General features: G+C 38.6%; 2 protein-coding genes across 5 annotated transcripts; one reads left to right on the top strand and one right to left on the bottom strand.

Annotated features, from left to right (window-relative positions):
- Positions 1-105266: 105266 nt before the first annotated feature.
- On the bottom strand, positions 105267-220023 carry FAM120B (family with sequence similarity 120 member B). Of its 4 annotated transcripts, none has more exons than XM_072643951.1 (11): positions 219022-219127; positions 206355-207389; positions 198858-199038; positions 182194-182295; positions 165329-165501; positions 159971-160063; positions 127293-127499; positions 125370-125478; positions 123604-123738; positions 114231-114291; positions 105267-107134 (listed from the first exon to the last, which is right to left on the bottom strand). In XM_072643951.1, exons 2-11 carry the CDS (start codon positions 207366-207368, stop codon positions 107131-107133), a joined length of 2079 nt encoding a protein of 692 aa, XP_072500052.1. In that variant the 5' UTR covers positions 207369-207389; positions 219022-219127; the 3' UTR covers positions 105267-107130. The 4 variants fall into 4 exon arrangements, with proteins under 4 accessions (XP_072500052.1, XP_072500055.1, XP_072500054.1 ...); XM_072643952.1 differs by lacking the exon at positions 105267-107134 and adding an exon at positions 112847-112858; XM_072643954.1 differs by lacking the exons at positions 206355-207389; positions 219022-219127 and adding an exon at positions 201167-202337.
- Positions 220024-234288: 14265 nt separating this feature from the next.
- DLL1 (delta like canonical Notch ligand 1) lies at positions 234289-244088 on the top strand. Its single transcript, XM_072643950.1, has 11 exons — positions 234289-235293; positions 235876-236208; positions 237124-237184; positions 237385-237642; positions 240072-240132; positions 240615-240745; positions 240874-241043; positions 241165-241381; positions 242199-242991; positions 243146-243263; positions 243383-244088. Exons 1-11 carry the CDS (start codon positions 235240-235242, stop codon positions 243386-243388), a joined length of 2202 nt encoding a protein of 733 aa, XP_072500051.1. The 5' UTR covers positions 234289-235239; the 3' UTR covers positions 243389-244088.
- The last annotated feature ends 44270 nt before the right edge of the window (positions 244089-288358 follow it).

The following is a 288358-nucleotide window of genomic DNA, read 5'->3' as shown; positions in this document are numbered from 1 at the left end:
ATCTTTCTTGGACTTTATCCAAAAAGCTTAAGTTACTAAAATACCAGAAAGACCTTGAGTAAGCAAGTTTACTGACCTAAAATTCAGTCTCCCTCCCCATCCAGTGACCCTAAGAGGTCAAAGACTAATTATAGGAAGACAAACCAAAACTCTTTTTAGAAAATTATGAGGCTTCTCATAGGATCATAGAGTTAGAGGTGGAAGGGACGTTAGAGGTCATCTAATCTAACCTCTTCCTTTTTTTATTTTTATTTTTTTGAAGGCAACTGGGGTTAAGAGACTTGCCCAGGGTCACATAGCTAGTAAGGCCAGATTTGAACTCAGATCCTCCTGACTCCAGGGCTGGTGCTCTATCCACTGAACCACCTAGTTGCTCCCTAATCCAACCCTTTTAAATGTACAAATAAGGAAACTGAAACCTGAAAATGTTAAGTGGCTTGCCTAAGTCCACTTAGGATATTTCTGAGGAGGGATTCAATTCCAGGTGATGTCAACTCCATGTCAGTCCAGCACTTTGGAATTTTCCTTCTTTTTGACTGCTGAATAAAAGTGACTTAATTCTCATCCTTAATCTATCCTTAGAGCTGTGAGCTCTGGAAATCCCTGCTACTGGGGGTTCTCATGAAATCAAAAGAAAAAGATTAGCAGGGCTAACTTTTCCCACATAGAGAGCTGAATCCTAAGTCCTGTCAACTAAAGATGAATAAAAACCACCACCTACCACAAAATTTCTTACCAGCCCTCTCCTTCAACCTTTAAATCTCCACCATTGCAGTCATTATTGACTTAGCCTATGGAAGTAGATCAATTCAATTCAATTTAATAAACATTTATCAAATACCTACTATGTGCCAGGCACTGTACTAAGTACTAGATCAAGGTCAAGAAGGCTGTCTTGCCAGTTTAGGTATTTTTTTAAATACAAATTTTTGTTTTAAAATAATTAAGTAAATAAATAAACAAATGAATAAATGAAATAAAGATATTTTATGAAATAAAAACTACTTTTAAGAGTTCCTGCTATGTGTATAGATCTATGTAAGGCTGTGAGTGAAATGAAAAGTTTATATAAGGTTCAGTCCCTAAATTTATGGAAGTTGGGTACAAAATACACACACAAAACTATGGTGCAAAACAATATAAAAAAGGGGTACAAAACAAAAACCAAGGCAGTTAAGATTATTACTGACTGGAAGATAGGTGAGGATGGCATTTAAAGGTTTCTTGGAGGAGGTGGTATTTTACTTGAGTTTTTAAAATTATGGAAGAATTCAAACAAGCTGGGATTGAGAATTTCCAGCAAAGGGAAAGAGTATGAACACATACCCATTGCTATTTGAGATGTGCATCAGTGATATTGATGAAGATGTCTTCATCGTACCTTTGACCGTGTAATTTGTCCGTCAAATAGCTGACAGTAGGCTTGGAGGAACATTGTCTGAATAATAGATCAGGACCCCCAAAGATCTAATTAGAATGTTGGATCACATTTAATAAGACAAAATTAAATGAAGATAGATTTACAGGGTTACATTTAGGTTAAAAAAATTAACTTCCCAAGTGCCAGACAGGGGAAGTAGGGCTAGAAAGGAGTTCATGTAAAATTATGGGGATTAAGTTGACCTGCTAATTTCATACGAGCCAATGCTTCTTGATGGCACCCCAAACAGCCGATGACTGATCATTCAGAGAAGTGTTCCGGGAGGTCCAAACTGAGGGACCTCCAATAATCTCGTTGTCCTCTTACTTTGTCAGACTACTTCTGGTGTTCAGTTTAAGGGACCACACTTTAGGAAGATCTTGAATAAAGTGGAGAGTGCCCAAGGTCAGGGGACTGGGATGTCACAGGGCCTCAATCTTATGCCATAGAAGCATGGTAGAAAGCACTGGGAATGTTTAGGCTGGAGAAGAGAAGACTAGGGCCTGACTTCAAATATTCAAAAGTTTGTTATATGGAAGAGAGACTAGATTTGTTCTGTTTGCCTCTGGATGGTAGAACTAGGAATGATGGGTAGAAGTTCTAGTGAGGAAGATTTCAGTTCAATGAAAGGAAAAATTCCCTTAACAATTAAGAAGGTAAAAAAAATTAAAAAATAACAGGAAAGTCAAGACAATTAGAGCTCTGGGAGGTGGAGACCTTTTAGTGAAGGGAATAAAGCATTTATACAGGACCTACTATGTGTAAGGCATGATGCTAAGCAGTTTTTACAAATATCTCATTTGATCCTCACAACAACCCTCAAGGTAGGTGCTATTATTAACCTGTTTTGCAGGTGGGGAAACTGAGGCAACCAGAGTGACTTGCCCAGTGTTCCACAGCTAGTAAGCATCTAAGGTCAGATTTGAGCCTAGGTCTTCCTAACTCTAGGCCAAGTACTCTATCCCCTGAACCATCCAGTTTCTTATAGTCACCTAGCTCAATTCCTTGATGATATAGATTTCGAAATTTTCTGTGTGGAGGTGATAGTTGAAGCTATGCGAGTAAGAATGCAAAAAATTTGGGTAGAAGAGACATACAGCGTAAAATGCACCTCTCTGTTTTATACACAGGTATGGGCAGCTTTATACCTATGTATTATGAACTGAAGGACACTGAAAGATTAACTGCCCCAAGAATAATTCCAACCTCATCTCCTTCCAAAACTGAAATTCTTTGTGTCAAAGCATGAGAAAGAAAACTTGTGAAAATGCACACATGCTACATGAGAGAATTAGCATGAGAATAATGTTTTAACTCTTTAGCTGGCAGCAGCCCCAGGACACCAAGAGAGGCATGGCTTAGTGGTGGTTGGGAGTGGTAGTGATTGAAGAAGTTTCCAAGCTTGGGGACTAATTGGGGAATACTGGTATGGGGTAGGGTCCTATGCAAGGGGATGTTGGTACTGAAGGATGAGGGGTGAAAGTGGGGGACTGTTAGGTTGAGTTTGCTGGAAACTGAAGATAAATCTTCCCTTCACAGTTTTGTCTGTGACTTGTCCTGCTCAAAAACAGGGAGAAGAAATGGACCCATGATTTTACTGATAATGGAATATTTGGATAATGAAACTTCTTCCACCAGTGTAGACCTTTTCTGCAACTTACAGGCATAGAGAAGTTACCTAGGTCACCATAAAGTTAGGTGACTTGCCCAGGGTACACTGTCAGTATGTGTCAGAGTTAGAACTTGAACCCAGACTTCCAGGAGTCAAGGACCTGCTCTCTATCTATTACCTTTCCATGTTTTAATTGACATCGTCTTTAGGCAAAACCCTAGAGTGGACAAAGCCAGGTGTGTGAAGCTGGGCATGTCACTCAACCTTTCTCAGCCCGTAACGGGGGAGGGATAATAATTGTATCTACCTCACAAGGTTGTTGTAATGATACTGTGGATATTTGTGTGTGTGCATTTGTGTATATGTATAGATATATACATACATATATAATGGCAGATTGCATTTACATGTCACCTTAAGATCTGCAAAGTTTTATATACATATAAAACTTATATAATACATATGTATATACAAGTTATACGTGTAGCATATATCCGTATATAGATATAACACTGCAAAACCTTAAAGTGCCATGTAAATGTTAGCTGTTATATATAATGTAGAAAATTACATATGTCATTTGATCATCATGACAACCTTATGAGGTAGGTGCAACTATTTTATAATTATATAATTTTATAAACCTTAAAATGGCATAAAAATGCTATATTATTATAGCTAAGGAAACTTACATTAAATATAATTATACTACATATACATTTATATTTCTTTTCAAAACTCAAAGTGTTATATAAACGATAGCTGTTAGAATTATTATTACAGATGGATAAACAAGTCCAGAGAGATGAATTAGACTGTGAGTTTCTTAGTGAAGGTACAGATTGTTTTGCTTTTGTCTTTTTCTATGTGCCCAGTGCTTAACACAGTGCCTGGCACATAGCAGGCACTTATCAAATGCTTACTGACTGATTGACTTGATGTTTTATTTGCCAAAAGCAGCTGTGGGTGGGTGCTCTTGCTCCTGATTTTACCTTGGGCTTAGTGTTTCTCTTTATGGACGCAGGGATCAATGTGATGACTTAGTTTCCCAGAATCACAGAGTAGGGAGGTCACCTCATTTGACTGAGGAAACTGAGGTTCAAAGAATTGATAGTCATTTAGTAGCAGGAAGCAGCTAGATAGTGAAGTGAGTAGAATGTTGGGCCTGGTTCAAATCTGGCTTTACTGGCTGTGTGACCCTGTGCGAGTCACTTGACCAGTTTGCTTCAGTTTCCTTTTCTGTAAAACGGGGATAATAACAGCACCTGCCTCCCAGGGTTGTTGTGAGGAACAAATGAGACAATTTTAAAGGGTGAGCACAGTGCCAAGCAATTCCCTCATTTCTGTGCTGTAGAATTGTGAAAGCAATATTTTATTTTGTTCTTGGTTTTTGTCAATTTAGCCATCACTATATACCATTTGTGATCAACCAATTGCCCCTTAGAATGTCTTTTCATAAATTTGGCTTCAGATTCCTTTAAAAAATGATGATAATTGAATAACTCTCTTAGTCCTCCTAAACCAGCTGTAAGCACATACATGTGCACACGTAAAGAACCTGATTTAGGAGTTCACCTAAAACTGAGAAGAATGAGATATTCCTTGCTTAATGTTTCTATGAGGAATATGGACATGAAAGAAGCTGCAAGAAACATTGAACTATAGATTCCAGACCGCCAAGTAAAACTTTTCCAAAGGGACCTCCTAAGCCTCCAGAGACTACTTTGCTGTATCCCTCGAGGAACACTACATCGGGAAGGGAGCCTACAGGTCATATGGTCCACCTCCCTTCTGTATTTGAACACACTCCTATCCAACAGGCATACTACTTACCTGTCCTATTCTCACATTGAAGTGTGAGCTTTTTGAGGGCAAGAATTATTATCATTATTATTTTTATATTCCAATTCCAAGTCCTTAGCATAGAGCTTGGTACTTCGTAGGTACTTGATTAAGTGCTTCTTGATTGATTGATTGATTATATACATTTTTTTGGTATTTGTTCCTGGGTTTTGCGAGTTCTTTTCATGCTCTGCATTTTCTGTGTGATGAAATAAAAGCTGTCTCTACTCAGAAATTTCCTTTGCATTGTCCTGGTTTCTTTTAGGGCTGCCTCTTGTTGTGTAAAATATTGCTGTCTCAGCAGTCAGTTCAGAAGTTCAGAGACCCAGGGAGCCAACTAAGGGGGGGTGAAAAAGAGGTGGTCATGAACCTAGAGCAAGATGGCACAGAGGGGAAAGTCTGCCCCCTTCAAGTAGACAGAATGATTCTATATGAAGCCACCAGCCAAGTATAATCCCTGACACAAAGCCCTAAGGGAAATAAATAATTTCTTAGGGAGACTTGTAAGGTGCTGTTAAGTGTCAAGTTTAGCAACCACTTAGCAATCTTATTGACGTTTCTTCCTCTGACCTAGAGTGTAGGGAAGCAAAGATAGGGCACTCTCCTCCAAGGAGAATAATAATTCATATTTATGTGGCACCTTGAAGTTTGTAGAGTACTCTACATACATTATCCCCAAGGGTTTAGTATCTAACATATATTTTGTATATAGACAACTAACAGAAATACATGACTCAAAGCCATTCTCCGATAGTTAAGTGGTGAAGGAACATAAATAAACAGCCCTCAAGTGAAGAACTGCAAATGAATGACTGTCATATGAAAGAATACTTCAGAGCATGTCATATGAGAAATGCAAATCAAAACAACCCTGAGATTTTACCTCATACCCAGCAAACTGGCAAAAATGACAGATGACAGGAACAGTTAATGTTGTAGAAAGATAGGCACTGATGCATTGTCGGTGGAGCTGTAAGTTATAGAACTCTTCTGAAAAGCCATTTGGAATTATGCAAATAAAGTAGCTAAAATACCTTACCTTTGACTCAGAGATTCCACTGCTAGAAATATGCTGGGATGGAAGTCACTCTCAAAAAGAAAGGCTCTTTATACATAAAAATATTTATAGCAGCATTTTTTTAATGGAAACAAAAAATTGGAAACCAATGAATAACCATTGACTGGAAAATGATTGTGGTACATGAATATAATAGAATATTATTATGCTGTGAAAAATGAAGAATATATTGAATACAGAGAAACTTGGAAAGACATGAATTGAAGCAAGGTAAATAGGGCTAAGAAAATAACATGCACAATGACTACAGCAGTCAAATAGAAATTACAACCACGAAACAGGGCAGAACATGAATACGGTAGACATTCTAAAGAACAAGTTTGCCCCCAAAGAAGAGATACTAGGAAGCATCTCATTTATTCCTTTCAGAGGAAGAAGGAGAAAGAGAGTACATGGGTACAGAAGATTGAATATTTACATCATTAGTTTTTTAAAAAGTGTATCGATCAGTTTTGTCAAATTTTTTTCTTCTCTTCATCCTCTTTTTTTTTTTTTGTAAATAAGGGAATGGGGAAGAAGAGGAGAGAAAAAGGATATCTATGGTGTGGATTGATAAGAATCTATTTTAAATTAAAAAAATATTATTCAAGCCTTGCATGAACCCCATAGGGTAGGTGCTGTCATTATCCCTATTTTCTATGTGAGGAAATTGAGGCTTAGAGTTTAGATAACGTGTCCAGAATCACATGCCTGATAAGTAGGAAAACTGAGACAGGAACCAAGTCTCCCTGACTATTGTATGATGTAATGTAGCTTCTAGAGCATTTAGGAAGAATTAAAAGGGGCAAGCTATGATGGAAAGAGTCTTCAAAACCATAACCAAGAGATAAGTTTGTCTCAGTTCTGTTATTTACTAGCAGTTTGAACCTAAGTAAGCCACTTAACATCGTTGGGCCTCACTTTCCTCATCTGTCCAAATGGTCAGATTGTACAAGACAAGTGGATCCTTTATGGTTCCGACCATCTGTGCATCTATGAAGAAGGAAAGTGACCTGAAACTTTCTTTCTTGGGCAAAGTGTGACATTAAAGGAAAGACCACTGGCCTGGGGAGTCATGAGATCTCTGTCCAAGCCTTGGCACTGCCACTAACTTTTACTGTGACAAGGTAACATTGGGAAAATCCCTAAAGATTTTAGGGCCTCCTTCTAGCTGAATGGGGCTCAGTGTTGTCATGGGCCTTCTCTGATTGGTGCATTTTGGTGCTGCTTCCTTGAATGCCTTTGGCCCTACTGGGTATTACCACTTTGCAGTTACTATCACAATCAATATTGTAATTGTAGAGTGCCAGCAATTTAATAATTACAGTATTTGTGTCAAATAGAAACATATCTCATAAGTTAATCTTAAAATCTGTTTATGTGATCCTTAGGGTTATTATTTCTGACAATCCTCCTTATCACAACACATCTTACAGTGGTATTTACCTATGTGCTTCCACTAAAGATCCTAATAGATCTGCTGTGACTATGAAGAATTGTAGCAATTACCTTCATTATAGAGAGAATATGTAATTAGTAAATTGAATAGATTTTAACACTATTTTGGGAAATTGTTGATGGCGGCAATTGCAACATTGCTGTATCTGGGTGCCATTGCTTTTGTGTGTCTGTATTTGTATATTAATTATATACCTCAACAGCTGCCACTAAGTGTAAGACAAACCAGTTTTTCTTTTCTTCTTATTCTTTCCTCCCAAGAGATCCAGGCTCACCCACTGTCACAAAGAAACAACATTTCCCAGTTCTGCAGAAGTTCATCCAGTGTCCATTTGAAGCTTTCCATGGCTATCTGAGGGGTCACAGAGATGGCAGCCCCCTTCCCCACAGGTCAATTCATTTCCCCCAACACACACACACACACACACACACACACACACACACACACACACACACACACACACACACACACACACACCCCTTGGCGAATTCCTGGTGATAACTGTCCATCAGAAACATTTTGTTCCTCACCCACCCAGGAGTGTTTATTACTATCTTGTGAGGGATCCTGGATGTTATCAATTACGCTCCCCTCTTCCATCCAAGTCAGGGAACTGGCCACTGAATCAATAAATAAAGCACCCAGGAGAAAGTGGTGGGAAGGAAGCTGGGCAGGGAGAGAAAAATCTGCTTAGACCAGACCCACTAGGGATGCCATCTCTGATACTAGACGAGCCACTGGTATTTCATACAGTTCCTGTCTAGTCTTCATCCATTACTATGCATGTCATATAGCCAGAAATTAGAGATACAATTAAGTCCCTGCCTTTCGTCCTCCCTCTCTCCAGCCGCTGCCAGTGAAAGGCCAGTGCCTCCACCCAGCACTCACCAACGTGCCTTCCAGTCCCTGCTCAGATAATCACTGGGGAGTTGCCAGTCTTTTTACCCGTATTCCCTAATCCTCTAGGCCACAGATGTTCTTCATCTGTCTGTGTGTGTACATGGGGAGTGGTGGTGGGAAGGAGGGCAGAGAAAGAAGGGAAGAGGAGAGGGGAAGGAGAATATTCTCCCAGGGAGGCAGGGTAGCACAGTGTTTGGATTGCAGGTCAAGTCCTGACTTTACTAATAAGAACAGCTACCATTTATGGATGTGCTATGCTAAATTAGCTAAAGTACACTAAGTACATTACAAATGTTCTCTCATTTGATCCTCACAAACAATCCTGGAAGGCAGCTGTTATTATCCCCACTTTACAGATGAGGAAAATGAGGCAAACACTGGGTAAGTGACTTACCCGGGGCTGCACAATTTTTGAGATTCAAGAAAAATCATCCTTAGTAGGAGAGCTAAGATCCTGGTCCCAGGTCTACTGACAGGCTTCGGGCCATTTCCAATGGGAGCATATTCCCCCAGAGCTGTAGGAAATCTGGCTTCAGGCCTACCACTGATCCCACAGGTATCAACACTAACAGCTAGAATGTGGCTTGAATTGTGCAGTACTCTTGAACCACTTCATAATTCTAATCCCTGGGTTCTTGACTCTTTTTTTTTGTACTATGCACCTGTTGACTTGACTTTTGTGACATTTTGTGGTACTTCAGCAGCTGGGTAAAGCCTATGGAAACCTCAGAATAATATGGTCGTACATATATGTATATGTATACACACACTCATATACATACATATGTATAATGTGTGTATATGTATATATGTAATGCATATATGTTTACACACACATAGCATTACAAAGGAAACCAATTCTATTGAAATACAGGTGTCAACATATATATTTTTTAAAAACAAGTTCACAGACCCCAGGTTAAGAGCCCGTGTAAACCCTCTCCCAGACCTTGTTGCATCTTTTCTAGAAAGGAAACTGGCACAAAAGCTAAAAGGGCTGGGGCGAGGCTTTGGGTGTGGAGAATGGAAAAGAAAGAATTAGTGAGAATTTTCCCAGCCTCTGTGGGAGGCTGGAAATGTAAAGGCACACTGTTGTAGGTGTAAACAAAACCAGAAGTGATTTTTTAAAAACATCTCTCTTCTGATGCTTCCTAAACTAATTTAGAGAACTGAAAAAGGAATTAGGCATCATTAAGGGCTAACTGGACAAATCACATCTTAAAGAATATGAATGAGTTTTGAGTTACCATACAATTATTGTATAATATTATATGAGGCAAGATAAAGAAGTCAGAGGAGTTGGCATGTAACAGCTGGAGGGCCCTGGACACATATTCACACTCAGGAGTGGTTGGCAAACCCCTAGGCCTTATCTTAGCTCTCCCCAAAATGAGAATTTTTTTTTAAACAAGAAGTTCTCAAGAACTCCTGATTTATTTGGTTTCGATATTGTAGAACTGTGAGGTGTTTGTGTGTGTGTGTGTGTGTGTGTGTATTTATGTGTGACCTCTACCACATCCATGTACATTTTCATTTTCAGTGGACATCACTCCCCCAACATAGTGGAAGAAGAGGTTCAAGCCCTACCTTGAACACATTCTAAGTATGTAACCTTGGGCCAGTCAAAAAACTTAGCTTAAAAAGTCTCCCACTGCATCTGAGGCCATCTCCAGTCGTCCTGATCTGTATCTCGCCACTGGCCCCAGATAGCTCCAGAGGAATGAATGAAACTGGTAACTTGGCATAACCCCGCCTCACTTAAATCCAATTCATTTGCATGTCATGATATCACCTCCCTGATAATATGGTTCTCTTTGAGAATGAAGAACTAGCAATAACGAACAACACGAACCAGGCAACTGTCTGAGACTGCTGAGTGCAGGAAGATTGCCACTTTGTGTGGCTAGATGGAGTTTTCTCATTGGAACTTCCTTATCTCACTAAAATCACAGGTTAGGAGTGAAAAGGGAGATTACTACACAGTTACTCCATTGCTTGAACTTACTTCAAATCCACAGCCAGTTTTTGAGATCCTAGTTCTCAGATAAGAGACAATTTTTTAGGAAAGTTCTAAATAAGACTGAGTGGAATAGTGAAAAGAGCCCTGGGCTTTGGGTCAGGAAGACCTGCACTTGCTAGTTATGGGATCCTGGGCAAGTCAAATGACCCCATTTGTAACGTGGAGTCACAATTGTACCTACCTTACTATATTGTGATGCTCATTAAAAGTTAATGCAGGTAAACCACTTTGTAAGCCTTCAAACATGATTAAATATTAGCTATTATTATTATCCAGTTTCTGGGGGGTTTTGTTCTCAAGTCTGTAATGCATGAAAGTAGTATTTTCCAGCTTTTCCCAAGGCCCAAATGTCAATACTAATAACCTTTAACTCACCTCTCTGAGGTCATAGTCCTCCTCAATGAAGGACAAAAGTACCAACAACTCTTCTTCCAAGGTTGTGCTTAGCTGTTTTAGTTTCTTCCTTTTCTTCTCTGATTTCCCTCAAGAAGTCCTCTAACTTCTATCAATTGGATTTATTGGAGGTACATGTTTTTTGGAAAGATGGAGACAGAAGTTGTGTGGGGCAGAGAACCAGAGGGAGGCTCCTGAAAGCCAAATGAAACCCACCTTGAGTCAACGCTACTCAGACAGGGGAGGACTTGAGACCACCGTTTGAAACATAGAGTTGGGCAAATCTATGCCCTTTGCCCTTGAGAGCCACCATTATGTGAATAGCTTCCTTGAACCCATTTCTCTGAATTGCAAGATGGTGAAAAATTGGTCCATCTTTGGAAGAGGGTGCTCAAAGCTAGATGCCTAGTCCTTTCTGCTCCCTTTCTTGTAAGAAGAGGCAACAATCAACTTGTTCAATGGGCTGTGAGAGGAATGCAGGGCAGAACACAGAAGTACATGCAACTGGCCCATTCTCGGTTAGCTATAAGCCCAGAAAGATGTCACCAAGGGTGACAGCCACCCTTGTTCCCCAAGGCTTGGCTATGTCATTTCTTTAACAAAGGGAGTTTAACCCAAACCAAACTAAAACATAACAACAATCAAATAAAGTCTTTCCTCTTTCTCTTCCCCAACTCCAACCATTGCTTTCCATCCTCTCCCCTCCCTTTTATTCAAAACTAGGGCAGACCTTGAATCGTTTCATGGTTAAACAAGGACCAGAAATGTTCTTTCTGTTTTGTTTCAGTACAGGCTTGTGATTTTCCTAGGGGTAAAGACCTCCTCATTGCAGAAACTCTACCAATGCAGATTCATATGTAATGCACACACAGTCAGTCAAAAAAGCTATTAAGCACCTACTATGTGCTGGGCCCTGCACTACATGCTAGAAACACAGAGAAGGGGAAACCCCCCACAAAAACCCCTGCCCCTCCTCTTAAGGAGCTCATAGCCTAATGGTAGCATATAGCAAACCTTTTAGCATTATATAAATATTAAATCTTATTTTCATTAGAGTTACCTATAAGTATACAGGGGTTAAGTGACTTGCCTAGCGTCTCATAGTTAGTATGTATGTGTATGTACATATACACATAATATGTGTGTACATGTGTGTACATATATACACACATATGTACACATGTATGTGTATATGTCATCGATGGGATTTGAACTCACACCTTCCTCATTCTCTATCCTCTATGTCACACTGCTTAATCAGAACCAGGAATGAACTATGGATCGAGTCTACTTTCTCTTTCCCTACCCTCCCGCTGTATCAAAGGCCCTGACTATATTTTTGATGCCCAGGACCCTTGGATCATTATGACTACATCTGTCTTTCCCAAACTCGGCTGTATTCTCCACCACTGTAGACATTTACAGTCACGTTGAGGATTATCCAAATGTGTTTACCAAAGAAGTTTATTGAGAAGCATCTGTTTCATTTAGCCTAGAATTAAAAATAATAATCATAATCATAATCCTACAGTCAAAACAGAATATCTACCCCCTGGGGGTGATACTAAAATTAGGTTGGGCAATTAGGTCCTGGCTTCACTGCATCGACTGTATTTTAATGAATAATTGAAAAAAAAAGGAGAAAAAAATCTTGCTGGTTGCCTTGTCTATACCAAATCTCATAATGAGATTTGCTGAGCCTTACTGCCAGCAGCGGAGGGAACCTGTGCCAGCCATGTATCCAAACGAGCATGATTTAATTCCCCAGCACAAAACAGACCGTGCTTTTCTCGAGCCACATTTAGCAGTCGCTTCTAATGGAGCACATTAAACAGGGTTTCTCATCAAAACATAACTGGCTCCCAGGCATTCTGGACACAATCTGAACACTCCCATAGGCCCGAGGACACCATATTTGATAGTTTCCTGTACCAAAAAGAAAAAAAGAAAATATCCTACCCCCAAGAAAACAGAATTCTCAGGGGGAGAAATGGAGTGGGGAGTGAGGAAGAAAATTCACATACCATCTCCCCACCCCTCTCCTTGTTTATTTTGAGAGACTGTGGTTTTCAGCTTGTTATAGATAAACTAAAACTAGAACAAAAAATTAGGGTCTATGAATTTCCTTTGTCTGCTTTATAAAAGACCTTGGTTTCTTTTCAATTAAGATGAAGGTTTCAAGTATGAAAACCGCTGAATCTTTAAGAATTCATAATAAGGCCTCTGAGCTGGGCTTTTAGAGGAAGATAATTGAAGGGGATGGGGAATTGAACAGTAGAAGGTCAGAAGGGTGAAGGGATAAAGCATCCAGCAGACTCCTACTGGACTGATACCCTTCGTCATTGGGCCATGATATATTTTTGGAGCTGGTGACCATCTTATATATGAGGTCTTTTTTTCCTGATTCACCTGAGTTGTTAATGCTTCCCGCCCCCCCCCAAAAAAAAATTACTTCATTTTTGATACAGGCCATAAAGCACCAACTCCAGAGTCCAAGGCCTTGGTTTCAAATCCTGATTTTGGCATACTACCTGTGTTACCTTGGACAAGTCAATTAACTTCCCTGGGCCTGTTCCTTTATCTGTAAAATGAAGAGGTTGGACCAGTTGGCCTCTGCCATTCCTTCCAACTCTGGATCTATAATTTATAATCCCATATATTTTTATTTAACTGTATACATTTCTCACTAGTACAAATATAAGCTCTCTATGACCAAGAATGGTTTTATTTTTGTCTCTGTATGCAGAGGGTGTTGTGGTAAACTCTTAATAACGGTCTCTCTGAAAATAAAAAGCAAACACAGTGGTCTTTTAAAATTTAGTCTGTATTAACTTCCCTGTCCCTGCCCCCTGTCCATCACTTTCTTAAATTGAAACAATTGATGAAACAGTTGCTCAAACTGTGATTTAGAGCATTTACTGAGTTCCAAGGTATAAATGCTCACACTGAAAATTTAACAATTAACTTTCTTGAGCTGTCTGTAGCCTTAGCACTTAGTACAGCTCCTGGAACATAGTAGGTGTTAAACAAGTGCTTTTTCAATGGAATCAAATTGGTAACCCTTTAGACACGATACTGAGGCCTGAAGTCGCAGAGCTGGTTAGATATTGGGCTAGGGCTAGAATATCAATCTCCTGATTTCTAATCCAGTGTTGGTTTTTTTTCCAAGATACTGTCTTTGTGCTTCCTTAATGTGTAAAGTAATATATTGATTCAGATTTCCTTCTGCAGCTCCTGGTAACAACCCATGACTTATGTTTAAATTCTGCTTGTTGACTCCATTTGGGATTTTATTGGCAGTTACTGGAATGGTTTTGTCTTTTCCTTCTCCAGCTCAATTTACAGATGAGGAAACTAAGACAAACAGAGTTCCATGAGTTGCTCAGCGTCACACAACTAATAAGGGTCTGAGGCTGGGTTTGAACTCGGGTCTTCTTGATTCTAGGTCCAGCACTCTATCCGCCCTGCAACCTAACATTCCACTAAATTCTGTGGTTCCACGAAAAGTTTTTAGGGAGTTCCTCCCTCCTCCCTTTGCAGACACTAGCATGCTTGTCATCATAATAGGAGGTTCTCCATAATTTTCGATTTGAAAATTGAACATTCATTTGAATGACAGTTTCATTCATCTATGCTGTTACCATTACTAGCATAGCATAACTGTTACTTACCGTTAGCTGGAAATAACAGTGACATAGAGCATAGAAAACCGGGCTTGGAGTCAGGAAGACCTTACTTAGTTCACATCTAGCCCAAGATACTTACTACAGTTTGCCTCAGTTTCCTTTTCTGTAAAACGAGGCTATTAAGAGCAGGGTTATTGTGAGGATCTAATGAGATAACATGTAAAGCATTTTGCACACCTTAAAACCTCATACAAATGGTAGCTAGCTACAATGGCTAGGGGCCAATAGCAATCAAGTGTCAGCAGTCAGAAAGATAGGGAGTTTGGAGGAACAATGGACTTTAGATCTTGTTTGAAATCAACCTCTAAAACCTACGTTGATGATGTGACTGAGGTGGTTGAGTAACCTCAGTTTCTTCAACTCTAATATGAGAAAGTTTGACTAGATGAACTCTGATGCCTTGCAGTTCTCTATCCCATGACCGATGACTTAGGGATGGAGAGGATGGGGATCAAGAAAAGCCATGATGATTTCAACCAAATTTGTGTTAAGTGGGTTTCATACTTTGGAGGTGGGGGTAGGGAGAAGGTACAGAATCTAAACTTGTGACCCTCGTTACACAATATTTAAATCTCATTACATTCAGTCTAGTGCAGGCCATGCAGATTGCACATGTCTGTACTCCATGGCATTTCTCCTCTCTGTCCCCACTGATTCCTTTTGCAATTTCTTTTCTGAAGCTGAATTATATTAAGGGGGAGGCCAGTTTACTATCAGGCCAAAGTTAATGTATTCCCCAATGAGAAAACCATCAAGCATTCAGCCAGTCCTTTCCAGATTTACATTTTAAATGCAAAGCTCTAGGATAATTCCTTTTATTAGGAAAAAAAAATCTCCACAGTATGTGTTGAAATCTAAATAAATGGCATGTGCTTGGATGTTACACACAAACACATGGGCACACAGGAACACGCATACACACACAAAGCAACTATCAAGAGCCCTTTGGTTTGACACTTTGTCAGTGGCCACCAGCGAGAAGCCAAGTAAATGCATTTCCAACTACAAATTATCCAACAGTTGGGGATACACCAATTATGTTCTTTAAATAAATTAGTCAGGAAATTCAGATTGGGGGTTCTGGGGAGGTATTTGAGAATATGCATGTATCTTTTAAAGGTGGGGTGAGTGCTCATAATAAGTATTTGTTTCTCTATTACATTTTGTTTTCCCTAGTTGCTAATTCATGGGGAAAGAAGTCTTCCACCCAGATAGATGCTGAAATGTAAATAAGGAAGGAGAGGCTTCAAATTCTGTGTCAAAGACTTCAAAACACTTCTCATAATTTAACTTAATAGACTTTAACAATGGGGAAGCCAAATAAAGTGCCCCGGCCTGGAGTTCTCACTCGTTTAGGCAAAGAAGTGGCTTTTGCAGCTGACTCTCGCTTCATTATTTCTACTAATTGCATATTCATCTGCTGTAAGGAGCAGATTTCTACTGGTTGAGCTGAAAATTGTTTGTACAAAATCAAATATAAAAAGCATTACAGTTGAACCCAATTTTTAAGTGCAAATCCACACAATCTTACATTCATATCAGGCTCCAATCAGTAACCTGGGGGTACATGCAGGTTCAAGAAGGGATAAATGAACAGCATGAATACTAGGAGCTATAGACAAAGCTACTGGCATTTTTTTTTAATGTGCTTCAAAAGTGAGTTTAATGAAGGGGCCGAGTCATTTCTTTTGCCTTTGACAATTAAACCTACTTCATGTGAGGGGTCAGAGTGGATAATTGGAGAGTTGAAAGCTGGAGAGGTGACTTTATCACAAATTATGGTTTTTGCAAAGATACCCATGTGTTTCCTTTCCCATCATCCAAGCACTGGTTGGAAGGATTCTTTGGTAAAGTACCCCATAGCCCTGAGTTTGCTTCAGCAAGCTTCCGCAGGTAGTTTAAGCAGTCTGCTCTCTTCCTTAACAGGGTGCTGATATAAAAAGAGGACAGGCATCTTTGGAACAAATAAACAGATCGTTCCTGGCACTTCAGCAAATAGGAAACACCAGTGGTCTCAAGATGGGTCCTGGGAGAAAGGCAAAGGGTGTATATATGGAGCAGGTGGGCTAGAGAATGGGAGGGCTTTATAAATACTGCCCACTTAGTATTTGAGCCTTCTTTCACAGTTCAGTGTTCAAGCCAGACTAAATTAGCAGCTCCTCTCCCTCCTTCCCTCCCTCCCTCTCTTCTCTTTTGCTCCCTCCCTCCCTCCCCTCCCATCACTCAAGTCATGTCTGTTTACCCTCAGTAAATGACTAAATGTAGACAACTGTGTGCTTGGACTGTGGTGGCATTGGCACACACATACCAGACAAGCAGATTGTTGTGGGAAACTGTGACTGAAGCATCCTGATATACGAGAACCAGTTATCATGGGAATTGTTGTTTCTCAAGCTATAATAAATAGTTGCCATATGCTAAGCACAGATGCTGTCTTGAAAGGCAGCCCTGGATTGGTAGAACCTAGTTTCTCCAGAGTCTAGGACCTTTATTCTATGCATGACTCTTTGCAATCTTGGGCTGAACTTTGTCTGACTCATTGTATGGAAAGGTAGCTCACTCTCTATTTTGGAAGATCAGGTTAGAAGCTAAGGTACACAAGGTAGCGTCGTTTTGAATATACTGTACACAAAAAAATATGCAGAAGGAGAAATCAGAAGATTCCTACAGAATTTTTATGTTGTTCCTTGTGGATGGGGTCCAACCCTTTGCAGAGGTAGGTGGGAAATCCTGAAGGCTTTATTAGAAACAATTCCCATAGTCTTTTGGGGCATTTTCAGATATGCTATGGCATAATCCAAAGAGGCATGGGACAGAATTATAAATTATTCTTTTTATCACTGCCAGGACAGACAAGGAGTCAGTAAGACCCAAGTTCAAATCCGGTTTCTGACACATAAACTTGCAGTGTGAACATGATGGTTCCTTAATCACCTAGATAACTGTCTAAGGCTGAAAGTTACAGACATTTTGTTAAGGGACATTCCAGAACACGTGAAATCACAGATCTGTACACTCGGACACAGAAAAAGAATTTGGGGGCACTTCAGGACCCTGTCTCTTCATATGATCTCTGAGGTCCTTCAGCAGAGAGATTAAAGAGAAACAGATGACACTTGAGATTTTTTGGAATAGTATTATTTGAAAATACTTTAAAATCATTGACTAAAAATAAAGACTGATGATGAACATGAATTGAGAAAATTGGCCCAATCCCTTTTTCCCTAGGAGTAGGTACAAAGATGGCACCCACTTTCTAGTACCGATTACTAACGATACTCAACTCTTTTCAGATTGACTTGCTCAGCTTTCTATTTTATAAAATTTCTGAAGAATCTTCTTCACAGTTTAGGATATATATATCTGTACTGTATATACTGCCCGTGTGAATTTTATTGCAAAGATTCAATACTTTCCATCAGAGCTTTAGAGAATGTTGTACTGAATTCTATTAGAAAACCGGATGCAACTCTATTATTGCTATACTAGACAATACAATATGTTTATCAAAGTTCACATTTTGACAAATGATTGAATCTACAAAGGAATGCATTTCACTCAAGCAGCCACGTTGTAGATTTTAATTTTTTCTGAAAAATATACAAAATAAAAATGATTTTTCTGATTACTAAAAAAAGTTGACTTGCAAATTTCTTGTTGAAAAAGACAAAGTGAGAAAAAATTCAGAAAATTTTTTGCTGTTGCTAGTATCTAAACATTGCTTTCCTCAAATCAGACCAAAATTTGAAAAGAGTCTTCTTAGAGGAAGAGAAACTCATCTATTCTCTTTCTCTTCCCCGTCCCCTCCCTAATGATGGGTCCTTGTTGACTCTGAAGATGTCCTTCCATTCATAATCAGATTTAAGAAATATTTTTGTCCACAGAAACTGAAAGTGTTCAAGCAGGCACTCCAGGCTTTCTTTCTACCCAGGCCTCAAATTCCTTCCAAGTACATTCTGTCACCTGAGGTGATACATTTGCTACTGGTATTGTCACGTCCATTTTTGCAGCCATGGAAACTAAGTGATGTGTCCAAAGTTAGGAGAGGACACAGCTAGGGAGGGGTAAAGCTGCGGTTTGAACTCTGAACCCTTACTTTTGCTTTTACCTATTCAGAAAGTTTGAATTTACATGCTTTTACCAGCACACATTCCTTTAAAAACCTCCCCAAACCAACCTCAAGTAACAAATTTACTGCAGGATTCTAAACATCAATTTAGCATTTGGGTCTTGGGCAAGTTTCTGTAAGAAAATGATAATTAAACCCCTTTAAAAAATGACATTTTCCTATAAATCTGCTGCAGCGATAAAGTTTTGTCTGTGTACTAAGCCTCCTGCATGGTCATTTCACAGTTAATCTGCTGAATAATTTTAAAAGATTTTCAAATTGAATCTAGCAGAAATACTTCTTCAAAAACATCAAGGACAACCTACTGGTGTTAGTGGCCTACTATTCTTAGAATAGACCTACTATTCTCAATTGCCTTAATTCTCTGAATTCTCTCTACCTTAGCTGACAAGAACCACTGAATCCTTAGGAAAGTTACTTAATTTCTTTTAGCCTCAGTTTCTTTATCTGTAATAGAACAAGGATTGGACTTAGGTCTAAGGTTCCTTATAATTTAAAATTCTATTATGCTGTGATTATATACTTAAGAGTTGTGTAACCACAGGCAAATCCCTTTATCTCTCAGCCTCAGTTTCCGTATCTGTAAAATGATAACGTCTGAACTACTACTCTTATATGGTTTCTATGAAGAAAGCTCCATGGAAACTTGAAAAATGCTCTATTAAAGTGAATTTATAGTAATGGTAGTAGTACTGTTGAGGAGTAGTAAGACTTTGTAGTGGAAGCTGTCATCTTCAGCAAGTGTTTGGGAGTTTGAGTACTAGTATTTCTCTCCAAAGTCCTGCTCCAGTCATGGCATGGTGATGACTCTGACTTCATCCAGTCTATGCTATGGACTATCAGCTTTTATTAGTTCTTCAATGCTAGACAGGCTTTTAGCAGTATTGGCAATGGATTGAGTCATGTAGAAAGGGCAGGGTTCAAATACCACACTACCTAGGTGACCTTGGGGAGGTTGCTTAACTTCTCTTGATCTCCATTTACTCATCTGTAAAATGAGGGAGTTGAAGATAGTCAGTGAGGTCCTTTCCAGCTCTAAATCTATGATTCAATGATTGTAAGCAGTAGGGTGAGCACTAGGTGACAGATTCTTTGGCCATGGTGCTCCGTAAATTGTGATAGTAATAATGATGCCTTACAGAGGCCAGTACTCTAGTGGCTCACTGAACTCAGTGATGTTGGCTTACCCTTCAGAAATATAATGTTGTATCTGTGCCTGCTCAATTTGTGTATCTCTTGAGTGTGTGCATCTGTGTCTGTCTGTGTGTGTTGGGGAAGGGGAGAGTCCCAGCAATCAAGGGCTACAGTCTTGCATGTAGTAGATGCTCAATATTCATTGAATTAATATGAATAAAAATAATCATCTATCTATCTGAGAAGTAATTTTTCTAGAAGAAAGTTATTTTTTGTCTGATTCTTCATTTGCCTATTTTTTTGGGTAACACAGTTACATAAGCCAAGTGATACTACTCATGAACACACACACACACACACACACACACACACACACACACAGGGCTATTTTTAGAGAAAGGAGTAATACTAGTCCTCCTTCTATTCCATACTTTTCACAGTGTGACCAAAGGTAATGCATTTTATAAAGGTGACATATGCCTAATTGATTGAAAGATAATATTGAAAGAGTCACAGGCCTCTGAGCTCAGGAACTACATTAGAGGAGTGCTAAATCAGCTGACAGGTGGGCCCATTTCTGTGCCTCTGTTGCAGAAGCTTGGGCAGTGAGGCTAATGGGAGGGCATCTCAAAGCCTCTGGAAAGGAAGCAGGCCCCAAACCCATGGCATGAACAGTTGGACAGACCATAGGACTTGTTCGTTGTGCTAAAACTGCCCCTCATCTTCTTAATTTCTTTCCTTCCTTCCTTCCTTCCTTCCTTCCTTCCTTCCTTCCTTCCTTCCTTCCTTCCTTCCTTCCTTCCTTTCCTTCCTTCCTTCCTCATCCTCTGTGGAAGCAGTCCTTAACCTGAAATCTATAGACAGGTCCAAGGAGAGATTGTTTTTAGTGGCTCCCCAATAGAAAATGAATATAGAAAATACTTAGCCTGACCTTGGAAACCCTTTATAATCATAACCTTCATAACCTCTCTTGTCTTCTCTCTCCATACCTCCTTCACCATGCACCCAGTGTGGACTATAACTGTACCATTTGATTTACCCTTATCTTGGAACCTCTATCCTCCAAGTCATTGTTTAAGCCTCTTAAAAGTCCTTACCTTTCTTCAAGGTCCTAGTTAAATGCTGCTTCTCTTATGAAGCCTTCCCTGAATCGATTAGGTAGAATTCTCCCTCTTAAATTCATAACAATGCCTGGAGCTATCTTTTGCACTAATTGGAGTTCACTTTGTGTTCAAGTGCCCAAGATGATGGTTTCAGAACTTCAGGGGTACTCTGAGGCCATTTAGTCCAATCTCCTCATTTTATAGAAACTGAGGCCCATAGAGGTTTAGTGACTTTGGCCATACAGGTAGTTAGAATCAGAGATGGGATTTGAACCCAGGAGGACCTCAGAATCCAGGACCAGCACCCCTTTTACTTTACTGTAGCTGCCTCCTTATTTGTTTCTTGTATATCTATCTGTCTGTCTATCTATCTATCTATCTATCTATCTATCTATCTATCTATCTATCTATCTATCTGTCTGTCTGTCTGTCTATATCTTATCTCCCCTATTCCATTGCAAATACCTTGAAGAAAGAGACTGTGATTTTTCTTTACTTTTTGGGGGGCTATCTCTAGTACCTAAAAATAAGGCCTCTATAAGGTGTTTTTCCCAGATGGTTTTAGAAATGAGTTCAGTTGCGTTGAAGTGTCAGCCATATTGAACTGGGACAACTACAAGGTGGGAATTAAACAATGAACTAGGAAAAACTAGGATTTGTTAGTTTCTCCAAGGCACCAATCCATCTAACCTTTATTCGGTTAACTGTAAGTCCCACAGGCTTACATACAGACTTTCAGAGCTCAGGTCACAAAAACATAAACAGAAGTCCTGCTTCGAGGTTTAGGCTAGTATGGTCTGTGGTGTCTTCTGCTTTTCACCAAGAATAAAACTTTAAAGAAACTTATTTTCTGACATGACAACCTAAGCTGTGTAACATCTCCCGGGTGGGCAAGGGTCTCTCAGCTCTACTGTGTTCAGAACCACCCGCCAGGTTCATTAATGCTTTGTCATCACTTCTTTTTCCTTTTTAAAAAAATATATTTTTATGGAAATCTTTTGTGTTTAAATCACCTCCATTTCTCCCTACGTCCCTCACTCCAAAATGTCATCCGTCCATATCAAAAAACAAAAAAAGAAAAAGTTTAGCACAACCAGTCAAACATCCAAAAAGTCTAATATGATATGTGGTGTTCCACCTGCATGAACCTCTGTTTCTTCAAAGGAGCAGAGGGAAACATCTTCTTATATCTTTTCCTTCAAGTAAAGCTTGTGTATTGTAATTTCTTTCCACTTACATTGTTGAAGTCATTTTGCATGTTGTTTTCCTGGTTTTGCTTCATTTTACATTATTTTGCACAAATCTTTTTCGTGATTCTGTCCATTCATCATTTCTTACAGCATGGTAATAATCCATTACATTCCTGTGCCGTATTTTGTTTGGCCAATCCCTAGTCAACAGGCAACTTTTGTTTCCAGTTTTTTTGTTACCACCAAAGGAGCTGCCATAAACATTAGTGTGCATTCACTATCATTTTTTGACCTGTGCCTAATGTGTGTGTGTGTGTGTGTGTGTGTGTGTGTGTGTGTGTGTGTGTGTGTGTGTGTGTGTAAGAAGGTAGAAATGGGTGGGAGAGCACAGCAGTCTTTTGTGGACTGAGGTGGCTTGTTATTTTGAAATCATTTGTGTCTGTAAAGTCTTTGCCCTCCAAATCATTGTTCCACTCAAATGCCTGGGGTTCCCCCACCACCTTAAACAAGAGGAAAGCGTCCACCTGTTTGTTTTCCCACCATCGTTAGGCTGCTTACCCCAGGTCAGTTGGTTGTGGGGGAGGGGCGTCAGGGGGTACTGATGGAGGGGCAGCTGCACGACAATGCCATTTCAGAACTGAGTAGCCATGCAGAATGTAACTGTTTCCAAGGGGGTGGGCAATATCTGAGAGCAGGTTTTCCACTCCAATAGTAAGCATACTGTGTAGATGGAGAGCCACTCATCATGCCAACTAGGGCCACAGCTGCACTCCTGTGGTTGCCCGTGGCATGTAGTTTGGGGAAATGGTGCCTCAAGTGATCAGGTGGCAGGGTTGATCATGGCAGAAATACAAACAGGTGGGGAAATATTCCTAGCATGTCCCCAGCTATGACAGTTCACCACTGAAGCAGGGATTTGCATTAGCTCAAAGCTCTTCCTTTCTGTATCCTTTGGAAGGCTTGGGGGGTGGGTTCCAGCCCAGGATGATCTGTGTCTGGGAGAAAACAGGAAAGTCATGTTTCAGAGCTGATGTGCTCAGTTCACTGACATGAACCAGCTTTTAAAAAAATGAATCAGTTTTGCTCTATAGTGCCTGGAACATAGTAGCATTTAATAAATTATCTATCTATCTATCCATCTATCTATCTATCTATCTATCTATCTATCTATCTATCTATCATCTATGTATTTATCTTCTTGTCTACATGATTCTCTCTCTCTCTCTCTCTCTCTCTCTCTCTTGCAACTGAGTGCACTACCAGCTTTGTACTGGTAAATGTTTAACTGGATCTCCCCAAAATGCAGACACTTACATAAAGAGGGCTACTGCCTGCATGTAGCATGGGGGTGTCATTGTGTGGCTCAAAAGAAGGGAGAATAGACATCTTTAGCTTCTTTTCCCCCACCCTTCTCCACAAGAGACTTTATTTCCCGTCAGGAGGGAAAGCAGGAGGTTGGCCCTGGAGGCCTCTCTGCTCTCCTCCGAGAGAAGGGAGTACTGGACTAGAATTATATCTGCTCCCTTAAATATTATTAGTCTAAGGAATACAATTTTCAGGTTTAAGCTAATTTCTGATGTTTATTATTGGGAGGAAGCAGGAGCCCAGGCTTTATATCCAAGGTTCAACTCCCTTCTCATCAAAAACCAGTTTTGTAATGAACACACATAGCAATTATCAAAGAAGCCCATTTATCCAATTTGATAGCAAAACAAATTCGGAGAAAGTATATATAAGAGAATATATACCAGACAATACAGAGTGGAGGAGCTCTCCCATTGGGAATGATGTGAGAAAGAGAGAGAGAGAGACAGACAGACAGACAGAGAGAGAGACAGACAGACAGACAGAGAGACAGAGAGAGAGAGAGAGAGACAGAGAGAGAGACAGAGAGACAGAGAGAGAGACAGACAGACAGAGAGAGAGACAGAGAGAGAGACAGAGACAGACAGAGAGACAGAGACAGACAGAGACAGACAGAGACAGAGACAGAGACAGAGAGAGAGTTTTGTATTTTATCCAAGGGGAAGTTCCCCAAAGTCTAGTATCACAAGTTGGGGATAAAGACATGATAGAGACTATCAGCTCCTCTCAAGTCTTTCGAGAGTCTTTTCCTTCACCTACCCAAAGTGGGCATCTTCCATCTTCTCTTTGGAAGCCAGAAACCCCTGAAACCCAAAAAGACTTAATAGCAACTTGAACAGAACAGAAAGAAGACTGAAGAGCAATTCTCTCCTGTGTTTTCACCAACTCTGCCTCACCCTTCACACAGGTACATTGACATACACTGAACTCCACCCAAAAGGAGAGAGTCTCATACTTTCTTTGGGACTGGGGTTACACACACACACACACACACACACACACACACACACACACACACACACGCATACACAAACATATATGTTAATAATGTAAATAAAACATTAAAAGTGTGTTGTGTACTATATCTATACTCAACACACTAAAGTTTTATTATATATACTCAACTTTATATCTGTAACACATTTGTCACATATATATACTACATATACATACTCAACACACTTAAATTTTATTGTATATTATATATACTCATTATATATGTAACACACTTTCAAGTTTTATTATATATATTATGTACTCTATATAGCACTTTTAATTTTAATGTTTTATACACTCACCTCATATATGTGTAACACACATAAGTTTTATTATGTTATATATTCATTTTATATACATAACACATTTTATTATATATGCTATAAACTCTCTCCCAAATGTAACATATAAGTTTTATTATACGTTATACATTCACTTTATATATATAACATACATAAGTTTTATTATATATGCTATATACTCACTTTATATATAACATACTTAAATATTATATTATGTATATTCACTTTATATATGTAACATAATTTTAAGTTTTATTATGTATAATATACTCACTTTATATATAACACACTTCCAAGTAATATATGTACATATATTTTTTCCATCACTTTCTGAAGCCTAGGCAATTAACAAAACTAATAAATCAAGCTCTGATTTCTAAGGTGTAAATGCTCACACTGAAAATTTAACAACTGGCTCCCTGAACTCCTCTGGGTCAGTTTCCTCATCTGCAAAGTAGAGTTGGGCTAGATGATCCCTAAAATCCCTTTCAGTTCTAAATCTCAAGATTCCACTGCAGATTCAATTGTTCCTTGGACTTCCCCCAGCCCCTAGTTCATCCTTTATTAAACTCCTTGAGGGCAGGAACACCTTCCTGTATAATTTGTATGTCTTCATTAACCACATTAAATCATATGCACTAAAAAACAGCCAACTGCCAAAAGAAGAGAATTACATTAGGATGTGGTATAATTAATCACACTGGAGCTGCCTGCCATGGTTCAGCATCTGGCAAGCAGTGGGTGCTTAAGAAATGCTTGTTAAATGAATGTGTAGCACCATCTACAAGATTCTAGATGAATGAAATAGGTAAGGAAAAGTCTGAGGCTGGATTACACTGACTTTGATGAGGTCTTACTGGGAAACAAGGAAGTTTAGTAGAGGGGGAAGCAATCACTCTCCTCCTGGGGTCATCTCAGAGAGCAGAATGGACTGAGCCCAGTTGGAAGAAGAGCCCATTTGATGGTGGATTCTCTACCCTCTACCCTCTGGCTGAAGAGACATTTTTTTTCTCTTGATTTATTTGAAAAACAAAACAACAAAACTATGTTCTATGTTTCTGCCCACCACTGCTGGTGGTATTTTGCAACCTTATTTTCTTTTTCATAAATTAGTTCATTCCCAGTATCTGTGGAGATGTTGAGATCAGAGCATGCACCAAGGAATGTCCCTGAGATTTGTTTTTCACAATAGGACTCTGCAATTCTAGCATGACAGGGTGAGGTAAGACCTCCTTAGGGTCTGAGTCACAGTTAGTTTTATGAATGGTCCAACTCTTCCAAGCAGAACCCTAAAACTGGAACTCACTTAGATTTCCCCATTGGAACATGGTGCTGTTGAGGATGTGAGCGCAGGTCCAAGAGGCTAAACTCCACTCAGAGAGAATTCAGACCTCTGAGTTTCACAGCGACACCTAGTGTTTCAAACGGATGGAGTTGTGAATTCCAGCAAAGCAATGACCCCAGCGCCTGTTTAGTAATGAAAAAGGATGTTCTTTGGATTATCTTGGATTAATTTCCTTTCCCTTTCCCCCTCCTCGCATATAAAATCATACTGTTGGAATTGGAGATGGAATGTCTAGTCACTTCCCCTCCACACCATCCTGTTACCTCTGCCTTTGCCCAGGAGGATCTTTCCCAAAGCATTGAGTGGTAGAGGAAATCTAGGGGAATCGAGGGAATTTCCCAGCAGAAAGATGCCAACATTAGAGTCCCAGCCTTGCCCACCTCTCCTCCATCTCAGCAGCAGCCAGCATTTTTACTTGGCACACGCACACCTTATAGATCTCTTTCCTTTTTAGCACTTAAAGACCAAAAGATGGATCTTCTCAAATGTTCTTGAAATTGGTGGTCAAAGAAGAGGGGTGAAGGTTTAAGGTGGAAAGGAAAGGTGAGATTCTAAGATATCTAATTAAAACTGTAGCCAGTAATTGTTCAGAATGATAGAATTTCTACTTTTGACTAAGATTTGAAATATGCTTATTAGATTACAAGGATTTAAATCCATACGGAGTTCAATTCACCTTTATTACCTAGTCTGAAGATTTTCAAGACTAATTTAGTAAACACTTAAAAATGTTTTTTCATTTATTTTAATTCCATTGAAATAATGTTTTCCCTTAAAACAATAAAATCTTATGTAAGTTGTGTTCTTAATTTGTTTAATACATTCATCCCTACCAAAAAAAACTCTAAGGAAGTCACAAAATTTATATTCTATAAACAAAATTTGTCACATTTGGAAATAAAAAATTAGTTTCCAGTTAGTCTTGTGTCCTCCTGGGGCATTTAGGCAAATTTCAATAATTCTTCTTACATCAATTTTGTAACATACTCTTTTACTTCATTTTTTCTATTTTATTTATTGGTAAGACAATTGACTATATCAAGTGTTTTCCATTAACTGTATTAATTAATAGTGGCTGCTAAAAAGAGACTCCACCAGAAGAAGAAAATTACATTTGGCTGTAATAGAATGAACCACATTTGGGTTGCTTGCCCTAATTCACAAGTTTTAAGAGCATAAGCATTCTCTCATTTGTTCATAACATGAAGTTGCCACTAATATTGGTGCAGTAAAACAACTAGACCATTAAACACAAGATGCAATGGTTGGAGAATAGGACAAAGCAATATAATACGATAAAAGGCGTGGTCCCTGCCCTTACACAGATTCCACTTGATGTCAAATAAGGTACATGCACAGACAATATGAACACTATCTTGCTAAACATATGCAAGTCAGGAGGCAACTGTAATGCCACACAACGAGGAGGTCCATGGGGCCAGTGAAGTCTTCTGTGGGAGGTTTGGTTTTTTGGAGAAGCTTGGGTTTTGAAGGATGGGAATGAAGTTAGCCTAGTATGAGAGAAAGCCAGGTCTTCCCACAAAAGATGGAGTGGGTTTCACAAAGAGCTAGGGGCAGTCTGGAGAGTGTGGGGAGCGGCGAACCAGTCTGTCTAGGAAGGAGTTGATGGTTGATGCAGTAATAGAAAAGCAATGGGATACAGCTGAAAGGGTGGACTGTGTTTTCTTAAACTAAACAAAGCCCAGTCATGATCAGAACAATACTGTTCATATTTGTATGTATGCACAGATATAATTTCTTCATTTCTTGCCTGGTGGGGTTGTTTGGCATTTTTATTTAATGCCAGGAATTAACTCCTTAAGCAGATTTAGTATAATACTCAGGGCTCTTGCCACCCCCTAGCAGACAAAGGGATGCTCTCTCTTTTCCTTCCAGACGTAGAGAGTTGGGCTAAGAGGGCCATCTTTTCTGTGCTGGGCAAGGCAAATTTGGAAAAGGCTTACAGCAGACATTGTGTGTTTTGGCAAATAAGGTGAACTGAGTCTATTGAAAGAGGCCAGCTTGTCATTTTCTTCTGTGGCTGTTTTTCAGGGACATTTGCTTTCCAACGAATTTGTTAAATTAGATTATCTGCACCCCATGTACTCCGTATTACTCACACTTCTGCAAACGACACTCCTCCCTTTGCCCTGACATCCATGAGGCTTTGGCCTGAAGAAGGACCTGACAGAGGTTATGATGATTATCTGAACAGATCCCACAATTAGCCTTCAGTATCTGGTTCTGACTCTGCAGAAGGTCTCTGTAATTTGGCCTGTTTTAGCAAATGAGATCAGATAACCAGATGCATTCTTTCCTTGTCAAGTATAATAAAAATATGCTTTACCCTTTCATAATGCAAAATTTGAACCTTTGGCACATTGAAGTATTCCCAGATGCTTTATAGTTTATGCTGTTATGGAACCACATAGGACCCAACGCAATGCTCAGCACTTTAAGAGATCATAGACGTGAAGGGACATTCTCCTCCTTTCTCTCCCTCAGTTTCAGAGAGGAGAAGGATTCTGGAGAGGTTAAGGCTCAGTCACTCAGGTACACAGGTAGTAAGTGTCAAAGATGAGATCTGAACCCAGTCTTTTGACCCCAAATCTGCCTTCCTTCTAGACACCACAATATGGCTATCAGAAATGATGGCAAATCTCTTTAAGGCCTATCACTTTAAAATCTAGGAATTTTGAAAAGCTATTTCTATACCAAATTATAAGTAAAGAAATTATGATTACTTCCATAAACTGAAGTATAGATAGATGAAATAATCCTTTCCTACTTCTACAACTAGACTGAATTCATGGAATGAACAGAACCTAAGATTTCTGAATACCAGTTCCCAATTTGAAAACAGAGGAGAGAGACAGAGAGAGGAGAGAGAGAGAGAGAGAGAGAGAGAGAGAGAGAGAGAGAGAGAGAGAGAGAGAGAGAGAGAGAGAGAGAGAGAGAGAGAGAGGTTGGGTTACATACATTTCACTCCATCCTTATGCCTAGAACTCCTGTTAATACGATGAGTGGGGACAGAGGCTGAAGTAGTTTTAATCTTCTGCCTTTTTCCAAGTCACTGAGTCAGTCAGCAACCATTTATTAAGTGCCTACTATGAGCCATGCACTGTGATAAGCATAAGGCACCGGGCTAACAATGTTTTTAGTCATATAACAGATGATTACCCCCTGCTTTGGGGCCGGTAGCTTATTGCTCCCTAATATGCCCATGGGCTGTGTCTGAGCTTCTCTCAAGTGCTCTCCGCCCTCAAGTTAAAGATACTGGAATTAACTCCGTGGGCCTATGGGAATGGTATTGCACACCTCCCAGCTGCAAACATATCCAGGGGACCTTATGGTGCCTTAGAGCAAAGGGTTTTCCCAGGATTACAGTCAATGTAACAGCTCCTGTTAATAGTTAATAATAGCCTATTTGTTCCCATCAAACTAGCTCTCCAAAAAAGCATCAGGAGTGGACAGATGTTCCATCCGCCACGCCACGGAGCCTGCATCTTGGCCAGTTGGTAATCTGGACTTGGAGCTCCCTTGGAAAGGCTGAGCGCCCTCAGATCTTAGGAACCAGCCTGCAGTTTTGGAAAGGTTTCATTCTGGAGTCACGCGCCGGGCGCCAGGCGGACATAAATAAGCTCCAACCCCCCTTTGGCCCTCGACTTGTCAGTAGAGCTTAGGCAAAAGTGCTTCAGCCCTGGTGGGGACGGGGCTACGATTGAAGGGAGGGGTGTGTGTGTGTGTGTGTGTGTGTGTGTGTGTGTGTGTGTGTGTGTGTGCGTGAGTGTGTGTGTGTGTGTGTGTGTGTGTGTGTGTGTGTGTGTGTGTGTTTTGGAGATAGAGAGAAACAGGAGAAAAAGAAGGTGACGGAGGGGGCAGCAAGAAAAGGTTGAGCCTACCCCACCCCACCCTACCCCACCCCTGAGCTGCCATTCCAGAGCACAGATAAAAGTGAAACCTGAGCGGAGAATGTTTTCAGTGCCACCGGCAATCAAGGGTTCGGTTGCCACAGTAACGGGAACACTTCATCAGCTCCGCGAACAGATGGTCAGTGAGCAACAGGCAGCATATGTTCCAATAAGCCCTGACATCAGCACAGATGGAGGGTGGGCAGGAGGCTGGCTCTGAAACATAACCTGACATTTCCTTCTCATTTGGTGCTGCATTGTTAGAGCTCGCACAGGAAGATTAGCAGGGAAAAGTGAAGAGCGTGAATGGGAATCTGCTCAAGCCCCGATTACTAACACTTCAGTGCAGTCTTAGAGTTTTACTTAACCAGAGTGCAACATTGTTAACAACGCCCGGCGACACAAAGGGTCCGGACGGTGGGGGCTTTATTTTCCTCGCGGGCAGGTTTTCCCCGAGACCGCTAATTAGCAGGCAGGCATTGCCACCTTCTAGGTATGCACCGGCTCCGACCTGTGCCACCGATGGCTATGCCTTCTTACGGCGGGCACCCGAACCTCCACATGGGATGGAGAGCGGACTAGATCTCACTAACACATTTCAGGCTCTTTCGCGGGGGAGGGTGAAAGAAGAATGGGGAAGGGGATTGTGCTGAAATTATCTTAGAACGCTAAGAAAGTTTAAAGGGTTAGTTACCAACTACAGCCTTGGAGAAGTGGACTGACCAGTCACTAAGCATTTATTAAGCACCTACTATGTGTCAGGCCTTGACCTAAGGACTGGAGGTGCAAAAAAAGAGAGCAAAAGACAACCTTTGCTCTTAAGGAGTTCACAAGTCTGAGAGGGACAATATGTAAAAAGTGGGTACAAAAATATACAGACATATATACACAAACACATCATTGTTTATCTTTTGTTTAGAAGTCCAGTGACATCACAGGTGATGACTTGAGTATGAATTGAATTTAAGTGACGCAAAATTGCACAAAGTCCTCTGTCACTCTTCCCATCATCAAAGTTTAGGGACAAATTAGAACTCAAGATGACTGGCGATGGCCAGGGACGAAAGTGGATGACTTCGACATCTTTGATGTGTAACCAAGCTCTAATTGTTCCATACTGACTGCTTTATGGCTGTTGGAATATATTTTTTTTCTGATCCACCTATTCTGGGGGAAATCTTCACATGTCTGGGGGAGGCATCCTCAGCTCTCCCTCCTCCTCACATGTACACACTTACATGTACACACACACACACACATATACCTGTATAGCACTAAGGGGAATCAGGAATGGCTGCTTGTTGAAGGTAGGATTTTGGCTGAGACTTGAGCATTATGAGTTTGGCAGAGACAAACACAGGTCCCAAGCCAGGGACTGAGGCAGAGCCTGGAATGGTAAGGCATTCTTTCAAAGACAGACCTTTGTTAGTTCTCAGAGAATCACTTCCTTCCAGTTGGTGGAACTTTGGTTGATTTGGGTGCGGAACACAGACAGAAGACTCCATGGTATAAGCAAGTCGATGGAGAGAGATGGAAGGGTGTTGGATATGCAGTTGTAGAGTCAGGATTTAAAATCCCATTCTGCTACTTGCTGCCTGTGTGAACATGAGTAAATCACTTAAATACGTTTTCACATCTGTAAAACGAAGGCTTTGGACTAGATGACTTCAAATGTTTCCTTCCAATTCTGATGATCTATGACTTATCAGAGGTATATTCCATGGTGCAGTGGAAGGGCCAATGGATTCCAATTCTAGCCTTGCCACTTGCTACCTTTGTGACTTTGCGCAAATCACTTAACCCGTGTGACTTAGTTCCTTATTTGTAAAATAAGAAGAGTGGTGTGTATATCTTGTAGATGTGTTATTCATATGTGGTCTCTCCCATTAGAATGTAATCTCTTTGAGGGCAAGGAATATTTTGGGGGGAACCTTTCTTTGTACCTCTAGTGCCTGGCATGTAGTAAGGTCTTAAATGCTTGCTGACTGACTGGACTAGGCGACCTCTCAGGTTCCTGCCAACTCTAAATCTATGATATTCCGACTCATAGATAGTATTTGGGCTCATCATCTGCCTTTGGATAAAATCTGAAAGCACAGGGTGTCCCTTCAGTGCAGTTTTTACCCTAAGACTTTTGGGACACCTGTATTGGTTTTCCTGCAATATGATGACAGAATTTTACATTTATACAGACTTTTGTGGTTGATTTCAAAACACTTTGCTTAGGACAGCTCTCAGGTAGGTGGTGCAAGTATTAATTATTATTTTCAACTTGCAAATTATTCCCTTTCATGTACTCTTTGAGCCAGCCAACCTGGCCAACTTAGAACAGACATTCCACATATAGGATAGACATTCCCTACTCCCAACCCCATTCACATCAGTTATCTTCTAGGACTGTAATGTTCTACCTCTTCCCCTCAGCCTCTGGGAACCCCTAGTTGACTTCAAGACTCAAGCTCAAGTTCCATCTCTTTTGAGAGATATTTCCTAAGTACCCCAGGTATTAATGCCCCACCCTCAACCTACTATGTATTTATTTGGTACATCCTATATTTGTTTCTCTGTGACCCTGAATACCCTCAGTAGACTAAGCTCCTTGAGGGTTGACACTGTCTTACTTTTATATATCCCTTTTGAGACTCAGTATAGTACCTGGCACATAGTAGGTACTTAGGAAATTCTCATTGATTGATTGATTAGTGGTTAAACTGAGATTCAAGTCCAGATTTGTCTCCTCTGAGCTAGAGTTCCTGTTACTCTGCCACAACTGGATAATGTCACTCCTTTTAGTTTGCACCTAACACTTTCAATGCCTCCTGGTAGAGATTCTCAAGTTGCTTAAAGACAACAAAACAGGCTTTAAAAAACAACACCCAAACTATCTTGAGGGCTAGGGGAAGATAAAGAAATGGATAGGATCTTTGCTGGGAACAGCAAAATGTGAACAGATAATAAAGAAAAGACAGAACCATTTCATTCCCACTTTATTTTTGTTTTCTCCACCACAGACTGTAATCTTCAGACTGGAAAGGATTGGATAAATCAAAGAAACATTTATTAATGACCTACTGTATACAAGGCATTGTACTCTGTATACTGGTATATTTTGGTAATATAAAAGCTGAACCATAACACAGTCCATGTCCTCAAGCAACTTAAAATGTAATCTCTTCATTACATCAAGAGTCTGGTACTTTATTATTTATATAGACCCTAACGCAAGTCCCTCTTCCCCCTACTGACCATTATCCTCATTAGCTGAGAATATGATCTTACATTCTAGACACGAAATCTAACCAATCCCTTTTGAAATGAAGACGTCGAGGAATTATGTAAGTTTTATCCAATCATTGAGATCCTAATACACTACACAGTTTTATATCCTTATATGGAACTATTCTATTCTAAAAATATTGTAACCTTGAGCCTCTAGGTCTTACCTCACCCCTGGGAGAAGAATTACAATCTGAGAAGTCTTCACTAAACCTATCCCACTCATTATCCATTAAGTAAGGGTACTTGGTTTTAGTTCTCTTTCCTTTTCCCTAATGATCTTATCTATTCCGTGACTTCAGGGTAGATGGTAGGGATTTTAAAAATCCCTATTTCTATATCCTCCCCTATTCCCCTACCTCTCAATCTCTGCCTCCTTGATAACTATACCTGATATGTTGCTTGTACCTCAGACTCAACATATCCTTAACCAAGATCATCTTTTCTTCAAAATCCCTCCCAAACTTCTCAATTGCTACGATTGCTTCCATCTTCCCAGATAAAGCAATTTGAAATAGGAAGGTTCCTAGTGCAGTGATGTATGGCTCTGTCTTTGGTTGTATTCTGTTCAGTTTTTTAGTGACATATAAAGATACACATGACATACCTATCAAATTTGTAGCTGGCACAAAGATATAGTTAAAGATTAGATAAACAAACTTGAAAATCCAAAATGATCTTAAAAGTTTGGAATGGTGTGTGAATATGTGTGTGTGCCTGAAGCTAATGACGAAACTTGATAATAATAAATATAAATCCCTAGGTGGATTAAAACATCACCTATATGTTTTAATATATTAAATATATATAATATATATTATATTTATAACATGTAATATGTATTATATCATATGTGATATAATACATATTACATGTTATAAATATATATTATAATTATAAATATATATATATATACACTTGTATGTAGATGTGCATAGAAAGCAGTTCATATGAAAAAGACCTGAGATTTTAAATGACCACAAGTTCCATATGTCAGTAGCATGAAGAGGAGACCAAAAAAACTGATGTAATCTTGATTTTCATAAATAAAAGCCAAATGTTTAGATTTGTTAACGATTTCACTTTACCACTCTGGGCCTCAATGCCCTTATCTGTAAAATAGGGATAATAAGTATCACATTACCTGTTCGAAGTGTTTTTATGAGGAAGATTCTTTGTAAACCTGAAGATGTTTTATAAATATGAGCGGTTTTAGCTCTACTCTTTCATATAAGACAGTCTGTATCCAGGATATTGTTTATATCATTCTCAGGATGATATTGACTCAATAGAAAGAAAAATTTCTTCACGATTAGAGCCATCAAAAAATGAAATGGGCTCTTTGTGGAGTAGGGAGTTCTTCATTACTGGAGGTCTTTGAGAAGAACCAATCAGCCAATAAAGAAGCATTTATTAAGCTACTAGAATGTGCCAGGCTCTATGTTAGGTGATGAGGCTACAAATATACAAAAAAAATAGACATCTCTCTTTTAGAGTTAACATTTTTTTGGGGTGGGGAGAATAAAATGTACGAATATATCTAAATAGAATACGAGCACATACACACACAGTCTCCAGATCTTATTTGTACCTGCACAACATCTCTTGTACATCTCCTGTTCACTGACATAGTCACCACCCTTAGTTTATTTCCTCTTACCTGGACTACTACAATTGCCTCCTAATTGGTCTCCTCGATTCAGATTTCTCCCCACTCCAATTTATCCTCTACCCAGCTGCCAAGGGGTGTTTCCTATGATGCAGTTCTGCCTGTGGCACTTGGCAATTCAATAAACTCCACTGACTCTAGGATCAAATTGGTAGAGTATCCATTTGGCACAGTTGTGTAACTTCCTCCAGGCCCATTCAGCATCATGTGAATAGTAGAGGAGGCTGATAGGGAGGATAATTTAGGTCTGGGGTCTTGTAAGGGATGAGCAAGGGATTGGAGAAGGCGGAGAGGGATTCTGTGGTCAGATAGAATGTCAAGAGTTTTTGATCAAAGAAGTGGAACACAGAAACTGGATAACCACTTGTTGGGAGTATTGCAGAGGAGCTCACCCTGCTCAGGTGTGAGTTAGACCACATGCCACTGCCATCCTTTCTATCCCTCCGGTTCTATGATTAAAATACCTGTCAATCAGTGTGTAGTGGCTGCAACCGGTGTCAAACAGACCTGCTCAGCACTCAAAGACCATTCCATTGTATCTTATGGGCATCTTGGTCTTCCCACACTCACCCTAACCTGGGTGTTTTTAGAATGTAATTTGCCTTGTTTAGCTCGCTGTTTATTAGCTCAACAATAACAAGGATGACCCTGACCTGAGCATGATCTTTTTTTAGTCAATAAACTATAGCCCGGGTATAGACTGTCATGTGAAAGAGCAGAGGTTTCATAGGATTTACAGCTAAAACAACTCACATTTATAAAGCATTTTCAGGTTTGTAAAGAGTCTTCCTCATAAAAACACTTCAAGCAGGTATCCCTATTTTACAGACAAGGGCATTGAAGCTCAGAGTGGAAAAGTGAATTTTTTACCAAATTCATATCACCTGACTTTAAAGCCTCTTTCTAGAACACGCACTGTATCCCATGAGAGATTTCAGTGATCATCTAGTCCAGGAATGGGGAACCTGTGGCCTTGAGGCCACATGTGGCTTTCTAGGTCCTTGGGTGCTCTAAACTCTGACTGAGTTCAAGTTTTACAGAACAAATTCTTTTATTAGGGGGATTTGTTCTGTGAAGTTTACATTCAGTCAAAGGACCGCTCTTGAGGACCTTGCGGGCCATATGTGGACTTAAGGCTGAAGCTTTCCACCTCTGATGGATTCTCACCCCCTCATTTTATTTTTTCTTCTCATTGCTGTTTTTACTCAGTGCATCTGAATCCTGTCCTCACTCACTCTCCCAAGCCTTCGGGAAAGGGAAGATAACCCTTTCTGCTTCTATCACTTCTTTGGTAAAAAACTGACCTATCTGATCATAATTTTCTACCATTCCATTCCTCCTTGCTTCACCCCTCCTAAACCTACTCTTTGTGCTTGTCTTTCCGTTCAGTTCCTCCACTCAGCACTTTCTCAGGCCATCATCCCTGCTCTGACATCATTTCCCATCTGCAGCCCCATAGTTAATGAAATGAATTCCACACCATCCTCTTCTCTAGAATTCCTTATCCCCTTACAAAACCCCAGTCCTAGATTACTTTCACCATCTGCCTCCTCTGCTCCTACACACAGGCTGCTGAATGGACCTGGAAAAAATCACACAACTGTACCTATCTAATTTAAAATTAGGCTCTCACTGCTGCTAGGTAATCCTTGCATTCCTCTTTAGTTGATTCTGTATCAGTCCTTGCTTTCTGACCTCCCCACTGGATGGAAACTGCTCTCTTCAAGATACCAATAATCTCTTAATAGTTATATCTGATAGTCCTTTCTCACTTCTCATCCTTCTCTACCTATGTGCTACATTTGACCCTGTGGATTCCCTGTCCTCAAAGAATCTGTCTCCTCTTTGGATTTCATGACACTGCTTTCTCTTGATTCTCCTCTTGTCGGACCACCCCTTCTAAGTTGGCTTTGATGATTTATCATCCCTCTCAAGCCCCTAGCTGTGGATATTCCTCAAGCTAATTCACACATTTTATAAATAAGGAAACTGAATCCTATGGATAAAGTAGCTTGCTTAATATCATAGTAAATGGTAGAATTGGAATTTGAACATGAGTTTCCTGACTCCAAATCTTGTACTCTTTTATATTTTATCCTACCATGTTGGGTTTCCCCCCGCAAAAATGTCACCAGCAGATTTCTGCTTTGGCGGGACTTGTTTTAGTGTACATCTTCCTATTTTGCCCAGAATTGCCCTTGGAGCCACTTTGAGATACGTTCAAAGGCTGCCTCTGGGTCAAACATGAGGGAAATCAATCTGAAGATCAAAAATTATTATGGAAGAGGCCTACGCAGCCACTGCAGGCAGTGTTCATAGCTCTCCTTTCCATAACAAATCAGGTTAAAAATCCATCCAGCAGTCTTGAATGGCCAGAGGGAAAAACTCAATTTGTTTAGAAACAAATTTCCTAGGTTGTCTGGGGGTGTGCCTCCTGGGCAAACACCATCTTTGCATGTACTACATGATGCCAAGGACACCACTGGTGCTCAGTGAATAATAACCACAAACATTTATAGCTTTAGGAAGAGAAGCTGCTCCAAGTAGATGAGGCATCATCATTATAATTTTGAAAAGAACCTTTGGCTTGTTTTGTGGGTTTACTGGTGGTGAACATAAAAAAGCCTGCCCCAGTGCCACTCATAGGTCATCTGGGGAATGTTCTCTTTTCAATCAGTTCTTTAAAAAAGGCCTTCTGAGGTGCCTGGGAGCTTATCTTGGGCAAATCCAGGAAGCAGGTTTAAGTAGGTATACTCAGACAAATCCAGAACTAGCCCCAAGCACATCACCCATTGATTTGTCACCAGCAAGGAAGAGATTGTTTCACAAAGAGGATTTTCTAAATAGTTTCCTTGCTAAGTGCTCAAACTATTACTATTTTTACTATTTTCATTGAAAATTTTCTGTTACTCACTTCCTTGACTTCCTAAAGGAAGTACATGGAACATAATTTAATCTTTTCTTGATCAGGTCAGGGTTATTGTTTTAGGTCACAGTTTTAGACCAGGTATTGGACTGTAAGATTGCTCTCTGGGGATGCTGAAGTGATTTGTTTCCACCCTAGATGGCTGCCATGTGGAGGTCCCATGTCTCCTTTTTATTCCCTCCATATCATACTGTCAATGGTTCTGGCAGCCTGCTGGTCTCTAATTGTAGGACTTCCTTCCATCCTGGGTGCTCATTTGTTGTTTCTAATCTGATGTCAGTTGAGAAAATAAATAACCAACCTTGTCAGAATTGTACTAGAATTAAGAGCAAATAGATTTTAACTGAAAGCATGAGCTCTTCTATAAGGAGAGGAGGTACCTCTGAGAGGAGATACCACTGTAGCGTATCTCCCAAATTTGTTTCTTGCAGGACCAAATTTCCAGATGGAGTTGGGGGATGTAAGGGGGTCTGGAAAGGAGAGGGGAGGTCATTGTTTTTAGGCTTAAAAGTACTGTATATGTCTATACTCCCAAAACAAGCCCCAAATTGGTGACCTTACTTTAATAGCCAATAGACACAATTAGCTCAAAGCAAAGACATTTATTAAAGTGATGTAAGAAGGGTAACTATAATATACTGCCCCTCATAAACCTGGGATGTACTCTCCCACAAAAACAGCATTTGTGGGAAGAATGGGCAAAAACTTAAAGCAGTGGTCAAACTTAAATAGAAACAGATCCCTGTGGTGGCATGTTGATTTAGAAAACCACAAATCAACATTGTCTATATAATATTGCATTTTTACATATTTTTATTAAAGGTTTCCCAATTACATTTTAATCTGATTCTGGCCACACTTGGAAGTTTTTCAGGGAGTTTGACACTGGTAGTGAGGTGTACCAGAGAGAACGCAGGTAGCCAAGGTAACTCATGTTCAGTATATCAGAGCCCTGATATTTTTTCTCTTCTTGTGATGTCCTCACACTGTTCCCCCCAGGTGCTAGGAGGGTCACTTAGCTTGGCTTCTCAGCTCTGAGCTTCTCTGCAGTTTGACTCTTGATTGAAAAAAGATTAGCTTTCTCTTCAATCCATAGTTGGCTCTCTTCTCTGCTGCCAGAGGTCATGCTATCTGAAGCCACATTCTTCCTACCTGACTTTAATCTGTATTTTTTACACTTAGTTTAACATATTGACACTTTGTTACCATGACTATTTTACATCTTACTCTCGTGATTAATTACATCAATTGGACTGGAGAAATGGGCAGGGAAGGGTTCAAAGGAATCAACTCCTTCCCACTCACACTATTAAAATGAATGGGTTGGTTTTTTTGGGGGGGGGGGAACCCAAAGGTTAAGTGTGTGAAACTCTGCTTATGAAGATTAGCCACTCATCTATAACTTTAAATTTATAGTCTTGGAGATCTGCCTAGAGTACAGGGTGGTTAAGTGACTTGCCTACGGTCCCATAGCCAGTGTGTGGTAGAGGCAGGGCTTGAGTCAAGTCTTCTGGACTCTAACGCTAGCCATCTCACTTCGCTAAGCCATACTGCCCCTCATGCATGGGCTTTAGTGTATGGACTTTGTGTCTCCTTGGGCAGCTAAAAGGTCTTTTAAAATAATGATAACACTAATAATAATTGTAATTATGATTACTTTATGGTTCTTAGCTATTTTCTAGATATCTGAAATTGCCAAATAAGTGGCTTCCTGATAATGTGAGCATTAAAAATAAATGTATCAGCATCACTTCATCTAGGTTTAAGGAAACAACAAATTATACAGAATTGTTTCATTTGTACCAAATCACTTTTTAGAAAAGATAGCCTTTCCCATTTAAAGGATAGGAATTTTATAAAACTGCTTACCCCAGGTTTGGGCAAAGGTAGCAAATTTTGCAGAGTTTTAAAGAAATTTTGTACAAATTTTAATTGTGATAAAAAAGCAAATATATTTACCCAGACATTTTTACATTTAATGAATGAAATATATAAATTAGCAACTGAACATATTTAGGTTTGCTCCAGATGAGGTGATTTGTGAAAAATAAAGATGTTTATATTTTTACTTATCCAATACAGTAAGGTACCTGGTCAAATCCATATGATTGGGACACCGTGTGGAAGGAAATCTTTTGGAATTTAGGCATATCTGCCTCTGTCTGAACCAAGGCTACAAATGGTCAAAACTATGGATTATAGTTGTTTTAACTGGTTGTTTTTCCTAGTATGACACATGAAGATCTTCCCCAAATGAGGAATCACAGTTGGATGTGTACTAATTGAAGGGACTTTTAGTTGACTTTCTCCTTTCATGTAGTTATTTTGTAGGATTCAGAGGCCTTTTCGGTAGGGAATAGGAGTCTGTTTACAGAGATGTTTCTGAATCAGAACTGAATATGTAAGGAGTGCCTAGAATGCCTTAAACATCTCACTTTTCTCCATAAGATGGGGTTGAAATTCTTGACAAAAGTCCATGGATGTTCCTAAAGCATGGCATTAATGTTCAGACCTGATAAGCCTAAGCTGATTCTAGGAACCACCTGGGGATGCTAGTCCAGAAGTAGATAAAGAAGAAACAGCCCAAGAGAGGTTAAATAATATGCTACTATTTAAGTAATTATATTTTTTCTAAAAAGGAATGAGAATATCATGGGTTATGCCATATGTATGCTGCGGAAAGGGAATCTTATAAGGGCCAGGAAAAGCACCAAAGACTAGAAAATGTCTAGTATTAGGGACATTTCTTTTCACTTTTTACTCTATTGAACTATTGACTTAAAATAACCTTTGTCACATTGCCATCCATTCTGGTGGATGAAGTTAGTGTTGCCCTTCTCTTTAGATTTACTGGGATGAGATTTAGTAGGAGGTTGGAAATACATGGGAGTCATTGTGGCCTGGGGGATAGAGAGAGAACTTGGAAGTGAAGAGCCAGCTTCAGGCTCTATGTCTTACACAGACTGGCTGTGTCATCCTGGGAAAGTCACCAGACCTCTCAGGTATGAGCTCAACTGGAAGACTGTGGGTACCAATGGAATTATAGATTCAACCCTAGAAATGGGAGAGTGAAATTCCTCTGAAGTGTGTTGTGTGTGTGTGTGTGTGTGTGTGTGTGTGTGTGTGTGTGTAAATCAAGTAGGGAAGATGGGTCTAGTCCTTGACTATGGAATTTATTTCTCTATTAAACTTATTGAGACTTCTAAAAGTGCTACACATTTTTCCCACTATGGATGAAAAAGCACCTACTAAGTGTCTACTCTGGGAAGCATGGGGAATACAAGTACAGAAGTGACATAGTGCCTGCTTTCAAGGAGTTTATGTCCTAATAGGGAGATAGTACATGTAGGGGAAAGGGGATTTTAGTCTGGGGAGGGTCACAAGGATGGTGAGTTGATGTACAGGGCAGTCCATTATCGTACTCTTTCCACAAAAAATGGCAATATTCAGTTGATGACTATTGTCAGACCCAGAGATGGAAAGTGCATGTGTGTGTTTGGGGCAGGGGGGAGGGATTAAGGGAAGAGGGAGGTATGTGTGTTGGCAGGACAAATGAGATGTCTCAGCTGCTTGTGAAGTATGGTTTGGGTCCATCTAGGTATCAGGAGTTAGGTGAATTTGCTTTCACTCCCTAACACTAGTCAGAACAACTCAGGTCCAGCATTTAAATAAACAAACTAATAAATAAATGAATATAAAAGTAAATTAAAAGTACTTAAAATTTGAACTAATTTTTCCCTCTTCCTCCCCCAACCTCACTCTTTTTACATGGGATTAGTGGAAAATTATTTCCCTACTGAATTAAGCTTTCCTATAACCTAGTTATCCTCTCTTTCTTTGACTTCTGATCGTTCCAAAAACAATACCAAAAAAAAAAAAATAGGTCCCCTGAAACATCTTGGATCATTGCATTCTCTTTCCTGCTACTTCTCTCCCTTTTCCCCAACTCTCTCATACTCTTGTCCAACTATACTATTATCTTTAATTCTACACGTTGTTCCTACCGCCCTGAAGATGGCAACATGTTACATCACCTTAGAGGACAAATCTTCCACCTTTGTCTCTGTGTGGGTTCCCAGTACAAATCTCCCGTAGCCCTGGCTTCACTGAACTGTGCAAGGGGCATAAAATCAGGGGAACAGACACCTTCTGTCCTGGTATCGGTGGTTATAATCATGTTGTGTTATGTGTACAGACCTGCCTATCTGTGTTGGACTCTGGGACACTGCTTCTGGCCAGCCGTCCTTGGAACCTATCTGTTCTCTCTTGCCTGTGCTAAATTTGTCAGTACCAGCTGATACTCATCAGCCCTAGATAAGTGAGGCAGGCTTGAAAAGCAGATGGCTACAGCAGTTCTGGAGCAAGCTGAAGTCAACTCTGCTGCTTCTCCTCTCCATGGAATCTGCTCTGGCCACATCGAATGTCTTCTGTTTCCCAACTCCTGGGGGCTAATTGGTTGAACCTGCTACTGTCCTGATCTCTCCTGACTATGCTGAACCATTGCTGTTTACTTAGAAACAGTTCTCTGTTTCTAGCCTGTGAATTTCTTAGCTTGGTTTTGGCTTCTGAACCTTGGATCCTCCTATGCCCTTTCCTATGGTAGCTGATCCTCTGGCCAAGACTTCTTGACAGTATAGAACCCCAGTATCTGCTAGACCCCTCTGTATCAAGCTGTATTCTTGCTTCAAGCTTCTTCTAGCCTTCCCCACTGTACTGCTGCCCAAGACCCAGTGTGACATGAGCCTACACATGCTGATTTAATGAACACCTGCCCAACACCATCTGGATTACTATAGGACTCACTTTATATAAGGATGGGGCTCAAAGGCCATGGACTAAACATGCAAGTCAGGGCAATACTGCAGGGTTAAATAATTGTGTGTTGGTCCTTTCAGCCACAATCATGCACATGGGAAATGAGAAGTTAAGTGTATTGTGTTTGAAATTTATTCTGATGAATCTGTGATTTATTTCATTGATGTGTATACTCCCTCCACTGGGGCTGATCAACTTCTCTGCACATTTGAAAAATATGTTTTTGAATTTAACAAAGAACAAATAAAATGGGCATTTGGTATATATGTATATATATTATTTATATATATTAAAACTGAAAGAGAGTTGGAACTGCAGGTATGTGTTTGGTATAGCTTTTCTTCTTAAATATATAATAAATTCAACCTGTAGCTTTCAAAGCTCTCCTCATCTGTGATTTTTATTTTGGCCTTCTTTCTCTTTTACCAATTTAAAAAAGATGCCTCAGTCATCTTTTTTTCCTTTCTTTTATTGCTACTTTCTTACCTACTCCCTTCTTCCCAACTCCTCCTGATTGGGGAAAAAAAGGGAAAAATCTTTCTATATGTTTTTGTTCTCTGAGTCTCTTGTCTGTGTCTCTCTGTAAATCTAGCTAGGAATAGGAAATCTACCTAATGCATTGGAAGTCTCTATTTCATGGTTTCCAGTGCCTCACTCAGATGGTCAGTCTGTTATCCCTTGTTCTTACCACATGACAGAGGAAGGATGGGTGATATATGGAGAAAGGATGTGGTACCCAGGAGAGATGTGCTCAAAACTTGCCTCTGATCCTCACTAGCTGCATGACCATGTCACTGTAGCTCTTTGACTCTCAGTTCATTATGTCTGAAATTAAATTTTTTTCAGTGAACAAAAATTGACTTATTTTCCTCTCCTTTACCACCACTGTGGGAAAAATAGAAAATCAAAACCCTTGTAGTGAATATATATAGTCACACAAAACAAATTCAGTCATTTGAGACTCAGTTTCTTTATCTGTAAAATGGGGATGGAGTGCCTATCTCACAGGGTTATTATGGGGATCAAATGAAGGAACAGATGAAGAGTACTGTTTGTTTTAATATCATAATGCTATATGAATGTTGGTGACTATTATGATATAACTGAAAGCTTTTCTGGTCATGGCACCAGAATGCTTAGAGATGCTACAAGTTTTCTTTTGGACACAGAATCAGCACTTCAGTCACTGGATTCACACACTAAGCAGCCTACCACACATTACTAAGGAGGCCTTTCAAGCACTTTGCTAGCCACTCACATACTTTTTAATGGAATATACTGAAAGAAGGAAGACCTACCCCCAAAGAGGCGCGGGGTATTGTATGGTGAAGAATGGAGTCCTAACATTAGGATTCTGGTAGCTGTGGGGAAGGAAGTTTCTATTTGAAGACTGAAGAATTTCAGACTAGAAGTTCAGCAAGAAAACAGTGGATAGAGCACCTGGAGTCAAATCCAGCCTTAGACACTTCCTAGCTGTGTGACCCTGGGCAAGTCACTTAACCCTGCTTGCCTCAATTTCCTCATCTGTAAAATGAGCTGGAGAAGGAAGTGGTAAACCACTGAAGTATCTTTGCTGAGGAAACCTCAAATGGGATCACAGAATTGGACACGATTAAAACAACTCAACCACAAAACCAGCAAGGAAGGAGCTAGTAGGAAGCAACTAAGTGGCACCATGGATAGAACACAGGATTTGGAATCTAGGAGACTAGGATACAAATTCAGCCTCACATACTTTCTAGCTGTCTGACCCTGGACAAATCATTTACCTTCTGTCTGCCTCAGTTTCTTCACCTGTATGATAGGGTTAACAATAGCTCCTACCTCCCAGGATGGTTGTGAAAATAAAATAATAATTGTAAAGTGCTTAGCAAACTTTGAAGCATAACATAAATGTTAGCTACTATTAGAATTGTTATTATAGTGGAAAAAAACATGGGTCTTGGCTACGAGACCTGAGTTAAATCTTCCTGATCCTGAGTTTCTTATTAAATTGTGAGCTTCTTCAGGGCAGGGATTGCTTGAGTCTTTCTCTGCATCCCCAGAGTTTGGCACAGGGTCTGGCATGCAGCAAGCACTTAATAAAAGTCTATCATCACTTCCTCATCAGTAAAGTGAGAAGGTTGGATTGGTAGTTTCTGGAGTCCCTTCCTTCCCTAGAGCAAAGACATGATGACCTATTTGTATGATGCTGGCCAAGCCGCAGCTTACTGTATGTTTTAGTTTCTTTGTCTACGAGATAGAGATGCTAACTATACTCTCCCTAATTTATCTCATTGAGTTGCTGTGAAAGAAACACCTTGTAAGTTTTTTTACATCTCTGCTACCTGTTGCATTCAATCGTATCTCTTTCCACTATACTTTAGGGTCCACAAAAGCCAGGATTAAGAGTGAGCTGTCCAGCCTGGGGGTGAAACAAAGATGTAATTGTAAAACCCAGATCATGATATTATGTTGGTTTAGATTGTTTGCCTGAAACTTAACTGATTATAGTCTTCCCCGAGGTCCTGTGCTATATGGTAGTTTTGCAACCTTACTTCATTACTGATCATAAGTAGTTCTGAAGACCTTTTATATTGAAGGGATACTGGAGTCATGTGATCAGGAAAGGTCCTAGCCTCAAAAGTTTGTTCATTCATTGGTTTAATATACATTTAAAATCTTTGGAATAAAATAAACATTTCCATAACATAGTATAATAAAAAAGATGATTGCATATGAAACAGCACATCTATTATGTAGAACTTTCTATTCCTTTTAAATATATAATGAAGTTATGTGTATTTCTTTTTTTAACCTCTCCCTCTAGAGATGGCTACCATCAGACACAAATAGGTATGTGTACATATATATATACATATATATATACATATATATGTATATATATGTAAATATAGATACTTCTATTTATCAGTTCTTTCTCTGGATGCAGATAGTGTCTCTCACCATATGTCCTTTATAATTATTTTGGGTAAAAAGCCAAACTCATGTTGATTTGGTTAATAAGCATTAATTAAGTGTGTAAGACACTGAGACACAGAGACAAAAATAGAATAAAAAGGTACTTTCGAAGAGTCCTGCAGTGCCTTCTGTTGGCACTGCAATAAAGTTGCCTGTTTATTGCAGCCACCATACCTCAAAGAGAAGGGAGAGGTCATGAAGTATGATCATCACTTGGTACCAGGAGCTTTTCTTAGACAATTTCAGTCTTCATGTGCATATATTTGGATTAGTGTGCAGGCACACACCCGGGTCCCTATCAATACTTAATTCATTTTGTGGAACATGACTCAGGCTTCACCTTCCAGCAGTAAAATGATAGGTACCGAGAGATTGAAAACCAAATTTAAATATTAGCTGAGGCAAAGCATAATTATAGCAAGATAAATCTGCTTGCAGAAAAAAGCCTAAAGTCAATTTCAGTTGAATAAACAGTGACTGAACACACTGTGCACACAAGGTGCTGTTCCAACATTACAAAGGTAAAATTTGGATATTGGCTGATTTGGATTCTCTCTCACCAAGCAACCCCATGTTGGCATTAATAATTGAAAGCAGACTCTGTGCATTTTGGAAAGTTTAGTAGACCAAGTGAAAGATGGGGTGTAAGAAGCTTTCAGTTTATGTGTCCTGCTTTCTGATTGACTCTATTTTCTCCCTAACAAGATGGATGTGGGTAATATAATGGTTAGTCATAGGCTACCAAACAAACCTAGCTCACTAGATGGACTGGCCAAATAAAGATGGCTAGGTCCTTACTTAAGCAGGGGACTAAAGGACAGGTTGCAGCTGGGATAATTGCTATGCCCTTCTCTTGCTAATAGTATCTGCTCTCTATCTAGGGGCACATTTTGTGAAGGACATTGCTAAGTTATAGCTTGGGAGGTGTTCCTGCATGATTTCAGACAGAAACTGGAGAAGAACTGGAACTCCACATACCATCTAGTGCAATAAGTATTTGAATAAGAATTCGTTTTGCAGCACCCTTAACAAATGGATGCCTAGATTCTGCTCAAAGACTTTCAGTGAGGAGAAGGAAGCTAATATTCATTTATTATGGCCCTACTATGTGTCAGGTACTGTGCTAAGCACTTTACCAATATTATCTCTCCCCCCTCAACTCTAGGAGGCAAGTGCTATTATTATCTTCATTTTACAGTTGAGGAAATGGAGGCAAACAGAGGTTAAGTGACTTATGCAGGGTCATACAGCTAGTAAGTGTCTGAGGCCAGATTTGAACTCAGATCTTTCTGACTCTAGGTCAGGGGTCTATCCACTATTTCACCTAACTGCTTCCTAGGGGGATCCTATTATCTTCCAAGGTGACCCACTCCACTCTTGGATGGCTATAACTTAAGGTTTTTCCTTTACATCAAACCTAAATCAGCTTCTCTGTCACCACATCCATTACTCCTAATTTGACCCTCTACACCCAAACAAAGCAGGTCTAACTTCTTTCACATGATCTCAAAACTTCAAAACCATCCATGTAACAGACTTGAAAATATTTGAAGATCAGTATTATGTTCCCTCTCAGTCATCATGTTTCTACTTTAAATATGTCCCATTCCTTCAACCAATTCTTCTATTTCACACTCTCTAATCTCCTCATTACCCTGGATGTCTTCTTCTGGACATATCACAGCTTATCCAAGTCTTACTAAAATTTGGTACCCAGACCTGAACAGGATATGGCCTGGTTGGGCAAGCATAGAGCCAAACTATCTACTTCCTCATTCCTGACACCATGACTACATAAGGTGGCCTAACAAAGTGTTAGCTTTTGGGTTGCCATATTGCACTAACTCATGTTAAGATTGCAATCTACTAAAATCTCCAAGCTTTTTTTTCACAGAAATAGTTGCCTACCCAAACACTCTCATACTTTCTTTGTGAAATTAATTTTTAGAACTTAAGTGTTTTAGATTTATCCCTACTAAATTTCATCTGATTTGATTCCTCAGCTCCTTGTTTTAGCTTGTCAAGATTTTTTTTTGTATTAGACTCGGTCCCCCCAAGCACCATGCAGTCTGCAAATATGACAAGCACATCATCTATGCTTTCATCTAAGTCATCAACAAAACATGTTGAACAGCAAAAGGGCAAGAAGAGATCCCTGAGACACTCCACCAGTCATCCTTCCCAGTTGACCTTGAATCACTAAATGACTATTATCTGGGTCTTGTCCTCATCCAATTTCAAATCTCCCTAATTGCATAGTCATCTAACCCACATCTCTCCATCTTCTCTAAAGACTTAGCATGAGAGAGGGTTTTTTCAAATATGTTGCTGATATTTAAGTCTGTGAAGCCTATAGCAGGCAGCTAGTTGGCACAGTGGGTGGAGTGCTAGACTTGGAGTCAGGAAGACCTGAGCTAAAATTTGACTTACTAGCTGTGTTACTTTGGGCAAGTCACTTAACCTCTGTCTGCCTCATTTATAAAATAGGGATAATAATAAGTACCTATCTCCCAAGGTTGTTGTGAGGATAAAATAAGATTCTCCTTCTCTACTTCTCTCTGTATGTATGTATTTGCTCTTCCAAATATTTTAATAAGAATTCTTTGCAAGGCATTTAAATCATCATTTTGTGAGGATAAACTCCATTGGAGAGAGAGAATACAGAATTCTGGTAGCCATGGAACTGAGGAATTTTCTTGATTTGGGGCAGGATCTGAGATTCTGCTGTTTTCTGACCAGTCTGACACTGCTTTGTAATGTCATATTTCTTTTTTTCTGTGTCAAAAATTTCTCCATCTAGGTTTATGTAGTCTCTTTTTCTGTCTATGTATCTAGGTTTATGTAGTCTTTTCTTGAAGCATCAGTAAGATGGTTTGGAATTTTTATGTTCAAAAGGTTAACCTTGGTGGAGGTTGATTTCTGATGAGTCCTTCAAAGAGGAACATGGCTGATGGTCTGAGGTCCAGTTACTAGTAGCAAGTCACTGCTGCTTTAGGGAAACCACTTGTTTACCCCCAGGGCAGCCAATGGGAACAGAACTCTGCCCAGGGTGACTCTAGCTCAGTCTCGTTATATGCTGCGTGAAGGGCTCTTTGCCATGACAACAGCTTTCTAGGCACATCCTCAACAGGATAATATCTAGGCCATTTGTGAATCTTGACCACTTGGATTCCTTCATTGTTATCAACAGCAGCTGGTTTTGAGATAGTAGCAGGTATCTCCTGCTGGTATCTGGGCTTTTGGGTGCAGCATGTTTCCACATGTTATTTCTGGCTCACCAGGAAGACATCACAGACCACAAGTACCTACTGATCCCTTGGGGCAGGGTGGGGTTCCAGTTGCAATACATTCAAGGCTTTTCTACCACATTTTCAGCTACATCTTCCTTTTTGCTCTTTTCCTTTATTTTCTTTTGGACCTTTAGTTTTCCTTTTGGTCCTTGGGCTTTTTTTGGTCAACCATCTGGAAAGAAGGGAAAGAGCTGAGAAAATATTTATAAAGTGTTTTACAAACTTCAAATCATAATATAAATGCTAACTATTATTATCATAGTATTCCTCTGTTTTATCAATCTAGTTACCTTGTGCGGAAAAAAGTTATTCTAGAATAATCTTTTCTTGATGAAGCCATGCTGGCTCTTAGTAATTGCTACTTCCCTTTCCAAATGCTCAAAAAGCAACCCCCAATAATGTGTTCTAGACCTTTGATGGGAACAGTATATAGCTCAGGGGTCTAGAGTTTCCAGACTCCCATCCACTTTTCTGGTTTAAAGCCTGGAACACATTCCCTTCTCTGCTCTCAGCTCTACAGGAAGATCCTGATACCTATTACAGAACTTAGCATTTTCAATGATCTTTCTCCTCTGTCACATTCTTCCACCCGCCAACCTCTGAACACAAAAGTGACTCCCCTCTGCTTTATCACATTATCAATGCTTCTTTCGAATGACCTCCATTTTCCCTGCTAACCTGGAGAATAGACACACATCCTGTACATCTTTCACTTTCTCTTCACACCAGATAGACCTTTCATTTTGTACATCTACATTTAGCTTTGCCTGGGCTGAGGCTCAGAGAGGCTAATAACTAGCTTAAAATAGACTTTGGACTAGAATCCAGGTCTGGTCATTGACGCACTGGCCAGTGCACATTTTACTCCACGATCTGCCTTTCTAGACATCTTTGAGTAGCTTGGCAAAAGCTATGGAAGTCCCAGCTTGTGGATTGTGGCTAGAGGTGTGCACCTACCATTGTGGCTAGAACAAAACAGGTTTCCAGTTGCATAGACTGCTTTATTAGGGCATGATGAAACCACAGGTTTCTACACTTGCTTTAGATTTTGTGTTTTAGTGATGGTTTTCCCCCATGGATTCTCCTCCTGAGGGGTATAGTGATAGCTACAAATTCTAAGTGTGCTAAGTAAGTTACAGAAGGCAACCAAATGAAGATGAATTACAATTCATCGAGGCAAACAGACCAGAGTATCTCCCGTTCTTAAACAACACAGTCCTTGACATGTCTTATCTTTCTCTCGGACTCACCCTTGCTCCATCATGGTGGGAGGGAGGGAGAGGAGAAAAGCCCAGGGAGAGGGGAAGGAGAAAGCGGGTGCTTTATAATGAAGGCATATTGTAACGTTTCTCTCCAGGTGGTACTTTGTTACCAGCAATTAGCTCTTCATTGATCTTTGAAGGGCTAATTCTTATGTGGTTGCAAGGGCCCTAGAAGGTCCGAGTGTTGAGTGGGTGCACTTTAAAAGTATTTGTGGAAAAAAAAAAGAGTGGAGTTGTAAGAAATTTACAATACAATGAGGTAATCTCCTCTGCACCCCAGTTAGCGGGCATTAGCCATAGCGGTAATTTGTTTTTATTCCTGTTATTATCCCCTTGGGGCACTAATGGTCACTTTATTAATTAGTTCAAAATTGCATTGTAGGTCAAATGGCAGCTCTTTCCATTGTGGCAAATTATTCCTGGGACAGACAGCCCAGTAAATGGAAATGTTTCTGCAAAATAGGGCCTGAGGTTTTGCTTTTGAGTTCACGAGCCCAGGAGGCCAGCTGCACTTTCAAGGGACACAGAAGGGATTTGAGATGGGAGCTTTTCTCCAAATCCACTTTTAGGCAGTCAGAGATCCATAGAACTATATTTCCACATTAAAATGTCTAATCCTGGGCTGAATGTATTTTTGTGGTGCTTTGCTATCTGAGGTTTTGCTGAAAGAAGCTAATGATTTCATGCAGAGTGAGTTGAGTATTTATTATTTATTTTGGTCTTTCACTGTTTCCCCCTTTCTTTAAATGCAAGCCTGCTTTCCCCTCCCTTCTCAAAGGCTCTATCCTCTTTCCTCCAAAGCTCCCCTCTTCTCTAGCCCCATCAAATTGCTTCTCTTTATTTATTTGTGTGGTCTTAAAGATAAGGTTGTTGGCTTTGGTCTCCACCTGCTATAGACTCACTGTGTGGCCTTGGGAAAGTCACCCCAATGGTCTGATTCTTGCCTGAAAGGCGTTGATGTACATACTAAGCATTACACTTGTGTGTTTAGGTGCTACTAAACATTGGGTATACCAATGCAATCCGTATAATGCATTCATCCATTTGACAAACATTTATCAGAGAGCCTATCTCAAGTCATCCAACTCTGGGCTTCAATTTCCTGTGTGGAAATCTATTGATGAGGAAGTAGAACTAGATCAGGGATTCTTAACCTGGGGCCCATGAATTTTTTTTTTTTTTTAGCAGTTTGTTAACAGTATTCCAGCACAACTGGTTTCTTTTGGAATCTTATTTATTTTATTTCATGTATTTAAAAACATTTGGAGGAGGGATCTGTAGGTTTCATCAGACTGCCAAAGGAATCTGTGACAGACAAAAACCCATTAAAAACCCATAGTATGATCTCTAAGTCTTTGATCTTACAATTGATTCTACTCCATTCCCATCTAATCTAATCCAATTCAGTCCAATCCATCAAGCACTGATTAAGCACCTACTGTGTTGGAGGCTCTGTGCTAGGTCTGGGAATACAAATTGAAAAACAATTCCTGTCCTCAAAGAATTAATATTTTATTGGAGAGATAAACATGTAAAACATGTAAAAATATGTAAACAGTAATATGTATCTGCACCTATTTATTTATGAATATAAATATAGGCACACAATATAATATATATGAATATATAGGATGTGTGTGTATTCACACAAACATCTATCTATAATTTGAGGACAAGGGGAGAGATTAGGCAAGGTGATGATGTAGGTACTAAGGGGGAATGCAAAGATAAATGAAATGAGCCCCTACTCCCTCTTTGTTAAACTAAAGTACAACACAGCAAACGTGGTTTGAGGCCACATTATCATTCAGTAGAATAAAGACTATTTTGGACCAGTCTAACTTTTACTGCAAAAGCAGTAAAATTGGCACCTGCCAATGGAAGACCTCATTCTGTCTAGATCTCTAGGAAATCTGGGGGAACAATGTGTCCTATTTCCTCAAACCATTAGTATGTTCAGAGTAGTGAGCAGAGATACTGGGAAGCAGATTGCATGGAGTAACCATAAATTGGTCTTTTTACAATCCTAAAGAATCTCAAAGTCTAAACTTTTTCCTTGATGGGAGCAGTGAAAAGCTTTTGGATGTTTCCCTAAACCAAGAACCAAGCAGATGAAGATTTCAGGCTCTTTGATTTTCAGTCAAGTCTAGAACAAAGTCTATTAAAAGCCTTGGAGTTGCTCTAAGCTCCATACTAACTTATCTACCATCTTTCCAATGTTATTTCTGCTTTCTTCAGACCTAGTGCACAGTTTCTCAAAGTCAGTGTAGTGGAAGCCATTTATGGTTTTGGTGATGTCAGTCAAACTATGCTTCACAAACAATACTATTTAGAAACAATGTGCCATGATGGATCAAGTCAAGAAGGCTTGGGTTCAGATCCTGCGCCTGACACATACTAGCTGGACCTGGACAAGTCAATTAACCTCTAAGGGCTCCCAGAGATCTCTCTAAGACTGTAAAGTATAAGAGCTTCCACTGCTAATGTGCACTCTATAGAGCTTCCATACTAGAAAGTCTTTAAATTGATGAAATCACAGGTGAAGACAAAAAATTAAAAAAAAATCTTACAAGAAAGATCATACAGGTAGTGTAGCTTACATTCAGTAGGGTAAGGCTTGGGTTTAAATCCTACTTCTCTGATATACTAGCAGTGACCATGGGTAAATAAACAACTTAACTTTTAAATGTCATATGGAATCTTCTAAGACCATAATTTACAGATGAGTCATTGATATGCATCGATAGATTGAGTTTTTACCCAGAGTTCCCCCATACTTATGAAATCACAAGTCCAGACCAAACAAGCAAGGAAACAAGTAAACAAACACAAACAATATGGAGATCTTTGATTAGTCTCCTGACACCAATGATATAATTGAATTTTCTTTCTCATGACACTTTGCTAAATATTTTCCAATGTAAAGAATTTTCATTTAGTGAGAAAAACAACTCAAACTCAACACTGAACTTAAGAAGAAGAAAAAGAAAAATGTGAGCAGGCAATTGGAGAGGCAGCTTGGGTTACTGCATGGAGTGTTGAGCTGGGAGTCAGATGACTGGGGTTCATATCTGGTGTCAGATACTTGCTAGAAATATGATCAATCTCAAATGGTCTGAGCCTCTGTTTCCTCATCTACATGGATACTTGTATCCCCTATCTCATGGGGCTGTTATGAGAAGAGGACTTTGCAAACTTTAAAGTGTTACATACATATGGGTTATTTTTAATGTCTTAGGAGCTTTTCCAGTAAGACAGGCTCCAGGAATAGTTTTGGCTCAAACTGTTTTGATTTTGAAAACAAGGGACCAGAGCAGAATCTGTATAGCCAATCTAGTGGGAAAAAAATGAAGTCATACGCAAGCATATAACCTCCTAAACAAAGTAAGGAACTGGTTTTTCAAGTTTAATAGAGGTTTGTGGAAAATATATGAAACTTATTAGAAGGAACTGAGGTTTTTTTTGTTTATTTTTTACCCTTCTCACTAATATGACTGTCTGCAAAATGGCATAGCTACTCCATTTAGTAAGTTAGCAGTTTGGATTTCTCTTTAAGGGAGCTCTTCTTTTGTTCCTTCTAGTAGGATTTTTCAAGAAAAGATTTCTATACACAGACCAACTAATTTAACAAAACGATCTTTTTTAAAGGACCCTACTATGTACAAAGTACCATGGCAGGCACAGAGGATATAAAGACAAAAATGAAAAACACTATTTTCCTTGGATGTGACTTATAAACAGGTTAAGGAAATGATAATTTGAGGAGGGGGAGAGCATTGAAAACTAGGTGGGTGAGGAAAGGCTTCCTCTAAGACAAACCACCTGTGACTTAAGGAGTTAGGGATTCTAAGAGGCATAGGTTAGGAGATACATTCTAGGCACAGGGGACTATGCAAAGGCATGGAGGTGAGAGATTTAATGCTGAGTTTGGGTAAGAGTAAGTACATTAATTTGGCTGTGAAGCACATTGATGTGAATTAAATCTGGAAATGTAGTCTGTACCTAAATTGTGAAGGGCTTTGCAGGCCAAATCTTAGGAGTGTGTATTTCATTTTAAAGGCAATAGGGACCCACTAAAGAGTCTTATGCAGGAGAGTGGCATGATCAGATCTGTGCTTTAGAAGATATTTTGGGCAGCTGTGTGGGGTATGAATTAGAGAGGGGAAAGATTAGAAACTGGGTGACCAGTGAGGATGCTCTTACAAAAGTTCAGGGGGGAGACACCTCTGGGTGAGGGTGTTGTCTGTGTGAGTAGAGAGAAGGAGGAAGAATGTGGGAAACATTGTGGCAGTAGAAGCAACAAAATGACAACTTAATTGGATGTGTGCGATGAGGGAAGGGGAAGACTAAAGGATCACTCCAGGATCGAGAACCTGGGTGAATGGAAGGCTTGTGGTGATTGTCCCCCAACAGAAATATAAAAGAGATGCACCAATCAAAACTCAGTCAATCTGGGATTTCTTTAACATGGTTGATTGGTTGGTTGTTGTCCTTAGTTCTTAAAGAGGACCAAAATGACATCACTATGATAAAGTCAAGTTTCAATGTGTCTGACTGGCTTATCAGACCAATATGAGCTTGGAATGTTCTACCACAGGTCGGGCACAGACAGTTCAGATGAACATTTGGGGTGAATACTCTAAATTTACACATCCTATGTTTCCTTTGAGCTGTCTCAATTCTGCCTTGCTCATAGAACACAGTGCCTTCTCTTATATGGGCACCTTGTGCTGAGTGGTCCTGTGTCAGTGTCTCCCATGTCACACAATCAATTCCAAAGTTCTTTAACATAGTAATCCCAAACTTGCTCATCCTGTGTTGATATCTTCTCACCAATATTCTGGGTGCCTGCCTCAATTTCTCTTCCTTTTATGAGACTGTCCAGTGGGCATCCTTCACTCATCATATGGCCAGCTCACTTTCTTTTTCTATCATGTAATCCTTTAATGAAATTCTTGACACTTCTTATCCTGCCTAATTCCTTGCCTGCAATGTGTTGCTGCCTAACCACACCCACCACAAATCTTTCTGATACTCTTTGGGAGATCCTCAATTCTAATTTTTCAGACACTGTACTATTTCTACATCACCAGAAGAATACTGATATAAAAATATGGGCCTTTGTTTTGGGGAGAAGTTTGAGGTCATTAAGAAAACCTCAGTTTCCAAAAGGCTGCCCTCCTCTTCCATTTGGCAAAAACTCATGTACATTTGTATTATCTGACCAAGACACACATGGTTGAGCTCTACAGGTTGTCCAGATGGGCTGTATGTCATTCTCTGGAAAATAGCTAATTAGTTAATCTTCATCCATCAATTTGACTTTTCTTATGTATTTTTTTTTTTGCACGTTGCAAGCTGGACCCCTCATGTTTTTCCATTTCTTTTATTTTATTTTCCATATATCACAACTCCTGTCCTCCCGGCCCCTGCTGTGATCCAGTAAAGTTGGTCTTTTTGTTGTTTCTCATCCACAACACTCCATTCTCTGACTGTGAATCTACACTGGCTGTCCCTGGGACTTGGAATGCTGTTCCTCATCACCTCTGCCCCCAGGCTTCCCTGGCTTCTCTCAGGGTTCAGCTAAAAGACTCACCTTCTACAAAAGTCCCTCATCTCTTTACTCCCTCTCAATACCTTCCTTTCCCTATGGGATTTTCTCCCATTCACAACATAAAATGTCTTTATATGCACATGGTTGTTTGCATGTTGTCTCCCCTATCAAAGTGAAGTTTTTTTTTGAGGGCAGGATCATTTATTGCCAGCATTTAGCACAGAACATAGTAAAGATTTAATAAATGCTAGTTCATTGATTGGATACTCAAGTCAAACTCTTCTGAGTGACTATGGATTTCATTTAGAAAATTCTGTAAGGTCTGAGGACTTGATGAATGAAGTACAATGCCACTCACAAAAGCAGCCTTTGGAGAACCTTATCATCTAGAAACAATCCCACTTTGACTTGGACTTGTACTGGATCTCATCCACATCTGTAGGTGAGAATACAAAAGTCTTAGTGCACTAAAATTAAAACAAAATTGCTTTGAACTTAAATACGTAAAAGACAAAAAAAGAGAGAACTTTCCATATACATGGCACAACATAAAAAAAGATTCAATATAAAATCATAAGTTCCATTTAACATTGTTTACTTTTTTTTCGAAAAACTATATAATAAGAACTACATGTTGTTTTAAAGTTATCCTGTTTTTCTGTGTTTTCCTTCTAAATTTTCTTTTGTTCTCTTCTGTGTACTTTTTATGATTTTTCTCCCTCCCTCCTCACCCTACCCTAGAAATGACTACCATTAGAAACAAATGTGTATGTATATGTAAAACCATACTATACACACTTTGGTTTATCAGATTTTTCTCTGGAAGTGGATAACATCTTCCTTCACAGGTCCTTTGTAAATTGATTCGGCTATTTATAATACTCAAAATGACTTAGTCATTCAAAGTTGTTTTCAGAACAATATTGCTATCACTGTGTACAACATTCTTTTGGTTCTGCTAATTTTACTCTTCATTATTTCATGCAAGCCTTTCCACGTTTTTCTAAAATCAGCCAGCTCATCATTTCATATAGCACAGTAGCATTCCGTCACAATCATATTCCACAGCTTGTTTAGTCATTTCCCAACTGACGGGCATCCCCTAAATTTCTAGTTCTTTGCCACCACAAAGATTGTTGCTATAAATATTTCAGGATATATAAGTTCTTTTCCTTTTCCCCTAATCTTGGGAAGCAGACCTAATGGTGGTATTGCTGGGTCACAGTTTTACAACTCTTTGGGCATAATTCCAGATTGCTTTAAAAAATGGTTGGATCAGTTCACAGTTCCTTTTTCCACATTCCCCTCTAACATTTGCCACTTTAACCTTTTATCATTTTAGCCAATTTAATAGATATAAAATGATATCTCAAAGTTGTCTTAATTTGCATTTCTATAGTCAATAATGAATTAGAGCATTTTTATATGACTGTATAATTTTGATTTCTTCATCAAAAACTGTCTGTTCATACCCTTTGGTCATTTACCAATTGGGGAATGACTTCTATTCTTATAAATATTACAAAGTTCTTTACATATTTGAGATATGAGACCTATATTTGAGAATTTTTCTATAAAAATTCCCCCCACTCCCCAATTTCTGCTTTCTTTTAGGATCTTTACTACATTGGTTTTATTTGTATCCCCAAAGCTTAAATCTTTACATTTGTCAAACACAAAGTTACTATAATTATTTGCTACGGTGTCTGTTCTGTTCCAGGGACCTACCTTTCCATTTCTTAGCCAGTACTAGTTTTGATAATTATTGCCTTATAATATATTTTAAGATCTGGTACTGCTAAACCTCCTTTCTTTACATTTTCCCATTAGTTTGTTTTGATATTCTTGATGTTTTGTTTTTACAAACAAATTTTGTTATTATTTTCTCTTAGTGTAATAATTTTTTGGCAATTTAACTGGGATGACATTGAATAAATAGATTAGGTAAAACTATCTTTTTGTGGGGGGGAAGGCAGAGCCAAGATGGAGGAGTAGAAGGATGGACCTTCTCTAGCTCTCCCCTCATAGCCAATAAAATATCTGTAAAATGACCCTAAACAAATTCTAGAGCAGCATAAACCACAAAACAACAGAGTGAAAGAGATTTCCAGTCCAAGACAGCTTGGAAGGCCAACAGGAAAGGTTTATCACACCAGGCTCAGAGCAGAGCATAGCCCAGCCTTGGCCGCGTGGCAGAGCACAGACAGGACTGGAGGAGGCTTCAGGGAGTGGACTCACGGGAAACAGCTGCAGTTCCCAGATTTCTCAACCCACAAATGCCAAAGATAGCTTCAAAGGTCAGTAAGAAAGCTCTTTCACCTGGGAGAGAGGGCAGTGTGGGTCTAGCCCAAGCCCTGGCCCCAGGGCTGTGGCATTCACTGCAGCAGAGTCCACTTTTGGAGCCCTCTGACTAAAGACCCTGGAAGAATCGAGTGACTGATCTGGATCTCAGCCCTGAATGGTGGTTCTGGGGTGAGGAGGAATGCTAGTGTCAGGGAGCTGGTGGTGATGGTGGAGAGGGAACCCTACTGGCAGTTTCTGGGCAGAAAAGAGTGCTTGTGGTTGCTCACAGATCAGAGCATAGACCAAGAGAGGAATAAACTCCTCTCCCTTGACTGTGCCACCTTGGAAAAACTGAGAACTTACAGGTCTCTAGAGCATACCCTCCACTTGACAAAGAACTCAAAAGTCAAGTAACTGACTGGGAAAATGCCCAAAAAGGGGGAAAAAATTAAGACTAGAGAAAGTTACTTTCTTGGTGAAAAGGTATTCTCTTCCATCCTTTCAGATGAGAAAGAACAATGTATACCATCAGAGGAAGACCTAAAAGTCAAGGTGTCGGCATCCAAAACCTTCAAAATAAATATGCAATGGTCTCAAGACATGGAGGAACTCAAAAAGGATTTTGAAAATCAAGTAAGAGAGGTGGAGGAAAAATTGAGAAGAGACATGAGAGGGATGCAAGAAAATCATGAAAAGTGAGTCGATAGCTTGCTAAAAGAGATACAAAATATACTGAAGAAAATACCCTTAAAAACAGACTAACTCAAATGGCAAAAGAGGTCCAAAAAGCCAATGAGGAGAAGAATGCTTTAAAAAGTAGAATTGACCAAATGGAAAAGGAGGTTCAAAAACTCCCTGAAGAAAATAGTTCATTAAAAATTAGAATGGAGCAGATGGAAGCTAATGACTTTATGAGAAACCAAGAAATTACAAAACAAAACCAAAAGAATGAAAAAATAGAAGGCAATGTGAAATATCTCATTGGAAACATAACTGACCTGGAAAATAGATCCAGGAGAGGTACTTTAAAAATTACTGGTCTACCTGAAAACCACAATCAAAAAAAGAGCCTAGACATCATCTTCTAAGAAATTATCAAGGAAAACTACCCTGATATTATAGAACCAGAGAGCAATATAGAAATGGAAAGAATTCTCTGATTACCTCTTGAAAGATCCCAAAAGAAAAACTGAGGAATATTGTAGCCAAATTTCAGAGTTCCCAGGTTAAGGAGAAAATATTACAAGCAGTCAGAAAGAAACAATTCAATTATTGTGGAAATACAATCAAGATAACACAGGATTTAGCAGCTTCTACACTAAGGGATCAAAGAGCTTGGAATATGATATTCCAGAAGTCAAAAGAGGTAAGATTAAAACCAAGAATCACCTACCCAGCAAAACTGAATATAATACTTCAGAGGGAAAAATGGAATTTCAATGAAATAGAGGACTTCCAGGCATTCTTGTTGAAAAGACCATAGCTGAATAGAAAAGTTGACTTTCAAATACAAGAATCAAGGGAAACATGAAAAAGTAAACAGGAAAGAAAAGCCTTAAGGAACTCATTAGAGTTGAACTATTTACATTCCTACATGGAAAGATGTTATTTGAAACTCATGAGACTTTCTTCAGTATTAGGGTAGTTAGAGGGAATATATATATACATACATATATATATACACACACATATATATGTATATATATGTATATATATATGTAGATGTGTATGGGTACGTATGCATGTTTATATTATATATGTGTAGGTATGTATATGTACGTGTGTGTGTGTGTGTGTGTGTATGTATAATGTACAGAGGGCACAGGGTGAGCTGAATATGAAGGGAGAATACCTAAAAAAATAAAATTTACTGTGGAATGGAATATACTAGGAGTAAGAGAAAGGGAGAGGTAGAATGTAGCAAATCTCACATAAATCTCACATAAAAGAGGGGAGAAAGAGCTTTTACAATGGATGGGAAGAGGAGGGAGATGGAAGAAAATAAGTGAGCCTTACTCTCATGGGATTTGGCTTAAGGAGGGAATAACATACACTCAATTGGATATGGAAATCTATTTTACCCTGCAGGAAGGCAAGGGGGAAGAGCATAGGAGAGGGAAGATAATAGAAGGGACAGCAAATTGGGGAAAGGGATAATCAGAAACAAACACTATTGTGGGAGGACAGGTCAAGGGAGAGAATGGAATAAATGAAGGGCAGGATAGGACAGAGGAAAACGTGGTTAGTCTTTTACAACATAAATATTATGGAAGTGCTTTGCATTGTTACACATGCAAAGCTTTAAGAATGAATGTTAAAATTTTTTTAGCATGTAACTGAAAATTAAGCTATACAGGCAATGGAGTATAGAAATCTATTTTGCCTTACAGGAAAATAGAGGGGAAGGGGGATGGAAGAAGGGTGGACAATAGAAGGAAGGACAGACTGGAGGAAGGAGTGGATGAGGTGCATGCTATCCTGGGGTAGGGGGTGGGGAGAGATGGGGAAAAAATTTTGAATTCAAATTCCCTTGGAAGTGAATGTTAAGAACTGAAAATAAATAAATTATATATTAAAAAAATAACCGTCATTTTTATTATATTGGCTCTGCCTACTCATGAACAATTATTCCTCTATTATTTAAATCTGTTTTATTACATAAAAATATTTTATAATTATGTTCATGTAGTTCCTGAGTTTGTTTTGGCAGATATACTTCCAGATATCTTATACAGTCTATAGTTATTTTAAATGGAGTATCTCTTACTATTTCTTCTTGCAGAGTTTTATTGGTGATCTATAGAAATGCTTATGATTTATGCGAGTTTATTTTATAGCCTGATAATTTGCTAAAATTATTATTGTTTCAACTAACTTTTTAACTGAATCTTTAGTTTCAAGTATATCATCATATCATCTGCAAAACAGATAGTTTTATTACCTCATTGTCCGTTCTGATTCCATGAATTTCTTTTTCTTCTCTTATTGTCATTGCTAGGATTTTAACTGTGTGTATCTCTCATTTTGAAATGTTTCTTGTAAACAAACAATGGATTTTTAATCCATTGTGCTATCCATTTCCATTTTAGTTCATCTCATTCATATTCAAAGTTATAATTACTATTTGTGTATTTTACTCCATCATATTTTTCCTATTATCCTTTCAGACTTTCTTTTTACCCTATCCCTCTTCACAATCTTTTTGATGAATGCGAATATTTAGCTTGGAAAGGATAAGTCCATGATCAGTCCAGCACTCTGCACCACACATTGCCTGAGTCGCTCTCACATCTTGTCTGTCTCTTCTTCTTACAATCACATAATCTATTAGATGGCAGTGTTTGCTGCGAGGGTGCAGCCATGAAGTTTATTGTGTTTAGGTAAATGGAAGACAGTGTTGGTGACGAGAAGGTCATGAGATGCACAAGTCTTCAGCAGTAAGTGACCATTGCTGTTGCTGTTTCCAACTCCATTCTTCCCTAGGACTCCCTGCCAAGTTTGGTATTCTGAGCCTACTCTAGCATTAAAGTCACCCAGAATTATAAGCTTGTCCTATTTTGGCACGTTGATGATAAGGGTCTCTAGGTCTTCATAAAATTTTTCTTTTATCTCATCAGGGTTTGTCATGGTGGGAGCATAGGCACTGATGATAGTCACGTGGTGTTTTCCCGCTAGTGGCAATCACATTGTCATTGTCATTCACTCCTTTTGACAGGCATACCAGCTTGCTGACTATATTAGTTTTGATTGCAAAACCCATGCCACCTTCACGGTGCTCCCCCTCCCTGCACCCACTTCAGAAAAAGGTGTATCCAGCTCCAACTTCAGTATGCTGGCCTTCATTTATCAACCTTGTTTCACTCAGGGCTGCTATTTGGATGCTATACATGTTGAGTTCTCTTTCAACAAGAGCAGTTCGTCTTTCAGGTCTACTGGATTTTGTGTAGTCTATAAGTGTGGACACATTCCATGTGCAGATGGTGAGTGGAATCATCTTTGCAGATGTTTTTGTACATTTTGTACAATTTTTTTTTGTGTTGCAACCGCATAGTGGTATTCCCTGCATGCCACAGTAATCAGGCCAGTATTGGATAAGCAAACAATATTTAGGGTACCTTTTCTAGCCCCTTCCTCACACCAGGAGGTGAGCAGTGCAATGCTTAAAAGGCTGTTCAGACACTCAGGGGGCTGCCGAGTACCCCTGCTGCTTCCAGTGAGAAACGACCCTATGGCCTGGGCTGCCTGTGTGGAGGGGTTGTGACTACAACTCCCAGTGTATCCGCACCTGCTTCTTCATGACTTACCTGTCACCACAGGACTTTGAGGCATAATAGTGAAATAGTATGGGTGATGTCTTTTGATTTGTGCTTAAATTGGATTTAAGTGAGGCAGAGTTGCACAAAGTTGTTAGCCTCACTCTCTCCTCCCAAGTCATCATAGTCCAATGGGCAGGGTATAGTCAAGACAGCTGGTGATGGCTCAGGCTGCAGTGCATGACCTTGGTGTCTTCAGTGTCTAACCAAGCTCTAAGTGCTCCACATCGCCTGCTTCATCTGCCTTCATGGCCATTGGAACAAATTGTTCTCATCTGCCCATTCCACCACAGGAGGTTTTCATATGCTTGGGGTTGACACCCTCCTAACTCACCAATGGATTTGAGACCCCTTGGTTACCCTCAACCTGATTTGGCCCATCTGCCAAAGTGGTTTACCAGGGTGTGGCTGCTGAGCATACTGCAGCTTCTTGGAGCCACAAGTGAGAGTTGGGTGGAACAGGTGAACACCACAGGTGGAAAGAGCCCCAAAAAGGGCTCAGCAGCCATCACACCATCCTCCCTGAACACACTCTACACCTGAATACACCTTTCAATGAGGATGAACATGCATCAAATTCAACTACCATACTGATGGTAAGTTCTTCAATTTAAAAAGGCTACAAGTCAAGACCAAAGTAGAGGGAGTGTTGGTGAATGATTTTCTGTTTGCAGATGATTGTGCACTCAATGCAGCCTCTGAAGCTGAGATGCAGCAAAGTATGGATCAGTTCTCTGCTGCCTGTGCTAATTTGGGCTAATAATTAACACCAAGAAAACAGAGGTGCTCCATCAGCCACTACCACACCATCCATACATGGAACCACCAATTACAACAAATGGATCAGTTTTGAACGCTGTGTGTAAGTTCACTTACCTTGGTAGTGTACTTTCTAGGGATGTACACATTGACAATGAGGTTGATGCACTCATTGCCAGAGCCAGCTCAGTGTTTGGGAAGCTCTGAAGAAACATTTGGGAGAGATGAGGTATTAGATTGACTACCAAACTGAAGGTCTACAGAGCCATTGTGTTGATCTCATTGTTATATACCCATGAAACATGGACAGTATACCAGCACCATGCCAAGAAACTGAATCGCTTCCATTTGAACTGTTTTAGGAAGATTCTGAGGATCACCTGGCAGGATAAAGTACCAGACACCGAAGTCCTTGCTCAAGCTGAACTGCCAAGCATTCAAACTATGCTTTAGAGAGTGCAGCTCTGATGGGCTCGCCATGTTGTTCAAATGCACAATGTATGCTTGCCAAAAAGACTATTTTATGGAGAACTTGCATGGGGCAGGGGATCACATGGTGGCCAGAAGAAGCGATACAAGGACACTTTCAAGGTCTCTCTCAAAAACTTTGGATTTGATTGTGCAACATGGGAGATACTGGCACAGGACTGCTCAGCATGGCATGCCCACATCAGAAAGGGTGATGTGCTATATGAGCAAAGCAGATTTGAAACAACACAAAGTAAACATAGGATGTGCAAATTTGGAGTATCCACCCCCAAAATTCATAAGGATTATCTGTGCCCAACCTGTGGTAGAGCATTCCAAGCTCATCTTGTTCTGATCAGCCACAGTCGGACACACTGAAATTTCACTTTATCATGGTGATGTCATTTTGGTCCTCTTTGAAAACGAAGGACAATAACCAACCAATCTCACAATCTAATTTACTTCTAACCATTATTCTGTATACTATTAAAGAATATCTACCTTATCTTCTCTCCTTACTCTCCTTTTCTTTAATCTACCCAATCCTGTGAGTCCCTCCTTTATCCTCTCCTCCTACCTCCTCCAACTTGAGCTACACGCTCTTCTAAAAGTCCTGTCCTTATCCTGTCCCATGACTCTCCTATTTCTTTATTAATTTAGAAGATTTTTATACCCTTCCAGTTATATTATTCTCTCTTTAACCCAGTTCCAATGAGAATAAAATTTCAGCACTACCAGCCCTCCTTCCTTACCTGCTTTCTCTGTAACAGTTCTTCCTTTCATGCTTTGTTTGTCTGAGATAATTGCTCCATTCTACTTCTTTCTACCCAATTTTATTTTTTAGAATATTCCCATCATATTCAGTTCAACTCCAAGCCTTCTATCTATGGACACTCTTTCAAACTACCCAAGTAATGTTAACATTCTTAAGATTACAGATAACATTTTCCCAGATAAGAAGTAAATAGTTTGACCTTATTGAGTCCCTTGTAATTTGGTCTTTATTGTTTACCTTTTGTTTCTCCTGGATCTTATATGTCAAAATGAGTTTTGGTCTTTTTGTCATAACTACCTAAAAGTCTTTCAATTCATTAAATATCCATTTTTCCCTCTTCAGGATTATACACAGCTTTGCTGGGTAAGTTATTCTTGGTTGTAAATCCAACTTCTTTGCTCTTCAAAATATAACATTCTAAGCTCCTTGATCTTTTAATGTAGAAGCTGCTAAATCTTGTGTTATTCTGACTGTAGCCCCACAGAATGTAATTTTTTTCTTGTTGCTTGTAGTATTTTCTCCTTGACCTGGGAGCTTCAACATTTGGCTATAATATTCCTGTGAGTTTTCATCTTAGGATCTCTTTCAGGTGGTAATCAGTGGATTTTTCCCTATTTTTACTTTACTCTCTCATTCTAGAATGTCAGGGCAATTTTCCTTAATAATTTTGTAATATTGTACCTAGACTCTATTAAAAATTATAACTTTCAGGTAGTTCAACAATTCTTATACTGTGTCTTCTCAATCTGTTCTCCAGATCAGCTGTTTTTCTAATGAGATTTTTCACATTCTCTTCTATTTTTTCAATCTCATGATTTTGTTTTATTATTTCTTGTCATCTTATAATGTCATTAGCTTCTCCTTGTTCAATTCCAGTTTTTAAAGAGTTAGTTTCTTCCTTAAGTTTTTAGAGTTAATTTTTCAATTAATTGACTTTCTTTTCATAATTTTCTTGGATTGATCTTACTTTTTTTCCTCTAATTTTTTCTCAACCTCTCTTATTTAATTTTTAAAGTCCTTTTTAAGCTATTCCAAGAACAAAGAGTTTGTGCTTGTGACCATTTGACATTTTTCCTTGAAGGAGGAGTGAACTTTTTAACTTCACCTTCTTTTGAATATGAACACAGATCTCCTCTATTCCCTTGGAGCTATCTATGGTTGGGTTCTTTCTCCTTTATTCACCGTTTTTTTTTTTTTTGTTTAATGCCATATTATAGTCAGATTCTAGTCTTGAATTGTGGGGTAGTTATGCCTTAGCCTTCAGGTTTTTCTTACTATTGTTTTCTGTGCTCTATCTGGGGGCCCTACCCTGAGTACTCCTCTGTACCTTTAAACCATGGCTAGGGTCCCCAGCCATGCTGCCCCTTGTGATCCCTCCTGTGCCTGCTAACTTCAGCTCTCCCCTCTCCTGAAGGGACTCCACTCTTCTTCAAGTGCCCCCAGTCAGCAGAGTCCCTCCCGTTTATGTGCATGTTCACTCCTCCTCACTCATAGCTGCAGGTTGGGACCATGTCTGGTCAGCCCAACTTAGCCTGGTGTCCCGTGACAGTGAAGCATCCTTTAATCTTCCCCAAGTCAGCTGTTCTACCCTCACACTGTCCATGAAGTAAACATTCCTGAATCTGAGGCTGCTGCTTGTCCTTTGTTAATTCAGTGGAGTCTGCTTGGAGGTGTTTGTACTTCAATGGGTCAGGCTTCTACTCCTGGAGGTCAGGTCTTTCCTGGGGTCCTCTCAGTTTGTCTTAGGAGGACAGTTACTTTACCCCAACTTTGATTATTTCTGCTTCTCTAAGTTCTCTTTGAGGCAATGTTTTGTCTTGTTCATGGGAGAATTTTTGGATGCAGAATAAAACCATCTTCCCAGAATCCTTTCTCTTAGTGCATTTTTAAGCTTCTTTGTGCCTTAGTTACTTATGTGGCACAATACAGGACCAGTCAGAAAGACTCATCTTTACAAATTCAAACCTGCCCTCAGACACTTAATAGCTGTAGGAGCCTGGGCAAGTCACTTAACCCTGGTTGCCTCAGTTTCCTCATCTGTAAAATGAGCTGGAGGAGGAAATGGAAGCATCTTTGACAAGAAAACCATAAATGGGATCACAAAGAGTCTACATGACTTAAGTGACTAAACAACAAAATGCCTCATATTACCATTCTGATTAATAACCAAAGAGGGCCATCAATCAAAGACATCTATGTTGTGAAATCTTTCCAAAGGACAAACAAGGCAACCAAGAGAAAATCAATAACTACTTGACCATACTTTCCCATGTACATAAAGTTTTTATGAGAACATATCCGTAGACTGAGGGCAGTCTTGATGAGAATATTAGAAGGAAACAATCAGGCTCTCACAAGGGACATTTTGGAATGGGTAGTCTATACATCTTTATCATCATACAAATGAGTGAAGGATAGAGGCCAAGATCACTTGGTACTTACTAATGGTTGATTATTAAAAAAGTCTTTAATTCTGCAGAACAAACTTTCTCCTTGAGGTATCTTTTCCAATATGGGAAACAAAGAAGTTCTGTTTCCACAGTTTTGGGTAATCAAGGTTGTGACCTAGGATGGTCAGGTAAAGGTCAGAAGCTTGTGTACAGGCTCGATGAGTTGTTTGAGGGAAAGTCTATCAGAGAGGAGAACATGAAGTCACATGGCCAGGGGACAGTAGCACAGGAAATCCAAAAGTCAGAAAGGTATAAGAAGCTTCCATTATTCTGAACTTATTGTGTGTGTGTGTGTGTGTGTGTGTGTGTGTGTGTGTGTGTTCGTCCTTCATTTCTGAAGAAGACCATGCCTTGTTCGTTCAAGGGAATGAATGTAGAAGGCCCTCCCTCCTCTGCACTCCATTTTAATAAGTTTTCCTTAATATCTTTTTGCGTGTCAAGTGGGTCTCTAACATCCAACAAAGTGCATCCCATCTGTATGTTAAGACTGTATAAGATGCACCAATGAATAGAAGAAAAGAAAAACCCAACCAAAAAACCTGTCCCTGCCAATCTTTAATAAAGCCTTCCTGATTCTTCTCTCTGATTCTCCATAGATTTCCTAGTGTTTTGATTCAATCACAGTCTGGCTGGTGCTACAGAAGACTATGAAAATTTACTTAAATAATTCATCTATGTAATAAAACAGGCATTAAGATGGTGTAGTGGACACAATGCTAGACCTGGAGTCAGGAAGATTCATCTTCCTGAATTCAAATCTGGCCTTAGACACTTATTAACTGTGTGTCCCTGGGCAAGTTTCATAATTCTGTTTCCTTTAGTTTCCTCATCTGTAAAATGAACTGGAGAAGGAAATGGCAAACCACTCCAGTATCTTTACCAAGAAAACCCCAAAAGAGGTCACAAAGAGTCAGACGTGACATTTTCCCACACTGTCTCTGTTACAGAGTTACTGTCTCATGGTACAGAACTCTGGAAGAGTTTACCAAATTGCTTAGGCCAACTCAGTTGTGTGGTCTTCTGAGAGATAAGCTGAAGGAATGACTGAATTATCCTTGCCCACAGGACCCTGAATGCTTGGAGGGAGAAAAAACCCCAAGCCTAAACTATTAGTGTTGCTCTTAGGAAATGGCTTTGGGGTGATGACTGTTCTTAGAATGGGCACAAGTTTCTACTTGTGCGAGGGAAGCAGCTGCTGGAGCAGGGTCTAGCCTGACAGGAGAGCTCAAATGATGAGATGCAGAACACCTCAGCCTAAGCTATGGGTTACCTCCGGGCACAGTTCCTGCCTCAGTGAGATAAAAATTTCTTGGATTCACTCGGCTGCTCAAGGTGGGAGTGGGAGGAGAAGGGACAGGAGTGAGGAAAAGAGCTTTAGTCAGGTGCCTGAGGCAACTAGCTAGGAAAAGTAAACTGAGACTTTGAGTGCAGATAAGGCTGAGCTCTGCAAAGAGGTTCTGGCCTCCTAAGTGAGACTATTTTTAAGAATAGAGGCTCTACAATCAAATCTACCTTGAACCAACTAACATTTTGTCCCAGAAGCTTTCACTAGAAATGGAAATGTGTTTCAAAGAGACAGTGACCATATTTTAAGATACTATGTATTTTAGGAAATTAAGATTTCAAAAAGGAATTTCAAAGGAAATATTGGTAGAATTTAGAGATCATTTAGTACCAATTCAGTTCAATTTTGAATCATTAAAAATGTATTAAACACCTTGAAAAGTGCTGGGGATAAAATTACAACAACGAATCAGTTCTTACCCTCACCAGGTTTACAATCTATTAGTTCAGTCTCCTCAGTTTTATAGATGAGCACTCAGGCTCAGAAAGACTACCTAAATTTCCTAAGGTCCCTGAGGAAGTAAATAGCAGGGCTTAGATTTAAATGTTGATGATCTAATTACAGATCCTGGGCTCTTCCCACTGTCTCCCAAATGGAAATGTTGATACCAAAGTGTTTTGAACCTACACCCTTCTCATCTGGAACGACTACTGGACTGCCATTGTATCACAAGGTCACATCCTTGATCTATTTTTAGGTAGCGTGGTTTAGTCCTTGGCACAACGGTTATAGTTAAAGAATAGTACACAATTACTGACCAAAGTTAATTTGTTGAAAATGAACATTTCCCAACAGAATTCTCAAATGACAGTAAAGGCTTCAAAAAGTATGTATTTTTACAATTGCTTTTTGATATACCTCATTCCTAGTGAAAGAATAGCTTTAAATTTCATCAAGACATTCAAGAAGATACATATTTACAGTCTCTATTTTCCAAGAAACCCAAATCATTTAGCTGTGGCTTTTTACCAAGAGGTAGCTTGTTTAACATGTATTCTTAAATATGTATAGTAGGGCCTTAACACCTCACTCACCTTGTGGGCCTGGTAGTTCAGAGGGAAAAGCATTTCCCTCTCAGCCCTCTGAGTAATTGGGGACTATCTCAATCTTAGAGCTAGAAGGCTGATTTGAGTCATGGCCAAGAGACCTTAAAAGGACACACACACACACACACACACACACACACACACACAATTTGTTTTGTGTAGACTTGAAGGAACAAGTGAGGACTTCATGGGCTGAGCTGTAGCAGTGGGAGAGAGAACTCACAGCCCTGCCTAATACTTAAGCTGAGACAGCAAAGGGACAACAGGTGAAAGGAGAAAGTAAAAGGCAAGACTGAAGGGAGGGTCATTTCCTCCCCACCTCAAGGGATATCAAAACAGAAGACTTGGGTTGATGTCACTAGCTGTGCCCATCTCTTCAAAGGCGAGGAAAGTTCCAGAATCAAGTCTACTCTTCCCCCAACTTCCCCTCCCTGTACTTGGCCACAGGGAGAACAACAGATACTCTTACTTCTTTTATCTAAATGCCTCTTAAATCCTGATTTAGAGATGAACATAGATTTAAACTAGGACGGAGAGCTAAACTGCTGGCTGAATGGTAACAATTTTCCTAACTGAGGACTCTGAGCAATTTCAATTGTACTACTAACTTTTTATCCAATATAACCATAAAACAGAAGAGAAAGAGACAGCATAGACCTGAAAGACCATTACACTGCCTCTAACTGCAGTAGATAGAGCAAACTCAGGGCCTGGAATCAAGAAGACTCATCTTCCTGAGTTCAAGTCTGGTCTCAGCCACGTACTAGTTGTATGAACCATGGCAAGTCCCTTAATCCTGTTTGTCTCAGTTTCTTCATTTGTAAAATGATCTGGAGAAGGAAATGACAAACCACTCCAATGTCTTTGCCAAGAAAACCACAAATGGGAACATGAAGAGTAGGACATGACTGAAACTATTGAACAACAAGAAGACCAAAAAAGCAAGCTAAGTGTTCTGACAAGGTATGACTGATTAAATCTCCATAGAGAAAGGGAGTAGGGAGGTGTGGTAACCAGAAGAAAAAACAAAATTACATCCTAAACCACCCTCAAGGTGGAGACTGGGAAGGATTCACCTCTGCCTCTTGCAGCAGAAAGGAGGAACCAGAAAGGATTGAGCACAACCAGGCATCTGAATCATCTACAGCTATACCCACAGGTTACACAGGAAGTGGCTAGAAAATTGTTTGCTAAAGCAGCTTCAAATATTTCAGGGGATGAAATGAATTCTCTGTTAATTGGGGACTGATTATGCAGTGTGTGGATTATCCAGGATTTCATTTCTTTTCTCTTTTTCTCCCTGCCTTTATTTAATAAGAGAGGGTATTTAAGCCAGTTTAGCTATTTTTAGCAGCTCTTAAAAGATAAAGAACTTAAAAATTCTATCAATATAAATGGCAAAATGGAATGCAAACTATTTCTGAAGGTTTAGATGTGAATGTTATACAGAAGACAATGGAGAAATGTGTGTTCAGGGTGAGCGAGCTACAACGTAGTTTGCTCTACCCACTGCATAGAGGAACTTGGGAATAGGACAGGAGTAACAGATGTCATCAAGGAATTGTATGATAGAGATAGGATAGAGACAAATGCTGATCCTGTGGTAGGAGCCAAGGCACTCTACTGACACCCTCTAAATAACAGGGTAAATTGAGGAAAGCCTCTGGAACATTGGGCGGTCCCTTCCTATGGGGAGGTTAGGAGAGGACATGGGCAAGAAGCAGAAAATATGGGCAGGTATGGATGTGTCAGGATCTGCACTGTTGGAAGGAATATCCACAGTGATGAAGGCACAGAGACACTTGAGGAATGGAGTATGAGTTGTAAACATGGTGAAAAATTAAAGTCCACCTTATATCTCACAGTGTTCTCCATCTGTTTATTCATAAATTGTTCTATCCATAATTCTGATATGTTCCATGTCCTTCTGATTTCTTGTGATATCTCCCCTTATATCTAGGTCATGTATCCATTTTTACCTTATCTTGCTAAGTGGTGCAAGATATTGTTCTATATCCAATTTCTACCAAACTGCTTTCTAGCTTTCCCAACATTTTTTAAACCAAATAATGAATTCTTATCCCCAAAGCTTAAATTTTTACATTTGTCAAACACATGGTTACTATAATCTTTTGCTACAATATATTGAATATCTACTCTGTTCCACTGACCTACCTTTCTGTTTCTTAGCCAGTATCAGATCATTTTGATAATTGCTGTCTTATGATATAGTTTAAGATCTGGTATTGTTAAATTTTCTTTCTTTCTTTCTTCCTTTCTTTCTTTCTTTCTTTCTTTCTTTCTTTCTTTCTTTCTTTCTTTCTTTCTTTCTTTCTTTCTTTCTTTCTTTCTTTCTTTCTTTCTTTCTTCCTTCCTTCCTTTCTTTCTCTTCCTTCCTTCCTTCCTTCCTTCCTTCCTTCCTTCCTTCCTTCCTTCCTTCCTTCCTTCCTTCTTTCATTCCTTCCTTTCTCTCTTTCCATTAGTTCCTTTGATACTTTTGATTTCCTCTGGTAGCATGGGCAGATGAGAACAATTTGTTCCAATGACCATGAAGGTGGCTGAAGCAGGAACTGTTGAGCACTTAGAGCTTGGTTGGATATTAAAGACACTAAGACTATCCATTGTATCCCAGGCAATTGCCCATTGTACTGATATAGTCCTTTTGTCTTGCCACTACACTTTGATGACTCTAGAAGAGAGAATGAGGCTGATGACTTTGTGCAATTCTGCCTCACTCAAATTCAGTTCATGATGTCACTGATTCTCTTAGAAAATGAAAGTGAACAACAAGTGACTTCTAAATGCTAAATAAAATAAAAGATAATTCCTCCTTTCTGGGATTAACATTGTGTGGGATGGCTCAGGTCCCTACATAAATCAATTACTCAGAGGCCTCTCAAGTGATGACAGAAAAGTGATTTATTCGATTCTCGAGAAGCGGGGCTTACCTGTAGGAGTAGGAAAGCCGAAGACAAAGAACAGGACAGTGATTTATATAGACCCTAACGCAAGTCCCTCCTCCCCCCACTGACAATTATCCTCATTAGCTGAGAATATGGTCTTACATTCTAGACACGAAATCTAACCAATCCCTTTTGAAATGAAGACATCGAGGAATTATGTAAGTTTTGTCCAATCATTGAGACCCTAATACACTACACAGTTTTATATCCTTATATGGAACTATTCTATTCTAAAAATATTGTAACCTTGAGCCTTTAGGCCTTACCTCACCCCTGGGAGAAAAATTACAATCTGAGGAGTCTTCACTAAGTCTATCCCACTCAATCCCTCCTCTTATTTTATCAGCCTGAAGACTTCTCACAGATGTTTCAACCAAAGTTCTGTAACATAATCTCACACTGTCTATTAATCTCCCCATCCCAATCAGGATCATTCCTGTCTTTTGTCTCCACAGGTGCCCATCCTTCCTTCTTTAGTATCATCAACTGAATGGCTCCTTCGGTCCTCTCTTCTACTCTAGCAAGTTTTAGTAGAGAATTTCTAACTATTTTAGTAATTAGTGAAATCAAACAAGGTAAACAAATAGGAAGTAATACAATACCACTAATTGCTATAAGGCCAAACCACAGTAATCTCTTCCACCAGCTCCCCTCAAACCAGGACCACCAGGATGTATTGAAAGTGGAGCCCCAAGTTTGTATGAGAACATGAGCAACTTTCCTGATATTCTTGGTGATCTCTTTCACTATCCTTCCATTATCATCAATTTTTAAGCAACATGTAGATAAATTGAGTTTCCCACAAACTCCTCCTTCTTCTGCAAGTCCATTGCAGTACTGCTTCCCTAGTTTGTGTGGCTTGATCAGCCAATAAGTCCAAAGCCTTTGCTGTTTGGAGTCTGATTAGTCTGTTTAATAGATATATATAGGGGTTCTATAACCCCAGCTCCCATCTTGAGCCTAAGTTGCAGGCCCATACTCTCTGATTATCCTCTCAGGAGGCCAAGTATCACCCCACCCATTTGCATTTCCAGTCTGAGTGAGGGAGGTGTCGATGTTCCTCTTTCTTTTTGCTAGATCATCATATAGAGGGACCCCTAGATTCTGTTTCCCTGATTCAGGCAAAAAAAAGAATTTAGGTCTCACCAATCCAATGTAACAAACACCTCTCCAGTTTAGCGGAAGGTGAGTATAGGCTGTCTGTCCACATATCCAATAATGCCCTCTCAAAGCAAGGATTTTCCTCTAGAAACAGTCTTACTGTCTAATCCACAGCCGGAAAGTACTTCACATCATCCGGGCCTAGTGGTCCCCCTTTCATGATCTCTGACTTACCCTTCCATAGCTGTTGTTTCCTCTTCCATATACAATGTTGATAATTCTCCCCAGTTCTATTGATTACACTCCAGAAAGTATCAAACATCATCCTATGTGTTCCATTCTCCCACTTCCATACCCATTCTTTATATTCTGTGTTATTCTTTGTACTCTTCATATATATACAACTCCACAAATAGTCATGGTCGTGACCCCCTTCACATGGTTCTCTGGGATCAGAGGGGTTGTAAAACTTATACCCACAACTTTCATGATATTCTCCTTTTGTTCTCTCTTCGCATGAAGAGGGTGGGAAAAATGAATGGGTACAGGGAATCACCCTACCATCTGAACAGGTAATACCATTCTGATCCCATCTGTTTGCATACTGGGCACAATCAATACGAGCCAGGGTTTCTGGCCTTTGTGTGAATGTCCATTTACAATTACTTTCTCGCAGCCATGTCTCCTGCAATTTAGGTCCTGTTTGGTTTAAACAATGTTCACCTGGAACTGATTCGGACAAAGACCATTGGTGTTTCTCTTGGCTTGTCCAGAATCTTGTTCCATCATGTACTACAGATTTATTACTTAAGATCCAGACTGGACTAAGCGGTACTGTTACCCATGGCCATTGGCTTAACCGCTGAGGTCCCCCCACAAATCCAACAGTCAGATACCTCAAAGGTGTCCACAATGGTCTGAATTAGGGCCAGGAAACTATTTTCAAGAGGGGGGTTGATAACTGGGGCCTGGTGTCCCAGCAGTGGGAACAGGATCATGCCTAAAAGGGACATTCCCAGGGTATTACATTTTGGTTGCATTGTTCCCACGGTTTGTACAATTGCTGAACAGAGAATCCTGTCAAGAACAAATAACAAAACTTATAATGAATATATATATACCTCATTGGCTATTCCTTTCCAAATTCTGCGTGTTCTCACACATGCTTCAAATGGAGCTTTTAATACTGACAAAGTATGTCTCCAAGCATGAAGCTTGAGAGTTTAATAACTAATAGCAATAATTATAAATGACAGTAAACAACTCTAAATTTTTAAATGCAATAGCCTTCCATAACTTTGTCTACTGGCTTCCCAATCATGCTAAACATTTTCTGAATTGGTATGGGGGAATAGATAGTTCAAGGTTCAACTTACCCATATTCCTCCCCTCCTCTTATTTTTCCTTTTTCCATACCTAAATCCAATCAATAAATACCTCTTCACATTCTTTCCCTTATGAATCCTTCCCTTCATCTATCTTCCTTATATATATGAATATGGGAAGAAAGCAAAGTTGACTGACACATTAGCAAATTACGGGGGGCAGTCCCCTTGTCATAAGTACAGATACAGAGATTTAAATTAATGAACTGTCCATTTAGAGGTTCCATCTCATACAGCAGTCTGGGGAGAAATATCATCTTATGCAGTTTTCTGATCTGGATGCTCCTTCAAACAGTCGTCAGCACACCATCTCAGCATCTTCTTTTCTTTATCTTCTTGTAGAAATCCAGATGTCCACTCTCCTACAGAACTGAACTTAATACCATCTTAGATTACCACTCCTATCATTCTTACAAAAATCAAAATTGAAACTTTGACAAATTGTCATTTAACAAAAAAAGAAAATTCACATTAAAATGCAGCTTCTACATTTCACAGTAAGTCATTATTCATTCCCTCATTAGGAAGATGAGATTTCACTAAAGAGTCAATACCAGGCTCCAGTACTTATATAAATACAAGAAATAATCATTTTTAACACAGTGCATATCACATCATAAAACAATTCCAACTTCTGATCATGTGATGCTTCTTTTAAAGCATTTACAATATAGTCCACAAACCATTTTTCATTTAACATTAACCAACTAGGACAAAATAATAACTATGCATGCTAGCCTCACAAGCCCTTAACCTAATCATCTCCACACCATTACTAAGAATTAGAGGATCCTAACATTGTTGTTGTTCTAAAGTCCTAAACCTGTTAGCTCAATGTTAGACTTAACCTCAGATGTTCCCCTACCAACAATCTATTATTCAACAGATCTGGTATTATTACTTACAAAACTTCTGATTTTAGAAATTTGCCACTAAGAGTAGGGACATTGCAGGGAAACATCTCCCTTACTTCACGTCAGTTCCAGGCAGGAGTAGGTTGTCAACTGGCATTCAGCCAGGCTTCAAGTCTGCCAGGTGTCAGTGGGGAAATTGAGTCAGGAGAATCCTACCTCAGCTCAGGCTGAACAGCCGCTCTCCCGACCTTCCCATGAGATCACCTTTTTGCAGTTCATACCAGCATCTCACAGGCTTATTGGCATCATGGATCAGTGGCTCAGACCACCTCTCTTGCTATCCACACCTGGAGTTAGACTCAGAAGAACAGTCAGTTAATAGTCCCACAAAAATCTTAAAATAGCAAGCTCCAATAATCAGTTTCAGACATGACTAATTTCACATTGGCCAAGGAACATCTTTGAAGCAGGTCTAAGTAGCCTACATGCCTTTCTATACATGTTCTAGTTCCTGATTGAATAACCATCATAAGTCATTGCTCTAGTAGATTTATATCTGTTTCCCAAACTACTTTATCCCTTTCTAACCCTGCTCAATCTAAAAGAATGAGCTACACATGTGATAAGTTCAAACACTAACTTGAATTTTATGTTCATGTAATGAATTCAAATCAAAACAATCATTTAACTTTCAATGCCAAATATTACCAGAGGCTACCTACCTCTAAGAAAATTAGACTGAAATTCTTTCCCCAAATTGAGGATGTCTCTGATTTAATCTCAGTAATTAATTCAGTTAATTGTTTTAATACTAATTGCTTTTACATCATTTTGTAACCTGTAAAGATCTCACTCCAAGTTGGGACCTTTGTCCATTACCCCAAAAAAGTTTTAGTCCCATTTGTCTAAAGGCCTTGGAAAACCTCACCTTGAAAACTCCTTGGTTTTTTTTTTTCTTTTCCACGTGAACCGGCTCTCCTAAGGTCCACTCTATCACTATGCCCAAGTCTATTCTACTTCCCACTCTTAATTCTATCAGTCCAAATCTCCAGTTTACTGGCCACTTCCATCAAGACCATTCCTGGAGCTCCCAGACCACCTGGGGCCACCCCCCCCTTTTTTTTTATAAGGGATTCCTTTCCTTGAATCCCCCTGTAAATAAAATACAATTACAGCTAACTTTGAATCCCAATTTTGTTCTATGTAACAATGACACAATATCTACTTATTCCCATTAAATTTAGAAAGAATGTTCCCAGAGATTTTATTTACATCTTAGATCTTAAATTTGCCCTAAAGAGCCAATCACTGAAGATCATTTCTTATACATTTTCAAATTCTCACCAAAGCAAGTTCTATATACAATCTTCTCAGCTGCTGGGGCTGTACTTGTTACTAGCCTGAGGACTGCTTCTTTCCCCCACATATTCACACAGTGTACCAGCTTTAGGTTTTAGCATTAGAATTACAAATGGCAAACATAACTTTCATAAGTGATAACAAATTGTTTTAGCTATGAACCCAAACAATAAATTTCAGATGACATCAATTGCATTTTCATATCCTATTAGAGAAACTAAATTCTTCCCACTTTTGTAACTTACAAATACAAATTGTATAGGTAGGCCTTTCAAAAACCCATACGAAAGATTTTACAAAGTATTTCTTAATACAGCAAATATTTCCTCTCTTATGAACAGTTTACAATTTATCACAATCCCCTTGAAACTAATTGACAGAAATCACAAGACCTAAACCCACAGCCTTTTCACATTTGCCCATAAACTTTCTTTTACAAAAAAAATAACTTTAGAGTAAATGCTTGATTCATGGCAAAAACAATTTTAGCTAAAATTTCCTTTTCAACAACAGAAATAAACTTTTAACATAATACATGCTCAGATGAAACAGGCTTGAAAATCACACCTATATATATATATACATGTACATTTTTAAAGCATTCTCATTTTCTTAATAAGAATGCTACAACAAGAAAACTCTTACAAAAAAACAATTCATAACAACTCTTTTTAACCAATTCACTAATTAGCTTAACAATGCAATTTCTAATACAATATTTAGATGGATTACCTAAAAATTTAAACTTATTTAAGTTTACTTAAAACTTAAAAGAAACCATTAACCTATTCAGCTCTTTTTTTATAACCAAATGTAAGTTTCAAATTATCAAATTTCTATCACATCTTTTTAAAACCCCAATCTATATGTAATAAATTACAAAATTTAAAATCGTGTAACAGTTACATTAGATTAATGTTGCATCTAACAAATACCTATCCTTTTGTTAATGGATCTAACATTTTTGGCAGAAATGCTGCTGGGTGTCCCTGCCCTCCTCTTATTTGTGCCATGATTCCCAAGGCCACCCCTTTCTGGCCCTCCCACTCTGCAAAGAAAAAGAAAAACCTAAACTTATTATCTTTTTACTTTAAATACATTGTCTGGCATCAAATATATTGATCTAATTAAACCTAAATCCAAAACTCTCAGCTCTAAGTTGCTTACTTGAGATTTTTTTTACTTTCTAATCTTCTGCTTACTTCCACCAAACTTTAATAAATTCTAACCTATCTGAAGCATTAAATTAAGAATGACACATTTCACCTATTCACAATTCCAAATACAACCAGAATGAATTCACTTAACTTTCTGTTATTTCCCATTACACTAAAATTTCTTCTTTTGGGTGAGGCAGGAAATGGTTAATTGGTTGCTAGCATGCCTCTTAGGTCTGAGGGAAAAAGAATTTTTTTTTTTCCTTTCTCTCCCTCTTTGTCCCTCCGCCCCTCTGAAACTAGTCTGGAGGGGTTGAAGAAAGGGAGTAACAGGAATTTCAAGGACAGTTCAGCTCAGCCTTTCTGCTCTTGCTGGCTGGCCGGCTGGCTAAATTTATAACCTTATCAGATAAAAACAGAGACACACAGACTTTCATTCACACAGTAATACCAACACAACATATACAGACAAAACATTTAACAGAATAGAATAGTACATAGGGTTTAAATTTTTGGCAAACCCAGTCCTCGGAGGAACCATATTTGGGCCAGATTGTGCCTCCTCCTCCGATGTCTTTTCACCCCATATGAAACAACAATACTTAATCATCTTCTTCTTGTCCTTTCCCTTATATTTTGGTAATTCATGGCAATTTTGCAATCGGTTTCCCAAGGGACTATTTACCGGTATTTCTTCCTGACTCCACTCCGAAGCTCTATTCCTGGACTGCTTTTGTCCCATTTTGGTCGAGGGTTGTTGCCAACACCTCCGAGTCTGAGACTCAACGAATTGTGCTAGCTCCCTTGCTAGCTCTCCTGCTGGCTCTCCTGCTAGCTTCTCCTGCTAGCTCTCTTGCTAGCTTCTCAGGAATTATGCTAGCTCTCCTGCTAGCTCCCCTGCTAGCTCTCCTGCTAGCTCTCTTGCTAGCTTCTTTGGTCGAGGGTTGTCGCCAACACCTCCGAGTCTGAGACTCAACGAATTGTGCTAGCTCTCCTGCTAGCTTCTCAGGAATTATGCTAGCTCTCCTGCTAGCTCCCCTGCTAGCTCTCTTGCTAGCTTCTCTTGCCAGCTCTCAGGTGAGGGTCGCCCATCACCAACAGTCACCCAGTAAACGTTTTTGGGGGGGCCCTTCACCCTGGGGTCCCGCAGTCCACTAATTTGGTTGGGAGTCGTCACCTTCTCCCCGAGTCTACCTAAGACTCAACGAATTGACCCCCAGGCCCCACCCCGCGCTTACCACTGGGTTGTATATGCGTACAAGTTGCCTGACTGCAAACTTCAACACCAACCGGTTGGCATTTTCACACACTTCACAGCTTCGGAGTCTTTGGAGTCCCTATCTCTATTCTTTTCTGTCTTCACTGAGTTCCTCTGCTTCAGGTCGTTACCTAGCTGAGAGGGAGGCCCGGCAGCCCTTTTCAAGGACAATGGGGAAATCTCCCCACGGGCGCCCAAGTCCTTGGACTGAGCTGTCAGCCGTCTCTCAGAAAGGTCACAGATCCCGGACGAGCCCCCAAACTGTGTGGGATGGCTCAGGTCCCTACATAAATCAATTACTCAGAGGCCTCTCAAGTGATGACAGAAAAGTGATTTATTCGATTCTCGAGAAGCGGGGCTTACCTGTAGGAGTAGGAAAGCCGAAGACAAAGAACAGGACAGTGATTTATATAGACCCTAACGCAAGTCCCTCCTCCCCCCACTGACAATTATCCTCATTAGCTGAGAATATGGTCTTACATTCTAGACACGAAATCTAACCAATCCCTTTTGAAATGAAGACATCGAGGAATTATGTAAGTTTTGTCCAATCATTGAGACCCTAATACACTACACAGTTTTATATCCTTATATGGAACTATTCTATTCTAAAAATATTGTAACCTTGAGCCTTTAGGCCTTACCTCACCCCTGGGAGAAAAATTACAATCTGAGGAGTCTTCACTAAGTCTATCCCACTCAACATCTAATAGGGAAGATGGATATGTAGGCATACACCTTCTCTGTGTATATATATATATATATATATATATATATATATACACATACATACCTATATATGTATACAAACATATAATATATACACATATACATATCACACACACATATATGCACAAATGAGCATTATACAAATGCTTGCAGAATATAATAAAGGCAGAGGGGGAAGGGTAGCCAGAAAAATTGCTGTAAGTCATATGAAGAGTAAGATCACTTAGATCTGGGAGATAGCTTGGGGGGTGGACCCTAAAGGAAGAGAAGGATTTCAACAGGCAGAAATTAGGAGGTTGTGTGGTCTGGTAAGAGATCCCTGCCCCCAGGGAACTTATCTTCGAATGAAGGAGACAACTTGCAAACAACTACGTAGATACAGGATGTATACAGAGTAGATGGAAGATGTTTGCCTTTTTTCTTTTTTTTGGAAGAGGACCATTGACATCACAGAATGAAAGATGTCTTGACTCATGGATGAATTGGATTTAAATGAGGCAGAGTTGCACAGAGTCATCAACCTCACTCTTTTTCAGAATCATCAAAGTCCAATGGCAGGACAAAAGTCAACACGACTGGCAATGGCCCCTGATGTAGTGGATAACCTTGGTGTCTTCCATGCCTGAACAAGCCCTAAGTGCTCCACCGTACCTGCTTTAGCCATCTTCATGGTCTTTGGAATCAACTGTTCTCAACCACCAATTCTATCAGAGGAAGTCTTCACATGTTTGAAGTAGACAACCCTCCCAACCCACTGCCGAGTTTGTTACCCTCCATCTGGTTTAGTCCATCTGCTGAGATGGTTTTACTGAATGTGGCCACCTTGTATCCGTGTATGCTAGTGCTTCTTGGAGCCACAGGTGACAACTTGGTGAAGGTGGAAACCAAAGGTGGATAAGCAGCTCAGCAACCCCTCACACCCAAGGTGCTAGTTGTCCTTGAACACCCCTTACACCCTGGCAGGAAGAGAATCTCAGAAGAAAAGCACTAAAGTCCTCATCTGCTCCCATTAGCCTCCCTATTAATAAACTCCAGTGGCCTCCCTATTACCTACAAGATCAAACATAAAAACCCATGTTTGATCTTTAAAGTGCTTTACAACCTGGTGAAGTTGGCTGTCATCTTAGGACAGGCACTCCCTCCCCCCCTTCTAAAATAATTGTTATTTAAAGGTGTCATTCTTAACAAATCTCTCTATAGGAAGACATTCCAAAAGACTCTTTTCTTTCTCACATCTGAATCAACTTTAGTTTTCCAGACAAAGGCTAGTAATAACATTTGAAAATGTATTTTTGAAATAAAAATCTCCTTCTGTTAAATCAGGGAAGGTTAACGTGTAATCAATCTCCTATCCTGGATATGAAGCCCCCTTGTGCTTGGTGCTATAGACCAATGCCTAAGTAGTCCCATGCAAGTTGACCTTGTAGGACAGGCCCTGTGGTTCTGAGGCTAGGACAATGACTTGAAGCCCACTGAGTGAAGCCACTCAGTGGATTAACATGGGTTAGGCTTTTCACCTCCTTAGCTTCGTAGAAAATTAGAAGTGTTAGGTTAGAGTCAGTCAGTCAGCCAACAATATTTATTAAGGTGCCTCAAGTGATCAACTAGCTGGAAAAATAAGGCTTTATTGAGAAAAGTTTAAGGATTATGGGCAGCTTAATCTAGAGGTTTATTATAGGTTTCTTGAACTTACTTGCTGTACTCAGAGAATCTCTGATGTGGTGGGAATTCATGTCCCATTAACACCTATCATAGATTTCATGGGTGGTGTTTTAGAGTTACTGGGGCTAAAAGAAAAAAAACCACACAACTTAAAATCCTACATCAGACCTAGTAATGAGCCTTTCTGAACTCAGCAGGCTGGTCCTCATGACTGGATCCATCCTAGAAGGCCTCCCAGATTGGTGGTACCTGTTGGAACCTGGCATTACTTTTGAGGAACAAGCGTCATCTCTAAGCCATGGAAGATGGTGTTTAGGGGAAGGTGTTCAAGTATATGGTGGGTTTTTATGAGGCAGATGCTAAGCAGCCAGTGCTCAGATCAAAGATACTGAAAAAGAGAGAATGTCAGCCTATGTTATAGCATGTGAGATTTTGTTTAGAAGACTTTATAGTATAATATGATCCTAGAACAGACCCTTAAGGATGTGGTAGAGGTTGTGTTCTTGGGGATATTTAAGGAAAGAATAGGCAATTACGTGTCCTGGATGGTGTAAACCTTTTTGGAAGGTTCACTGATAATCTCTCAGTGCCCCTCATTGCCCCAGGATGCTGGGTCTGACAGAGCTGTACCTAGAGATTTTTGTTCCTGGGGAAAATAGCTCCAACTGGGAATGGGGCATATGGCATAAAGTGTGCCCTCATTTAAAGGGCATGAGTGGGCAGCACCAGTGAACATTTCCTCTTATGGGGGTAGAGAAAGATCCCAGAATGGGAGGCTAGGCTAGGGAATAGGCTAGGTTGGGGGAGAGCTCACCTCAACCTGACATCTGGTATTTTGTTATTTTAAATAATTATTCTTTCTCTAAGCTCTTTTGTTTCTATGTTTCTGAAGGCCTGCACGTGTTGCCAGCTCCCTTTAAATTCAGTACTCTTAGGCAAACTCCAGTTGTCCCATCCTAATCATGGCATTCATGACTAGGTTCCATCTTGTCTTAGGAATAAAGTGCTTGGAGGCAGGAAGACCAAAGGTTAAATCCTGTCTTAGACATTCATTAGTTTTGTAGCCATGGACAAATCATAACTTCTATGAGCCTCAATTTCCCCATCTATAAAATGGGAATAATAATAGCTAGTTGGCACAGTGTATTGGACCTGGATTCAGGAAAACCTGAGTTCAAATCTGACTTCCGACACTTACTATCTACGTGACCCTGGACAATCCACTTAACTTCCATCTGCTTCACTTTCCTCAACTGTAAAAGGAGGATAATATCACCTGCTTCATAGAGACGTTGTGAGCATCAGGTGAGATAATGTTTGTAAAGCACTTACCACGTTGCCTGGCTCCCCTTCCCCTTCAGGGGGTTGCTGAAAACATATAAACCTAACATATAAAGCACTTTGTAAATCCTAAAACACTATACAATAAATAAAAAAGAATAAAAAAAACTTTATAACTTTAAAAGCTCTTAGCGCACTGTCTGGTACTATGGAATATATATGTTTTTGTATATAAATACATGTATGTGTATGAAGCTATTGTTACATAAACGCTTCCTATGATGATGTTGTTATTTCTTGCAAAAGGCAGAAGTAAAATACAATTTTAACCCATAAAGTTAAGGTCAGTTGTCACAGTTAGAGAAGACCTGCTGGGGAAAGGTGTGGATGGCAGCCAGGGGACTGCCTAACAGGCTTTTCAGAGCCTCATTCCACTTTTCACTAAATGTCACTGTGTAAGCAGCTCTCCTCCTCCCGAACTAAGCCTGCACCAAGGAGCTGGGGCAGCCAAGGTACAGGTTTAGCTCCAATGAGAGGAATCGGGTGTTATTTACCACTGGCTTGTATGATGTGCTAACGTGTTTGCCCGGGCCAAGATGCTCACATCCTTCACTGGCTTAAATTCTAGATTCCAGGCAGCTCCAGAGATTAATTTTCCCCCTGGAAGCTCTACACCCCATGGATGCACAGCTGATTACTTTTCCTGAGAAGACAGTAGTGTGAGGTAGCTGCCTGGAGAGGCTCTTTCATTTGAAAGACAAATAAAAGCAGGTTAATTGGCACTTTTGCACTTTTTTTGGTATTCTCTCCAGAAGTACCACTGAGCAGGAAAGAGCATTGCTTTTACCTTCTAGTCCCTGGAGGTGCTTGTTGAGATAGGCAAAAGCAAATTCCAGTAGATAGCGGGTCAGAACCCACAGGCTAAGTTTTAATTTATGTGAAATTCCCACTTGGCAAAGGCTCAAAAGGGGCAGGTAGATGGTGCAGTGGGCAGCTAGGTGGAGCAGTGGATAGGATGCTGGTCCTGGAGTCAGGAGGACCTTAGTGCATGAACTAGCTGTGTGACCCTGGGCAATTCATTTAACTCTGTATGCCTCAGTTTCCTCATTTGTAAAGGAAATGGCAAACCACTCCAGTATCTTTGCCAAGAAAACCCCAAATGGGGTCATGAAGAGTGAGATACAACTGAACAACTACAACAAAAGGCTCAAAAAATAGACACATTGATTGTAGAAACAAAGACCAAATATGCTTCCATAACAAGTCTCTTCAATTCCTTCCTACTACAAATGCCCCTAAATTACAATGCTAGGCAATTAGGTAGCACCATAGACAGAGCATTGGAGTTGGAGTCAGGAAGACCTGAGCAGAAAATCCTACTTAGGACAACATATATTTTTAAACCATGTAAATTCTCAGCTTCAGTTTCATAATTTGCAAATTATGAAAGGCAACTTTATTGGGTTGTCTTGAGGATCAAATCAAATAACATATGTAAGACACTTTGTAAACCTTAAATTGTTATGTAAATGTCAGCCATTGTAGTAATAGTAAAAGAGAATGGAAAAGTTATCAATCTAAAATTTATCTAGCCTTTTCAGACCTTCTTCCTGGTACAAATCTCTTTCACCAATCCTAGTGCTTATCTTCTACCCTACCCAGCAGCCCAACTTTTTATGGTAAAAAAGAGTAATAGTTTATTTGTGGTATTTATACTAGTGACCCTCAGCTAAAGGTTTTTAAAGGTCCTGCAAAGAAATCTAGTGAAAGTTCTGAAAAGAGGAAATTCTTTACATCATGGACGGAGATTTGTATAACCATTCAAACAACTAAACAGAAATACTTAGAAACCAGGGATTCTCCTATGGAGCTCCTAAGCGCATTTTTGATTAAGGTTTAAGTGAGATCTGGAAGGATGTCACTCGTCCAAAAAGCCTAGGCTGGGTAGATGGCAGCAAGAGGAATAAGGAAGTCTCTGGGAAGACTCATTAGAGGTGAGGGGGTTAGAGGCAGTTCATGCTTTATTTTTTCTACATGAATTCTTGACACATGAGTCTATGAAACTATATTCGTGCTTTATATCAGACTTTCCCATAGACCTCCTCCTGCTTTGCTTGAGGAAATCTGAGGTTAAGTGAATTGGCCTGGTTTCATAGCAGATAATGGTAAAAGCAAAGTCCATTTGTTTTAATTTTGGTTTTTACTTTTGTCAATAGATACCTAAAAACTGTTGGTATATACAAAGAAGCAGCTTGATTTAATGGATAGAGAACTGGCCTCAGACTCAAGAAGATTTGGATATTATAGATTTAGAGATAATACAGATTATTATATTTAGCTATTATTGATTTAGAGATAAATGTATGATTTAGAGACAGAGGGACCTCAGAAGCCATCTACTTCAATTCCCTTATTTTATAGATGAGGAAAGGGAGGCCCACAGGGGTTAAATGACTTTCCCAAGGCTGTTCATATAATAAGCATTAGAGACCTCCCACTTCAGAATCAATACTTTCCCTATTTTACTATACTATCTTCTAAAAGTCTGGAGTGAGCAGGCAGAAGGACCAGGCAGGTGATCTTATGGGTTTCTACTATTTCTATTCTACTTTTGGTATTATCCATGATAACTTCTTAAAAGGTTAAGCAAATCATTGCTTTATTTTTTAAAAATAGTATTTTATTTTTTTCCCAAATATATATTAAGACAATTTTTACCATTCATTTTTATAAAAATTTGAGTTACAGATTTTTCTCCCTCTACTCCCCTCTTCCTAAAATGGTAGGCAATTCGATACAGGTTATATATGTGCTATTATGTAAAATATGTTTCCATATTAGTCATAGTTGTTAAAGAAGGAACAGATCAAAGTATGTTTCAATCTGCCTTCAGAGTCTATCAGCGCTTTACCTGGATGTGGTTGGCATTTTCTTTCCATCATGGGTCCCTTGTACTTGTCTTGTATCATTATGTTGCTGAGAAGAGCTAAATCATTCATACTTGATCATCATATAATGTTGCTGATACTGTGTACAATGTTTTCCTCATTTCACTTTACATCAGTTTATATGAGTCTTTCCAGGTTTTTCTGAAATCTGGTTGCTCTTAATTTCTCACTGCACAATAGTACTCTATTATATTCATATACCACAGCTTATTCAACCATTCCCCAAAGGATGCATTCCCTCAATTTTCAATATTTTCTCACCCTGAAAAGCAGTGCTACAAATATTTTTGTACATGCAGGTCCTTTTCCATATACAGATGGATCAAAGTGTATGCACAGTTCAGTTGTCCTTTGGGCATAGTTCCAAATTATTCTCCCAAATCATTGCTCTAAAACGAGGAATTAAATGAATGAAAATTTCTTCAGTACCTGCATGAGGAAGGGCCACTTCACAAAGATGTTGATGCTACAAAATATATAATCCTTTGGATGACAAAGTGATTAGACAGCATGATGGATGTCATTTGTTTTCCCTGATAGAATACAAGCCCTCAAGGGCAAGGATTGTTTCATTTTTGCCTTGAATCTCTAACATCTTGTATGGTGTCTGTCACATAATAAGGACTTACGGATATTGATTAATACAAAAAACCAATCTCTCAGCCTCTTGGTTCCCTTTCTAGGTAAAATAGTCATTTTAAAATTAGCCTCAATAAGTAAAAATGAGGTGAACTTGGGAAACTGAGATCCATGAGACCAGAATGTGTCCCATGAAGTCATTCTCTAGTCATCATCAAGAGACCTGGGTTTGAATACTGCCACACACACACACACACACACACACACACACACACACACACACACACACACACACACAGAGTGTCTAGGGAACTGGGTATGTCACTTAGAGTTTCCAGAGCCTCACCCTCCTCATCTGTAAAATGGAGTTTAAGACAAGCAAAGCAGTTTCTATATAGTACCCTTGTGTGGTCAGTGAATTATTGTTCCCTTTTCTACTTGTATTGCATCACAGGGGTGCTTTGAGGAAAATGTTTTGCAGATATGACACATTTTATTAAGTGCATTGAGTAAGAGTTTTTTGCATTTTTTGCATTGCCTATTAAGTGCATTGAGTAAGTAGAAAAAAGGATGGGCAAGGAAGAAGCCAAGATGGAAAGGAATAGGGAGATACGGCCAAGGATTCAGACTTCCACAGAATGAAACGTAAACATAAACTAAAAGGGTTCACAAAATATGCTGACTGATTCTTTTTCTCTGTGGCAACAGGCTCTTTTCAGGCCGGATGATGATGCTATCATGAGAAAACTTTTTCCTGTGACATTCAATTAAAAAATGCCCACATTTTTTCTGTTCATTTTCCTACCACCCACACTAACTTCCTGAAATGTGTAAGCATATTAACTTGGGAAAACAAAAAAGGCATTTCTGAAGAATTGGCAAAGGCTGTCACTTCCAACTGCTTACTTCTATTAAATCACCTCTCCATACAACTGGCTAGAGTTTTATTTGCTTTCCATTGAAACACAGGGTACTGGCTGTGGGCCTGGAAGCAGCTGACCCAATCAGGCAGGTCAAAGATCTGGTCCAAATGGAACAAATCACCAATCTCACATTTTAAAATCCAGTGGGGAGAAGAGGAGATTCCACTTGGTGGCATTGCTTATAAGTCAGATGCTGAAGAGAAGAAACATCTCCAATACATTTTATTGCTGAATTAAAATCTTCAAATTAAGTGATATTAGCAGACATTAAGCATCATTGTCAGTGGGCAAACCTATCATAGAGTCAGATCTTACAAAAATGAAGTTTCTTCCCTGGCTCCTTCATTTTTAAGCTTCAATATTAAAATGTGGTGGCCTTCAGTGAAGTGCTCAATTTAGAAAAAATTAAAGATACATTTGACCAAATCTGTAGGCATAATCAACACTGAGTTATCCATTATAGGCTATTTAAAAGTTACAGCTAAGGCAAAGGAACTAGGACTACAACCAAAAATCACCTTTCTGTTGAAATTAAGCATAATACCTCAAGAGGAAAAGAATGGTTATTCACAGAAGTAGAAGGATTTCAAGACTTCATAAAGAGAAAACCAGAACTGAACAAAAAATTTGACCCAAAGACCCAAGAGAAGCCTAAAGCAGTGAAAATGGAAAATAAAGCATAAAAAATTCAATGGAGTTGAACGGTTTACATTCCTACATGGGAAGACGATACTTATAATTCTTAAAATTGTGCCACTAATAGCACAGCTGGAAGGAATATACACACAGAGGGTATGTGTATAAGGTGAATTGAAAGGAAAGACATAAAAAAAATTAAGGGATGAGAAAGAGGAGTACACTGGGTGCAAAAGGAAGGGAGAGGTAGAATGGGGTAAATTATTTCACATGAAGAAGCATGAAAAACCTATTATAGAGGAGGGAACAATGAGAGGGTGCATGGTGGTTATCACTTGAACCTTACTCTCATCAGAGCTGGCTCAAAGAGGGAATAATACACCATCAGTCAATATAGAAGTCTATCTTACAGGAAAGTAGGAGAGGAGGCAATTAAGTAGATGGAGGTGTGTGGGTGGAGGATTTACAGGAAAGGGTAGATTGGGGGAGATGGTAGACATAAGCAAAATACTGTCAAGGAAGGAAAGGGTGAAAGGAGAGAGAGGACAAACAGGACGAAAAGTAGGATGGAGCTAATACAGTTAATAATTATAACTGTGAATGTGAATGGGATGAACTCTTCCATAAAATGGAAGTGTATAGCAGAGTGGATCAAAACCCAGAATCCTAGAATATATTGTTTATAAGAAATGCACCTGAAAGAGAGAGACACACATGGAGTAAAGTTAAGTGGCTGGAGTAGAAGCTATTATACTTCAGTTGAAGTAAAAACAAACAGGGGTAGCAATCCTGATCTCAGACAAAGCAAAAGCAAAACCAGATCTAATTAAAAGAGAAAAGGAAGGAAACTATATCTTTTTTCAAAGTTTATTTATTTAATTTTAGTTTTCAATATTCCTTTCCACAAAATTCTGAGTTCCAAATTTTCTCCCATCTTTCCTCTCCCCCACCCCAAAACACCATGCATTCTCATTACCCCTTCCCCCAATTCGCCTTCCCTTCTATCACACTATCTATGCCTCCCTTCCCTTATGCCCATCGCCTCTATTTTCTTGTAGGGCAAGATAGATTTCTATACCTCATTACCTATATTTCTTATTACCTAGTTGCATGCAAAACAATTCTCAACATTCGTTTCTAAAACTTTGAGTTCCAACTTCTCTCCCTTCCTCCCTCCCCACCCATTCCCATTGAAAAACGAGACAATTCAATATATGCTATATATGGAAGTTCTGTAAAACATTTCCATAATAGTCATGTTCTGTAAGACTAACTATATTTCCTTCCATCTTATCTGCCCCTCATTTATTCTATTCTCTCTTTTGACTTTGTTCTTCCCCAAGTGTTTACTTCTAACTATTCCCTCCTCCCATTTGCCCTCCCTTCTGTCATCCCCCCACCCCACTTATCCCCTTCTTTCCTATAGTGTAAGATAGGTTTTCATACCAAATTGAGTGTGCATCTTATTCCCTCCTTAAACCAATGTGATGAAAGTAAGCTTCACTTTTTCCCTCTCATCCCCCTCCTTTCCCCCTCCATTGAGCTTTTCCTTGCCTCTTTTATGAGAGATAATTTGCCCCATTTTATTTCTCCCTTTCTCCTCCCAATATATTCCTCTCTCACCCCTTAATTTTATTTTTTAGATATCATCTCTTCCTATTCAACTCACCCTGGGCCCTCTGTATATATATGTGTATATACATTGAGAAAAGTTTCAAGAGTTACAGACATTATCTTTCCATGTAGGAATGTAAACAGTTCAACTTTAGTAAGTCCCTTATGATTTCTCTTTCCTCTTTACCTTTTCATGTTTCTCTTGATTCTTGTGTTTGAAAGTCAAATTTTCTATTCAGCTCTGGTCTTTTCATCAAGAATGCTTGTTAAGTTCTCTATTTTATTGAATGACCATTTTTTCCCCTGAAGTATTATACTCAGTTTTTCTAGGTAGGTGATTCTTGGTTTTAATTCTAGTTCCTTTGACTTCTGGAATATCATATTCCAAGCCCTGTGATCCCTTAATGTAGAAGCTGCAAGATCTTCTGTTATCCTGATTGTATTTCCTCAATACTCAAATTGTTTCTTTCTGACTGCTTGCAATATTTTCCCCTTGACCTGGAAACTCTGAAATTTGCCCACAATATTCCTAGGAGTTTTTCTTTTCAGATCTCTTTCAGGAGGTGATCTGTGGATTCTTTCAATATTTATTTTACCCTCTGGTTCTAGAATATTAGGGCAGTTTTCCTTGATAATTTCATGAAAGATGATGTCTGGGCTCTTTTTTTTTGATCATGGCTTTCAGGTAGTCCCATAATTTTAAAATAGTCTCCCCTGGATCTATTTTCCAGGTTAGTTGTTTTTCCAATGAGATATTTCACATTGTCTTCTATTTTTTCATTATTTTGGTTTTGTTTTGTAATTTCTTGGTTTCTCATAAAATTTTTAGCTTCCATCTGCTCCATTGTAATTTTTAAAGAACTATTTCCTTCAGTGAGCTTTTGAACCTACTTTTACATTTGGATAATTCTGCTTTTTAAGGCATTCTTCTCCTCATTGGCTTTTTGAACCTTTTTTTGCCATTTGAGTTAGTTTATTTTTAAAAGTGCTATTTTCTTCAGTATTTTTTTGGATCTCTTTTAGCAAGCTGTTGACTCACTTTTCATGATTTTCTTGCATCCCTCTCATTTCTCTTCTCAATTTTTCCTTCACCTCTCTTACTTTATTTTCAAAATCCTTTTTGAGCTCCTCCATGTCCTGAGACCATTGCATATTTATTTTGGAGGTTTTGGATGCAGATGCCTTGACTTTTAGGTCTTCCTCTGATGGTATGCATTGTTCTTCCTCATCCAAAAGGATGAGAGAATATACCTGTTCACTAAGAAAGTAACCTTCAATAGTCTTAATTTTTCCCCCTTTTTTGGGCATTTTCCCAGCCAGTTACTAGACTTTTGAGTCCTTTGTCAAGAGGTGGGTATACTCTGGGGACCTGTTTAGTTCTCAGTTTCTCCAAGGTGATGCAATCAAGGGAGAGGAGTTTACTTCTCTCCTGGCCTGCACTTTGGTCTGGGAGCAACCACAAGCACTCTGTTCTACCCAGGATCTGTCAGTAGGATTCCCTCTCCAGAACCTCCACCAGCTCCACCACCAGTTCTCCTCCTCACTCCAGGACTGCCACTTAGGGCTGAGATCCAGATCAGCCATTCGATTCCCCCAGGGTCTTTAGGCCAAGGGCTCCAAAAATGAACGCTGCCACTGCATTTGCTACTTCCAGCTGGACCAGACTGTGTTACCTTCTCACCCAGGTGAGAGAGCTTTCTCACTGACCTTTGAAGCTGTCTTTGGCATTTGGGGGTTGAGTAATCTGGGAACTGCAATGGCTACTGGGGATTCCACCCCCGAGTCCTGCTCCAGTCCTGTTCCTGCCTGTGCTGTGCAACCAAGGCTGGGCTGTGCTCTGCAGGCTGCGCTCTGCCCTGAGACTGGTGCAACAGACCTTTCCTGTTGGCCTTCCAGGCTGTCTTAGGCTAGAAATCTCTTTCACTCTGTCGTTTTGTGGCTTCTGCTGCTCTAGAATTTGTTTAGAGTAATTTTTTACAGGTATTTTATGGGCTATTGGGGAGAGCTTCTACAAGTCTGTCCTTCTACTTTGCCATCTTGGCTCCATCCCCAGGAACTATATCTTGTTAAAAAGGAGAAAATGAAGAAATATCAGTACTAAACAATATATGCACCATGTGGTATGCCATTCAAATTCTTTTTTTATTTAGCAATATTATTTATTTCTGATTTTTAAAATTAATTTGTTTATTTTCAGTTTTCTATAATCACTTTCATACATCTTAGATTTTCTCCTCCTCCTTACCCCCTCCTTCCCCAAGATGGCTTACAATCTTATATGGGTTCTACACATACATTCTTATTAAATGCATTTTCATATTAGGCATGTTGCATAGAAGAATTAAAATGAATGGGAGAAACCATGAGGAAAACTCAAACAAAACAAAACATAACATAACAGAAAATATTCTGCTTAATTCTGCATTCCAATTACATAGTACTTTCTCTGGATGTGGATGGTATTTTGCCTCAAGAGTTCTTTGGGAATGTTTAAGGTCCTTGCATTGCTGTGAAGGGCTAAGTCTACCAAAAAATTCCTCGCATACTGTGGTTGTTACTGTGTACAATGCTGTCCTGATTCTGCTCCTTTTGCTCAGAATCAGTTCATGTAAGTCCTTCCAGGTTTCTCTGAAGTAGCATTTAAATTCTTAAAGGAGGAGTTAAGTGAGTTACAGAAGAAAAAGACAGGAAAACTATATTAGTGGGGATCTCAATTGTCCCCTCTCAGAACTTGATAAATCCAACTGAAAAATAAACAAGAAAGAAACTAAGGAAGTGAATATAATATTAGAAAAGTTAAGTGGGTCAAAGAACAAATCATAGAAATAATCAATAATTTCATTAAGGAGAATGATGAAGAGACAACATTCCAAAATTTGTGGGATGTAGTCAAAGCAGTACATGGAGAAAAATTTATTTCTCCAAATTATTAGATTAACAAAATAGACAAAAAGCAGATCAATAAATTGGGCATGCAACTAAAAAACCTAGAAAAATAACAAATTTAAAATCCCCAATTGAGTGCCAAACTTGAAATCATGAAAACCAAAGGTGAGATTAATAAAACTGAAAGAAAAAAAGCTATTGAGCTAATAAATACTAGAAGCTTATTTTTATGAAAAAAAAAACCTAAATAATATGGACAAGTCATTGGTTGATTTGAGTAAAAACCAAATAGTTAATATCAAAAATGAAAAACACGAATCACCACCAATGAAGAAAAAATTAAAGCAATCATTAGGAAATATTTTGCCCAATTATATGCCAATAAATCTGACAATCTGAGAAAAATCAATGAATGTTTGTGAAAATATAAAATATAGATCAAGAGATCAGGAAATAGAATGCCTAATTAATCTCATCTTAGAAAAAGAAATTGAACAAGCCATTAATGAATTCCCTAAGGAGAAATCCCCAGGGCCAGATGGGTTCACAAGTGAATTCTACTAAATATTTAAAGAACAATTAATTCCATTACTATATAACCTATTTGGAAAAACAGATGAAGAAGGAATCTTGCCAAACTCCTTTTATGATGCAAATATGGTACTGATATGTAAAGCAGGAAGAGTCAAAACAGAGAAAGAAAATTGCAAAAAAAAATGCAAAAATTTTGAACAAAATATTAGCGAGGTGATCACAACAATATATAACAAGGACTTATACAATAAGACTGGGTGGGATTTATACTAGGGATGTAGGGTTTGTTCAATATTAGGAAACCTATCAACATAATTGACCATATCAATGACAGAATCAGCAGAAATCACAAGTTTATCTCAATAGATGCTAAAGAAGCTTTTGACAAAATACAGCTACCATTCCTATTAAAAAACACTGGAGAGCATAGGAATAAAGGGAATATTCCTTAAAATGATAAGCAGTATCTATCTAAAACCCTCAGTAAGCATTATCTGTAATGGGGACAAGCTCGAAATCTTCCCAAAACGATCAGGGGTGAAGCAAGGATGCTCATAATCACTACTACTATTCAATATAGTACTAGAAATGTTTTCTATAGCAATTAGAGAAGAGAAAGAAATCGAAGGAATTCAAATAGGCAATGAAGGAACAAAACTATTACTCTTCATAGATGATATGATGGTATACTCAGAGAACCCTAAAGAATCTACTAAAAAACTACTTGAAATGATTAATAACTTTAGCAAAATTACAGGATATAAGATAAACCCACATATATCATCAACATTTCTTTATATGACCAACAAAGCCAAGCAACAAGAAATAGAGAAATTCCACTTAAAATAATTGTAAACAATATAAAACATTTGGGAGTCTACCTGTGAAGACAAACCTAGGAACTATAGGAACACAATTACAAAACACTTTTCACACAAATAAAGTTAGATCTAAACAGATGGAAAAATATCAATTGCTCACGGATAGGTCAAGTCAATATAATAAAAATTACAATTCTACCAAAGTTAATTTACTTATTCGGTGGCATACCAATGAAACTACCAAAAATTATTTGATAAAACTAGAAATAGAAAAAATAACAAAATTCATCTGGAAGAACAAAAGGTCAAAAATATCAAGGAACTTAGTGAAAATAACATACAAAGGAAGGTGGTCTAGAAACATCAGATCTCAGACTATATTATAAAGCAGTAATCATCACAACTATCTGGTACTGGCTAAGAAATAGAATGGTAGATCAGTGAAAGAGACTAGGTACAAAAGACACAGCAGTAAATGATCACAGTAACCTAGTGTTTGGTAAACCCAAAGACCTCAGACTTTGGGATTAAAAACTACCTATTTGACAAAAACTGCTGGGAAAACTGGAAAATAATAGGGCATATGATATACCAAGATAAAGTCAAAATGGGTACATGATTTAGACATAAATGATGATGTCATAAGCAAATTAGAAGAGCAAGGAATAGTCTACCTGTCAGATCTATGGAGAAGGGAAGAATTCATGACCAAACAAGAGATAGCATTACAAAATATAAAATAGATAGTTTTGATTATATTAAATTAAAAAGCCTCTGCACAAACAAAACCAGTGCAACCAAGATTAGAAGGAGAGCAGAAAGCTGGGAAACAATCTTTACAGCAAGTATCTCTGATACAGACCTCATTTCTCAAATATGTAGAGAACCAAGTCAAATTTATAAGAATACAAGTCATTCCCTAATTGATAAGTGAGTAAAGGAGATGAGAAGGCAATTTTCAGATAAAGGAGTCAAAGCTATCTATAATCATATGAAGAAGTGCTCTAAACCATTTTTGATTAGAGAAATCCAAATTAAAACAATTCTGAGGTACACTTCACACCTGTTAGATTGGCTAATATGACAAAAAAGGAAAATGATAAGTGTTGGAGAGGATGTAGGAAAATTGGGACACTAATACACTGTTGGAGCTGTGAACTGATCCAGCCATTCTGGAGAGCAATTTGGAACTATGCCCAAAGGGCAATCAAATAGCATACCTTTTTATCCAGCAATACCACTGGTAGGTTTGTATCCTAAAGAGATCATAAAAAAGGGAAAAAGACCCACACGTGGAAAAATATTTATAGCTGCTCTTCTCAGGGAAGGAAAATGTTAGAAATTGAGGGAATGCCCATCCTTTGGAGAATGGTTGAATAAGCTGTGGCATATGAATGTAATGGAAGACTATTGTGCAGTAAGAAATGATGAACAGGGAGATTTCAGAAAAACCTGAAAAGACTTGTATGAACTGATGCAAAGTGAAATGAGAAAAACATTGTACACAGTATCAGCAACATTGTATGATGATCAACTATGAATGACTTAGCTCTTCTCAGCAATACAATGATCCAAGACAAGTACAAAGCAACCATGATAGAAAATGCTGTACATACCCAGATAAAGAACTGATGGACTCTGAATGCAGATCGAAGCATATTTTTTTCACATACTTTCCTTTCTTTGTGATTTTTCTCCCCCTCTGATCTGTTTCTTCTTTCACAATTGTGACTAATATGGAAACAGGTTTTACATGATAGCACGTGCATAACCTGTATCAAATTGCCTACCATTTTAGGAAGAGGGGAGAGGAGGAAAGGAGAAAAATTTGGAACTCAAAATCTTGTAAAAATGAATGCTAAAAATTGTCTTGACATGTAACTGGGAAAAAAATAAAGTTCTATTAATTTAAAAAAAGAAAGAAAAATAAAAGACCCAACTAGGGACCAGATCACTCTTGCATTCCAATTTTGATCTCCTAGTAAAAGAGTCAAGAGGTCAGGTAGCAGTTGGATACCTAATATCTGGAAGATGATGATGGCAAAGGCAGCCAGCATTCTGAAGTGTTTGATCTTTGGGCATTGCCAATTGGCATGTTCCCAAGTTGGTTTTTTTTTCTATGTCTGTTCTGTTCTGCTTTTTTTTTCTTTTCCCCTTTTAGGCCAGAAGAGAGGTCTTCTGTGTTTGAAAGCCTAAAGAAATGCAGATCAATATAATTTTAAAAGTATACCTTGTTTTTTGAAATTCATATAGCCTGCCAGGTAAAGAAGGTGAAAGTCAACTGTTTTCTTTCTTACGAGCAGCCATATCAAATCAGCAGTAACTCGACAGATCTGATTTGGAGAATGAATGGCTGGCCTGCTGCATGCCTTTGTCATCTCCAGAACAATAAACAGATTGCATGCTAGAGGAGCTGGGTCTCGCTGGAAGGATTCTCATAAATGAGGGGAAAACCTCTGGTTTTAACACCAGGAAATGCCAGCCAGCAGCCTCTTGGTTTCCTGGAATTCCTGCAACAATTTGAAACAAATAAGCCTCAGGCGGAGTATTCATACCATAAACAATTTCAGGATTTCTGTGAATCTAAAAAAGATACTCATTACCCAAAGGAAGGTCAGTGCTAGTTTGAAGAATCTCTAAATTCCCAGTTTATAAACTGGAATTTTCTTGGTCAATCACAAAAGACTAAGAAACAGAGAATGAAAAGAATGCATTTTCTAGTAAGTCAGTACTTAGGCTTTTGGTTCAACATAAGAAAGAAAAAAAAAGAAATGTAAAATGTTTGCCCATTGTTGGCCAGTCTCATCACCGTTTGACTAAATTTCACGGTCAATTTTGTAAAGCTAGCCATGAGTCCTAGGGTTCTTCTTACAGCTTTACAAAGTGCTTCCAGGAACATTTGGAAAACGTAAGCCAAGAGAGAAAAGGCACGCTTCGGCTTTTGCTAATGTAACTAGGAAACAGATGGTTTGGGGCTATGGGCCCATACCCCTGGGTGTTCAACATTGCATCAAACAAGAGGGGATTAAAACATCAGGGCCCCTGAGAAGCAAACAGGACTTTTAGGAAGGTGAACACAGCACCTGGTAGAAGCAAACCAGATGTCCACTCTCTTCATGCACAGAGGAGTTACAACAACTGTGAACTCTGGCAGCCTTCAACATAGAGACAAAAGTGGTTCGTTTCATCCCTTTCTATCGAACGCAGGGTCTGCTCGCCTAACAATACCATTGTTAACACAATGGCAAAGCTGCCTTTCAGATCTTCCTTTCCTGAACCAGGCTCTCTAGGACAAAGGAGCCTTAAACAGTCTTAACCCAATGTAAAGAAAGAACAAGGAAACAAGCAAAAAAAAAAATCGGATCCTTTCTCCTGGGATGTGACTCTAATAAATCAAGGCCAGACAACATCCTAGGTGTGGTCAGCTAATGCTTAGGGATGGTATTGTTTCAATTACGCAGGGTCACTAAGGAGTTCCACCACATAATAATAATACCTTTCTGTGTGGGCTTTTCATTTTTTAATTTGGTTGCATAATGAAATTACATCACCTTGCTGGCTTACTTTTTTCCTGCTTCAAAATAGTAAATGCCTAGAAGTGTTTGAAAATCTAATCGAAAGTTTAAAGTAACAGATAACAGAAGACATGAATGTCATTGGTCTGTGACAGTTTATATTCATTCCTTAAATGTCAGTACTGAAAAGATCAGATTCATTGGAAAGTATTCCCAAATAGTTAGGCTTCTGAATTAAAAAAAAACAAAACCAAAAAACATTAGAGCATAGAAAAAGTGCTTGATTTGGAATCCGATAATCTAGGTTATGAAACCCCAGCTTTGCTCCATTTATTTCCTGTGTGGTCTTGAGCAAATTGCTAGCTCTCTCTGGGGCCCAGGTTCCTCACCTAGAAAATGAGAGACTTGAACTAAATATCCTCTGAGATCCTTCTGGCTTTAAAACTATGTTCCTAAGTCTCCTTTGCTAAACAGAGAAGCCATATTGCAGTGGTGGGGTGTCAAGTGGGAAAAACCCCCATAATAAAACACCGGTTTGGGGAGTCTAGAGGCTTGGATGAACTGGCTTTGAGAGTAACTAGTTATGTGACCTTGGGTAAAACCCTTCATTTTTCTGGGGCTCAGTTTCCTAAATGATAAAATGAGAGATCTCAGATCCGTGCTTACCATAAAATTCTATTCAAGCTGCTATAAAAAATCAAAACCAAATAAAGAAATTTCCACACTTGGCCAATCCAAAAGACAAAGACTTTTGCCTTGTCTGTTGTTGTGCTTAGGTAGCTAAAGAAGAAAATCTAGCTACTTTGAATTGGCCACAGCTTTTTGGGAACAGGCAGTTATGAATTGGGCAAAAGACTTGACTATAGCAAAGAAATGACTCGTGTGATTTTTGAGGTGAAGAAAACATTTTCTTATATATCTTTGCTTTGTATGTAAACTACATATACATATACAATGTATATATACATATACAATATACATATACATATACAATGGTTTATGTCATAAGGACTTTCTCCAGCATATTTTTATTTTCCTTGCATATGCTAGAGCAGGGGTGCAGGACCTGCAGCCTTAAGGCCACATTTGGCCTTCTGAATCCTAAATCAATCTTTTAGTAAAATTTGGATTCAGTCAAAAGGCCGCATTTTGTTCTGTAAAATTGGAATTCAGTCAAAAGGCTGCATTTTTGTTCTGTAAAAATTGAATTCAGTCAGTAAGACCACAGGTTTCCCTTCTCTGTGCTAGAGTGCTTTCATGTTTTCATGAAATAATAATAACTGACACATGGAATTTTTAGGTTTGCAGAACACTTTTCACATGTTATCATGTTTGAGCCTTGGAACAGCCTTGTGAGCTAAACAGTATCACTGTCTTCTCTGTTCTAGAAATAAAAACCACTGAGGTTCAGAGAGGTTGTGACTTCCCCATGGTCACACAGCTAATAAGTGGCGAAGGCAATATCTGACTCTAAGCCTAACACCCCAAATGACTGTGTCATGCACGACTACATGTAATGATCTTTCATGCTTGAATGAATTTCTTACAACTATAATTAGAATATTATGGTAAAATTTTCAGAAGCAAAATGATGATTAACTAAATCACTGGTTCTCAGACTTAGAATCATGTAATCAAAAGAGTTGGAATAGACTTCACTGGCCTTGTAGTCCTGACAGGTGGCCATTCAATTTCTGCTTGAATATTCCCAGTGAAAGGGAGCTCTTTATCTTTTGTTATTGAATTAGAAAACACAGAATCACAGAATTTTAGAATTGGAAGGGACCTTGGCAGCCATCTAGCCTAACCCATATGAAAGGATTCTCCTCAATAACATATCTGCCACGGAGTCATTCGGCCTCTACTTAAAGACCTTTAAAGAAGGGAAACTTCTGTCTGGCAGGTCATTACACTTTGAGCAGCTCTAGTTGTTTAGATGGTTTAGTGGACAGAACACCTGGCCTGCAGTCAGGGAGACCCAAGTTCAAATCCAGCCTCAGACATTAGCTGTGGGACTCTGGGCAAATCACTTAACCTCTGCCTTAATCCACTCGAGAAGGAAATGACAAACCACTCCAGTATCTTTGCCATGCAAGCCCATGGGGTCATGAAGAGTCAGATACAAGTCAATGACTCAGCAACAATTGTGAAGGAGCTTTTCCTCAGACTGATCCTTAATTTCTTCTACCCGTTGTGTCTGGTTTTGCTCTCTGGGGTTAAATGGAACGAATTTAATTCCTCCTTCAGAAATGTATATGTAGCACCCTGCAGATGTATTAATGAAAACAATTATCTACTGAAATGACTCATCCCATTTTTGGAGAGCTCTGACAGGTAAGAAATCTTTCCTTATGTTCAGTCAAAAATTTACCTCCCATGAACTTCATGTTGCTGCTATACGTTGCTCTCCTCATATACCACAGGAGGTCCATGTCATGGGTATTAGCCCCTATACTAGGGTTACAAGGAACTTCTACTTTTTAGCATTTCATGGGGCAGGATGAGAATATGATCTCAAGCAATGGAAGTGTACAACTCTAGAGCCTGTTAGCAAGAAATCATGAAACATCCGCTCTAATTACTCCTACTTTGAGGGTAGAAAAGGAGAAGTCAAGGAATAAGATTTAAAAGAAAAAAGGAAAGTGTGCTTCTGATGACAAGAGATACTAATACAAGAGCTTCTATCAAGAACAACAATGAATTGAGGATGTTGCTTCTAGAAAGGTTTTTTTTTGTTTTTGCTTTGAAAAACTCATTCTTCCTATCTTACTGAGGCTGAAAGTCCACCCTCGGTGGCATGGGAAGAACCAGTATCCTAAAACTCACAGACTGATTCTGTTACTGATCTCTATGGGAGCTTTGACCTGCTCCATTTTCCAGTTGGGCCAGTTTGCCTTTCCTTATGCAGCCTGATGGCTCCCTAATCTTGAAGGCTCACTATTCTGGTGCCAGACTTGGTTTGGGCACCTGATCAATTTAGTATGCTACAGCTCAGAACTAAGCTTAAGAGACCCATTGGATGATGCTGGGAATACAGGCATATACCACCATGTCTAGCTTCCAGAAAGAAAAGGGAACAGGGTTTTGTAGTGACCTGCACAGATGGCAGGATGTTTGTCTTTGGCATGTCCCAGAATGTTTCAAGTGCAGACTAATCTTGGCTCCTAGAACGTAATGGGGCTTGAAGAACCCCTCTCCACTCTCCAAGTTACTGGGGGAATTAAATGTTTCTTTAAAAGAAAAGAAGAATTTGATGTAAAAATTAAAGAAGAAAAAAATGAGGAGGGAGAGAAGAATCTTCACTTTTTAAGCACTTGGAGGGTAGAAGAATATTACTGAGAGGAAAAAGATAAGAAGGATTGCTGGGCATTTAGAACCAGAGAAAAGATTTAAAGCTTTTACCTGTAAGATGGATTCACTGAGAAGGAAGTAGCTGTAGATGCCTGGGTACCTTCAGGTGAGAGATAACCCAGAAAGGAACACAGGAAGAGTAGTGGGGGTTAGCAATTCCCTATTGAGGAGAGCTAAACAGAGGTAGAATTGGGGGGAGGCTTTGCTACAAGACACTGAAATTTAGAGGACACTGACAGTACTTCATTACTTCAGGAGGTAGAAAAAACTTAGTTTAGCACCTAGTTAGCAAGAATAATGAGTTAAAATAGGAAGCTACCAGATGGTGTGCCAGGCAGAGTGGCCTGGGGTTAGCAGGTGAGCCAGTTCTCACTGAGCCCTCTCCATCTAGCTGATTCCAGACTCTCAGACTATGCTTTATCACTTCTGGGCATCTAACAGGACACCAAAGCCGACCCTGCCAGTGCACCTATGCTGTTTGCCTAACTCCAATCCCCTCCTTTTCACCTCTTTCTCAGAAGACAATAATCAAATCAATCCTACTGTAACCCCAGTTTTAATATCCTATGCTACAGGTACATTGGATACTGTTACTGTCATCTGTGAAGAGACTGTGAGAAGATTAACACTTTAACTGTCCTTCTGGAGAGCTGGCTGAAGGATTCCGATAGACAACTTTCCTGAGAAACTGAGTTATTTCTCAGACATAACTCTCCTGAGTTATCTCTGACATATCTTGTAAAGAAATGTTATGAAAACAATTCCTGAGTAGAAATTTTTGCCATTCTGCAGTAACTGAATTGTTGAACTATTTACCTTTGGAGAAGTCAGCAGTTGCAGTTGGTAGTTAGAGGTGACTTTAGCCATAGTCTTTCTTGATGTTATACATTGTTGAAATATTTAAATATCTTTGTATTGTTGGTTATACTCTGAATAAATTATATAGTAACACTGATGTTTATTTAAACTTATGAGCCTGACGGATTTTGTATAGAGATGAGTGAAAGCTGATGGAAAAGAGATTTTCTTGGTTATTTAATATTGTAAAAGCATATTTGTTTCTATTAATTTTCGAGGCAATATCAAGATCTACCCCTTAGGACATAATGAGAATTAATAAGGTAACTAATTAAGTAGCAGAGGCATGGGGGTTTGGGATAGTTGACTAGTGCATGCATTTAACATCTACACAGACTACACCTTGGGTAGTTGTCCCCAAAGCCTGCTATACTATCATTTCCAATCAGTAGATTGGAATGGCTCCAATCCAACTCCTGTTACTACCCAGACCAAAACTCCCTTTCTTGATGTATGTTAAATCCCCTAGCAGAATGTAAATTCCTTGAAGGCAGGGGCAAGTTCACTTTTATATTTCTAAACACAACACCTAGTCTCTGGCACTTAGTAAATCCTAGTTGATTGATTGCTCTTAAATTCAATTGGATTTGTCTTAAAAAGTTGGTTTGGGGGCACCTTTTATCATATTTGTTTCAAGTGAAAGAATTGCCAGTAATAGCTCTGAGACTCAGGAAGCTATTTGTTCAGTTGAAAATAATAGCAAAGTCTATTGTCTTTCCAGTCTTAGTGGTAGTAGGGTCCAATGGAAAGGGTAAGGTCCTTGAGTCAAGAAGACCTAGATTTAAATCCTGCCTTGGATGGTTACGAGTTGTGTGACCACTTCATTTGCCACCAGCTGTTCTGCTTGATTTCAATTCTGTCATCCTTTTCATCATGCCCTGCCGAGGATAAACTCATTATCAGGCAGATTGTTTCAGCTTTGCTACTCTACCTCATCAGTACTTTCAGTTGCTTCTACTTCTTTGATTGGAGGGCTGGAGAACAGCAAAAAGCTCCTCCCATAGCCTCCCTTTAGAGAGGGCTCAAAAATGATAGCCATTCCTTCATTTACCACCAGTACTTTGCTTTGTTTCATCATCATCACCATCATCACCATCACCATCATGATACACCTCCCCTTCCATGCTGAATACCTTCTGGCAACCCCCCTTTTCAGATTTCTTTTGTATACTGACTTCCCTCATTAGACTGTAAGGTCTTTGAGGGCAGGGGCTGTCTTTGCCTTATTTGTATCCCTAGAGCTTAGCACAGTGCTTGCTACCTAGTAGGGTCTTAATAAATGTTTATCATATACATACCATAAATAAATTACTTAATCTGAAGTCTCAATTTCCTTATCTGTAAAAATGGAGAGAATAGCTATAGCGCCTACCTCATAGGGTTATTATGAGGCTTAAAGCACTTAGCAAAACTATATAAAGTGCTGTATAAATGTCAGGTATTTTACTTCCAGGATGATTACGTAGGATGTGACAGAGAACCTTCTAAGACTTATCAAATCTGAAGACCACAAGCCACTTTTGGTCATTCAAGTGGGACAAAAGATACTGCTAGGAGGATGTTGAGGACTAGGATGACTTGTTTCTCACTCATGATCTTTCTTGATTTTCTGCAACATGACACGATCATTTTCTCCTTTTGGATACTTTCTCTTCTCCAGGGTTTCCCTGACTAAAGATTCTCCCCATTCCAATTCACACACTGTTCAGCTGCCAAGGCATAGGCTTGACTACATCATTCACTTGCTTGAGGAGCTCCAGCGTCTCCCTATTATTTTGAGGATCAAATATACAGACCTCTGAGATTTCAAGCTCTTTATAAACGTAGCTCCTTTTCATTGTTCCAATCTTCTCATCTCTTACCTCCCTTTCAAGAACTCTATGGATCGGATACATATTTTTGCTTACTTGATATCCCTTAGATACAACATTCTATCTCCTATCTCTGTCCCCTCATGCCCAGAAAGTTTTGCCCTATCACTTTTGCCTCTTAGTTTTCTTAGATTCCTTCAAGATCACTCGTCTAACCCTCTGCCTGGTCAACTCAGCTGCTAAGAGTTTTCCCTTTCAAGCTACTTTTATTACTCTGTATTTATCTTGTATGTACCCAGATATTTTCATGTTGTCTCCATCATTACAATCTACTCAAGAGAAAGGATGAGAGGGTTTCTTTTAGCCCTTTGTATCCTCAGTGCTTGGCACAAAGCAAGTGCTTAATAAATGCTTATCAAATTGTGTAAGGAACTAAAGACCCTAGGAGTATAGCAGCTAATTTAACTGTTGCTATCTATTGACAGAAGGCAAAGGCTTCAGAAGAGAAATTAAGATTTGGAAAGGGAAAAGCTATGAACAGGATTTGGGATTCTGGACCATGGATTAAAATATAGAAATGATGAGCTCCTGGCCTGGGATGGGAAACATCTAACAAGAACTGGGAAGTACGTATCTACTAGAGTCTTACCGATCTCTCAAAAAGGTATTTAAATTGAAATGGAAGAAGGTGGAGAGAGAAAAAGGCATATGTTTATTCACAAAGATACCATAAAGAACATACACAATCCAACAATAGGGTGCAGATGTAATCATAGGAGACAAAACTCAAGAAGAGAGCCAGGAATAAAATTAATATAAAATAGGTAAACTACAGACTCAAACACAAGGAGGAACATTTGACCTTATAGGTATCACTGGGGCAAAAAGGACTCATAAAGGGGAATAAAGATCTGGAAGGTTATTTGTGTTTGGTCACAAAAGGGGTTTGCATGAAAAAACCAAGCCAGCATAGTCGGGTGGTAGATCTGAAGGAGGGAAAACTCAAGTTCAAATCTGGCCTGAGACACTTGTTACTTGTGTGATCCTTAACCTGCTTTCCTCAGTTTCTTCATCTGTAAAATGGGTTTAACAGGGTTATTGTGACAAATAAAATACATATAAACTACTCTGCAAACTTTAAAGCTCTATATAAATGCTAGCTACTACTACTATTATTATACACCTGAGGCTGTCAGGTTAAGCCTTACTAGTAAATGACTACAATGGAGCAGGAGCTACTAAAGGTTATCTTAACTAGTTATTCTTGTTAGTTAAAACCAGTTGTTTCCATGTTGTTGAGGCACTGCAAGTGCTCTGGACACAGAGTCATAATTATTATAGCCAAGTCTAACACATAACTCGACAGGGGCAACTGAGAATTTAACCTAGAGCCCTGAAATTTAGAGAACTGCAATAGCACTCAACAACTGAATTTAGCAAAAGGTGGGGAGCAGTATTATATATTAAAAATATATATTCATGTGAAGACATTTAATAACTAGGAGTGTGAAGCATGGTGGAAAGTAATGGAGTAAAATTCAATGGAAGGATAAATAGAAACCACCTTTTCACCAGACCAGAAAAAAGTTAAGAAACCAGAATCCTGGCATGGAGGGATGATACAGAAGTGATGAGGGACACTTCAAAGATTTCAATATCTATTGGATTTGTTTCTTCATAAAGCAGACCAGTAAATATTTTTTAAAATGTCAATTATTATTTAATCCTTCAAAAGATGGAGAACTAAGGAGAGAAGTTGCTCTTCTGGCCCTGATTTTTACTAAAAAAAAAAAAATGAAGAATTGGTTGTTCCTGGGGTGAAAATGATTGACGGAGAAGTGGTCATTTCACCTTATTCACGGAGTGGAAAGTTGAGCATAGTCAAACACACAAAATTTGGGGAAGATTTCAAAGGTATCAGAAAAGGATGGACAGGAGGGGATGCCATAGGATATCAGCTCGGGAAGGAGAGGAACCCTTGATAATACATTACTTGAAAGAAAGTTTTATTGTTGACTTTTTGTTTTTTACACAAATAATTTCCTGACATACCACAAACAAATAAAATTGACTGACAAAATTATTTCTGGCACCACTCTCTACTGAGAGATAACAGAGTATATTTCATCATTAGTTATGATTATCATAGGTTCTGTCAGAGAATAGAAAACCCTTTTAGCTTATCTATCATTGCTCAGTACCTTAAAAAGGTGTTCTTGCAGTTACTTTGTAAAAAAAAATATTTATTGGAGTTAATGGAACAAAATTATCAGATAAAAAATATTGGCATTTGTCATCTGTAATATTGGACACAGCAGCTTTTTAAGGTCCCATTTAGTTGTATAACTATGATCCTATATGGGGCTGCTTAAGAATTGAAGCAGGAGGAAAGATCTTATTCCAGTCTGATTAAAAATACGTGTACAATTTTGCATAGAGTATTCACAGGCTAAATTATGAAGACTGTTTATTTTTAATTGTGTTAACATGGGAATGTAGTTTTAAAAGTCCATCAGTCAGGTCAAGATATAATTTTCAGGCCAATGGGAGGCAATTTTCAAAACAGAAGTTACCAGGGAGCACCTGATGTATTAGAGATTCCTCTTTTTTTCCTCCCTCTTCTTTTTAACTTTGTCCTTCTTTCCTGCTTCCACTCCCTTTTTTGATCCTCTCCTAATTGTTCTCTTCCTCCCTCACTGTGCCTTCAATCTTCCGTGACTACACAGAGCTTAGCTCCTCTGTTGGTAAGCAGAAACTCAAGTTTAAGTTCTCTTGCTTGAGAGAGAAAACATCTCCGTGGAAAGTGAAAATTTCTATCATATATGAGAATACTTTCCTTGACTACTCCAATTTACAGTGATCTTTCCTTCTCGAAACTCCTGTTAACAATTAAAATAAATTTCAAATAACATGTCACTTAATTACATACACTCACCTAACTGTTGTTTTATTAATATTATTAATTAATAATAATTATTATTATATTAATTAATATTAATATGGCTTCAAGCCATGCCTTATACTTTATCTCCCATGACATAAACATAATTCTGGGAATGCAGACTGAGATCATTTTAGCATCATACTCACAAATAAGTCTTTATTAATCTTGCTTTTTAAAACTTTCTACTCACATTTTTATGCTCTTTTACACTTGACCTTAGAGTCAATATTATACTTTCCAGGTAAATTTCTATTTGTTATTGTTTTTAAGTACTTACTTCTCAGCCACACAGTGTAGTGGATAGAAGGTTTGGGTAGGATTCAGGTGGATATGGTTCAAATTCTGCCTCTGGCACTTAGTAGCTGGGTGATCCTAAGCAAGTCATTTTACTTCATTTGCCTCAAGCAACTCCCTAGGACTTACTAAGTCATACTTGGATGTAAATCACAGATCATTCCCGTATTGTTATAAAAACTTCTGAAGGCGATAACATTTGGAATTACCACTCTTTTTGCTCTCCCACTGCAGAGGAAGCAGTGGTTAAGCTCAAATCTCTTTAGATGTTTCACTGTACGGAAATGATATACAGGAGGAAAGGGGCTTTTAATGTGAAGTTTAATTTGAAATCTCATCCCAAATCCAAGCGGATTGCTTGCTAGTAATTGCTTGCTGAAAAAAAAAAAAGCTATTTTTGTATACTTTTACTGAATAGCAACAGTAGACTGATCAGAATAGAGCCACTACACACATCTGATGGTATTTGATAGTGAACACCAGCACTGGTAATACAGACAGTGGAATAAAACAGGAAGATATTCCTCTGCACTCAGTTTCCAAGTTTTAAAATGTTTTCTCCATCTGTAAGTTTTTTGCTCCAGTCTGGTGGCATTATGATGTCATCTGGGTCATCTAGAAACACAAACAATATTAAGTCAGATGCAGTACAATCACGTGAAGGGTGTGTGTGTGTTGGGGGAGGAGGGTCAGAGCCTCCCAACAGTTAAGATTTCAAACTTTAGCTAACAGAGGTTCTTGTACTAAAATCTCTGGAAAGCGCAGAAGTCTATGTTAGTCCTGAGTAAAACAGTGAGATAACAAGCAGGTTCACAAAATACTGCACTGCGGAATGAAAGAATGCATAATAATAATAACAATAATTTTAGAAGCACTACAAAATCTGCAAGGTGCCTTACAGACATTACCCTCCAAACAAGTCTGTAAGACAGCTACTACAGGCATTATTTCCCCCATTTTCCAAATAAGGAAATTGAAATTGAGGGATGGGGAGGGGAGAAAGATGGAAGGAATAAGTTAAGTGACTGGTTCATCTTCATGTTTTTAATAATCCTTTTTAAAGTTAAATTTTTTTATCATGAACTTAACGACAGTCAACAAAACAAACATTGCAACATACAAAGAAAAAGAGGACTGTATATGCATAGTGAACCCATTATATACAATGTATTTTTTTAAAAAGGGGGGTGGTGGCAGAAGTTTTATTTAGTCATGTCTGACTGTCTGTGGTCCCACAGACCACACTGTCCAGGAGGTTTTCTTGGCAAAGATACTGGAAAGGTTTGATATTTCCTTTTCCAGTGGATTAAGGGAAACAGAGGTTAAGTGACTTGCTCAGGATTACACAGCAAGTAGGGATCTGAGGCCACATTGGAACCCAGGCCTTCCTGACTCTAGGCTCAGTGATCTATCCACTGAGCCACCTAGCTGCCCCTTAAAAAAAGTGTACAGTATGTTTAATGTAACAAGTAGCAACACAATTGCTCATTGTGTCCCCTATTTTCTTCTTTTATGTATTTTTAAATTTTCATTTATTTTGAATTTATAGAATTTATAGAATAAAATAAGCATTTCCATAACATAGTATAATTAAAAAAGATGATTGCATGTGAAACTGCAAATCTATTATGTACAATTGGCTATTCCTTTTAAATATATAATAAAGTTATCAAGTATACTTTTAAACATTTCATCGCTGCTCTTTTCATTTTTTTGTTCTTCTCCCTTCTCCTCTTCTTACACTCCCTGTGAAGAAGTCAAGGAAAGCATATCAACATATTGTTCCTGTGTGAGAATGTCTGCCCGATGCTCTTCCTTCTTCTGGACTTTCATTTCTTTGCCAAGAGATAGGAGGCACCCTTCATCATCAGTCTTCTGAAGTCATGACTGGTCACTATGGAGATCAGGTTCTGAATGTTCTTTCAAAGTTATTTATTAAGGCCAGAACTGGAGTACTTTCTAAATTATCCAAAGAAATGTCATCTTGTATTCAGTATAATTTTAGCAGAAAGTATATTTTATCCCATTTGCAGTTTTTGACTTGAAGTATGGTATACATGGTAACAATTAGTTCTACATATTTAGGACCTTAAGAGAGGCGTGAGCAGATTATCATACATAAACAAGGAATTATGAAGAAGCAGCGTAAAGAATGTCATCAAAGAAATGAAGGCTTGAAAAAAGCGATGGGCTTGCTCAAGATGGGTGCACAAGGATACACTGGTATCCTTGTGATTTCAGGAGAACCCAAGGAAGGCTCTCAACACAACAGATTAGGTGGACCTGCAATGGGAATTTAGGAGAAGACATGGCCAAGTCACTAGGATGGGAGGGCATGCAGGGGTTGCAATCAAGACTGGGGTGGGGGGGATAGCCACGTTGATGAAATCACAAAGCATGTGGGTAGCTAAAGAACTGAAAAGACAAAAGGCACCTCAGAGATTATGTCCAATGTCCTTATCTCTGAGATGAGTGAGCTGCTCAAGGAGGTCACAGAGCAAGTTAACTGTAGAACTAGAGACTCTGTGGCCATTGCTGTTTCTATTGTCCCCAGCTGTCTCTGATTCATGAGAACATGAGTGTAAGGCACTGGGACTGAACATTATGCCAATGAAATGGCCCATAGTCAGAGACTGTGATTATCTAGAAAAATGAATTTAAAAAAACTGTTATGGTAGTATTTTGAAAGAACATTAAATAGTTGGTATACATCAACAACATACAAATGGGAATTCCAGAGAATAAAGTTATGGAAGAAGCAGAAATTTCAAATGAACAGTAAATGAACATGTAGGCAACTGAGACATTTATAACAAAGAATGACCAAGTTCCAAAACTTATGATTTCCATAGGATTTATGTGACCCATATGAAAGTAGTTAGGTATGCAAATATTCTTAAGAAAAACAATTATAGGAAGTATATAATCGGGATATTTCATACTTTGGAAATACAAAGGTATTAAAATATCTGGGGAATATACTGTTTTAAAAATGGAAGATGGGATTTGAATACAAGCTGAAGCCTGAAGCTATACATACTTGGGTTTATTAAATGCAGAGACACAAATGGGTTATTTTTAAAGCTAGAAACAACTAGAAGGGAACTTTTCTTGATGGAGAGGGGACATTTCTTCATATGTCAAAGACAAAGGACAAAAACATTCATATGAGTCTTTCATATTGCCAGGCAACTCAGAGAACCATAAGCACATTAGAGCTAGGGAACCTCAGAAATCATTTATCTTCCCACTCTTATCTCCTCTCGCCCACTTTACCAATAAAGAAACTGAGGCACTGAGAAATTAATTGATTCACCCAAGTTCACAAAACTGGTGAGAGGCAGAGAGCTGAGATTATTTGGTCTCCTAACTTCTAGGCCACTCTTTTTCTCCCCCAAATCAATATTCTTCCTCTCCCTTTCTCTGTTATTTTGACACTTTTTGGACTTGATATTGTGACTCTGAAATGTTTTCAACGAAAAGGGTAAAAGATCATTATCTTTAAAAGGAGTATTTTAAAAATTCTAAACATAATTAACACAAAAAATCTCATGAATATTTCCACATACAAAGGGTATTGCATCTAAAACCATGAATAGCCATTCCATAGTTTGTTTTTTAAAAAGTGTATAATAAATCCAACATATTTTTTAAAAAATTCAAATTTATTTTATTTTTAGTTTCAAATCTTCTCCCTCCCAATGAGAAAGCAAGAAATACAAAACCATTACAAATAGGAAATCATGCAAAACAAATTTCTGCATTAGCCATGACCTCAAGAGAGAGAGAAAACCCCAAACAAACAAGCATGCTTCAGTCTGTACTTTCAGTCCGTCAGTTCTTTCTAGAAGTGAACAGTATTTTTCATCATGAGTCCGTTGGAAATGTGATGGGTCATTATGTTAATTGGTTACCAAATCTTTCATAGTTTTCATATCTTTACAATACCGCTGTTACTGTGTAAACTCTTCTCCTGGTTCTGCTAACTTCACTTTGCATCAATTCATATAAGTCCTTGTTATAGGTTTTTCTTTTCCCTTCATTATTTCTTGCAGCACAATAGTATTCCATTAATTCATTACCCTAACTTATTGATGGGATTTCCTCAGTTTCCAATTCTTTGCCACCACAAAAAGAACTTCTGCCCAAGCTGTGTTTTACTTTGAGGTTTTGCTTGTAGATATTTTGGAGTCATTCCCTTTGTATCTTGAGCATCATTGTTACCATACTAGGTTTTTATGGTAGGAGTCATTTTTTGGGGGAGGGTGGGTTCATTTTTTTTTGCTTAATTTTTTTTTTGCTTAATTCCTAACTTCAGACTTGGAATTAGGGCCAGGCTCTGCATACTTCTGAAGGGAATGTCTGGGTTGGTTTAGTCACTGATTCATTTCGGGGTACTGAATGTTATGTTGCTCCAGGATATCAGAGACATCTCAGGCTGGGGAACCTGCAAACTTTGAATGCTCCCAAAGCAGTCTGATTCAGGGCAAAATCTGATGGTGTTCCCACACCCACAACCCTTCCTTTCCCTGTTCTTGACTAAAAGGTCTGTAGGGTTGTCCCTTGTTGGAGTTCTAGTATGGGGCTGCTGGACTCAGCTATTATCAGTCAGATGGGAAGCTCTGCTGGTTCAGTGATAGAACAGTATTAGGCTTCCCTCGGATCTGGGGTTCTTGACTTAGTTGTTCTTCTACAACCTTTAGAATGGTCTAGAAGCTGTGAGATCCCATTCTGCTCCTGAGCTGTGAATCACACAGATGATGCTTATTTCTCAATGCTCCTTGCTGGGTACACAGTCTAGGGTCTATAACCACTCTTAGTCCAGGAATACCACACTTAGGGCAGATCTCCTCCTTAGTGTGCCCTGGATCTGGGACTTGGAAGTAGGTAGTAAGCAATAATTGGCATCTGTTCTTGCACCCTACACCTTTGAGGGCAACTCTAGGCTCAATCTGGGACCTCTTCTTGCTCTGGTGCATACAGAACCTCATTCTGCTGTGGAATGCTCCATGTGACACACTCCTGGCTAGACTTTGTCCCCAGAGTCTTTGTCTATGTGGACCTGGGCAGGAAAATAAGTTGCTGTGATGTTTTTCTTGGATTTCCCAATTAAGATTCTGTCTGGTATGTTTTGTAGATCTGTTTGGACGTGTGTGTGTGTGTGTGTGTGTGTGTGTGTGTGTGTATAGAGGGTACGGTGGGTTCTTTTTCCTGCTACATTTTGTCTTTATCTCCTAATAGCTTTATAAATTAGGATTTCTACTACCATCTTTCAACAGCTTCTTTACCAATTTTCTATCTGAAGTACTTCCTGCCTAACTCTGCATCACAGAACCAAAACTCTATCTTTGCCTATGTTTTACTTAACAACAACAAACCACCATCCACTCTTGGTGTACAAATAATTAATGAGTAATAAAAAATAAAAAATGAGTCACAATGGGATGACTCATAGTTAATATTTCATAGCAGGCAGTTCTCATATGGAGAAAGCCTGATAATTTTTGTTTAACCTCTATTCTGGCCTAGCATTTGTGAAAAACTTCCACTTTTTTGAGAGGGGACAATATGGAGGGTTCCAAACTGTGATTTCATTTGTGTAGGGAACTCCTAGTGCATAAAGTCCCTGTAGCAATGCAGATAAGTAGGCAATTCACCTGCAATGCACTCTTTAAGAATTACCTGGGTCACTGAGAAATTAAGTGATTTACTCATGGTTTCACAGTTAGTATGTGTCAGAGGAAGTTCTTGCATCCAAGTATTCATGACTCTAAGGCCAGTCATTTATATACTCTGCCATGTTGCTCTTAGTACATTAAGCACTAAGTGAGCAAATAAGTGAAGGCTTTAATTCTCTTTTTTTTAGGATACTTTTTTAGGATATTTTAGAAAATAATCTCCCTGTTGTGTGAAGAAAGTTTTCAAGGAGATTTGATAAAGCATAACATAAAAATTAGCCAAGAATACTTTTAGAACACATTTAGTTGCTTAAATAACATTCTAATTAAATGGTTAAATTACAGTTCTAAGTAACTTAGAACTGTAGAATCTTAGAGATGGAAGGAAGCTGAAGGGTCCAGTATAACCAACTCTTTGATAAATAAATATACATTCCTTCCATACAATCCCTGACAAATGGCCATCTAGTCTTTATTTTATGGAACGATTTTTCTTTAATTTTTCTGGTTATATTTTTGCAGCCCTTATTTTGTTATTTTTTTCATAACAATATCAGTCGGACAACATTATTTTAATTAATTTGCCCTGAATAAGGATGCTACTGATAGTAGATAGAGATAATAGTTTTGCAGTGAATTTCTTTCCATAAATCTGGGTCATCTTGTATTATGTTGAAAATACTTTCATATATACAGGATAAGTTTTTAAGGTGTTACTGGAACAATTTAAAATGAACATTTAAATTTATTACTGACTGTAAATTCACTGTTTTGAATTAATTTATAAGCAGTAACAGACCCGTGCAACAACTGGTACAAAATATAGCAGAAGCTGTAATGTGTGTTTTATGTTCTAAACTACCAGATTAGTAAATGTACCCAACAGCCTAAACTGATTTTACATCTTCATTAACACTGAGGTAATAAGGAACCTACAACTCAAAATTCCTTCACTAGGGTAAGTCACTAAATTTAAGGATAATTTCCTGAGGAGATCTGCTGACTAGCACTTTTCTTTGAGCTGTAAACAAAGTATGTATTTGATCCCAATGCACAAAGGGCAAGGGAATACTAAATATTAAAAATAAATAAAAATACTGACTAGCATTACACAGTGGTAGTACCAATTTACCTTCCAAAGACACCTGGATTACATATTTTCAAAGAAATATGTGCTAAAGGACTGCCAATCCTACTGGTTCTTTAAATAACTTGCAGCCATGTAGAAAATCCCACAAGGGAGTAAATGACACTGGTTTAAGCTAACTTACAGAGCCATTCTCATTAAGGGAAATTACAGCACATTTCCTTTTCTCTCCCATGAAGGTTCGTGGCCATGTTTCTATTATATCTGTGGGCTGGCAAGTTTCAGTGGTAAAGTGATCATAGACGGTTCTGCTGATATTACTGCTCTTTTTGGCAAGATTTTAATATATAGCATTGTTGAAACCTGTGTGAAACAATTTAAATTCATACTATAAACAGGCAAGGAAGAATATCTAAAATCTACCCAGGCCTTAAATGAAACTAACCCAGTTCACACAGTCAACAAAATTCCTGGGAAGGAAAACAGAAAATCCTAAAACAAATATCATGGCTAGATATTTACCTAGCTCTTTTCACTTGAAAGATCTCAAAGCACTTAGAAAATATTGACTCAATAGCCCTGCAAAAGATTAGGAGCAAATTAAATTATTTTCATTTTTATTCTGAAGTGACTGATAGGGTCAGTGACTTTTATCCCAACCCTCTTCATCTTTGGAGTAAAATCATTAACCAGTTTAGACTTATGTGGATAGAACATGATATTTAAATGCTTTTAAGGTTTTGCTCTAAAAGATAAAACACAGAAATAAAATTATAGTTGGGCTGAAAGTCACCTTGGAAACCGCCTAGTCCAGGCTCCTCATTTTACATGAGGAAAGTAAGTCCGTGAGTTTTAGCAAGTACTATTTCATTCTGCCCTAGCGTAATATATATATACATATGTGTGTGTGTGTTTTAAACAGTCCAAATAGATGCATTTTATTTACCTGGAAGTGTGCTGGAATCCTTTTCTCTTCTGGCTTTGCTCTTCTGACCTATATCTTCTACCTAAGATATGTACAAAATTAAAATCCAAACCTTATAATTCAGTCACTCAAAATAGTTCAATTAGGAAAAATAGAACATAGCTAAGTATTTACCAAAAACATATATTTGGAGAACACTACTTTATTCTTCTTTCAGTTGTTGCCACCTATCATTATCACCCCCCACCCCCCAACTATCCTATGATCTATAAAGTAGGAAGCAATTAATTAAAAGAGGTAGAGCTGTTGGTGGAAAGAGTAGAGCTGAAGCTTCTCCCTTTAGGAAACATAGACAAAATTGTTCCTGTTAACACCAATCCCAACCATCTGTATCATATCTAGACATTTACTGCTGCCAATGACTTTTGGAACTGAAAATTTAGATGCAGATGGCTTTCAGGTAGAAATTTTGCCAAGTAGGGGAAAAACAATGTGTGGCTTTCCACAGTCCCTATAGTATTCCTTACTTCCATTACTATAAGTCAGTCACCTATTGCTTTCTTGATAGGGAGTATCTGGAAGAGAAGTAAGAGCTCTGACCTACACGGAACAGCATGATGTGGATTTAATAAAAAGGGTGAAATTTTTAAAAAGCCAGTGACTTTCTGACCAATGACCTTCTCCAAGTTTGATTATGCTAATAATCCATTGATAGCAGATACATAGCTCCTGGATCCATATTTAAAAGATTCCTAGTTTAGGAGAGTTTACACAGATCTTTGAAAACCCAGGGTCAACTTCCGTAACATGTCACACATCAGAGGAGGGATTCAGTGAAAGTTAACATTTAATATATAAGCACAAGTCTTACACAGCACATGTTAATTCAGGAGGTAGTTATCCAAAGTACTCTCTCCTCCTGGGTTACAACCTTTTGGCTGGTTTCACTGCTTGATCACACCTCCACCAGGGACTGTAGAGCAGGGGAAACTTAAATCTAGCAAACTGCCACTTGTTAGCATCTCTGGCAAAAGGTTGTTAAGGTATAGGGTTAAAAAAAGAAAGGCCCAACATGAGGTTTCCAAGTGATTTACTAATTTCAGTTATTCTATCTCAATTCCCTATTACCATGGTCAATCAAGATCTGTAAAAATGTCTGCACAAACCCCCTTCTACCTAGTAAAGTATTAACAGAAACACGAAAATCCACAGGAATATTGGTGAATTGGTAGTTACCATGTGTGGGATCTCACAGATCATTTATCACCAGCTGGTCCATGCAAAGGTATCTAACAGCAGGGAAAAGGTTAAGTATTTCTCACTTCAGCTATAGTTTTGTTCTTTGACCACCAGTTAGCATTTAAAAAGTTCTAAGTAGGCTTTGATGTTTAACACCTCCTTGAGGTTAATTGGGATGATGGAGTTCACACCTCGGTGGTTACCATTGTTTACAGGGAGAAAGTTTTCTGCCAGGCCTTGTTTAACAATGGAAGATAGCCACACATTTATGAAGGAATGGTCCCCTTGGCCAGCAAAGACCATCCAAGATCTGTGATTTTTATGTTTAATTCCCCTTACCCAGCCAAAGGGAGCAGGCTTAACCCTTACCAATACAGGGACTGGAAAATTCAGAGCCTCAGAGGGCTTGCCATCAAAGGGTAACTATTTTTACCCCACGATGTTGATTTTGGAGGAGAGGCTAGTTCTTTTGTTGGCACAAACAAACCCCACTTCCAACACTGCTCTAGGAAAATAGATATGAGCTTAGAATCTGGTGCTACTTTGCTTTTCCACTGCAAAATCTATGAAATGTCCCCGAGAAAGAAGCCAAAAGCACAGGGGGAACAGAGGTAGGCAAAATTCAGCTGAAGATGACCCTGTGATTGTAGTTTCCAGAAAAGACTTTCTTCATAGAAGCTAAAACTAGAGAAGAAAATTTCTTGAACAAAATATTCACAGTTTAATCCATGAAAAATATTCCATATAATATGTACCTCATCCAGCTACCTGAATTGGAAAAAAAAAAAACAAACCAACAACAAATACAGGAAAAAGAAATTGTATATTCACCATCACATGGGAAAACACAACTAGAATGTTCCTAACACAATGTATATAAATTTTCCTGTATTCTAAACTCTCTGACATGATACTAACCTAATATTTTATATATAATTTTTGCTTCCAATCTGAAGATCTCACAGTGCTGTCTACTTTAACCTGCACTTCCATCCTGGGGATATTCTTTTGTGTCAAGGCTGTTACCCTTCTCCCAACAGGGTAAAAGCAGATTTCTTCAAAATTCAAAGCACCACTTGTTAAATCTCAGCCAAGTCCTTGGATTCTAGCTCCTGAGGTTATTCATGTTTCATTGTTCCTAAGCAACAAGAGGAGCACCTTAGACAACACTTGCCCACTCTCGCCCGCAGCCAAAGCACCTAAGCCCTATTGGCACTGCGGCCCAGATCTGACAAATGTTTCTCAGAATTCAGTTATCCCTCTTGACATTTTTAAAAATCAAACTTGTAATATGATGTAGTGAGAGTTAGGAAGGGCAAAGACCCACACAGCTGATGGGTAAAAAACGATCTACTGAAAATACTTCTAGAAATACAATAAAAATTTCAGGAGATAAGAATGAGAGGGAAACTAATCAGTGAATTTAAATGTTCTGACTCCTTTCCTTTCCTTCCTACCTCCAAAAGTTCAACTTTTCAATTCTCTGTTGAAAAACAGAAAACTCTCTTGAGGATTTGAGTTAAATTTCTGGAGTCCCAGGGTAGAGCCACCCAGCAAGGGTGTAATAAATACTTGACAGTAAGGTGAACACAACAGGGTGACAGAGATGTTATTCCCTTTGTCTTACACTTCATTAACTAGACAGAACTAATTAGCATGGAATACTCTTGGGTGTTTAAAGACAACCACCACCACCAAGGAACCAGATTTTAGGCTCAGGAGCTGCTCCGCTGAAATGAAGGCTGCCTAGACTGAGTTTCCGCAACAGCCGCACACCTAATTTAAGGTTCTTCTTAAGTACCTTAAAATGGCTGAACTAAGACTTGCTGAAGGCTTCCTATTTCTGAATGGGATCACCATTTGGAGACTGTACGGGGCATGAGTCACAAACATGAGAAAAGAAATGGGTGATAATTTAGTTATAGATTGATGCAATTAATTAAGAAATCACTGGAAATGAGAACTTACTAAAGCGCCAAAACAAATGAGATCGGATAACAGTGCTAACAAATGATTAAAGTTAAAACATAAATCCTTCCCTTTTTTTGTGATTCTTTTCCTTCTCTCCCTCCTTTCCTTCCTCTTCTCCCTTCCTCCCTTTCTCCCTTCCTCCCTCCCTTCCTTCCTTCCTTCCTTCCGTGAACTCTGACTTCATGGGTGTAGGGAATTTCGGATATGGAAACTTTCTCCACTGATGTAGATCAGCAACTTTGTCACTTGCCTGGGAGACTAAGGTGGCAACAACAGCTCACATCTATGTGGCATTTTAAATCTGGAAAATCAATTTATACACGCTTTTGCATTTGAGTCTCACAACAACTCCATGAAATGGGTACTATTATCATGCTCATTTTGAAAGGTGTAGAAATGGAAGCTGAGGAGTGCCTTCAGTGATTTGCTCAGGGTCACCCAGTCAATAGGCAGGATTTGAATTCCTGACTTCAAGCCCCAGCATTTCTAAGTCCTGAGCCAGACTGTCTCTAAGGTTACGTGACTTTACCATTGGTCACAGAGTCAGCATGTGTCAGAGGCAGGATGGGAACCTGGGCTTTCCTGACCCTATCCACCACACCATGATCTCTCTTAATAATTCAAATTATTAAATATTTAAATAATTAAATTATTTAAATAAATTAAATTACATAAATTTAATATTCACAAATATATTGGTAAATGATGTATTCCTGGTTGTAATGATCCTATCAGGTGATTTTGCTTAACTGTTCTCAGGAATTTACTGTGTGTGGCAGGTTTGTCTGAGCATTTGCTGGCTAGTATCTGTTGTGTCAAAAAAAAAAAATGTATCAATAACAACTTTTTTTTAAAGGAAAGAAGAAATTGTTGGGAAGATATTGTGAGTTTGGCATGCGCTAAGTAGAATAAAGGCCATAATCTTAATCGACCCTGGTAGAGCACTGTGGCTTAGTTTGAAGACTCATAATGCCTACAAAACCAAGAAGTTTTTTAAAAAGATGCACATATATATATGTATATATGTAAATGTAAATTTGACCATACCTTATAAACAACTTATGATGACCTTTTATAACACTTGACAGAATACCTTGTATATAAATAGGCACTTAATGTTTGAACTGAATTACAGGAAAAATAAGATTAATGAAAAATTGCTTTATTCTCTCTAGCAGTTCCCAATCTCATACAGATTGAGCAAATTAGTCCTGTAGCACATATAACAAGATGACAGTCTCACTATTTTCTTCTTTAGGGTAGGGTAGCATTCACCACTAAACTCTTGGAAGTCAACCATTACATACTATGCTAAGTTCTGAAACTGTGTATTAATAGACTGAGCAATGCTAATCTTAGGGATATAGATAAGACTGGCTGTGATGAACCCATAGGTCATTTATATCAGCAATGTCAAATCCACAGCTAATTTGTGGTTTTCTAATTCAATATGTGGTCAGCAGGGATCTTTTTCTATTTGAGTTTGGCACCACTTATCTACATGACTTGGCTAGCACAGTGACTGCTGGACATGTTTACCTGGATGCCATAGAGGCATATGGATGTCTGTATGTCCAAAATGGAGTTCATTATCTTTTTCCTCAAACCCATCTCTCCTCCAAAATTCCTTTTTCCCCAGTTTAGGGCACTACCCTTCTAGGTATGTAGGTTCTCAACCTTGAGGACATTCTTAACTCTTCTCCCTCCTTCACTACCCACAACCAAACAGTTCCCAAATCTTGTTGACTGTTCCTCCACAACATCTCTCACATTTGCCCCCTTCTCTTCACTTACACAGCCTCTCCCCTAGTTCAAGTTCTCATAAATTCTCACCTAAATTAGTACACTAGATTTCTAAATGCTCTCTGCTTTCCCTTCTTCCCAATCCATTTTCCACAGAGCTGCCAAGTTGTTATTGCCAGCACAGGTCTTACCATGTCACTCCCTAATGAAAAATATTCAGTGATTCTTAATACCTTTAAGAAAAAAAACATGCCATTTCCAGCCTGATTTTTAAAACCCTCTACAATTTAACTTCTCCATGCTTACTTTTCTAGTGTTACTATATATTACTCTTTTTCATGCACTCTTTATTCTAAGTCAAACTAAGAGATTTTCCCCTTACACAGCATTCCATCTCTCCTCTTTGAGGCTTTGCAAAGATAGTGTTCTGTATTTAAAATACATTCTCTACCTCTATCAAAGAATGCTAGTGTTAAAAAGATGGGCTTTTGCTTCAGGGAGAAGCTTGAGATCATTAAAAACATGGTATGATTTCCCAAGTGCAGTCCGGCCTGATCTCCTTCTTCTATTCAATTCTGGGCCCAGTTCATTGTCTATTTGCAGTGCCTTAACAATGAACGTATGGGCTGTCCATCCATATATAAATAAATCTGTATCATGATTTAGGTAATAAATACTCTGATATGCTTGGTTTCCCTTCTCCCTTGCCCCTCCCCAATACTCAGACAATTAGGCTGAATGCTTTTGGAGGAAGAAAAAAAATTTGGGTGGGATCTGATCCTATGACTGCAAGGAACTCCTGGTGTGGAAAAATTCTACAACAATGCTGATTAGAAACTTTCTCTTTAACTTACGTCCTTAGAGAGTTGCCTTGGGTACTGGGAAGTTAGGTGAGTTGCCCATGGTCACATAGCTAGTGTATACCAGGGAAAGGAGTTGGAACCAGGTAATGGTTATTCCAAGGACAGCCCTCAATCTAATATGTCAGGCTGTCTCTCAAGTGAAAATTTACCTTATTTGGGAGGTTTTGCAATGTTCTGGGGCTTGAGACAATGATCACAAACAGTTAACATCTGTAGTACCTCACTGTCTCTATAGGGAATTCCTTTTCTAAGTGGTTTCTAAGCTGGGAATCATTCAAGACAATGGCAAACATATTTGGTGAGCATAGTTCTCCCAGTTTTATGCTTTGATACTTCTAATTAGGGGCTCATCATCATCTCTTGTTATCTTTCAGGTAATCTGTGGCAATTTTTACATATACATGGAAGACACTTGTTGGAAGAGAAGCTTTAAGGTGGCATTTTGTTCTGCTGAATAAGAGGTCTTTTGATAGTTAACAAACAATAACCCTAAAGGGAATCTCATATTTTCTGTACTGTGCAGTCAACTGGGTGACTTTAAAGATGGAGTATGCTATGGAATATTGCTTGTGAAAGCCTGTCTGTTCCCATTCATATCTTTCTCAAGGATGCCCTTGATATGTGTGTCATAGCTATTGATATGACTATCTATTCTGACTATTCTCATAAAGATTTTGGAGGGATAGGAGAATTCCCATTCTGTATCCCTATGAGGATCAGTAGTTGGTGTCTACTGATCTTGTCTCATTTGTTTTTAGTAATACCTTTTTTCTAAGCATTTGTTATTAACCTCTCTTCTTTCAGAGTTAATCTCTCTAATCCCCAAAATTGTGTTGCCTCCAGATTGAACATATACTGTACTTTGTCTAGTCCTGATTCTTTCTTCCTCCTGGTTTTCCTTAGTGCCGCTTCTACTTTCTCATGCAGCAAATTGAAATTCGATTCTTGTGGCAGTGGCTCTGCTGTCCATGATGGGGTGAACAGCTTCTTACATTCACCTTGAACAATCTTTTCCATTTTCTACCTGTTTCTGTATCCCTTGCAATTTCATCTCTAAATGCTCTTGATGTGATTTAACTTAACTTGATCTTATGCTAAGCTTAGATGTGCTTTTTTCCCTCCACTATTCCTCAAGATGATCCTGCCTGCAATTTCCCACCAAGCTCCTCTCTAAGATTTTAGAGAGCTGATACTCTAAGTCACCTCTCCCTTGGACTGCTGCAACAGCCTCTTAATTGGTCTCCCTGCTTCCAGTCTTCTCCTTCCCCAAACTATCCTCCACAGAGTAATTAAATTTAATATTATTAAGAAGCTGGTCTGATGACATCACTACTCAAAAATCTTCGTTGGCTCTCTACTAGAGTAAAAAAAAATATCATTGTTCTAGGTACTTCACGTTCTCTACAATCCAGCACCTATCTTCTTCTCCAGATTTATTTCATCTTCTTTCTCTTTACACACTCTGGTAGAGATACCCCTTAAAACCCTTCCTTCCAGGATCAGTTTAGGAGTACTCTCCTAAAGGAAGGCTTTCCTGCTTGTCTCAGTTGTTAGCAACGTCTCTGTATACTGACACAGTGATACACCAAAAGATTTACTGCAAGGCATGATGCTAGGTGGCGAAGGAATTAGATATGTTCTCCACATCCTTAAGGACTTCGTATCAGAGAAAAATACTACTAACAATAGCTAGCATTTATATAGTACTATACTTTTTTGCTGTTGTTGTGCCCAACTCTCCGGGACCCCATCTGGGGTTTTCTTTGTAAAGATACTGGAGGGGTTTGCCATTTCCTTCTTCAGTTCATTTGACACATGAGGAACTAAGGTAAACAGGGATAAGTCACTTGCCCAGGGTCCCACAGCTACTAAGTGTCTGAGGCCAGATTTGAACTGAGAAAGATGAGTCTTCCTGACTCTAAGGCTGGCACGCTATTCACTGTACCACCTAGCTGCCCCATTTTACTGTTTACAATGTTCTTTACAAATATCTCATCCGATCTTCACAACAGCCCTGTGGGGTAGATGTTGTTATTATTATCATGATTAATGAAATTATTATGATATTATAATTATAATAGTTAATATAATCTATAATTATAGATCAGGAAATTGAGGCTGAAAGAGAGGTTAAGTAACCTGCCTAGGATCACGTGGCTAACATCTGAGGCAGGATTTGAACTCAGGTCTTTCTGATTTCAAGTCTAACACTCTGTCCCAGGCCATTTAGCTGCCTCTAATCGAAAATAAATAGATATTTTAGACACACGTATGCTACATCTTGCTTTGTATTAAAACAAGAAGCAAATTACATCCATGGCAATTATATCCAAAAATGTTAAGCTTTCCAGTGATAACAGTATTCTAGAAAAAGGGGTCTTCTCCATTTGTTTTTAGGCAGAGGACAAATTCACCTATCATTTCCTAAATCCTTAGCTACTGAACTCTCATGCTGAGTGAATTAAAATAATTCAGCATGTATCTGAATCAATGTAAAGAAAAACCTTTTCCTTCAGTCTCAGTTTCATGCCAGTAATATAAATGTACAGATGATCTAGTTTCATTTTTGCCTTTTCTAAATTTGGTGCTTAGTGTAGAGCTTGGCACATAATTGATAATAAATGTTTATTGACTGTACCTGTTACTGGATAAAGGAGAAATCATATTTATAATCACACAGCACCAGGATTTAGAGAAGAGGATGGGACGTTGCTAAGCACAATGAATTAAACCATCTGAAAGCTAGACTGGATAGGTGGTGGCACTATTTGGCTAGCCTCTGAAGGTTAAATGAGTACAAGTGAATCTCTAAAATAACTTTAAACCAAAACCTTTGCAGTTTTTCCCTTTCCTCGTTTTAACAATGGAACATTTAGAATACTTTGCATGACCTATGTTCAAAATGAAAACTGCACTTGGTTTTAGTTAGGTATTACATTAACAATTTCTGAAACATTTACAAGTTTTTAAGGTCCTAATGTAAAAAACTAAATCATGATTTAGAATGAAAATAATGATGTGTTTGCACAGTACTACTATTTGAAAGGATAAAATCATAAATTTGGAGTAATTTGAAAGTCTATAGAGTTAAGACTGTCAACAACTGTTTTAAATTTAGGTTTAAAATGTAGACTGAGGCTCTCCATATATTTAAAGTGCAAATTACTGTGTACCCAAGTCAGCTTAACATCTGCATTAAAACCAGATATCATCTGTATTACAGATGTAAGATGTAAAGGATTTGTTTTTATTTCCCAGATTACATTGTAAGGCTTTTACACAGTATAAGCCAAGTCACGGAAAAACTCAGAATCGTGTTATTAGTGTGCTGTATTTTATTAGGATTGAGTTAAAAGGACATATGTGTATATGACTATTATAATAGTTTTCTAACATTTAAATACAAAATTATAACAAAATGGGAAGACTATGTTTAGCAAGGTGATAAAAAATTAATAAACTATGAAAAGACCAAAAAATATGGAATTTATTTGTGTATCTACAATACTAAGGAATGTAAATTAGATATGTATCAATTATAAACATGTCTGATACCATCCTATGAATTTATTTTTTACCTGAAGCACCAGTTTCAAATCTAGATGGCCCAAAGCCTCTCCACTGGTGTCCTTGGTTGGGATTATGATACAAAGGTGAAAAACGAGGTTGATGTGATCTCTGGAAACTGGAGTCCCATCTTCTCCTTTCTGACTCTATGAGGACACAGATTATTATATCAAATGTTATGTTCAAAACTATATATCATGTACAACATAGTCTGGGAAGGTAATATCCAGCTACACAATGATGTATGACTCTTAACATTACTGAAAAATTGGGGGACCCTACCATTATCAACTATATCCTATATCACAGATATCCTAGACATGATTGCCAGAGGATACATTCCCTACCTGAAGCTCTTAGAAATTTTCACTGAGGTGGAGCGTATGGCCAGAAGACATTACATGTCATATGGTGACTGCTGTTAGCAGGAAATCTCCGCCCCGCTCCCTCCCCAGCCCTCCTCTGGTGGGCCATTATTGGTAGTACTAACTCACTCCCTTCTACTGTAGGCCTCAAGTGAGAGTGCAGAGTGGTGTTTCACTTCCAAAAATTTGGGTCCCCTTGTTCTAAAGAATATTAGAGCCTTTATAAAAGTTTTAAACTTAGAAAAGACTTACTTACTGGCTGATATTTGCCTGTTACTTCTAGTCATTCCATGCACTAAGCACTTTGGTGATATTCTTCATTGATTCACAATGACCCTTCTCTAGCCTTAAAAACTACTACAACATGATAAGGTAACAAAGGCAAGCAACCCAAGAAGGCAACATAGCTGAGCGATCCAGTTATAAATTACTGAGGCAGCTCCTGTATGTGGCACAGTACCTAGCACAGTGTCGAACCAAAGAGGTATTTTAAAAATAAATACTTTTTGAGAGTAGTGAAGGCTGAGGTTATCTGCTTGACTCCATCCATTTCCTGACAGGTAACCATTTCCTCATTCACTGAGTGTAAGATAATGGGATTAAAAGAATTCTTTTCATTCCTATACCTCTCATGTCACCTGCCTTTTCTTATTAAATAGAAAAAAATGGTTTCCTAATAAACAAATATCAGAGGGGGAAGTAATTGTGCTACTACGCTATACAAAAGTGTGCTTGTTAGTGGACCAAGTGCCACCTCAACAGCTTGAAAACTCCTATTTCTGGCTAGTTCATTGGCAGTAGAAGAAAAGGTAAGAAGAATCCAATAGACTCTTAGAAGGGGAACATGAAAGAACTCTAACTAAATGAGCTTTTCTCTCTTTGCTTTGAGTTCCCTTTACCAGTTAGAATGCTCATTCCTTAACCCTCAACCCTCAAGATGAAATTTTTTTATTGATTTAATAAGTCCTATTCTCTCTCTCAAGGGACCGAAATTTGCCAGAAGATTGGCCATTCTCAAGCTTCCAAAGTGGCCAGGGAAGTAGGATTTGTGAGAAATGTTCTTTTATTCCATCTGCACAAACAGAAAGATGGAGCTGCTGTAATTACTGGCATAGTAAGTGCCTTAACTTCAGAGGAGCCACAGAAAGAGGTGGATAGGGCTTTCTCTGAATGCTATTTTAAAAAATTTATAATTAATGGAAGGTGAGTGGTTCCTTTCTGAATATATTTTACAATCGGACCAGAACTTAACCCTAAATCACTAGCTATACACCTACAATTTTATTTCAGATCTTTCCTTTAATTTATCAGACTTTCACTGCTATTTTTTCATGCCCAAGGGAATTGAAGTTTTTGTAATAATTCCTTAAACACTTATTTTAGTGGCAGAGCTAACATCCAATTATGCCAACCTCTGATGAATTCATTCCCTCGCTGTCGGCTTTGAAGAGCTCGGTTGTGCTTCATGCAGGCCCTGCAAATGAATGATTTTAGGTTCTGGAACTCAGTCAGCCAACATTTCTGCAAGAGACAAGGTCTTCAATTAGTGCTATGCTATGTGTTAAGGTAGGGCACTTCTGATATTAGCACCTCTGATAACCCATGTTACTTAAAGTTGCTATAATTAAAAAGCTAGTACTTGAGTCATGGATTCAATCTGGTGATTTGCCTCAAGGTAAACCAGATGTTTTAGTCACAGGCTTTCAGTGTCCCTGTTGGATGCTCTGTTTCTGAAGCATTTACTTAGGAAAAAAAGGTAGAGTGTTTAAGGTAGGCTTTTCTTCCTTGTATTCTCCAAGTGAAGAATAATGGAAATAGGGCCCTGGTTCCATTTGTTGATGTTCAGAAATGGGGCCATAATTAGGAGGGATGTCCATGTTTAAGAGGGATGGCTGGGGACATTCATATTCTATTGCTAGAGGTACAATTCTTGGTGCAAGACAGTCTATAAAAAAAGTATTTGACTAGAAGGTTTTCATTAATCAGGGATGAAAGTCAGAAGGAAAAAAAGGCATAGGCTCCTAAGGTTCATGAAATCATAGTTTTAGAGCTGTAAGAGATATCACAGGACATCTAGTTTAAACCTCTCATTTTAGAGATGAGGAAACTGAAGCTCAGGGAGGTTAAATGACCTGTCCAATGTTAGAAAGGTAGTAAGGATCAAATGTGGGATTGATTTGAATCTAGATGCTCTACTTTCAGAGCTTTCTTGAACGCACAGTACTAAGATGGCCTTGGGTGCAAAGAAGCCTTGAATTCAAGCTAAATTTAACCATTCAGTTTCTCAAAGAAATTCTCTGAACTTTTAAGTTGCTAAGCTACCGACCTACACTGGAAGAAGAAATTATTCTCTCCCTGAATCATAGTACAGTATCAGGGGAATTCCTCCCAGTCAAAGGGTGGTTCTTGCTACAATATTGTTCCATCTTTAAGGCTCTGGAAGTCTCCCAGGAAACATGTATCAATTGGACTCATAAAGCTGGAATAGCAGTAACAAACAACAACGTAAGATTGGTGGCAAGGCCCCCAACTAAACTTGCAGACTGTAGGGAATCTTTTTAAGTAACAAGCAACTTTTCCAAAAGTGAGTTTGATTACATTGGAAGCTGCACTGGAGATATATGTAGCATTTTTTTCTAGAAAGGAAGAATTCAAAATTCTTGAAAATATCTAAATATGACAGAGATTGATGTGCACCATTCACCCCGTCCAACAACAGAATTTTTAATGTCTTGAATACTACTTAAATATTATGGCAGAAGCTATCATAGATATACATCTCATACTTCTGGTTTTTATGGAATGATAAATTTTACAGAAGCAATGATATTAAAAAAAAATAGTATCCAGAGAAAAGTAAACCATTATTTGTTTATATATTATTGTTTGTATATATATTTTTAAAACTAGGGAATATGATTCTCCTCAAAATAGATGTTTGCAATACATGTGTCTGGTTTCCTAAAGTAATATAAATTAAAATGGATCAGATTGTACTGCCTACTCAATGAAACCTAGTTTCATTTAATTATAAAATGTAGATACATGTCACAATGTGGTTGTGTCAACTAAATGAGATAATACAGATAAGACAACTTGCCTTATAAGCTGATGTCTGATCCTGGTTTCTCATTTATAAAACAAGGTATTTATAATAAGCATCTAAGTGGGAGAAGTATCTTAAAATTAAGGCACCAATACCTATTGTTACACTCACATAAAAGGTTGTGATGTTTTTTTTTAGCACCTTAAGATACCATTAATGAAACAATAAAATATCAATCATTCTGAAAGACTTCCTGAGCATCTACCAGCATTGGTGTGTGTGAACTTACATTGCCTTCTAGAAGTTCCTCAACAGAACAGCCTCTGTGTGACTGCTGGTACTTCTGTTGAAAAAGTTTTCCATCAAACATCTTCCAAGCCATCAAATCATCCATTCTGAAAGGAAACCCACAGGCACTATTGGCCAGAATCAAAGTGGTCAGGCCCCGGATGAAGAGAGAGCCAAGCTGCACAGCTCTGGAGTCAACATGGGTGAGCTGTTGTAAAGACACATGGAACAAATTTGTCCTTATTTTGGAAGTATAAGTCAATTTGCATAAATATTGGTATGACATACTGACATTATGTTCTAAACAGGTCTGCTCTACAACTTGACAATAATAAAAGGTCTTCCAAGGCAAGTAAATATGACTGTTAAAAAGCAGAATTAGGATCCTTTGGGCTTTATGAGTGACTGATTCTGACATTCCTCTATTTTTTCTGTACCCAGACTTTCTAACTCAATCTCCTATTACTGTCCTTCACACACTAGGTTATTCCTGACCCTGAAATATCATGGGGCAGAGAGTGTTGAGCAGACTGATATTGACTGATTGAAGGGTGGATTTGGGAAGAGCCTAAGAATTATCCCAAGTGGCTAGCATACTTATTGTAAAAATGTTCAAGTAAGCACTTAATAGAGAGTAGTAAGGTTCACATGATAGAAACTGAAGTTTCAGACGAGGAAAAGGAAGAGTTACAAACTGCTTTGAAATAATTAGCATGTGGAGCAGACCACTTTCCTCTGGAAAGAAGATTGTAATCCTGGAACTGAGTATAGAGGAATTAGAAAGTCTATTTGATAAATATTACAGCTGTTACAATTTGCATAATAAAGAAGAAAAAAAGCATGTTGCAATATGATTGCTATGGAAAGTTTTTAGAGTGGGAATGAGCAGAACTATTCAAATATAACTGAAAAAGACAGTCTTAGTAGAAAAGGAAAAAATGGGATTAAGGACTAGACAGATTAAAAAAGAGCAGTATGGTCCCACGAGCAAGAAAATAAGCTGATCAGGCATGCAGATTATGAGTTAAATCTGGAGTTAAAGGCAGAAGTTGCACAGGATCAGCTTTTAGATGGTTTCACAGGGCACCACAGCAAGAATAAGAAAGAAGCAAGAGTCAAGCTCTCAGTGGGCTAGCAGAATGATCACAATGGCAATAACAGGAAGTGTCTAGCTCAGGATCTCCACTGAACCTTGATGAATTAGGAGGAAAGTTGATGGAAAGCTAGGCATGAAAAAGACTCTAGGAAGAATGCCTCAGGTTAGTTCTCCTGAGAGAACTCCTAGGGTATGTTCTCTAATGAGAACATCTATTAGGAGGCAGGAGAGGAAATGGTTGAGGGAAAGTGCAGCGCTGAGGAAGCTTCCAATGTTTCTCTATTGAGGGGCTCCTTTGCTGCAGGCAAAGACAGATGCGAGTCTTCCCTGTCCTTAAAAACAAAGCAAAATAAAAACCCACCTCTTCCTAGACCCTACTATCCCCTCTCCATCTCTCCTTCCTTTTACAGCCGAATTCTAATAAAGATGTTTCTATATTTATTGCCTCTGCTTCTCCTCTGATTAATTTCTCAACCCTTTGCAATTTGGCTTGTGACTTCATCAGTCAATTAGAAACCTTAAGTTACTAATGACTGTTTAATTGTCAGGTCTTCAGGCCTACTCACAATCCTCATTCTTGATTTCACTGCAGGATTTGACACCACTGATCCTCTCCTCATCTCTGGGGTTCTGATTGCTCTCTCAGCATTCTCTTCCTTAACTACCCCTCCAGGCTACTCAAGCTGAACATATCTGAAAGCAGAACTTTGAACCTTTCCACTGAACTTGCCCTGCCTCTTCCAAACTTCACTATTTCTGTTGAGGGGATAGCACCATCCTTCCAGCCAACTAGACTGGCAACCTCACACACATCCTCAACTTTCATTCACCCTACATAGCCAATCTACTGCCAAATCTTGTCTCTTCTACCTTCATAATATCTTTTCCATCCATTCCCTTTCCCACACATACCGAGTCTCTACTCTTGATGAGATCTTTATTACCTTTCATCTGAACTATTAAAATAGTCTTCTAATTGGTCTCCTTGCCTCAAGTCTCCCTCTACTCCATGCCAGGTTCCACACAGCTACCAAAGTGATTTCCTTCAAAGCCCAGTTCAGACTATGTTGGTTCCTAACTTAGTAAATTCCAGTGGTTCCCTATTACTTCTTGGACCAAATAAAAACTCTGGTATTTAAATCCTTTCATGACCTGTTCCCAAACTACTTTTCTTTATTCTCACAATGGGGTGACTAGGTGGTTCAGTGGATAGAATGTTGGGCTTAGAATCAGGAAGTCTCATTTTCATACATTCAAATTTGGCCTAAAAAACTTAGAGGCTAAGTGACCCTGGGCAAGTCACTTAAACTTGTTTACCTCAGTTCTTTATCTGTAAAATGAGCCAGAGAAGGAAATGGCAAACCACAAACAAAACCAAACCAAAAAACCAAACCACCCAAATGCAGTCAAGAAGAGTTGGATACAACTGATACGACTCAACAACAACATGCATACCCTAGTCCAGACAAACTGGCCTTCTTACTGTTCCTCATTACACAATATTCTATTTTTTTCTCTTCAATTTCCCCCCTAACGGGAGCATATCACAAAATAACCAACTTCAATCAAACCACTTTTAAAAACAAAAGAGAATAAATATCAAAGAATAATTTTACATCTATGTATGTATGTATGTATGTATGTATCTATCTATCTATCTATCTATCTATCTATCTATCTAATTATCACTGGCTCTTGCTATCCCATCCAGACTTGAAGTGCAGAGGCCACTTATGGGGGAAATTCCATTCTGATTAGCATGGGAGCTTTGGTCTATTCTGTCTTCCACAAGGGCCAATTTTCTCCTTCTTAGGCAACCCCAACCCTAATCTTCCTGCTCCCAGGTATTCACCATATTAATGTCAAACTTAGTGCAGACACCTGATCAGCTTAGCCCACAGTAGCTCAGAACTCCAGAGCTCAAGAGATTCACCAGTCTAGTAGCAAGGTTTACAGCCATGCAGCACCATACCTGATAAAAGAATTGTTTCATAGTTAATTCATTTAAATAAAAATTCCTTGAACATTTACTGTCTGTGAGGGTCTGTGCTCAGAGTTGTGAAGAAGACACCATTTCTATCCTTAGGGAACTTAAAGTCAAGCAAGGAAATGAAAAAAATAACACAAAAATCTAGAACACAATGTATAATGCCAAGGTGAAACAAGGAGCGACAAAGTAGTACATTCGTTCAAAAAAGGGAGAATACTTTTAGCGGAGAGTAGGAACTTCTAAAACACAAGTTCTCCTTAAATCTCCACCTTTTCCATGGAGGTAGCCCACTGGTCAAGAAACAAAGTCTGGTAATTACTAGAGAGAAAAGATAGAAAACATTTAAATTAAAACAAACCATGAATTCACCATAAACTCAGATCACAGGGGAGTTGATTTAGAATATAAACGAATAAAAAATCTGTATGTGAATTCTTAATCTATTAGCTTGCAAGCCACATCTTATGGAAAACAAGTCACTTAATCTTTGACTGAAGGAATACACTGACCTCAGATTACAGAACAAGTTACGAGAGAGTATTAAACATAAAAGAAAAGGTCCAGTGTTATTTTTTTACCAAATTAAGAAAATATCATTAAACCATTTAAAGATTTCTTTTGTAAGCAATAAAAGGTCATATGTGTATATATATATATTTATATGTATGTACGTATGCTCCTCATATATGGACACGTGTACACATGTATAAAATCTACCTAGGCTAGCTAAGTTAAGGATAGAAAATGAAGCAGTCACACGATGAATCTCAGCACAACACTTTTAAAGAATATTCTGACATTTGTGCATGAAATTTCTTAAAAGTCAAAAAATGGGGCTGGCGGAGCACTACCCTTGATGGGGTTAAAACTTGGGATCTTGGGACGCTCAATACTTTTTAGGTGATCCAAAACTGGGGTTAAGAAAGGGTGTAAATCTGGAAGTTGAAGGGAGAAATCTCCTTTTCTTCTCAGAAGGAATTGAGTCAAATCCAGGAACAAGGAGCAAAAGCAATGACAAAATTGTGGAAGTGACCACAGGGCTATAAGTCACCTTCTCAGAATGCGTTAGAATAAGTCTTTAGAAATGGATGTAATAAGCATCATTCATATAAATTAGCTGAAACTGAGCTACATCATCCCACTCTCCCACATGATCAGTATGTGGAAATACTCCATCAACATCTCTTGTAATACTTCCTTGAATTCCCATAGTGAACTGGGCCTCACTAATATAATGAAGGTGATGACTGTATTTTCAGGCTGTTGAAAGCTAGTTTCTCAAGGCACCATATTCTTATTTGATTATTTCCTGGGCCATTTTATTAATCTTATAAGGAGGATCATCATTTCATTTCCAGAATTATTCAATAAACACTTCTCAATATATCTAACTGCTTTTTTTTTATCCCAAGTTAATATCTATGACTCACTTCTAAATCACTATGATGTTATAAATACCTTCACTCTCAATGTCACATTGGTTTGTAGCTTTTTGATTCAATGCGCCAACATTTAATAACAGCTGAATGATGAACGATAAAGCATTTATTAGGTGCTTACAGTGTTCCAGGCACTGTGCAAAGATGAAACCAAATATGCATATCATAGTGTGATTCAATTTACACAACCTCCCCCCTTATATGTTCTCATCAAATTTTATGTCTTAGGTTTTTGTAAAGTGTGGTTCACCTGTATCTAATCCAACTGTAAAGGCTGTTGAATATCATCCATCTGCCAGTGGTTCTATAGTCACCTGAATCAAATGAAAGTAATAACAAACCAGCTGCTGAGTGCAGGCACAGATTATCTGCCTGACACGCCCTCAAAGTGTACCGGAGCTAATAACCAAATGAAGATCAAGGCCCAGTGCCGAATTTCAGCTTTGTAAAGATCAGCACATATGCTTTGCTCTGCAAAGTGCACTCATTTTGGTGTGAAAGTTTATATGTAAATATAAAAAAGTGTATATATTGTCTAATTTTACAATCCTTCAGTAAAGTCATTTTGGTGATCCGAGATACTCAGAGTCTAAGATGGCAGAGTGAACATCAGCTTTAGAAGGTCCCATTAAGTGTGTCTGATGAACTCAGATCCTTGAAAAACTCAAGTGCAATACAAATACTATTTATTAATCATTTGGCCATGAATTTCTTTAAAGCCAAAAAAAAGTAGGATTGAGAGAGAAGGTTTTAAACTCCTGACTTTGGGTTTTCCAAACAAATTGCTCAGAGGAGTGGCTCTGTGATTTCATTAGTATTTATGCTCCTCCTTCTAACACAGATCATAACCTCCTTATGACTGAGTAGATGGTCTACAAGAGCTGATGGATATGGCTGAAAATTTAATCACCTTGGAACCAACATTGTGATGTCCCTCTCTAAATTTAGGCTGGTTCTCATATACAAGACCTTAAGAGTATTACTTGTTGGTCACTGAATTTCTTTAAAACCAAAAAATAGGACTGAGAGATGCAACATTCTAGATAAGGTTATGTACTCGTGATCTTGTGCTTTCCAAACTGTTTCAGGAATCTGAGTAGGTTAACAATATGGGCCAATGATATCTGAGTCATTCATGATGCCAGATCATTGGCTTTGGAGACAGAGGACTCGGGTTTTAATCTCAGTTCTTTTATTTAATACCTAAATGACTTTGGTAAGTTTTAAGCTCTTTGGATTAGTTTTAGCAGCTGTAGAATGAAGGGGTTGGTCCTAGACAACCTCTAAGTTTCCTTTAGGTCTAAATGCTATGGTCTTGGGAATTTTTGTATCTCAAGAGTGCTAAAGAAAAGAGCAGGCTGCTTCTGAGCCCTATCTGCTAAAATATGTTAATACTATTAATTAATGCTTATTTTCAAGGATATGCTTTCTTTATAGCTCTATCACTGACTTACTACCTTTCTATATGCCAGATGTCCCCATAGGTGAAATCACTGCCCCATTGCACAGGGCTGTTGCAAAGAACAACAAATATAATTGATAGTTCAGTGTTTTGCAAATAGTAGATCTGTGCCCTAGGAAGAAGTAGAAGATAACAGCTTTTGTTTCGTGAGCCAACAGGGGCATAAGAAAAAGATGAGATTATGCCCTAAGTATACCATAGGGAGTTATTATGTGGCATAGGCACTGGGCTGGTATTTTGACCCCAAAGACTGATGCCACTATTTTGGAAAGGAACTGCTGCCCTTGGGGCCCCACTGTCCTGATTGGTCATTGCTTCTCTCAGACTGCTATTTCAGGAAAGCCTCTTTCATGCTTTACTTGGCTCCCTACTTTCCAGACACCTTTTCCATCACTTTATTTGTTTGCCACACATACCAGAGACTGTACTGAAAGAACTTCTACCTGTGGGCACACTCTCCTATCTGGTGACCACCTATCCTGGACCACTATTTCAGGAAAGCCCCAGCCTTGTGTTACTTCCCTCTCTGCTCTCTGGCCATTTTCTCCATAGCTTTGCCAACTGCCTTGCTGAAAGTCCTACATTCTCTCTTCCCTGATGCCTCCTTCCCCTCAAGTTCTGGAACTATGAAACACAATCAAATCAGTTCTGTCACTGACTCCTTGGGAGCAGAGATTGTCTTTGCTTCTCTATTTGTATCCCCAGTTCAGAGCACAGTACTTCGCATGCAGTCGCATTTTAATAAATGCTTTTTCATTAATTAAGTAGGAAGGATAAACTGGAGGGCAGCCAGAGGAGGGTGACCAGGCTGGTAAATGGTCTTGAGTTCACGCCAGTAATAGAAATAATAATAATAATATCACATACTACTTTAAAGTTTGCAAAGCTCTTTACAAATATTGCCTCATGTCCTGCTCACAAGAACTCTGGGAGGCAGGTGGTATTATTATGCTCATATTATAGATAGAAGAGACTGGGCCTGAGGTTAAGTGACTCACTCAGGGTCACACAGCTAGTATTTGAGGTCAGATTTGAACTCGGGTCTTCCTGACTCCAGACCTGGCACTTTACCCACTGTACCATGAGGATTAGTTCAAGGACTGAAAATGTTTAATATGTAGAAGCAAAGGCTTAGTCTTCAAGTATCTGAAGGGCCGTCCCATGGCAGGTGGATTATCCTTGCTCTGCTTGGCCTCAGAGGACAGATATTAGGAGCAACAGATGGAAATTCCAAAGAGGCTTGATATGAGGAAAAACATCTTAACAATAAGAGCCATCCAAAAGTGGAGTGGGCTGCCTTGCAATGTATCAGGAGCCTCCTCACAAAGCCCTCTAAGAGAAGGCTGGGGGACCATAAGTTGGGAGTACTAGAGAAGGAAGCTTTATTTATGTCAAGATTTCAGGTTAGACTAGATAACCTAAGGCCACTCTCATGATAAGATCCTGCATTTCTTTAATAATAACCAGAGCTGAGATTGGGAGGAGGCAAGGGTAAGTCATGTACTAAAGTACAACATGGCGGATATTCTTTAATGCTACCTTTTGTAAATGCATATGAAAAAATACTACTCTCCATGGAATGGAAGAATTTATTTTGTAATAAATCCAAACTACATGTGAGAGCTCAAACTCTAACACTAAGGGATGGTAACTTTTAATCCTTGCTTAAGGCAAACAAGGCAGCATGATGCATAGAGCGCTAGACCTAGAGTCAGGAAGACCCAAGTTCAGATTTGGCGTCAGACACTTAACTAGCTGTGTAACCCTGGGCAAGTCATTAAACCTCAGTCTGTAAAATGAACTGGAGACGGAAATGGCAAACCACTCACGTATATTTGCCAAGAAAAGCCCAAATGGCGTCATGAAGAGTCAGACATGTTTGAAACACCTGAACAACAACAGTAAAGCAAACAAATGCCTTGCCCTGACTTTCACAGAAAACACATCATAAAAACAACTGGACCTGGCTTGTGGCAAAGCCTCACCAATGACTAGGGGCCGAGAAGTATGAACTAGTGGTGAAAAAGCACTTGGCTGGGAGCCACAAGCCTTGGGTTCTAGCCTAAGAGAGACTATAGACTTTACCTGCGTGGTAGGCAGTGCTCCTCTTGTTCCTTAAGATATTACCATTCTGTGATTACAATACGTATAATGGGAAAAATAAAAACCTCACCACCTAAAAACAAATATCCTTCCACTCAAGTGCTTCTGTTACAGGTCAGAACTTGCCAGTTCCTGAGAATATTAATCAGTGCAAGAGAAGAAATGAAAATAAACAAAATCTTATCAAGGGCAACTTGAACTGCTGAAACAGAAACCAAACCAGGGTTAGCACAATCCAAAGCTGCCTGAGCATTTCCTAAATAAACTAGTTCCTTTCAAGTTCATGTGAGCTCAAACAGAATACAGGGAGATTTGTGAGGATCACCACTAGGTTGCTTAATAACTTGCTTGGACCTTCATCACTGGGCTCTACCTATCCATCTTTCTCCCAAACAATTAAACATGTAACTGTGCCTAAAATAAGAGAAAACACATAATGCAGTAAATAAACATATCCTATCTTTAGGACAGGTTAGGAAAAAAAGAGAAACCAAGTTATGCTCTCTTTAGGGGTGACATAACCAAGTGACTAAAATAGAACAGTAATAAAATTATTTATTTGGTACTTTTAATCTAAGAACTTAAGAGGGCTTTAAAAATATTCGTTCAGTAATTTCTAGAATTATAACTCCAACGATCATATTTTCCGAACCAAAAAACTAGACACATGCTCTAACAAAGCATGTATGTATATTATATATGTATACATATATATTTACTTATTTTAGCCAAGTCTTATTAAAAGTACCTTTTGTTTTCCTGAAGTATAGAGAATCTGGGTTATGTCAGTCAATCAAACAACCAACAAACATTTATAAAGTGTTTCTTATTCTTAGGAGGATAACTGATGGCATAATGTACATACAATGCTGGGCGTGGAAATTAAAATTTGGCCTCAGAGATATCCTAGCTGTGTGACCCTGGGAAGTCATTTAACCTGTTTGCTTCAGTTTCCTCAACTATAAAATGGGGATAATAATAGCATCTACTTTCCAGGGTTATTATGATGATCAAAGGAGATCATATTTGTAAAGCAGGTACAGAATACATGTTAGCTGTTATACTATTGTTACTCAGTGCCAGGTACTGTGCAAGGTGCCAGGCATACAAAAACAAAAATGAAAGCTTCTGCCTTCAAGGAGCTTAGGAGCCATCCCCAGGGGAGAAAAGAGATGCATGTATGTATGTGTGTATGTATGTATATGTGTGTGTGTAATATATACATACAGACACATACTCACTCATTCATTTATCAGCTAGGTGGCACAGTGGATACAGTGCTAGGCTTGGAGTCAAGAAGACCTGAGTTCAAATCTGGCTTCAGACACTTCCAAGCTATGTGACCTTGAGTGAGTCACTTAACCCCATCTGCCTCAGTTCCTCATCTGTCAAACAAAACTGAAGAAGGAAGCTGTAAACCACTTTAGTATCTCCACCAAGAAAACCCCAAGAAGAGTCATACAAAGTTGGACCCAAACGAAAAACCATTAAACAACAACAATAACAAAGACAAAACACACATACATAAATATAAAGAAATATATGTGTGTGTATACACACACACACACACACACACACACAGACACACACACACCGTAATGGGGGGAAGAAGGGAATAAACATAGCATGTACTATGTGCTGGGTACTGTGCTAAGCATTTAAAAAATTAAACATTATTTTATCTGAGTCTCACATCATTAGAAGGTAGGTGCTATGACGGTTCCCATTTTATAGGTGAAGAAACTGAGGCAAATAGAAGTTTGCTAGGATCACACAGTTAGTGAGCACATTAGCTGGATTTGAACTCAGGCCTTCCTGACTGCAGGTCTAGCCCTTTCTGCACTGTGCTCCCAGCTACCTGTGAAGGTACCAGTGTCAGGAGATCAGAAAAGACTTCATCCAGAAAGGTGGTACTTTGACCTTCAAAGGGGAATTTTGAAGGGAACCAGGGATTTGAAGAGGTGAAGGTAAGGGACAGACAGTGTGATGGCATGGAGCAGACGACGGTGTGCCAAATATGAGGAAAAGGGAAAAGGTCAGTCTAACTGCCCTAGAGTGTACCTAAAAGGGGAGAAAAGTGTAAGCAGACTAGAAAGGGAGGATGGGGACAGATTGTGTAAATGCCAAACAGAGGAGTTTATAGTTGATCCAAGAAGTGATAGGGGGCCAAAGGAGTTCTTAGAATAGGAGAGCGATGGAAAATCACTTGGACAGAAGTACTGCCTGATCTATGGCCCTTCCACTTTAGAACAGTAAGAAATAACCAGATATGACTGAGGAAACAAAGGAACAGAACACTAAAACAGCTGCCTATTTGGTCTAAGTGTCCCAGCTGAATTCTTCCTGCACACAGCTGCCAGAGATTCTACTAATGTAAAAAAAGGCCCAACAAGGTACTCTCCTACTCAATCATCTCCAATGGCCATGTATTGACTCTGTGATGAAATACAAACTCCTCTGTTTGGCAGTTAAAGCTCTTATGACCTGGCTCCAACCTAATTAATCATTACAGCCCCTTCATACACTCTGCATGGTCTCGCTATCTTGGCCTTGTCACCATTCCTTATGATGACATCCCATCTTCCATCTTTTGTACAGTGCAGAAATATAGGCTGTCTCACATGCTGGGGAATGTTCTGCCTCATCACCTCCACTTCTTGGGATCTCTGGTACTCTTCAAAATTCAGCGGAAGTACCACCTTCTACACAAAGCCTTTCCTGATTACTTTGGTAATACAAAAATATATATTTTGACTTATTACAAAACAAATGCATGCCATGGAAAGCAGCATTTTCTCACATGCACTTAACAAAATAACATTAAATAGAATGCCCTCCCTAATGAATGTAGCTTGCTATTCTTTTGTATATTGTCTGTACATACTTCCACATGTATATGGTGTCTCCTCCATTAGAATGAAAGTGCTCTGAAGGCAGGGTCTGTTTCAATCTTTGCCTTTGAACCCCCAGCACTCAGCACAGTGCCTGCTGAAAAGAAAGAAGGCACTAAACAAATATGTGTTGATTAACTTCATCAAAGCCACAACACACATCAGTGGTAGCCATGGTAGGGGAAAAACTTGTTTCTTAGCTTCTTATTCAAGGGGCCATCCCCAGATTGTAGATAGTATAAAGTCAGATTTCAACTGTGGACTCCTCCCTATCTCACTGACTTGTGTGGAAGTGTTAGAATGTTGTGCAAATGTCAGCTATTATAAGGACACAGCTTTCTTCTGTTTCTTTTGGTCCAAAGAGTAATGTGCATTCTTAGAAAAATTCAGATTCCATTTTCTCAAAATGCTATCAATATAATTTATTTTAGTCTACTACACATTGACATTTTAAAGGACCTTCCCTTCTCATTCACATTATTCCTCAATGATTTTATGTTGGAAGAGAAGAAAAAAATTCTGTGAAATTTGTGAGCCATGGAAAATTTTGGTGGGTAAATATGTTGTCTATTACAGACCACTAGTCCTACTTGTGGTCCAACTCTCATAGCCTCTGTTTGGGGAGGCAACTAATATGGTCAAGTGGCCAGTCATCCTCACCAACTGCCATCCAACTGCCACCCACAGGGAAGGCAAGTTAGCCTAGTTGAAGCACAAGGCACCATGAGGAAGAGACAGGAGGCAGCATGTATCAGTCAAGTCAAGCCACTGCCATCTTGAGCACCATCTTCCCTCAGACCCTGATAGGGACAGTCAAAGACCATGAATCCAAGAGCCTTTCAATTAGAAGTGCTTCCAGCCCAGTGTCAAATGGTTCAACATCAGAAAAGAATATCATTTTGTCAGTGGAAATAACATGAAAACATCTTCTTTGCCACTGTACCCTAAAGCCTATGGAACCTTTCCATCTAACTTGCAGCTGAAACATTCCATATATATTGTTGTCTCTTATTAGAATGTGAGGTTCTTGATAGCCAAGATTCTCTTAATTTTTTATTTGTATCACCAGCACTTAGCACAGTGTATATAGTCAGTATTTAAAAATGTTTCATTCATTCATCTCATTCATTTATAACAATACTGTCCTAGGAGAAATAACGAACTGGTACAGAGGAAAATAGAGCATATGTCATTTAGTAATAAAATTACTATTTCTTCAACCTAAAAATATCAGAGTAGGTTTTGGAATAAATATATCATGTATGTTGAGAGATAAAATAAAGTTAAGATGGTAGAAGGGTAGCTCTCCATGTCAAAGCTGCTAAGTAAATCCTGGCTCACCAGTTAGCATCAATTAACTCAAGGCAAGGGACCCCTGGAAAGGATTGGTCTTTTGTTCATCTCTCAGACTTGATAAATGAAATTAATAAACAAAAACTTAATAAACAAAAAACAGTCAATATTTTGGAAACAGGCTTTAAGATGCTTTGGAGATAAAAGACTAAAGGTAATGGTGAGCTCTTCCTGCTTAGGCAGGGCAGCATGACTGAAAAGAAGAGTTCTCTCAAAGGCATCTGATGGGACCATGGAGACTAGAAAAACCAGTTCTTAATGTTCCTAATGTCTCACTGTAAATATTTAACAGTAAACAGTTCAACTGTTTGGTGTTTATATGCAAAGGAAGGTTCACTTACTGAGGTTTATTGGCAGTTGGGCAAAACGATACTTGTGAGGAACAAAACTGCTATTCTAAGTAAGTCCAAACACTGAAGATGACCTAAACAGTTTCCAATACTACCTTAGCAGTATGCCTATGCTATAAAGGACTGGAAATCCAAACACTGTGAGAACACTATAAATAAAGTATCAGTAAGTAGTCAGGGAAACAAAAACAAGCCATTTGATTTTTGAGGCGGAAAGGAAAAAACCTTTTCTCCATGACAAGGCTTTGTTTTATAGCATTATGTAAATTTCTTAAAAGATTTATGAAATAAACTTTTTTTTCTTTTCCATATTGGAGGGAGTAGGTGTTCTGGTGATACAGAACACTGGAAATAGTTAAAATAATGATAGGCTGGGGCAGGTGTATAGTGAACTTTAGGTACTGTTTTAACTATTATTTATAGTCAAGCTGCTGATCAATCCTTCCTGAGTCAGGATGAAAGAAGTTCAAAGTCTTAGGTGAAAGTTTATTTTAAAAAATGATTTACAGGGAACAAAGACCAGTAAGACCGTTTAAAAAAAAGTAGGCCAACCATCTGGTCAGCTGTGATACACCCAGAAGTTGTACTCAGTTGATAAAAAAAGATTATTTTGCACTTAATATTTTCTTCCTCTCTCATAAAGGACATTATTTCACGGTTTTTAGCAGTTTTCTCTTTAAAACTAATACTTACATTTGCTATTAGCTATTTCTGTGCATTTACCAATATAATTTAATCTTGAAAAGTAGCTACCTACTCTTCACAGAGCTTCAACAGGGGGAGCTATGTACCAAGATCTAAATAAATACCATCTATGGGCCCTATAGAAATATTATCATCCTTGGCTCAATTCTTCTGTAACTAGGCTGTAATCTAAAAGCACCCACCAACTTTAATTTCTCATGACATTAATTTTAAGTACAAATAATTAGCTTGATTGCTCTAGCTCATGTGGCAAAAAAAGTCTACTTTCATTGCTGTATGGTAGAAAAACAGGCCAGACTTGAAGAAAGAAACCCGAGTTCAAATCCCAACTCTGACTCTTACATGACTGGGACAAGTTAATATAATACTTAGATTTCCTAATTTATAGTGTTGCTATAAGGAAAGCACTTTGTAAACCTTTAAATGTTAGTCATAGAAATGTAAACTAATTTACTATTTTCTGTTGACTAGAGGTCTAAAAGTTATCAAAGTATCTGCTGGAACCATCTTGAAAAAAAAAGAAGGGCAAATCCTTTCAAAGGCTGAGTCCTAGGGTGCCAGCCTTTCCTCTACTTTCTGGCTTCTCTGAAGGTACCTCTTCCTCTTTCCTCCTACTTATCATCATATCCAGCACACAGGGAGTTTAGGTAAGATAATTAAATGGTACAACAGTGTGAGAGGATTTGGGAGTATAGATATAGTTTAGGTAGGTTAAATATTATTATGAATGTCCTGAGTTCCTAAACTGAAACCTTGGTCCAAAAATGGGATCTGGTAGTCAGCAGAGATCTGATTTATGTTGCTTCATCACTGCCTGTTCTTCATTCTGGTGCATACTGTGAAGGTTTTGCAATTACACAAGGCTTAAATTGCCTGGACACAAACACCTGTGGACAATATCACTCTTTTCCCCCCCTAACCTACCAACCCCCCAATTAAAACGAAGGAAGAGCAAGGGTTCAAATACTACTGTGTTACATCTTCCACCTTCCACTGTTTTTTCCCTAGTACCTGTTGCACTAACTCTTACCACTGGTCTCTTCTCTCCCCCCAAAGTAATACTCTCCATTGTACTCTATACCACCAAATTATGGCCCGTGCTTACACCACTGAACTCCAGTATACTGGAGGTAACCTCATAATCTTAGTATCTTTTCCTCATCTGCTGTGCTACCAACGGTGGAAGAGGCAGAGAGAGTTCTAGCCGGAGCAACGTACCCTTCTTTCTACTGTCTAGCTTCACATCTCTGTCAAGTTCCATTCTTGTTTCTCAGTATGTTTAGCATGGAAGGAGCCTAAAGAAAGGTTAGTATGAGACCCAAATATGCTCCAACATATTTATAGATGAAATTGAAAGAACTATAAACACTAGTGAAGTGGAACATATTTGTCAACCTTTGTATAAAGCAATCTTCCCTCATTATTGATAATTATGAACTCACCATATTTGGAGAATGAATTATGAATTCACCAATATTTGGGCCTGATGGCCTATACAAGAAAACAGTACACAAGAAAATAAATGGAAATGATACACAGGAAAATAAAATCAGGAAAAAAGGATTAGACTATTTTCAATATCTCAAAATCCCCAAAGAGTGGAAACAATTATAGATAATATTACCCAAAAAAAGGGGGCACAAGTGATATCTACAACTACATATAAATAATTACTGACCAATGTGCCAGCCTTCTTAACTCTAAAAAAGTTCAACTAGAATGATTTTTGTACATATTGAAAGTATTGTCTATGAAAATGGGAAGGGAAACTGCCAAGTCTTTTTCAATTCAAAAAGATTTTACTAACCATGTGCCATCTTGCAAGGGACCATGCTGGGAATTGTAGGAATACAAGGACAAAACAAAAACCAGCCTCTACCTTTAAAGGGCTCACATTTATTGGGTTTTTGCAGCTGACTCTCTAGAGCAGATCACATCTTCAGAATCACATAACTGATTACGGCGTTCAATATAAAAATTCTATATTATTATGGTATATATGTATTTGTCAAATATAGAAAATATCATTTGATTTCATAGAGAAAAAAGCCTTAAAGGCTCTCCTCTCCAAAAAGGGGTCTCCCATTGCTGGTTTACATGATGAAAATTTCCTTGACCAATGAGACCACAGAAAAAAAAGCCTGCTCAAAAATCCTCTTTTGGGATAGATAGAGCATTTATTAAGTACTTCTTATGTGTCAGGTACTGGGCTAAGGACTGGGGGATACAAATACAAGAGGGTAAGATAGTCCTTGTCCTCAGAGAGTTCTAATGGCAGAAGATCATACATAAAGGGCAGCAGGAAAGTGGAATGGGGTGGGGGATACATGGGCAACATGGGCAACCTTTGGAGCTGTCTGGGAGCTGAGGTTGGGTTCTCCTTACAGGTAAAATAGACAAAAGTTTGCCTATCAGAGCCCAGAATTCTAGGGGTTCTAGTGACAAGGGGTTCAGGAGGACGGGTAGAGTGGAGACAGCATGGTCTGGAAATGGCCAGGAAGTGATGTGGAGGCCTAGTTCTGGACAACACAAGGCAAAAGCTTCAGGGACCCAGGGGCAAAGTCCAGGTAGTTCCAGTGGTAGGGAGTTGAGATTAAATTCCATTCAAAAGCATTTACTGAGCATTTGCTCTGTGAAAGGAACTACACAAAGACAAAAACCAAACAGCAGAGCAGTTTGCATTCTAGTGGGGGAGGGGTAATATATGGACACAGATAAAAACAATCCAGGGTAGGAGATGAGGGGGAACAGAGGAGACATTTGACAAAGTGCCATAGACAAATCTGAGGAAGGAAGGAGAAAACACTGATGTGGCAGCACCCGAACGGAACCTTAACAGGAGGTGAAGATTCTCAAAGGCAGAGATAAGATGGAGGTATATTCCAGGCCCGGGGAGAGCTTTTGGGAATGAAAGAGCTGAAGAAGAGTCATTTGGACAATAGCTAGAATCAAGTCTGGATGGAATCTGGAGAGTGTGAAGCAGATGAATATGAAATAATGCTGGAAAAGTAACCTGGAGCCAGACTGGGGAAGGCCTGAAATGACAGGACAAGGAATCTTCATTTTATCCTAGAGACAATGGGGATTCACTGAAACTATTGGAGTAGACAAGTGGTAGTGTAAGATCAATGCCTTAGGTGATCATATGTCCAATAAAGTCTAATAATAAAAGTATTTTATTTCCTGTATTTATATTTTCCCCTTACATTATATTAAACTTCCTTGTACACAGATCCTTTGCTCTATTGTAATGGTAACATAGCACATTATAACTGGAAAAACATCATGATAAGGTCTGTATGTATTTTGTTTATACAACTATGTGTACATTTTGTCCCTGCTGTTTTTAAGCACCTTGATGGAAGGGACTGTTTCACTTTTTTGCATCCCCAGCATTTAGTGCTGTATCTGGCACATAGGAAGGAAGGACACAAGCATTTGTCAAGTGCCTATTATGTGCCACGCACTCTGCTAAGCACTTCAGAAATATCTCACTTGATCCTCACAACAACCCTGGGAGGTATGCTACAGGCAGAGTATACCCATTTTACAGTAGAGGAAACTGAGACAGATAGCATGGTGATATCAAATCATACTACCTGTAAGCATCTGAGGCAGGATTTGAATTCAGGTCTTCATGACTCCAGACTCAGTTCTCTATCTACTAGGCCACTTAGCTACCCACATAGCAGGCGCTTAATAAATGTTTAATGACTGATTGCTCCATCAAAGCAGTCTTGATCTCCTTCCCTCTAAATACAAAGGGTCAGGAACCTTTTGCTATCCCCATTGCCTCTGGGATCAGTCAAAAACTCCTTAACCTGGCTATCATTTCATGATGTCATGGGTCCTCTTAGAAAATGAGGGAATTACCAAGATGGACAGTAGTTACATTAATGGTGAGTCACCTTGAAAGGCCCAAGTTTTAAAATCTGCCATATGGACACCTTGAGTTTTCTGTTTATACTTAAGTTGCTACTTACCAAGAATTAAGGTGCCCCCCACCTCCCCACACCCACACACCAAGAGATAGGGAATACATGTGCTGCTTGCCCTGGGCTTATCTACCTCCCCTCCTTTATCTTCTACCACTCTTCAAATGCTTTATGAAAGGACAGCTAAAAAAAAAAAGATTTATTCTTGAAAGAGTGGTAAAGATCCAAGACCAGGGGCACAGATTTTGCTGTATTCTACCCTGTGGGATCTAGCCACAGTGGGAAAAAAAAACAACAAAATCAAACTCAACTGTGTTAGATTTCCACTTAGGAGGGTGCCTTTAAGACCCCCACATTTGTGGTCATGGTCCTGACTTGCGGGCAGATTCCTAGTTGTTTATTCACGGAGCCTGCTGGGCCCCCACTCACTGGAAGCCTGGGATCTGTAATGATGCATGGATGTTTGGGTTGCCTAGCCAAAGCCTGCAATGCAGGCACTCACTGCATTTGGGGCTGCTGGTTGACACCTGTTCCTGCATATGCTTGCAATAAACCTTTCTTCTAAGTCTCCCGTAGTCATTTTCTGCACTTCTTCATTCAAATTCAAGCTCTGTTTGACTTGTCCATCAGGTTAACACCTTCAAAGCTCTAAACAATCACCCCCCTCTTTCACATATTTGAGCTGGGTGAAAACTATTCCCTAATCCCTGCTTCTCTCTTATTTCTGTGCCTTTTCTCAGTCTATTTGCCACAAATATAACGGCCCCTCTCACCACTCTGAGTGCTGAAATCCTTCCTTTTTCTTCAAGGTTCATTTCAAGTAGCATCTCTCTCATGCAGTATTCCTTGAAGCCACCATATTTAAATCATGACTTAAACCTTGCTTCCTTTCATAGCACTTTGGAACTCTCCTTTGCATTTATATTTTAATTTTTGTAAGATACCTATATAATGTGTATATATATATATATATATACACACCCATATATACTTGTAAGCTTCTTGAGGACAAACACTATTTTTAATTTCATTTTTGTATCTTTAATGGCTAGTACAGTCCCTTGCACACAATAAGTGCTTAAAAATGCTTGCTGAATTTAACAGTGAAATGACTGGAAGCCAAGATCAAGTGATGATGATGTGGTTTGGAGGATATCTGGAACTCTTCTATATATTAGGCTATACTAGTCCCATAAACATTACTGAAATAAACCATATCTATAAAACAGAAAGATTCCCAGCCCTTATGAAGAAAAATCAAATTTGCACTCTGGCAAAGCAGACTGAATTGTCTAAGGCATTCTGGAGGCCTGGCAGGTCTGACAAGGTCTAATTGGCTCTAATTGGAACTGCTACAAGCTGTAACATTCTTTAGTCTGCAACCCAATGGCACTCAAAAAGAGAAAAAAATTCTTTCCAGTCTTTGAAAACATCAAAGAAATAATTTCCAGGCTGATCCCTGCAACCAAATACCCAGTGATCAGCTGGAAAATTCAATGAAGTTATAAAGTGGCTTTTGGAAAATAAGACTCAGAAGTGATAACAATGGTCAATAAATAGGAAAATCAAATTCCTCCAAATTCTTACAGATTATTTTTTTGGTAAGAGAAGAACAAAAGGGTGTGAGAATGAAGGAAGGGGAAAATATATTGGCTTAGTATAAAACACGTCAGTGGAGGGGAAGCTTCATATGAAAAAGGGAAGTGATTCAGTGGCTTTGGAAAGAGTTCCTGAAGAAGCACAGAGAAGAGAGAAAGGCATTTTCTTACTTTGAAAAAAAGGAGGGGAGGTGACAAAAAGTAGCAATGACTCAGGAAGCTGAATGAGAGGGTAGGAGAGTAAGCTTGAATCAGTCCACAAAGCATGGGGAGTGGATGGAGGGGGAGCATTGGATTTTTTAATCAATGCATGAATAGGATTCCCATTTCTAGAACTAGAAAAATCATCCAGTTAAAAGAATCAGAAAGAAGAGATTTAGGAGTTTACCAATGGGGTTCATTATGCCTGGGGTTATGGAAGTTCTAATTTTGAACTTAAGGAATAAGTCTCAGGTGATGAGAATAATAACATAAATACAAAAGCAGAAATGCCCAACTAACATTCTGCACAGCTCTGGTGTTCCATGTTATATGAATAAAGTTCTTTGAGAACATTTCAATGTTAGCAAAGGTTGGGGGTGGAGTAGGTAGGGGTCACTTAGGAATCAAAACAAACCTGCACTGGTCAGCAGATTCCTATTGAGTTGGTGTCAGGGTGAACTTGTACCGTGGACTTCCCTTGTGGTGGAAGTAAAGAGAATCTGTGTGGAAAGATGGGGGAGGGTGGGAGGGTGGAGAAGGGAGGTGGGGACCAAGTCTTGAAGTCTCCACTCACTGCAGCCCTGCTGACCTAATATACATCCTGTGCCTAATATACACACACACACAAAACTCTTTGTTCTGTAACTTGGTTCCCATTCCCCTTCTCCTATCTCTTCAGGTGCCCTTGCCAACACCATGCCTTCATTATGTACACATTCCATCTTGCCCCTTCTCCCATAACCTGTGTGATATACACAATGTGTTGGATATACACCTCACGCTGTAAATATGACACTGGCTCTTGCCCCCAACATGGAATATGACACATTTCATCAAAATCCCTTATATTCAGCATCTCATAAACTTAAACATATGCCCACATATCTAAAGGGGCATGGGCATATATGGACATATGTGTGTATATTTGAATGGCCTGACCAATATACTATCACAGAAGATGAAGGTGCTCTTAACCATGTGCCTTATTATGGCTGGGATTGCTTAGTTTTTATTTTGCAAACCCTAAATGTGAGAGACAGCTATGGTGTGAGTAAATCAAATACAAGTATGGTGTGAAGAAGATGATTTAAGGGAGGAAAGGCACATGGATAAGAGCTTCTCCATCTTCTATGAGAAGATATTGGTCTGGCCATTCAAATACAGAATGACAACCTCACTGATATGGTATATCTGGTACATACATAAGGTGCCTTCAAACTTGTGCAGTTTTAAGCTATTAAATTTGTAGATTTTAAGCTATTAAAGTTGTAGTTTTAAGCTATTAAAGCTTAAAACCACACTCAGACTTTTGGGATACTCTATAGGTACATGTGTGTGTGTATGTATGTGTATATGTACACATATGGGTGTGTCGTGTATAGATAGATGGCTGTCTACATGCAGACAGACATATACATATATGTACATATACACACACTTTACTTCCAGATGCATACTTTTTCCCATTCACCTTCACATCCTGTGTTTGACACATATACCACCATCCCCTCACATGCAAGGTTTGACACAAATATCTTTCACCATCTTTCCTTGAACAGTGTCTAATGAAGATATATCATGGTCTCCTCTCACACCATGTATCTCTCATATATCTCTCTTTATATATTCTGTGCTTAATGCAGAGCCTACCATCCCCCTCCACCTTGTGTTTGACAAATATGTTCCACCACCTTCCTGCATACTGTGTTCCTTTTCCCTTTATACTTCTCCAAAACTACCCTGATCAACCTTTATCCTAGGAATATTCCATATACCCCGGATACCACCTGGAACACCATTTTGTGTTCCATCAATCTATTTCAATTGCCAAAGTATTCTGCGGTTAAATTGGTTTGGTAAACTGTGGTCAACAGTGATGTCGCACTAACTTGTTTCTGAGCAGGAGAATGACTGGATCCAAGTGGCATTTTTAGCTTCAGCTTAAGTGCAAAATAGACTGGAACACAGAAAGACTTAAAAACAGGGAGACCACTTTCAAATACTTCATAGTCATATTTATTAACTCTATTATGTCAAGGCTATGAAGAGAAGTAGAGGTAGGTTAGAGGTACCTTGTGAAAATTGGAAATACAGGCCCTCAACAACATTAATTTTTTTTGTCTTGTTCTGATTTCATCAGTGGGGCTACCTTTTGGTGTGAGAAACTCCCTCTACAAATGCAGATCAACATTCCATAATTTACAGTCTTAAGTAGTTGCTGAGGGCACTGTGAGGTTAGGTAACTGGCCCAAGATCACAAGGCAAGTATATGTCAGAACTGACTTCAAACTTAGGTTTTGAATTGCACCTCCCCCTCCCCCGCCCAGTTCAACCAACATCTGTCCACTGTACTGTGATGCTTCTCATGTTGGTTTCAAAGGGTGGGGGATAATATAGTACAGTTTGGCTGTAATGCCTAAATGATTGCAAAATGACATTGGCTGAGGTAATATTACATATGGCACATACTTTTTTGAGTGTAGACTATGGAGTTATTTAGAACTATCAGTTCTACCAAATATATCACTGCCTTAGGAAAAAATCTTACAAAAGAAGAGTAGTGTTTATGTGGGTTATTTTCCTGACCCTTTCTTAGATGTTTTGATTTAACAGTGGTAAATTATGGAATAAGTGTTAGTACTTTGAGGGTTAGGAAAGGCAGCCTTCTTCAGTTGGTTCTGAGGAACTTTTAAATTAAGTTTCTCACCTACTTTTCTGCCTCAGGATAATCTCCCCCTCACTTAACAACAAAGGCACAGTACCCAGCCTAGCCTTAAGATGATGAGCCAAAACAAATTTCCTGTGAAATAGTTACCCATTTAGCTGCCCCCAGATCACCAAGGACATCTATTCTTCTTAAGAATAATTAGGACAAGAGAAATGTCAGATTTTACATCTAGAGATGGAAGCAGGATGTAGAAGAGCACAATAATTACTGCAGAAGCAAAGGTACTGTAACCAACATCCAACGGAGAAGGGCTTGACGAGAGGAGGGCAGAAAAAAAGCCTTAATCGAGGAGGGGGCCTCTAGTTTCTTCTGTTGTATTGGAGGCTGGAAGTACAAACTCTGAGAGGGAGGACGCTGGTTGTTCAGCTCTCGGCTCCCACTTCCTGCATCCAATTCAAATTTCTTATTTTTACCAACAGAACTCTTCGTACTGTACTTTCCTTCATCTTCTGTTTCATTTCCTGTTCTTCCTATTTCCAGCTTACTGTCGTCATAGGAGCACTCTTTGCCTTCACACATTTTCCCGTTTTCTACAAGCCTTCTGTGATTACTAAATCAAGTCCCACTCTAGCATAAAATGTCTTCACAAAATCTACTTCCTTTCCTTTTTCTCTCCATTATCTTGATTATCTAATTTAAACCTGGAAGTAAGCAGAAGCTCTCAAGCCTTGGGTTTTTTTGGTTATCAAGGTTATAATAAGGGTCTAGGCAGAACTTCAGTACAATTCTATTCAGTAAAAGCATTTTCCTAAAATGGAATTCTATAGTTTTCCTTTATCTCACTGGACAGGGTAAAGCCTGGCAAATCGACTGGGTAATTTTTGCTTTTGAGGAGACAAACTTGGTAGAGAATAGGGATGAGGATTTAGGAAATATACATTCTAGTTTTAGATTCTTTAGTAATGACCTCATGGTGTAAACTCAGTTAGGAATCTCAATTACCTTCTTCTTAATTTATCAACTAGTAAAATAGAGAGACAATCCTGCTTCCAGTCTCCTCAAAGGAATGATGTGGGAAATAATTGGATTAAGATTCTTAAGAACTGCTTACACCTATACTGCAAGGAACTATCATGATTACAAAATCTAACTGACAAATTAAATACTCCACATATGTAGGGATAATAAATGTGTGGTACAACAAATATGTTTCCTTTTGGGGAATATAGGCATACCTGGGAGATACTGCAGTTCTGGTTAGGTCACCTTGATAAACGAGTATTACAATAAAGTGAATCATACAATTTTTCTGTTTCCAGTGCATATAAAAGCTATGTTTATACTATACTGTAGCCTATAAGTGTGTAATAGTGTTATGTCTGAAAAACAACGTACATACCTTAATTAAAAATATTTTATTGCTAAAAAATGCTATCTTTTGAGCCTTCAGTAAGTAGTAATCTTTTTGCTGATGGAGGGTCTTGCCTCAGTATAGATGGCTACTGACAGATCAGGGTGGTGGCTCCTGAAGGCTGGGGTAGCTGTGGCAATTTCTTAAAATGGGATGACAAGGAAGTGTGCTGCATAGATTGACTCTTCTTAGAGGCCATCGTAGGATTATTAATTGGCCAGATTTCAAGAGAGTTGTATTTCAGGAAATAGGGAGGCCAGAGGAACAGTAGACTAGTGGAACAGTTAGAGCACACGCAACCTTTATTAAGTGCCATAGCTTGTACTGGCATAGTTCCTGGCTCCCCAAACACTTACAATAGCAACATCAGAGATCACTGATTACAGATCATAACAGATATAATAATAATGAAAAACTTTGAAATATTGCAAGAATTTCCTCAATGTGACACAGAGACACAGCATGAGCACAGGCTGTTGGAAAAATGGAGCCGATAAGACTTGATGGATGCAAGGTTGCCACAAGACTTCAATTGGTAAAAAATGCAATACGTGCAAAGCACAATAAAATGAGATGTGCCTGTACCTTTTTGTCAACCTACAGAGCTGATTTTTTTCTGATGGTCTAAAAGTCTGCCAACACAGATGCCACACATATATATTTGTTGCTTTAGGCTAAATGAGAACATTCTTGTTTTACCATTAACTTTAACTGAAAGTAGAAATGTAAAGTAGCATTGGAAGGGAAATCAGTTCAGTGACCCATATATGTGGGGATAGTCCAATCCTCTCTTATTATAGGTGAGAAAATGGAAGCCTAAGAAATGAAGCTGGCTGTAGAACTTGGGACCATAATTCAAGTCTCCTCACAGGCCAGTGTATTGCTTTGCATCTTAGATAAGCTGTGTTCTGTGAGAATTATTTCATTCTCAATTGCTACTTAATGATTTTTACTTTCTATGTCACTTAAAAACAAAATTTGTCATTTAAGCCTAGTTCACTTTCTGAGAAGCTGAGAAAATATTATATGTTATACTCTGGCCCAGGGGTGAAGAACCTGCAGCCTCGAGGCCACATGTGGCCTTCTAGGTCCTTGGGTTCAGCATTTTGATTGAGTCTAAGCTTTACAGAACAAATCCTTTTATTAAAGGGATTTGTTCTGTGAAGTTTGGATTCAAAGGACTGCACTTGAGGACCTAGAGAGCCACATATGGCCTCGAGGCTTCAGATTCCCCACCCATGCTCTAGCCACTTACAAAGTGAGCTCAGGTACTGTTTACATAAAGGTCTTTTCTAGATGTAGGGAGAAATACCAGTGACTTTGTGGGCCTAGGACAAAATGGGGATCCACCACCTTTTTCTTTCATCCAAGTTCAAAACAGAATGTTGTAACAGGTAGGTGGCCAAAAAACCCCTCCACTCAAACTTATTTCTATTCTCATAGGGATTGTGAGGGGACACACTAACTTGAATTGGGGCTCCTTAACTGGATATAAACTATCAACCAAGTAGAACTAAAAGAGGAATTTGGGCATGTTGGTGAGTTAAGACTGTGCATTATGCCTATTACGACAAAATGTCCCTAAGTAGACTAAAATGGTTTCCAGATAAAGTTAGCATCTTGAGAGATTCTCAAATAAGCAGTGTCATTTTCTTTTTCTTTAAGACAAACGATCACCAACACTGTGATATGACCCAACAGTCATTCCATCAGTGTTCCCCTACCCTGATCCAACTCTGAAGGACTATTCCATTTGGAAGGCTCCCTGAACAGTCTGGCTGCCTTTGAGCTCTGCCTCACCCCACCATCTGCCTCATGCAGTGAAAGCCTAGGCAGATGTGAAACTCACATTCCTGTCAGGGGGTAACAATGGTCTTACTGACAGGTGCAGGCAGCCCAGAGCAGATGATGGGCAGGTGCGTGTGCCACCGCTTACTTTCTGTTGGCTTCTTCTCCTTTCCCCTCCCCCACACCCCGCCCTCTGGGCAACACCTGCCACTTCAGGACACAGGTCAGCCCTAAAACTTGATGGAGTGAAGCCACACCCCAGCCAGGCAAACATGACATTCCCCTAACCTTCCTCTATTTCTTGTTCCTTTTCACAATCATCTCTTTCAAGCTAATATAAAAAGCTCCTTTTAAAGACAAGTTGAGATGCTGATAGGCAAACTGTTAGCTAATCAATCCATAAGAGAAATTATGATCTCTTTCCTGCTCAAGTATACCCAGGCACCACATTTCTTCTGCTACTCATTCTTTAAATCAGTGCTTACTCTTTTGTTCCCACTAGTACCTGGTGCCTTCCTGTTTTGGCTTAAGTCTTTTTCTGCAAGGAAGATGTATGGAATATTTTGCCTCAGGTCCTGCCTTTAGGCAATGGAATTTACTTTCAGAGACATTAGTATGTAAGAGTTTTACTTTTCCCCAAATGCTAGAAACCTTTCTCACACCCCAAATTAACTGGAATACAAATGTATTATAGAACTGTAGCTCCTCTCTATAACCGTATCTTTATTTTACGCTTCTTTTTCCTTAATTGGTTAAGGCTGCACATGACTTTTCACCACCAACTAAGAATCTTACCCTCACCATCATCACACACAAACCAAGGTGTTTATTTTTCAGTTGTCAGTCTTGATTTTTTTTCAACTGCCATTCATTTCATTTCCAATCATACTGTTATTTTACAGGCACTGCTAGGAATCTGTCAGAAAAATATCCCACTGAACAGTGTTGACAGATAAGTTTAAATTGCCAAACACATCAGGGGACTTTACAGTTCTGGAAGGCTCCAAACAGACTTGTGTATTTTTCTCCCACAATTCTGGTTTGACAATAAGGAAGAGCTCCTTGCCTAGGCCAGAACAGCTTGGATTTCAGTAAGGATTTCAACAGATATTGTAAGGCATGCTTTCATATCAGATCATTTTGTTTAGGGACTTGACTTTTCAGAGAAAAATTCTGTAGATGATGTCAGACATTCCTTTAGTTAACTTCCCTGAGGCAGGATGTATTTCATGAAAGAATGATAGGGGAAAGTCCCTGTCCTTGGAACTTCTTTCTTCTGCAGTTTTTAAAAGTATAACTTTTACAATATTTAAGGCTTTGGGTAAAGTTCATTTTTTGATAGGCTTCATCTGAAAACTGGGTGGGAAGAAATGGAGGGAAATTCAGGAAACTACATGGATTCTCAAAATGATAAAATTCCACACTTCTTGATTCCTATCTAGCAGTGATGCTGGTCAAAGTTAATTGAAGAAACTATTGTCAAACATAAAAATCTTGGGCTAATTCTGCCCTTACGTCCATTCTCATTTCTAAGCATCTGCAACTTGGTGTTCATTTGCTTCAGTCATGTCTGACTCTGTGACCCCAGGGTTTTCTTGGCAGAATACTTGAATGGTCTGGCATTTCCTCTTCCATTTTTACAGTTCATTTTACATATAAGAAAACTGAAGCAAACAGGGTTAAGTGACTTGCCCAGGGTCACACAGCTAGTAAGTATCTACGGCTGAATTTGAACTTAGAAAGATGGCACTCTATTCACTGTACCATCTAGCTGCCTCAGGATAATAACACCTCCTATTAAATATCTAAAAGCTGACTACATTAGGCCCAGTGTGGAAGACAAAGAAGTATAAGACAACATTTCTGTTCCCAAAGAGCTTAAAGTTGAGTTGGGAATGAATAAGTACATTTAAAAGTATCAAAGATGTGATAAAGTGTATATATAATGAAGGGCCAAAATGCACGGGAAAGTCAACAAAATAATAAATAATTACCATTAGCACTTATGAAGTACCCATATACCAAGCACTGGGCTAAGCAATGTGGGAGATGCAAAATTTAGATGGTTTTTTAACTCAAGGACTTTACAGTCTAGAGATGGGGGATAAGACCATAATGTATAAGCATACATGGCAAGTGTGGCTCTCAAGTCAGAGGACCTGGGTTCAAATCTCACCTCTGACTATGAACCAGGGCAAGACACTTCGCCCACCTGGGCCTCAATTTCCTCATTTGTAAAATGAGGATCATGACTAGATAGCCTCCAAGGTCCCTTCCAACTCTAAGTCTACGAACTTAAATAATTCCACTGAAGTTACAAAAGAAAGTACTATGGGTTGTCTAAGGGGAAAATAGTTGCTGCCCAGAAGGACTGGGGAGGTTTCAGAAATGATCAGATATTTGACTTGGTTTTAAAGGACATGTAGGAATTCAACAGGAAAGGGGAGAAAGGAGAGAATTTCTGGCATAGGGAAGTACTGAGAGAAGATATAGTCTGAACTGGCAGTTGGGAGTAGAGTCTAGTCTGGATAAAACATGGTCTACATGTAAAGGGAAGTAGATAATAATACTAAAAATAACTGACCATACTGACATTACATAGCATATTGTACAATCATCTCATTTGATTCTTGCAATATAATATAGATGCTAGAGTAACATTATTCCCATTTTACAGATAAGGATATTGTGGAGCAATTAGATGTCTTACTCTGGGTCACCCAATGAATCACTTTCAGACCCAAGATTTGAATGCAAGGTTTCCTGACTCAAAGCCTAGCACTTTTTCTGTTATGGTGAACTTCTTCTCTTTAGTAACATGAGAGAAGTGGGAGGAGTAGAATGACACCAGTTTATGGAAGGCCTTGAATAACAAATGAGGGAGTATGATTAAGCAAAAGGTAGACCCTGAAGATTTTAAGCAGAGGAGTGACATAATCATATTTATCTCTAAGACCTCCTATCATAGAGGTGTATGAAAGATGGGTTCAGTTGGACAAGACTTTGGGGTCCCTTCCAACTCAGATTTTGTACTAGGGTGATCAGAAAGGAGAAAGATACTTTTAAACTGTAGTTAAGAATTCTGAAAGCACTGTCTTCTGCTGGATACCTCTAGGGAGATGCCCACTTCTATGGCTAATGCCTATCCTAGAAATATAGGCCTAGCAGAGGAATCTCTGGATCAGAGTATGGATTTCTTAATCACTTTATTTGCATAGATCCAAAATGCGTTCCAGAATGGGTGGGCCAATTTACAACTCCACCAATAGTATATTAATGTGCTGGTCTTTACACAACTCCTCCACCATTGTCTATTCTTATTTTTCTGTCCCTTTTACCAATTTGCGGGATATGAGATGAAATCACAGAGTAGAACTGACTTTCATTTCTCTTACTGTTAGTGACTTGGTATATTCATTCAAACGGGTTGTTAACAATTTGCAATTAGGCTGAGAATAGTTTTTTTAAAAAATATTTCTTGTCCATTTATTTATTGGGGAATGGCCTGAATAGTCAACCTTTTATTCTTCCTTGATGGACTATCCTTATCCAGATCTTCTTTAAGCCTCGGCCTGAATGTCTTCTTCTGCAGGATGCTGTTTCCAGCCTCCCAGCTGCTGCAGTCTTTCCTTATAATGTGACCCTGGGAGGTAAGGGCCTTCTCCAGTCATCCTGATCTATACCTCACCGCTGGACCCAGATGGCTCCAGAGGAGAAAGTGAGGCTGATGACTTTGCACAGCCCTGCCTCACTTAAATCCAATTCACGTGCATGTCATGGCATCACCTCCTGCATGTCATAGTCCTCTTTGAGAATGAAGGACAAACAATAACGACAACAATGACCCTGGGAGGCAACTGCTATTATCCCTACTTTGGACGAGGAAATTTAAACAGGCAAACTAGAAGTGAGCTGGTCAATGTCTGGGACAGGACTGGAACTCATGTCTTTATGACTCCAAGTCTAGCACTCTAGACTATCTAGTCTTGTAAGTTTGTTGTTCCTCCTCCCAAATTTCCCCATTTTTTCTAGATTACAACATGATTATGACAGGACAGCTTGCAGCCTTGGAGTTATCCTTAATTCTGCATTCTTCCTCATTCCCATAACAAAATAACTGCTAAGTCCTGTCAGTTTTATCTGCACAACACTTCTTGTATCTCTCCCCTTCTCTCTACTTACGGAGCTACCACCCTAGTTCATCAACTACTAACCAACTGCCACCAAGGAGCAGATAAACCCAAGAGCCCCTGGGGCAGTGCCCTACAGACAGTGGTCCTGCTTCTAACCTAGCTCTGACACCCATCACACTGCAAATCTGGCCTAGCAACTGCTTCTACAGGTGTTATAACCACAGCTATTGAGAACTCTTCTCACCAAAGTCCTTTGCACTGTCTAATGACTCAATGTAAGAAAATGAGAGGATTTTATCAGTGGAAATGACAGTAAAGGAGATGCATTACCATCTGCTTTGCCATAGCAAACTAAGGATTATGGGACTTGTCCATCTGACTTGCAGCTGAAACCTTCAATAGGTGTTGTCTTCCCTATTAGAATATAAACTCCTTGAGGGAAGGGACTATGTCTCTCTTTCTCCTCTCCCTCTTTCTCCCTCTTCTCTGTCTCTTTCTCAATTCAATTGACATTTATTAAGCCTTGCCTAGCATTGTGCTAAGCCCTGGGGGATACAAAGAGGAAAATAACTTCACAGTCTCTGCTCTAAAGAAGCTTACAATCTAGCAAGGGAATGAGAAGTGTATAATACACACAGCTAATCAGGAGACAAAATAATGGAAAATAGCAATTTATCACCTTCTGCTGGATAATAGAAATTTTACTGTAAATATAATCATGTAATGCTTTTATTTTTTGTTTTGGGCAGATTTAGTGTTCTTTTCATTCTACAATCATTCCTAATTAATTAAGTAGGGCATGAATTATATATACACACATGCATACACACATAAAAATACAGGTATAGACATGTATATATGGATTTCCCTCCCCCTTCTCCCAAAATTGTATTTGAGCTGTTGGAACAAGAAAAGTAATGACAGGACAGAGGACCAGAGAACATTTTTTGGATTCCTGTTCAACTACACCAGGGAGCAGTGTATGGCCATAAGCACAAGTGGCTTAATTGCTTTGTTATCAAGAAAAGGAGTTTTCAAATCAGTGCAGCAGGCTTAAAATACAATGTGTCCCTAAGCAACATGAACAAAGAATACGGGTTTATAATGAAGCTCTGCTCCTGATCTGACTCTTTTTCTGTCCGCTTGCTCCATTCTCAACTCTTACTATATAAACAATAGTAATGAATAAGGAAATCAGATACTATTTCCCTCTAAATAAAAGCACATTTGGGGCTAATTAATACATAGCCAAGAAAAATAAATTGTTTTAACTTGAAAAAACTTTTATGAAAACAGGTCCCTTTGGATCAATCAACCAATAAGCACTTATTAAATATCTATGATGTGCCAGGCACTGTAATAGGTACTGGGCATATAATATAAATGGAATCATCCCTGCCTTCAAAGAGTTTACATTGTATTGGAAAGATAATACTCGTGCCTTCCCTCTGGGATTACCTCCATTTCATCATGTATATCTCTTGTTTGTATATAGCTGTTTGCATGCTGTCTCTTCTCCCCCTCTCCAAACCCCCCACAGGCCAGCACAGTGCTTGACAGATAATAAATGCTTAACAAATGCATGACTAGGCTAAAATGCATGTAAATAAACATATACAAAATAAATACAGGGTAATTTTTTGGAGGGTGGCTACTAGCAGTTTCTTTTGCGGGGAAAGGATCAGGAAAAGTTTCACATAGAAGGAGGTACTTAAGAATTTTACAGGAAACAGAGGATTCTAAGAAATACTTCATAATTGGCAAAAAATGAACACTGGTATTGTCAGCATAAGAATTTGTATGATTCATGCAACTCAGTTATGGGACATAAGAGCCAGAATTATTCTGTGGAAAGAGTATTGCTTTGAAGTCTGAAGGCCTTCAGTCCAAATGCAGTCTGCTACTTACCACCTGTTTAACCTCTGAGGCTCAGTTTCCTCATTTACAAAACAAGGGGGCTGGATAAAGAAATACCTTTATTTCAATACTTCAAGGACAACACTATTTTTATAGATACTCCTTCTACTAATGCTAATCAGGCTCATCTTTAATAGGTCAGTTACTACCAAACTATTCATTATCTTATGGCAAACCTGGTAATGAGATTCTTCAAACTAAGCTAGGCTGATCTTCAGACAAGAGATAGACAGTCTATGATTAGACTTATACTTGAGGCCCTTCCAGGCTGGGAGAACCAGTCAGAGCTTGCATTCCTCTAGCTTGGATGTCAAGACCTTAGGGTCATCTCCACACCACAATAAGGCACTGGAGCAAGACTTTAGTGGAATCTGTTGTACAAAAATGTGCTTTATAACTGTAATTTATTATAATTATTGGAAAACTATGTAGAAGTGAACTGAATTGAAGATTCAATGAGCTCAACTGAAGATATAATTGAAGAAATTATATTATTATACTTATAGATACAACTATATATTAAACATATACATATATACATACACACACAAGTATACACACAAGTACATAAACACACAAGCCTACTGTACTCATTGAGCTGTATTTACAAAGCAAGATTACGATTCCTCCGTGATAGGCTTTGACATTTACTACCATAAAAGTCAGAAATAGAGACAGATAAGAAATAGTCTGATTTTACAGGTAAATTTTGAGACAAAAGATCAGACCAGGAAGAACCTAACTGTGGAGGAAGAGACAGTGCAAAGAAGATCCACATAGCCATAGACTGAGTGTATGTAGTAAAAGTGAGAGGATGTATATAGTCAGGAATAGCAATTTTCAGGTCACAACCAGAGTAAGATATAGATGTAAAAAAACAGGAACCTAGCTCAAAGATTCTGACTGTTTTGATCATAATAGATGAAATACACACATTTCTTTATTAAAGAAGTATTTATCAAGTGCTCAATGTATATAATACTGAACAGGGATTCAAAAGAAACAAAATAAAATCTTTTTCTTCCAGGACCTAACCACTCTAACTGATGTACATGACATACATAGATAAGACAGGTAACAATTAAAGACACGACATCATTCAGTGTCAAAATAAGTGCTATATACAATAAGGATTGTGTTTTCCTATGGAATTACTACATAGGTTCACACTTTAAACTATTTGCTAAGAACTGAAACAATACCATTGGTCAGGGCTGAGGACTTAAAACAGAATCTACTTAGAAACCTATTAAAAAATGGTCTTAGCATAGGAAACACAGTGAAGTAAGTACTCAATAAATACCTGATTAAATGAATATGACGTAATATTTTATTAGTCATTTTCCCCAATGTTACCCACCTAAATTGTAGGCTCAAAGAATATGAAATAGCTTCATTCTGATGTTAAATGGAATAGTAATTGTACAGATTCATTGATATGATAGGACAATGGGTTTAGTTGTTGCACTATGATCTATTATCAAATAAAAATCAAATGACTTTAGCACATGAAATCTATAAAAAGGTCCCTCTAAACCTTCCCCTTGTAATAAAGGAGGAAAAAAGGTTGAAAGAAACCAGAGCTCTTGGCCATTCCAAGGTTGTGATCAGAGTCATAATAATCGATCTGTGTCTGTACCTGTAAGCCTGAGAGTTGAGCAGCTGATTTTCCTTGGAGGCACAAAGTCTGAGCAATAAAAGCATTCAAGTCCTCCAGGGAGAAAGTATCCACCTGAAAAGAAGACAGAAAATAAAATCCTAGCTTTAAGCTATGGGGAAAAGAATATCACATCTTCTTGCAAACAGGCTTTAATTCCTATATGTGATCACATACATACTAGGGCTAAAAAAATGGATGCCAGCCACAAGGAACATAGATAAAGGTGAATATAGTTCCAACTTTCCCACCTCCAAATTTCAGGCTCCATGTTATATACACTCTCCCCTGTTTACCACCCCCCCCCCCCAATTCAAAAGGCTTTCAGGCTGTTCCCCTTTTTTCTTTTGGCTTCTTGTAATCGGCCTCTTCACCAATAATGCTGGCAATTCTGGGATGAACCCAGAAAGACCCTGAGTGTCCCAACTAAATTCTTGGACCAACTCTGCTCTGGTCCAACCAGAAGCCTCAGGGTTGATTTTAAAATCCAATCAGTGTTCCAGGAGTGCCCCAGAATTAAGTTAATTCACAATTGGGCTGGATCTGCTAGAATGAATCGGTATACATTCTTTCTTCTCCCCAGCTTATGTAGAATCTGATCTATGTGCCCTGGGGATGCTAGTCCGGGAGCAAACCATCATCCCAGAATGGTGAGCAAAACAGAATTTATTTCAATCCTCTCTCTTTTGACACTAGACTATTATTTTGTTTTCTATATCAAGAAGAAAAGCAGCAAGATGGTTCAGTGGACAGAGTGCTGGACTTGAAATCAGGAAAAATGGAATTTAAATCAGTGTCTCAGACACTTACTAGCTGTATGACCATGGGCAAGTCCCTTATCCCCTGTTGCCTCAGTTTTCTCACCTGTAAAAAGGGAATAATGGTGGCACTGACCTCCCAGGGATGTTGTAAGGACCAAATGTTGTCTTCCTAGGGCATGTAATTTACGTCTCTGAATTTCAGTTTCCTCATCTACAAAATGAGGCAGTTGGACATGATGATTTCTAAGACGACTTCCAACTCCAAATCTATGAAGCTCTTAAAAGTTAATGTAATATTGATAGAGACGAAGTTTTAGATTCTGAAGCGCCCTTGATGTTGCAACTGCTTTCAGCAATCACTGGCTGGCAGCAGCTTTTCTTCTCATTGTTTACTCTGTCTTAATATTGAGTGGGAAGTTTTCTTGAGGAGATAAATGAGGAAGGTGTAAGATAAAAAATGACAGGATGCTGTCATTCAGTGTAATTCAACAAACATCTGTGAAGCAGGGAGTCTAGAGAGACAAATGTCACAGGCATAGATATAATGATAGATCTGGAGGTTGGGAAGAGATCTCAGGGGCCAGCTAGGCAACCATTCTATGAAAGGAATCCCCAAATGGACCGGCCCTTGTCCAATCTTATGGCCCCATGATCTTTCAGATACTTCTGATAGTGGCTCAGTAATCACATCTGCTGGCTGTTTCAGCACCTGAGGAGGTGATCCAGCTGGACCAGGTGACTTGACTTATCCAGGGCAGTGAGGTGCTCTCTTACTCTCTCCTTACTTATTAAGAGGCTCAATCTCTGCTAGCTATTTAGTTTTGTCATTTCCAATGCAAAGAAGGGTCATTCTTGAACTCAAAGAGCTAATATTCTATTGGAGGGACACAATATGTACATAAATTCAGAAAGAGAAAGTAAATGCAAATTAATACAAAATAATTTTAAGAGGGAGAAATTATTTTGGTTAAGAAAACTTCTAAGTTTTCACTTACGTCACAGAGTTCTTGGAACTACTCACCCAGACTGACCATGAAGCCCTGCTAACTTGTGATGTCGGGGAGCCCCTTCAATTCTTCCCAGAGGAAACCACCAGAGCACCCTCTTGAAGAATAATTCCCTCTCATCGTAAACATATGGATTTTATTTGCTTTTAACTGGGAGGTATTCAGTGACAAGGTAAAACACAAGAGAAGAGGGGAAGAAAACTCATAGCATCCATCTGTAGCAATTTGAAGACTAAAAATGCTTAATATGCTCATTCCCAGATAAAAATAACTCCACTATAAATCAGGAAGACTTTTCATTAGGGACTCCTGCTGACCCCCACTATGAAAAACCTCTTCCCTTGGGAAGGTCTGCTAAACCCTGCATAAAAGAAGGTAGGGTAATGGATATCAGGAACAGTGTAACATTGCAAAGTACTTTTAGCATTCATTATCTCCACCCAAGCGGAAGATATTGATTGGCTGCTAAGATCTGATAATATTCTTTCCAACCCTATCTCTACCCTCTCCTATTTTTATTCCAAGGCAGGTGTCACCTTTGTGAAAATGACAGCAACTATAATTATTTCAGGGAGGAATGGAAAAATCTGTAAATGCATACTTAGCATTTGTGTCTAAGAAAAATGCTTTCCCAAATCAAATAAGCCCCCACTGCTCTGCATTTAGGCTAAACTTGAGTTAGCTTTTAATTCTGTTATTTCTTTGTTATCAGTCAATTTCACAGAGAGCTGATTTAAAATATCAACCTGGGCAAAAACAAAAACAAAACTATTTCACATATATTTCCTTCTTATTAATCAAGCAATTGAGTGCTCTACTCTTGAGTATCTCTACTCTTGAGTATATACTGAATACTTGTAAAGTTAAAACACAGAACTGAGTCTCAAAGATTCTACTATCAAATGAGATAATAACTATAAAGCTTTAAGCAGAGTGCCTGGCACATAGTAAGCACTCTCCATATGTCAGCTATTATTATTATCATTATTCTAGAACCTAAATTTTCACACATGTATGCGCTGATTGACATCATTTTAAAAAGTGTGCTGTGCCACACTTGTTGACAAACAATGTGAAATATATACATGTTGTGGTACAAACATTATTTTTCATAAGTTTTTCATGAAGATTTTTTAAAAGAAATTCTCTTAATATGTATGACCATGGGTAAGGCACCCAATCTCAGTGCCAGCAGGCAATGCATTAAGAATAAAAGTTATGGGTGAGTTGAAGATTTGATTTGGTTGGGGCAACTCCCACATTTAAAGTTCCCTAATTAAAAAGTTCTCACTTTGGCTCCCCTCCCCCTATTATGGTAATGATTGTTGTTTTGGTTAATTCAAAAAGTGAGACCAGATAAAAATAACTAGTTTTTTTAAAAAAATAGTTTCTCTTAATCTCAGCAATATTTAACTTGATTTTAGAGTCCACTTAAAATCTTTGAGCTAACATTTTTTTAAAATCAATTTACCTTTTATTAATTATAAGATGGCTAGTACTTAACCTCATAGAAAAAAATGTACCCTCCTGACCAAAATCAATACATTGATTTAGTAAGTATAGTTATAATATTCTCAAAATTTTGTGATTAAAAAAAGTATGCTTCTTATTTTTAGTACAATGTATTTTAAAAAAAGAAACTCTTAAGAAAGCTAATCTACCACTGAACCTCTTATACAGCAACTCACACTAAAGTGATTTTGTTTAAAAGTAAATTTTAAGGAAAAATAAAGGTATAAGTGATAAAATTTTTTTTCCAGTTCCTTGTCTTGTTTCAGGCATGTGCATCTTACAGTTGAGAAGCATTTATACTAGTATCTTGGGTTCCCATAATAAAACTAATTTTAATTATAATATGTAATGATAAAAATCCTAAAATTCCATTTAAAAAAGATCTTATCTCGGCCATTTTTAGGTTAAGCGATTAGTCAAAGCATGGTGCTAATGAACTGAAATCAAACATCTAAACTGGTTAATTTCACAAAGTAAAGTTCTGTGGCATGGTCACATACTGTACTGCTAACTATATCCAGCTGTCTTACAAATGCCTGTCCATTGAGTCATAAGAAAAACAACCAATAAAGGGTTTGAACCACTCCATACAGTCTATTCCTACTTCTGGAATGACAGTTCCAAGTGTTGTTCTGGTAGTCCTGATGCTGAAACATTATCTTGGCATAGGAACAGTACACATATGCATTTTTCATGAATCAGAAGAGATTGCTTATTGTTTCTTTTACCCTCTTCTAAATTCCCATGAAAGTTCACCTAAAGAGACTTTACTTTAGCAAACTGTAAGGTTAGATAGAAAATATGAAATACTACAACATAAGCATGTAGTACTGACATGTATATAGTATGCATTTTATGTAAAGGTTGATATAGAGTGCTTGTGTAAACATACATGGTAGGCAGAACTGTAATGTAAAAGTTAACTTGATATAGCTATATTTTTAGAAACATGAGGTATTTGCAGTCACTGCCAGTACAACCTAGCTACTGAATCTAATGCTCAATTTGAATAATTTCCTCTAAATAAAACTGGCAACGTGTAAAGTGATTTCAGGGTGGTAGCAAATAAGAAGTGTGCTTTTCAAAAATCCATACAATTCTGAAAAGATCATAGCCATACTTAGTAAATTATTATATTGATTTAGGTCAAGAAGGTACATTTCTTCTCTATGAGGGTAAAAAAAAAGTTAGATATTTTAAGTGAGCTCTGAAGTCAAATTATATATTGCTGAGATTAGGAGAAACTATTTTATCTGGTTTCACTTTTTGAATTAGCCAAAATAGCAATCATATTATAATAACATGAACCAATAACATAAGGTATTATTTTGAATAACACACCAACCAAATATCTAAATCATTTAATCCCTATCTTTCCCCTCACTTTTGCAAACATTTAAATATTGAATTAAGTGATTTCTTTTAAGATATGCAGGGGCGATGGACAATTAGGAAGGAAAAGCCAGTACAATCTAGCTACTGGATCTAATGCACCATTTGAATAACTTCCTCTAAAGAAAATTGGTAATTTGTAAAATGAATTCAGGGTATTGGCAAGTTTACATGAAAAAACAGAATTATATGACTTTCCATTACAATCAAATGAGGATTTAATGGCTATAATATAGTGGAACTGTCATGGTCAGGGATCAGGCAAGTTGACAAGATGGCTTGAAGGGCTCATGGGAGCTGATGAGACTGTCTTGATGAGCCAGAAGAGTAGATGCTTGTTCATTTTTTTGTTATTATGACAAGTGAAAGACAAAAAACCTACTTTAAAAAAAACAACCCAGCTGAGATGCTCAACAAGAGAGAAGCAGGCACATGCCTTAATATTTTATTTGTTAAGATGCCTAAAGAGCATGAGTAGAAATCTTATTAAAACTACAACCTAGATGATTTCCCTAGAGTCTGATTTATGGACACATGCTACTGTTGAAGATCTAGGAGGAAATCAAGTAGTCAGCAAAAACAGCAACATCCCACAATGCAATATTCTATAAGAATGAGGGCCAAAAGCACCTTCTAGCATCAGTTCTCAAAGAAGTCTTAGGTATTACCTGCCAAAGGAGGTAGATCAAGAGACAGCATAGGGCTGCAAGAGAGTTTTCGAAAGCCTGAAGTTCTTCTCTTTCATTCCAAAGGTGAAAGCAGGCCAGGAAGGTGTTATAACGTTGGGCTTGTACCTCTGCCTCTTGGCTCAGCCATAACTTTCTCAAACTAGGTGTTCCACCTATTTGAAAACAAGTCCATTTACCATTCTTCTTAGAACTAGCAAGCTGAAACGTGCCTCTTCCAGAAATACAATGAAAGGAAGTAAATCTCTTTCTGGATTTAGTGCTTTGCAGTTTGCAAGAGCTAGAAAATGAATAAGTATTTTTAAAAACTTTTTTCAAGATCTAAAACATGCTCTACTCACAAGTATTTCACTGAACGTGATCACATTTTTTTTACAGAACCACTTACTCCTGAAGAATATTTATTTCTCTTAATGCCTAAATAGGTATATTTAATAACATTTAGAGTTTCCATAACGCTTTCCCCACCTTTTTGTTGAAGGAGAAGAGCTAGGGTTGGGAATCTGAACTGGTATGTGGGGTTTCTAGTATGAGAAACTTATTGCATGAATGCAGATCCAAATGGGCCCCTGAGAGGTTAAATCAGTTGCCCATGGTTGTGTAATCATGTGCCAGTGGCAGGACTTGAACTCACATCCTCTTGGCACCAAAGTCAGATGGTAGTAGGTAGTTTGGCATACCACCTTTCAGGGACTTTTAGAATGAATCTCCAGTCACAGATGTGATGAGTACAGATGTCAAATGAACTAGAGTTAGACAGATTACCTGGTATCAGAATTAAAGAGATGATTTCCAGAAGTTTACCTTATTAATTCTCACCTTTCTCTCCTGTACCTCCAATACTCTAAAGTAGGGATGGGGAATCTGTGACCTGGGTCTCGAGGCTACATGTGGCCCTCTAGTTTCTCAAGTGTGGCCCTTTGACTGAATCCAAACTTCACAGAACAAATCTCCTTAATGAAAGGATTTGTTCTGTAAAACTTGGACTCAGTCAAAAGGTCGCACTCAAGGACCTAGAAGACTACATATGGCTTCAAGGCTTCAGGCTCCCCACCCATGAATCTAAACCATTACAAAACCAGTAATATTTAATATGAAATTTTCAGCAATCCACTTGTAAATAGAAATAAATCATCTAGAATAGGCAAATAGGCCATATATAACAGATAAACATAATAGATATATTTATATCACAAATGATATAGAAATTAAAGAAATAAAATGTTTCCTTTTACATTCTACAGAAACAAACAGCAAACAAACACCATTAAGTGCCAAGAACATAACGTATTCAGTAATGTTTAAAAATTTCAAATGGAGATACTGACATAATAGCCTAGCGTCAGTACTGCTGCCATATTACAGCCATCTTGCTTTTGCTTGTTGAGCAAACAGAAAGGTGCCAGTTTTAAGATCAGGCAGATTATTGTAATTGATAACACATCTCCGTTTATTAGAAGCAGCTGCAGTCTTCAGTTAGAAACACTTGGCCATAATAAATGGTTAAAGTGCTGTGATGCTGAGATCTAGATGTTACACATGTTTACTAAGCAAACAAAGTCCACTACCAAATGGTACCAGAGTTAAATCAATCTAAAAAGAAAATTTTTTCTACTTTTTCTTTTTAATATCTACAATATTTATTTTGATATTCTCAGCAGATTTCCTAATGACAATCGTGAATCACCACCCCCTTCAAGTCATTTGCAATTCTGAAAAGTCAGAAGTGTTCTTTTTAACCAAAAAAACCTTTTTTCTTTGTTCATTTGGCAACACCAAAAAAAAGGGGGGGGATGTATTTTCTCTTTTCCCTTAAAAAAATGAGACAAAACAAAAGAAAAACTAAAGACAAAAAAGGAAGAAATTACAATAGTAAGATACAGAGAAGATAGAGTATTTCAAAATAAGGATCAAATGTGATTTTGTAGTAATGAAGTCGAATAGTTAAAATATCAGAATAGAATAAAGATAATAAAGTATCACAGAAAAGAAATTATAGATGCTTGATTTTTTCAATCACTTTAAGTACTCTAGGAAAGGCATTTAAGAACCAATTCCTATTATGAGGAAAGGATGCTAGGCAATGGAAAAATTTTATTCTAAATTTTATTCTAAAAATGTAATTTTATGTGTGTAATTCTGGGCAGGTAACTAAATGTCTTTGGGTCTTAGTTCCCTCATTTGTAAAATTAGGGGATTAGACTCAAGTCTAGGGCCTCTAAGGTCTTTTAAGAGTGAGGGAAACATTATTGTAACTATAGAAGACAACATTTGCAAAGGTGCTCATGGGGGTAGAGTAGGGACTATACTTTATTTCCAAGAAAAAAAACTGTATTATTAATATTTAGAGGTAGAAGGGATCTCAGAGATGATACTTAGGTGGAAGGAGCAAAAGACTTCAGGACATTAGGAAGAAGTTGGTTACTATAAGGCTTTCAGACACTGGTGAAAGTTCAGTTAATCAAGTATTTTTGATTTAAATAAAGCCAGATATCCAGTTTTGCTCATTTTCCCACTGAACTGACTCATAAAAAAAAATGTGGGCATCATCTTCACTCCCCAGCCATCTCACAAACTACCATGACACCTAAACCAGAAAGCAAGTTATAGATCTCCCCCTCGACCCCACCCCCCATTGGTGGTTGCCTCAATCATTAGTTATATGTAGAACCAGCTCCATCCATACTTTACCCCACCTTCCCAAACATTTTTCCAGCTGCCATACCCCAACTCAAGTATGCCCGTCTGTCATCCTCCTTCACCTTCTAGCTCTGGAACCATTCTCTAATGAACTTTATCATTGCTCTTAGGAAGGGTATGTCAATTTACTGCCCTATGACTCTGTTCAACATCCCTGTAACTTTGCAATTCAAAATATCCTTTCCTAGCCACTACTCCTTTATATGTGTTCAATTTCCGTTAGGATGTAAGATTCTTAAGAGCAGGGACAGTCTTTACTTTTTAAATTTGTATCCTCAGTGCTCAACATGGTATTTCCAATGAAGGAAATATTTAGAAAATACTTTTTCCCTCTTTCCCTCCCTTTTTTCCTTCTTTCTTTCCTTCCTTTGGACATACTTTTTGGAACATACCTTAACAAAGTGACTAAAATCAATATTTTTCTGGGAACAACCCAGTACTATCTTATTTACCATGACACAATACAATATATGCTGATTTTTTCCTCTTAAAAAAAGATACTACTTGTTAAATATGGAACAGCTGTCTGGGAGGGGTAGAATGAAGGGTCCTGGGGGACTATGGTGATGTAAAAAAAAAAGACATCAATTAAAAACCTACTTTAAAAAAAGGGAGACAAATGAAACAAAAAAAGGCATCAAGAAGCAGCTAAGATTTCAGGTTTGAAAGCCTTACCCTTTGTAGCAATGTAAATCCTAGCAAATTATATTACTTCTAAGTATGTTACCACAGAATTATACGACAAAAATAGGAGATAGGACGGTCTGGTCATGTGGCTGGAGTAAGGAATGACAGGCATTTGGTCAATGTGCATTAGACTATAAGCTTCTTGAGGGCAAGGACTGTCTTTTATCCTTGTGTCCCAAAAGCTTAGTACATGCTGTTTCTGTTGTTCAACAGTGCCTGATTTTTACTGTCTGTGAGATTTTTTTGGCAAAGATACTGGAGTGGTTTGCCATTTCCTTCTCCAGTGGATTAAGGCAAGTCAAGGTTAAGTATCACATAGTAAGTGGCTGAGTGTTTCAATCTGGGTCTTCCTGACTCTAGACCCAGAGCTCTATCCACTGGGTCATCTAGCTATCTCCATGATTTTTCCTTTCTCTATATTAACAGTATCTACCATCTTCATTAGGAGGATAAGTGATCTTCTTTGGAGTTACCTTAAGATGGGCCAGTTTGCCTCAATTGTGCAATCCACACCAAAAAGTTATTTTTGACTGCGAGTGATAAAATGTGAAGCACAAAGACCACCAGGTCCATGAGAACTATTGGTAAATAATAGCAATAAAAAATAAGCATTTTGCTAGAAATTGCTGAACTTGATGGGTATTATAAGGAGGGTCTGCAAAGAAAAGACAGAATTTAAGAGTCTGGTGTGGCAGAAACCCCCAGGATATCTGTGTGGTGGGAAAAGAGACAAGCTTTTCCAGTAAAATCAAAGGTGGTCCCTCTACTCACCCCTATTACATAGGAGATGTTTGGGAAATGGAAATACTGCTAATAATAATTTAAAGGCCTAAAGAAGCAACTTGGTCTTTGGGTCACTCACTAGCACACCATCAAAAGTACATCAGCTTCAAAACCTTAATTACATAATTTAGTAAAAAGTTTTTTTTTTCTCTCTGTCTCTGAATAGAAAGACAGGAAAGCCTAGGGTTTTTTCACAGAGAGTACTGCAGAGCAGCAAGCAGAAGGGTGGGGCAAAAGGGGTCATTTCCATGACTGACAGCTTTGAAGACTCTAGAGCAGCATGGAAGGCCCTAACCCCTGGGTGGAGGGTTGCTGGACGTGCCTCATTAGTAACAAAGCAACTGTCCCGTTTGTGTTTTTACAGCTATAAACACAAGTCAACTGAAGAAAGACATTCCAAGACTCTATGCCATGTCATTTCTGTGTGCTTTTTATATGGAAATAAGTGTTTTAATAGCTGGGTTTAAGAGTTATCTTATGGATATTCTCCTTGCATATTCCTAGGGTGAGAAAACCACAAAACTGACTAGTTTAGGCCTCTCTCAGGATGTGAGAGGTGATACTTCTAAATAAACATGCAAGGATCTTATTCCTCAAATTCATTTGTGGGGGGATTTAATTCATAAATTCAATTTAAATTAATATTTATTTAGTGTTCTCTGTGGATTCAGAATTCTTGGCCCAAGCAAAACAAAACAAAACAAACCCCAAATGCTCACATGCATACTAAATCTTTAGTCTGGCTGGTTAAGCCTCAATAGCTTATTTATAATAAGCAAATAATTCATTCAGATATAAACTGGGTAGAATGCATTAACATCTCAATATCATTAAATTCTGCATTTACACGGATGTGCTGTATAATTTCATGCTTGTGAAACTACATTATTACACTGCTTAGAATATTTACTGCATTCGAAATTCACAGAGAATGTGGTTTTAAAAATTGTGCCAGGCAAAATCTAAATCCTTGTGCTATGGCTCTGTGGCACTACACTCTGGGAAGCATCAAGATTTAATAAGATTTCTATTTAAAGTCTTCTAAGAAAATAGAATTATAGAAACTTTAAGTTCATTTTTTTTAGATGATGATTGTATAAGCTCATTTTAAAGAAAAAGAAATCATATTATCTTGAATGCACCCATTCTAACTTAATTAAGTAAACAAGCAGTGTTTAACTATTTAAAACTCTATATTCACACTTAAAAACTTCAAAGATTTGACAAGAGCATTTGTCAATATAATATATTAGACTTAGATTTATTAGATATACTAGATTTAATAATAATAGATTTAGAACTGGAAAGAAACTTAGAGGTCATTGAATCCAACTCCCTCACTTTTACAGATGAAGAAACTGAGTCAGACAGGGGTCAAGTGGTTTGTCCAGGGTCACACAGCTAGTAAGTAGCTGAGACAAGAATCAAACTCAGGTATTCCTGATGTCAAATCCAATGCTGTAACCACTCTCCACCTATGCCACCTACCTGTCTCACACCTGGACATATTTTAGGTGTCAAAATGAAAACAGTACTTAACAGTATTATATGGGAGTGAGTTAGAACATTAGAACTTTAAAATACCCACTTTATAGCAGAAGACAAACCTATATCAAAATAGTTTCTTACTTGCCATCATTTCATCATTTTGTAAAGACAAACAAACAAACAAACAAACAAACAACAAACCAAAACCTAATTGCCTTTGGCAAGGGTATAAAAACTTCTTAGTCAAAAAGTCCTTAAGTCACCAGGAAATCATGCTAAGTTCAATTATTATTTCCTTAAAAGAATTTTGGCCACTAAAAAGGGTTGTATAGAATTAGGTTTGCTAGCTTTTTAAAAGTGAAATTGTAAATAAGGTTTACAGTATCTTTTCCAAAAACTGTAGGAAGAAGAGAACAATATCAAACACATATACACACTTCTTTGAGAATAATCTCTAAATTTTGGAAGCAGTAATAGTTACTTCAAGCCTATTCATTTTGGGGTAAAGTTCCTTCCTTTTTGGTGGGTATGAGTGTATACAAGTCCTTGAGGCATCTGCATAGGATACAGAAATATCTGATAAGCTTTTTTTGGGGGAGGAGGGCTTCTAGGAGAGGGAAGCTAGGTATGTATAAGAGGTAATGTCCAGCGCAACCATGAGTATTCCAACAGGTGTATTCGGACAAGTGAGGCTAGTCACAAGCTTTACCACAAGAGAGGTAAATTTCATAATAAAGTAAAAATAATGAAATACATAGATATTAATGTCCATGAATGCACATATATTAATTTACACACATATAAACATGTAAAAACGTATGTATGAATAGACTATTTGAATAAAATATGCTAATAATGAGAAACAATTTGTTTTTTGTGCTCACTGGTCAATATAGGTTACTACTTTCCCTAATCTTGTTCAAAAGCAGTTATACTTTCCGTTTGGCTTTACTTAGAAAGGAAGCACTCAATCATGTTCAAAACCATGTTCTACTAGAGGAAAGAGGGTTCCCCTTTTTTAATAAAGAAGTTTTTGGTCATTTGTTTTAGATTCCTCAGTAACAGACAATGTAATTAAAAGACCATGCTCATCAAAGACTCACTTCCCAGAAGAATAGGGGGAATAAACCTTACCATTAATGCAAGCATGAAGAGTAAGGTATTTTAATTCTAAAGCATTTGTCTTTGCAATTTGAGAATATTTTAGTTTATTCTATCCCCTGAAATAACTGATCAGAAGACATACAGTATACTTGGTAGGTCTGACCTTGCCTGGAAATAGGAAATTAAACTAGATGACCTCTTAGTATTCATTTCAACCCTTGAATTCTGTATAAAAGTGTATACTAGCACTGAAGGCTCTTCATTATTCTAAAATAACTATTTGGGTTGCCCAGAAAGTTAGATCAGCACTGGAAAATAATCAGCTCCTATGGTTTCAATTTCAATGATTCACTACATGAAACAAAAAATTCACAAGTTTAATATTTGTATCATTTTATTAAAACCATACCCTAGTGTCTTGACATTGATCGGGGACAGTTATGAATAATTACTCGTTTTTTTAAATTCACAACTATAATGTAAATTGTAACTCTACACTCCTGACCACCCTTTCTAGACAGACACTGTCTTCTTCACAGGCTTTGGGTGACTGTCCTCTTTCCTGGTTTTCCTCACTCTTTACATGTTGGACATCTCTGTCTCAGTCTGCTTTGCTGAATCGTTGTCTATAACCTACTCTTTGACTGCCTGTGTTTTCCAGGGCTTTGTCCTCATCCTTCTCTCTTGGTGATCTCATCAACTCCGATGGATTGGCATCTCCATGTAGGTAACCTGAATCTAGGCTCTTTCCAATTCTACATTTTGAACTGTCTGTTCCTGTAGGCTTCTCAAACTCATCATATCAAAAACAGAACTCATTATTTTCTCTTCTACAACTCATTCCTCTTCTAAATTTCCCTCCTTGTGGTAAAGGTACTGCCATAGTTTCAGGCATTCAGCTCTATTACCTAGGAGCCACCCTTCTATCTTCTTCACCCTCCAGTTTTAGAAGGTGTCCATTCTTACTGATTTTTCCTCTAGAAGAGATCTTGCATCTGACTTTTTCTCTGTTTGTAGTTCAATTCAGGTTCTTCCAACTTCTTGCGTGGAACATTGCAATTGCCTCCCAATGGGGCTCTTGTCCTCCTGCCTCTCTTTCCTTTCCAGCCTCTTTCTTCTTTTCTTCCTCTATGCAGATGCCAAAATAATCTTCCTAAAACACAAGTCTGACAATGCCACCTTCCTGCTCCAGAAGTTCCTGTGGCTCCCTACTGACTCTAAGGATAAATCAGAAACTGCTTGGCTTAGCTTTTAAAGCTTTTCACCAGTCTACCTTTCCAGTCTTATATTACTTTCCTCCATGCTCTCTACAATGCAGCCAAACTGTTTTACGTGTGTGTGTGTGTGTGTGTAGGCAACTGCGGTTAAGTGACTTGCTCAGGGTCACAGCTAGCTAGTAAGTATCTAATGCAGGATTTGAACCCAGGTCCTCCTGACACCTGGGCTGGTGTTCTATCCACTGCACCACCTAGCTGTCATCTCTTACTCTCTAAATCCTTTTAAAATACACTGATATACAGCCTCCTCACTTTTGACTCTTAGTATCCCTAGCTTTTTTCAGGGCTCACACACGTCACCTCTTATAAGAAACCTACCTAATTGACTGCGCTCTCCCTCTTCAAATAATCACATTTTACATGTTGCATACTCCAAGTAAAGTGTAAGCTACTTGAGGGCAGGTTGGGACTGTTATTTTTTTTTCCTTTGTAGCCTTAGTGCCAACCACAGTGCTTTGCACCCAAAAGACATTTAATAAATGCCTGCTAAACTGAATTGGTTTCTTAGTATTATTTATCAAAGGATAAAAAGATGGAAAATAAATATCTTATATAAATCCTTTCTACAGTCTTAGGTTTTTTTTTTTTAAGAAGCACTGCTTGTAATAAAAATAAAATGAAATGTCTGTACTTCTAAATAACTTATTTCGAGATAGCTACTTTTTTTGGTTTGGTCTAACTTTGACTGATGGAATACAGAATAGGAAAAAATTCCGTAGGACAACTTCTTTCCAAATAAGGTCCTTATTTGGTGATTTACACTCATGCAATGGAAAAAAAACCCTAAGAGTGGCATGAGAGAATCTAACACATACAAATACGGAATGCCAAAATTTTAGAAAAATATTTCTTCTCTGAGAGATTGACAACAGACCTCTAAAAATAAATACCAAAATGCATGCTCTTCTTTAAGTTTCTGGTCTATATGTACAATGGTAAAACTGTGTAGTCTCAAACTCTCAGCTGTTTTCTCATACTAAGAATTTGTGAAAAATTTGCCCTCTAAAGTGAATTTCTGCCTAGTCTTAGAGGTGTTCTGTTTTTCCTTCTTCTACGGTAAATTTCCCCTAGTAGTTCTGAGTTCCTTTATCATGAAATGAACTACTTCTTCCAGTTGGGAAGAGGGAGGATATTTTCCTCTCAGTTCCCCATATGTCTATAAGACAAATTCCAAAACCAAAGTGTCAGTTTCTCCAAAGTATCAATGCTGGATAGATTCTCTATGGAAGATTTAGTGAAAGGCATGAATGAGAAATATAGTACAGGAAGGCATAGGAAGATTCTCATCTACTGCAGTAAATGACCCCAGTTCCCACAATGATGAGATGGCAAATTTATGGCAACTTGAGGCTGTGAAGCAGCACTCATCTCAATCCAGTATACAGGTTTTAAAACAACATTTGCAGCCCTTCAGAGCATATGTAAATACTGTAATTGTGTGGTTGGGCAGAGATTGTGCATGACTGTATTCAACCCATCTTCACACCACTCTTAGGCTCTCAAATGGGGCTATGGGTCTGCATTTACATTCAGTGCTGACTGCTTTATGGCAGCGCTATACATTACATAGGCATGAGAGAATCTAATGCATATAAATACAGAATGTCAATTAATTTAGAAAAATATTTGGGAAAGGCAATTATTTTTTCCCCCACATATAAATCCAGAGAGGATTATTTACATGTAATTTATGTAGCATATTCTTCAGCATGGCTAAATATGAGCTGCATTTTGTGACACTCCATATATAAATATACATATGTGTATGTGTACATGTATGTATGTATGTGTATAGACATACACATATCTATATCTAGCTAGTTAGCTAGCTAATCTATTAGAATGACTTAAATTACTTCCAGGTCTAGAACTCTGTATAAATGATAAACAAATCAACTACTACCAACTTACCAGACCTAATTTTTATAGGCAGCTGCTACTTTACGCACATCTGATCTGTAAAAATCCAGATTAATAAAAAACATAAACCAAGAGATTATTAGCTTGATGAAGGGATTACTATTATTGTAGACAATCATCACTGTATGCCTTTAAGTAGCTACTTCCAATGTATTTAATACATGATACAAACTTAAAAATTAGATTTACATGCTAAAATGTTTATTATTTCTACTGCATAAAATAAGGTACATCTGTAATATCTCATTCAAGAAATTCACTGTCAACTCTATAAATCATCTAATAAAACAGGTAAATAAAACACAAATATTTGGAGAAAGGCAAAAGTCAAGAGAATGGATGCCATTAACTTACTTAAACTTTTACCTGTAAGCAGGAAGTTAAATTGTTGTCTTCTATTGTGTTTATGTTTTATTCTTAACTACTGCCTCTTCCAGGACTATATTGTCCATTTATTCTAGGAAGGTCAGGAAACGGCTGCTTGAAAGAACAGGGCATTTCAAGGAATAAGAAATTGGCATGATTATATGGCAGATTTAATTCCAGTTTTGGAAGTACCTCATTTCCTGTTAAAGGGGCAGAAGGTGTTTTCTTGCGCATCGGGGTTAAACACTTGCTCTTTGAAAACCTCAACTGGATTCTAGACTTAAATACACATGATGGTCTAGAGGGCTGACAAGACGGTTTGTCAAATGTGGATTTTACTAGGGACTGACTGGTTTAAGTTATTTCAGGTGGTATTAAGTGATAGGGCTGAAGAAGTACAGAGGGAAACTAACCTAGTCCCAGGCTCCTGACCAAACATAAAGAGTGTCAGGCTCCTGACACTCATCTTGTCAGGTGTAAAGTTGGGAAAGTAGTTTCCTGTCCTCTGCTGGCCAGGATGGCACCTTCTAGACTGTTTTGTCAAGGAGAATAAATGTATTAGAAAAGGTAAGTGCAAGATGGAGTGTGGGAGACATGTTAGCACTCAGAATCCTGGGGGAGAATATCATTTGGCCAGGAAGAAAGAACCTTTACAGATTTCACTGAATCTTCCCAGGCAGCGACATTTAACGTTCAAATATTATATGTACTATCTGTCATGTAGAAAAGGGATTACATTTGTTCTACTTGGTTCCAAAGGACAGAGCTAAGAGTGGGGGATGGAAATTATAAATTAGGGTTTGGTTCAATATATGAAAAAAACGTCATAATGAAATTGTGTAAAAACACAATGCCCTGCCTTTGTTGGTCAGTGACATTGTAAAGAGGACTCCTGCTTCTGGCAGGTGGTGGGCTGAATGACTTGTGGGATTCTCTCTAGATTTATTCTCTACTAGAGAATAACATAGAAAATGCTATTTGACATTTACAATTCCTCACAACCTGAGCCCAATGTCCTCCTTCTGTCTTTTTTTTCTACACAACTTCCCTATACACACACACACACACACACACACACACTTTTAAAACAAATGTTTCAGCAGTTTTTTTTGTCTGGTGGTGAACTGAAAAACTAGAGGGAAGTATATTCAGTCACCTCCATGGCCCTGGCCTCTAACTTTGTGATGAGGGAGGGATCTCCTACCCAGTTTGCAGACTGGCATCTTATTGACAGAGCCAGGTCAGACTGTGTCCCTTTGAACGAGGTCAGGAGATTTGGCTCTGGAGACTGGAGATACCATCTGTTAGCCTACCTTCCCAGCCTTGTTACATGCTACTTCCCTTCATGTACACTGCAGTGTGTGTCAGCTGGATTGTAACCTAGCCAAATTGACCTCCCTCTTCTTCAGCACTCATTTCCCCTTTGTACTTCTGCACTGGCTGTTCCCCATGTCTGTAATGCACTCCTTCACCACCATGTTCATGAATTCTCAATTTCCTTCAAGGGTCAGTTCAATCGTCACCTTTCAAGAGGCTTTTTCTGGTCTCCCAAGCTGGTAGGGCTTCCTTCCCAAAATTATCTTGTATCCATTTTTTAAAAGCTTTAAATAATATTTTCCCCCAATTACATGTAAAAACAACTTTTAAAATTCATTATTTCTTTTTATAGTTTTGAGTACCAAATTCTATCCTTCCCACCTTTTTTTCCCCCTCCCTGAGAAGAAGTATTCTGATACAGGTTATACAAGTTCAGTCATGTAAAACATTTTCATATTAGTCATTCTGTCTTGCATCTATTTTGTATTATGTGCATTTTATCTCCACTGACTAGATTGTAGGTTTCTCAAGGACAAAGACTATCCACTTTTATCTTTTTATCATCAGTGCCAAGCACAGGGCTTGACACAAAGAAGGTACTTAATAAATGGCTGTTGATTGATCAATCCTTTCCAGCTCTGAGATCCACCCCACTTCCCCTTTAAGCTTGACAGACTCTAAGAACTCTTTGGAGTGGCTCTGGGTAAGAGAGACATGGATTTGAATGTAGGGTCTGCCAGATGTTATGCATGTGACATTGGGCCAGCTCTAAGGTCTAGAAGGTTCTAGGGAGGCCATCTCTAGTTTAAATATACCTAATCAAAAATCCTCTCTAGAATATCCTGAGTGGTCATCCAGCTTTTGTCTGAAGATTCCTAGTAAAGAGAAATCTATTATCTGGGGCAACATATTCCTTTTGAATAGCTGCAAATCAATTCTGACTGACTGACAATGAAAAAATACTATGTAATTGCTACATGCCAAGTACTGTGCTAAGATAAGCACAGGTGAGACAGACAGAGATTCGAGAGTGCCTGCCTTCCAGGAGTTCACATTCTAATAGGGAGACAATGTTCACTCATGGGGGTTCCAATTACAAGTCTGACAGAAAGACCTGTTGGTTCTTAGGGTAGACTGGCAAAGTGGATAATCTTTATTTGCTTTCATGTTATTTTTGTTAATAAAACCTGTTTCTGATGTTGAACCACTGGCCAATTCCAAGCATTTTGGTAGCAAGAATTTTGTTTTCTAGACCTTCAGCAGCCATGGTTGCTGTTGACAAGCTGGATCTCCACAAGGGTCTTCCACTGGATGAAAACTTTGGGGACTGCACTGGAAGCAGAGCCAGTAGTCTTCACATTATTGCTGGGTTTACTTGCCTATTAGTGGCAACTAGTTGGTAGCTGATGCTCATGATGACAGGGATGGCAGCCCTTCTCCCCAAAGACTGTTCCCTTCAATGATGGCTGTGGGGAGCCATGCTGGAAGCAAGGCTAGTGATCTGGAGTGTACTTCTATTTTTGACATATTAGGAAGTTTTTCCTTATATCAACCTTATCTTATTGCTAATCCTTCTTTCGTATGACAGCTCTTCAAATACTTGAAGAAAGGTGTCAAGTCTCCTCTAAAGTCTGCTCTTCTCCAACCTACACATTTCTAGTTCTTTTTACACATGGCAGTCACCCTCCACTGGATACAACCTAGCTTATCAATGTCCTTCCAAAATTGTGGTGCCCAGAACTGAACACAGTATTTCTGATATGGTCTGGCTGGGGCAGAACTCGGCAGGACTACTACAGATATACTTTTTTCTGTTTACATGTGGCACCTTCATTTGTCTTTGTGTCCCCAGTTCTTTGTACATGGTAGCAGATACTGGGGGTATATGGGTGTTGAAGGAGGACTAGCACCTCTGGTATGAGTGCTTGCTGAGCCCTTTTCAGAGCAGCTCATCCAACTTTGGTGTCCACCTGGCACTCAACTCTCACCTATGGCTCCAAGAAGCCACAGCCAATATAGTGGCCAAACCACAGTAAACCATCTAAGCAGACAGACTAAGCCAGGTAACTGACAGGTCACAAACCTGTCAGTGAGTTAGAAGGGTGTCTAGCCCTGAGCATATGAAGACTTCCCTTGGAAGAATGGGCAGATGAAAACAATTTGTTCTAATGGACATGAAGGAGGCTGAAGCTGGCACTGTCGATGCTTAGAGCCTGATCAGACATGGAAGATGCCAAGGTCATCCACTGTATCTTGCGCCATCACCAGTCATCATGACTTTTTTCTTGCCACTGGACTTTGATGACTCTAGAAGAGATGGTGAAGCTGACGACTTTATGCAACTCTGCCTCACTTAAATCCAATTTATGGCAAATCAAGATATCACCACGATATCATTGGTCTTCAAAACAAGGACAAAACAACAGGTAATTAATTAATGCTGGCCCAAAAGATGGGAATATTCACACTAATATATTATTGGCAGACATGGATTGGTCCAACAATTCTGGAAAGCCTTTTGGAGCCAAGCAAAGAAAGTAATTAAAATGTCCATACTCTGATTCCACTGAGAGGCATATACTCTAAGGAAGTCAATGATGAAAACAAAGTTCCCAGTGGCACCAAAATATTTATAGCAGTAGCAAAGAACTGAAAACAAAGTAGAAGCTCATCAGTTAGGGAATGGCTAAACAAATTGCTGCACATCACTGTCATGAATTACGTTTCATTTACATTGTATAAGTCTTATTTGTACAGTATTTTTCATATTGTTTCCTCTATTAGAATGTGAATGTCTTCGTTCGCATTCCAAGAACAGTAATGGGCACATAGTAAGTGCTTAATAAATGCTTACTGACTGACAGTTGACTATTACTGAAAGATGAATATAGTGAATACAACGAAGTAGAAACAACTTATATGAACCAAGGCAAAACAATCAGAACCAGGAGTACAATATCCACAATGATTACAACAATATAAATAAAAAGAACATCTATAAAACAACTTAATTTTTTCCCCAAGATGACCTATGATCAGTGTTTGGATTTGGGTATTAAACCAGGTCGGAAGCCACTATAGTCTAGTGCACACCTCTTCATGCTCTCCAGAAGAACAGTATAAGAAACTGTCTAAAACTGTGCTGAGAACTAGGATAGAGAATGTTTACTGTAGCAGTCTACCCTCCCCCCCTAACTCTCATATGAAAGACTATTAACTTTATCAAAAATAAAAAAGGAAATAAGGTTAGTCTGGCACACCTGTTCTTGAGAAAGCCAGGCTAACTTACTGTAATCATTATTTCTTTTTTCTAGATGTTCACTAACTTTCCCTTTCATAATATTTCCAATGACTCTGCCAGGAAAGTCAAACTCACTGTTTTACAAATTGCTGACTCTAATCTCTTTCCTGTTTTGAAAATTATTCCAACACTTGCTCTTCTTGGAGAATGCAGTAGTCTTCAAGTTTTCTATGATCTTTCAAGGATCCCTGCCTGGATCGGAATCTTATCTGCTAGGCTTTTTTTCCTATCAGTACTCTGGGATGTGGTTCACTTAGATCTGTTAAGGTCAGAGAGTTGTTGTTTCAGATTTCCCTCCTTAAGATGGGTTTCAACACCCAGGTAGCCATTTTTTGTTCTGTCTTTGTTATAGTTCAAAGACTCTTCTCTTTCACATATAAAACACAGACAAAATAAGAGTTGAGTAATTCTTCCTTTTCTTCACGGTTAATCTTCCCATTAAACCTGAACAAAGGTTCTACTCCCTTTTCTAATCTTTTGTTTTCCCCAATAAATTTATCTTGTTTCTCCCCACTGTCTTTTTAGTCTTTAGCATCCCCTGCCAACCTCAGCTCATTCTGAATACCGTCCCTCACCTCTTGCCAAAACTTAGCCCTCAGTGACTCCAACCATCTACCTCCTTGGCTTCTACTCACAAGTAGGTGATGGCAGCTACAGGAAATATCACAACTGTGCCAACTGAGTACATTACAAATTCATGTTATCCAGCTTCAACTGGGCCTTCACTGACACAAGGTAGTCCTTTTATTTCTCTCTAACTGATTCTGTCTCACTCTCCACAGAAGTTATTCAAAACCTTTTCTTCCCTCTTCTAGCCTCCCCAAACACCCCCTTCCTCCTCTCTCTCAGCCAAGGACCTTGCCTCTTATTTTCCTGAGAAATGAGGCTCACTTTTCTCCCATTCTCTCTCATGACTGGTATATCATAATTTTGGGACTTTATAATAATGTATTTCCCAAACTCCTTATCTGTTTTGTTTACTATTCAAAGAGTCTCTATAATATTTTCATGATAATATTGCTTATCTTTCTGCTTCCCTAGTGATCTTGCCCAAAATATTCTCTATAATATTTTCCCCTATTTGGTTTTCAGATTTCTTCATGAATATATCATGGAATGCTATTTCCCATACCCTTTTACATGTGCTATTTCTTTTGAACAGAGTATACTCTTCCAGAATTATATTCAGTCATGTGTCTCAACTCAACAAGGTTCAGTGATGCCTATGGGAGGGCAGTATGTTGCATATAGACATCTGAAGCCACAGATTCTATTGCTGGTTCCTTTCTTGGACTTTGTCTTTTCTGAATTACTGGACATCCCTACTACTTCCTACAGGGTACTTATTCTCTATGATCTCTAGCTTGGCAGATATGTGATAACTTTTCCCTGCTCTATTCCCTATTCATTAAAAACCCTTCCAATTGGTTTTGCGAGGCTCAAGGCAAATACATTTTTACTAACTCTTGTTAGGTATACTTTATCCATGATCATGAACCCAACTCTTCCTTATTTTAAGTATTGATTCAGGAATTTAAATCTCCATTTTCAGACACTATTTTCTTACCATCTATACCTATAAAACAGAGGACTGGATAATATTTCTAAGATCCTTTCCAATTTCAAAATCCATGATTCCATGAATCATAACCTATTTTTTCTCCCTTCTTCCCTACCCTCAAAATTCCCTTTCTTAGTCCCATTTTCTCAACCCCAATGTAAGAATTCAGTTTAACATGATATGGTATTTTTGCTGGCTCGAAGGCTAAAAGTCTTGGTAATGTATGGGTACCTTATATTTTAACATCTGGTCTTTTCTTGTGAAGGAGTCATTTTGGAGCTACAGAATACATGATAAATATATTATTATGAAATACTTCTAATAAAGTTAATTTTAATCCTACCTGGGATGTCTAGTGTTGTGGGCTGTACCAGTTCTGGCTGCTTCAGCTGATTCCCAAAGTACACAAACCACTCCTTTATTATGGGGCAGGATCTGCAAGCATCTAAATAAAGACAGATGAAAAAGTATAAATGAGTATTGACATTTGTTACAGTTGGAAGTGTGATGAAAACACTTGGTGCTTTCTTTCTAGCTTTTATAGCCACAGCAAGGATACCAGTCTGGTCCTACTGCTGTTGTTGAGTTGTTTCAGTCATATCAGATTCTTCATGACCCCGTCTGCGGTTTTCTTGGCAAAGATGCTGAAGAGGTTTGCCATTTCCTTCTCCAGCTCATTTTACAGATGAGGGTTAAGTGACTTGCCCAGGGCCACACAGCCAGTAAGTGTCTGAGGCCAGATTTGAACTCAGGAAGATGAGTCTTCCTGATTCCAAGTCTTGTGCTCTATGTAATGTGTCACCTAGCTGCCCCACAGTTATGTCCTATTAGGTATTCTTTCTGATAATGCTTTTTTTTCTTAGCAAGTCAGTATCTGGCTTTATGCCTTCAGAAATATGATACTTAAGAAGCCCTGCACTTGGAAGTCACAGTAGGAAGATTTGGGTTCAAATCCTGCTCAACCATGTACTAGTTAGGTGACACTGAGCAAGTCACTTAATTTCTCTCAGTTTTAGTTTCATTATCTGTAAAACTGGTCCAACAACTGGCCTTATAATAGAGTTGTGAGGGTTGTGAACGTGAAAACACTCTCTAAACTCCAGAGTGTTATACTTTGCATAACATTTAAAGATGCAATTTAAAAAAATTATTGTCATAATGGGATATTTTAAAAGAAGTTAAAAATTTCAAGTCCTAAAACATTGGCCCATTTTTGCAATGAGAAAACATTTCTGAGAGACAATATAAAAGAAAAGTATGATACAAGTCTGAAACACCAAATAATATGAAGCACAAAATATGTCCATAACTGCTTTGGTCAATATTCTCTCCTTGTTTCAGAAATTTACCTTTTTTTTTTTTAGTCAACAAACTTTTCTTGATAGCCTTTTCATACCTAAATGGCCTTTTAATAAATGTCTCTTGATTACTAGAATTAAAATTACAGGGTATTTACATTATCTCAACTAATTTTTTAAATGGGTACCTTTTGTTTTGGATACTTTAGGCATCGGTGGGTATTTCTCCCCATTTGTGATGCAATAACAATCTATATGCTACTTTTCATCTTACGCTACTCTTGTCTATATTCACTTATACATCTTTATAAAGGGGGTAATCATAATGTAGTAGAGGCCTTCCTGTAATACATTGCCTGTTGATATCAATAAAGCACATGGGCTGTTCATTACCTAGTCTGTATTTTTTCCTCATAAATAACCTATTGATTTCCTTTTTCAGTTCTATATCTTCCTGATGAGAGTATTTCTTCTACACAATTCTGAGTTATGTTGCCTTATTTTAAAATCTGCTTTGCATCGATTTACCTTCAAATAAATTCCAACCTAAAATGTCATAATTTTCAGCCAATTTCTTTAAGCCCCAAGTGTATTCTTTTTTCATTTATTCCCATTTACTTTTCCTAGAAAACAGTAGTTCTTCTGGTTTTTCCTTTTTTCCTTTTTGTATTTTTTCATAATGGTCTTTCTGTATTTCTTTATGTTTTCCATATTTGTTTAACTTAATTGCATTTTATTATTAACATTATATACCACAATTTATTTTCATATTTCCTTAATTTTGGACATTTAAGTTGATTTTAGTTTATTGAAATTAAAAATTATTTTATATAGTTCTAGAAATGTTAGCAAAGGCATTTAGAGAGAAGGAGATAAAAGCAATCACACTAGTAAAAAGCAAAGAAATTACCCCTATTTGGTGGTAAAATGATGGCTTAGTTAGAAATCCCCAAAGAATCATCAAAGAAACTAAGATAGTAGCTTTAGCAAGATAAAACATTAGCTTCAGCAAATTCTAGATCCTAAACTATACTACAAAGTCATAGCCATCAAAACAATTTGGTACCAGTTAGGAAATAGAGAGACTTATCCCAGATTAGGGATGTGACAGAAGCAAATGAGCACAGTAATCTGGTGTGATAAATCCAAAGATTCCAGTTACAGATATGTTATATCCCATATATATTTAACAGTAAGTCAGATAGCAAGGTCCAATGGTCCTCAGAGTATAACAACAAAGCAGATGATAATACAATTTCTTTATTGGGTTTTCCATGAATAAAACCATATGTTCATTCACTATTCAACAAAAACTATTGGGAAAACTGGAAAGTGGTTTGGTAGAAACTTGGTGTAGACTAACATCACACCATATACCAAGATAAACTCCAAATGGGGACGCGATTTACACATAGCAGATGGCATCATAAGCAAATTAAAGGAACATGGAGGAAATTACCTGTCTGATCTATAAATAGGGGAAGAGTTCATGACCAAACAAGAGACAGAGATTCACAGGAGATAAAATGAACAATTCTGAATATATAAAATTAAAAGGGTTTTGCATAAACAAAACCAATGTGGCTAAAATAATAAGGGAATCATGAAATTGGGGGGAAACCTTTGTAGCAAATTTCTCTGATAAAGGCCTTGTTTCTGAGATATAGAGGGAAGTGAGTCAAATTTATAAGAATAAAAGCCATTCCCCAGTTGATAATGGTCAATGGATATGACCTTACATCTATCAGATTGGCAAAGCTTATTAAAAAGGAAAATGACAAATGCTAGTGAGGCTATAGGAAAACATGTACTTTGATGCACTACTAGTGGAGCTGTGAACTGATCCAACCATTCTTATAAGCAATTTGGAACTATCCCCAAAATCTAATAAACTAGGCTTGCCCTGTGACCCAGGGATACTACTACTAGGTCTATGGCCCCAAAGAAATCAAAGAATGAGAAAAAAGACCCACACACAAAAATAACTGTTGTAGCTCTTTCTGGGGTGGCAAAGAATTAGAAACTGAGGCAGTGCTCATCAATTTGGGAATGGCTGAATAAGCTATAGTATGTAAGGTTAGGAATACTATTGTGTGGTAAGAAATAATGGAGAGGAGGTTTTAGAAGAACCTGAGAAGACTTGTACAGATTCATGCAAAGTGAAGTAAGCATAACCAGGAGAACAATTTCTACAAAAATAACAATACTGTAAAGCTAGACTTTGAAATATTTAGGAATTCTGATCAACACAATGACCAACCATAATTCCAAAGGACTCAAGATGAAACATGCTATCCATCTCCAGATAGAGAACTGACAGACTCAGAGTACAGAATGAAGCATATGTACTTAACTATGTTTGTCTCCTAAACATGTGCCTCACTACCACTGTATTTTAAGTTTATGCTTATTCTCTTTCCCCTTTGAGTCTGTGTGTCGTCTTTGGAAAATGAGTTCCATGTTTCTGAGAGAGAAATGTTTTGGAACAACTATTGCTGCTATACCTTTTGAGCAAATGCCTTTTCTAAAAAGCTAACTGAGTCTGCTGGCTAGATGGGTTTGAGTAGTCACACAAAGGGCTACCCCTCTGGGAACCCTACGTGCCAGTGCTAGGGTAAATATGGGGTTATAGTAAAGAGATGACAAATGCACAAACAAATAATGTTTTTTTTTAGCATTTATGGTACTTGACAGTCCTCCACTAAAACTTTACTCTAATACTTCACTATAATATAGATAATATAGTACAGGTAACAAGAAAGTAGAAAGAGTATGAGTATGAATCCACTGATCAGTCTAGCAAAAGCAGGAAGTGATGCATTTTTTAGCCAAAGAAATTCACTGTGGAGGGATTGTGATCTGTGTTTGTTGTAACAATAACAATAATTTAGATAGCACCTAGTATGTGCTAGGTATTGTGCTATGTACTTTACAAATTAATACCTCATTTGATCCTCACAACAACCATGGCTGGTTATTATTATCATAATCACCATTTTACAATTGAGGAAACTGGGGCAAACAAATTAAATGCCCAAGGTCACAAGTATCAAGGCTAGATTAGAACTCAGGCATTCCTGAATGTAGGCCCAGTGTTCTGGGTCTTGACAGTATATCTGCAAAGTATTTTACTTGATTGTATATTTGCAAGGGATTTTATGATCATGTCTAGATGGGAACAGATGAAGAAGTCCACTGTATTAAGGTGGGATGAGCTACAAAGTAGGAATTAAAAGCTACCTTTTATTTGTCTACCACAAAGACACTGGCTTTCTGTGACAGTGTAATAGTAATTTAAATGGAAAGCTCTTTCTCATTCATTAATAGGCCCATATGATCTGCTTAAATCACCTGGAAGCCTAAGTCACATGTGGTGGGAGGAGCTTGCCGAACAGGCGGAACAGGAAGCATGGAGCATAACTGGGGGGGGAAATAAGTGAGAACGGAGGAGAAAGGATGCAGGCAGGCAGGGAGGTATGGCCAGGCTTAGGCTCATGAGTGTTTGCTTGTGAGACGACCCTGGCTGAGGGAGAGGAGGCTTGAGAATGGCTTTGCTCTCTGCTGAGATCATGTTTATTAACTTCTTGGTTGCTATGAGGATTTTGCTTTTGGTTCTGGGATTTGGCTTTCTGGTGTCTAAACAAATGTTTTTCTTCTGCCTTCTATATAAAGAGTCTTTTATATTTTGCGATTGAGAACTATGCTGGCATCTTCATAGTTATCACCAGTGTTGTGAATATTGGCGATACAGTCAATATGTAACAGAATTATATATCAAAGTTCCCTTCTTTATAGACAAGAGGTAAAAATATGAAAAAGCACCCTGCAAAATTAAAACATATATATGTGTGTGTGTGTGTTTATGTGTAGGCAAACATGCACACATTTAAAGATAAATTTAGTAGATTGTGTGACACTGTCATAACAAGTCCTTCAAATAATCTGTGACTGACATCTGCCTCACTACCCTAGCTAACCATAAACTATAAAAGTAGATTTAACTTTTGAGTTTTAGTTAGTATTATGGAAATTCTGGTCTGGTATCCATTTCCTCTATAACCACAAATGACTCAATTAGAAATTTTCTTTTCCCTACAAGCCTCCAGAATCCATTGTCATTTCTGAAGGCAAAGACTCCAGCATACACAATAACTTCTGACAACATAAATGTGAGGGTCAATTTAATTTGTTAATCTTAAAGATGAGAGTAATTCCATCATTCACAAAAATCAGCCAAGTGTTTATGCTTTACTGTGTACTGTTTTAATTGTTAGCAGTATATAGGTGTAGACATTTTCAGATTATTTATTTTAAAAAGGACAATTTAGTTCTAGATTATAACAGAAAATACTGCCTTGAGCAATCAATAGGGTTAATAAAAGCTTTAGCCTAACCTGACCTTTGCCTTCTGTCCTCATGTAACAAGCAGTAGGAAAATAAAACAAAACATTTTAGTCCTCACTAAAAAGATAAGGAGATATGAATGTATACATGTATCTTTATCTCCAAACATACATATGTATATGCATACTGTTTCCATGACTATAACTTACACCATTTACAGGATGCTAAATATCCAGATAAAAACTTTAAAAATCAATCAAATATCCAAAAATTTTGCCAGCACAATGTCAAGACTCTTTGTTTCTGCAAAGATTCAGGTACGTGATTTTTTCAATCCTTATTCAACTTTTTCTTTTAAAAAACATTTCCACATTTCCTCTATCCTTAAAAAAAAACCTCTACTATTCCTTTTGCAACTAGTGTCTGTGATAAAGGCCTCATTTCTAAAATATATAGAGAACTGAGTCAAATTTACAAGAATACAAGTCATTCCCCAACTGATAAATGGTCAAAGGATATGAACAGGCAGTTTTCAGAGGAAGAAATTAAAATTATTTATAGTCATATGAAAAAATGCTCTAAATCATTATTGATTAGAGAGATGCAAATCAAAACAACTCTGAGGTACCACATCACAACTATCAGATTGGCTAACACGACAAAACAGGAAGATGATAAATGGTGAAGTAGATGTGGGAGAGTTGGGACACTAATTCATTGTTAGTGGAGCTGTGAGCAATTTGGAACTATGCCCAAAGGGCTACAAAAATGTGCATGCCCTTTGACCCAGCAATATTGCTTCTAGGACTGTATCCCAAAGAGATCATAAAAATGGGCAAGGGTCCCACATGTACAAAAATATTTATAGCAGCTCTCTTTGTGATGGCCCCAAACTGGAAATCAGAGGGATATCCACCAACTGGGGAATGGCTGAATAAGTTGTGGTATATGAATGCAAAGGAATACTATTGTGCTATAAGAAATGATGAACAGGAAGACTTCAGAGAGACCTGGAAAGATGTATATGAACTGATGCTGAGTGAAAGGAGCAGAACCAGGAGAACTTTGTGCACAGCAACAACCACAGTGTGAGAGGAATTTTTCTGGCAGACTTAGGCCTTCATAGCAATGCAAGGACCTAAACAATTCCCAGTGGACTCTTGAAGCAAAACGTCTTCCACATTCAGAGAAAGAACTATGGAACTGGATGGCAGAATGAAGCAGACCATTTTCTCTTGTGTTATGTTTTGTTTTGTTTTGTTTTATGATTTCTCCCATTCATTATAATTCTATGCAACATGACTCAGGTGAAAATGTATTTATTAGGAATATATGTGTAGAACCTATATAAGACGGACACTGTCTTAGAAAGGGAGGGGAAAAGGGTGGGGAGGAAGAGGAAAAAATCTAAGATATATGGAAAGGACTGTAGAAAACTGAAAACAAATACAATAATTTAAAATAAAAAAAAAACTTCTACTATTCTTGCTAGCTATCTTCCCATATCTCTTTTTACTTTCTTAGCAGAACTCCTAGAAAAAAAAAAATCTACAGTAGGTACCCTCACTTCCTCTCTTCTTACTTTGCAGTGGGGCTTCTGACCTCATCATTCCACCACAACTGCTCTCTCCACAGTTACCAATGATTTCTTAATTGCCAAAACCTAATAGTATTTTCTCAGTCCTCTTCTTCCTTGATTTCTGTAGCATTTGATATGTTTGTGTCTACTCTCTCTTCTTTGGGTCTTTAGGACACTAGTCTCCACCAGTCTATCTGGATGTTCATCCACATCATAACCACTAACTGTGGGTATCCCTCAAGACACTGTCCTTGGCCCTCTTTTCGGTTCTCTATTATTTAATTTTGTGATTTCTTCAGCTCTCATGGGTTCAATGACCACGTTTAAGATGATGATTTCCAGTTCTACAGATCCAGCAAGAGTCTCTCCATCTCCCATCTCCATGCTCCCCATGTCTCTTGTGTCTGTAATGCTTCTCATTCTCAGCTATACTTCTTAGAATCTCTGGTTTCCGCAGGACTCTTCAAATGTAACCTTCCATAGGAGTCTGTTCCTCCCCTTCTGCCCTCTCCCCACCTCCCAGCTACAGGTGTCTTTCCCTCTGTTATCTTATAGGTGCCTATTGATATTCACATTGTTACGTCTTCAGGATGTAAGCTCCTTGGGGGCAGGAACTGTGTTTGTTCTTTGTATCTCCACCACTTACCCCTTGGCTTGGCACATAGTCAACATTTAATAAATGCTTGTTGTTTTGAAGCAGAATTTTTTGTAGAGGCAAAGAAGTCAGTTGACTGAGGAATAACTAAACAAATGTGGGATGTGAATAATAGAATGAATCTGAAGAACACAGAGAAGCATGGGAATTCTTATGTGAACTGATAAAAACTGAAGTTATCAGAACCAGGAAAATTATATACATGATGACCACAATGTAAATGGAAGGAAAGGCAATAAAAGAAATGGAATGTTACATAATTATAATGACCAAGTCTAACCCTAAAGTAGAGACAGGAAAGATGCACTTTCCTCACTTCTTTGAAGAGGGGAAGGAATATGAGTACAGAACAATTTAAGTATCAGACTCAAATCATACACTGTTAACTACTTTCTTGCCCCTGTTGGTTTAAAAAGCATTTATTATAAGAGTTAGTTTTCTGGGTAGGGGAGGAAAAAGTGATATATTTGGAAATAAAGATGATGTACAGGCAAAAGATAGCAATAAAAACAAAAAATACAGATTTTCCAGAGAGGAAAAATTAAGTTTCTATATGTCCTCATACAAATGTGGTTGTGATTTTAAAATTCTACTTAATTTTGAATTATATAAGCATTTAAAAACAAAACACAAGGAGTCTTGTAAAGGCATTAGGAAATTTTTTTTTTTATCCTTATGTAACAAGAGACTGGGATTGTCCTGTTAGAGCCTTGTCCTTATGAGCATGCTCTGCTGATATAATCCCCATATGGACTTCAGAGCACAGGTATTGTTTCAAGTCTATTTGAAGAAAAGAAGCCTTTCAACTGGCTTCTGAGCCAGAACTAAGAATGCTTACAAGTGGCACTAACTAGATGATTTGGGCTCTCTCTTTCATCTGGCTGCATTCAAAAGAGGAGTGCGGTAAGCCTCTGGGTAGGGAGAGAGCTCCCCACCCAGGCCACCAGGCAAGCCATATATATGTTTTTTTCTCATGTCTGCCGGGTCTGTTCTTTCCTGCTCTTAGGTGAAGGAGTATTGGACAAGGGTATGACTTTGTGAGCTTCTAAAGGTCAGGAGAGGTAGGGGTCCATGTTCGATTTTACTGACAGTTGAGACCAGTGAGAAGTGAAGTTCTGGGCAACCTACTTGCATCAACATAGAAGTGAACAGAAGGCACATAAGAAGAGATAATTCATCCAGGAGCTATGCTGAACTGGCAAGTGAAACTGGTGGCGTGAATGGTTTATACAAACTGCTTTCAGTTAGAGTTAATCCTTCCCAGGCACCCACGTGATATAAGAGAGAGTAAGCCTCCAGGTATTGAGGAAGAATGATTGGTGACTTCTAGGCTTGCAATGTAAATACTATTTTGTAAAAGCTAACTCACTGTTACCTGGTTAAATGACCCAGGAGTGATACTGGGAAAGAAAACACCAGAATGAAAGTTTAAGTTGCAGGCATTCAACAGACATCCCCAGTCCTTCTATGGTAGCCCTAGATCTCTGAGGGGGAAATGTAGCCTAGCTCTGGGGGACCCAACTCACCAATGAGAGTCTAAATTGGGATAATGGTGCTCAGAGTTTATAAGGTCAACACTTAAAAGAAAACAGACATTTCTGTGAGTCGGATGGGCTGAAGGAAGTTTTGCAAAGAAATCAATGAACTTGGCAGTGTTCCTGTTTATTCAAACTGTGCCAATTACCTGACATTTCCAAACTCTCCAACTTCTCCATGACCATGTATGAAAATTCATGATTAAGACTCATATAACTGGATAAAATGGTAAAAGAAAAGGTCTTAATCATTTTTTAGTTCTTTCAAGGAACTGTCCTTATGCTAAACCATCCTTAGGGACTATTTCTATTAACTAGAAAATGCAGTATTTCTATTATTTTTACCTAGTCAGATGTGGCTGAGACCACAAAAAGAGACAATGGATATATTTTTCACACATTCTAGATTCCCTTATTGCCCAATAACTTTTAAAGTTGCAAAAAGTGGTTTAGCTATTTATGTAGTCAGGTAGGATTAAAAACGTGGTCAGGAAAAAAGTGAGGAGATGGATATAGGGGCCTGGGACCTCATGTGTGCCTGTAGTTTTATTTTCTTTTTGGCTACCTTGCTGAGCATATGGGGAGTGGATAACAGATGCAACTCAAATACCACAGTGGAGAGGTGCAATCTAATATAAAGGCATCTCTCCCCTGATAAGCACAACTGTAGCACACACACAACAAATATCCTTTTTTCCTCTTTAAAAATCAGTGCCTTTCATTTTGTTTTTGCATCACATTTATTTCCCAATGTGACCCCTTTTCTCAGGGGCATTGAACCTTCCCTTGTAACAAAGAGAAACAGTTTAATAAAACAAATGCAAAAGTAAACAGATCTAATAGCATAAACAACATTCCACCAGCTCAGACTGTCACATCTCTACTGGTAAGAGGAACCAAGAAATGTTATTCAAACAGCATCATGGAATTCAGGATTTTAAACATCAAGCTAGTGCTTTAATGGATCAGTGCCTGAGAGTCCAAAGTTGTAGATGTTAAAAAGTAAGCTGATTAAGGATCCACTTGTGCAAAAATATTTATAGCAGCTGTTTTCATAGTAGTACTAAAGTAGGAACTAAGGTGGTACTACTTCCTGCCACCCACCTCCACCCAGAGAAGTGATGAACTGAATAAGACATGTTTTTAGACATGGCCAAGGTGGGAATTTGTTTTTTAAGTGTTCAGTCTGAGGAGGGGCAGTGGAAAGGAGAAAGAATTTAAAACATTTTAAAATTTGAACAAAAAAGCAGATCAGAGAAAGAAAGACATACAATATAAGGGTGTGTGCCTTGTTTCAGGGCAGATAAAAGAAATTTAAGTGGTCTGAGAAAACTTTTGGTTTTGATTTTTTTTCCAATCATAATTAATCAATCATCAGAGTAGTATTATTTAAGTTTTAAAATATCTTCTATCACCTGCCTGAAATTAAAGCATTTGAGTTATCTCCTCTGTTTTTAAGACATTCAGGTCAAATTCCACCTTTTTAGGATTTCCCCTAGTCTCCAAAAATTTCTTTCACTGAGATTATATTGCATCTGTCTATAGATTGCAAACATATAATTGTTTGTATGTTATCGTTTCCATTAGATCCTTAAGAGCAAGGACTATGTTTTTGCCTTTTTTTTAACATCCAGAGCTAAACAGTGCCTGGCATATACTAAGTGTTTAATAAATGCCTACTGACTGACTGACTGATTTTCGTCACTGAGTCCCCTCTAAAAATCTTAATGTTCCTAAAGAAGCAATATATATATCAATTTTTAGTCATCTTTGGTAAGGTGATAATTATGTGAAAGCAGATCTCTTTTTGATGATGGAAAGAAGAAATAAATATTGAAAATAAAGCCCTGTTGGGGAACGGCAGACCTGCTGGAAGGGACTTTGGCAGTCCAGAGAGCAGCATATGAATGTATGACTTGAAGGTAGGATAAGAGGAGTGCACCAAAGACAAACTTAAACCAGTAGCAGTTTTCTCCACTTGCCCAGCTCACCATACCAGAGCTAAACTAAACAAGGTATGATTCCTGCTCCTCTGAAGTCAACAATCTACAATTCTAAACAACAGTGGCAATGTCTCTATACACAGCTCCTTTAATGGTTTGAACTAGTATAAATGAGTTACTAGTCAATGGATGAACAAACAAAAGTTAAGCAAACATAACTTTTCAGATTCTAAAATGAAATCATCCTCAGAATCTACTTTGGCTACATGTAAGATATAAATTTTTTGTAAGTACAATTTTAACCTAACTTACATAAGCTTAATAATGAAGCTTTTTTTTCCAACCCAGGTTAGAGTCATATCTTTGGAGGTATGCCTCCCTTAAATATAGATCAAATAATATTTTGAATGCATCAGAATTTAAATGCAATCTATTGCAAACAATAATATTGTCAGGTTTTTTTTTGGAGTCAAATCCTGCAAATGGAAAAATAACTTCTTAGATTTTTGAACCAAATTGGTATTTTCATCTTTTGGGTTTGCTTAAGGAAGGTTATGCCTGTTTATTGGAAGCAAAATCTAAATAATATTCTGAAAGACAAGAGTGGTTTCTGGAGTTTTGTTGAAGCTTTTTTTTTTTAATACCTCAATCATTTCCAGATTTAGCATAAACACACATACAAGACTCTTTAAAGTTTTAACTCACAAAAGATTATTTTCTGCTGAAGCATTTAAAAAAGGGGAAATATGGTACAAAAAGAAAACGTAAAAAATATTAAAATGAATGAATGAATAAAAAAGCATTGCTTAAGGGCTTATGGTGTGCCAGGAAAAAATAGGGAAAAAACTATATGACTCTTTTCTTGTTCCTCAATCAGTTGTAAAAAAAAGACAGTTCTTGAACAGTGAGCCCTCCCCTTTAGATGATGAAATCTTTGGCTTACAAAAAAGTAAATAAAAAATACCCAGGTTATAATTGACTATAATATTATGTTCTGCAATGCTATTTTTTTTTCCCAGTAAATCTACTTTATGTACAAGTCACTTTTACTTTAAAGTTGTCAAGTGTCTGTTTTCCAGTTTCTATAGATTAGTGCAGTTGAATGGAAGGAGCCCAAACACCAGGGTTCTGGATTCCACCTCTGCTACTTACTGGCTTTGTGACCTTGGGCAAGGCATTTAATTTCTCTGAGCCTGTTTCCTCCAGATCAGTCAACAATCAATCAATAAGCATTTATCAAGTGTCTACTATATGTCAGACATTGTGCTAGGCATTGAGGATACAAAGAAAGAGGTGAAACATTTGCTCTCAAGGAACTTACATTCAATTGGCAGAGACAACACTTACTTATATATAAATATAAGCAAAATATATGCAAAATAAAAGCAAGGTAATGTTTTTGAGGGGAGAAAGGAAAGGCACTAGATGATTCATGTAGGTGAGGCATGAACTGAGCTTTGAAAGAAATGAGGAATTTTAAGACATAAAGAAAAGGAGGGAGTGCCTTTTAGGCACTCTTAAGGATGGGAAAGGGAACATCATGGCAGGTTGGGGCCCATTTGTGAAGGGAGTTAAATGTCAAACAGAGGTATGTATATATTTGAGTCTAGATGTAATAAAGCGTCATTGGAGTTTATTGAGCAGTAGAATAAAAGGAAAAACCAATGTTTTATTATAATCATTTTTCCAGTGGTGGAGTGAATGAGATAAAAAAAGGGAGATGAGGCACAAAGACCAATTAGGAAGCTACTGGGATAGTTTGGATGACGTAATGAATCCTTGAACTAAGATGGTGGTTGCATGAACAGAGAGAAGGGGATGGAGTTAAGAAATGTTATGGAGGTAGACTCTAAGATTTTTTCCAGATGGAAATTTGTGACTGTTATCTACGTTAGGAAGACACTATTTTGGCAGAAAGATTATTAGACTTGGTACCAGAAGATCTGTGTTTGACCCCTGGCTATGTGACTCAGGGCAAGTTCATCAAGGGATCAGGATATCTGTATTATCTACCTTACAGAGATGTTATGAGAAAAGGGCTTTGTAAACTAAGATGCAATAAAATGTTGGCTAATTTTATTATAGATAATAACACAATATCTGATATTTATCTAGTATTTTATGATCTACTAAGCATTTTTTGCATATTATTACATGTCTTTCAAAGCAACCCTATGATGAAGGTGCTATATGTATTATTGGGCCAGTTTTACAGATGAAGAAACTGAGATTCCATGAAGTAAAGGGACTTTCCCAAAGGTCACATAACTAGTAGGTGTGAGAGGCAGGATCCACACCCAAATCTACCACACTTTCCACCACAACCTCTCTAAAAACATCATTTCTTCACAAATTAAGCTATGAATTTAATTAATAATTATAACATTAAGACTTAGTATAAGCAAAGAGTACTTAAGAAACAACATGAACAAGCAAAAATATGAACTAGGACCAGCAATAATTTATTTTCAAAGCATGGTATATAGGGAGTCAAAAGCAATGAATAATTTATAGAATCTTTAAGAGGTAGAATGGGTCAGGAAGGGAATGGCCAAACCAGAAAGGAAGGACATTAATAAAAAACGGTTTTTCCTAAACTATCAGAGCTTGTGATAACCTACAAAGAAGCAATGGAACAGGATAGAAAAAAGTAGACAAAAAAACATTGTATTGGTATCCCTGAAATAGTAAAAGAAGTAGGGGAAGACCTCTGGTGAACTGAATGAATCCTCTATGAGGAATTTGAAAAAAGAATGGATTCTCAAATCAAATAGGCTGAGAGTGTGTGAATAACTTAGGAGATGCACCAGTGGAAGAAGTACCCACACACTACTGACACTGAAGTTGTCCTCAAAAGAATTTATATTCATAAATAACAAAAAAATAAAGTAAAAAGTATCTTAGCTAATCTCATAAAATATTTTAAATCAACATTGTTATTTTCATCCTATTTAAGGAAATGTTTTGATATGAAAGGAAATTTTTCTTGATGAAGATCACATTTTTTAATTAATACAGTCTATTCTCAATTATGTGCAGGAAGGCACAAATGACCTTCAAGAACAGAGGTCAAAAGTAATAAAAATGTTATTTTCTGTATTTCATTATATGAGTTATTTTAAAGATCAGTATTACTTTCCTTGTTATGTTTAAGTGAGAGTAAATATTAAAAGAGCTTGAATTCTGTGAGCTGTGGGAAAAGCTGGGTACTACAAAGAATTATGCTGAAGATTTAAAAGGTAGCTCCAGAAAACCAATAGACATATATTCAGGTGTTGATTATACTGAGATATTTCTAACATCACCACCTTTGGATTTGCTAATATGTTTATTTTCTAGTTATAATATCTGTACTACACCATATTGGTACATTTTGACAAGAGTAACTGTTAGTTCACATCCTATGGAGGAAGGGTTCTTAACCTGGGACAGATTTTAGAGTTTCATGGATTTGGACAGGGAAAGAAAATTACTTCTTTATTTCTACTAACCTCTAACTTAAATTTAATATTTCCTTCAATTATGGATATAGGCAACAAGCACTACTCTGAGGAACAGTCCACACTGCTAAAGGGATCTATGACACAAAAAAAGATTAAGAAACCCTGTTTTAGAGGACCCTCTCTTTAGTGCTAAAATACAGGTTTCTTAGGCCACACTCCATGTAAAAACCAACTGTCACAAATTGACCATGTGGTACTAATCAGTGTCTATATTAGCAGCAAGGCTTTGAATTGGAGGTAGATTCTGGATTACCAAAGGTATGGCTGGCTCGGAGCACAGGATGCTTTTGAGCGTCTTTTGTCCCAACTTCATTCTTTAACCTATGGCTATTGGGCCTTGTTCAACATAAAGTGTGATTATGGTTACCATTACATATACTGTCACCATTCCTGGAGATAAGTCCTTATTCTCTTTGCTAGTACATAATGAAAGGTGAGAGAAATTAATATACTATTATATGAATAACTAATTATTAATTTGTGGCCTACTCTTTTCCTTTCATGTGTGTTAAATGCCAATTCCTGAAAAGGCCAGTGGATCTCTAAAGAGAATGGCTGAAGTAATGAGACTTGTTCCTAGCCCTCAAGGCACATGTTTATTGGATCTCAAGTGGGAGACCTAATTTCTATTTAAGAATACAAAGAGAATTCAGTTTGGGTGACCCTTTGCCTGGGGGATGAACCCTCTGTCCTTGATCCCCTCCATTAGAGTGTAGGCCCGCTGGAGTGGGGAATCTGTGGCCTCAAGGCCATATATGAACCTCAAGGTCCTCAAGTGCAGCCCTTTGATTGAATCCAAACTTTACAGAACACATTCTTTTAATAAAAGGCTTTGTTCTATAAAACTTGGACTCAGTGAAAAGGTTGTACCCAAGGACCTACAAGGCCACATGAGCGAGGCCTTGTGCAGGTTTCCCACCCTTGGGAAGGACAACCCAGCTCCTGAGGGAGAAAACTAGACAGAGAGGTCCAGATGAAAATGCTTCCCCTGCCCAGATGACTTGAAGCTGCTGTGTTTCATGATCAAGCCATATTCTCAGAAGAAAGAGGTGAAGATTTTTTAGACCACCTCTTCATTAAATGTACACCAATCAGGGTTGACTTTCACTTGTCAAGGCACTTCCCTTTCAGAAGGAATTTAAGGTTTTTCAGAATCTTCCTTGAAGTCTTTGGATTTGAGAGAAATCACTGACCATCAATTAATTAACTGCTGGCTAGTCCAATTAATAAACTGATTATTAATTACCAGGAATGCTTTCTCTTAGGATCTTAATTTATCACAAAAGACTGTGGAACAAAATTTAATTATATGAAATACTGAGAATATTTTAACCTTCACTGACATATACACACACACACACACACACACACACACACACACACACACACACACGTGTGTGTCTATACCTAGAGACACATGTACATATATATGGAGAGACACAGAGGCAGACATTATTTTGTTCAAAAAAAATTTGGCTGGATTTGTAAAGACATTGGTATAGGGCAGTCACTCTCTTGAGGAAACTTTCCGTACTAAGGCAGAACTACCTTTGCTCTCCAACTTCTGATCTTAGAGAGTCATGCCCAGAGACTAAGAGGATGAGTGGCTTGTTCTAGGTTATGCAGAGGAGCTGACTGGGGGCAGTGGAGTTAGAGAAAATACTCTGAGACCCCAGGGAGATCTGGGATAGAATCCCATCTTTGATATTGTTCACTTAAAAAAAAAAAGACAATGACTCTAAGCAGCCTTGAAAAGAAAAAAATGCCAGATATTTTGTAAAATTATTTTATAAAAATATTTTTAGTTGAGACTAAATATTGTCCCTTTAATAACAAACACATCCTGTACTCTTAGAAAAGAAAAAGATTCAACGTTTTTCAAAACTGATCTCCTTTTAAAGGATGTAAATGTAACAGGCTGTAGAAAAAAATCTACTTCTCTTTAATGAATTTTGATTGTTTACTAATTATATGTAAAGCCTCACAACATTTATCCTAAATTTTATACAGATGTAAGCAAATAATATCAGTAAAAGATTTAGCAAAAAACTGAACCCTATTTAATTGCCTCCATGTACTAAAAGAATGCACTAGAGTAGCTCAGACTAGTTTCTTAGACTTCAGCTTTCTGAAGTGCTGCCAAGTCTTACCTTTACTGTCTTCCAAAAGTAGTGAGTAAATATGCTGCCGAGCAGGACGGAAAATAAGAGCCTGGCCAGGAAGTTCTAGGTCAAATTCATCTTCCAATGTGTTGCTGCATTCAATTTCTCCACTGCTTAGGATATTGTAGACCAGGTAGCTTTCAGCTCGGATATGTTGTTCCTTAGCTACCTGTTCAAAGTAAAACAAAACAATGTTGATTCTCTTTTTGACAATAAAATAGTAAACCAAAAAAAAGGTACATCTGTGACCCAAAGTCAGTCAGATGTAATCCTGGCACCTTGAAAAAAGCTGAGACTAATTAATCATTCAGTCTTCAGGTCTCATTAACTGCAACATGAAGAGTTTAATCTAGAAGGATGATTCCCCATAAAGGAGGTATCACCCCTTGTCAGGTATTTTCATTTTGCATTAGGAATAAGTTCACAGCTTGCAATGCATAATATAGATCCATGAAGTCTTTCACTTGTGCACTGAAAATGTAAATGTTAGGCAAATCATGAATATCATAAATTTTGTGAATCTGTGATGATTTGTGTGTGTGCGTTATATAAAATAATATGGTGTTCTTGTTAAAGTTGCTAGGTAACGACAGGTGACTTAAAAGGATATTTGGGTGTGTTCTCCCTCTACTGAGCCTAGATAAGATGCAAAGTCTAATTCTCTGACACTATTTCTTCAGAGCAAGAAAGTAAGACTTGTAATTTGAAGGTTAGCAATACGTAAAAACAGATTTTAAAGTTATTTTAATCTGTTATATTGTGTTAATTTGATAATCTGACAAACTGAAGATGACCAAGAAATGAAAAATACTGTGACACAAATTTGAAAGACAGAAAACTTTTTAAAAAGCCTTGTCTCTTGTTCTCTTTTCCAGCACACAATTACAAAATTTGTTTTGCTGTTTTTGTCTTTTCTCATTGGCCTCATTTTAATTATTTCAAAAGAGATACACATTTTTATTCTTCTTCTTGGAAAAGCATAATTACTTGGTAGGCTGGACACCAGCTAAAATTTCAATTCTGGCTAACATAGTTAAGAAATGTGATATTCTCTAGTGCTGCTGCAGAGAAGAGAGGATGTTAGTCTTCTAATCCATTTTAATCAACCAAATCTTAAATTCAACATACACAAAACTGAACTCATCTTTCCCTCCCAAATACTCCCTACTACCAAATTTCCCTATTATTGTCAAGGGCACCACAATCCTACTCGTCACTCAGGTTCACAACCTTGTCATTGGCTCATCCTTCTCTTACCTCTCCACTTCCACATCCAATTTGTTGCCAAAGGCTTGTTGATATCCCCTTTGCAACATCTTGACTGCTGGTGTAGGCCCTTACCACCTCAGGCTTATACTATTGCAATAGTCTGCTAGTGGGTCTACCAACCATAAGTGGCTCTTCCTCCCCACTCCAGTCCAGCCTCTACTCAGATGTCCAATCAATCTTCCTAAAGTACAAGTTTAATCATGCCACTCCCCACCCAAATACCCCACTGCTACTCCTTAATAAACTCTAGTAGTTCCTATGACCTCTAGGATGAAACAGAAAATCCTATTTGATGTTCAGAGCCCTTTATAATTGTCCCTCCATCCCCATCTTACATTTTATACTCAACTTTATATTATTCTTCAATTCAGTGGCACAGGCCTCCTTGCCATTCCTCAAACAAGACCCTACATTCTTCAACTGGGCATTTTCACTGATTATCCCTCATGACTCGAATTCTCTGTCTTCCTCATCTCTGCCTCCTGGCTTCCTTCAAATCCTACTTAAATCCCATCTTCTAAAGGAAGCCATTTCCAATTCCTCTTAGTTCTAGTGCCTTTTTCCTCTACTGATTATTTCCAATTTATCCTGTATAGTTTTCTCCTTCATATTTACTTGCATGTTGTCTCCCAGAATTTTGAGTTTGAGGGCAGGGACCATCTTTTACTTTTTTTTATATCCCCAATACCTGGCTCATAGTGTAAAAAACGTTTATTGACTGACTCATCCAGGAAGATGCTTTTCATGCCTGTCCTCAAATTTAGGTATATCCCATTTTGATGATACAGACTTTTTGACAATCAATAAAGAGATGTAGAGAAAGGTGGCATTTGAGCTGCATCTTGAAGGGAGCAAGATTAGGTAAATTAAAAATATATATAGTTGACTCAAAGAAATTTTGCAGGATGAGCACAAATAACTTTGCTGATCAGGAAGGGCTCTTGTAGGAGATGCCACTTAAGCTGATTCTGAATGATTACGGACCTCTATTAAGAGGCTCTGCAGTGTTTCTGAGCTTAATGTCATACCATGCTATCCAAAAGCAGGAACACGTGGAGGACATCATCAACTATATGGAATCCTTCTTCAACCTTGACTCTGCAGTCGATCTCCTCCCAGGCAGAGTCAAACAACTGTGGGGAGCAAGCATCACTGCAACTTATGCCTTGTTTGTCTTTCAAGGAATGAGGGATTTTTTGGAAGACAGACTGATGTGATTTGTTCCCTTGAATAAATCTGTTTTTTAACAATAAATAATAAGCAATGGGTTCTTGTATTTTCCAAATCCTTTCAGTCAATGTGTGACAAGACTATGGAATATCTCTTTCAAAATCTTACCTTTTCTCTTCTAATATCCTCATCAAGGATGTCCTTGGGACGTGTGCAGATTATTTTCATGAGATTTTGTATAGATAGGAAAGTAGGAATGGTAATGTATTCTCTAGACAGGATCTCAAGTGAAAAATTTATTACAACTTTATTAAATGTCATGATGCAATGGAAAAAGTGCCAGTCTTAAGTTAGAACAATGAAGTCTGAGTCTCAAACTTTGTAACCATGGGAAAATTGCTTAACTTCTCTAAATTTTAGTTTTCTCATCTACAAAATGAGGCAGCTGATTTTGGAAAAGTCTGGAACTACATTTGAAAAGTGACTAAACTGTCTATATCTTTTGACCCACTGATGTCACTAGTGGATGAAATCCTCAAGGAGGATCAGGGAGCAGGAAATATATACACCTATACATAACTAAAAAAAAATAACAACAACAAAAAACCCCCAATCTGATAGCAGCACTTCAAACTGTAGAATATGAATGTAATGGAATGTTATTGAGCCATAAAAATGACAAATGGGAGAAATCCAGAGACACCTGGGCAGACTTGCATGAACATTTATGTAGTAAAAGATTTTCCTCAGGACAATCCTATTAGGAGATAGCAACATACTCACTCTCCCTATTTTACAGATGAGGGCAGTGAGGCTCAAAGATGCTAATTTATCTGTCCATGGACACAGGTATTAAGTCTCAGAGCTACTGCCAAGCTCAGGTTTATTTGTGTATTGTTTCTGATTCAAGTGCTAGCTGCACTGTGCTGTTATGTCTTGTGTGTAATAGCCAGCTCATATTTCACAAACTGATCACAAACATCAGCAATCCCTCATAAAGGCACCATTGTCATCTTCATGAGCTGGCATCTCTATCCCCAGTTTTCCTAAAGAAAAAATAACAAGATCTAAATAATATAACTATAAGCTTTAAATGATTTAAAATAGAGTGATTCTAACTATTTTTCTGTAGGAAATCACAGAAGGCAGATTTATTTGATGCTATTTATATCTTCCCCCCCTCCCCATATGTGCTGAACTAACAATACAAATTGTTTTAATTATGGTATCAGTAGGGGAAGTTTTAGGAAAACATGTTTGAATTAGGCCCCAGTTAAATTGTAATTGGAGTAATCTGTTGAGTCTACTATGTGCAAGGAATATACATATTGCTTTCTTGATTAATGGACTGAATGGGAAAACTGGTACTTAATTCATCAGGTGTACTCTGTAATATAAATCTAGATTCAAAACATTTTCAGTCTTTGAAGAATTTTATCATCATAATCTAATTTTGCTAATCAATGTATAAGAGCAGTTCTTGTAGTTACAGATTCACTGTAGTCTGAAATTATTTTCATCATGAAACATCAGCAAAGAAAGATATGGTACCTCTTTAATAAATGCTCCAAGAATAAGCAATATGTGATGGTTTATTATACCTTCTCCCTATAGCAAATCTTTCAATTTAAGTCTTCAACTTTTCCCTCTCCTTCACCCCTCACATACAGTTAGCTCCCAAATTCTATCAATTGCTTCTACAACTTTACCATCCTATCCCTTCTCTCCATTCATAAAATCACCTCAGTTTAGGCACTCCTCATCTCTCTCCTTGACCAAGGGACTAGATTAATTGGCTTTCCTGCTTCTGGTCTCTCCCCTCTCTAATCTAACATCCACAAAACTGGCAAATTAATATCCCTAAAGCACAGATCTGAACAGATGTTCAGTAACGGGTGCCACAGTTTAAGAAAGACATTAATTAGCTGGAGAGTGTCCAAGAAGGTGACAAGGATGGTGAAGGGCCTTGAGTCCATTTGATAGGAGGCTCAGTTGAAGAAACTGGGCATGTTTACCTAGAGAAAACTTAGGGGGGACAAGAAGGGTGCCTTAAAGAACCTGAAGGACTGCTGGTTAGAGGGAAGAGGGATTAGATATGTTCTTTTTTGCTCCACAGGGCAGTACTGAGGTAATGGGCAGAAGTTTCCAAAAAACAAATTTGGGACTGAAATTAGGAAAAACTTCCTAATAATTAGGGCTGTCCAAAAGCAGATTTGGGCTGTCTCTCCAGTGGTACTAAGTTTCCCCTCATTGGAGTCCATCAAACAGAGGCTGAACTCTTGCTAAGTATTTCTTAGTGGGAATACTTATGGTGTATGTGTTAGAATAGCCATTGAGGCTCCTTCCAGATCTTAAGTTCTATGACACTCCTTTGTTCTAAAGGCAAATCACTATTAGGTGCAGAACACAACATAAACTCTCCTTTACTTTTCCACTACTTCACATTGCTCTTCTCTCTATGCTCTACATTTCGACCTAAAGAGCCCGTTTGTTGTTTGCTGTACACAATATTCCATCCCCTGACTTTATATACAGTGTTCTCCAAGCTAGGAATGCTTCTCCTCCTCACCTACATCTACTGGAATTCCTCACTCTAGTGCTCGATGCCACTTTCTATACATGGCCTTGATCACCCCAGCTGGTGAAGTTCATTCACCCTCACCAAAGCACTTGATATGTTTTGTATTTACTTATTGTTGTCCATGTTGTTTCTCCCAGGAGGAAGTAAGCTCCTTGAGGACAGGGATTTTTCATTTTGGTTTGTAACCCCACTGCCAAAACCAGTACCCAACACGTACAACGCACTTAATAAATAAATGCTTATTGAACTGAATTGTTGAATCCCTAGGTGACCTTGACTATTATGCTAATATTTAGAAGTCCTTTATTTAATCTCCTCTCTACCTCAAAACATTTTTGTCTCTGTACCAATTCTCTGATCTTATCTCAGAGGAAAAGGTACCTCTACTTTTTTTCTAAAATCTCTTCACCTATATTCTCTATCCCATTCTCCTCCAGCTTCTTCTAGAACTTGTCTCTCCTCTACCATCCTCACTAACCCCATCTTTAAACTCCTTTTACTGGCTTCTTCCCCTCCGCCTACAAACAAGTACATGTCTCCCTATCTTGACCAAAACTCTCACCTGCTATTGCAGTTACCCAGTTCTCAATTGTTAATTTCCTTCCTTCCACTGCCAAACTTTTTAGATATGTGGTTTGTACCTACTGCATGCATTTTCTCAGTTCCCCCTTGTTTCTAATTTCCTACAATCTGACCTTCAACCCACTGTACTAATGAAACTGCACTCTCAAAGATCTCCAATGATTTCCTAATTGCCAAATCCAATGTTTTTCCTCCCTCTCTATAACGTCATCCCCTTCATCTGGAAACTGTCTAATCCCTTGATGGCACTACATGACATGATCCTGGTTGCTCCCCTACCTCCATGAAAACTCTGTTACCATTTTTTCTTCTTTCTCTTGACCCTTAAATGTGACCATTTTCTAAATTTAGTCCTCAGACCTCTGCTATTCTGCTCTCTGTAGTCTCTTTCTTGGAGGTATCATTCACTTTCACAGATCTTAAAAATCTTTATTCAGATGATTCTCAAATTTGTATTTCCAGTCCTACTCTGAAGCCCATAGGGTTGAGAATAATAGGTCCCTGTCCAAGCTCCACTTAATGGCTGGCTTATTATGATTACCAATACTAACAGTTTCTGTTTCCCTCCCAGTTTGATTTATTTTTTTTTTTTTTGCTCATTAAAAGGGCCATTCCCTGACCACTTCTTAAAGAGACCTATCCACTCAATTTGGTGCTACCTCCCCCTAAGTGAGTACATGAAAAGGCCTAGCCTAAAATGGCCAAGGTCTCCCACTGCACCCTGATGAATATCTGTTCACTAGATCCAGATGGCTCAGGAGGAGAAAGTGAGGCTGGTGACCCTGCACAGCCCTTACTCACTCAAAACAAGGTCAAGTGCAAATCATGTCATCATTTCTCTGATGTCATGGTCTTCTTTGAAAATGAAGGACGAACACAATGTCTAGCCCTAACCTCTTTCTTGACATCCAGTACTACATCTTCAAATGTTTAATGAAGAGTTCCAATTGGATGTTCTGCTGGCACCCTAAATCTGATATGCTTAAAACCAAACAAATTATCATTCTCAAAAAAGCTTTATCTACCTTCCTTATTTCCAGCATATGTGAATTCCTCCTGGACCCTTTCTCTTACCACCTAGTTATCTAATCAGTTACCATTCCTTTCCAATTCTTTTGTAATATCTTTCACATCCCAATTTAGGCCCTTTTCCCTCACATCTGAACTACAACTATTATCCTATCCATCCAATCTCCTTGTCTCTGGTATCTCCTTTCTCCAAGCCACCAAACACAACATGACTGTCTAATGAAAATATCACTTTCTTCAAGTAACTCCTCTCAACAAGGGCCTTCAAGGCTTCCCATTACCTGCAGAATAAATGCCAAACATCTTAGCCTGACTTTCAACACCCTATATGTTCTCATCCCAAATTACATTTCCAAACTATCTTTCATAGCTCTCCTACAAAAACTCTAACTCAAAATTCCCCTGGGGAACCCAAATTGTTCTCTTCATTGTTCCTCAAACATGTCTAGTGTATTCTGGCCTCCACACTTTTCACTCATGACATACTCCCTACCTGGAATCTATCCTCTGTTTATTCAAATTCTACGCATCTGTCCAACCTAAAATTGAAAGTTCTATCTCATTAAGATTTTCCTTCAAGGTGATAGCTCCCTCTATGGAAGTTCTATTTTCTATACCATTCTGCATTATTAAATGCTACCTTGTATTTTTAATAAACATTTCATGTGCACTTGTCTCATCTCCCTAATTAAATTTTAAAGTCTCTGAGGGCACACACCTTACTTTTGTGTGTATCCCTCTCACTCTTAAAGGACCCAAAACACTGCCATGAACATGGCAGTTATACAACAAATGTTTGTTGATTGACATCTTTAGTCACCAAGTATTAAATTTAGATGAATATATTCAAGTACCTGTAAGATCTCTGGGTCTGAACAGATGGATACTTCTTGCTTGTCTGATGTTTCCAAGCTCGGTTTCTGGAGAAGCCAGGGAGATTGTTGCCCTGGAAGAAGATAGGATGCCACCCCTCTACAAAAGACAGTTTTATTTCGTCCCAAAGGTAACATTTCTTCCAGGTCTTTCACCCCCTGCTGCAAGTGGAGTACCCTCACTATATAGTCTGCCACAGCTAGGATTGTGTTAGTTCTTTTGTCATTGTTCTGTTTAGCAGAGGAATAACCAGACAGACATTTTTGCCGAAAACTTTCCAACATGCCTTCTGGAACTGTATCATTGCCCAGCAGGCAGGCCAAGAGAGGAAGATCTGCTACATTGAGACCCAGGACATGGCAAAGGTTCTCTCTTGAGAACATAACAGTAACAAGATGGTCAAGATGGAGCTTACTAATAGAAAAGTAAGGGCATGTGTTAAAAATGAGATAGTCGGTATCTTCTCCAAGAATTCCTAGGCAGTTATTTTGGAGACCATAAGAAGCCACTTCATAATCTGCCTCTTTTAATGAACACACAGTTTCCTGACCCAGAGATTTTAAAGCAAAACGTGTAAATGTGGCCAGTCCTGAGGGAATGAAGAACATATCTCTGCCCGGTTGCTGCCTATAGGTCTTCATGAACTGAAAGATTCTAGATATTTCCTTGTTGTTCCTGAGTCTCCGTTTCACCCATTCATGTCTCTTTTTCTGCTCAACCACACCATCAAAGAAGAATACCAACTTGATGCCTGCTGTAGTAAAAGTTTTAATGAAATCCTCTAAGACAGAAAGATATTCCAGCCACTGGCCACCACAAACCCAAGATTCTGGTGTATACCAATGTCTAAGACAGCACATGGCATCAACAACAATTACAGGAGTGCATCCAGGTTGGTGAATTTGGTATTTTTCTGCCATTTCTTTCAAATTTACTACTGTACATACACTGGGACAGGCATTCGCCACAAATGCATATAAACCTCTCACACCCATTGTTGAAATCTTGATATTAATCTGAAAATAAAAATAAATATGGTTAATCATTCATTTTGTTAATGCAGCCAAAAAAAGTATCTTTCAAGTCAAATGCACAATAATATACAATTTATATACAATATTCATCTTCTACTGAGAGGTAGCTTTACCTGAGACAAAATTATATACTGGTTTAGAGCTTTGGGGAGTTTCAGATAGAAAGTGAAGAATAACATATTAACTGGAAACTTTATATAAATAAAATATAGCTATTGATGCTCAAAACTGCACTAAGGGCCTCTACAATTACTTGGGTTGGAATTCAGGAAGGACAATGGTAACCACTTTAGATCTCAATTAAGGCTATTGCTTCAACAAATTCTTAAGCCAAAAACTAGAAGACAAACATACTTTTCAAAAAGTCAGTGTCTCAATTCTAGGTAATTTTTTAAAAAGCCGTTTTGCCAAGTGATTGTCATAACTAAGGAATATAAGATCATAGATCTAAAACTAAAAGGCCTTTGGAGGCCACCTATTCCTCATTTTACAGATGAGGTCAAGAGACATTAAATGACTTGCTTAAGATCACGAAAGTAAGTAATCCTCAGAGATGAACTATGAACCCCAGTCCTCTGAATTCAGAGTTGGTGCTGTTTCCATTTTCCATAAAATAATAGCATAAAAGAGAACCTAACTTCTGTGAAAAACTGGTACACTGTTTTTTTTTATTGAGAAAAAACTGGGGGGGTGGAGCCAAGATGGCGGAGTAGAAAGACGCACATACACATAGCTCCGAACCCACAACCCATAGGACATCTGTATAAAGTAATTCATGGCGAATTCTCGAGCAGTGAGGCCACAGAACAGTGGAGCGAAGGAGATTTCTGTTCCAGAGGGACCTGCAAACCTCTCGGAAAAGGTCCGTCGCGCTGTGGACGCAGAGCCCAGCCCAGCCCAGCCGCGGCCGCGGCACCGAGAAAAACAGATCCGAGCAGGCTTCAGGGATGGGATCTCCAGCGGCCGCGCAGGTCCCTCCACCCACAGGTGACGGGGGTCAGTGAGAGGGTCTCTTTGGCAGGTCAAGAGGGGAGTGGGGTGCCCCCATAACTCAGGCCCCCTCGGGAGGCAGAAGCTGAGGCAGCGGCAGACCCGGACTCCCCAAGTAGGAAGGAGCCTGGATCCATTGTTGAAGGTCTGTGCATAAACCCCCTGAGGGAACTGAGCCTGAGAGGCGGCCCTGCCCTGACCTGACCACCAGAACTTAATCTCACACTGAATAGCAGCCCTGCCCCCGCCAAAGCCCCGAGGCTGGGGAGCAGCATTTGAATCTCAGACCCCAAGCGCTGGCTGGGAGGATCAAGCCAGACACGAGGTGGGTGTGAGAATATTCAGAGGTCAAGTCACTGGCTGGGAAAATGCCCAGAAAAGGGAAAAGAAATAAGACTATAGAAGGTTACTTTCTTGGTGAACAGGCATTTCCTCCCTTCCTTTCTGATGAGGAAGAACAATGCTTACCATCAGGCAAAGACACAGAAGTCAAGGCTTCTGTGTCCCAGCCCACCCAATGGGCTCAGGCCATGGAAGAGCTCAAAAAGAAGTTTTGAGAAAAAACCACAAAACTTGAAATTCAGCATTTGAAAAAAATTTTAAGGAGACCATTCACATTACATACATTTAATCAGATAATATGGTCCATTAATAATCAGACAACATACTATTAACATTTTTATTCTCAACCTAATGATTATTTGAGGATTAGGTCTCCCTTAGGAGCTCTCATCATATCAAAAAGATGTTTTTTAGAACAATATTTCGGAACTAAAAAAATAAATCCAAGTACATTTTATAATTTTGCTAGATTTAGTAAAAAACTGTTTTGATATGCAATAGTTCCTAAGGAGAAGAGCAACTAACAGTTAAAAAAAGCCACTGAGTTAAGCAAAGGTGTCAAAAGGAAATATTAACCATTATCCATGACATATAAGCAAAAGCATGAAAAAATTCTTGACAGTAACACTATGTTAGAAACCTCAGCAATGATGATAATATGATACTTGGTACTCAGTATATTTCTTTCAAAATATGAAAGTATATTGGAATCTCAATATAACAATTATATATAATTTTTATATATGTACACATATAAACATATATGTGTATGTACCTATACACACATACGTACACACGTAGATAAAATCAAATTCCTTATGTGGCAGAATTTAGTATAAGATCTCAGATTCCATCTAAGTATGCTATATTGTACAATAATCTCACATATAAACTGGGCTGTTGCATGGAACAGAGGGCATAAATCGAATCTTTTACTGAGACTACTTCTAAAAGAGGAATATTATTGGTAGTTTATGTTCACAATACCTTGGCACAATAAATAAAGGGTAAGGTGTTATCTTCAATTAAGAAAAGATGCAGTGTAAGAACAGAAAACAGTCAACTGGTTTCGTGGGTTAAATCATGTAAACAATCTATTTCTAATAAACAGACAAAAAGTTATAGTAGTTGAATGTTCACAAATCTGAGTTCTGATTCTCATTGCTTCCTACCCACTCTAACATGTGGAGTCTCTCTCAAGGAAATAAGATGGCCTCAAACAGAGCATGAAGCCATAGGAATCTGGCCCCTATTATAACTATGGAGCTTATCCTGCTCCCATAGTTACTTGGCAGTGATGCTTAAGATGCAAATGAAGCCAACACAAACACTGTGGAGATAAATTTGGGAGATGGAGCAAAAATAAAACCCTCACTCACTCCCACCTTTTAGAGAAACACTGGCTCTCATTTGGGCTGTAGCTTCTGTCACATTTGGGTTGGCTGCCTTTCTTCACTAATAAAGGGATTTTTGTTTCAAGTATTTTCTACTGAAAACTGCAAGTGACAACACTGAATTTCTGAAAACATTCTCCTCTTTATTTTGCAAGGAGACAGGCTCAGTCTTTTGCTTTGATTTTATTCAAATGTTTTCCTCCTTTCTCAACCCAGTGAAAAAATTCACTGAATGTTTTAATTAAGCAGGTACGAGTTTTTCCTGTCTTTCACACTGCTGATTTCTCACATTTTGAATCACAAATTACTGCAGGAGTGTTACATTACAATGTGCTCTACAATGGCATTTAAAAGAAAAATTTGGATAGGAAAGGATTGAGAACTTGGGACATTAAAGGGTGCTTTTGGGTACTTCGGCTCTTTCAAAGTTTTAAAAAATTGGCCCCCTTCATCTCTTAAGTGCAGTTTCCAAACACTAACTTTTGTGTTGCCGGAAATGAAATGTTTTAAGATGATAGAGAAAAACTGTGACTATTACTATTGCCAAAAAAGATATGTTTTCTTTTTTTAAGCCTTTACTTCTAAAGGCAAACCACTCAGGCTTTGGTCTTGCATATGTCAGATGTGCTAGTAAATTTGGCATGACAAATATATGAATATGTAATATGTGTATATGCACATACATATATGTATACACATGTATACAGTTACTGTAGAATGGCTGAGGGTTGACACACAAGAAGTGGCAGAGTAAGTTAAATACTGTTTCTTCTCTATTTTATCCTATTCTATGCCTATTCCATGGGGAAAAAAAATTCTATGGGAAGCAGGATAGTGTAGTACAGCGTTGGGGATAGGGAACCAATCTCAAGAGTCACAAAGACTTGGATTAAAGTTCCACCTCTGATACATACTATACATACATGTATAGGTTCCCTCAGAGGGCAGGATCTATATTTTGTCTCTGCCCAGTGTTTAGCACAGTACCTGGCATGCAGTGGGTACTTAATCTATGTTTACTGATTGCTTGGTACAAGCTGTGTGACCCTGAACAAGTTATTTAACTCTTAGTGCTCTAGACAACTCTCCAACTTCCAGTTGTCACATTAAACTTGAAGAGAAATTGGAAAGAAGGTGCTAATTTGAATGAGCAGACGAGTTCCCTTTGCCAATGAAATCACAGGTCCAGTTCCTTTTTTATAGATAATTTTAGTGTCATGAGTAAAAATGTTCTTTAAGGGATACCTGGGGGATACTACTCATTAGGATCAGAAGATGCTGTTAGAAAGATGGCTAGATAGAAAGACGGCTAGATGAATAAATCTTAGGGTCACAGCATTTTAGAGACAGGATCTAAGATCTATATCACTACATTAATCCTCTCATTTCATACATGAAGAAACTGAGGCTTGAAAGGCAAAGTGAACTGAATAAAATAACAGAACTAATTAGAGCAGAACCAAACAATTCAGAAGCACTTATCTAGAAAAATGAGCCAGTCTTTCTGAGTTTCCATACATTACTTAGGAAAGACTCTCCTTACAAGGGATAAGTAGATATATTTCAGGGAGAGCTGAGAACATTAAAAAAATCTTTTTTGACAATTGTATTTCAATATAAACCGTTTCTTTTGTAATCTTGTATTTTATTGTATGCATTTAGAAAACAATATTCTGAGAAAGAGTCCATCGATTTCACCAGAGTAACAAAAGGGTTCATGACAGAAAACCCCTAATTTAGAAGAATTTAAGAAAAACAGTAAGGTCAATCTGAGTCATTCTAGAAGCTGGCATCAGACATTCACCAGAAGAAGAATGTGGATTGGTGCCTGCAGAAATACAGATGTATGTGCAGCCAATAAAAGTGAAAAGATGTGTAATAACAGATCTAATGAGCCATAACTGGGAAAAACTGGTGTACAAAGTGAAACATTCAAAACTGCATGTCCTTATTCCATTAAAACAAACATATATTTAGTAAGTATATTTAGTAAATATTTAATAAAATAACCAGAACATTGCTCTTCTCGTTAAGTAAAATGTTTTATATAAGTATGTATATATACATATACACACATAATCAATATTTCTTTCTTTCTTAGTGATAGTAATCCTCCTCATATCTTGGCAAAAATACTGACAAATATTTCAATCAAAATGTTTATCTCCCAAATATATTTCACAAATATGTTTCAATTAATTTTGATATTATCTCAGAAAAAAGTTGTATTCTGTTGACAAAAATAGCTAAATAAATCACTAATTTGAAATTAAAATTGTATCTAGCTCTAAAAGGTAAAACAAAATATTTTTCTCTCCCTCCAAGGTCCCAATCCTTCAATTATAACAAACTGAACCTTATCTCCTGATCTAAGTCAACTTATCCTATTCCTTATCAAGGTCTTTTTTCTATGGACTGGATCCCACTCCATTACTTTGCTAATGCAGTCATTTCTCCTCTCCCATGCAGCTTTACTCTCTTCCTCTCTACTGGTTCTGTTCTGTTTACAACCTTAGGTTCAGGTCTTCTTAAACCTAAAAAAAAGTCCATCTTTTGATTATTCTACACCTTTGGATGCATTTCCCCTCTACCCTACCTGCCAAACACATATGTATCCAAGACCTCCATTTCTTTCTTACTACTCATCCACTCCTCTAATTCTTACAATGATTTGTCTTCATTCTTATCATGCTACAAAAACGGCTATCTCAAAGATCACCAATGATTTTACTACCAAATTCAAAGGTCTTTTCTCAGTCCTGACTATCCTTGACTTCTCTACAACATTTCATTACATTGGCCACTCTCCCTCATTTTTATTTTAGCCCTTCTTGGTTTTAGTGAGAACACATACAACTCTAACTCCATGGCCTTATGATACTCTACACTCCTCTGCTTTTCTCTTTAATTGATGTCTTCCTCTTTTTAAGGCCTTAATAATGGTGTCACTCAGTGTTTGGCTTGTCTTGGCTCTATTATATTGTCTCACTGTACTTCTTCCCCTCCCTGTCCACCAGCAATCCTTCCCATTCCCAGAACTTCAGCTATTATCTTTATTTATGCTCATGACTCCAGATCTCTACCTCTAGTTCTGACCTTTCTCCCAAGCTCTAGACCTACATTTTCAAATGCTTAATAGAGTCAATCAATACAAGCATTTATTAATACTTATTATGTGCCTATCACTATATTAAGTCTTAGGATATAAAAAAAGGCCAAATGAAAAACAAATTAACTAAGAAACATACATTCTAATACAGTGACAATATGTAAAAAACTAGGTATATAACTATACACAAAGTAGATGGAAGGAAATCTGAAAGGGGATGGCATTAGAAGCTGAGGGGACTGGTAAAGACCTCCTGCAGAAGGTGGGCTTTGAAATGAACCTTGAAGAAAAGCAGGGAAACTAAGAAGTAGAGATGAGGAGATAGAACACTGGAGACATGGGAGACAATCACTAAAAAGGCATAGGGATAAGAAATACAGTATTGTGCTTAAAGAATGGTAAGAAGAATAGTGAAGCTGGATCACTGAATACATAGAAGAAAATAAAGTGTAAGAAGGATGGAAAGGTAGGAAAAGGCCAAGATGCAAAGTACTTGAAGGACAAACAACTTTATATCTGATCCTGGAGATCACAAAGAGTCCCTGGAATTCACTGAGGGGGAAGGGGCAGTGATAAAGTTAGACTTAGACTTTGGAAAATTACTGGGGCAGATCAGTGCAAACAGATTGAACTGGGAAGAGGCACAAGGCAGGGAGTAAAGTCAGAAGGCTATTATCCAAGTCACAGGTGATGAGGGCATGAAGCAGCACAGTGACTGTATGAATAGAGAAAAGGGAACTTAAAGGAGTGGGGCATGTTGGGAAGATAGAAATGTTAAGGTCTGGCAATGAATTGAATAGGTGGGGTGAGTGAAAGTGAGTTTAGGATAACAATGATATTGGAAGACTGGGTGACTGGGAGGATGGTGGTACCCTAATGAGTATCTAAGAATTTTGGAAGAGGGGAAAATTTTTGGGAAAAAATGTTTTATTTCGGACAGAGTGAGTTTAAGATGCCCAGAAGATAACTAGTTAGGAATGTCGAAGAGGAAGTTGGAGATGTGTGATTGCAGCTTAGAGAAGAGACAAAAGGTACATCTTTAGAAATAATAATTGAATCCTCGAGAGCTGATCACCATGTGAAACAGTGTAGAGGGACCCAGGACAGAGACTTGAGGGATAACCACGTTTTTGTGAGTGTGACCTGGCTGAAGAAAGAGTGAAAGAGACTGAGGAAAGATTGACTAGAGAACCAACAAAGGGCAACATAATGAGAACGTATCCAGAAGAGATAGTGTCAAATGCAGCAGAGAAATCAAGGAGGATCAGGACTGAGAAAAGATTAGACTGGGAAATTAGGAGATCACTGGTAACTTTGGAAAGGGCAGTTTCAGATGAATCGTAACACTGTAAACTGGATTGCAAAGGATTTTAGAATAGAGAGTAAGAAGAGTGGAACACCAAACTCAGACAACTTTTTCAAGTTTAGCTAAGAAGGGGAGGAGTGATTTAGGATGATACCTGGTGGTGATGGTAGGATCAATTGAAGAAGAGATAGTGGGAGAGACGTCTGAAAGATATAACATGAAGAGAGAGGGAAAGTTTGGGGATGCTTTTTGTTCAGTTATAAGATAAAGTCTTCATCTGAGTATGTGGGGAGAAAGCATGCTGTGAGAGGCTTGAGGAGACAATGAGGCTTGAAATGACTGCTGTGAAAAATAGAATAAAGAACTGATTTTTCTACAAAATACAACTCGTATACAAATAAGCAAAAATAACATGATTTGAAGAGAGAGAAGACTGAGGAAATCATAAAATTATTCATGTAGTAGATGGCACCTTAAGTGAGCTTCAAGCTTTGGGTTCTTAGGAAGACAGAGATGATGAAGTACGTTCTAAGCATGGGGCAAAAGCACCGAGATGGGAGATGGAATGTCCAGTCCAATAAACTATATTTTCAGCTACTTGAAGACAACAGCCCAAGTCTTATCTGTCTTTTTATTTCCCCTAGTCTCCAGGACTGTGATACACACACATACACACACACACACACACACACACACATCATAGGATTATAGATTTAGAGTTGGTCATCTAGTCCATCCAACCCCCTTATTTTGCGGATAAGAAAACCTACTAGGGACAAGAACACTGACAGAAGCAAAACATTACAGTTTACAGTATGAGAAAAGACAGAAAAACTATTTTAAGAAGATATAAGAATTTTTAAAAAACCATAAATCTAGAATCATTTAGATGAGCAGTCATACACATTTTAATAGGCCTGAGGACATCATTGTATGACTGCACAGTAAGAACAATGTTCATAATAATGTTCCCAAATTAATCCCAAACAAACCAAATGTATATAAAGGTATAGATGATTTGGAACTTAGAACTGAGATCACAAAGGCAATTCCAAGAGTATTCGAGGAGAAGAGTCATCCCTGGTGGTGAAAGTTGAAAGACTAAGAAGGGCTGACTTCTGCTGCTCTACTTTGCAGGAATGTGAGATGGTGAGAGCCAGAAAAAGAGGCAGCAGGTAAAGGAATAGAGTGATGTAGGGCAATTGACTAAAACAAGAGACACCTTTTAGAAAGATTTCAAACCAAAAATGGTTAAGTTTCTTAAATTTTGTTATCGTTAGCAACTCATACACTTGGGATTCTGGAATGCCTTCAAAGTAATTTACACAGAACTCCTTCACAATGCTGGTTACGTTTAGCAATCAAATTAGCGTACCTTTCTAACTCTCACAGCTTTTCCTTCCACTTGGGAGTGCCCTTCCCTGACAATTCTGCCTCAAAATCCTCCTAATCCTACAAGGTCCAAATTCTACCTTAATAAATATATTGATATTATAACAAGCTTTTACTATATGTGCTTATGTTTTGGGGAACATGGCAATAGCATCTGCATTAGCATCTGCATTTGGAGTCAAAAAACCAGGGTTTGAGTTCTGGCTCTGAAACTTAGTAGCTGTGTAACCTTAGATTGTTACTTAATCCTTCTGAGTTTGTTTTATCATCTGTAAAACTAAGATGGTCATACATACTAAGTACTACCCATCTTGAAGAGTTACTGTAAGGATCCACTACAATGATATAGGCAAAGGACTTTGATTAGTTCCAATGATAAAGATGACGATCTGAGATATAGGAAATTATAATTATTTGTATTATAATGTACTATAATTGAAATAGGTTCTATGCTCTTTATAATACTTAATACTCCTTAGAGAAAAAACCAGGAACTGGTTTTAATTTCTATCCCTGTACTGATCATAGTATAGAATTTTCCACTGGTCACTTAATCTATTCAGTTTCCTTTAAAAAAAAAAAAAAGATAAGATTTGCTTCTCAGAATTGGAAGATTCTAAGTAAGTGTCCTCATTTATAAAGTTCTTTAAAATGTACTTATATGTTATCAAATGTTTATTCTTAAGTAGGTGTTGATTTACACTGTATACATCCATATGTTCATAATTTTTGCATATAGTCCTCTTACCATTCATATATCTCACAAAAACAGACATATAAAAAAGAAACAAAATGAAAAGTAATTTTCCACTTCAGCTTTTTGTATTTCTATAAAACTCAAGTGCCAATATTTGTAGTCTTATTTTCAATTTAAACAAAGGGATGATAAATTTAAAACTCAATACTTACTAAAATGGATTATAATAACATATAAAGCTAGTTTCCAAAAAATGTAAGCTCTTTGAGGACAGGGGCTGAGTTTTGCCTTTCACCTTTCTTTACAATGCCAGTATGCCAGTTGACTGAGTTTTTACATTTGCTAATCTATGATTCTACTAATGTTTACTTGAAGAGGGTAGCAACCCAGTAATGAAATAATGCTAACAGAGTTATTTCACCAGCAAAGGAGTTTACCCCAACTCACTGCTATTGCCCTTTCCCTGAGATGACCTTCCATTTACACTGCATCTTTATGTGCATAATTCTTGCACGTTGTCTCCACCATTAGAAAATGAGCATTACGGGAAGGGTTGTGTTTTTGTCTTTGTATCCATATCGTTCCCTGCACACAGTGGCTGTCACACAACAGCTAATGCTTGCTGACTGAACTTTTTAATACGCAAAACAGAATATTGACAAAAGCAGTGAAAATGACTGGTCTTGTTTTCAAAGTCAGAAATCCAAGCCATTAACTAAATGAAAAAATGCTCCAAATCACTAATAATCAGAGAAATGTAAATTAAAGCAACTTGAAGGTTCTACTTCATACCTATAAGATTAGTGAAGTTGACAAAAAAAGGAACTGACAAATGTTAGAGGGGCTGCAGGAAAACTGGTACATTAATACACTGCTGGTGGAGTTGTGGATTGGTCCAGACATTCTGGAAAGGAATTTGGAACTATGCCTCAAAAATTATTAACCTGTCAATGCCTTTTAACCAAGCATTACCACTCCTAGGTTTGTACTTTCAAAGAGATTGAAGAATCTGGGGATGGATGAACACATTTTGGTATACGAATATAACAGAATACTATTACGTTATAAAAAGTGGTGAAGGTGATAGTTTCAGAGTAATCTGGGAAGACCTGAATGACCTGATGTCAAGTAAAGTGAGCAGAGCAAAAGAACTGATACAATAATACTATTGTAAAGATAATTTTCAAAGACTGAAGAACTTGAATCAACTCCATGTCCAAACACAATTCCATTAGACATAGGATGAAACATGATGATCACCTCCAGAAAGACAAGCAGGGGGAAGACTGAGAAATACATTTTTGGACATGGTCAGTTGAGGAATTTGTTTTGCTTGACTGTCATGAGTGTTTTGTTTTTCTTTCTTTTTTTAATGGGGGGGGGAATACATTTGTGTTCAAATGAAAAAAAATTAAATTAAAAAAATAAGGAAATGCCTGGTTTCCAATCTGCTTCATCAGGTACTCTGCTACAAAGATTTGTAAGAACATAATAATATAATCATCTCACTGGCTTTACCCATTCTAGCTGTATGGGTACTGAAAAAAAAAGTTCTACAACAATGGAGTTGTACAATATAATTACATAATTATAATTCTGGTGTACCTCAAATCTTTATCATCATAACTAACATTTATATGGTGCATTATGGTTTACAAAGTACTCAGTCTACACTGTTTTGAGTCTTACAAGAACCCTTGGAGATGGGTAGCATACAAATAACTTAATGGACACTAGTAACTTAGACACTGAGAGGTGTAATGGACAAGGAAAGACACACACACACACTCTATCTATGTAAATATCATATATATACACATACATATATACATACACACATACACATATATATGTGTACATACATATGGTGGCATCAGAGATGATTCAATGGGAAGGAGCGCAATGTTCTCAGGACACGAGGAGTAGTTATGGTAAGAAGGGGGTTAAGAGAGAAGTGGTGGGTACTACGGATTTCCAAGTAAAAGATCTGGATCCAAATCCAGCTCCATTACTGACGGCAATTCATTTCACCTCCCCGATGGGGTTCAATTGCCAATAACTGCACAGCGCTGCAGGTCACCGTGCACAGCAGGAGGGCGGAGCAAGGTCCAAGGTGGCAGAGATAGGGAAGTCAAACGGCACGGCCACGAAGGAAGGACCGGGGATGGGGGGGAGGTATTAAAGAGCACCCAGACGTGACAGGGACACAACCAGGAGGGGTGAGATCGGGGCGGGGGGGTCGTCTCGAGGGAAATGGGGAGGCTGGGCTGGTGAAGGGATGAGCACACGGCAGGTCACGACGTTGACAGAGACACGGGAGGAGGCCCACATGCACAAGAGAGAAAACACCGCAGGGGAGCTAACCCGCGGAGGCCTGGCCCTACCTAGCGACAGCTTCGGGGTCCAGCCTGCGACTCCCACCTCGCTCTCCCTCCCCAGGCACCGCCGGGCCGGTAGAGACTCCACTTCCGCTTCCGCTCGGGAGAGCCCTCCTCCCCAACCTCGCGCCTCGCGCCGGGACGGCGAATGCGCAGGCGCAGCGGATGCTCGGTTCCCTCGGCAACGGATTGCTCCCCTAGGAGAAAGAGAGGCGACCGGAGACCCTTCGGACGCGGGGGCCTGCTCCCTGCCGGGCGGGTCCATTTTGCCCTCTTTTCCGCCAGTCTTTGATGTCATCGTAATTCATCGTACGGAAAAGGAGAACCTTCTGGGGTCGTCGTAGATCTGTCGGGCGGAGAGAAGCTTCCGGTCAGTCAGTCAGTCAGTCAGTCAGTCAGTCCGTAAGCATTTATTAAGCGCTTCCTTCGTTCCAAATACTAAGCTACGGGGATACAAATAAAGGCAAAAAAGGACGGCCTTACTTCAAGGAGATCACCTTCTAACGGGGAAGAAAAATATTGGAAAAATTCTGTATAAACGAGATAGATATGGGACCCATTGGAAGACATCTCCTAGGAGAGGCACCAGTTTTAGGAGGGACACGGAAAGGGTCTCGAAGAAGCTGGAATTTTCTGAGCACACAGTCTTGTGACTGGGCACCCTGGGTTCATCAGTCTCCTCTGGAGGTAAACTGAGGCATCGCAAGCTCAAAGTGATGACAACCAGCGTGTACCTAGTACCAACTGCCCAAGGAAGCGCTTTCCAGATACTGTCCCTTAATCCTCACAGCAACCCTGGAGGAGTTGGTGCCATTATTCTATTCTTATTTTTACCGGTGAGGAAACTGAGGCAAACAGAAGTGAAAGGATTTGCTCCAAGTCTCTCAGGGAATAAGTGTCTGAAGTCACATTGGAACTTGGGTTTTCCTTACTCCAGACCCAGCACTTTACTTATCCTCTGTGCTACCTAGACATGTCCTGAGTTAAATATTAAAGGCCTAGTTATTGTCCTAGATGTTAAATATCCTAAACAGAACTCTACCCCCAAGCCTTCCAAACAGCTAAAATGGATCTTGAGAAGGAGAAGGGCCTTTAGAGATAATTTTGTCTGTTTTTAAAGATGAGGGAACAGATTTTGAGAAGTTAAGTGAATTGTCTAAGGTCAAATACTAGTGGATAGTAGCAGAGCTAAGCCTTAGGTATTGTCACTAGCCACCTCCTCTGCCTCTCCATGTTTTGAGACCTCTCATCACACCTGCTGTGATTTGAATATAAAACTTAATACGAATGCATGTGGTGATCTGAGAAGCACTACAACTTTTGACACTGTCCATCACTGTATCTTTCTGTATATTCTCACTTTTCTAAGACTTTCCTAACACTGTTCTCCCTCTGGTTCTCCCCCTTGCTTAACAGTTCCTTCTCAGTGCCTTTTGCTCCATCTTCATCTTAAACTCTCTTACTAACTCTAGGGGTCCCCCCTGTCTATGTCCTCTTCTTTTTTCCCCACTGTACTCTTTCATTTGGTGAGCTCATCAGCTCTCATGGGTTCAATGATTATCTCTATGGAGATGATTACCATACACACACACACACACACACACACACACACACACACACATTTACATCTATCTATCTATCTGTCTGTCTGTCTGTCTGTCTATCTATCTGTTATCTACATCTAGTCCTCTATCTCCTGAGCTTCAGACCAAGCATTAAACTACCATTTTGACCTCTCAAATCAGATATTTGGTGGGTATTTCAAACTCAATATATTTCAAACAGAAAATTTTCCCCAAGCCCTGTCCTCCTCCCAACTTTTCTGCTAGTCACCCAGGTTCACAACCTCTATATCATCTTTAACTCCTCACACCCCACGTATACAATCTGTTGTCAATTCTTGCCCTACGTTTTTGACTTCACAGCATCTCTTATGTACATTTGTTTTCTTCATTCATATAACCACCACCCAAGGTCAGGTCCTCATCACCTCACCTGGACTACTGCAATAGTCTTCTGCCTGTTCTCCCTTTTTCAAGTCTCTTCCCACTCCAAACCAGCCTCCATTCTAATTCTAAATTGATCTTCTTCAAAACACGGGTCAGACCATATCCTGCCCCCATCCCTCATTTATTAAACTTCAGTAGCTCCCTATTACTTCCAGGATCAAATTTTAAATACTCTGTTATCTAAAGTCCTTCATAATCTGTCCTCTTCTACATTCCCCAAGTTACTAGTGTGTTTTTCTCTAAATTTACCTTCCATCTACTATGAATTTACCTTGCATGTAATTATTTAAGCATGTGTCATCTCTCCCATTTGGAGATCAGATTCTTGAGCATATGGGCAAATATTTTTGAGGCAGAAGATGCAATGTTGGGTTTGAAAAATAGCTACCAAGTCATAGATTGTTAGGAGGAGAATATATGAAGGAAGACTGGAAATATAATTTGGAGTCAGATCCTGAAAAGTTTTAAAAGACAGGTTAAGGGATTTTTTTTAACCTCAAAGGCACTGCCAGTTTTTAAACAGAGGACTGACATGATCAAACATATGCCTCAGGAAGATTATTTTGAAAGGTCTATGTAGGATGAATTAACAAGGAGAGAGACTACAGGCAATGAGGCCAATTAAGAGGCTATTTTAGAGATGTAAATTAGAACTAATAAGAGCATGAATTAGGATGGGAATTGTGGTTAAGTACAGAGAACAGGATAAATGTGAGAAATGTTGTAGAGGAAGAATTGAGAGGACTTAGCAGCTGATTAAATAGGAGAAGTGAGGAGAAGGTAAGAGTCAAGGTAGGATAGGTGAGGTTATGAATCCAGGTGCCTTGGTAGATAGTAGTGTCATCAACAGATAAAGAGATATTTGAATGAGGAAAGAATATAGGAGTTTGGCAGCAAAATAGAAATATTCAAATTATGGTTTCAAGGGGGTAGTGAACTTTTCTTTTTAGTTTCTAAAATTTTTTTAATAGGAAAATGCTGAGTATGTTTGAAGGTCTTCCTGGTGAATGGAGATGGATTAAAGATGCTGAACTAATTGTTTAGAACTACTCAAGACAGGGAACTGTATCCTACCAAGCTAGTTTTCTGACTATCCCCAGAATAAACCATGCTCGTTTTTATCTTTGTGTCTTTGCTCATGCTGGCTGCCCCCTTTAATTCCTTACCACTTTTACTTTGATTGTTCTCCCCCTTCTAATCCACCTATCTAAATTTTACTCTTCCAGCCCTATCTCTACTCAGACTTTTCTATTACTTCTATCTAGTAGTGCATTCTAGCTGTCCTACTCATTTTAGTTATGTCATTTTGTAATCTGCTTTGAGGTGTAATTTAAGCATTTCATGCGTGTTACATCCTTCTTCCTCAACTAGATTGGAAGCTCCTGGAAGGCAAGTAATATGTCTTATTTATCATTGTACACTTCTGACTACCTAGCATAGTGCCTTGCACATAGTGGACATTCAATAAGTGTTTGAAGAATTGAATTGACTGACATTTCTTTGCCATCTCACACAAAATTTTGCAGAGTATTGGGCCTATAGGAGGTGCTCAACAATTATTTACTTAATTGACTTAAATTACTGCATAATAATTGGAGGCATTGATAGCTCTTTACTAGTGAATGGCCTAGGTTCTTGTTGTTTTAAGCAGTTCTTCCATATTGAGCTTGAGTAAACAATTCCATAGTTTTTAGTCTTCATCTTAATGGTGAAGACTGGCTAGAGTTTCTGGTTCTGGTTTCTACTGTGAAGTGACAACATTTACATGACATAAAGAATTGCTATTATGCATAGTCTTCAAAGTTTCTCTATTATTTAGGCATTGAACTACATGTATATGAAATTATTTTTACATATGTTGTGTATATACACACCCATACTCACACCACATACGTATACTTATATATGTTTTAAAAGTGCAATACTGCATTTGTTGTTGTTTTTATCCAATTCTGAATACAGTTTTTGAAATTCTGACACAGTTTGGGACTCAACATCTGCAAGGATCAGTGCATGGTTTTTCTTATACATTGCCTGAAGATTTTTCTTTTAACAGACAATTGCCAAAAGAATAACACAATATATGAGCTTTTAAAAAATGCTTAGTAAATATGCACAGACAAAAGCATGAAGAAAGATTATGAATGAAAATCTGACAATATTTTTAAACAAATTCCTTAAGATTATGCTATTTCACAGTGACCTGTAATGCCAATTGGTGGTAAAGCAAACTAGCAAATATCAGAGAAAATATTTTCCTTAAAAGAATACAAAATAATAATAACACTAAATCCTGAAAGACCCACAAATTCCATTCAGATTTCCAATATACACAAGGCTCACTTGTCTGCCATGGAGTGAGGTGTGATGGCTGGTTTAAATAGTGTACAATAAACGCTACGTAAAGACAAAAATGCACAAGAAACAAATACAATGTGTATCCTTCTACTAAATAGGCAGGATGCAATTACTCAAGTTAAAACTTAACCAAAAAGCTTCTCTTAAGGATTTACTCATATGAAAAGAGTCCTGAGATCTTTAATGGCTACAAATATTTAGCACCCACTTCAGTTTTATACCCCAGCTTAGAGAAACTACCACCTACATGTGGCCTCTAGCATCAGGTTAAAGCACTGGTTCAATAGCCGCTGAAAATGAAGTGCACTAACAATAGAAACACTAAGACCTCTGGTGGTATCTAGAAGGAATTAGCATAGTTATCAATAGCATTTATTGAGTACCCACACATGCACATGCTGCCTTTGCTCCCACAAATTAGGTAACTTTTCCAGGAGCTTAAAGTTGATAATAAATGACAAATTTGCCTGTGGCAGAACTGGCACTTATTAGGTTTTATTTGTTTTCCAGGATACACTGAAAACCTTTCTTGAACGAGGTATCAGCTGTCTCCCTGGTACTGCTAGCAGCATCCTTCAAATGGATGCATTATAACCTGTTTGAATGGTTCATGATGCAAGAATGAAACATTGTCTTCTGTTGATGTTATTATGCCGAAGGACAAAGAATGAGATTCCATTTACCTGTGTCATTTTTGAGTGGGAATCCTGTAGTAGCTAATCTTGGTCTTAATTGATGTTTAAAGATTAATTTAAAAACTGGTGCTGAAATATTACATTTAAAATGTCTAAACTGCCCTCTAAATCTACCTGACCTGCTCCTATTGAGATAGTAGTGATATGACAGGATATAATTTGAAAGTTCTTTGTGATCATTAATTACTAGTAATAGTTGATAAACATGACTTACTCTACAGTTCCTATTTTACTGAAAGAAGAAAAGAGACAATATTGCATTTTGAAAACAAATCTTGATAGTGACCCAGTGTGCTTTCATATCCTGTGCATCTTTGTGGGAGGTGATAGGGAGGGGGAAGAAGGTTAGGAGAAGCAAGACAATGAGGAAGAATGAATTTTAAAAGAAGGGATTTAATACTTTAAAAGGTATTTTTGTTGTCTTGGACCACTTGGAATTTAGAAATTTATTGATTGGGGGTGGGGGGAAGAAGGTAGCCTAACTTATCTAACTTTCTCTCTCTCTTTTTTCCCTATACTCACTGTTTTTTGGAGTCCCTTTTTCTCTGTCCATTTATTGGAGTAGGCTTTGCAAAAAGTGGTTTCCTAGCAGCAGAATGCAGAAGGCTCATTCATATTACAATGGACAGAGAGGAAAGAAAGAGCCTGGTTTGTTTAAACTGCTTCTGTCTTCATTCACAGCCTGATGTCCATGTGCATTGTGACATCCACAATGGGACTAAAGGACTCATTGTGGTAGAAAACAAATCAAAATAGAATAAGAGATGCTAAGATAAAAGAGTCATGCAACAAAAATTGTTCAAAAAAATCTAAGTCTTACATCTGAGATTTATGTTACCTTTTGGCTACTTGGCCTATTGACCAGTGTTGATAATAACCACTAGAGTTTAATAAACAAAACAATAAATGGAAACTTTAGGCTCTACAGGGAAAGGTTTGGGGCATGTTCAGTTACCTTGGAAGCAGTTTAATAATTATTGCTCTTTGCTAGTTCAACATTCGGGAACCTGTACTCTACTTTGCTAAACAGAAACAAGTTTCTTATACTAAGGAAAATGACAGACTTCTATCCGATGTGGGCAAACAACGTTTCCAACACAGATTCCCCTACCCATCCACCCCCTGCCCTGAAACAACAAGATGCTTGCAATAGTCCACTCCCAAGTCGACGGGCAACAGGTGGAAGGTTGAATAACTTCACACGTTTTTTCGGGAGAGGGGGTGGGGAGGATAAGGAAAAAGGAAGGCTGGAGGGAGGGCTTTGGGGAGCCGATTTAAGGATTAGATCAGATGTTATTGCTAGTGAAAAATTAAACAGCGCAGTGCTCTGGGGAGGACAGATTAATATATTTAGTGAGTCTGCGCACACAAAGGCTGCTCATTGTAGCCACGTCTGAATGCCTGTGAATAGGATGGAACATATGCAGCCTGTCACCGCAGGTGCCCACATCTGTTCTTCTTCGGGCAGATGCTCACAGAAAAGGGAGATGGGGGTGGGAGGCAAGGGAAGAACAGCATTTAGTAAAGCCTCAGGAGCCTGCCCAGTCCCATCCAAATTCACCCCCACCACTCCCACCTCCTTTCCATAATCACCTTCAAGACTCCTTGGGAAGGGCTTTAAACTGTGAGGTGCAGTTCAAGTTAGGTATGGTGCATGATGAGGAGAAGAGGAAACAATAAGCCACCAAACCAAAGCACTTGGAAACCTAAGAGTCAAGAAAATAGGAGACTAGGGAAAAACTGGAACTAGGAATGAGAATGGCACACCTCCTGAATGCCACTTCAGAGTTCCATTTTAGGGTTTTCATATGCATAGAATGTTTCTTGGAAAACTTTATTTTAACTTTTCACCTATTCATTGATGCACGAGTTTAAAGTCTCTGTATGCACCAGTGTCTTTCTAGCAAAGCTTTCCATTCAGGTTAAAGATAGTGTGACCTGATTGATTTGTATCCTCTGAGATTTTGGGAGCAACAGGTGTTTTCCTACTTTATCCAGAAAGACACAGAACCAGGAAAGTAAATGTTAGGCTCTGGATTTGAAGAAGGGTGAAAACCTAACTTATTGCCATGCATTTAGCTCACCATAACATAAGCCTTTCTTTAAGCAGAATCAGTTTGTATGTAATCCCTGTAATATACTGAGATCTCAAATAATCTTAATGAAACAAATCCAAATGGGATGGTGAAAAGTGCACTGAATATATCATACCCAGGCTCTAGTCTGGCTCCTTCACTTACTTGTTGCATGATCTCTGGGCCCACTAACTGTACAATGATCAAAGTGCTGGACTTCAAAATGAAGTTTCTGGGCTAGATGATTTCTAATGTTCCTTACAGTGATGAAATTGGATTTAGGAAGACTTGTATTCTAATCCCACCTCTGTCTCTATAGTTGTGTGACTGGGGAAGTCATTTAACTTATCAGTCTAGTTTCTTATCTGTAATGGAATAATAATACCTATAACAGCTACCTCACAGGGGTTTGTTTTTTTTTAGTGAGGCTGAAATGATATTAAGCAACTAAAAGACTATTCAAGGCATTCTAAAAGTATCAGTGCAGTTTTAATAACTGTCACCTTTCTATCTTATCTACCCATCTATTTCCTCTCCCCACTCCCTTCTCCCTCTACTTGTAAACAAGAAAGGTTTTCAGTTTCTCTAAGTCTATTATTTTATATCTAAGCAAGGTTATTTAAGTAACTTCAGTCCTACAGAGAGTTAGAGGCTTGTTATGGTGGTTTGAAAGCACTGATGGAGAGTGAGACTGTGGAAGGCTGAGGGGGAAAAAAGGATACATTTTAGAGTTTTACTTGGAAATACATGATCATATGTTCATTCTGTTCATTAGGTATCCCAAATATCATTGCTATCTTGAAAGTCAGGGTCACTTAATTTGTTGAGAGTGTATTAGTTCTCCCTTTACAAAAAGTAAGGTGATAGACATGTCACTAGCACATACTGGAACTGTACTGAAATCCTGTTCCCCTTTTATCTCCTCTGCCTCTACCCCTACCTTCAACTATTTATGAGTGGTAAACCTAATTCATAATCAATGTATCTCTTTATACTTCAATATTTGTCAAAGAAAGGTTTATGTAGAAAGTAAAGTTCTAAATCTAGGATCCTATGAATATATTATAGATTCCTACAGGTAATCTTTCAGGACTGAACCTCCAGGCCCTTTGGAAGTGTTGGTCAGAATGTCTTTAGGTCAATCTACACAACCTCTTTACCTTCTTGTAAACTTTGTAACTTCTTTTTTAGGTAAAACTACTCCTCTGGACACAGGAAACAGGAGGCCAAGGAGCTCCTGGTTCTGTGCTTTAGAAGGTTCTGCTCCTTAATTTTATTCCTTCTCTCAGGACCACTGATAATCAGAAGCAACCAACTAACAGGAGAGTCAAAAGAATTATGGGCTATCTAGTTGTGCTTCTAGCATGAGGGACTAGAGACTAGAAGTCCTGGGGCATAGATAATTTTTATTAGTGAGATAGAAAAGAAGCAAAATCTTTCCTTGATTTACAGTCATAATAATGCGATGATACAAATGATAAGTGAATGATATTCACTGGGTGTCAGAAATAGTGTGTGTCTGTGTGTATGACCGTGTGTGTGTGTGTGTGTGTGTGTGTGTGAGAGAGAGAGAGAGACTTGGGTTATAAAATAACCTGTCTGTAGGGAGATATTGCTGATCACTCCCCACACTCTCCCTCCCTTTCCTTTTTCTTCCTTAGTCTCTCTGTCCTTTCTCCCTCCCTCTCTCTGGTTTTATTTTTTTTTAAGTCGCCCGGAGGTGTGTGTAATCCTGAGCACATCATATTCTCCAAATTCGCCCTGAGGAACTGGCAGATGTTCCCCTGGCAGACATCGGCACGCGACTGACCTCAACCCTTCCAAGAATATTCACTCTATATAATCCCCATACCACTTCCAGCTCCCCACCCCCATAACAATATTACCCCCACAACAATAGCACTGCTTCAGAACACCTAGCCCCTAACAACTTGCTCTCTCTGCCAAATCACTACTCTTTCCAAATAAGAAATTACAAAGCAAAGCCTACCAGAACAAACAATAGACCCTACCTAGCCAGCTTCCCTGCCTCAGAGATCCTCGCATATTCAATCAGTAAAACACATAGAGGGGCCACTTTCAGATTTGCACAGGAAAGAGCTGAAGAGCAGCTGGCTGCAGTAATCTGATCTAGAGACAAAGGAATGCCCTGTCAGTTCTCTAGGATCACAGGTAAACACATAAGCTTTGTTATGAAAATGAGGGGCTAGGATAGGGATGGAGCAGATGATTCGCGATTTGGTTGGAGGGGGGAGGAGGAGAAGAAGAAGAAGGAGGAGGGGAGAAGAGAGGAAAGGGAGGGGGAAAGCCACAGAGCTGCGGCTTATCCATCATCTGCGCTCTCTGTAGGCCAGCTGAGCCACGCGACTCGCCCTTTCTCATTCAAATCAGCACATGCCTTTGCAACTTTCTACAAACCTACTAGCTAAACTTCTTAATGTCCCAGCTTACCGAAAAACCCAAGTAAAAGAACCACCCCAAAATATACTGCGTAAATAGTACCACTGCATTGTCTTCTACCTCCCTAGCTAGTCTGGGATTGTAACACCCTAGCTCATCCTTCTCTACTCTGGCCACTACCCTCTGCTCCCACCAGGGGAGGGGACAAAAAGAAAAGATTAGATTACAGCGTCAGTGATCATAACATTCTGAGGGAATTTAACTGTATTCTTTTTCCACTCCGATGATCTTCCGTGACCACTGTGAGGTTGGATGGGAAAGCCTTAAAAGGGAGAAATTACAGTTTTCTGAAGTCGGAATAATATGTACAGAGGATAATTCCCTGTTCTCCTTTCTTCCCTCTCCTTCTGCCCCTCCCTCCCCCAGGACTCACACAAACCTGTCAAGCACCACCGAGTAGTGTCTGGTGGGTGTCTGTGGAACTATTTCCAGTCTCCATAAAACACATGTACACATACCGCATTGAACTCAATATCATGGAAAGTTAGACATAGAAAAGGTGCCCCTGACTCTGCTTTGCCTTACTAGTCGCTTATTGTGTTTATCCTCATTTTCTGCTGACCCCCCCAAAAATGGACCCCTCAAGAATATGAAGCAGTATCCATTTTGCCACTGACATGAATGAGTTGAATATACAAGGAAGTTGGTATTTAAGATAGAATACAACTATGTACTATGTCTACCATTAGCATGGTGTCTGATTGGTCCTATGTGTATGTTGAGGGAGGGTAACTGGGGATGGTGAAAAGAGTGGGGGAGGTCTCTGTCCATATGCTCCTGGGCTGCAGTCATCTAAACATAACCTTAAGAAATAACTATACTTACAACCCATAGTTCAATACAAGTAGACTGTTCATAACTGGGTATATAGTATTTTGTTCACTCCCAGGAACATGTACATGAGCATCAATACGTAGTAAGAAAGTTGAACTCTTCCACTGCTATAAAATATCAATTTGACTATTGAAAACTATATGTTGATGGGAAATGTGATGATAATATGAACTGAGATACTTTGGGGTCCCTCTTTTCAATCAACTTTGCATTTTTGATTAACACAAGACTGACTAATTGAAGATGTCTAACTTCTTAGTTCTGAACTTCACTCTTTTTAGGGGGGAAGAGGAAGAAGGAGAGGGAGAGAGAGACAGAGAGAAAGAGAGAGAGTGAGAGAGAGACTTATTTTGAGATAAGCATTTTGTTATTCAGTTTTCAGTGATCCTGTAAGAACACAAAACACCCATTTCTACAGAATCTTCTACACAGAAAACAACCTGTAACTTTTAGGAAGCCTATTATGGGGATAATGGTCTTCACTCTTCTCCAACTAGCTGGGAGAAAAACAGGCTTTCTTTGACTTGGGGGGAAGGAGATTCCAATAGGTGTATTTTAGCTAGAATTACTGAGACTAGTGACAGGAAATATTATTTGGTTGTAATGATCATTTTGGCTGGTAATATTCTTCATGATCACTTTGAGAAAGTGGGATAAAATAATAGGCAAGTAGAGATACACAGATACCAGAGAAGAATAGACTCATTAACTTTGTGGTAGTTGTGGTTACAGTACAACCTGAAATCAGTGCACCTCCAGGGCTGTGGTTATCGCTGGAACCTGGCCTGATAATCTGAGGGATTCAGGCCATTGTCAGCGTGTGGCTTTCAAGAAGAAAGCAAAATCCCCCTCTCCATTCCAATGTGACTGATGCCCTCTAAACCTTAATGAGTTTCGCTTAGTACAGTAAATTTGCTGAGAGATCAAAAAGTATTTAAAAGAAAGTTTTCAGCATTTTCTTAATGACCAAGGTAAGGATTTATGGGGGGGTGGCAGTGACAATTCTGGCTGCTGAGGCAAAATATCATGCCAGGTCTATTTAACATACTTTAACTTAAGACCTTTTTGCATGGCAGGGGTGGGGTGGGGAGGTGGGGGAACTCTGAGTTCTTCGTTATGGGAGTATAGAGACATGCAGTTGGGGAGTGAAAAAACGCCATTTGGTTAGGAGCAGATGGCTGGCTAGGGGGCTGATCGCGTCTAAAGGCGTGTCATCCCCCTTCAGCTCGAATCCCTAAGGGCTCCCCTTGTCTTCACAATCAATGAAAATTAAAGTGCAAAGAAAGGATGAATAGTTAGACCTCGAGTCCCTCCTTTGTTCATCCCAGCTACTGGTGGGCAGGAGTTAAACTACAACAGCCTCCTATAGAAACACTTAAGTTAAACAGTCTCCCTGTTAGGCCAGCATCTGAAAAGGGGGAGGGGAGGCACAGAAACAAGGGGAAAGCAGGGGAGGGAAGGAGAAGGAGAGGGAGAGAAGAAGAGAGAGAGAGAGAGAGAGAGAGAGAGAGAGAGAGAGAGAGAGAGAGAGAGAGAGAGAGAGAGAGAGAGAATGGAGAGAGGAAGGAGAGAGAGAGAGAGAGAGAGAGAGAGAGAGAGAGAGAGAGAGAGAGAGAGAGAGAGAGAGAGAAGAAAATGAAAGGGAGGGAGGGAGGGAGGAAGGGAGGAGGTAAAGCAAAGTTTAAAAAAAAAAAGACGAAGAAAAAAGAGCTTTCTGCTTGATTTCCCCAATACAGAATCGCGTGGCATAAATTAAGTTGGGAAAGAATGAACGCTTTGGGCAGGATTCTGATGGATTTTACGATGCCTTTCAGTTACGCTTTGCCGCAGTAATCGAGAAATCTGTGCGCCGTCAATTTAACAAATACTTGATACTGAGGGGGGTTTGTTAAAGATTTTGGGGCAAGGTTTTTTTTTTAAGGTTTAAGCTCTTGCGCGTGGAACTTTTTATTTCCAGTTTTTTAAACAGGTATGCAAATGAATCAATTTCTATCCTGATCATCCGATTAAAAGATTTGAAATTATATACCACTACTTATCTCGGTACATAACCAACCTTTTCTCTAGAGAAGATTTTACACTTTACACACACACACACACACACACACACACACACACACACACACACACACACACACCAGCCACACACCCATTCCTTCCGTCTTTCTATTCAACTATGGGTACCACTGGGGGTACTACACTGGGAGTATTTGACAATAATAGCAGATATAGGTAGGTAGGTAGGTAGAATTACTTAAGCTTTGATGTAGAAGGCAGACATGTGTAATGAACTATTCTAAAAAGTGTCGATCTAATTAAAAGAAAGATGTTGACACTAGATGGCAAGAGTAAATTACATTTCACTCTAGCTGGAGCTGTTTAGTCATCTACAGGTTAACACTTCGCCTACAAACTCTTACAGCACCTCAAAGAGGTAGGGAAGTTCCAATTACCAAAGCTACGAACGTGACAATTTATAAGAAAGCACCATTAGTGCTAAGTCAAACCTAAGTGTAGGTAAGGACAGGAATAAAACTGCTGATGCCAAATTTGCTCTTCACATCTCCTTAAAAATTAAATGTACATTATTTATGACAGAATCTGTATTCAACTTCGGTATATCAGGTTGTTTTTTTTAAAGACCAAAGTTTACAAAAGCGTGGGTCCCATTTAGACTTCTCAGGTATCTGGGCAGCTCCGTGGCAATAGGGATGCTTTTAATTCCAGGTTACAATTACAGTCGCCAACTAGCCAGGATGGGCAGCCATGAATGAATGCATCAAGTGATTTTCTTTTAATTGGTATTACCAGTAATTTTACTTTAAGAAGTGTTTGAGAATTTTTCCCCATGCATTGTACGATAATTTGTGATCAAGACATCTGCTTCAATGAAAGTCACATTTTGCCATGCAAATGCACGTTCCCACCCAATAAAGTGGCCATAATAAAGCTTTTAGGGAGGCATATACCTACAGTGAGGTTATTGTAGCCAACTACACACACTGGCTTAATCTGTGTTGAAATGATCTGTTACAATTAAAATGACATTTACTCAGACAGTTACACCTTGCATCCTAATGAACTCCTATAGGTGTTGTTAAGAGGGAGGGTGGGGGTGGGGGAGAGGAGAGAATCCAAAGTTTATACCCGATTCGAAAGTTTTATATTGGAGTTATGGATCTGAGCCCACACTTTTCCCCCCTCAACTCTCATCTTCCAAGCGTAAGAAAGATTTCTCCCTCCACCCCCTTATAAAGAAATTATGTGGATATGTATTATATATGTGTTACCGTCACTACCAATAAACTAGTTTCCCTTAAAAATAACCAAAACAAAAGTTCTAGTGTCTGGTGGATGTGTTAAAAAAAAAAATAAGGTGACGGTTGGTGTAAAGAGGTTCTCTCTCTCTCTCTCTCTTTTTTTTTTTTTGGTTGGAAGGGATCTCTTTAAAATATGTGCCGGACATTGTTGCAGAGGCAGTATCGTGCGCCGAGGGGAGCTCTTTCTCTCTCTGGTATTGTGCAGGGAGCAGGTGCTGTCTGCATTACCATACAGCTGAGAGTACAAAGAGCCAACTGATTCAGCCCTCGCACAATAACAAACTGCCTTAATGACAGCCACGCGAACGACGCACACCAAACTCACTTTTTACCAAGCTGAAGGGGGGGGCGGGGAGGGAAGAGGGGGGAGACCCAGGAGGGAGCGAGAAAGAGAAACGAGGGAAGATGGAGGTAGTGGATAATAATCGCGCGGGGTAAGCTTAGGGTTCTGGACTTCCCTGATGGCGTGAAACAAGTCGCCTCGCCCCTCCTCTTCACATATATGGTAATTCGTGGGAAGGAAGGAGAACCTCCAGGAGAGGGAGGTGGTTGGTGTGGAGGGTAGGGTTAAGGGGTAGGTGGCAGAAAGTAAAAACCCCTTTTTCTCAGTTATCCCATTCACTAGCCCGATCACGTGATTTCCTTCCCTCCTTCTCGATTTTGGGGTGAATGTCCCTGGGGTCTTGTCTTAGAAGTTCCCAAACTTTGAGAAACTAAGGATGATCTGGTTTTCAACTCTCGCTACACTTCTTTCCATCACCCACTCCCAGAATTCAGAGAGCTTTCCTTTTAAACTCTCTGAATGAGGGGTGCAACGGCTTTAGGTAGTTCACAAATCCTGAAGCTGATGTATTTTTGAATAATGAACACCCCCCCCCCCACGCGCGCGCGTACACACACACACACGCACACACACACTCAACATACACACACACACGCACACACACACTTTCTCTGAAGCTACGGGTATCCTTGGGCAGTTGAGTTCTCATTTCAAGTAGGAGAAGAGGGGGTGCCTTGGCTACTGGAGAATTTCGAGAGGCAATTTCCAGATCTCAGAAGTTGGAAGTTGTTTTCCTGCTGGAAAAGTGGTAGCGTGTTGCTTTCCCCACTGTTTCCTTGTGTGTCTGTGTGTGTTTGTTGCCGGGAAGGGAGAGGGAGGGAATAAGAGGGAGAAGGGATGGGAGGGGGGGCGGTGTTACCATCTCCCGAGAGCAGAAGGGGGATTCTTGCGGTGAAAATTTTGCAGGAATGTAAATGAGTGCGTTTTGTGTTATGTGAGGGGGTGGAGGTAGGGAGAAGTGGAGGATCGGAGGGGGTGAGGGGTGGGGGAAGTAGGGGAGGAGGAGGATTGCACATTTTACAGCTCACTGACCATTTGGCGATCCATTGAGAGGAGGGTTTGGAAAAGTGGCTCCTTTGTGACAGCTCTCGCCAGATTGGGGGGCTGCTCATTTGCATCTCATTAACCATGCAGGCGGCCGGCGGGATATAAGGGCGGCAGGCGCCGGGCGAGAGTCAGATCCTCAGCGCTTCACACTCGGTGAGAGACCCAGGCAGGCAGAGAGCAAAGATCACATACAAGAAGAGACCCGGGGCCAACAAGCAGGCGCATACATTTCGCTATTTAAGACACCGAAACACTCTCTGATTTTGTGTGTGGTTCTTTTTTTTTCTTTTGTTATTGCTTGGATTCACAAAACAAAACAAAACACAACAAAAAACCCCGAGCAGCCCGAATCTTTGCCGTGGCTAAGGAGATAAGAGTCGAGTGATCTCTGACAACTCGCCGCTGCCGCTGCCGCCGCTGCTGCTTGACATCTACCGGCCACAATCCGCAGCGGCCAGAGAACTGCGCGCACACACACCCGCACACACAACAGCAACCAGTCATCCCTCTCCCTTCTTCCGAAGCCACCGGGGATTATCACCTCGCCTATAGGGATTTCCAGATCGCCGTTTTTTAATCTTCCTTGTGAAGAAGCCTTTTCGCTGTTCTCTTGGGAATTAAGCTAAACATTTGGCGTCTTGCTCTCTCTCTTTTTTTTGGCGCAAGGAGAAGACAGAAGAAAAAAGAGCCTTATCTCCTCGTGGATTGGAAGAGGCAGGACGGAAGCCAAAAGCTGACATTCAGAATATTATATACATATATATATACATACATATATATTTACATATATACCCATATATTTTCAAAACAATCTCTCCCCCCTTTTTTTTTTTTTGCCATCCACTACAGCTGTCAGTCACCGAAAGGGCGTGTATCTAAAGCAACCACAACACTCACAGAAAAGAAAGAGAGGAGAGGTTCTTGCAAAAGGAAAATCCTGACTCCACCAGCCTGGGACAAGAGATTTCTTCTGTCCAGGCCTTTGAAATAATTTTTTTCCTCCTTTAATCCTCTAATCTTAAGAAAAGGAGGGGAGCGAGGAGAAGGCAGACCAGACAAGAGATAAAATCGTGTCAGCCCACCATGGGACGTCAGTCCATGCTGACCTTTGCAGTCTTTTCCGCGTTCCTTTGCCAGGTAAGTGTCTCTTGGTTCAACTTGTTAGGGGAAAACTCTGAAAAGAAGGGAAGCTTGATGTTGCTGGGGTCGGCCTGAGGTTCTGCTGTATTGGTCGGGGAGGAGGGAAGGATAGAAGAGGAACACCGGTAATGCAAACTGTTGCTGTTACGAACAACTGTAAATCTCGGGAGGATTGTCCCCAATATCTGTGGGTCAAAACATGAGGATTAGCTGCAACACGCGCACATTCCCTGGGCTTCGAGGTTTGGAAACGGTTGGATGGCTTAGTCTAAGCTCGCTTCGTCTCCGCTTGGTTGCTTTTGGGGGTGGAGGGGTGTGTGTGTGTGTGTGTGTGTGTGTGTGTGTGTGTGTGTGTGTGTGTGTGTGTGTGTGTGTGTGTGTGTGTGTCTGTGTGTGTGTGTGTGTGTCTGTGTGTGTGTGTGTCTGTGTGTGTGTCTGTGTGTATGTCTGTGTGTCTGTGTGTATGTGTGTGTGTGTGCGCGCTAGGGGCTCCTGGAAGTTATTCTGTTCTATCGCTGTACAAAGCTGACAAGACTCTCTCTGCCTTCCTGACTCCTTTTCTTCCTATTTTCCCTGCAGGTTTGGAGTTCCGGGGTGTTTGAACTGAAGCTTCAAGAGTTCGTCAATAAGAAGGGGCTCCTGGGGAACCGCAACTGCTGCCGCGGAGGCAGCGGGGGAGGAAGCGCGAGCGCCGCTTCTGGCTCCGGGCTGCTGCAGTGCGATTGCAAGACTTTCTTCCGTGTGTGTCTAAAACACTACCAGGCCAGCGTGTCCCTGGAGCCTCCCTGCACCTACGGCAGCACGGTCACCCCGGTGCTAGGGGCCAACTCCTTCAGTGTCCCTGACAGCAGCAGCAACGCGGATCCAGCCTTTAGTAACCCAATTCGCTTCCCCTTCGGCTTCACCTGGCCAGTAAGTCGTTTTTTACTCTCCATTTAAAACCATCAAGGCCATGATGGATGAAGCCTAAAATAAAAGGAAAGGAAGGGTACACTGCCTAAGGTGATGGGACAAGGACGGGCAAGGACAAGACTGTACTAGTCCTCATTCAGCGAGGTGAGGGTTAGGGGGAGGGTGGAGATCAAGGACTGAGTGCATTGGAAAGCTGTGAATGATGGATGGGTGGGATCAGAATGGAAGGGGCACACTTATTAAGGTGAGAAGGGGGTTCTTGCCTCAGAGGATTTATAAGAATTTACTAAACTGCCGGAGAATGAAATCTCTTGAAGAAAGAGTAGATGGGGTGTAGGTTTTAAATACTTGGGGAAAACAAAAACAAAATAAAACAACGCAGAATCCTCTAGATTTCTACATTATCTTGTTTCTTCTAAAAATGAAATGAAATCTTCTACGTGGGAAAGTTTTAATTTCACCTCCTTCATAGAAGTTGGTTGCGTAATTGTCTACACAGCGTGAAATTCTCAAAGGTTTCATTTTCCAGCCCCCATCTCCTTTCCCTCACCTTCTACCCCCCTCCGTTTTAGTGTGTGATCCTGGGTAAACTAAGCATAAAGATTAATGACAACTGCCCTCAAGTCTCATCCACCCCGCCCCCCTCCAACTCCCCCTCCCCTCTCCCTTAAAAAAAAACACAATATCCTGTACTAACAGGCTGAAAAAACATGCCAGGAAACTACTCTTCAAAAAGTTCTTCCATTTCCTTGAGAAAAGTGAAAACAGGCAAAAGACATCATATAGAGACCCTACACAACATATGAATGTGTTCGTACCTACCTTCCTCTTGTTGGCTTAGTTTTTGCATCTTTGATGATTTTTTTCCCTAATATTTTCTTGCATCTATTTAATTTTTTCTTCCTTTTCTTCAAGGGCACTTTCTCACTTATCATCGAAGCTCTGCACACAGATTCACCAGATGATCTCACTACAGGTAAATATTTATGCCTGCAGGTTTCTGGATTAATGCAGATTTGACCTCATTCTGCTTTACCTCTGAAGTAAACACCTCCTATTTTTACCTGATCTCTTCCATTCCCAATCTCATTCACCTTGAAACTTTAGGGGAAAAAACTTGGCCTTTTGCTCCTTGTTTGTCAAGCAGAGCTAACCTATAGCATCTTCTTTTGGTAGAAAACCCTGATCGCCTGATTAGCCGACTGGCCACGCAGCGGCACCTGACGGTGGGGGAAGAATGGTCTCAGGACCTGCACACTAGCAGTCTAACTGATCTCAAGTACTCTTACCGATTTGTCTGTGATGAGCACTACTACGGTGAGGGCTGCTCAGTCTTCTGCAGACCCAGAGATGATGCCTTTGGCCACTTCACCTGTGGGGAGCGAGGAGAGAAGGTCTGCAACCCTGGTTGGAAAGGCCAGTATTGCACTGAACGTGAGTGTCTTCTCCCTGAGAGGAAAACCAACCTCCCAGCCCTTTTGGATCAGCTTACACAGGGACTGTTCACAAAGTTCTGGGGGAATAATCTAGAATCATAGAATCAAGGAATGTTAGGGGTGGAAGGGACTTTGGGGAATCAATCTAGTCCAATCCCTTCATTTGAGAATTTAGTGAGCAGCTAGAAAGGAAGATTTTAGGAATGGGTGCAAGAATGTAGTGAAAAGCCCATCCAATCCCTCTGTGTGCATTTTTGTGAATGTTTTTAAAGTTATTATAGAAAAAATGGGTCATCATTTTCTCCTGTGTAGATCCTGTCATAGCACCTTATAAATCAGGATCTCTATGCAGTTTGTTATATATACACACCAAGTAGCTGTATATGTTTATATTTCTATTTCTGTACATACACCTAAAAAACAGAGATGGGCTTACTGATCCAAAGAGGGCATGCATGTGTGTATACTCTACACACATATTATTTCCAATGTTTTAAGCTATGGAAACTCTTCATTGATGGCTGGCAGTATTCACAACTTTCTGTGGCTGGTTATGTTACCTGGTAGACTGTCCAAATTTAGTGAGGCTAGTCTACCCACAACAGGCTGGCCCTTACTCAAAGCCTTTGCAGCTTGGTAGACTCCATCAGGGCAGAGTCTTTTGAACCCAAGGTCACCTCCAAGAGGAGGCTCTATTCAGTGCATCTTTATTTCCATGTACAAACCTTATCTGTGTGGTTTTCTTCATGTGGCCCAGTCAGGGTAAACAACTTTATGGAGCCAGTGTGTACACATCCACAATGTAAGATTATGGAACCTGAATGTCCTTTAGCAGGTTTAGATGCATACACAAAGAAAAGGACTATCCTGGCACAACTATAGTGAAACCACTCTCTACCTCTCTACTTGCTATTTAAATGTCACGTGGTTAGCTCCTATCTCCACAGGGTATGGCATGACAGCTCAAGATCAAAGTAATAGGAGTGCTGGAAGAGGAGACATCAGGGTTTGGAGGGAGTATAGGGACTGGATAGTGAGAAAAGCTGGTTTCTGAGGCTAGTTCTGCTGGACTTCTACTAATAAATCCCACTGTACACTTGGCCTTGGAGACCCCAGTGGTGCCTGCAGCTTGCAAATCAACTGAGTTCTTCCCGGATCTGCACAGCCTCTCCCCCACTCCCAGCCTCCTGGAAGGGATCAGATTACCCCTGAAGAGTCAGAAGCCAGGTCCTAGCGCCACTATCCAGAGTCACTCTGACAGTCCCTCCACCCTCCTCCGCTTGCTTTTAGGAGGACCTTTAATCAGCTGTTCTAAGGCCACAGACCCTGCCTGTCCTGTGTCCAAAGGAGCTACTCTGCATTTGGAGTGGGTGTGTGTGTGTGTGTGTGTGTGTGTGTGTGTGTGTGTGTGTGTGTGTGTGGTTTTGGGGGGTAAGGATGAGAAGGAGGCCAACCTGCTGCATTCCCTATTAATTGGGGAAGGGGAGTTGTAAATTAGGAAGTACATACTATTGTGCCACATATTCACAATCCTTGGATTTGGAAAATGTTGTATTAATATATCGCCATTGATCATTTTAAAGTTCTGCATTGTCCCTAGTTGGCTTTGTTGAATTAAAACTTACAGAGCTTCTTAATGAATTCCATAACCTGGCAAAGTAAATCAGCTCAAAATGCTGCAATCCCCTTCCTCTACCCGTTCCCATACTCTTCCTAAGTCTTTCTGCTCCCCCCTCCTCTCACCACTTTCCTGGTAGGGTAGCCATAAACTTAAACTATTTTTTTTCTTATTCAAATTTGTAAGTCTCCCCTTTTCCCCTCCCCCATTGCGCGTGCCATAGATTAGATCTCTACAGGGATAGGCTGTTAGAGAAGGCAGGCCTGGCTCTCATTGGTTTAAGGGATGTGTGTATGTGTGTACATGCTGAGTATGTATGTATGGGAAGGGGAGGGGGAGATGTGTGTTGGAGGGAGGGGGGTGGTATTGTTGCACTGGGGCAGCTGCTGGGAGAGAATAGACAATAGGGCAGCTGTCTTGCCCTGGCACCCTGCATACCAGCTGTCCACTCTTATCTACACACACTTTCTGGGATATTAAGAGGTGGAGCTTTGTGCATAGAATTGGGGGGAGCAGAAGGGGAAAAGACTTCTGACCCTCTCTTAAAAGAAAGGGGGTTGGAGTTTTTGGAGCCCTTTTTTGTCTATGTGCAACTGTATTAAGAAGAATGTTCATCCCTAGTGATAAGTAAAGTTCTCAGTTACTAGGCAAGCTAGATAAATACAGCACGTTTGGGAGATTAGGTCAGCTGGTATTAACTAACTGAACTGGAGAAGAGGGTTTGCCCCAAACATAAAACAGCAGAAACCATCAGTATTTTGAGGAAGTACTTTGAGGATGAACTTACTGTGTGTCTTACTTGCTTTTAGCAATCTGCTTGCCAGGATGTGATGAGCTACATGGATTCTGTGACAAGCCTGGAGAATGCAAGTGAGTTTCCAAAAGCTGTTTTTCTTTCTTTTTCTTTCTTTCCTTCCCTTCTTCTTCCTCCTTTCTCTCTCTCCCTCTCTCTTTCTCCCTTTCTCCCTCCCCACCTTCCTCCTTCTTTCTTTCCTTCCCTCCCTCCTCTTCCTTCCTTCCTTCCTTCTTCCCTTCCTTTCTCTTCCCCTCTCTTCCTTATGGGTTAAGTTGGCTTAGAGAGTCATTTGAAAAACACAGAAGGATAATTCTGGTAGTTATTTGGTAGAAACATTAATCTTAATTTAATATTGATATATTTATAGTATTGTGTAAAGCCAGTTATTTATTATTTGTCTAAGATTAAAGTATGTGGGAATTTATCAATGGAAGTGTAAAAATAAAGTTACTGGGGAAAAGAGTAGTCTGTTGCTTGGTTAGTAGTGTGTTATATGATTTCTGGTACCAAATTTCAGTCTGATTTTTATTTTCTTCTTCTTTTAAAAAAATTTTAGGTGTAGAGTTGGCTGGCAGGGTCGGTACTGTGATGAGTGCATTAGATACCCAGGCTGCCTCCATGGGACCTGTCAACAGCCTTGGCAGTGTAATTGCCAGGAAGGCTGGGGAGGTCTTTTCTGTAACCAAGGTGAGTTCTCTATCATCTGTAAACTCTTCCTTCAATTCCTATACAGTCCATTTGAGAAAAAAATTTATGGATTTAACATTTGTCTTCCTTGTCTTCCTCCACCCCCACCCCTTCTCTTCTTGGTGTAGACCTTAACTACTGCACTCATCACAAGCCTTGCAAAAATGGAGCCACTTGCACCAACACTGGTCAAGGAAGCTATACGTGCTCTTGTCGTCCAGGATATACTGGCGCCAATTGTGAGATTGAGATCAATGAATGTGATGCCAACCCCTGCAAAAATGGAGGAAGCTGCACAGTAAGTTGAAGTCCAGCCCATGATGGAATGTGGCTCTCACATAGGGAAGCCCTGTTTGAGCAAGGGTGAGTGGGTTTTTGTAGGTGCAATCTGAAACATTGTTTTCCTTTTTCATCTATAGGATCTTGAAAACAGCTATTCCTGTACTTGTCCACCTGGCTTCTATGGTAAGAATTGTGAGCTGAGCGCCATGACGTGTGCTGATGGCCCTTGCTTCAATGGAGGCCGCTGTGCAGATAACCCTGATGGAGGATACACTTGTCACTGCCCAGTGGGTTACTCCGGCTTTAACTGTGAAAAGAAAATTGACTACTGCAGCAGCTCACCTTGTTCCAATGGTAAGAAGAAATCTAAGAATCTAGGAGCAATATTTTTAAAGGCCTACCATTAGGGAGTAAATACCTAAAATGAAGAGGTCTTGAAAGTGCATTGGTGTTTGCTTTCCAGCCAAACTTATATTTTTATCCTATGTGGCCTTGTGTTTGTAAAGTGCTTTTTTCAAAGTAGTCTCATGATTTTTATAAAGGTTTCCTCCAGAATCCCCACAACATCCCTGGGAAATGGGATGGAAGCAATATTTTCATTTTGTAGAGAAAATGAAGTGGAAATAAGTAAAATGACTTACTGAAGGCCACATGGAAAATCAGGTGAATGAGTCCTGAGGCCAGGCCTCATTTCATTAAGTCACATTGTGCTGGCAGCAGAATCACTTTTCTTTTGGAGGGAAGCCCGGCTCTGTAGTCTTCTGTCACTGCTAAATAGCAATCTGGTGTGCTAGTACATGAGAACCAAGGAAGGAAATATGGTATGTTTGCAGTAAGCCTCATTTTACTGTCTGAGCTTCCCAAAGCAAACAAACAGGGTGGAAAAGACGGAGAGAAGCATTAAGGTAGAAATGGTTCTACCAGACTCTTTAATTTCCTTTATTAGAGTCACTGGATTAAAGGAAATCTTTATGAAAATAAAATTTAAAAAACCCAAATCATTTTGATTTTACATTTAGCATGTAAGCTAGAGGGTCATGACTGGGCTTTGTGAGGTCATTATTTTACTGGTGCTTTTATTGGTTCATGTTGATGAAGTATATGAATGTGTTGAGTCATTTATACGATGGTAGAGTGATACATAGACCCTTCTTCATCTGATGTATTCCAGGAGCCCAATGTGTTGATCTTGGGAATTCTTACCTATGCCAATGCCAGGCTGGTTTCACTGGGAGACACTGTGACAACAACATGGACGATTGCGCCTCCTTCCCTTGTGTAAATGGGGGTACCTGCCAAGATGGAGTAAATGACTACTCTTGCACCTGCCCCCCAGGATACACAGGGAAAAACTGCAGTGCCCCTGTCAGTAAATGTGAGCACGGCCCTTGCCACAATGGGGCTACCTGCCACGAGAGAAACAACCGTTATGTGTGTGAGTGTGCCAGGGGCTATGGAGGACTCAACTGTCAGTTTTTGCTCCCTGAGCCTCCCCCAGGTCCTGTGGTGGTGATTCCAGACAAATTCACAGAAGGCCAGAACGGGCAATTCCCTTGGATTGCTGTCTGTGCTGGCATCATTCTCGTCCTTATGTTACTGTTGGGGTGTGCCGCTGTGGTGGTCTGCGTGCGGCTGAAGCTCCAGAAACGGCAGCCCCCGGCTGACGCGTGCCGGGGAGAGACTGAAACCATGAACAATCTGGCCAACTGTCAGCGGGAAAAGGACATTTCAGTTAGCGTCATTGGCACTGGGCAAATCAAGAACACCAACAAGAAGGCGGATTTCCATGGGGAAAACAACTCAGAAAAAAATGGCTTCAAGACTCGCTATCAAACAGTGGATTATAATTTGGTACATGATCTCAAGAATGAGGACCCTTCCAGGGAGGAGCGCAGCAAATGTGAAGTCAAGTACGAGACACATGACCCTGGAGTGGAAGACAAGAGTACCACGCCACTCAAAGGGTAGGTCCCTGAATAGCCTGGGCTTGGGTCTTGTAGGACGAGGCTGGTTGAGGAAGGTGGATGCTATCAGAATGGTGGCTCAGATGTGTTTTGTTCTTAGCGGTGGGAGTTTCTTTCATCTTGTTTTTCCTTATGTGGCACTTGTGATTTTCAGTGGTGAAGCATCAGAACGGAAAAGGCCAGAATCTGTATACTCCACTTCTAAAGATACAAAATACCAGTCAGTATATGTCATATCAGAAGAAAAAGATGAGTGCATCATAGCAACTGAGGTGAGTAGGTTGGCTGGTTCAAGCAGGTTAAGAAACCCTATTAACTTTTTGGAGAGGGCAATGGATGAGCTCAAAAGATGATTATATTTTTGAATAATGATTCTTTTTTTTTCTTTTAGGTATAAAAATGTCAAAATATCTGTTTCTCTTAAATAAATTCCAAGGATATATGCCCCAATGAATGCTGCTGAAAGAGGAAAGGGAGATCCCTTCACAGACTGCTGCTGAGAAACTAAATTCAGACTGAGCTGGTTCTCTTCCTGAAATTAGCAAGTGACTGCAAAATGAGCTGAACACCAGGCTGGGTTGGTGTTCAAGGATACCTGTTGCACTGCCTTTTTAAATGACTTTTCCCGTTGCACTATGGACAGTTGCTTTTTAAAAATATATATATATTTAAATGAATGGACTTAATTACTACATAAGAAGCATGCACTGCCTGAAGTGTATATTTTGGATTCTTATGAGCCAGTCTTTTCTTGAATTAGAAACACAAACACTGCCTTTATTGTCCTTTTTGATACTAAAATGTGTTTTTCTAGGTGGAAAAAATGTGTGTTATTTTTTTGGATTTGTAAAAATATTTTCACGATATCTGTAAAGCTTGAGTATTTTGTGATGTTCATTTTTTTATAATTTAAATTTTTTGGTAAATATGTACAAAGGCACTTCGGGTCTATGTGACTATATTTTTTTGTATATAAATGTATTTATGGAATATTGTGCAAATGTTATTTGAGGTTTTTTTTTTTACTGTTTTGTTAATGAAGAAATTCATTTTTAAAATATTTTTCCAAAATAAATATTATGAATGATAAAGAGAAAGCTATCTTTCTATCTACCAATTTTCCATGCAGACTCACTCTCTATGCTAGCTTCTGTGAAATCAAAAATTATCTATTTTTTAAAAAAATCTCTCATGTCATTTCACTGGATTGATTAAAAGCAACTTTTCTCATTGCTTTAAGCTCCTTTCAAAGAAATCCTCCAGTGCTACCATTAAGAAAATTTAATGAGATCATGCACAGTCATTTTCAGTTGATTGATTCTGCCAAACAACCCTAGTTGACTTCTTGAGAATATCAACAGGCACATGTTTCTTCTCACTGTCATGTTTTATTGATGCTGAAAAATTTGAGGGGACTAGCCCACTTTCCCTTTGAATCTTTTAGAAAAATTTATTTTGTTTTATTTAAAGAAGTTGAGCAGAACCTTGCATGGGATGAAATACTTATGTGGTACTTTTATGTTGCCATGGCAAAGGTTTTGTTGACATTCTGGAAAGATCCTGTAAAAAAATGTTTTGTTTACATAAGAGTTATTTGCATTTTGATTCAGTCATGATAGCAGGGTAATAGAATATATTACATTATTTGTTAGATATCCAGACCTCTGTTAACAAACAACATTTTGAAACAGACTTCTCATTCATAAGATCTGGGGTTTCCATAAAGTGATTATACATTATTGTTAACTAAGCCCAACCTTTACACACGACATTGAGGGAACATGGTATGTAAATGTTTCCAGGTATGCAATTTATTTTGAGTAAATCAACAATGGTGTTCTGGTGGGAATGGAAGTTGGCTGGGGGAGAACAGATGAGAGGGGACCACTGGAGAGAGAGTTTCCTAGGCATGATGAAGGGAGGAAAGGGGGCTAAGATCATTCTTCTTTTGTCTCTTTCCCTCTTCACGTACCCTTGTAAGTCCTAGCTACTCAGCTGGAAATGCATAGAATATGAAGATTGGATGGAAAGTCTGAAATCTTAGTAGGAAGGGAAATAGAAGGGATTAGCAGCTATATGTAGTTCATTCTCCTCTGGATTTTGGTAAAAGACAATTTGAAAATGTAAATGAGGCAACATGCAATAAAGAATAAAAATGATGAGATGCAAAACCAGGCAAAATTCTAAAGCACTGGGCCCATCATTCTAAACTTACATAATTGATCACACCTAATGTTTATACCTATACTGAGAAGTTACTTCAGTCTTTAGGACCTTCCTTGCCAATTGTTTTCTAAGTAACGGCTTACAGGCAGGTACTTTTGGTAATGTCTGTTCATCCATGGGAAAATGGCAGTCATGATATTTGGTAAGCACAGAGTTTGAATGAAAATACTCCAGGTATTCTCTACTTTGAACCAGTCCTTTAAAAAAAAATCAAACTTCACTAGTCAGAGTAGATAATGTAGAGTATGTTCCCTGAACTTCAATCCTGGGGACTCTAGTTAGTAGCCACTGCTTTTTTTCATCAGCCTACACCATTTGGTGAAAGTGGTTCATCATTTCTTACTAATATATGGTATCATGCATCTGAACACATACATGGTGCTTTTCATGGGAGGAATTCTAAACTAATTCTTAGGTGGTTTCACTTTTGACTCTAACCTTCTTTTAAGCCAGGAAATAACTTCATTTTTCATCTGAGGGGCACCAAAGTGACTTTCCAAAGAACAAATCAGTAGGAAAAGTAAGCTTAGAGCTCAGGCCTTAAGGAGCCTTAATCAGTGTTTCTAACTGCAAGGTCATGTATCTGTAGTTCTTTCTCCCAGATTGGAATCAGTTTGTAGGGGAATTCAAATGGGCCTATTAGATTTGCTCTGTCTGGTCCTATAGGGCAGAACTAGGAAAAACTGGTGAAAGTTTCAGCAAGGCAGATATAGGCCTGGGCAGAAAAAAATTCCAAACACCCTTTCTTATAGGGTCTTTTATATGTCTAAAAGCCAAAAGGGCTGTCTCATCACATAGTGAGTTCTTCATTACTTGAAGGTCTTCAAGAAGAAACTGAATGACCACTTTTCAGGAATGTTATAGACTAGATTTCTTTTCAGGTAAAGATTGGACAAGCTGACACCTCTGTGGTCGCTTTTAACTCTGAAACTTGGTAAGTCTATGTATCTAGTTTAAAAATTGCAAGGAAAACACTGGTGTTTATTTAGCGATTATCATGTAAAAGACCAAAGCGCTTTACTATAGTCTAACCCTTTGAAACTCAAATACTCCTGTGAGCTAAGCAGAAAAATGACTAATTCAGTAAAGCATTTAGGTACATTTCACTTCAGAATAAAAAGCCTGAAATATAGTGACAGCCAAGAGAGTAGAATTCACGTACTTTGTTTTGCTTCTCTCTTGATAACAAACAGTACCTTTGCCAGAAGCAGTCCTTAGATGTGACTTTACAATGTCATGTGTACTTTTTTTTAAGTGGTGGGAGGTTTGGGGGTGGGAAGGAATAGGGAAAACCACAGAGTGTCCTAATCACTTATATGGGGTTGCTGAACTAGCAATGGCAACTCAGTCTGGTAAATTACAAGTTTTCTGGGGACTTTGAAATGTGCTGCACCTTGATGATGATCCAATGGAGTGAGGCTTAGCTGGTCAACTTTTCATAGCCTATTCTAGTGTCTTTTCATGAAGCGATGAGGCACTTTGTGAAGTGTGGCATTGCTTATGTAACACTGTAAGCTTTTCAGGAATCCCTAAGCTTGGTGTTGCCAATGGTACTGAATGGTGTTGTTCCTGCCATGCTGCTGGAGAGGACCTTTGTGTTCAACAGTGGACATAGGTTTACTTGTGTATGCATACACAGATACATATAGAGTGAGGAAGTAGGGTGTAATGGAAGGAGCATTCTTCCTGGAATCAGAAGCTATGGGTTCATGTCTCTGTCACTTACTAGGTATATGAACTTGGGCAAGTCATTTCTTTCTGGGCCCAAGTTCCCTCATATGTAAAAATGGGGAGGAGTTGGACTAGAAGGTCCCTGAGGTGTCACCCAGTATAGGATCTATAATCCTATTAAAGATAGGACATAATAGTGGGGTTTTATATATATATATATAGTCAGTGGGGCATAGAGAATAGAGAACTAGCTCTGAAGTGAGGAAGATATGAGTTCAAGTCATGCCTCTGACGTATATTGACTATTTGACCCTGGGCAAGTCACTTCACTTTTTAGTACTCAAGGTAATTCTCTAACAGTATAGGTGACTGATCAGGTGCCAACCTGCATTAGTAGAAAGGATTTCCTCATCTGGAAAATCCCTATACCCATGAAATTACAGGTCCAGACTCTGTCCCTATTATAAGTAAATACATTCTTTTTTTATAGTTGTATTTTAAGATCAAAGCTAAAAAGCTACATAAGGAATTTAGGGGATACTTTTTTCAGGACTGAGGGTGAGGGTAGAGGTAGGGACAGGAGTGAGGCACATCCTTCTAAAGAATACACAAAAGTAGCTGATCATTTTATAAGTTTCCCCCTATAGATGGGTCTGAACTGGTTACCAGTTTAAGTGTTATGATAAAATTAGTAAAGATTTTTACAAACTTTAATTTTTGACCAATGACCTTAAACATAGTACAAAATTTAAAAATGTCCTGGGTGAGTCTTACCCAAGACAGAATATCAGACACTGAGATGATCAGGGCAATTGACTGCATGTTTCAAGTTTTATAGCTAGGATGCAGGACAGGAAGGTCACTTCTTGGTATCTGTGTTTCTAAACCAGTTTATAAATAGAACTTCCTCAATCTGTCTTATATTTTCTATAGAAAGAGTATTTCCATGTTAACTTTGTAGATGAGCTTCAGGAACACAAAATGACTCTCCTAAATACAAGATAAAAGCCCCACACACAAACAGTTCAGAGACAAAAACAGAGTGTTTGGGGTTTCTTGAAAACAAGAGTAATGAATTATGGGGATTTACAAGGGTAAGAAGTAACAGATGAGTTGGATCCTACTGCATATTTGGAAGTTCTTTTCTAGTTCACAACAGTTTCCTTTCAGGTATAATATAAATGACCAAGGATTTAAGTGAGAGTCACAGACCTAGGTGTGTTTCTTGTGGGTCTAGTGGTTAGGATTTGGGACTCCCACTGCTGAGGCCTGGCTTTGATTCTCAGTCAAGTGTGGCTTTGAGAAGCTATGTGGGATAGTGGATAGAATAGGAGACTTGGAGTTAGGAAGACCTGGGTTCTATTCTTGCCTTAGATGCTTACTAAAATGTGTAACTACAGGAGAGTTATTCAACCTCTCCCAGGCTACAGTTTTCTCATCTGTCAAACAAAGGCGTCAGATTAGATGATCCTTAAGGTCCTTTCTAGCTTTATATCTCTTCTTTCCCTGGCATCTATTGGAAAGTCATTTAACTTTCTTCAGGTCTCAGTTTCCTCATTTCTTAAAAAAAAGGGTTGAACCAAATGATCTCTGGAGTCCCTTCTAAGTCTACATCTGTTATTCTGTTAACATTCTTTTAAACAGAGATCAAGACAAAAGGTAGTAAGCTTAAACTGTGGCATGAAGGTTTGAACGAGGCAGAAGGAAGAATTTGATACTTATAAGACAGTGAGAGCTATCAATAGATAGGTAAGAGAAACTGTTAAATCTTCTATAGAGGCCTGAAAAAAACAGGAAAAATTCTCATCTTTGTGAATGGATACCGTGTTTGTAATGTATTATAGTTTGCCCACACACACCATATTCTTTGGGTGATCTTCAATTAAGTTTTTTGGAGAATAGTCATTCAGTTAATCAATGAGCATTTATTAAGTTCTTACTCCATGCTATGCAGTGAGCTAAGTAGTGGGGATACGAAGAAAGGCACAAACACACACACACACACACACACACACACACACACACACACACACACTGCCCTACCTATCTCCATTACTTTGGATGGACCTCCTCTTGTGAATTTATGCAGGGACATAGACAAGAATTGCCCAGAATGGGCAGTCATGGATGGGTTGTTATTAGCATCTTTGAAAGGTCTCTCCACATGAGTGAGATCACAAATTCATTTCAATATTTGAGTAATGGTTGTCATGTTGAATCACTGATGGGGATACCCACAATAATGAGATCACTAAAGGACTTGAGTAAATGGTTTAAGTACACCTTAACAGGAACACCAAGTGATGGGACTTCTTAAAGATCTTAGAGATGACTTCTTAAAGTACTTTATGGATGTCCTAATGATTTTTTAAGGTCAATTTTTCCTATCCCTGAAGAGGGATTCTGGATTTTGTATTCTCAACTGGTTATCAGTTCAAGTGTTAAGGTAATCTGTATGGATTTTTACAAGCTTGAATTTTTGACATGACATTAAACATAGTACAAAATTAAAAAAAAAAACTGGTTGTGTAATTACAGGCATAGTCACAGTCTTCAGTTTTCATCTGTAGACCAGAAAATCTTATTGAGATATCAATGAATTCATGCATAATGTTTAACTCATTATGTGTTGTAGTTTAAAGAACCCTGGGTCTAAAGTCAGGAAATCTGGGCTTGAATTCAGACTCAATTTGTTATTAGCTGTATGACCTTGGGCAAGTAACTTCAGCTTTCTGGGCCTCATCTGTCAAACGAGACAACTTGGATTAGCTGACTTACACAGTATCTCACTTCCCTAGAGTCCTTTAAAAACCTAAAGCATTTAATTCTAGAGCAGAAGACATCATTTCTTTTGGTTCATGGGCATACCTACTTAGAGACTGAAATAGAAGGCTTCTTGAGGTCCTTTTGAAAGGAAGCATGATAGAGTGAAAAGAGTTAGATTTTGAATCAGAAGAGACGTGGGCTCCCATTGCAGCTCTTATATTTACCAGTTGGGTGACTTTGGGTGAGTCATTCAGGATTCATGAGTCCCAGTTTCTTCCTCAAAACATAAACAGTAGTTAAGTCTACCTACTTGAAGAGTTGTTCTAAGCAAAGTGCTTCATAAACCTTACTGTTCAATATAAATATGAATTATTATTATTTCATATCTGGGCACAGAAAACTTGTATTATTTGAATAAAAGCATACTGAAGAGGCAGAAATGGGTCCTAATATTTTTTTTGGCCCCTTACTTCTCATGCAAATGATATAGCAGTAGTTAATTCAACCAGCCAGCAAGATGACTATTTTGGAACATCAATGCCCTTAGACCTCCTGTATTACTTAAGGACTCCATATCCTGCCTTGTTTATAAGCAAGTGATCTACAGTATAGACTCTACACTCTAGTGTATAGACTCTACATACTTAGAAAGTTTCTCCCTATGAATAATCCTTGCCTGGCTGTCACATAATATCTAAGGCAGTGACTAATACAGAAACTCCAAAGATGCCCATCATAGAATGAGGTGCTGCCCTTACCAAACCCTGGGGTCGTAGGGTTTGGTGCCTCTTCCTATCAGACCTCTGTGCATCAACCCTAAGATTCCTCAGTGCCTTGCTGCCAGTTGATCCTTAATTCCTCCTGGAGTTCCCTCTAAACTACCCAGTGCCATACTCCCTGGCTTTCCACATCAGATTGCAGGAGCCCCTGGCCTCAGCAACTCCCCTAAGCCTTAGTAAAGCCCTCATCTTCCTCCTAATCCTGGCTTTGTAGAACATTAGAGCTATTTGAAGCAGGGGTCTTTCAGTAGTTAGCTACATGCTCCACAGCTCCCCAGGCCACAGCAGACAGTGGATATGAACTGTGACTGCTCACTGGCTAAAAGGTTTTCATTCCACTTGTTATAGTGGATCTCCATGAGAGGATGGTTTGTTCTTGCAGGCACCTGCCTCAGTCCCCTCCTACCTCAGCAACAGAGGTGATGAAAGGATGATGCAATGAGAAGAGTCCTAGAAATATAGTTGGGAACCATGATCTTGACTCTACTTCTGAAGCCCACTAAGTGGATACGTCTCACTTATTATCCCTGTGATAATGGAAAAATCACTTCACCTAAGTTCATGTCTATAAAATGAAGGTTGGACTAGGTGATTCTTTAGGTCCTTTCCATCTGCATGTATATGCAAGGATGAACATCCCTGGGGTTTTTGCATTAGTATTGGTCCTATATGTTATGTGGTAGCCAGACAAGGGTCCCCTGGAGGTAGAAATTGTTTCTACTCATATGATCCTATGATACTCTTCTGACTCATTTTCAACATTATACTCTCCCCCTCAGTCATCTCCCTCCCCCAAGATATAGCAGCCCTGGCCTTTGGACTATAAGAAGAGCTCTTCAATATTGACTCTCAGAATATCACCAACATGTTAAGATGATATTGAGTGATGCAGAAAAAGCTTTTGACAAAATATAACATTGATTCCCATTATAAACACTAGAGAGCATAGGGATAAATGGAATTTTCTTTGAAATGATAAGTAGTGTCTATCTAAAACCATCAGCAAGCATTATATGTAATGGGGATAAGCTAGAAGCAATTCCAGTAAGATCAGGGGTGAAACAAGAATGTCCATTATCACCACTGTTATTCAATGTTGTACTAGAAATGTTAGCTTTAGAAAGAAGAGAAGAAAAAGAAATTGAATGAATTAGAAAGGGCAATGAAAAAACAAAACTATCACTCTTTGCAGATGATATGATGGTATGCTTAGAGAACCCTAGAGAATCAACTAAAACACCACTTAAAATAATTAACAACTTAAGCAAAGTTGCAGGATATAAAATAAACCCACATAAATCATCAGCATTGCTATATATTATCAACAATGCCCAGCAGCAAGAGATAGAAAGAGAAATTCCATTCAGAGCAACTACAGACAACATAAAATATTTGGCAGTCTACCTGCCAAGACAAACCCAGAAACTATGTGAGTACAATTATAAAACATTTTTCACACAAATAAAGTCAGATCTAAACAATTGGGAAAATATCATTTGCTCATGGATAGGCTGAGCTAATAAAATAAAATATGACAATTCTACCTAAATTAAATTATTTATTCAGTGTCATATCTTATAGATCTAGAAGAAAATAATAACAAAATTCATCTGGAAGAACAGAAGTCCCAAAATGTCAAGGGTATTAATAAAAAGAAATGCAAGAGAAGGTAGTCTATCTGTATCAGATCTAAAACTGTGTTATAAAGCATCACTCATCAAAACTACCTGGTATTGGCTAAGAAATAGAGTGGTGAATCAGTAGAACACACGGATAAAATATGGTAATCAATGACTATAGTAATCTACTGTTTGATAAACCCAAGGACTCCAGCTTCTGTGATAACTCACTATTTGATAAAAACTGCTGGAAAAATTGGAAAATAGTATGGCAGAAACTATAGTTTATGATTTTTAGTATATGGCAGAAAATAGTAAGGCATAGACCAACATCTCACACCATGTAACAAGTGAAGGTCAAAAAGCGTATATGATTTAGACATAAATGTTAAGTAATACTATAAACAAATTAGGAGAGCAAAGAATAGTTAAACCATCAGATCTATGAGGAAGGGATGAATTTATCACCAAACAAGAGATAGAAAAGATTATGAAATGAAAAATGGATTGATCACATTAAGCTAAAAAGTTTTTGTACAAACAAAGTTAATGTAACCAAGATTAGAAGAGAAGCAGAAACAATTAGGAAATAGTTTTTATAGCTAGTGTCTCTGATAAAGGCTTAATTTCTAAAATATATAGAGAACTGAGTCAAATTTATAAGAATATAAGAATACAAAGGATATGAACAAGCAATTGTCAGATGAAGTAATTAAAGCTATTTATAGTCATATGAAAAAATGCTCTAAATCACTACTGATTAGAGAAATTCAAATTAAACAACTCTGAGGTACCACCTCATAACTACTAGATTAACTGATATGACAGAAAAGATAAATGATAAATGTTGGAGAAGATGTGGGAAAATTGGAACACTAATGCTTTGTTGGTGGAGTTGTGAACTGACCCCATCATTCTGGAGAGCAATTTGGAACTATGCTCAAAGGGCTATCAAACTGTGCATACCACTATCAGGTCTATATCACAAAGAGATCATAAAAAAGGGGGAAGGACTCACATGTACAAAAATATTTTATATCAGCTCTTTTTGTTGTGGCAAAGAACTGGAAACTGAGGGCATGCCCATCAATTGGGCAATGGCCTGAACCAGTTGTGGTATATGGAATACTATCATGCCATGAGAAATGATGACAAGGCAGATTTCAGAAAAACCTGGAAAGACACTTACCTGAACTGATGCTGAGTGAAGGACAACATTGTGCACAGTAACAGCCACATTATACCATGACCAAATTTGATAGACTTAGCCCTTCTCAGCACTGTAATGATCTAAGACAGTTCCAAAAGCTCCACCCAATCAGCCTGCTCTTATAATGCTATCCACATCCAGAGAAAGAACTGTGGAGTCTGAATGCAAATTAAAGCATACTATTTTTCTCTCTCTTTTTTCTTTCTTTCTTATGATTTTTCTCTTTTGTTCTGATTCTTCTTTCACAACATGAATAATGTGGAAAAGATGATATTAAGCCACTGAAGGAGTGGCCTGGGGACTAGATATGGCTCCACCCAATCAGGCTGCTCTTACAATGCCATACTTCTGGCCAGTACTTGTAGACAGGAGCACTTGGGGTTCCTCCTTTGTCTCGTTTCTGTGTACATATTATTTTAATTTTTAAGATGATTGCATCATTTGAATTTAGAGATTTGGAAGTAACATCCATGGTTACATTTCCCTTATCTTACTTCCGTAAAGACAGTAAGAATATACATCTCACTTCTTGCCTTCTCATTTCATTTTTTAATCTAAGCTAAGGAGAAGAAAGCGTGTTGGATGCCATGATGAGCTGTTTGTTTGATCATTTACTTAAAAGCAGACGGCTATTACTATTCCTTTTCTTAACTTTTTGGTCATATGTTAAATTCATTTCCAAATAATGATGACAATAACAGTAATAATAACTAATATTTTCCAGGAATTATGCTAAGTACTTTATTATTATCTCATTTGGTCCTCACAACAATATGGGGAGGTGCTTTTATATTCTCATTTTACAAATGAGGACACTGAGGCACACAGAAGTTAAGGGATTTGCTCAAGGTCACAGAGCTAGATAGTGCCTGAGGCCAGTCTTACCCTATCTAAGGAGTCATCCTTTGTAACAGAGAATAAAAAAAGCTCTGCCAAGTTGATCAATACATCATCATCTGTGTCTCAGAGTAACGCAATGTTCCAAACCTCTGCAAAGAAGGGACGGAGGTGCATTTTCTTATTTCTTCTCCATGGCCAAACTTGGTTATCATAATTACCCAGCATTCCATTCTTCTTGTTTTTTTCTATTTGTGTTTCTGTAAACATTGTATTTTTCTAAGTCTATTTACTTCACTCTATCTCAGTTCATATAAAACTTAACTCCATTTTTAAAAGAATTTTCAGAATTTTTGTTAATATTAGACCACTTTGCTATCAAATCTTGGGTATTACTTATATATGGGGATCCTGGGACTCTGGCACCAAGTACACTGAGCCTTTTTGGGGGAAAAAGTTTGCAAACATTGGTCTAAAGTGGCAGTTTGAATTATATTTCTTGTTTTGGCTTGACATTTAGAATCAGTTTCATGTTAAAGGAAATGACCTGAGATGTGTCTTTGATAGCATCTGTTTTGTTTCCAAGTTTCTCTCATGCTACACTTATTTATCCAGATATATTAGGGAAAGGAAGGAAGTCAGTCTAGTCCCAAACAGGTGCTTACCACAAATTGCTCATTATTAAGAATTGTAAGCACTATTTCTTCAAGAATTAGACTGGAGTAGTGAAATTCAAAGGGGGTAGGAATATGAACAATGACTTAAAATATAGAAAATATGAACCCAAGTTCAAAGTATTCAAAATTTAAAATAAATGAAAAAAAATGATCCATAGGCAAAAAATGAATTCTTATTTTTTAAATGGTGGTTCTTGAATAAAGATAATAGAAATAAATTAGGTCTCTTCATTTCTACAGGTTAGAAAAATTTTAAATTAGGAGATGAAGAGAATCACAACAGAAATTCTCCACATTTTTGGGGGGAGGCTTAAATTATATCATTAATTGCATTTATTCTCTATAGAACTTTGCTACAGTAGTTGAAATTCTGATTTTCAAATGCTGTTGCAGAGTATTCAGAAATATTACATTCTCAAATTTGATTATGTTCTCAGAGAAAGGAGAGAAAATTTATTCTTAGTTATATACGGATGGATTATACATTTTGTGGATAATGTGGAGTAAATTTTAAATCTCAGTCTTCATTCCCTCTGTTACACAGAATGACTCTCTGGGTTAATGCAAGGAATAAAAATGAATTTTAGTGTATTTTAGTGAGCTGAGGACCCCACATGCTTGTCTTGTAACCAAGAAATTAATAAGTTACTGGAAGAACTGAATCATATTGATATTGAACCAGAAGACAAAAGGAAAATGCAACTAAAGGGAAGAAAAAAACTCACATTCTCTCCTTGGGGAAGTAAACAAAGGAATTGAGAGAGGTTGGTTTTATTGTGTCCAAAGGCAACAAGAAATGTAATTTCAAAAAGAGTTGGTAGAATTGGCTTTATTGTGTGTCCAAAGGCAACAAGAAATATAATTTCATGGGACAGTTTGTTATTTTGTAATGAAGCACTCATAAGGAGTATTTGGGTGGGGGGAACCCCATCCACCAACCAACCAATCTTGGTACTCACTCCAGCAGCTCATAAATTAAAATGAGAATGAAGCCGCTCAGTGAAGAGAGTGCTGAATCTGAAGTCTGGAACATCTGAGTTTAGATCTGAGCCTTGGACACTTACTAGCTGTGTGACTATGGAGAAGTCACTTAACTTCACTGAGCCTCAGTTTCCTCACTTGTAAAATAGGGATAATAACAGCACCTCAAAGGGTTTTTTTTGGGTGAGGATCAAATGTGTAAAATGCTTTGCAAACCTTAAAATACTGTATAAATCCTAGTTACCACCATCATCTTCATTAGTACCTGTATCACCTAGATTTTCCCTTGTATCACCCCCCCCTTCTTAGAGAGCAATCCATTGTAACAAAGATTTTTTTAAAGAAAGAAGTAAAAAAATTAATACAAGTAACCACCACATTGAAAACATGTTCTATGCAATGTACTATACCTCTCTCTCTTTCTCTCTCTCCCCCTCTCTCTCCCTCTCCAAAGGGAGGACTCTTTGCAAAGGAGTAGGTCTCCTCCTGGTGCCAGGCTTATTTTTTTATAATTCCACAATATTCAGTTTTGCACATATGTTCTCTGGCTCATTATTTCATATCCAAGCTGCTACATTTCCTCATGTTCTAGGTATATCTCTCAGGGATGAGGTATCTCTTTTCTTTACCATCAACTTGAGCCTTCATTCTGGGCGTCTCCCCCATGATCAGACAATAGTAACTAGTGCTCTGGTTCTAATTAACATCAATGAGCTTTTACAAAGGGACACTTTGGAGACATAACTAGAATAGAAATAGAAACACTTTCTCCCTACACTTTGGAGGTTTACTCTCTCCTGGAGCACCTCAGTTTCTGGGGAAAATAGGTTCACACTTAGCAAGTTTCTGTACAGCTTTGGTCCCATCAAGTTCACATTCAAATGTGGCATCAGTGCCAGATGAATCTTGTTCTCCTTAAGGGTGCTCTTTGGGGCATTGATTTGGTGCTGACTACAAAACATGGCATGGACTCCTAGACTCTAAAGTTCCAGATTCTCTAACTATGGGTGGATTGTTTTCTTGACCTTCCTAAACTCACAAGGTTGTTGTATTTAAATTCCTTTACCTAAAAAGAAAAAACAATCAATGGGGCAATAAACCAAGGCTCTTTTTAATGGTGACATGTATCAGCTTCAGATGGAGTCTCCCCTTATAGCATCATCTCCCATTGCACTTCTTCTAACAGGAGGTCAGCCAAAGGAAAGTCAAAGAAGACAAGGCCCGACCATGGGAGGATGGCTGCAGGCTGACCAACGTCTTTTTAGAGCACCCTTAATTCTTGTTCTGCTTCTAGAGACAATCAAAGGGGTTGCTTTTCAACACACAACTAGCAGATCAGAAACAGTTACACAACGTCTATGCATTCTCCAAAGTCTCTCCAAAGTATTTCCATTACATGTCATTATGATTCTCCCCAGTCTCTCCTACATGGGAGATTACATCAATAATTCACCATGCTTTCTTGTAATGATTGGGTTTGTGGCCAGTCCTGTTACATATATATATATATATATATATATATATATATATATATATATATATATATATATATATATATATATATATATATATGTGTGTGTGTGTGTGTGTGTGTGTGTGCGTGTGTGTGTGTGTGTGTGTGTGTGTGTATATTTCATTATATCTATATACCCTGAAACCAGACTTAGATACATATAGCCCATCACCCCCAGACAGGAGCATCTGGATGACCTCATTATCTTTGTAGACCCCTCTTTCACTTGGTCTCTCTACTGGACATTTTCCATGACTGTGGCAAATTACACCATGGATTCCACTATGTTTGCAGATAATGAATAACTGTATTTTCCGGTTTGAATCTTGAGGGGTGTCCTGGAACCATCTCAAACTTGTTTATTTGTCAAATTTTCCAAAATCATTGAACTCATCATTTCTCATAGCAGAGTAATATTTCATTATGAACATATACCATAATTTGTTTAGCCATTCTCCATCTGAGGGGCATCCCCAAAATTTCCAGTTCTTTGCCACCACAAATTTTCAATGTGAGCATGTATACCTCAGAAACTGGAATATAATGGAATATAAATCAGGGCTTAATTTTCTGTTTTACTGATTGTCTAGACTTAAGAAAGTGATGGAGAAAAGTTAATAATGCTAATTAAACTGAGCCAATTGTTAAACATTTACTAGTACAACAGATTTGACTTTTTACCCTGGTGAGGACCCTTATGGGTCACTACCTAAGTTTCATGTAAGTTTCTTTCCTCCCATAGACAAGGGCTCTGGACTGCTGTGCAGTGTGGTATTGGATGTGAGTACATACAAAGCTATGAAGCCCCCCAAAGAGGCGTGGCTTGTTGTAAAAGGGCCCAGGGGGTGGATAGCTTGTGTGCAGAGCTGGCCATCTTTCTGCCGCAGGAAGTGTGATTTTTGGTGACAGCTGGCTCATTCTTCAACTGCAGCCAGGCATAAACCCCAGGGGAATGAGAAGGTGATGGTACTCACGGTGTGTGTGTGTGTGTGTGTGTGTGTGTGTGTGTGTGTGTGTGTGTGTGTGTGTGTGTGTGTGTGTGAAGGGAAAGGATTCTCTCCTCCTTATCAGGAAGCATTCATTGTTAGCCTCATGTAACTGACTGCAAAAGGGAGTTAAAGCTAAGGTTTTTAGGATATTATCAGGGTTGGATAACCTCCACAAAGCTTGTCTCTAAGCAAAATTTTGAGGCATGGTACACATGGATGTAATTCTGCTCCTTTTCCATAACCCATACCCTTCACCCTGAGAGGTGTTGTGGCTGTAGAAGAAAGATCATAATATTTAATGTCTGAAGACCTAGGTCCAATTCTACCACTTAATACCTGTGTGACTAACCTATCTGAGCCTCAATTTCCTCATCTGCAAAACTGAACTAGATGACCTTGAAGATTCTTTTCAGCCCAAAATGCTATGAAAAACAATTATCCTTTAGGTCACCAGGCAAATGTTCACTTGCATATCAAACATGGTTTTATCTTGATTCCCTAAACAGGCCAAAGCAAGTGGAGATTCAGGACAATTATCCAGATAATTTAGGTGACTGAAAGAAAAAGGAATAATTCCTTTTTTTTTTTTTTTTTTTTTGCCAGATGGACTGTTTACAGGGATCACACTAACTCCTGGCTTTTGTGAGTATCAATGGGTGAGTGCTGACAGAGAAGCCAAGTCAGGGGAAGACACAACACAGCTTGTCCTTTCTGTGGGGCAGGTGGGCTGTTCATCCTGAATCACAGCTGGCCTGTGATTGATACCACCAGAATGGTGCTGGGGAGAGGCTGCAGCCAGCCCCTCTGCTTGCCTCCTTCAAGCTTTCTTCTCCAAACTAGAGGAGGTCCTACATCCATGCAGTCAAATCTGCCATGGAGCTAGCTCTCTATTAAATGGAAAAGTAAGCTCTTTTCAAAGATTGTTTAGAGGACTGGTGGTGACTCAGCAAGTCCACTCCCTCATTTTATCCCCTAGTCTTATGCAAGCACAGACAGGGTGACTTTTGTAGCCACAGGAAACTGCAGTACCAGTAACAGTATGTGGCAGCTGGGCCAGGATAGAGGATTGGGAGAGTGGCTATCTGAATCCTGGTTTCTCTCTCAGGACTTGCTGTATGGCCCCCCAGAGATCTCTAAGGTCACTTCCAACTCTTAAATCCTATGTTTTGAAGTTATTAGCCACTCTCTGCCTTAATTTATTACCAACCATCAAGATGGTGATAATGTACTTACTATTTTTGTTAGAGAGGGATTATTCAAATGGACCAGTGAACTCAAATATCCCCAAATGAATGTAAGGGATCACTAATCAGCCTTAATTGGTCATTTTGGAGCCAGGGACATGCAGTACAAAGTTTCTACCCTCCTCCCTGCTTTCTCTCTGCAGCATTTTGTAAAGTCCTGGCCTAGTCCTGGTGTGTATGAGAAGAAAATAGAGACCCTGGGACTTGTTGAGACCAAAGTTGTCAGTTCTGTTGGGAGAGGAGAGAGCAGGGCAGGGCTTGGCTGGGGAGAAGATTTCTATTTTAATTATTCATTCTTGCTGACTAGGTGCTCAGCTCAATTGTTTCTATCTGTTGGACTATAAATGTTGTTAGCACTCTCTAAATATTTGTGCCCCGAGGAAAAAAAAACTCATTGCCCTGCCCTAGTTACAGCCCTGGCACTCATTCATTATCCTCCTAGATATGGACCAGATATAAACCTTCTTTTACCTCCCTCTTATATGTTCCAGCTGGAATGACACCAGGATAGAAGAGATGATGCAGTGGCAACCCTACCAGCCTGACTTCTCAGTCTAACAGGAAGTGGCTGGCCAGAGACCAAATTAGATTTCCTTGATGGTGAACCCACTGGAATCAACAGCACAATCACTTGATCTCCTCAGCAGCCAGATTCATAGGATTATGACTTAAGATGGAAAATATCTTATAGGTCACCTGGTCCAATCCTGTCATTTTATTTGTTATGTCTTTCTAGATAAAATGTCTACTCCTTGAGAGCATGGACTGTTCATTGGTGTCTTTGAATCTCCAGCGCCTGACACACTACCTCACACCATGTAGGCTCTTAATAAATGCTTGGGAGTTGGTTGATTGACTATCCAGTTGCCAAAGAGCAGCTTAATACCCTGAAATTCATTGCTTTAGAACCAGAAAGAAAACTCCGAAGCTCTCTACTTCCACTCTTTCATTTTACACCTGAAGAAATTGAAACCCAGGCAGAATTAAGTGACCAAATTCACACAGGCAGTTATTAGAGGTGGGATTAGAACCCAGGTCCTCCGAATACAAAGCTAGTGCCTGTATCTCTGCATATGACACATCTTTCCGTTAGAGATCGTGGTATTCACTTACATTAGTGCTGTGGAAGGACTGTTGGATGCAGACCACAAGTTCCACGTTCAAATTCATCTGTATAATCTTGGGCAAAATATTTAACCCTTTTGAGCCTAAATGGAGATAGTGATACTTATACTACGTACTTCATAAGGTTGTCGTAAGGAAAGCACATTATAAACCTTCAGGTGCTATGAAATGTAAACTGTGTTTGTGTTGTTCACTATTTTGGAGTCTAGGAAGTGGAGTCTAAAAAAGTAATGAACCAATCATCCCTTCTGACCTATAGGACCATAGAAAAAATGTTTATATTAATATTGTTTGTGGTATCTAAAATGCAGATATTTGCTATATGCATGATACAGCCTTTATCTGTTATGATGAATTGGGCTAAACACCAAATAAGAGCTAACTTCTGTACAGAAAAAGACAATTAGCAAGTTCAAGAATTATAGTCTTTATTCTTCTTTGGTGAAATTTAGTAATTTGTTAATATAAGTAAGGCTTTATATCTTGTTTAGAAATACCAGTATAACCAAGTATTGACTGAACCTAGAAAATAAAATATGCATAAAATTCATAAATGTAATAGTAAAAACTTTAGTATATAATGTTGCATTTTTATCAATGGCAACTAATAGCATGTGGGTGCTAGGTGGCACAGTGGCTAGGATATTGGATGTGGAATCAGGAAGACTCATCTTCCTGAGTTCAAATCTGACCTCAGACACTTACTGGCTGTGTGACCCTGGGCAAATCATTTAACCCTATTTGCCTTATTTTTCTCATCTATAAAATGAGCTGAAGAAGAAAATGGGAAACCATTCCAGTAACTTTGCCAAGTTGACCCAAATGGCATCATGAAGAATTGGACACAACTGAAATGACTGGACAACAGCAATGATGCCTATATCTGCAATGATTAGTTTTGACATTAGAAATGTAACCATAATTTCTCCTGCTTACCTTGCACCATGTATTAGATCTCTCTTAGGCTTTGATGTATGACTTTGTATTATAGTTTCTCACACTAATTGGTGAGTAGATTTCTCCTCTAGATTAGAAACTCCATAAGGGAAGATGATAATTCCTTATTAAAAACATTCTTTGCACACAGTGGGAGCTTAATTAATGTTTAGTAAAATAAAATAATTAATGAATTGGATATTTTTTAAAATGCTCAGCTTTGGTTTTAAGACAAATACTGTATACCAATAGTATAATTAGATAGAAAACTGAGATGGAGTTTTTCTTGTTTAGGAAAAAAATATATCTGTAATAATAGTATTGTCACTACTACAAATACTCAGCATTTTATACCCTCCAACACACTTTGAGATACATTATGAGAACATGGCAAAGTAGGAACAATGTAGGTGCACATCCTGCCTCTGGCCCTTAAATATACAGTTATCAAAATGCTGCTCACCCTCTTTCTAAGATCTTGCTTCCTTACCTTAAAGCAGAGATGAAAACTGGTGATAGCCTCACAAGATTGTTGCAGGACTCAAATGAGATCTCTCTATATAGATGTCAGTTATATCTCATCAAATCCGTACAATATTTCTGGTATTACCATTCCCATTTTGAAGCTGAGTAACGGATAGGGACAGGACCTAAGATTTCACTGATAAAAGGAACTCTGAGCTAGGGAAATCTACCTACCAATGCATGTGGGTACCTCTATAACTTACAGTTTTAGAGAGTTGCCTAGAGTACTTGGAGGTTCAATGACTCACCCAGGGTCATATAGCCAGAGATAAGACTTTAATCCAGACCTTCCTGGCTTTGAGGTCTGTTCTCTCTTTACTTTTATTGTTAATTACTGACTTTACTATTATTGTTAATTAAATCAAAATCAAAAATACTTTACTATTATTGTTAATTAAATAAAAGAGGCTAAGAGATTTGCTTATGGTTATGTGATCCTAAAATAATAGATGGAAGGGACTTTAAAAGTAATTTCATTTAATCCCCTAATTTTGCACAAGAATAAATTGAGTGTCTGAGCATATGCAAGGTGATATTAGGGGATGGGGAAGGGTGAGAATGGATAAAAAATTTTTACCTACTTCACAATTTTTCTATGTCATTTGGGATGAGGAGAAGACAGGGCAGAAGTGTTGAATAAATAAATGAATGAAAACCATTTGTTAATCATATTACTATTTGTCAAATACATAGTGTTTGGGGACTAAATGCTAAGTTCTGGGATACAAATAGAAAAAATGAAACAGTCACTGCTGTTAAGAAACTTACACTCTAGTTGAGGAAGATAGCACCTAAGAGAATTCAGCTGCAAAAGCAGAAAAAAAGGCCCAGAGATACTACAGGAGCAGAAGTAGAGAGAATAGCTAAATGAGGGGACCTTAAGATAATAAGAAAGTAGGGAATGAGAATGACCACTCACTCCATTAGTGCTGGAGTTGTAAAAAGGTCTCTCTTTTTAGAGACATTTCCCTATAATGCATCTGAACAGGGTGGCTTATTTTCAGAGGAACGAGGGCTGTGTGCATAATTTATTATGCAATAAACATTTGTTAAATTCCCATAAAGTGAAAGGCATAGAGCTAGGCGCACAAATACGAAAAATCTACACAGTCTTTGCCCAACAACAGTTAGATTTATGAATTTGTTTTTCAGTCATTTCAGTCACATCCAACTCTCTGTGACCCCATTGGATTTTCTTGGCAAAGACACTGTAGAGGTTTGTCATCTTCTCCAACTCATTTTACCCATGAGGAAAGTGAGGCAAACAGGATTAAGAGACTTGCCTAGGGTCACTTAGCTAAGAAGTGTCCCAGGTCAAATTTGAATTCAGGAAGATGATTCTTCTTGATTCCAGGCCAAGCACTCTACCTACTGCACCGCTTAGTTATTTATGAATTAGGAACACGATGTTGGCAGGTTTTTGAAAAATACATTAAAAAGGAGAGAGACTGGAAGTAGGATGAGTAATTAAGAGTCTGTTGGAAAATCCAAACAAGAGATGACAAGAGCCTAAATTCAGGTGGTAACAGTGGGAAAAGAGAGAAGGGCATGCATGTGAGAGATATTGCTGGAGTCTAATCAGTAGGATTTAGCAACTGACCAAATTTATCACCCACTGATAGTGAATCAGAAATGACTGACATTTTGAGCTTGGGTGATTGGGAGGTGGTGCCATCAATAGACAGCCCTCCTTCACTCAAATCAAAGTTAACTGTCACATGCCAAAAAAGTATGTCCCTTTTTCATGCTAAGTCCCTTAACAGCTGTCAGGAGGTAGGGGATTCTTTATCATCAGTCTTCTGGAATCATAGTTGGCCATTGTGTTGAACTGATGTCTTAAGTTCTAAATTTTAAAGTTGTTTGGTTTGACAGTGTTGTCATCATAGCATAAATTGTTTCGGTTACTGCTCACTTTACTTTGCGTCAGCTCATAAAAGTCTTTTCAGGCTTCTCTAAAACTGTCCATTTCATCATTTCTTATGGTATTACATAAGTATTCTATATCATTAATATAATATATTTTGTTCAGTCATATCCCAATTGATGGCATTCTTTAGTTTCTAGGTTTTTGCCACCACAAAAGAGTTTTTTTTTTTTATCTCTTTTTGTACATCTGTGTCCATTTCCTCCTTTTTTTAAAAATCTCTTTGGGGCATACAAGGCCAGGCTTTGTTTCAAGAGTGGGCCTCTTAGATGTGGCAAGCTTGATTGAAACAATACATTTTTCTAAAATGTCACGCTAATTTACACCAGTCTTACTAGAAACATCTAAGTTCTAGCCTCATTTTACAGGAGTAAATTGAGTGTTATTGAGTAGGCACAGCTTGCATGCAAAAATATAGAGATTTCTTTCAGCATAAAAGTAGTATCACATCTACTAAATATTTTCAATAAGTTTTCTTGTGGGAAGAGTGACTCCCCACCACCCACCCTACTCCCCCACATTATCTTCTTGACATTTTTTTTGAGGCAATAAACACACCTGTTTAGAATGACCATCTGTTGGAGAGAGAGAAAAGAAAGTATTCCCCTGATACTTTTTCACCTTAATTCATCTTAAATCAAAGCAATCACACAGTTCTTCCTTGTCCTTGCATAGTGATGGTATGTCACAGCTGCAGAAATTCTAACCCTAAGTTGGAAACTTAGTTGGAGTTCGCTGAGAGCCTTACCTTGGGTAAAGCAGCTAATAAATGGCTTGGTAGGTCTAGCTTCTGTCTCTTTAAGATAGCAGCTGGTTTCCTTTTTTCTCTGCAGACAAGACTCAAGGGGACAAGGTAACTGTCTTCAAGCATTTGACGGGCTGTCACATGGAAGAGGGATTATACTCACTTTGTTTGGCTTCAGAGGGCAGAACTAGGAGCAATGGGTAGAAGTTGCAAAGAGTCAGATTTAGGATTGACTTTAGAAAAAAGCCAAGCTCTCTTACAATTAGAGCTGCCCATAAATGGAGCAGCTTGCCCCTGGAGGGAGTGAGTTCCCCCTCCTTGAATTTCTTCAAGAAGAATCTGGATGATCACTTGTCAGGTATGTTATGTTGGAAATTATATTTTTCAGATACGGGTTAGATTAACTGGTCACTAAGGAACCTGCTGGCTCACAAATTCTGGGATTTTGTGAATACATTTACTTCACTGACAAGGAAGATCTGTTTGCTGAAGTGGAAAAGATGGGAACTTAGGGGAAAGTGATCATTTCCTCTGAGGTTTTGTGATGGAGAAAGAGGGGAAAGTCAGATGTTGTCTAACTTGGGATCTTGGTGGAACAAATTTCAAAAGATACAAAGAAAAGAAAAGAAAAGATAGGTGTAATCCTTTGTACCAGTTTTCTATAGAGGGAGAAAAGTCAGAAAGGAGAGGGAGGTTTTAGAAATGAAATTCTGAAAACATGAATGGAAATAATTTTGAGGATGAAGAGGGAGAGTTGTGCAAAGAGGAACTCCATCTCCTTTCTCTGTGCCTTTTCATTGACTGTTCTCAATGTCTAGAGTGTATTTTTTCCTCACCTCTGCCTCTTGGACCCCTGGTTTCCTCAAGTAGCGCTCTCTATATGAAACCTTTTCTGATTCCCTTAGCTTTCAGTTCCCCTTCTCCTATAATTACCTTAGATTAATTTTGTACAGATTTGTATAAACTTATGTGGACATCCTTAAGTGTATATATGTGGTATCTCCCCCATGAAAATAAAAGCACCTTGACAGTAGAGACAATTTTACTTTTGTATCCTTAGTGTTTATCACAGTGCCGGGTACATAGTATGTACTTAATAAATATTGATTGATTGAGACAGATGTGGATCCACAGGGAACTCATCGAGCTAAAATACATTTTAAAAAGATATATATGGAAGATGGAGGCAAAGTCTTGTAGCACCCTCCTGAAGTGTCAATAGCACTATGAACTCAGAATAAGCTGATAACGGAAGTTAAGAACAACAAAAGGTTGATTTTAAAAAGCTCTACAAGGTATTCCAAAAATCCTCAGTGTAGTTTTGAGCTTTAGTGTTTTAAGACATTAAAGCATTTTGGGTCATCCTTTATTAAAGGATAATGACTCAGGGAAGGATAGGGCTATTGTTGGAGTGAATGGGACAATGATGAAAGCAGGGTGAAAAACAGAAGCTGCTCAATTCATTTGCTTGTTTTCTCAGCCAAAGAGAATGTGCTTTGGACTGAAAAAGACAGGACAAAAAATGGCTAGTAGGGAGCTGATGTTCAAGGTATACGGGAAAGTCAAGATGTCACTCTCACGATGTCATTGGTCCTTTTTGAAAATGAAGTATCATCATCATCATCATCATCATCATTTTCAACCACAACAACAACAATGAGGAAATAGCAAGAAAGCACTTTACTGACATTGATGAAAGTCACCAGGCCCATATGAACTACAGATGTTGAAAGAAATGACATTTAATTGCTGAGCTATTTGTCAAGTAATCTTTGGGAAATACTAGAGGCTTTGAGGTACTGTAGACCTAGAAAAGGGCAAATATTGCCCCATTTTTCAAAAAGAAGAAAGAGATTGCAGTCTGTAAGATATAGGCCAATGAACTTGACTTTGATTCCTGATTTGATAGTTAAGTGGTTAAGGAATCAGTGATCTTATAAGGCATTAGCATATACCCATTGCTAGACTGATAGATCAAGGGGATGCTGTAGATAGAATTTACTTAAATTTTAGCAAAGCACTTTGTCAAGTTTCTCATGCTCTCACCGAGAGTTGTAAAATAGATGATAATGGAATTAGCTGGATTTGATAATGATTAGACCCTGGGGTAGCCATTAATGGTTTAATTTCATTTGGAAAGAGGTCTCCAGTGGAATGTTTCTGTGACTTATTTTTGGTCTTTTTACTGTTTAGCTGTTTGTTAACTTGGATAAAGGTAAAGATAAAATAAATACACAGTTAGGAGGGATAGCTAGCAGTTGAATGATGGAATCAAGATCCGGAAGGATAGACAGATGACAACTAACAGGATAGAATGTTGAACTAAATCTATGAATTAATGAATCAAGTTAGACAACAAGTGTTTATTAAACACGTACTATACATGTATATACATACATACATACATACACACATAGCACTTTGTTAAGTATGGAGGACATAAAGACCTACAGTCTCTGTTCTCAGGGACTTCATGGTCTAATCAGGGAGAGAGCATGACAATAGCTCTGTGCAAACAAAATACAGGATGCATTGGAGATAGTCACCAGAAAGAAGGCATTGGCATTAAGGAGGAACCAGGAAAAATCTTCTTGTAGAAGGTGGAACTTTATTTAGCTAGTGCTTAAAGGAAGCCAGGAGATAGATATGAGGAGTGAGAGCCTATCCAGGCATGGGGACAGTCAGTGAAAATGTCCAGAGAATATAAAGGAAATGTTTTGTTTGTGGAATGGCCAGGAGGCCCTATTCACTAGATGGTAGAGTATTTAGAGTGGGAAGGAGACGAGAAAACTAGAAGGTGGGTGTAAGAAGGCACAAAGAGACGAGAAAGGTAGGAGGTCAGGTTATGAAAAGTTTTGAATGTCAAACAGAGGACTTTATATAAGATCCTGGAAGTGATATCAAGCAATCAAAAAACATCTGGCCTTGACTATGTAGAGACATTGGCCAGATGATTGGGATAGAAAAAAACAAACAAAAATTATCCACATAATCAAAGGGTTTACATTCTGTTGGGAAAATAGCATATACATATAGTATTTATGACTACATACAAAATTTGAGATAGAGATTGGACCTGTGAATTCACTGGTATAGGGAACTCCTGAGTGGCGAAACTCCCTCTACCAATATAGGTAGGCACCTTCTCCACCATTTAGAGAGTTATCTAGAGCACTGAGAAGGTAAGCGACTTACCCAGGATCACACGTGTATCAGAGACAGCACTTAAACCCAGGTTTTCTGAGACTGGCTCTCTATCCATGACACCATGTTGTCTCCATACAGAATATGATTTTTTTTTGAAGGATGACTATTGAAGGAATCAGGAAAGTATTTTAATGGAAGGCGACATGAGCTGAGCTTCAAAGCAAATTGGGGAATCCAAAATGTGGAGGTGAAGAGGGAGAACATTCCAGGCAAGGGAACGGCCAATGCAAAAGCACAGAAATAGGAAATAATAGCATTGTATGTACGAAACAGCAAGAAAGCCAATTTGGCTGGAAGAGGGCATAGAGGGGCGTCATGTATAACAAGGCTGGAAAGGTAGACCAAAGCTAAGTTCCAAAGGCCTTTAAATGCCAAACAGAGGTGTTTATATTTGATTCTAGAGGCATTAGGAAACTAGTTACTGGAGCTTATTGAAGAAGATGAGATTTAATAGAAACAGATAGTCTTCAACAGATTTTTAAAAATATTAGTATGAGATGGGGAGGCATAGCTAGATAGTTTGAAAGTATTCTGGATTTTTTTTAATAGACTAATCTCAACATGAGAGAAGATGTGATAAGAGCAGTGAAAATATTTAATGTGAGCATCCAAAAAGGCAGTTCTACTGTACTTTGCTCAGGTCAGTATTCATTTGGAGGATTGAATTCAGTTCTCTGTGTGCCTCTTTTTAGGAAAGACATTGCTGAACTGGAAAGAGTCCAGAGAAGGGTAATTAGGATGGTGAAGAGACTCAGGATCATGGCATATGAGAATTAGCTGATGGAATTGGGGGCGTTATATCAGCTAGTAGAAGACTTGTCTGGAAGAGAATTAGTTGACTAGAAAAAACATTAAAGTTTGGATGGCTGCTTGTCTAGTCAACCTAAAGAGAAGATTTTCTTTCAGCTATGGGTTGTACTGGAGGTCCCCTGAGGTTCCTTCAGATCTGCGAAGCTGTAATTCTGTGAATTTATTTTGTTCGTAATTCTCATTTGATTAGTTCTCACCACCGACTGGTTGATGCTGTCAAATCAGTGTCAGAAAGAGAAATGTTCTTATCAACAAAAATGACATTAAAGAAGATGCCCTTCCATTCTAAGGACTGCTGGATCTTATTATCTTACTAGAGTCAAGATCTCCCATTATGTGAAATCTCTCCCTCTTAGAATGTACGATCCTTGAGAGAAAGGACTCTTGTTTTTCTATTTCTATCCCCAGAACTTAGCACAGAGTTTTACACACAGTAAATTCTAAATTTTTTTTCATTCATTACCATGTTGCTCTGCCCAGTTTGTGGCACATAGTAGGCACTGAAAAATTTTCTTTGTTGAATTTCCATGACATAAAGGTGGGGCTATAAACATCAACCTAAATTTTGACCTGCTTTCTGTGAGGTTCTTTTTTGTTTTATTTGCTTACATTCCCTCTCTCACTCTGTTATCCACAGTGTCCTTTTAACCGATCCTCTTCTCTTATCATTTCTAGAGCTATTGTAATACCCAAACTAGAAGCTATGTTGGATTTTTACATCCTACTGTAATTCTTAACCAAAATGAAAAGGTCACTGGACCATGAAGAACTTACTGAAAGGAATTAGAAAACAGCTACCATAATAAACAACGTCCAACAGGGCATAGTGGAGACGGACCCCTGTTTAAGAAGCAAGAGTCGTAAGTTCTATTTCTAGGCCTAAAGCAACACTGAGTATGTTATTTAAACTCTCAGTTTCCTCCCCAATAGAAAGAGGCCAATGCCTTGGGCTGCCTAGCTGATGAAGTAACTGTGCTTTGAGTGCTGAGTACAATAAAATCCCATTCTAACACTGCTTTGGGGAAGACATGCATTTGAGGCTTTTTACATTACAAGATTTTTTCTTGGAGTGGGGTTCACAGTCCCAAGAAGATATGATTTAACTTGTCAGATCAAAGATATATGAGTTGACAGTTCGAGATCCATTAAAAATGGCCCCTTCTCTCAAAAACCTATAACCTGTATGAAAGCCTATAGGATTAGTTCTTAATATCCACAGAATCTCATAAGCACCATGGAGCGAGAGGGAGAGTTGGCTGGCTAAGAACACCTGAGTTCAAGCCTCATTTCAGGCACATGTTGTCTGTGCAACAATGCCTCCATCAATTCTTTAATATTACCATTTGGGAAACGGTTGCTGTTCTGTGTTGGTTTCCTAACAGGGAGTTCCCTGCACCAGTCAAATTATAGGTATAGGCAAAATAAATTCATAGAATTCAGATTTGAAAGGACCTCAGTAGTCATCTAGTCTAACCTATACCTGAAGGAGAATCTTCTCCAATATGCTGACTGGACAGAGATCCCCTTCTCTAACATGTACTTGAGTTGGAATTTCCTGTATAACTACTCAACATCCCAACAGAAGTCTCCAGGGAGGGGAAATCCACTACCTCCCCAGGTAGCCCATTACATTTTAGGATAAAGTTATAATTATTATATTATTGTATTGTATATTATATTATTATTATATCAAACTTTAATCACCCTTTCTGAAAGTTTCACCCCATTACTCCTGAGTTCTTTCCTCTATGATAAGATGGAACAAGTGTACTGTCATATTATCACCTTGCAAATATTTCTCCTTTAAAAAACTATAACACCTACCTCTGCCTCTATTCTCCAGCCTCAACCTCCCCAAGTCTTTCAATTGATCCTTATCTATAATGATTTCTGGTTCCCTGATTGTCCTGGTTGCCCTTCTTTAGTCATGTTTCTGTTTGTCAATATCCTCCTTTCCAAAAGGTGGTAACTTGAACTGAACACACCAGTTGTACTAGTAAATTCTGTATAAATCATGAATTCTCTGTTGGCAATGAAAATAAACTAGAGGTAGAAATGTAATTCTCTTCTCTTTAGCCTAACATGTGTGTCCCTATCTAAACATTGTATTTGTTAATGAATTTGAATTAGGGTCTCCCTTTTCATATAGTGGACTTAAACTATTCTGCTTCAAAAGCTAGCTAAGATAGAAGGAAGCATTGCTGTAGGTAGCTGGCCAGCCACCTTGGAACTTCTACTATGGAAGAAGTAAAAAGATACACTCAGTACAATAAGAATGACTCTGTTTTTTTCAAAGTATTTTAACCTGCTATATATGTAGCAGAGGTTGAATTGGGCTATAGGGACCATCTCATGAAGGACTCTCAAAATTTTCCTTCTGGGTCCCAGCTGACTACATAGGAGCTTTGGGGGACTTCTTCCTGCCATTGGAGACCTAGAACTGAAAAAATTTGTGTTTTTGGTATGATATGGCAAACCTTGAATGGCTTCTTGGTTCTCCACAGCTTCATGATAGTGTTAGGGACTGGGCACTACATAAGTTGAAAGAAGAGATAGATTCTGGCTTGTTCTATCTTCTATAATTCCAAGATTTCCAGTGAGGGATGAGAAGGTCTCTCCACCATCACTGACATTTGGTTCATACAATAGCTAGTGGACGGAAACTCAGCAAGGTGAGGTTGTACCTACACCCCAGCTTGTTTCCCCTCTTCTTTGTAACTCCACTGCTTAACACAGTGCCTGGCATGTGCATAATAAACACATAGTAAATGTTTGTTGACTGACTGAATTCCCTTCCAAGATTCGAATGTTCTAGGTAGGGCAGACATTTTTACCAACTTCTACAGAAAGGCAGACTGAAGTACAAAGAAATTAAGTGACTTACACAAGGTTACAGAACTACTAAGTGATATATCTGAACAGAATTGGAGCTTGTTTTTTTTCCTTTCCTCTTGGATTGAAATGCTTGCATACAATGTCCTTGATAAACCCAAGAATGAATTCTTTTTTAAATAGAAAAGTTACCTCTGAGTTTGTCTTGAAAATCTTAGAGTCTTCTCCTGCTTTATTTAGAATAATATCCTTAGGATTAACATCTGAATTGTTGATGTATGTGAGTATCCAAAATATTCTCTCATCACAATTCTTAATGCTTATAATAAAGGGGAAAAATATGATGGTAAGAAAGGAGAGCTTTATTTCAACGGAAACTAGAGGTATACATAGGTCAAAGGATTTATGATCACACTTCCTCCTTGTATTGCTTAAAAGGAGCATAAGAATAGAGGTCCCAAACCTCACATTTCTTTCAATGACCAGGGAAATGCAGCAATTGAGTTTTCTACTCTCTCTGTCCTCCTGAACCCCACCACACTTGGAGAAAGAAGACTGGACAATAGGGAGCACTGCTGGGATTAATGCTGTCAGTTATGGGCCTTGTCATGTGAGCTTCTCTCAGTTTCTGCTGTTTTAAAAATAAACAAAGCCTCTTTTAGCTTTGGCGTTCCTAGAAATATTAATAATAATAGCTAACATTTATATAGTACTTATCGTGTGCCAGGCACTGCTCTAAGCACTTTATAATCATTATTTCCTCTGATTCACACAACACCCCTGGGAGGTAGATGTAATTGTGATTCTCATTTTATGAATGAAGAAACTGAGGCAGAAAGATGTGAAGTGACTTACTTAAGAGGACATGGCTACTACTACTACTACTACTACTACTACTACTACTACTACTACTACGAGCAAAAATAATGATGATGATAATAGCTAGAATTTATGTAGCACTTATGTGGGAACTATCTTAAATACTTTACAATTATCATCACCTTTGATCTTCAGAACAACCTTGGGAGGCAGGTAGTATTATTGTTATTATAATACTCATTTTCAGAGGAGGAACCTGAGGCAAACAGAACTCAAGTGCCTTGCCCAGGATCACACAGCTAGTGAGTGTTTGAGGCTGGCTTTGAATTCAGGTTCAGCAGTTTATGCTTTTGTCTATATTCATGTATATATGGTCATATATATATATATATATATACATTTGTAACCATTCTTTTTTTTAATAGTTGCACCTGACCTGGAAACATCTGTTGTGGTTTGTTTTTTTTTTTTGGTCTCCCAAGGAAACCTTGCTGCTAGAACTTTAGAGTTCTAGGAAATGAAATTTGAGTCTTCACTTTCTTTCATTTTCTCCTTTTGGGTGGGTGAAGAAGTGTGAAATCACCACCAGAGCATGTGCAAAGCTCTTTACTTTCGCTTGGCCACACATTATTGAGCACAGTTTTGCTTTCCTGTGTGTATGATGGTAAGAAGTATTCTCATCTACTAGTGCTTGCTGAGATCCTCTCCTGTTTCCAGACGAAGACTGTAGATGATGGGGAGGCAGTGACTTTTTAGTTTAGGTCTGTTGTATGGGTAAGGAAAGGGAAGGGAAGGGAACAGAAGGAAAAGGATGGAGGGAAGGAAAGGTGAAGGAAGGGAAGGGAAGGGAAAGAAAGGGAAGATAAAGGAAAGGAAGAAGCTTTTGTTAAATGCCTCCTATATGATAATGTGCTAAATTATGTGCTGAGTGCTTTACAAATATCTCATTTGGTCCTGTGCTATCATGACCTCCATTTTACAGATAAGAAAATGGAGACAGACAGAGGCAGAGTGACTTTTCCAGGGTCATAGAGCTAGTAAGTGTCTGAGGCTGAATTTGAACTCATGTCTCCCTGACTCCAGGTCAAATATTCTATGTACTGTACGCTGAACTTGTTCCACTCTTATGGCACTTAGTACAACGTGTTGCCTTGGATCATACTTGTGTATATATGTATTCTACCTGCTACAATATTGTAAGCTCTTTGAAGGTGTCTTATTTGTTTTTTTTCTCTCACTTAGTGGCAGTATGGTATAATAGATAGAAAGTCAACCTTAGAGATAGGAAGATCTGGGTTCAAGGCTTGCCTCTGACAAATCGTGGCTACGTCACCCACAGCAATCACATAACTTCCTAGTGTCTTAGGCAACTTTAAGTTGCAGATGTGCATTGATAGAGGGAGTTCCCTCATCAGGAATTCCCTACAGTGAAATCATAGGTCTGGACCAAAAAACTCCATCGCTCTTAGTTCCTTAAGCAGGGTACACAGTAGAGGCCAATGTTTGTTGAATGAATAAAGGGAAAGGATACCCTTGATATTCATTCCTTTGGGTGTTCAAGAGTCTCTTATAAAAACATAAATGCCCTAGAAATAGTCACACCTTGAATATTATCAGGAAATGACATTAGAACATTGGGAATGGGACAAGATATATGCCAGGGACTAGGGAGCTCAGGAGAGAAATGTCAAAAAAATCAACTTTGCCAACTTAATAACTTTGCCAAGAGCTAACCCTGCTAATGAATGTACCTTGTAGAGACCCCTTGTTTTAGGAAACAGTTGGATGTACTCAAGAACTCAGGGTATTTCTCTAGGAAAAGATACCCAGTTCTTTATGAAATGCCATGGAAACTTTAATGATGGGAATAAATAACAGGTGTCTGGTGCAGCTGTTACTGATTCATGACTATTCTTCTTTTAAATATGTTTTCTGTTGGGGAATCAAGGGATTTCAGAAGGATTCCACTCTAAGACATTCAAGGAATGTTTCTTGTTTTTTCTTATTACAGCAACAGCTATAGTATTTATGAGTTGGACTAACAGCATAGCACAGGAAGTAGGGCAATCATGTTGGTGGAAAATCTAAATTTATTGACCCTGCAGTTGCTTTGACATAACATTTGGTCTTCTTGGAACACCTTTCTTCACTGTATTTCCAAGCACTTTATAAATTAATATTGCTCCTTCTATTTAGTCAGTGAGAGAACATAGGCACTGAGAGAGGATGTGACATTAAGTGTCATGCAGCATGTATGACATTTTTATTGGGATAAAGACTGCACCTTGAATTCTGACTCTGATGACCTCTCATTAGATAATCCTCTTTGCGAATGGATTATGACAACCCTAAGTTTGCACTATAGGGGAACTTATTACCTCCAATATATTTTGCCAACAACTAGAAATATCTGAAAATGTAATGGGTTGCCTCATAAAGCAGTGTGTTCCATGCTACCAAATGATTATTTGAGAATAATATAGAGAATTCATTCACAGGGAAGGAAGTTGGACATAATAATCTCTAAGGTCCTGTTCTGTTCTATGATCCAATGAATCTATGTTACTGATCATTATATAGAAGATAGAATGACTGTTGTATAGGGAGGGGAAGGGAAGAAAAGGGAAGGGAATGGAAGAAAAGGAATGGAAAACTTCCAAACTGAAGTTTCTGAACCTCTTAAGCATTTTCCCCAATCAATCAACAAACATTTATTAAGTTCTTCCTAAGTGCCAGACACTGTGCTAAGGGCTATGGATATAGAGAAAAAAAAACAGTCCCTGCCCTCAAGAAGCTTATATCCTAATGGATAAGAAAGTATACAAATAACTAGGTATTTGCAAGATATATTCAAAGTAAAACAATCTTAGAGGTTAAGAATAGGAAAGGCCTCTGTAGAAGGTGACATTTTTGTTGAGTCTTGAAGGAAGCCCATGTAACTAAGAGGTAGAAGTGAGATTCCAGGATAGTCAGTAAAATGGGACAGAGAGAGAGGATATGGAATAACAGTCAGTAGACCAATATATCTGGATTGTAGGGTACATGGAGGACAGTAAAGTATAAGAAGGTAAGAAGGGACCTGGGTATGAAGTGTATTAAATTCTCTAAGAAGAATTTATATTTGATCCTGGAGGCAATAGTAAGTCACTAAAATTGTTGAGTAGGAAGGTAACACTGTCATATTTATACTTTGGCAACTAAGTGGGGGATGGAATTGGGGAAGGTAAGAGGATCAGTTAGAAGAGTATTGCGGTATTCCAGGGGAAAGGTAAGGAGGGCTTGGACTAAGGTGGCAGCGATATGGATGGAGAGAAAGGGAGAGGCACATATATGAGAGATGATATGAAGGTAGATATTCTGACGTTTGAAATAGAATGTATATGTAGGGTAAGTATAAACAAGAAATTGAGGATGATACTAAGGTTATAAGCCTGAATGTCTAAGAATATGGTGATGACCTTAACAGTAATAGGGAAATTGAAAAGTAAGGATATATTTTTTTTTAAAGACAATGAGTTCTATTTTGTATCTGCTGAGTTTGAAATGCCTATGGGACATGTAGTTTGAGATGTTCAAAAGACAGTTAGTGATGGGTCTGCAGCTCAGAGAGAGCAATTCGAACTGGACATATATATACACCTGGGAATCATCTGTGGAAAGATGATAATTAAAGCTTTGGGAACTGATGGGATCAATAAATAAGGTTGTATAGAGGGGAAGGAGAAGAGGGTCTGGGACAGAACCTTGGGGAATACCCATGGTTAGTGGGTATGAGACTGATAATGAGTGGTCAGACAGGTAGGAGGAAAACAAGAAGAAGGTGATATCATGAAAACGTAGAGAGGAGAGAGCATCTAGGAGGAGAAGGTGGCCAAGAAGGATGCAGAGTTAGAAAAGTCCATTAGATATGAAAATGAAGAAATCACTGATAACTTTGAAAAGAGCAGTTTCAGTTGAATTATAAGTTTGGAAGTCAGATTGCAGAGGATGAATTAGAAGAATGAGTTATTTGCTATCTCAAGGAGTTTAGCCACAGAGGAGAGGAGAGATATAGGGTCATAGTTAGCAGGAAGGGTAGGGTAGGGTCAAGTGAATGCTTTTAATGAAAGGAGAGACATGGGTATGTTTATAGGACAGGAAGGAGCTGATTGCTAGGGAAAGATGGAAGGTAAAGAGAGTTGGAATAATTCTATGGACAATCCACTGGAGAAGATGAGAGAAAATGAGATCTAGGGTGCATGTAGAAGGGTTAGCTTTGGTCTGAAGAATGAGCACCTTTCATCATCAGCATTGCTATGTGTCAGGCACTGTGTTAGGCACTAGGGATAGAAAAACAAAAATTAATCATTCATTCACTGCCTTTAAGAAGTTTACGTTTTATTCAAGGAGATAGCTTGTACATTAATAAGTATATAGAAAATACATACAATATAAGATACACTTTGTGGGAGGAGAGAGAGATAGCAGACAGGAGATAAAAAAAAACTTCATGTAGGTGGTGGCACTAGTGCAGAATTTTAGAGGCAATGAAATTCTATGAAGTGAAGGTGAGTAGCCTTTGGTTATAGAGGAGAGTCAATGCAAAGTCGTGGAGATAGAAGATTGAATGATATATGTTAGAAATGATAACAAATCCAGTCTGAATGTCGGGTATAAGAAGGGGGAGTAATGGTTGGGTTCTATATCAGCTGTTTTTGTTGTTGATCCTTCATTTTCCAAGAGGACCAGTGACATCATGGGGTAACAGCTTGACTTTCAGTGAATTGAATTTAAGTGAGGAAGTTTTACAACATCATCTGCCTCATCCTCTTTTTCAGAGTCATCTGTATCCATTGGCAAGACAAAAGTCAGAACCACCAGTAAGTTTGCACAGTAAGTTGAGATTCTCAATCTCAATGTTATCCTTGACTCCTTTTTCTCAGTCACCCTACACTGCCAATCAGTCCCATATTTTGTCATGTCTCTTTGCACTGTCTCCAACATACATATCACCTTTTCTCCGTAACATTTCTCACATTGTCCCTTTCACTCAAATAGCCTCCTTTGTTCAGACCCTTACCACCTTGTGGTAACAACTTCCTAACTGGTCTCCCTGCCCCAAGTCCTTCTCCTTTCCTATCCAATATACACACAACCACCAAAGTGATCTTTCCAATGTGCAGGTCTGGCCATATCTCCCACTTACTTGATAAATTCCAGTGGATTCTTGTTACCTTTGGGATTAAATATAAGGCACTGTGTTTGTATTTTAGAGCACTTCTTCCCTTTCTATTTTTATATTTTAAGGTAAGAGACCTTTCCCCGTTCAACCTCTACTGTTGGTGCCTCCTGCTCTGAGATTATTTACAATTTAATCTGTACATAACTTGTATTTATATATTGTCTCACTCTTTAGAATGTGAGCTCCTGCAAGGCAGGGACTATATTTTTGCTTTTCTCTATATCCTTAGATCTTTAGCACATAGTAAGTTCTTAATAAATGCTTGTTGATTTGACTTGACTTGAATAAGTCAAATTGCATATGAAAAAAGATGACGGCAAGAACAACAACAAACATCCAATGGTTCCGTGAGAACAAATCATAGAAAGGGTGATTTCTATTTTACAAAATTACTCTGACTTTAAGAATTAGTAATGTTTCCCTGTAGGTAAGGTCATCAAAATGTCACTGAATCAATTTGCTAATGTGGGAAGGCAATATTTTTTTCTGTTGGACCCAGGAAAGGGCTCTATTGATATCTCCCCATATGTAAAAGGAATCATTTATTTCACTATTGCATATGAAGAAGGCATATTCTTTCTCATATAAGTACTAGCATACCCTTTGCCATTCCATTGGGGGAGTTCCATTTCTCTCATGCTGATGTTGTGAAGAAATCGCTTTATAAAACTGAATGTACAATATAACCAAAAGCTATTATTATTATATAAACTTGAACTCTTATTATCTATAGACATCTTAGAATCTTGCCTTGTTTTTTTTTTACTTCTTTGTACAGCCAAAGTGTAACAGACAATTTTCTTTAATTTTCTTTTCTTTTTAAAAGCCTTGTTAAATTTAATGTAAATGCATTAAAAACTGCACATAATGGAAATTCATTGTTCACATATAATCATCATTCTTGTTCTTTGTATGTTGAAGTAATTATATATTTTGATGATATTTTCTTTTTAAAAATTTTATTCTTTATTTTTAACATTCCTTTCTTTTTAAATTTTGAGTTCTAGATTATTTTCCTCCTTCCTACCCCTCCCCAGCTCAACAGCAAAGGCAAACAACATATCAATTATATATGTGAAATCATGAAAAAACATATTTCATATTAATTATATCACCAAAAAATAGAAAGCAAAAAATGAAAGTGAGAAGATCAAACTTCAATTTTCACCCAGAGTTCATCAGTTCTCTCTCTGGAGATAGATTTTTTTCATCATGAATCATTGGAATTATTTTGGATCATTGTATTGATCAGAGTAGCAAAATATTTCACAGCTCATCTTCATTACAACTGTTACTCCGTACATTGATATCCCAGTTCTTCTCATTTCATTTTGTATCAGTTCATCTAGATCTTACCATGTTTTTTTGTACCCCCTCATTATTTCTTATAGAACAATATTATTCCATCACAATCATATGACACAACTTGTTCCCAATTGATGAGCATCCCCTTAACTTCCAATTCTTTGGCACCACAAAACAATCTATTATAAATATTTTTGTACATATAGGTCCTTTTCCTTTGATCTCTTTGGGGTACAGACCTAGTAGTAGTATTGCTGAATCAAAGGGCATTCAGAGTTTTATAGCTCTTTGTGCATAGTTCCAAATTGTATTCCAGAATGGTTAGACCAGTTCACAACTCCACCTATAATTCATTAATGTACCCATTTTCCCTCATCCTCTTCAACATTTGTCGTGTCTGATGGGTATGAGTTGTTTTAATTTGCTTTTCTCTAATCAATAGTGATTTAGAGTATTTTTAAAAATATGACTATAGACAGCTTTGATCCCTACTTCTGAAAACTGCCTGTTCCTATCTTTTGACCATGTTCCAATTGGAGAATGGCTCTTATTTTTATAAATTTAACTCAGTTCCATATATATTTGAGGAGTAAGACTTTTCTTCAGAGAATAACTATAACATTTTTGATATTACCTCATTGTCACATTCTGTGGCATCTTTCAGTAAAATGTAGCTCCCCTTATTATCTCTTTTAATTGGGTGTATTTTTGCTTTTGCTTTGTCTGACATTATTATTGCTACCTCTAGCTCTTTATTTTAACTCTGTATAAGTCTTTCATGTTTGAAACATATGTTTCAAGTGTGTTTCTTGTATACAACACATTGCTGGATTCTATTTCTTAATCCATTCTGCTATTTACTTCCATTTTATGGATTAATTCATGCTATTCATGATCACATTTATGATTATTAACTGTGTATTTCCTTCCACTCTATTTTCTTCTGTGTATCATTTTTCTCTTTTTTTATCCTATCCCTCCTCAAGAGTCTGTTTTGCTTTTGATGACAGCCTCCCTTAGTCTACCTTTTCTTTTTCTAGCCCCCCTCTCAATGTCTCTTATCCTCTTCCCTTCCTATTTCCGTATTGGGTAAGATAGATTTTTTAGTGTGTGTGTGTGTGTGTGTGTGTGTGTGTGCTTGTACAGATAGATAGATAGTCTTCCATCTTTGAACCAATTCTCATGAGAATGAAGTTTAAACATTGCCAACCTCCCCCATTTCCTTTTCTACTGCAAAAGTTCTTCCTTGTGAAGTTCTTTTATGTGAGAAAAACTTCCCAATTCTACCTCTTCCTTTCCACTTCTCCCTGTACATACTCTTTCTCACCTCTGCAATTTTTTTTTTGTGGAAATGATCCCAACATCATCAACTCACATTCATGCTCTCTGTTTATGTGAACATTTTCCCAACTGCCCTAATAATGATAATGTTCTTAGGAGCTCCATGTACCATCTTCCCATACAGGAATGTAAGCAGTATAACTTTATTGAGTCTCTTATGATTACTCTTTAATGTTTACCTCTTTATGCTTCTCTTGAGTTTTTGGTGCTTCCCAAGTGGTGTTATCCTGGGACAGGTTGGCCACTGCTCTCCTTGTCTGTGCTCTAGTCTTCACTGAGGAAGGGTCCTTGAGCTCTTGCATCCACAAATACTGTTACTTCTCCCCACCCTGGAACTGTGATTCAGAAATGTTTATGGGCAATAGAGCTGTCAATCAGTGCCAGGTGCACCCAGTATCAGCAAAGGGTCCCCTGTAATATGTAATTGACCAATTGTCTGATGCCTTACCATCTCTGAGCTGAGAGCTTCTGAAGCAGCTGCTGTTGTGGCTGCCTCAAAGACCTACCCTAGGTTGTGCCTGTCCTGTTGTTAGAGATCTCTTCTGCCAACCTCCTGAGTTGTTTCAGACTGGAAAAATGTCTCCCTTTGACTTTTTGTTGACTTTGCCACTCCAAGAATTGATGTGAGGTATTATTTTAAAGTTGTTTGGAGGGGAACATTGGGAGAGTTCAGTGCCCCCCTCCCACCCTTCTTTGAAAACCCAGATGTTGGTGCTTCTCTCTTTGGTAACTATGTATGTATGTAATGGTCAGACAGTTGGATCTGTCTGTTGTTCTGTGATGTATGTATTGCTTATGGTCAGACAGTTAGAAGGTCTGTTGGCCTTCATTTCTCTGCTTGTATTTTCTCTGTTGGTATATGTGATTAAAGAAGATTGTTGACCCCTCAAAAGTTGTTTTCCTTTTAGAAAAGTAGATCTAAGAATCTGTGGTAGCAGACCATCCTGGACGTGTCAGAGTGCTTGCTGCTACACTTGGCTCCACCTGCAGGAACACTTTTGAAGACAATTTAGGAAAGTATCTTGAGACCCCAGTGGGGGATGAGGGGACAGACTTATCTAGATTTAGAGGAAGACATTTGGAGGAGCACAGGTCATTCCAAGGAGCAAAGAATATTGATGTTTTAAGCAAGACTTTGATTTGACTATACATGGTATGGTCATCTTAATGGGCTTCAGCTTAACTGGTCTTTATATACTGTGAATAAATGTTTATAATTCAGAAACACTGGAATATTTTCTCTTGTAATTTAAGCCTTTACTTGGCCTTCTTCATCAAATTTTAGCACAATTAATTAATGGAACTCTTAAAAAAATCTCCAGGATATGTTACTATGATTTTTGCTTTAATAAACATTTACTGAGAATTTGCTGAGAATTATGCCAGTTCATAAAACTATAGGGGCTCAAAAGAAGTAAAACATATCATGATGAAAGGGAAAGATCAATTATTCTATAATCAGAGAATTTGGATTCAGCAAATTGATTGTTACTTCCCACCCTCACTCCCAGACCTTAGTTTCCTCATCTCTAAAATGAAGGTACTTACTGAGTTCATCCAAGTTCCCTTTCAGCTTTATATCTATGATCCATCATTTCTATCTTTGGGCTTGTGGTTTATGTAAGGTACAAAACCAAATGCAAATGATTATTCATGGAATAATTAGAAAACAGCTCCAAGGTAACATAAAAACAAATGTATGATAGTATAGCACAGACAAATGGCTATATGGGAGATCAGGGTAGGCTATGAAATTTCACCAAGAACATGTTAAAAAAGAAGTGTCATTTTTCTCCAATAAATGCAGGGAATTAAGAAAGAAGTATCAGCCAAGCATCAGAAGTAGCCTTGAATCTTAGTTTCCAGTATCTCTGAGTTCCAAGGGACCTGAGAGGTGTACTTTCTCATCCAATCAGTACTCAATCAGAGAACCCCTCAAAAACATGCTCAGTAACCTTTCCTTGAAGACCTTCAGTGATTGAAAACCCCCTGTCACTGGAGGTAACCTGTTTCACTTTTAGATAACTAATTGTTACAGAGTTTTCCTCTTATGGATCCTAAATCTGCCTCTCTGCAAATTCCACCATTCACTACAAATTATGCTCCTTGGGACTTAGCAGAACAAGCCTAACTTCTACAAAAGGTACAAGAAAAATACTAGAATATATTCAAATAACAGAAGACAGCTATTTCCCCCAAAATTATTTTTCCAACCAAATATTCCCATTTCCTTCCACAGATCTTTCTATGACAAGACGTCCACTTTCCTAGTGGCCTTCCTCTAGACACTCTCTAGATTATCAATGTCCTTTTAAAAATGAACTGAACATGATAGCTTAGATGTGAATTGACTAGGAAAGAGCATGGTGGGATTATGACCTCTTTCGTCTTATGTCTCTCTTAACATGACTTCAGTTTGCATTAGGTTTTTTTAGTTCCCCTATTACAATGTCAGCTAATATTGACCTTACAATTAGCTGAAACCTCTAGCCACTCCTCTTCCTTACTGCATTTGTGTAATTAATATTTTGAAGTCACATGTAAGGCTTTCTGCTCATTAAATGTGATCATATTTAGAGTCAGCTTGAAGGAGACCACCTTGAAAAGAGATCTCTGGTGCCTTGGGGATCTTTGGCCCTGTTTTTTAGCATGCTTACTTGGATAAATGTATAAGTATTTTGTTAATCTATTTTTGGTGATGACACAAAGTTGGAAAGGACTATTAGAAGTTGGATGATAGAATCAAGAGTCAAATAGATTTTGATGTGTGCTAAAGTATGAGACTGAATCTTCTATACTTTAGTTTACATCTCTCCATCTTGTCCTTTAAGATATCATGAGGTATTTTTTCAAATTTTTTGCTAAAATCTATCGACACTGTCTGTACAGAATTCTCACTACTAATCCAAGTAACTCTGTCAACAAAGTAAATGTAGTCTGATATGACCTACTTTAAAGAAAAGTTTTATTCACACCTTGTCTTTAATTTTTTACAGCATAGTTCCATCCCAATATCTGTCTACCACCACCACCACCACCACCACCACCACCACCACCACTGAAACTTCTCTTATAACACAGAAAAATAGTTATTCAGAAACAGACGATCAGTATTCCCCAAATTTGTAAGCAACTATCTCTGCTATAGACCATTTCTTCTCTATAGGAAGGGAAATATGCTTCATGATCCCTTCTTTGGAACTAAGATTGGCACCATGATATGTTTTCATGAAGTCATGCTTCCTTTTTGTCATAACTGCTTCCTTTTCTAGATGTTTATCAATCATCTTAAATGATATTTCCAGGAATCATAAGTAAGCTAATTGGAGTATAGTTTGCAGATACCAATCATGCCAATTTTTGGGTCTAAATTTGATCTACCCTTGTCTTTTTCTAGTTCTGAAGTTCTCTAAAATCTTTCAAAGATCATTCACAGTGGCCCAACAATCACATTTTCTGTCCCCTCACCCTTTTCTTCTTTCAGTACCATGGGATATAGCTCTTTTGGACCTAGTGAATTCCTTTGATCTCATTAGAGGCAGCTTAGGGTTGTCTTACTATCTCCCTACTCATCTTCCTATTAGTAATGTTTATTAGATCATTGTCTTAGGAAGGGAAAAAAGAAGCAAAGAATTGAGTAGTTTTGCCTTCCTCAGTCATTTATTATCATTATCTCATCTGCCCAAAGTGGAGGTCCCATCCCATCTTTGATTCTCTTATTTTCCTCAATACAGCTTAAAAAAAACTATGGGCCAAATCTTTCTAACCCCAAAATTTTTGTTCCCACTTAGGCTATTAACTGACCATGTTATAGCCAGTAAGAAAAAGGAGAAATTTACCTTTCCTTTGGTCAGTAGAAATCCATTCCACAGTTTTCAGCATCCCTTCCTGACAACCAGGATTTTAAATCCCTTTATCTAGAGACAAACAGAAAGTGTGTGCTTGTGGTGAATAATTTGAGCTGATATTCTTGCCAGCTGTTAAGGGACACATGCAAAAAAAAATCAGTGACATCTGGTCAGCATTGATATTTTTTAACAGAAGCATTTTTTTCCAGGAGGGGGTATTTTCCAAGAAATAGCATCTCTGAATCCCCATACACTTTACCCTCCAACCCCGTCTGTTCCTTTACTCTCCCACCTCTGACCCCTTTGAAAAAAAGTGAGTGATCATATTGACCAAAGCAACTGTAACCAAAATTGCAACCCACATAATTGGAAATGGTAACATTACATTAGCCCACATTAAACAATGGTTGAGCAGTTGCTTTCACACGCTAAGCTTTCAACTTTAACTTTTCCCCCCTCTAAGCCACACAATGGCTTTTTTTGTTGAGTTGGAAAATATCAGGAGACAGGGCCAAAGCCCTTCTTTTGTTTCTTCATCCTGCGTGGCAGTGTTTTACAGCTCACCATCTAATCATAAAGATTTTCCCCTTCTGCTCTGTTTCACCCTCTTCCTCTGCCTCCCTGATTCGTATCCTTTGGAGGGATTTAAAAAAAAAAAAAGGCAAATCATGTCAAGTAAATGCCACTAATGAATTCTTTCTTCCAAAAAGAATACTCCTCCACCCCGATCCCTACCAGTTTCCTGTAAAAGCACTAATAACTGGGGTTATTATTTTAAAGGGAGCTTTAAGCACCTTTTCCAGACACGTTAATTCTTTTCCGTCTCACAGCTATAGAGGATGGGCTGATATAGTTTCAAGGCTGTCTCTCATCCCTCTTTCTCTCTGTGCGTCCCTCTTTGGTTTTCTTTCTTTTGGGTCTTTCCATGGAAGCTCCCAGAGCCTGATTCAGTAAATAATAGAAGTCCAAGAATGGAAACACATGAAAAAAAGTTGTTTCCTGGGGTCAGTAAAGGACAGGAAAAGAGCCGACAATTACTTAAATAAACAGTATTCAGAGAAACAAAAATCTCTGCTCAAATGAAGTTACAAAGTCACTGAGTCTTGATTGTAGGGAGGGAAAGAGCCTTAAAAAAAAATACCCTCCATTTCTCACTGGCTGGCTCTTGTTGTCTAGACAGAGTGGCCCTGGATGGCAATCGACTGAGCAGTCATTACAATTATAACTTCCAAGAAAGAAAAAGCAGGAAGACATGGTAACTTAGTTTCTTGCTAAAAAGAAGAGATGAGAAAATGTATCTTTTTTCTTCACTGCAAAAGTGGAGATCTATGGGTGGGGAACACTGAATATACTTTCACCTCGTTGATGTATCTATTAGTTTTATGTCATTGCTTTCTTTTTTCTTTTCTTTTTTTTGTTTCAAGGGATTTCTGGATGGAGAAGGGAAGGAGGATACCTTTGTAAATGAAGGTGATATAAAAGTAAATAAATATCACTAGAAAATGTAAATGAAAAATGAAAGGAAAGGAGGAGGAGGAAGAAGAGGAGAAAGATGAAAAAATGGTGATGAAATTTCAGTTAATTTTCTGACATCATTGCCTATCTCAAAAGGACTCAGGGTGAATGACCTTACGTGTCAGCTACCAGGCCATCAGCTCCACCCAGGCAGGCACAACTCTCTGGGAAGTGCTCTATGCTTCTGCCTTTATTGCTGAATAAGTATAAATCAGCTTACTCATTTTGATATTCCACAGCCTCCTGAAAAGCTTCTTACTGATTGAGCTTGGAAAAGTGAAAGGTGTTTCCTGTGGAAAAAATACTAAGTAAAAATCATTCAGAAAAATCCCCATAACTTTTTTTAAAGAAAGATTTTTTTTTTTTTTGCTTTTCAGGAGTTAGACTCTTTAAAAACAAACCAAAATATAATTTGAGGAAAGAAAATTTTTTATGAGTGGAATCCAAGGAAAAGCAGAGAGGAAGGAGCAAGATTACTTTGAAAGATAAAGAGTAGGATAGAGCTAATTCTGGCTTTTCCTAAGGAATCCTTGAAATTTAAGCCTGGACTCTTCTGTCTTTTCCCCTTTCTTCTACCAAAACATATAGACACAAATACTTATATACACAAAGGTACCCTCCCCCTCCACACAAACAGATACATACTCTTACGCATTGAGCAGATTTTATAATAGTGTTTATGGCAATGCAGTTCAACAAACTTATTAAAAAGTCAACTTGATGCAGAGCACTGTGTACATAACAGGGAAAAGACAGCTCAGATGAGATACAGTCCCTACTATTGTCTAGTTTCTAGTCTCTTAGGGGATAAAACTAGAAATATAGATAAATATAATAAGAACCATTATAGCAAACTCTTGTATGAGGCCCAAGAGAGCTGTATGTTACCATTAAGAAAATTAAGGAAAGCTTCTTGGAGGAAGTGGTATTTGAGATGGTATTTAAAGGATGGTTAAAAAGTCAATAGATGAGGAAGATGAGACAGGATGTTCTAAGTATAAAAGAAATACACATATAAGAAAAAGCAGAGGAGTGGGAAAATGTAGGATTGCTTACAGAGTAGTGGAGAAATTAGAAGATGTGAGAGGCAAGTGGATGTCCCAGTTTTTTTTTTAAAGGAAGAGAGTGGTTTACAAACTATAATACTAATAATTTCTATTTGTTTAGCTTTTTCCTTTCAATCACTCTATGCAGTATGTTGTGCAAGTTATCATATTTTTCATTTTACAGATGAGGAAAATGAGCCTCAGGGAAGTTAGATATCTTGTTTGTCCATGGCCACATAGGTTGTAAATTTCAGAGATGATATTCAGAATTGTGACTATTCAGAATTTTGGAATATGAGGCAAAGGTATAAGATAAAAGGTAATGAGTCAACTGACAAGCATTTATTAAATTCTTTCTATTTTTGGATACTGTGCTAAGTGATCAGCATACAAAAAGAAAAAACATTCTTTGCTTTTGAGGATCCTACATCCTACCGTATAAGTTGCAATATATGTTTCAGTGCTTCAATGAAGTGGCAGTATCATGGATACGAGTATTGCTTTCCTTGGTATAGATGGCAGCCTCACCATGCCCTCTTCTTCTGTATGCTCCTTAAGTGAGTTCTTCCACAGATGCTCTCCAGTGGATGTATTCAATGTACTGGAAGTTATTCTACATTTCACTGGTAGAAGTGGAGCATTCCTGCTGTTTCATCTCTTTCATTATCTGCCCTGCCTATAACCTTTTCCAATCACATGTTGATTTTATTGATGATTTTTTTAATGTCTCCGCATGAGTGTAGGTTATCACTGGAAATTGCAACAGCCTACTTGTCTTTAGCATGTCTCTCCACTGTTTTTTGGATCACCCACAACTGTGATTCCTTAAAGATTTTGGTGATCTAAGACATCACTACACAGCATCACGGGAGAACATTTGTATTAAAAAGATGGATCTTTATTCCATGGAGCAATGTGGGATAGTTAAAAGCACTGTACAATTACCCCAAAGCAAACTACTCCCTGCTCTTGTCCTTTTATTCAATGTTGGGCTGAATTCATTGTCTTTCTTCAGTACTTGCCCAAATATATGCTCTGATACGCTAATTCAGTGGACTGTACGTCAGAATCTGAACAATAGACAATTCTTCATCCAGTTAATTCTTCTCAGATAGAGAAGTAGTATAGCATAATGAATAGATAGCCAATCTTAGAGTCAGAAGGACCTGGGATTAAGTCCTGCCTCTGGCATAAAGGCTTTGTGATCTTGCACAAGACACTTAAACCATCAGTGTCCCAGACAATATACTAAGACTAAGATGCAGAGTAGTTACCAGTCTTCACTGATCAATAGGGTTTTTTTTCAACAGAAGTTTCCTACTCTAGTGAAATTACAGGTCTTGGTGATTTCTTTTGGATAATCTTAGACCTCACTGAAGAAGCATTATAAAATTTCTGGGTCTGGATGTAGTCAACACAAAATCACCTATAAACAGGCGTACATAGAGGATCTCACTATGTTAAAATGTAAGCTTCTTGAGAGTAGGGAATGTTCAATTGGTTGTATTTATATCCCTGGCACCAAACAGTGCCTGGCACATAGGAAGCACCTAATAAATGCTTGATTGATTGATTTCTAGGGAATCTCACTTCTCTTTGGACTTAGCCAAAGATATCTTTCATGAGAGTGACGAACCCTTTTCACAAATGTACATC

The sequence above is a fragment of the Notamacropus eugenii genome, chromosome 2, assembly GCF_028372415.1.
Source record: "Notamacropus eugenii isolate mMacEug1 chromosome 2, mMacEug1.pri_v2, whole genome shotgun sequence".
Lineage (NCBI taxonomy): Eukaryota > Metazoa > Chordata > Mammalia > Diprotodontia > Macropodidae > Notamacropus > Notamacropus eugenii.
This window is presented reverse-complemented; position numbering and strand designations above follow the sequence as displayed.

What these genes read in the sequence shown, in the direction of transcription:
- FAM120B (XM_072643951.1), bottom strand. Translation starts at nt 207,368, where the DNA reads ATGGGTGTGAGAGGTTTATATGCATTTGTGGCGAATGCCTGTCCCAGT. An exon ending in CACAACACTAGACATCCCAG is followed by an intron (nt 165,502 to 182,193) that starts GTAGGATTAAAA and finishes GTTTTCAAATAG; the next exon opens with GTGGAACACCTAGTTTGAGA. An exon ending in AGGGAATGAATTCATCAGAG is followed by an intron (nt 123,739 to 125,369) that starts GTTGGCATAATT and finishes GTGTCCTCATAG; the next exon opens with AGTCAGAAAGGAGAAGATGG.
- DLL1 (XM_072643950.1), top strand. Translation starts at nt 235,240, where the DNA reads ATGGGACGTCAGTCCATGCTGACCTTTGCAGTCTTTTCCGCGTTCCTT. An exon ending in AGGCCAGTATTGCACTGAAC is followed by an intron (nt 237,643 to 240,071) that starts GTGAGTGTCTTC and finishes ACTTGCTTTTAG; the next exon opens with CAATCTGCTTGCCAGGATGT. An exon ending in GACAAGCCTGGAGAATGCAA is followed by an intron (nt 240,133 to 240,614) that starts GTGAGTTTCCAA and finishes AAAAAATTTTAG; the next exon opens with GTGTAGAGTTGGCTGGCAGG.